The 283,001-nt window shown below is 45.2% G+C and overlaps 2 protein-coding genes across 13 annotated transcripts; one reads left to right on the top strand and one right to left on the bottom strand.

The window, feature by feature from the left end:
* The first annotated feature begins 117,670 nt into the window (after positions 1-117,670).
* On the top strand, positions 117,671-174,396 carry EZH2 (enhancer of zeste 2 polycomb repressive complex 2 subunit). 8 transcript variants are annotated; one of them, XM_042248977.2, is made up of 20 exons: positions 117,671-117,797; positions 140,780-140,903; positions 141,463-141,564; positions 153,511-153,627; positions 157,028-157,148; positions 157,917-158,057; positions 159,019-159,121; positions 159,635-159,798; positions 164,522-164,613; positions 165,991-166,231; positions 166,890-167,059; positions 167,591-167,685; positions 168,354-168,394; positions 168,684-168,809; positions 169,502-169,680; positions 171,153-171,248; positions 171,814-171,895; positions 172,942-173,022; positions 173,139-173,223; positions 174,072-174,396. In XM_042248977.2, exons 2-20 carry the CDS (start codon positions 140,787-140,789, stop codon positions 174,130-174,132), a joined length of 2,214 nt encoding a protein of 737 aa, XP_042104911.1. In that variant the 5' UTR covers positions 117,671-117,797; positions 140,780-140,786; the 3' UTR covers positions 174,133-174,396. The 8 variants fall into 8 exon arrangements, with proteins under 8 accessions (XP_042104911.1, XP_042104910.1, XP_027824712.1 ...); XM_042248976.2 differs by having other exon boundaries at positions 159,635-159,813; XM_027968911.3 differs by having other exon boundaries at positions 141,463-141,591.
* Positions 174,397-179,637: 5,241 nt separating this feature from the next.
* CUL1 (cullin 1) lies at positions 179,638-269,312 on the bottom strand. Of its 5 annotated transcripts, none has more exons than XM_060415186.1 (22): positions 269,167-269,312; positions 234,008-234,309; positions 212,993-213,167; positions 211,126-211,293; positions 207,976-208,026; positions 207,673-207,763; positions 206,781-206,944; positions 203,246-203,408; positions 202,243-202,373; positions 193,304-193,411; positions 192,326-192,432; positions 191,058-191,106; positions 190,568-190,699; positions 189,045-189,162; positions 187,653-187,729; positions 187,083-187,214; positions 185,348-185,440; positions 182,065-182,112; positions 181,903-181,985; positions 181,282-181,387; positions 180,662-180,775; positions 179,638-180,137 (listed from the first exon to the last, which is right to left on the bottom strand). In XM_060415186.1, exons 2-22 carry the CDS (start codon positions 234,145-234,147, stop codon positions 180,057-180,059), a joined length of 2,331 nt encoding a protein of 776 aa, XP_060271169.1. In that variant the 5' UTR covers positions 234,148-234,309; positions 269,167-269,312; the 3' UTR covers positions 179,638-180,056. The 5 variants fall into 5 exon arrangements, with proteins under 5 accessions (XP_060271169.1, XP_042104908.1, XP_042104907.1 ...); XM_042248974.2 differs by lacking the exon at positions 269,167-269,312 and adding an exon at positions 268,830-268,910; XM_042248973.2 differs by lacking the exon at positions 269,167-269,312 and adding an exon at positions 268,604-268,879.
* Between the last annotated feature and the right edge of the window lie 13,689 nt (positions 269,313-283,001).

Below are 283,001 nucleotides of genomic sequence, written 5' to 3'. Positions count from 1 at the left end.
TCTTGGCTTGTCCCCTGCACGGATCCTCGGGGCTCCACAATGACACATGCTCCTGGTGCTGAGCCTTGTGATCACAGTTGCATTTTGTGACAACACATAAGCCCTTGGCTCCTTCCCCAGGCCACAAGCAAGTACTGGTGCCTTCCCTCTCTTCCATCTCCACCCGCTTCACAGATGCGGGCCAGGAAGGGCTCCAGGAGCCCGAGGACAAGCCTGACCCCTGACCCATCTCCGTGCACTTCAGCGGCAATGTCACAGGTGTATTTACCCTATCTTTTCAAGATCCCATCAGCTAGAGCAAAGGTATGAAACCTGAGAAGGTGCGTTGCTGTGCTTTCTTGCTTCCTGTTAGGATGAATCAGAGATGTTGAAAGGACATTCTCTGGTGTCTTTCCCAAGGCAAAGCATCTGTCCTACTGTGTGTCTGTCCGGTTACCCATGTGGCATGTGGCCAGCTGCACAAAGCGCAGGATTCGGGGAAGCTGAAGTGAGATCCAGGAGACTCCCAGGACCAAGTGCAGACCAGAATCCCATTTGAATGAACCGGTGGAGAACCTCAGATCCTTGGGTCCACAGGCCTGAGGGTCAGGCAGAAAGGGGCCTGCTGCCCTCCCCTCATCCAACATGGTCCCCCCTCAGCTGCTGCCTCTCCTTGCTCTTCACTAGGCTCAGCCCCACCAGACAGAAAGAGCACAGTTCTCTAATTCATGGTGTTCCCACCTTAGATTACAGAGATATTGGGGCAGAGAGAGGAGGACAAAGGACCACTTGTTGGTAAAGACTGACTGGGGGCCTTTTAGCAAGAGAAGGAGCTCTTGTCTATTCTTTCTGGCTTTTCTCGTATAAAGAAGTGTGAGCTTAGCTCAGGCTGGATTGAAAACTGATGCCTTTGGAGACTTAAAAGGCTTTCAAGTTCAGAGGTTGAAAACTCCAGCATTTGGAGAACCTCAGGCTGGAGGTGGGTGTGTGATAGGGAGTGGTGGTGTCAGGGCACACTTGCGATTCTGCGTCCCACCTGCAGGGGGCACTTGCTGCCCGTAGGACTCAGGTCCGACTGTTGCTATTCTGATTTTTCCAGAGAAGTCCGACCTTGTAATGTGAAATCCCCTAAATTTTTAAAAAATGTATTAGTTGGTATTGAGAGATAGGCGATTAACAATGTTGTGATAGTCTCAGGTGAACAGTGAAGGGACTCAGCCGTACAGATCCATGTATCCCTTCCCCCCAAACCCCCCTCCCATCCAGGCTGCCACATGCCGTTGAGCAGAGCTCCGTGGGCTATACAGTAGATCCTTGGTTATCCATTTTAAATACAGCAGTGTGTACATCCCAGACTCCCTAACTATCCCTTCTCAAAGTCTATGAGTCTGTTTCTGTTTTGTCAGTAAGTTCATTTGTATCATTTCTTTTTAGAGTCCATATATAAGGGAAAATACCCTAATTTTTAAGTGTTGGATCTAATTCACATTATTGTATCAATGCTGTGTACAGGCCAAAAAAAAAAAGGCATCTGAGAGCTGGGTTTGGTTAGAAACTGGCCCTGAGTTTGGGGCTTCCCTGGTGACTCAGATGGTAAAGAATCTGCCTGCAATGAAGGAAAGCAGCGTTTGATTCCCTGAGTTGGGAGCAGGGAATGGCAACCCACTCCAGCATTCTTGCCTGGAGAATCCCATGAACAGAGGAGCCTGGTGGGCCACAGACCATGGGGTCTCAAAGAACTGGACACAACTGAGCAACCAACACTTTCTTTTTTCCTGATTGTTTTATAATCACAAGAAGGAAACTAGCACCGAGGATGCCCTGAGTGTAACGAAAGCTTAAAAATGGAGTTCTTTTAGGAAAGCTGAAGAGGTGAGTCTGGTGCTGGAATCTGGGCTGAGTTCTCAGGGTTGCTCAGGTGGATTGCTGGGGGCACAGCATGGTCTGTGCTTTGGCCGCATTTGAACATGAGAATGGCCACGTGGCCGGGCAGAAGCACTGCCTTTCACGGGTCACTTCAATAGGTGCTGGGAGCAGCTGGCTGTGCTTGTCAGAGTCCTTCCTGTTATTTCTCTGATGGCCCCACCCTGGGAGCACACCCCTTTGCCTTTTGGTCACCCCGAGGCTAACTGGGGTCAGGGAAAGTCCCTGGGGGTGGGACTAGCTGGAGGCAACCCCCCACCCCCATCAACTTCTGCTGCTCCTGCCAGAGCCTTAGCACTGCTAACTTTTGCCTTTTTAGGAAACTGAGGCCCAGAGATGAGGCGGGCCTGGCCCAGGGCACTTCCAACTGTTCAGACCTGCGAGGAGTTCAGACCTCCCATCCGTGGTTCTGTTTCAAAGCCTTGGGCTGTCACTGCAGGATTATCACAGGTGAAGACAGGCTGCTGCGACCAGCCCAGGTTCCTGGTGCTTTGACCTCGGGGCTGCCAGGCCCCACCCCTCGTGTCCAGGCTCCGCCCCCCTCATGCCCCGCTCTCCCCAACTGAAGAGTCTGATCAGACTGAAAGGTCTCTGTCTCCCTCTCATCCCTTCCCTTCTGGTTCCCCCTCTTCCGAGTCTGGAGACCAAGGGCATGGAGAAGGAGCTGTTGCTCTCAAAAAGGGGCTTTGACAATCCTGCTCCTCCCATAGGCGGTCAGAGAAAGGTGGGCCTGACTCTTCAGAAGGGCTTTGAGGAAACTCTCCTGAGGGAGGCACGATGGCAGAGGCAGGGCCAGGCTGGAAGGAGGGTAGTGTCCTCCCAAGACCTCTCCAGGGCCCGCTGTTCATCCAGGCTGGCACCCGTGGCCCTTCCCTCTGGCCCAAGGAGGTCCGTTTATAAGAAGGATGTGGGGACCGGGCCCTCCCTGGAGAAAGGATGAAATCTGGGAGGGAGAGAACACCAAGCAGCTGAGGTCATGAAAAGCCCAGACCGCGTCCACCCAAAGTCCAGAGATGCCTAAGGAGGGCTACTTGGGGTCTTCATCCTCCTGGGTAAGTGTGGAAGTGCTGCCTGGGGTGAAGTGGGGGTGCAGGACCTCAGGGACCCCCAGGGAGTCACCTGGAGTCACTGCAGCTTCCTATCCCCACACCCACCGGTGTCACCGAGTTGGCACAGGACTGTGGGGAAAGGCAGGCCTTTCGTGTTTTGAGAGATTATGCGAAAGCAGCCGGTAGTCAAGTTACAGATGTGAGAGTTGGACCATAAAGAAGGCTGAGCGCCGAAGAATTGATTCTAATTGTGGTGCTGGAGAAGACTCTCGAGAGTCCCTCGGACAGAAAGGAGATCAAACCAGGCAATCCTAAAGGGAATCAGTCTTGAATGTTCACTGGAAGGACTGATGCTGAAGTTGAAGCTGCAATAATTTGGCCACCTGATGTGAAGAGCTGACTCATTGGAAAAGACCCTGATGCTGGGAAAGATTGAAGGCAGGAGAAGAAGGGGATAACAGAGGATGAGATGACTGGATGGCATCACCGACTCAATGGACACGAGTTTGAGCAAGCTCTGGGGGATGGGGAAGGACAGGGAAGCCTTGCGTGCTGCAGTCCATGGGGTCCCAAAGAGTCAGACACGACTGAGTGAACAAGTCAAGTCACAGACACAGATTCTTGGGGAAGAAGCCCTCTGGTTGGGACCCAGGGCTCCAGATGCCCAAGCCTGGGATTTACATGCACCTGATGGTGACTGCAGCCATGAAATTAAAAGACACTTACTCCTTGGAAGGAAAGTTATGACCAACCTAGACAGCATATTGAAAAGCAGAGACATTTCTTTGCCGACTAAGGTCCATCTAGTCAAGGCTATGGTTTTTCTAGTGGTCATGTATGGATGTGAGAGTTGGACTGTGAAGAAGGCTGAGCACCAAAGAATTGATGCTTTTGAACTGTGGTGTTGGAGAAGACTTGAGAGTCCCTTGGACTGCAAGGAGATCCAACCAGTCCATTCTGAAGGAGATCAGCCCTGGGATTTCTTTGGAGGGAATGATGCTGAAGCTGAAATTCCAGTACTTTGGCCGCCTCATGGGAAGAGTTGACTCATTGGAAAAGACTCTGATGCTGGGAGGGATTGGGGGCAGGAGGAGAAGGGGACGACAGAAGATGAGATGGCTGGATGGCATCACCGACTTGATGGACATGAGTCTGAGTGAACTCCGGGAGTTGGTGATGGACAGGGAGGCCTGGTGTGCTGCGATTCATGGGGTCACAAAGAGGCAGATATGACTGAACTGAAGGAACTGAGAGCTGTGATCTCGGGGGCAGGGGTGAAAGGGAGGGGGCTGAGCAGGGAGCACCTAAGTGGGTCTGTCTTTACTCCTGGGACTACTCCAGCTCTGCAACCATCTGGACAGAAAAAGCATCCAAGTGGGTACCAGTGTTATGGATCGAATGTTTGTGTCCCCCCCTCCCAGCCCGCAACATCCGTAGGTTAGAACCCTGTCCCCCGGTGTGGCGGCATTTGGGGGTGAGGCCTTCGGGGGTCATTAGGTTTAGGTGTGTTTCTGAGGGTGGGGCCTCCATGGTGGTATTAATGTCCTCATAAGAGAAAGACAAACAGCGCCTCCTCTCTCTCCACGGGCACTTCAACAAGGAAAGGCCACGTAAGGACATAATGAGAAGTTGGCTGTCTACAAGCCTGGAAGGGAGTCCTCACCAAGATCCAAATCAGCTGGGACTTGGACCTCCAGCCCAATTTGTTGTTTCATTATAGCTCCCAAGTCAACTATGACAACTGGTATTATTGGTCTGACCACGCAGAATCCACTCAGTGGTCCACTCAGACCCAGGGCTCGCATCTGCTGGTTGCCAAGCTCAGACCCGCTCCCACGCACCCTGCACCCTGCGTACAAGATCTTAGCTCCCTAACCAGGGATCAAACCTGAGTCCCCTGCAGTGCAAGTGTGGAGTCTTAAACACTGGACCAGCAGTTAAGGAACGGCATTTCTTAATCATTCTTAACCATGAACAGGAACGTTTCTATTCCACTTTAAAAATATTGTTGGCTTTATTTTCAAAATTCAAAGGCACAAGGGGCTACAGAAGGCAGACGTTTGATTTTCAGCCAATTCCCCAGGTGGGTATCAGTGAGTTATAAGAAAAAGTCATGACTTCTCTCCGCCCAAGTCTTTGGTATTCATACAGTTTTACGTGTCATTTCCCCAGGTTTTGATTGTTTGTTCTGGTTCCCTGTCAGTTTCCCTGTGACCCAGGGCTGGAACACGTGAGGAGCTAAGGATGCTCAGACAGGAGGGTGGATGGTGTGCGCCCCCTCCCCACCTCGAATTCTGAGACCCATTGAGGGTGGCCGCCTGACCTCAGTGCCTAAGGGGCCTTGCTCACCCACCTGCTTGGCCCCAGGCTGCCTAAATATGGGGCTTTGAAAAAATAGGAACCTGGGGAAGTATGTGGTGGTAATCATGGGCTCCTGACTCTTGGACCTTGGGGACAAATAATCTTGCTGGCCGTTGGGCCCCATCTTGGAAACTCGTGGGGAGGAGACGTGGCCACAGGGGACCTTTCCCAGATAGATTCAGAATGAAGGGAAGGAGGGAAGGTTGAGAGAATTCCCCTGGCCTGGGAGAGCACAGAGATGGAAACAGGGAAAATCCTGCCCTCATGCAGCACTTTGGGGCCATTTGGAGAGGAATCTTTAATAACATCAGGGCGATCTCTCTTTGCCATAAGTTCACAGATTAGAACTTCAAGGCAGACATAGTCAAAAGGTTTTCAATGAAGTACTTTCACTGTCTGCTTAAGATAACATTCAAAATAACCCTGTGTCCCTCACGTAGACCAGCCCCAGCCGGTGGGTCCTCCTTGGTCCAGCCCACGGACATGGCCTCCTGGGGAAAGGACTACAGGCTGCACTGCGCCCATCTCGGGGGCGGACAACCTGGGGGGCTGACCAGGCCCACAGATCCAGGCGTCCAGGGAGCACAGGCCTTGGCAGACAGCCCCCTCCGCCTTCTGCAGGGCTGTCCGCCAGGGCAGCCCGAGCCCCAGGGGGAGGGTTCTGAGCCAGCAGGGCCAGGGAAGCCCGGCTCACCTTGACCCTTGGCTGACGGGAAGAAGGGAGGACATCGGGAACTGAGCTGTCCCTGGAATCAGGTACTCCCCCCCAAAAAAACCTGTCTGCCACCACTGAGCTTACTAACAGGGCAAACCCCGGAACCACTTCCAGCCCATTTTTCTCGGCCATAAAACCAGCAAAAATATTATCAATCCTACTCCATTCTCAGGATTGTCACGAGGACCAAATCTAATGGAATACTTAGTTGAAAGCATGTTTGCAAAGACAAGAAAGTGTGAGGAAGTGTAAGCTACCACCTCGGTCACTTCCCCCTGGGTATTCCAGTTTGCCAGTGTCTTTTAAAAAACTGAGCCCTGGGATTAAGAGATACAAATGATTAGCTACAAGGATATATCGTACAGTAGAGTATAGCCTTTAAAAATTCTGCATCACTATACTGTACACCTGTAACATAATAACCTATAAGATAATATCATATATAGTATTGCATAATATAACCTGTAATATAATTTGTACATCAAATATACTTCAGTTTGAAAATAAAAATTGAATTAAAAAAAAAAGAGCTCTGGGCTCATCCTGAGCAGAGCATACTTCCTGGGGACAGCCTCTGTGTAACTCCACTTGGTCTTGCATTTTTGTGAGATTCTCTTATCTGGCACCTGCTCAGATTTCCTTTCCTTTATAACTGAAAAGAGAAATTTAATTTGTGTCTGTTATCTTGTTAGTTTGTATCTCTTAGTTTCTCATTAGATTGTATCTGTTCACCCAGGGGAAATATTTCTGAACATTGAGACCTAACATTCTTACCAAACCTTTTTATGTGCAAAAGTAAACTCTCTCCAAGGCTTCTGGCTCAATCCTCCACACCTCCTACAAGCTAGATATTCTGATTAAGCCCATTTTAAAGGTGGAGAGGCTGAGACACAAGCAAGGTAAGCAACTTGTCCAAAGAAATGGAGCCAGTAGGTGATGAAAACTAGGACTCAAGCCCAGATAATGTGAAATAAGTCCCTGGTGTTAATCTCTCCTGCCTTCCTGATTCTCACAGCATCTTACCTACTGTGTCCTCAATAAATCTGAACGAGGTATCTCATTCACATGAATGATAAAAACCGGTTAGACAAGGTCCGGCCAAGGGACAGCCCCTTGGCGCATCACTAGTGACTTTCCCCCACCCCCAGGATGGCCTCAGTCCCCATCAGCAGCCTCTGAGTCTGGCTGTTGAATGGACTTCCAGCCCACAAAAAAGCAGAAGAGATGGGAACAATTCAGTCAAATCAAGCAGTGCCTTTATAAACAAAAAGAAATTCAGTTATTTTGACGCTTGACTTTTTTTTTTTTTTAACTACTTTCAAATTGGCTCCCAATTATTTAGGAGGTCCTAAATAATCCATTCCGGAGTTTTGCCCCAGACCAATATCAATTTAGAGATTGTGATTTATGAAAGTCTTACTCTTCTTTTTCCCATCTTGAAAATTGGGACATTTGCCTGAATCTGGTTTTCTGGGATCGTCCATTCTCCTTAATCTCATTCACTCCCTCACTCACCACATTTATTGAGCACTTGCCATACACCAGGCAACAAGGGGAGTCAGGGAGGCAGCCAGCAATTCTGATCTCACAAGGGGGTAAGGGGTGTGTTTGGTCTGGGTCTGGAGATTTGAACTCCCAAAGGGGCAGCTGCTTGCCCTCCGGCTCCTGTCTTCCTCCTCCTGCCCCGGAATATTCCTGACCTTGCTGTCCCAGACGCATTTCTGCAGTCTTTGTGCTATTCTTTGCATTGGGGTGAACTTTCAGGTCCTTCTGAGTTTTGCCTCTCTGAGGCTTTTACAGAAATCTGTCCCTCTTGCCTTCACTTCGTCATCTTCACTTCTGACCTTTGGCTTCTGTCTTTTGACCTTTTCAAATTCTGAAATCCTCAGAAGCACCCAATATGTTTGGGTGTTTCAGACGCTTGTCTTCCCGTCCCTGCGGTGGTCTCTGGTTTGTTTGTTTGTTTAATCACTTGGGATTTAAGGAGGAGGAGCAGATCTTGAGTCATCCGGAGACACCTCTGCCCTTCTGGAGGGAGCCGACTCCAAGATGCGAGAGCGCTACTTCCAGGGTGTGGGGGCTCCGCCTGGATTTACAGACGTGGGGAGGCACAAGACTTTATCTGCTCCAGCTCACAGCTTTCTGCAGACCTCGCTGAGCCGTCTCTAGGGTCACGTGCGGTAAACAGACAAAGAAGGTCAGCGCTGATTGGACAGCTGAGCCTCCCCCCCGACCAACGGGACTGAGACACGCCCTAGTGACGAGATGCTAATTTTGCATGTCTCTTTCCCAGGATGCTCAGCAGTGCTTCTGATTCTTGTCTTTAAACACATTTCTGTTATTTCTGGATAAATAGGCGCTCGCAGGTGGGGGTGTGTGTGTTAAGGGATGCATATTATTCATATTGCAAGTGTTTTACTTTATGGATACCAATTGGAATGTCACTGTAAGGTAAAAATGAATGAACATTTGAGCTTTAAGTACTTCAGGCGGCAGCAGTGTACATCGGCTGGTCCGAAGGTAGTGAGTTATCTCAATTGATTGTTCACAGTCAGTTACAGATCGAACTCCTCGTTCTACTCTTCCCCCCTTCTCACTACTGCACTTGACTAGTCTTTTGCAGACCTGCCGCCCTTTCTAGTTATTAAATACATTGTTCTTGTCTTGATTTTAATTTAAAAAATTTGGAAGTCAACACAGTCTTATCATTGAGACAAGAACTGGTAATGCAATTTTCAAAAAAATAGTTCTTTCCCTTCAGAAGCCAACAATGAATTTGAGGAAAGCCATCACAGAAGCTCCCCCACCCCTCAGGGAAGCTCCCCTACCCCCACTCAAATAGATTTGGGAAAGATAGTATATATTCTAAGAGGTCAAGGAAAGAAAATCGGACAATGGGTGAGGGTGAATGAGGATTTTATTTTTCCCACTTTTTCATGGTGTGGGTTTTTTAATTTAATTTCTGCATTCTTTAAATCACTTGCCAAAAAAGGGGGAAAGTCTTTAAAGATATGCAAGGATTTTAAAATACTTTGAATATCAATAGGATGAATGATTAATATTTGATAATACAATACTTAATTGACAAAATTAGGAGACATTTCAAAGTTGACAATCCTGTTAAGTTTTGAAGATAGAGATGTGAACATTCTCAGAAAGAAAGCGTTTTGGAGAAAGAAAACCCAAGTCCAAGAGTCTGGAAATAGAGAAGAAAGTGAAAGAAGGGCAGAGTGCATTGCAGGACTCCCGGGTGGGACCTTGGAGCCACTTTCTCATCCTGGTCTGTCCTAACTTGCTTGCATAACCTTAAGAAAATCATTAAGCAGCCTCTTCCATCTGACGTGGGATGGTGGGGGGGGGGGGTGGCGTGCAAAACAGTATCTTCCTATCTCTTAGCTAGATGGAAATGTAAATTCCTAACAGCATCAGAAGTGAGACATAGTACTGTGTAGCTGTCACAAATGGGTATATAATAAAGGAAACTGTTTGGTTTGTCCTTACAAGTGCAAGCAATCCAGGGTACCTTGAGGATTTCCTCGGTGCTTCCACAAATACCATCTTGTTTAGTTGACCCGGCAGAGAGGTAAGGCAGTGTTAGGAGTACCACCCTCAGGAAGCCTGTGGGTGTTCTAGGTCTTGTGCCCTTTCTTGTGCACCTGACTGCTTCCTTGAAAGGGACATATACTTAGGAATGAACCATCTCAATTACAGTGAACCTAGGCAGCATGTTAAAAAGCAGAGACATCACTTTGCCTCCAAAGGTCCATATAGTCAAAGCAATGTTTTTTCCAGTAGTCATGTACCGTCATGAGAGTTGGACTATAAAGAAAGCTGAGCGCCAAAGCACTGATGCTTTTCAACTACGGTGTTGGAGAAGACTCTTGAAAGTCCCTTGGACTGCAACATCCGACCAGTCCATCCTAAAGGAGATCAGTCCTGAATATTCATTGGACGGACTGATGCTGAAGCTGAAACTCCAATACTTCGGTCACCTGATGCAAAGAACTGACTTATTAGCAAAGACCTGCAACAGAGGATGCTGAAAAGGAAGGTCCTCTGGTCTCCGGATTGTTCACTGAGAAAAAGGTTTGGGTGTCCCAGGCGTGAAGGAGGAGGACAGGTTTATCCTATTGGCTTAAACCTAGGGTCCATTAAGTTTTGCTTTTCCAGCTAAAGGTAAAGGTTTGAGTATGGGGCTGGGGAGCAAAATGAAAAACCCCCCACAACCCTTCTCTTCTCAAATACAAGCTTCTGCAAATTAAGAATATTTTGGCTTCAACCGTGGTGTCTGCAATGATAGCAGGATTGGGGATACATTTTTACCAAGACTTGTAATCTGAGATTCAAACTTGAGAGGTAGCTTGTATGTACCTGGCAACCCTGACTTCCTCACACAAGTCTTACAAAAGAACTAACGTCAAACCCTTTTCTTTCTGGACTTATTACATGACTGTAGGCTGGCCTCATTGTTTAGTTGGCCATTCACTACTGGTTTGAAGTTCTTATCACCTGGTTAGGAATCTTCAGGAGAAGAAGGGGACGACAGAGGATGAGATGGTTGGATGGCATCACCGACTCAGTGGACATGAGTTTGAGCAAGCTCCGGGAGTTGGTGAAGAAGGGAAGCCTCTTGTGCTGCAGGCTCCTGAAGGCTGTACCTGCTGCGGTCCACTGGTCATCCTGGCAGGCAGTCATGCCTGTGCATTTTCCTGTGTTTAAAAAAAGTCAGGCAGGAGTTGGTACTTGGCTGTCCTGTGGGGGGGGGGGGGGGGGCGGGTAGGGCGGGGAGAAAAAAAGACAACAAAGAAAAATATTTTTTAAACACGAATTTCCCTTTTCCCACATGCAGTAAAAGGCTAGTCAAGTGAAGCAGTGGGAGTGGATAAGGAACAAAGAAATCTGTAACTGGCTGTGATCAATTAATTGTAAACACCACTGCACTCGGACCAACCGAAAAACTCGTGCACACAGCTACTTATATAAGCCTCCAGCGCTCCATCCCCTCTAGAGTTACGGTGATTATCTACAGAGGGAGAGGTCGCTTTTGACACCGTGTAACGTCTGCCTCGTTCAACGACCCTGACTTTTAGAAAAGAAAACCATTAAGCAGATGAACTTTGTCAAGAAAAGAGCCTTTTCCTTTTCGGTGGAATTGCAGGAGCTGCGGGCGGCCCTGCTAGAGCATTGTGGGGGATCTGCATGCAAAATGAGGCGCGGGCCCGGGGCTCCCGGAGTCCCCGAAGGTGGGTCCCGGAGGGTCTGTGAAGCGTGCGGAGCTCCCGGGATTTGTCTGAAGTCTCCGAGGGCCGCGGCGTGTGCGTGGGGGCGGCCGCGCGCCGGCGGGTTCGGCTTCCCGGGGCCCCAGGCCCCGCATGTCGGGCTGGGACGCGGGGAGCTCGCCCGGGTCGCGCGGGGGCGTCACCGTCCGGAACCCGGCGTCCTGGGACGCGGAGCCCAGCCGCCCGGGGCGCCCGAGCGCCTGCAGGTGGCGGGGAGCTCCTCGCCGTCTCCGCGGCCGCCCCCTCCTGTCCTCCGCGAGCGCTTGTGGTTTTAGGAGAACCCGGGACTGTCAGCTCTCTTGGAGGGAGATCCCCGCCCCCTTGTTTACGCAGAAAGGGAAACAGTGAGTTTGGTCCCTAAAGGCTAAAACTAAAAATCTATATGATTCAGTTCAGTTCAGTCGCTCAGTCGTATCAGACTCTTTGCGACCCCATGGACTGCAGCACGCTAGGCTTCCCTGTCCATCACCAACTCCCGGAGTTTACCCAAACTCATGTCCATTGAGTCAGTGATGCCATCCAACCATCTCATCCTCTGTCGTCCCCTTCTCCTCCTGCCCTCAATCTTTCCCAGCATCAGGGTCTTTTCAAGTGAGTCAGTTCTTCGTGTCAGATGGCCAAAGTATTGGAGCTTCAGCTTCAACATCAGTCTTTCCAATGAACACCCAGGACTGATTTCCTTTAGGATGGACTGGTTGGATCTCCTTGCAGCCCCAGGGACTCTCAAGAGTCTTCTCCAATACCACAGTTCAAAAGCATCCGCTCAGCTTTCTTTACAGTCCAACTCTCACAGCCATACATGACTACTGGAAAAACCATAGCCTTGACTAGACGGACCTTTGTTGGCAAAGTAATGTATGATTAATCTGTATGATTAGCAGTGAGGTTTTAAAAAATGACGCCTGGAAGAAATGAGGCGGGTGGTAACTGGAGCTGAGAAGTCGCCTGGCTTTTCTCCGGCAGAGGGGGTCCCGGGGTCGCAGAGCTCCAGCCCCGCAGCAAGGCCATTTCCCCGTGGCTTTGCGTAGCCCGGGGTCCCCACGGCCAGAAGCGAACAGTGAGAGCTGGGCACCAAGTGCGGCTTTGGGACAGGTCGCTTTCAGGTTCTGTGGGGAGGACTGCAAGGAGATCACACCAGCCCATCCTAAAGGAAGTCAACCCTGGATATTCATTGGAAGGACTGATGCGGAAAGACCCTGATGCTGGGAAAGACTGAAGGCAGGAGGAGAAGGGGACAACAGAGGATGAGGAGGTTGGATGGCATCACTGACTCAATGGACATGAGTTTGAGGAAACTCTGGGAGATAGTAAAGGACAGGGAAGTCTGGTGTGCCACAGTCCTTGGCGTCACAAAGAGTCGGACACGACTGAGCAACTGAACAACAACAAATTCACACTTTATCACTCAAAGTCCATAGTTTGTATTAGGGTGTCATGTATTTTATGAGTTGGGGTAAATGTTTAATGATATGTATCAATCATTATAATATCATCCAGAGTAGTTTCACTGCCCTAAAAATCCTCTCTGCTCCAGTATTCATCCCTCTCTCCCACCTAATTCCTGGCAACCAGTGATCCTTTTGCTGTCTCCATCATTTTGCCTCTCTAGAATGATATATAGTTGGAATTACCCAGCATATAGCCTTTCGCATTGGCTTTTTCCACCTAGTAATATGCCTTTAAATTTCTTCCATGGCTTTTAATGGCTTGATAGCTCATTTCTTTTTGTTGTTGTTGTTCAGTTGCTCAGTCGTGTCTGACTCTTTGCGACCCCATGGACTGCAGCACGCCAGACTTGCCTGTCCATCACCAACTCCTGCAGTTTGCTCAGACTCAAGTCCATTGAGTCGGTGATGCCATCCGACCATCTCATCCTCTGTCATCCCCTTCTCCTCTTGCCTTCAATCTTCCCCAGCATCAGGGTCTTTCCCAGTGGACTGGCTCTTCTTTTAGTGCTAATATATCATTGTTTGAATATGCCACAGCTTATTTATCCCATTTATCTATAGAAGAACATTTCCCAAGTTTTGGCCGTTGTGGATAAAGCTGCTATAAACATCTGTATGCACGTTTCAGTGCGCACATGTTTTCGGCTCTTTTGGGTAAATACCAAGGAACGTGATGTTGGATCATATAGTTAGAGTATGTTTGTTTTTGTAAGAAGTTGCCAAACACTTCCAAAGTTGATGTACCATTTTGCCTTCCCACCAGCAGTAAAGGAGAATTCCCGTTGCTCACGACCTTACCAACATTTGATGTTGTCAGTGTTTTAGCTTTGGACCAGTCTCTGAGGAGTGCATTAGTGTTTAATTGTTTAATGTGAATTCTTTAATGATGTATGATGTTGAATATCTTTTCATATGCTTATTTGCCATGTGGATATCTCCTTTGGTGAGGTATATATTCAAGTCTTTTGCCCACTTAAAAATGGAATTTTTTTCATTCTTATTGTTGAACTTTAAGAGTTCTTTGTAAACTCTGAATAGCAGTCCTTTGTCAGAAAAATGTCTTTTGCAAAGGATTTTCATAAATGCTTTTTCTACATTTATTGATATGATCATGTGACTTTTCTTCTTTAGCTCAAGGTGATGTTATTTGATTTTCAAATGTTGAACCATCATCACATACCTAGAATAAATCCCATTTGGTCATGGTGTATACATTGTTGGATTCAATTTGCTGGTATTTTGTTGAGGAATCTTGTATCTGTGTTCATAAGAGACGCTGGTTTGTAGTTTTCTTGTGATGTCTTTTTCTGGTCTTGGTATTAGGGCAATGCTAGTCTCCTCCACGTCTATTTTGGAAGAGATTATAGAGAATTGTTATAGTTTTTTTTTTTTAAATGTTTAGTAGAGCTCACCAGTGAACCCATTTCTGCCTGGTGCTTTCTGTTTTGAAAGGTTTCTAATTACTGATTCAATTTCTTTAAAAAGATATAGGCTTAATCAGATTGTCTACTTCTTGTATAAGTTTTGGCAGATTGTGTCTTTCAAGGAATTGGTCCATTTCATCTAGGTTATCAGATTGTAGACATAGAGTTGTTTACAATATTACTTCTAAACTATTTATTAATTTGGCCACACAGGCTGTTTATTGTGGCATGCCCCAACTAGGGGGTCAAACCTAGGCCTCCTACGTTGGGAGAGTCTTAACCACTGGACTACCAGGAAAGTCCTTACGATATTCCTTTTAATGTCCATGGGCTCTGTAGTGATGTCCTTTGTTTCATTTTGATAAAGTAATTTGTGTATTCTCTCTTTTCCCCCCCTTAATCAGCCTGGCTAAGGCTTATTGATCTATTGATGTCAAAGGACCAGCTTTTGGTTTGGTTGATATTCTCTATTCCTTTCCTATTTTCAGTTTCAGTGATTTCTGCTTTAGTATGTATTCTTTCTTTTCTTTTGCTTACTTTGGATTTGATTTACTGTCCTTTTTTTTCAGTTTCCTAAACTGGATGTTTAGTTGATTGATTTTAGGTCTTTCTTCTTTTCTAATATATGCATTCAATGCTATAAATTTCCCTCTAATCACTGCTTCTCTGCATATCATCTTTTTAAGTTTTCTTTTTTTTTTTGGCTTTACCACATTGCATGTGGGATCTTAGTTCCCTGACCAGGTGTGTTGCAGAAAGCTTTCACTTTCATCTCAGGTTCAAAGGATTTATTAACAAAATAAGCCATTTGTTATATACAAATAAATAATACCAATATTTATTAGATAATTATTTAGCTTACTTTCAATATACTAACATTAAAAGAATAAAGAAGTAGAAACAGCAGAGGATACATAACCAACCTGGAGTCTGACCAACATGCAGGCTTAAGTAGCCCTGGGAAGTCCTCTGTCACAGCACATCTGGAGTCCCAGATGGGAAAAAGTGCCAGGTAGCAAGTCTGCTCTGTGAGTGAGGCTTCAAAAGTTGTAGTTCGGGCTTCCTGCTTATAATCCCAGGGTGCAAACTGATATTGTCACCAGTCTGAGCAAATTGCAACTCTGGTTTCACGTTAATGCTGTTTGTTGTGTCTTGTAAAACGTGGAATGTTGTTAAGCCTGGGGCATTAAAAGATGCTTGTTCCTTGAGAGAAAAGCTATGACAAACCTAGACAGCATATTAAAAAGCAGAGACATTACTTTGCCGACAAAGGTCTGGATAGTCAAAACTATAGTTTTTCTAGTAGTCATGTAGAGATGCGAGATTTGGATCAAAAACAAGGCTGAGCGCTGCCAAAGAATTGATGCTTTTGAACTGTGGTGCTTGAGAGTCCCTTGGATAGAAAGGAAATCAAACCAGTCAATCCTAAAGGAAATCAGTTCTGAATATTCATTGGAAGGACTGATGCTGAAGCTGAAGCTCCAATACTTTGGCCACCTGATGAGAAGAGCCAACTTATTGGGAAAGACCCTGATGCTGGGAAAGAATGAAGGCAGGAGGAGAAGGGGGAGACAGAGGATGAAATGGTTGGATGGCATCACCAACTCAATGGACATGAGTTTGAGCAGACTCTGGGAGCTGGTGATGGACAGGGAAGCCTGGTGTATTGCAGTTCATGGGGTCTCAGAGTCAGACATGACTGAGCGACTGAACAAACAAAATGGTTGGCCAGACCCCCTCCAGGGTCTCAAGAATCTCAAGATTTCTCCTCCATCTTACCTAAGGTGCTGCAAGGCTTGCATTCGCAGCAGGCAGTCACTCCCAGTCAGGGCAGTGTCCAGGCAGGTTAGAAGCAAGGTCAGAGGCCTGCTCTGCTTTGGCTTTGCAGCCTAAATAAGACTATCTGTTTAATTTCCCTAATGCCAGGGATTGAACCTGTGTCCCCTGCACTGGAAGCACCAAATCCCTAACGCTGGAACACTACGGAAGTCCCAGCATCTCACATATTTTAATATTGTATTTTCATTTAGTTCAAATATTTAAATTTTCTCTTGAGATTTCTTCCTTGACCCATGCTTTATTTATAAGTGTGCTGTTTAATCTCTAAGTAATCTGGGATTTCCCAGCCATCATTCTGTTACTGATTCCTAGCTTAATTCTGTTGTGGTCTGAGAGCGGCCCTTCTATGATTTCTATTCTTTGAAATTCAGTAAGTTGTACTTTATAACCCAGGATGTGGCCAGTCTTGGTGACTGTCTCCTGTGAGCTTGCGAAGAATGTTAATTCGCCCTCTGAATGAAGTAGCCAGTGGATGTCAGTCAGTGATTTATTTGTAATAAAGTGAGTCCTGGGGAATCAGGAGAATTTGGTCTGACAGATGCTTGGGCTGAGTCCACATGTATTGGTTGACTGTATGCCTGAGAGTTCTCCAAATTAACTCCCATGTAGCACATAATATGTGTTAAAGAAAACATTTAAAATGTGCTAATTCCAGGGACTTTCCTGGTGGCGCAGGGGTAGAGAATCTGCCTGCCAATGAAGAAGACATGGGTTCCATCCCTGGTCCGGGAAGATTTCACATGCTGCGGAGTAACTAAGCCCGTTCACAACTGTTGAGCCTGTGCTCCGGAGCCCAGGAACCACAGCTGCTGAGCCCGCAGGTACTGAAGCCCTCCTGCCTAGAGCCTGTGCCCCACAACAGGAACGGCCACCCCGGTGAGAAGGCTGCGAACTGCAACCGGAGAGTCATCCCTGCTCGCAGCGGCGAGAGAAAAGCCTGGGCCAGCAATCGAGACCCATCACAGCCAAAACAAAGAAATACAAATAATATTTTTAAAAGTGCTGTTTCCACACCTGTAGGTTATCTTGTTAAATTCAAGAGTAACTGCCAGCAGTGTTTTAGAACTTGAGTCAACAGCAGATTTCGGGAGAGAAGCATTTTGTGGCTGGCATTGTTTAAAATTGCCAGTGCATTGTGCTGAGAAGAAGCAGGCCACCTTCTAGTTGGTTCTCTGATTGTTTTAGGTCCCCTCAGAGAGCGCCCTGAAGCCCGAGCCACCACCCCAGCACATTGCCCTGCTGGTGCTTCTCTCCTGGGAGTCCCAGGTCCTGGGTAGAGTTGTTTCTTGGGTCTTTTTCAGTCTGGCTGTTGGGTCTGAGTGATTCTGCTCACAGCCACCTGGTCCCTGACGAGGTGATGAAGCCCCTTCCTTCCTCCAGTGTCTGCTCCTGGGGCCCTTTATCTGGTTTCCTACCTGCTGTCCAATCCAAGCATTTCCCTAAAAACTGCAAAGTCGTGCATTTCTCTACTTCTCAGGTTGATCAACTATTTTAAATCATGTCTTCCTGATTCTTCTTAGCCACACCCCTTTTCTTACTGGCTTTTTCAGCCTTCTCACCGCTTTTGCATAAATCAGACAGGGTGAGGTTAAAGGTCTTCCTAAAATTCCTTAGAACAAGGGCAAGGGCAGCAGTCGGTGGACTAGGGGGAGATGGGATGACCGCTTGAGCTCTAGCGCCATCTGTTGGAAGTAAAGTAAAAAGCTTTGGCTCTCAGGTGGAAAGTCTGCATAGGAGTCAGTTCAGCCAAGACAAGCTCTGGGCCCGCCTTGGTTGTGCCAACACCTGCCTCTCAGAAACTCTGGGAGAATCATAGGAGACGGGCCCAGACCCCTGGAAGCTTCAGATGGAGAGTGGAAGACAGCTCCATGTGCACGGTGCCCACAGTGTCAGGGTGAGGACATAGTGTCAGGGTAAGGTCAGGAGAGGTGCACAGAGGCAGGGAAATGCTTATCGCGGCATTTCTGAAGACATTGCTCATGCTCAATTGTGTCTGACTCTTTTTGACCCTTTGGACTGTACCCGCCAGGCTCCTCTGTCCATGGGATTTTCCAGGCAAGAATACTATCTTCCCCACCCAGGAATCGAACTTGGCAAAGTGGATTCTTTACCCGCCATGCTACCTGAGAAACCCTATAATATGTTCTACTTACTTAAATATATAAATATATTTATGAATATATTGTACGTAATATATAATAATTAGAATCAAATATATTCTAGTAAGAAGCAAGATGTAATTACTTTAATCATACACATAAGCCCACCTTAGTGCCTCAAGGAGAGAATGATCATTTATTTCAAGGGTGCATTGTACATATTCCTGTCCAATAGGAGGAAATCAGTAATTACAGCGTGAAACTCATCTTTCTATGAGTTCATTTTAAAAATTCAAATATCGTAATTACAACATTGCCCAGGGATCCAATTTAAGCTTAATGATACTTGCTAGCAGGCTCTGATGTTTTAGCCAAGGTGATAATTATGCGATAGACGATTGATGTGGTGATTAGCTGCTGCACGTGTCACAGCTGATGGCACTAAAGCAACCAAACAAACCCTCCGCAGCAACTCACAGCCTCATCACCCGGGTCACAGAAACTTGCCGCGATCTTGCCTCCTGAGGGTATTTCTTCAAAGGGCAGTGTAGACCGACTGCAAGACGCAATAGCGAGCTGTGCCCAGGAAGGGAGAAACTGTACTGAGGCGGTGTCTGCCGCGGCGAACGGAGGGGGAGTGTGTTTCGTGGGGATGCTGTGTGTGTGCACACGTGGGTTGTCACCAAGGGAAGTCAGCCGCCAGAGGGATACAGGGATTAAAATGTAAACGGCATTTTAAAAAAGAGTCGGACACGATTGAGCGACTGAACTGAACTGAACTGAGGGTACCAAGGGGGAAAGGAGTAGATGGGATGAACTGAGAGATTGGGATTGACGCATACACGCTCCTGATATGCCACGCCGTGTGCACACACTCAGTCGTGTCGACTCTTTGGGACCCCATGAACTGTAGCCCGCCAGGCTCCTCTGTCCATGGGATTCTCCAGGCAAGAATACTGGAGTGGGTTGCCACTTCCTCCTCCAGGGGATCTTCCCGACCCTGGGATCGAACCTGCGTCTCTTGCATCTTCTGCGTTGGCAGGCGGATTCTTTACCACTGGGAGCCCATACACGATTGATACTATGCAGGAAACAGATGACTAATGAGAACCTATTGTGCAGCACAGGGAACTCTACTCAATGCTCTGTGGTGACCTAAATGGGAAGGAAATCCAAAAAAAGAGAAGATCTGTATGTATATGAATTGCTGATTCACTTTCCTGTACAGTAGAAATGAATACACCATGGTAAAGCAACTATAAACTCCAACGAAACAATTAAAAAAAGAAAAAACCCCACAAAGACATGCCCACTCGACATTCCATCAAAGGGAACAGTGTATGCATGCTCCGTCATTTCTGACTCTTTGCAACCCCATGGACTGTAGCCCACCATGCTCCTGTGTTCATGGGATTTTCCAGGCAAGAAGACTGGAGTGGGTAGCTATTTCTTCCTCCAGGGGATCTTCCTGACCCAGGCATTGAACCTCTGTCTCCTGCATTGGCAGGCGGATTCTTTACCAGTAAGCCACCTGGTAGAGAGTATGGAAAGAGAAAAAGGAAAGAGAAACTCAGCAAGGCCAAGCTCCACCAAATGTTCAAGTTTGAATCAACAGTAAGAAGTCACAGTGACGGTAAGCGACCATGATACAGGATGATGCCAGCACATCACTTCTGGGGTCTTTCCCACAAAACTCGTACCGCTGATCTAATCATGAGAAAAACATCCGAGAAACCCCAGTGAAGGGATGTTCTGCAGGATATTTACTCAGCAATCCTCAGATCTGTAGAGGTCACCCAAAACAGGGACACTCTGAGAAACTGTTAGAACTAAGGGGAGCCTCAGGGGACATGATGACTACCCGCAATGGGGCGTCCTGGAGGGGGCTCGGGGCTAGAAAAATGATGTTAGGGGAAAACTGAATAACGCAGGAGCTCTGCTGTCGTTCGGTCGCTAAGTCATGTCTGACTCTTTGCGGCCCCACGGACTGCAACACGCCGGGCTTCCCTGTTCCCCACCAGCTCCTGGAGCCTGCTCAAACTCATGTCCATTGAATCAGTGATGCCAGCCAACCATCTCATCCTCTGTCGTCCCCTCTGCTCCTACCCTCATTCTTTTCCAGTATCAGGATCTTCTCCAGTGAATCGGCTCTTGGCATCAGATAGCCAAAGTACTGGAGCTTCAGCTTCAGGATCCGTTTTTCCAGCAAATATTCAAGGTTGATTTCCTTTAGGAATGACTGGTTTGATCTCCTTGCTGTTCAAGGGACTCTCAAGAGTCTTCTCCAACACCACAATTTGAAAGCATCAGTTCTCTACCACTCAGCCTTCTTTATGGTCCAATTCTCACATCCACACATGACTACTGGAAAAACCATCCTATGGACCTTTGTCGGCAAAGTGATGTCTCTGCTTTTTCGTAGGCTGTCTAGGTTTGTTATAGTTTTCCTTCCAAGGAGCAAGTGTCATTTAATTTCATGGCTGCAGTCACTGTCCACAGTGATTTTCGAGCCCAAGAAAAATCTCTCACTGCTTCCAGTTTTTCCCCTTCTACTTGTCATGAAGTGATGGGACCAGATGGCATGACCTTAGTTTTTTGAATGTTGAGTTTCAGGCCAGATTTTTCACTCTCCTCTTTCACCCTCATCAAGAGGCTCTTTAGTTCCTCTTCACTTTCTGCCTTTAGAGTGCTATCACCTGCATATCTAATACTGTTGATATTTCTCTCAGCAATCTTGATCCCAGTTTGTGATTCATCCAGCCTAGCATTTCACATGATGTACTCTGGATATAAGCTAAATAAACAGGATGACAATATATAGCCTTGTCGTCCTCCTTTCCCAATTTTGAACCAGTCAGTTGTTCTATGTCTGGTTCTAGCTGTTGTTTCTTGACCCACATACAAGTTTCTCAGGAGACAGATAAGGTGGTCTGGTATTCCCATCTCTTTAAGAATAGTTCACAGTTTGTTGTGATCCACACAGTCAAAGGCTTTAACATAGTCAATGAAGTGGATTGACAGTATAGAGCTTCTCCATCTTTGGCTGCAAAGAACATAATCAGTTTGACTTTGTTATTGACCACCTGGCAATGTCCATGTGTAGAGTTGTCTCATGAGTTGTCAGAAAAGAGTGTTTGCTATGACTAGTACTTTCTCTTGGCAAGACGCTGTTAGCCTTTGCCCTGCTTCATACTGTACTCCAAGGCCAAATTTGCCTGTTACTCCAGGTATCACTTGACTTCCTACTTTTGCATTGTGATTCCCTATGATGAAAAGGACATCTTCTTTGGTGTTAGTTCTAGAAGGTCTTGTAAGTCTTCATAGAACTAGTCAGCTTCAGCTTCTTTGGTATTACTGGTTGGGGGATAGACTTGTATTACTGTGATGTTGAATGGTTTGCCTTGGAAGTGAATTGAGGTCATTCTGTCATTTTTGAGATTGCACCCAAGTACTGCATTTTGGACTCTTTTGTTGACTATGAGGGCTGCACCACTTCTTCTAAGGGATTCTTGCCCACAGTAATAGACGTAATGGTCATCTGAATGAAATTCACCCATTCCCATCCATTTTAGTTCACCGATTCCTAAAATGTTGATGTTCACTCTTGCTGTCTCCTGTTTGGCCACTTCCAGTTTACCTTGATTCATGGACCTAACATTCCAGGTTCCTGTGCAATATTGCTCTTTACAGCATCAGACCTTACTTTCGCCACCAGACACATCCACAACTGGGCGTTGTTTCCACTTTGGCCAAGCTGCTTCATTCTTTTTGGAGCTATTAGTGATTGCCCTCCACTCTTCCCCAGTAACATACTGAACAACTTTTGACCCCAGGGGCTCATCTTCAGCGTCATACCTTTTTGCCGTTTCATACTGTTCATGGGGTTCTTGCAGTAAGACTATTGGAGTAGGTTGCCATTTCCTCCTCCGGTGGACCACGTTTGGTCAGAACTCTCCACTATGACCCGTCCATCTTGGTTGTCCCTGCAGGGCATGACTCATAGCTTTATTGAGTTATGCAAGCCCCTTTGCCAGGACAAACATGTGATCCTTGAAGGGGTAGGAACTTTAGCCAGTAAGAATGTAGGAGCTTTAGTTAACAAGAACGTGTCAATATTGGTTCACTAATTGTGACACGTATAGCCTACCTATGTCATACGTTAATAATAGGGGCCCTGGGTGTGGGGTTTATGGAAATTCTCTGTATGGTCTTCACAATAGTCTGTAAGTCCCAAACTATTCTATAAAGTTTGTCTTGGTATTAATATTTTTTTAAAAAAAACAGGCCCACTCAAGGTTAACCACTGTTTAGCTGCTGCTGCTAAGTCACTTCAGTCGAGTCCGACTCTGTGCGACCCCATAGACGGCAGCCCACCAGGCTCCCCTGTCCCTGGGATTCTCCAGGCAAGAACACTGGAGTGGGTTGCCATTTCCTTCTCCAATGCATGAAAGTGAAAAGTGAAAGTGAAGTCGCTTAGTCGTGTCCGATTCTTAGCTACTTTGGTGTAAGACGATTTGTGAGTGGATATCACAGAAGTCATCCTCTTGCAGTTAAGAAACCAAGGCAGGGGACATATGTACACCTATGGCTGATTCATATTGATGTTTGGCAGAAACCAACAAAATTCTGTAAAGCAATTATCCTTCAATTAAAAAAATTAATTTCAAATAAAAAAAGAGAAAGAAACCAAAGCACTTTGAGTAAGAGATTCACTGAGTTTCAACCAGAGCCAAGACTATAAAGCTCACTGTCTGCAGGGTTCTGGCCATGAAGCTGGTTTTTTCTAAAAGCCAGCTGTTTGCCTTGCTGGGCACATTGACATTAATTTTCTGTCTCTCAATTGTACTCTTGAGTTATGAATGTCAGTGGTACCTGGGGGTAACAGTGAGGTGTCTTCTAAACTCTTGGAAGGAGGGGAAAAATAATTCCCCTGTTAGAAATCAACCTATCAATGAGCATAAACTAAGGAACTATTTTGTAACATTGCTGTATTTAAAATGGATACCCACCAAGGACCTACTGTATAGCACAGGGAACTTTGCTCAATGTTATATAGCTGCCTGGGTGGGTGGGGAGTTTGAGGGAGAATGGATACATGTATATGTATGTCTGAGTCGCTTTGCTATTCACCGGAAACTATCACAACATTGTTAATTGGCTATACTCCAATATAAAATTTTTTTAAAGGAACTTTCTTAAGTTGTAGTTTAGTCGTTCAGTCACGTCCTACTCTTTATAACCCCATAGACTGTAGCCCACCAAGCTCCTCTGTCCATGGGATTCTCCAGGCAAGAATACCGGAGTGGGTTGCCATTTCCTTCTCCAGGGGGATCTTCTTGACCCAGGGATTGAACCAGAGTCTCCTGCACTGGCAGGCGGATTCTTTACCACTGAGCCACAGGGAAGCCCAACTGTCTTGTAATACGATGGAAAAATTTGAGTGTCAGCTTGGGGCAGCAGAACCGGGCTGTGGTTACAACTAGCTGAGTGGAATCTTGTGCGTCTATCTTCTTTCTTGTTTGGGGAAAGACTGATTGTATTGGAGCCAAACGGTGCCCCGCCCACCCGCCCCTAGAGTGAACACCGCATGTCCAAGAGTTGGCCAGCAGAGGGCGCCCGGCCACCAGACCTCCCTAAATTCAGCAACTTCCCCTTGCTTTGCCCCTGGTTCCCCTTTATGGGTTGAAAGATGTCTCCCAAATCATGTTGAAGTCCTAAGCCCGGCATCTGTGACTGTGACCTGATTTGCGAATAGGATCATTGCAAATGCAATTAGTCAAGTTAAGATGAGGTCCTACAGGAGTCGGGTTGGCCCTTAATCCCATATGACTGATGTCTTGATAAGAAGGGGGACAATGCCGTGAGAACACCAGACTCACATGGGGCAGCCACCATGTGTCACCACGCGGTGAGAGGCGGAGACAGGGGAGGCGCAGCTGCAGGCAGAGAAGCCAAGGTCAGCCGAGCAACCAGCACCTGAAGCCGGGCAGCAGCGAGCACGCACCCTCCTCTCGGGCGTCAATGGGAACCTGGCCCTGCTGACCTCTTCCAGAAGTCCGGCCTCCAGAGCTTTGAGGTGGTCACTTTCTGTTGTTTTAGCTGCCCCCTGCCCCATGTGGCTCTTTGCTGGCAGCCCTGGGAGACCGGTGGACTCAGCACTCAGCCTATCCTTTCTTTGTTGCTGTGATACTTGCTGGCATTCTGGTCCAAGCGATGGATGGAGTTCCCGCAGTTGATGGAATTCTGCACCTACGAGCATGGCTTTCTCCAGGCCCCCGTCCTCTGTCCGGGGTTGCTACTTCCTCGTCTTGATAAATCCAGCGGCCGTCTCAATTCTCACCCTCCTTAACCCAGCCCCACCGTGGTGGCACCTTTAGCTGGGACTCCTTCCTCGTCCTGTCTAACTCTGGGCCGGGCCGTGTTTCCTTCTCCATCACACTGGCGGCTTCAGCCCTACCCACCTATGAGATCTGGTGTTCCCACAGGGACATCTCACTCTAACCTCAACCTTTCCGGTTCCAATCTCGTCACCCTGACCATCTCCAGAACTGTCTCCCTCATCCAAGTTCCCTGTTTTCAGCCAAGGAATGACGCTTTCTATCTGCCCCTGGCCTGAGCCTTGAGCGTCTGTGTCCCCCAACACCCTGTCAATCCCTAGCAGCGTCTGAATTGTTCTTCAAAAGGCGTGCCCTTTATTCCTCATTGCTGATCTTGTTCAGTGATTCTCTCATTAAGCTACGGCAGCAGATCCTTTCTGATCCCTGTGACTTGTTCATTCATCTCCTACCCTCACCCGGAGTCTGTCCTGCCCCTCTCCTGCCTTTTCAATATCTTCTATTAAAGTGAAGTAAAATTGGTTTCCCATGTTGTGTTAATTTTTGCAGCTGTCCATATATACACATTTTTTAAAAAAAATATTCTCTTCCATTTTGGTATAGCATTGGAATCTGTATTCATTATCCTGTGAATATGGAATTCTGCACGTACGAGCTTGGCTTTCTCCAAATTCCTGACCTCTGTCCAGGGTCACTACTTCCTCGTCTTGATAAATCCAGCGGCGTCTCAATTCTCCCTGTCCTTAACCCAACCCAACCGCGGTGGCACCTTTAGCTGGGACTCCCTCCTCGTCCAGCCTGACTCTGGATGGCTATCCAGATTCTGGATGAGGGAGACAGCTCTGGAGATGGTCAGGATGATGAGATTGGACTGGAAAGCTTGAGGTTAGAGTGAGTTGTTCATGTGGGAAAACCAGATCTCATAGATGGGCAGGGCTGAAGCCAACAGTGTGAAGAGATTTGTCCAGGGAGAGACAGATTTAAATACCCAATATCCAATATTCACAGGATATAGAATATAGTGTCTCATTCTATACCATAGGATCTTATTATTTATCCATTTTCTATATAATGGTGCACACCTGCTAACCCCAACCTCCCGCTCCATCATTTCTCCAGCCCCCTCCCTCCTGGCAACCATAAGTCTGTTTTCTATGCCCGTGAGTCGGTTTCTCTTTTGCAGATAGGTTTATTTGTGTCATATTTTAGATTCCACATGCAAGCGACGTCACACGGTATTTGTGGTTCTCTTTCTGACTTACTGCACTTAGGATGATAATCTCCGGTTGCATCTATGTCACTGCAGATGGCATCATTTCGTTCTTTTTTACGGCTGAGTAATATTCCACTGTGTACATGCACGGCATCTTCCTTCATTCATCTGTTGAGGGACGTTTAGTTTGTTCCCATGACTTGGCTATTGTGAATGGTGCTGCTGGGAGCGCAGGGGTGCATGTGGCTTTTTAAATTAGAGTTTCATCTGAATATATGCCCAGGAGTGAGATTGCTGGACCATGCAGGAATATTATTTTTAGTTTTCTGGGGAACCTCCGTACTGGTTTTCATCATGGCTATAGCAACCTGTCTTCCTACTGACAGTGTAGGAAGGGTTCCTTTGCTCCACATCCTCTCTTTTGCTTCCTGTTCTAATCTCATTCCTTCAACACCATTTTTACCTCAGAAATTAACAGTGCTCCGCAAATGCTGTAATTTATGCTCTTCTGCCAGATTTTAAGGTTCTCCAGAATCTGGACCCATTCTACTTTTCACATATTTATAATGGATTTTTAAAAATGTTTATTTATTTGGTTTTGCTGGATCTTAATTGCGGTAGGTGTGATCTCCAACCTTCACTACGGCGTGTAGGATCTTTAGTCGCAGCATGCAAACTCTTAATAGTGGCACATGGGACCTGGTTCCCTGACCCAGGATCCAACCTAGGCCCCTTGCATTGGGAGTGTGGAGTCTCAACCACTGGACCACCAGGGAAATCCCTATAATGGGTTTTTAAATGCACAATTTTTAATGATACTACCGAAAATAAACCCAGACAGCCCACTCTCACTGATCAGCTTTGGCGAACACTTGGGAGCCAACCCATAATTTTCACAACCGTAAGGGAGGAAAAGAGTCAACATTTACCCTGCTTTTATGCAACACACTGCACCTCAGAGTAATCTCCTAGTTGCTGAACCAAAGTTCCTCTTTGTAGAGACATGCCAACTCACAGATGAGAAAGGAAGGTAGAATTAAAACCTCACCGTTGTGCGACCCCTGATGAATTAATGGATTTGGGCAACAATTATCAACAACTGTTGATACTGACATCATGTGCTTCTTTAGAGACGGTTACAATACCTGCCCCCCAATCCGACTTGAATCTGCTCAAGACTCCAGATCTCATTTTCCACGTACAGCAGACACACAACAAAGGAACATTGTAAACCACACCCCAGGGAAGCAACCTGGGAAGGTCAGCCTGGGCAAACTCTGCAGTCAAATGACCCAGTTTCCTCAACAAGTAAAACTGCATAAGACGGAGAAAGAGGAGACGCCTACAGATTAAAACAGAATTAAGAGACAGAAGGTAGATTAGTGGTTGCTGGGTGGGAGGGAAAAAGGGGAGTGTTTGCTGATGGATGTGGGTGAAGAAAATGTTCTGGTGTTTGATAGTGGTGATGGTTGCATAACTTTGTGACTATATGAAAATGAATTCAATTGGATGCTTTAGGAAGTTGAATCTTACTTTTTTTTTTTTTAACGGAGAATTAAGAGACATGCTAACCGATTACGGTGTATGGATCTTCAGTTCAGTTCAGTTCAGTTCATTTCAGTCGCTCAGTCGTGTCCGACTCTTGGCGACCCCGTGAATTGCAGCACGCCAGGCCTCCCTGTCCATCACCAACTCTCGGAGTTCACTCACACTCACGTCCATCAAGTCAGTGATACCATCCAGCCATCTCATCCTCTGTCGTCCCCTTCTCCTCCTGCCCCCAATCCCTCCCAGCATCAGAGTCTTTTCCAATGAGTCAACTCTGCGCATGAGGTGGCCAAAGTACTCTTGGATCCAAATTCAAAATACATGCTGGACAAAAATTATGAGATGGCCAGGGAAATACCAAGGCTGTGTGTATTGGGTGACATTAAGGAACTGTTGTTAACTTTTTGTTTCTTTTATTCGCTAAGGTGTGTGCGATTCTTTTGCAATCCCATGGACTGTAGCCTGCCACAGGCTTCTCTGTCCGTGGGATTCTCCAGGCAAGAATACTGGAGTGGGTTGTCATCTCCTTCTCCAGGGGAAGTTCCCGAACCAGGGATTGAATCCACCCAGGCAGATTCCTTACCACGGAGCAACCAGTGAAGCCCATGTTAAATAGGTAGGGCATAGTATTGTGGTCATGTTTTTCAAGAGAGTGATCTTCCCTTGTAAATTTATGTTGAAATATTTGCAGTTGAAGAAAATATGATGTCTGGGATTTGCTTCAGGATAATCTGAGGAGGGAGTGGATGAGACAGGACTGGGTAAACTCCTGGGATGGACAAATGGATGAAACGGGGCTGCTCTGCTGTGGGGCGCAGCTAGGGGCTGGTAGCTGCTACCCAACATCCATCAGATGTTCTTCAGGCTTCTGTCTCAGGATCTTTTTGCAAGGCACAGTGGTGACCGCGATGGGCCTGCTCCCAGCTCCTGGGGAGGTGCCCTCTGTCCCCTGCAGCCGGGGACTGCTAAGAATTGACATGTAGGCTGCGATGCTCAGAATCCCCGCAGACTTCTTTCTGAAGCATCACTCACCTGCGGCGAGGAGATACTGCCATGATGTCGTGGGCTACTCCAGAGGAACCCAGCCTTCCGGAGCCACCTCTGTCTCTTCCCTGTGCAACCTCTGTTGTTAGCTCCTTGGTGCATCGGGGAGCAAACAATTGCATCCTGTAGAAGCTCAGAAGGAAAGGGAAACACACTGCTTCTGAGAGAAGGCCCATGAGCGCTTCACTGAGAAGTGTCCTGCAGAACTTCCATGCAGCAGGAGAGCTGAAAACTAAAGCACACACATACTTTCTGAGTGGCTTTTATCCTGGAGATAAAGGGCAGCGAGGACTGTGGGTGAAAACGAGAGCACGGATGCAGGGCTTTTGAGTGAACGCTTGTGGGGACAAGTGCAGCTCACGGAACGATCAGGGGCCCCCGACTGAGGCTCCGGGCTGATAGGAAGCAGTGTCGAGGCCTGCCCCCACTTCCAGAAGGTGGGAGGAACTGGCGAAGGTGCTTCTGTGGGCTGCTGATGAGAGAGTGGGGTCAGAGGAGGGCTTTGTGCGCACACATCTGGTCTTAGGAGCCAGTGTCTTCTTCGGCAGCATCAGTTTCTAGCAATTTCCCTTCTGTCCTTTCCTCGCTGGCACCCCCCTCCCCCCGCCCCGGAATCCCATTATTCACCAACGCCTGCTCCAGCTCCCAGAGGGGCCCTAAGCCTCCTTCACCCACCCATGAGGGAAAGACTGACTTCGAGACCGAGGCTGGAAAATTTTGTGTACTACCCTCAGTAATTTTAAATCAATGTTAATCACTTTGTTGTTCATTCACTCCCCAAACACTTGCTATGGATCTGTGACGTGGGGGTTGGTTGGGTGCTGGGACTGCACGGATGAAACAACTTGGGAAACACTCCCTGTCTAGCTGGGGAGCCAGAAATGGGGTTGGAGAAGGAGAATATGAGGCAATAGGCAGCTGGATGAGGATAGCGCGGGGGATTCTGCCCAGAGGGGAAGGTAGGGTGATTTTTGCCACAGGCAGTGGTTGGGGGGTTCAGAGATGGGGCAGGGGAGTCAGAGAGGTGGGCCCTAGAAGGATCTCCAAGGGATCAATTTCCATCCTGTCCCTGGAGAGCCAGACATTTGATACTCAGATCAACACACTTATTAGTCCTCAGCGGACCCTGGAGAGAGGAAGCAGCTCGGGGGCCATTATCACACTCCACCGCAGGTCCCTGAGGTGTGCACACTGCTCTTGCTGTGCTGTTCTTGGGAACTCTCATCCTATACACGTGCACACACACACACACATGCGCACACACATGTGCACGCACACACACCCATACACACTCAGGAGCAGAGGCCATGATCCAGGCAACTAAGAAAACACTATTCAGATACAAGAGGTAAAGGACTTGGGGATCGATGGGAATGCTGCCTCAATAATCCAAATATTTGCTTTAATTCTTTGTTTCCTGTCACTTTGTCCTTCAGTTGAGATCATGTTGGGTTTGGACCAGGTCATCTAAAGGGTTGTTTCTGGAGACTCAAGCTGTTTCTATTCCAGACACTCAACCACCAACCATTGCCCTTCCCTCCACTGTGGAAAAAAGAAAAAGATGTATGTACTATTCCCTCCATTATCAGGAGTTTTGGGAAGTAATAATTTCCCTGTTATTTTCTTTGCTTTGCTCCAATGGCCAACCTCATTCTTTAGAAAGGAAAGATTATGCTGGTTTTATTATTTTTAAAAATGTTCATCACTACTTTGAACTAAAGCTGATGTAATAGAGGGCTTCCTTGGCTCTAGGGCTAAGAATCGCCTGCAATGTAGGAGATAAAGGTTTGATCCCTAGGTCAGGAAGATCCCCTGGAGGAGGGGATTCTATTCTCCATAGAATCCCATGGACAGAGGAGCCTGGCAGGCTACAGTCCATGGGGTCTCAAAGAGTTGGACACAACTTATTGACTAAACAGTAATAACCACAAAATATAATAGAACAGGGTTAAGGAAAGACTTGTGGATTTCTCATTTTGCCCTTCACCTTATCTCTCATCCCTAAACCCTAGTTAGAGATGCTTACAGAGATAGATCATTGACATGAGTTTGCAGCTCAAAAACAGTTAACCATGACGGCAAGGAGAACCTTGAAGCAGATGATCAGGCCAGACTGTACTGGGTCCCTCGAAAACTGCTCCTCCCTTCTGAGCAAAAAAAGAGCCCTGGACACACTGCCAGGAAGGTTTAACTCTTGGCAGTAACGCTGTACTGATACCATCTCCAATGGCTACTATGTGAGAGGTGTGCCCCAATCCCTAAAGCTGTAGGAAATTGCTATTCAGCCTAAGTACAAATGAAAGGATCATACCTGCAAAAGAGCATTTCTGGTTTAAAAAAAAAATTATACACTTGTTATGAAACTTAGAAAAAGAATGGTATTGTTCCTAGTTGTTATAAGTGCACTTATTTAAGGATGTTTTTCCTCCAAAGGGAATATTTTACAAACTTTTTTTTTTTTTAGTTGGATACAAACTCAAATAGTAAAAAGCCAGTCAAATTTAGCAGTGGGGGGTTGTATACCAACTTTAGTGACACTAACGTTAATAAGTTCTGGTAACCCACTACCATCGGACCAGCCAAGGGAACCACTTTCACTTTCATTATATAAATCCCTTAAGTAGCTACTCCAAATAACTTAGGTTGAGTTGTTTTCATAATTTTCAAAGAGTTCTATCGTTATGTGAGCTATACAGCAGAGTGTTACAAAAAAAAACACATCGCCTTATTATTTTCCTGGATTTTAAACGCTTAACACGAACTGATATTCAAAATGAATTACGTTGCATGATGGGAAATAGAAAGACAAATGACCAGATGGAAGCTTCTTGTCCTTCACGAATATTTTATGACGTCCAGGGATCACAGGAAAAAAATTAATGAACATATTGATGCCAAAGGTTTAGCAAAAAAAGAAAAAAAATTAATGCCAACGAAATGAGCTTTGACTTTTTTTTTTTTTAAGCTCGTCTTTCTGTCTGCAATCTGCAAAACGCCTTCCGAACTCAGGCAGCAGCAGATGGCAGTAATACACAGAAAATTCACTTTCCATCCACCTTCTGTGTTGAGTCTGGACTAGAGAACTTCTCAGGCAAGAATACATCGTGCTCTCACACTAGTTACAATCTAGATTTTTCTTCTTTTCTTGATAATACCTGATAGTTATAATAAGTCGAATAATTATGTCAAGTGTACTGTGGTCATACTATATGGTCATATCCTTTACCTTTAAGGAAGACTGCTGCTGTGATGTGGAAGTTGCCATGAAATGGTGGAAATAGTCTTTTGCCAATGATTTAATCATTGGGATCAAACCCCACTCAATAATTGGATATAAGCACCCTCCCTAAAATCCAGGTAAGAAATTCCACATTCACCAGAAGGAAAGAAATGAAAAGGGCTCAAGAATGATCACCAAGTCTTAGTTCTTATCTTTGCCTGTCAACTCTTAATTTTCTGACTTTAAATTGTCCGTACTTTAAAATAGTACACGTTAACATGAACTGAAGGTTTCTAGGATGGAGGGAAATATGTGTTCAAGATTATGATTAATGTGAGTGCTGAGAAAGGCCCACTTTGTAAGCATCACACTTGCTGACTGAGCAGTAATGAGCTACCCTGAGCTTAGCCAGTAACAGAAGATTTTTGTTTTTAGAAATCGGAGTAAGAATTACGATAGTTCCTGGGGACCAGGGGCTGAGAGAAGTGAAGGGCTGGGCCTTCTGGAGATGAAGCAGAGCTTCTGTCTTTTCATTTCGTGCTGAAGTGTAGTCAGTTCACAGCGCTGCGGCAGTTCCAGGCGAACAGCAAAGGGGCTCAACCGCGCGCACGCACATATCCATTCTCGCGGGAGCTCCCCTGCCACCCAGGCTGGCGCAGAACGTGGAGCGGAGCTCCCCGCGCTATGCAGTGGGTCGCTGCTGGTCATCTGTTTTAGATAGAGCAGTGTGTGCGTGACCTTCCCAGAGTCTCTCACTACCTCTCCCCCCTCGGCAAGCATACCTTCATTTTCTGAGTCTGTGAGTCCCTTTCTGTTTTGTAACTAAGTTAATTTGTATCACTTCTCTTAGATTCCACGTGTACAGGATGTCTTAAGGATACCGCTCCTTCTCTGTCTGGCTTCACTCGGTATGACGCTCTCTAGGCCCACCCACGTTGCTACAAGTGGCGTTCTTTCGTCCTCTTTAGCGGTTGAGTTACTCTCCATACGCACCACATCTCTGTTCAGTCCTCTGTAGATGCGCGTTTAGGCTGTTTCCAAGTCTTGGCTATTGTAAATAGGGCTGCAATGAGCACTGGGGTGCGTGTATCCTTTCAGGTCATGGTTTCAACCAGGTATACGCCCAGGAGTGGGATTGCGGAGTCACATGGTAGCTCTGATTTAGATTTTTAAGGAACCTCCACAGTGGCTGTGCCAATCTACATTTCCACCAACAGTGTTGGAGGGTTTCCATCTCTCCACACCCTCTCCAGCATTTCTTGTTTGTGGATTTTTTTGATGATGACTATTCTGACCATCTACCCTCATCCTTATCATCTCTCAGGCAGTAATTAGGGACCACTTGCCAAAGTAGGCTGGCTGGGGTTTCCCAGAAGGCTGGCCAGTCCAAGATTACTTCCATCTCTCCCACATTTGAAAGCTTCTCCAGTTCATGTGGGTGGAAGGCCTTTCTGGTCTCAGCCCTCTCTTAGCAAAATGTAAGCATTCAACTCCGGTTTAACAGGCCAGCCTGAATGCATGCATTTGTCTGAATTCCTTCTCTAATCCAACTAAAACCAGAGTGAACTGATGAAAAAAGGGGTGAAGAGATTAAAAAAGAAGAGAAGAGAGAGGAGGTGCACTTCTCTCCTTCCTCTTGCCTGGAATGGGGATTGGTGCCTGGAGTGGGAAAAAAAATCCTGAAACCTTGAGTACAGACACCCTCCCTTAGGATGGCATGAGATGAAGAGAAAGGGTCTTGCGGTATTGATGACCTGGTGGGGGCATTGCTCCAGCCCTGGACACTGGCTAGCTCCACACTTCTTGTCATCTGAGGACAGTTATTCTGCACTGAGTTAAAACCACTGCGATCTGGCTTTCCCGTTACGTGCAGCTCAGTGTATTCCTAACTGGAGAAAGATGGTGCCTGAGGCATGGGGCACATATCACTAGACCATGATAAGGTGTGAATTGTAGGTAAGACTGTACACGGACTTAAATAACACTAACCCTCTAATCGGGCTTCCAGGTGGCACTACTGGTAAAGAATCCACCTGCCAACACAGGAGATGCAGAGATGAGGGTTTGATCCCTGGATCGGGAAGATCCCCTGGAAAAGGAAATGGCAACCCACTTCAGTATTCTTGCCTGGAAGATCCCACGGACAGAAGAGTCTGGCGGGCTACAGTTTATGGGGTTGCAAAGAGTCAGACATGACTGAGCACACGTAGGCACCTATAATGCGAATGTTATTTCTTTCCAACTTTCCTTCAGTCTTTCTGATTACATCAAGGAGGAAAAATCTTAATGTGATATGTCACTAACCCCTCCCATTTGCTCAGCTTCTTTTTTAAGCGAAGGGGAAGTACCTCTTGCTGTAATAGTATCTCATTAGAATTTTAACAACATTACTTTGTTTCCAAAATATTCCTATTTATGGTTCCTTTCATTTATGGTAATTGATATTGATTTTTCTAATTTCACTGGAGATATAAAGTTTTCTTAAAGAATATATTTTTGGTACTTCCTTGGTGGACCGGTGGCTAAGACTCCACCCTCCCAAAGCGGGGAGCCTGGGTTTGATTCCTGGTCAGGGAACTGTATTCCACATGTTGAAATTAAGAGTCCCTATCCCTCAGTGAAGAGTTTGCATGCTTCAGCTAGGAGTTCACATGCCACAGCTGAAAAATTCCCCGCATGCTACAGCTAAAAGATATGCATGCTGCGACAAAGACTGACGATCCCACGTGCTGCCACTAAGACCCACAGCCAAATAGATAAACACCTTTTTTTAAAAAGAAAGAAATACTTTTGAAAAATTACTTGTAAATAAAAGGGGAAAGCTACTAATATATGCAATAATATGAATGAATCTCAAAAACAATAATGAATAGAAGAATCCAGACAGCAGTGTACAAAAAGCAGGATTTCACTTATATGGAATTCTAGAAAAGAGAAAGCTAGTCTACGATACTAGAAGCAGACTTGCCGCTGCCTACGATGGAGGCTGAGGACGGGGGACTGTGCGAAGGGCCACGGAGGAACTTTATGCTGTGATGAGACCATTCTCCATCTTGGTTGTGACTTCACGTGTGTATCAGTTCAGTTCAGTTCAGTTGCTCAGTCATGTCTGACTCTTTGCGACCCCATGGACTGCGGCACACCAGGCTTCCCTGTCCATCACCAACTCCCAGAGCTTGCTCAAACTCATGTCCATTGAGTCAGTGATGCCATCCAACCATCTCATCCTCTGTCGTCCCCTTCTCCTCCTGCCTTCAATCTTTCCCGGCATCAGGGTCTTTTCCAATGAGTCGGCTCTTCTCATCAGGTGGCCTAAGTATTGGAGCTTCAGCCTCAGCATCAGTCCTTCCAATGAATATTCAGGACTAATCTCCTTTAAGATGGACTGGTTGGATCTCCTTGCAGTCCAAGGGACTCTCAAGAGTTCTTCTCCAACACCACAGTTCAAAAGCATCAATTCTTCAGCGCTCAGCTTTCTTTATGGTCCAACTCTCACATCCATACATGACTGTTGGAAAAACCCTACCTGTGCTTTTCTTCAGAATATGGTGGAAATCATCCCATGACACCGTTTGATGAAGTTTAAATTCTCTAATTTCTCTGGGCCTGTCTTCCACAGGCTCGTCTGTGCAGGCTGTCTGCAGCCAGCCCCTAGAGCTGCTCGTAGCTCCAGGCTGTCCGCTCTCCCTTTCAGCCTGATTTATAATGACAGTCGGCAGCTGTCTAAGGCTGGAACGGGAAGGGGACTGTTATTTAAGGGGGAATCTTTCTGTGGCCAAAAGCAATTTTAGCCAGCTCTGTCTAAGCGGGTCTCTGATATGATTTCTCCTTTTAAAACTCTCTGTGTCAGGACAGAAACCAATGCCTCTTCTAAAACGCAGGAGAAGAACATGACTATGCAAACCACAGCAGCAACAAATGCTGCCTTTGGGCAAAGACCATGAAGGAATATGAAAAAAAAAGAGGCAATAATTATGCTACAGTGATAGAACACCAGGTAGGTCTCTTTCATTTAAAAATTTACTCTTGTGCAGCCTTTATAAAATTGTATGGAACTATAGTTGAGTTACACTGTTGTGTTAATTTCTGCTATACAGTGAAGTGTAGAATGTAAATATATTTACATTCTTTTTCATATTCTTTTCCATTATGGTTAATCACAGGTATTGATTATACTTTTGTGTGCTCTGCAGTAGGAACTTGTTGCTTATTTGTGAAGAGCTGACTCATTGAAAAAGACCCTGATGTTGAGAAAGATTGAGAGCAGGAGGAGAAGGGGACGACAGAGGTTGGGATGGTTGGATGGCATCACCAGCTCCATGGACATGAGTTTGAACAAGCTCCAGGAGTTGATGATGGACAGGGAGGCCTGGCGTGCTGCAGTCTGTGGGGTCACAAAGAGTCGGACATGACTGAGCGACTGAACTGAACTGAACTGAACAGTAGTCCCTTGTTGCTTATTGCATGAGGCCTTTTGAAGAGAATAAAAATGTCTTAGGACCAGGCTGTAGCGTGTGTGTGTGTGCTTAGTCAGTCACGTCTGACTCTTTGCAACCCCATGGACTATAGCCCACTAGGCTCCTCTGTCCATGAGATTTTCCAGGTGAGAATACTGGAGTGGGTAGCTATTTCCTCCTCCCAGGCATCTTCCCGACCCAGGGATCAAACCCACATCTCCTGTATTTCCCGTATTGCTGGCAGATTCTTCACCACTGACCCATTGTGGAAGCCCCAGATTGTGGTGACGTTGTGTAACTCCATAAATTTACTAAAAATTACTGAATTTTACGGCACACAGATTACGTCTCCATAAAGTTCTTTGTAAACTTCTTTAAAGTGCTCTTTTATGCTTTTAGCAATGGGTGCTCAAGTTGCTTCAGTCATGTCTGACTTTTTGCGACCCCATGGACTGTAGTCTGCCAAGATCCTCTGTCCATGGGATTTTCCAGGCAAGACTACTGGACTGGGTTGCCATTTCCTTCTCCAGGGGATCATCCCAACCCAGGGATCAAACCCACGATGTGGGGCCCTGAATGGGAAACCTTAAAGATGGGTTAGCATTGTGGTCGAAAACTAAGATGGCGCCTGGCGGAAGAGAGAGGGGCGTAGTCTATGTTAAAGTTTTTGATTGGTTCTCTTGATTTCCGTGCACATGGACAGCGCGTGATCACCATAGACTCCTGTTATAATGAAGGCACATGACGATTTGACCTTTAACGAGATTGGTACAACTATAGAAAGTCCCTCGCAAAACCCCCTTGCTTGCCTATATAAACCAAGAGTTTGTGACAATAAAGCGGAGCTGCTTAGACGGATCCCCTGTCGTCACTGGTTATGTCTCCCTCACCGAGGGGCTGGGTTGGTGGACAGCTGGCTCACGTCTCCTCGGGACCCGTGGGCTTTGCTGAGGGAAGTTCCACTGCCTCTCTCTTTCTGCGGAGCGCCCCCGCACCGCTCTCCTCTGGCTCCTGCATAACAGGCAGAATCTTTACCGCTGAGCCTCCTGAGCAGCTTAGCAATGGGTAAGCAATTAGAAGATTTTACAAACCTGTAATATGATTCTGCTGCTTTGCTGTTTTAGTCATTGTACAAGCATTTATTGAGGCCCTGCCAGGTACTTGGTGTTATGCGCTTGGAAGATGCCGAGGTGATGAAGAAAGCCTGGTCATCTAAGAGTTAAACTGAAGGCCTAATTCATGGGCTCTGTAGTCAGGGCTAGACTGGTTTAAATTTCATCACTTGAATCCTGTATTTTGGTGAATACTCTGTTAGCAGGAGAGGATGAACCCCGGTAGGAGGCCAGCCAGAGGGGTTCAGCACCACATTCCCAGCGGCTGAAGGAGACCCAAGCGGCATACATCTTGGGAACAGGGGCAGGCTCCTCTGAGGCCCTCAGAACATCAACTGAACCGGGGAAATGAGAAGGGTCACCTGGCGTTCCGTCACGAGTCCCCCAGGATGTGACGAAGCTACAGGTGAAGCCACAGAGGTAGCCGTTTTGCTCACTGGTTCTTTCATTTGGCGGCGTCCCGGGGCATGTGGAATCTTAGTTCCCTCACCAGGGATCAAACCTGTGCCCCCTGCATCGGGAGCCCAGAGTCTAAACCTCAGGACTGCCGGGCAGCCCCTGGCTTTGGTTTTAAATGAATTAATTAATTCTGGCTGCGCTGAGTCTTTATTGCTGTGCACGGGCTTTCTCTAGTTGTGGCAAGATGGGGGCAATTCTCTAGTGGTGTGCATGGGCTTCTCATTATCGTGGCTTCCCTTGTAGCGGAGCACCGGCTCCAGAGCCCTCTGGCTTCAGTAATTGTGGTGCACGGGCTTGGTTGCAGCATGTGGGATCATAGCTCCTGGACCAGGGATCAAAGCCATGTCCCCTGCATTGGGAAGTGGATTCTTACCCACCAGACCAAAGCCCCCAGGTTTTGTTTTTAACTGTACATCTTAAACCCTCTGGCCCTGACCTACCTCCCCTCTTTATTCCACACTCCACCATTTACTTGGTCTGCCTTCCACATCCTCGCCATGCAAACCACACCTCACATGCTTCCCTAAAAGTGTTTTTGAGGCTTCCTCTCTTTCAGCAAGACTGCCTCTCTTGTCTCTCCTTTCCCCTCAGTCATAAGGGCTCTGTTCTTCTCTGAATGCCAATATAATTTTATTCACATGCCCCTGTCACAGCACTTTTCAGTTTCTTGAGTGTGCCATGTTTATGGAGGTGTGTTATTATAGGTCCCCTGTGATGTCCAGCCCCCACGACACACACCAGTGTGTCATCCCCAAATGCTCTCCTGCAGATGCCTCTTTGGGGTTGGCAGAGGCTTAGCGACCATAGGGACTTGTCTCTTTCAAGCTATTCTTTTGAAACAGTAGTTCTTAAAATCTCCCAAAAATCATTACACTCTTTGGGACTCTGATGAAAGTTATGCATCTGTGTCCACAAAGTTGCACACGTTGGCATGTGTCCAAACATTCTGTGTACAGTGTCAGAGTGTTATGAGTCTCCAAGGCCAATCAAGAGGTTAAGAAAATCTGATCTAAACCTTAGGAATACTAACAGCTAACTGCAAAACTATGACACATTTGTCTACTTCCTCCAGCCTTATCTCCACTCTCTTCTGAACCTCCTTATCCACCCAGAGCTGCCTTTGGAAGCAGTGCCCAAAACTAACCCTTCCTCCCAGTCATAAAAACCCTATTCCCCCAGAACACACCCAACAACAGGAAATGTACGAAATATGTTTTTATGCATGTATTTGAGAGATGGAAAATTGTGCAGATTAAAAATAGAGAGTTATTAAGACTGGATAGTACAAAAGAAAACTCTCCCATGTAAGGTTCAGTGGGAGAGCAATCATACTGTGCTCACACCTAAGGGAGAATTATATGGGAATAAGCAAAACTCCTTAAAAATCAAAACTGTGACATATTGGGACGTGTCTGTTTTTCTTTCACTGTATTATAGTGCTGTTGATGTAAAAATAAGGAATCGCGTTCCTTTCTTGCAGCCAGCTCAGCCGGTTAGAATAAGAGACTGACTGTCAGGTAAAGACACCGTATGATGTCACATGTGTGGAATCTACAAACTAGTGAATGAAACAAAAAAGAAGCAGATTCACAGATACAGAGCGCCAGCTAGGGGTTACTGAGGGGAGAGGGGAAGGAAGGAGGGACAAAGAGGGGTAGGGGATTGAAAATGGGTCGTTAGGTGATTATATGAAGTCGTGTGTGTGTGAAACTTTTGAAAATTATAAAACACAGGATTTAAAGAATCTTTCATTCAATTTAAAAAAAAAGAAAAACTGAGTAAACAATTAAAAAAAGAAAAACGGAGTAAACAAAGTTCCGCATGGTGTAAATACCATCATATAAACCCCTAGGTCTGATCCAAATGGGATCCCCAACCCGAAATGACCCTGGAAAGGGACTTAGCTAAGCCACCAGCGCATCCTGGCCTTCTGCGAAGAGGCTGAATGCTTCTTAACATTTCTTTCCAAGTTGAAAAAGCTAAAGATCACATGGAAATATTTTCCCAGCGTTTCTTTCAAGACTCTTGGGGAGACGTGGTTTTTGAAGAAGGTGCTGGTTACTACTCGCAGGCAAGGATGATGTAGGATGAAGGCTGGGGCGGGGGGCAGGGGGCATCAGCTGGGGTGTGGCGGAACCCCCAGAAGCCCACCTGTGGCTGCAGTGGGCTGTGCCACTCCAGGGAAGGCCACGTGGGATGGGTCAGAATCGGCCTCCTCGGGAAGGTCATGGGTCCCAGCATCGAGAAGCTTCCCCTCCAGCAGGCCCCATCTGGACCTCGGGGTTGGCGGGGAGGCGGCCTGGGGCCGGCGGGGGGTGCGGAGCCGCGGGTAGTTGGGAATGACTGGTTCTGGAGCTGGGGCCTCAGTGTCTTGTCCCGGAGTGGGTCCATCTGGAGTCAGGTGAGACAGCTGGGCCGCCGCAGACCCAGACAGGAGCTCTTTGTCTGTTTCTGGTTTGGCAGGTGGACCCCGGCTGGAACTTTTTTCCGTTTCAAAAAAAAAAAAAAAAATTTCTCCGCTGTGCTAGTTTCTTTCTTTCTGCCCAAACCTGTGTCCTGGGACACACCTCTCCCCTGGAAAGTTGCTGCTTTCAGGCAGCCGCGGTCAGGCTTCTGGATGTGGCCTTGTCCCCACCCTACCTTCCTGACCTGGCAAGCATCCTCTCTTGGGTCTCGCCTGCCTTCTCTGTGCAATGGGATGGAAGTGCCTCCCGGCCTGAAGGTTGGACGGGGAAGCCAGGGGGTACTCGCCGGACCATCAGTCCATCCTTATCTTTGTCCTCAAGTGAAAGTCACTCAGTCGTGTCTGACTGTTTGCGACCCCATGGACTATACAGTCCATGGAATTCTCCAGGCCAAAAAACTGGACTGGGTAGCCTTTCCCTTCTCCAGAGATCTTCCCAACCGAGAGATCGAACCCAGATCTTTCACATGGTAGGCGGATTCTTTACCAGCTGAGCCACAAACCCAGCTGGAAAATGGCCTTTCTCAAAGGCTGTGAGCCCTGTATTATTAAGGGTCACTGCTGAAAGTTTTACTGCCTTTGGCTGCGGGGTGGCATTTATGTGGACACTGCATTCCAAGGATTCTCCCTGACTACAGCCCTCTGGTCCAGAGTCAGGTGGGCTGGGTGGGGGTGTGCCTTTGCTCACCCAGGGCACTCACCAGGCAGAGGACTGGGTGGTGAGACCAGGTGATGAGGTTGCTCACAGCCCCAGAGCTGGGCAGAGGAAAGAGTTGGTGGATGAAAGACCAAGACTGGCCAGGTGTGGAGGATCGTACTTGAGAATAAACCCGGGGAAAACCAGGAGCAAGGGGCCAGGATCTGGTAGAGGTAGAAGGCTGGCCCCACCTGGTGCCCCAGCTCTCATTAGATACAAGTTCCTTATCTGTCCCTGTGCTGTGCTCAGTCGCTGAGTCGTGTCAGGCTCTTTGTGACACCATGGTGCCTGCCAGGCTCCTCTGTCTGTGGGATTTTTCCAGCAAGAATACTAGAGTGGGTTGTGTGCACCCTTTTCCAGGGGATGTTCCTGACCCAGGGATAGAAGCCGGCTCTCCTGCATCTCCTGCACTGTGAAAAGTGAAACTGAAAGTTGCTCAGTCCTGTCCGACTCTCTTCAACCTCATGGACTATATAATCCATGGAATTCTCCAGGCCAGAGTACTGGAGTGGGTAGCCTTTCCCTTCTCCAGGGGATCTTCCCAACCTAGGGATCCAACCCAGGTATCCCGCATTGCAGGCAGATTTTTTACTGGCTGAGCCACAAGGGAAGCCCAAGAATACTGGAGTGCTTAGCCTATCCTTTCTCCAGCGATCTTCCCGACCCAGGGAGCAAACTGGGCCACTGTACTGTTGGCTGATTCTTTATGGCTGAGCCACCAGGAAGCCCCATGTCCCTAGAGCCATCAAAACAAGTCAGATAATATGATTTAAAGCATTTGATTTACACCCAAACAATGCTCATCTCTGCAATATAGAAAAATATCCTGTGAAATAAAGAGCAGGTAGTCATAAATTATCATTGTAGTAGTTAAATAGCATTGATTCAGCTCTTGCTGTTTGGGACTGTGCTCAATGCAGTCATTTACCCTCTAGTCAGTCTATGAAGTAGTACTATTATTATAACCTTCTGAAAATATTTTAAAACATTGAAGTGTAATTGACACATAGCATTGTATTATTTTTAAATGTACAACATATGATTCAGTGTTTGTATATATTGCCAAATGATCACCACTCTTAAGTGCAGTTAACATCTTCCAACAGTTACACATTTTTTTTCTCATGAAAACTTTTAGAATTTACTCTTAGCAACTTTCAAATATATGATACAGTATTAACTATAGTCACCATGCTATTACATCCTCATTACTAATTTATAACTGAAAGTTTGTACTTCTTGACCCCCATTTTGCCCACCCTCCAACCTCACCCACCATAACTGTTTATCTGCTCTCTGAATTTGAGTTCTGTATTTTTTTTTTCTCCTTAGATTCCATATATATGTGGGATCGTATGATATTTGTCTTTCTCTGTCTGACTTATTTCACTTAGCACAGTGCCCTCAAGATCCATCTATGGGGTCACAAATGGCAAGATTTCATTCTTTTTTATAGCTGAATAATATTTTCTCTACCCATTCACCTATTGAGTTGTTTCTATGTTTTGGCTATTATAAATACCACTGCAGTGAACATGGGGATGAAGGTCATCTTTTTAAATTCGTTTTTCATTTTCTTCGGGTAAATACCTAGAGTGGGATTTCTGGGTCATGTGGTAGCTCTAGTGTTTAATTTTCTGAAGAATCTCCAGACTGTTTTCCACATGAATGCACCAGTTTGCATTCCCACCAACAGTGCACAAGGGTTCCCTTTTCCCTACATCCGTCCCACCACTTGTTATTCTTATCATTTTGGTAGTGGACATCCTAACGGGTGTGAGGTGATCTCTCTCTGTGGTTTTGATGTACGTTTTCCTGATGGTTACTGATGCTGAGCACCTTTTCTTGTGCCTGTTGGCCATCTGTGTATCTTCTTTGGAAAAAATGTCTATTCAGGTCCTCTGCTCCATTTTCAGTTGGATTGTTTGTATTTTTGCTACTGAGTTGTGTGAGTTCTTTATATAGTTTGGATATTAATCACTTATCATATGTATGATTTCGGATATTCTTTCTCTCTTGGTAGGTTACCTTTTGATTTTGCTGATGGTTTCCTTTGTTGTGGAGAAGATTTTTTTTCCCCTTTAATTTGATGTAGACCCCCTTATTTATTTTGGCTTTTATTGCCTTTGCTTTTGGTGTCAGTTCCAGAAAAATCATCACCAAGTTTGATTTTGAAGTACTTATCGCTGGCATATTTTAAAAGATATATTTATTTATTTACGGCTGCGATGGGTCTTCGTAGCTGCGCGGGCTTTCTCTAGTTGCGGAGAACAGGTGCTGCTCTCTGGTTGGGATGCACAGACTTCTCGCTGTGGTGGTTTCTCTTGTTGGGAAGCGCAGCCTCTGGGGCTCAGTAGCTGCCGCACGTGGACTCAGTGTTAACAGTTGCGGCTCTGGGACTCTAAAGCGTAGACGCAGTAGTTGTGGTGCGCTGGCTTAGTTGCTCTGCAGCACAGGGGATCCTCCAGAATCAGGGATCGAACCCGTGCCTCCCGTATTGGCAGGCGGATTCTTTACCACTGAGCCACCGGGGAAGCCCTGCCTGTGCTTCCTTTATCTTTTGGCTGCCCTGGGTCTTCATTGCTCTGCACCAGTTTTCTCTAGATGCAGCAAGTGGGAGCTACTCTCCAGCTGTGGGGCCAGGCTTCTCTTGTTGCAGAGCACGGGCTCCAGAGCTCGAGCTCAGTGGTTGTGGCACACAGGCTTAGTTCCCCTGTGGCATGTGGAATCTCCCCGGATCAGGGATCAAACCTGTGTCCCTTCCATTGGCAGGCAGATTCTTAACCACTGGACCACCAGGGAAGTCCAGCTGCCTGTGTTTTATTATACTCATTTTAATAAAGAGAAAATTGAGCCTCACGATACTAACTTGTGCATGATCATGCTCCTGTTAAGTGGCAGAAAAGGAATGTGATGAGCTGTGTCTCAGGCTACAGTGACAAACTGCCAGAGACTGGATGACTTAGACCACATTTATTTCCCGCAGTTCTGGAGGCTGAAAGTCCATGATTTAATTCCTGGCTGGCAGATGTCTGTCTTCCCAGCGTCCTCAGGTGGTGGGGTGAGTGGTCAATGCTCGTGTGTTAGAGGGCACTAATCCCATTCATGAGGGCTCCACCCTCATGACCTAACCATGTTCCAAAGCTACTGCCTCCAAATACCATCATATTCAGGATCGGGGACACAATGTATAGATTTGGAGGGCAGTACGGACACGACTGAGCGACTGAACTGAACTGAGCTGAACTGATGACTCTTTGTGACCCCATGGACTGTAGCCTACCAGACTCCTCTGTCCATAGGATTTTCCAGGCAAGAATACTAGAGTAGATTGCCATTTCCTTCTCCAGGGGATCTTCCCGACCCAAAGATTGAACCCGGGTCTCCCACATTGTGGGCAGATGCTTTACCGTCTGAGCCAAGAGGGAAGCCCCACATAAATATTCAGTCCATGTCAAAGTGGCGGCAGCCTTTGGTTTTAACTTATCAACCATCCCTAGCTCTCAGAACTTTTCTTTGTATGTGACATTTAGACCAAGACATCAGCAGTTAAGTCACTGGAACACGACAGGATCTATGCTGCAGAATGTGGTTTTCATTTAGTCGAAAATATCCATCGAGTACAGACTGAGCGACTGAACCGACTGACTGACAGACACACGCAAGCAGGGAGATTCGGGCATGTGACCTCACCCCTGCTGGGTCCTCCTGCTAATTACCTCCCAGAGGAGCAAATTTCCAGGAATGACAAGTTATTTCAAGGAAAGCAACACTAAAGTGGGAATTACTGCCAGATGGCCCAGCTATCTGTTCTGAGTACTGAAGTGACTGTGTGTGGTCTCACAGAGATGGCTGTCCCCTGCTGGAGGGGGTCCCCCCTGACCCCTGCAGCTCCCTCCTGCCAACCCGCTAGCCTTGAGCATATCCTGCCGAGTCTGACACCAGCACAGGATGGTGGCATGAACTTCTCATCAGCAATTGTCACCCCAAAGTTGCCTATGTTCTTTCTTTGGAAATACATTTTCGCCATTAACATTCTTTACTAAATGTATGACTACAACTTTATGTGTTTTTTTCTTTAGTCATTTGCACAGACTGAATAACCTACTTGCAAACTGGATTGTGCTTGTACTTTTGTTTATTTACTATCTTTGTTTCTGGCTGTGCTGGGTCTTCACTGCTCCCTTCCAGTCGCAGGCTTTCTTCTAGTTGCGGTGAGGGGGGGGCTACTCTCTGTTTGCAGTTGGGGGGCTTCTCATTGCGGTGGCTTCTCTTGTTGTGGAGCACAGGCTCTAGGGCTCTTGGGCGTCAGTATTTGCAGCCCTCAGGCTCTGTAGTTGTCGCTCCTAGGCTCTAGGACACAAGCTCAGTAGTTGTGGTTCATGGGCTTAGTTGCACTGTGTCATGAGGAATCTTCCTGGAACAGGGATTGAACCCATGTCTCTTGCATCTGCAGGCATTCTTTACCACCAAGCCACCAGGGGAGCCCCTATAATTTTCTTTAAAATGCAATAAAACCTCTTTATTCAAGCCATACATTGTCTCACTCTTTCCTTGGACATTCCTCAGGCTGGATGTATATTTCTGCATATCCAGCCTCATTTGGGACAGGGGCATTGGACTTGGCTTCAGAAAACCAGAGTGGAGTTTTGGTTGGGTCACTTAGCAGCTGTGCATCTCTGGGTGAGCCGCCTGGCCCCTCCAGGCTCACGCTCCTTGCTTGTAAACTGTGTTCTGGGAACCTTACGTTGTGCTTTGGTATTACTTTCTGCAGGTGAATCACATACATTATTTACTTGGCTACGTGAGGACAGAGGTTGTTTCTCTTGTGTATTCCTTGCCAAAGCATTTGCTAATGGTAGGGCCCAGTAAATACTTGTTGCTAATCTCCTTATTAAAGTGATGGTGTTTATGCTTTCATAGAAAGGATGGAAAAAGAGGAGAACTCAAGGGTGACCTCATATATTCACAGAATCCTTTTTAATTTGGTTTCTTAGAGATTAAAAAATGTGCACTCGAATCAAAGAAAGTCCTTGAGCGCAGTTAGATAGTTGGATGGCATCATTGACTCAATGGATGTGAGTCTGAGCAAACTCCAGGAGATAGTGAAGGACAGGGGAGCCTGGTGTGCTGCAGTCCATGGGGTTGCAAAGAGTTGGACACAACTGAGAGATTGAATAACAACAGCAACAGAATAATACACTAAGACAAACAAATCAAGTAACCATTTGTAAATGGTGGTTTCCAGTAATGAGTAGTCTGGAAACTCATTAGAGTGGTCAGATTCACTTCCTGCTGAGGTTCGCTGACGGTCCTAGCAGTTTGGAATCTTTACAAGGCTGACTGAAGCATCTCCTGGTGCTTGCTTAACTTTGGAAGCCAACTTGGATCCTGTCTGTAGTTAATAACATGGTTCCTTGTAAATGGAAACTATTCATTAAAAAAAATAATTATTAAGTATTAAAAAAAATAAGCAATTTGTTTTTGTACCAGGCATTGTGAGGCTGATGGAACTAATGCAACTGCATAACCACCTCTGTGCTTCGTCGTGTCTGACTCTTTGCGATCCGTGGACTACAGCCCACCAGGCTCCTCTCTCCACGGGACTTCTCAGGCAAGAATACTGGAGTGTATTGCCATTTCCTCCTCCAGGGGATCTTGTCGACCCAGGGATCAAACCCGCATCTCCTGTCTCACCTCCATTGGCAGGCAGATTCTTTGCCACTGAGCCATCAGGGAAGCCCCATAACCACCACCAAAGGGGTTCTACTTTACCTGGGAACAAATTTACACATTATTATAAGATACAAAGGATCTGTTGAGAGGTGACACAAATGTATCAACAAGGATCTTTGGTTTGGAGGAAGGAGGTGCAGACTGAAGGGAGACATGGGTCCTAGGAAACCAAACCAGAAAGGACGCTTCCCTTGGTTACACTCAGAGGAGATACACTCTGCTTGCACACCCTCACAGACCAAAAAGAAAGTAAAAAGGGAGGTTGGTCAGTAAAGGAACCCTCTCCAAAGTCAGTCAGCTGTTGTCAAGACTCAGACATGATGGCTGCCACAAAGCCCTCTTCTCAGAAGCCACACTCCAGATCCAGCTTGAGCTTGGTCAGCGTTTCGGTCAGACATACCACACCCAAAAAATGCGTGGAAAGTTCTACTCAAAGTCTGATAGATTACTGATGTAAAAAATAATCAGGTTTTACATAAAGACCAAAATCCTTTGAACTTACACCTTCCTAAATTTGACCAAAGACAGATGCTCTGGCCTCTTTTTCCTTCCCTTACAGGAAGGAGAATGGTACTTTGGACATTTTCTAAGCCCATCAAATTAGAGGATTATCTGAGTAGAGATGAAATGTTGTTACAATGAACGAGAAACTGACTCTGCTGTGTTACTGTGTTGATCCTGTTATGGTATGAGATCTAAGTAGAAAAGAAAGTGAATTAACGGAAGCAAGACAGCAAAGACTTGGACCAGACTGCTCAGATGAGACGCCTGCCCTGTGTACCTTCGGCAAGTCCACTCTGCCTCAGTTTCCTCTCTGCAAAACAGGTAATACTGCAAAGAGTGATTAAAAAAAATTACTTGGCTGTGCTGAGTCTTAGTTGTGGTGATGCAGGATCTTCAATCTTCATTACGGCACGTAGGATCTAATTCCCTGACCAGGGATTGAACCCAGACTCCCAGCATTGAGAGTACAGAGTCACAGCCACTGGACCAGTGGGAAGTCCTAAAGATTTTTTTTTTAATGTGGACCATTTTTAAAGCCTTTATTGAATTTGTTACAATATTGCTTCTGTTTTTTGGCCCCAAAGCAGGTGGGATCTTGGCTCCTCCACCAGGGATCGAACTTGGACCCCCTACATTGGGGGAAGTCAACCACTGGACCTCCAGGGAAGTCTCCAGAATAGTTACTGGTAGGATGTGGCGTATGTTTGTTAGACACGAAGTAAGGAAACGCAGCACAGCTCATTCATTGAGTAATCTGTGCATTAAATACCCGAAGTAAGTACTAATGACCTTCAAATAATCACCTTGGAAGAATTATTCCAACGATGGAGCCATTGTTTAAAATGTATCTGAAACCAAGCGAAACTGTCCATAGAAACCACAGCATCTTCATTTTCAGTGTTCCTTGGGGCAGTGACTCTTTTTCTCTTTGGAAGGCAGATTTGCTTTTGAAAACAGCCCCACGTCTGTCAGAGTCAAGGATGGTGAATGTGATGAGAACAAGCTGGGACGGATTACGGATGATTTTGGCAAAAACAAGGTGTAATTATAGGAACGCCGTCCATCTTCTTGTGTGGCTCACACTTGGACCCTGAAGGCGACTTGCAAAACACAAGGCTTCCAAGGATGCTTAAGCAGAGGAGGCGCTTTTAGTGAAGGACATGTATTAGCTATCTACAGCTGTCTAACAGACTTACCCCAGACAGCGATTTAAGACAGCTAACATTTGTTTTCTCACAACATCCGTGGGGCAGAAATCTGGGCACAGCTGGCTGGCGCTCAGGCCGAGGGGCTCTCCCCAGCTGCACGGAAGGTGTTGGCCCAGGCAGTGGTCCTCGCGAGGCTCCCCTGGGGAGACTTCCTTGCTTGCAGGCCCTCTGCCTGGCTGTTGTCTCACTCAGATGGCTGCAGGCTGGAGTGGTTGTTGGCTGCAAACACCCTTCCTTGCCTCTGCATTGGCCGACTCTGTGTGGGGCAGCTGGCTTCCCCCAAAGCAATGAGGGGGAAAGGGGCAGGGCAGAGAGAGAATCCTGGCAGAATCCAGTCATTTTTCAAACTCATATTGGAGGTGATACCCTATTACTTTTGCCTTGTTCTTTTCCTTAGAAATGAGTCACTAAGGTCAGGTCTCCTGAACTCCTAGAGAGGTAGATACGCAGCAATGACTACTCGGAGGGGAGATGATTGCATAAATCAAATCCCTCAAGTGAAGCGACAGGGTTGAAAGATAACATGCATTTCAGTAAGACCTCTCTCTTTCTCCCCTTCTCCCCCTCCCTTCCCCTTCCCTCCCTTCCTGTCTCCCTCCCTCTCTTTTTATGTATATATAATCTCCAAATGTTTCTTTAAATTTCATTGTTTTGTAGGGATGTTACCTTTCCCCCCCTGTGATATAGATATTTTTGTGGAAAAAAATTATCTAACACTAAGAACATCATTTTAATAATTGTCATCTTCGGCCTGGGTTATAGGTTGAAATTGCATCAGCAAATTCTAGTCCATTTCCCTTGGAATGGACCTCACCTCGCTAGATATTTTAGTCATCTGAAATAGACATGGAAATGCCTATCATGATAGAAACACTGAACAAGATTCTAGTGCTCTAATATTTCTAGACTACCGGTTGGCTAGAATTTGGGGACTTTGTATCTTTATGCTTTTAAATTCAGAAGTTAGTATTAAGTTCAACAAGGCTGGCTGATGCAAAGCATCCATTTTAAACAAGCTACCACCAGCCTGAGAGTGTGAGCTGTGGGTTTTCTCTAGCTGAGAACCATCCTTACCAACAGATGATGCCCTTGTCATTTATCAAGATTCAGTCAACATAGAACCTGCTTCCCTGGTGGGTCAGGTGGTAAAGAATCTGCCTGCAATGCAGGAGACCTGGGTTCGATCTCTGGTTTGGGAAGATGCCCTGGAGAAGGGAACAGCTACCCCCTCAAGTATTCTTGCCTGGAGAATCCCATGGACAGAGGAGCCTGGGCTCCCGGGCTACAGTTCATGGGGTCGCAAAGTCAGACATGACTAAGTGACTAACACTACTACTATTCTCCCTGATTTTTTTTTTTTTCAAATTTTTTCCCCAAACAAAGTTACCGTAGAGGATGCATATATCTCAACAAAGCAGTCAAGTTTCTTTGCTAATAAGGAAAGCCAGTGTGTTGGAACTTGTTGATTGCATTTGACTGTAAACTCTAACCAATCATAGCAATTGAACCAAAGAGAAGAAGCTATGGCTGACAACTGGCAGACAGAAAGGATCCATGAGGAGTCAGGAAGTCTTGCCAGATTTAGAAACCTCCTTTCCCACGTGGTTTTAAATTGGGTCTCCATCTGGGTCTGTGAACGTATGTGCTTTATGTTTGTTGTGAAATAATCCAAAGTTCATTTTCTACTCATTCACTGCTGCTGCTGCTGCTGCTGCAGACACTTATAAATGTACTGAATTTTTGGCAACCATTGTTTGCATACATTTTTTCGTTCTGAAAGTTTCTTTAAATGCCCTCACCTGAAATCCTACTCCCTAGAGTTAGGTAGGGCTTCACAGGTGGCTCAGTGGTAATGAATCCGCCTACCAATGCAGGAGACTCGGGTGGGATCCTTGGGTCGGGAAGATCCCCTAGAGGAGGAAATGGCAACCCCACACCAGTATTCTTGCCTGGAGAATCCCATGGGCAGAGGAGCCTGGCGGGCTACAGTCCATGGGGCTGTCATGACTGAGCATGCACGCAAAAACAGTTATGTAATCACTGTTAATAATGTGGTATGTCTCTTCCAGGTTTTTTCTATCCACCTACAGACACGTGTATATTTATATATACATACGGACATATGAGATCATGCCAGTGTAGCTTTGAAAGGAAGCTTCTTTAATTGGCTTTCCCCTCCTTTTTCCTGATTTAAAATAAGAAATGCATTGCTGTTTAACCATGAATTAAAAGTTTTCAATGTAAGATTTCTAAAAATGGATAAACTCTCTGATAAGTTTAAAGCGACTTAAAACAGAGTTGCTTTCATTGCATTTAGCTTTCTCCCCTAGGGACTTTGAAAGTAAATCTATAAGCGCTGCAGTAAAGTTAACCTTACCGAGAAAAAAAAAAAATGTAACCAAGCAGGCTCTTTTATTTTCTTCATTTTCTTTTCTTATGGTTCATTGCAGGATACTGAATATAGTTCTCTGCGCTATATAGTAGGACCTTGTTTACCCAGTCTATATATAACAGCTTGCATCTGCTAATCCCAAACTCCAAACGCCTCCCTTCCCACCCCATTACCCTTGGCGATCACAAGTCTGTTTTCTATGTCTGTGAGTCTTGGGCAGGCCAGCCTATTTTTTAGATAATAAACTAAAAATTTCTTAAAATTTCCATTTTAGTTAATCTGTGTAAACTGCCAATTACTGCTTCTTGATGAAGGCAAAACACAGTCAGTCAAACATGGTTGTGGGGTTGTGGGGGAGACAAATATGATAACCCACAGCTTTCGGACCAACTGTGGGCATGGATAGGTTTCTGAGTATTTATAGTTCCTTTCCAGACACTTTTTTAAGTAAGGAGACTTTTCATGGCCCATGTCGCAACCATGAGAAATAAGATGTGAACAACTTCTCCACTAAATATGATGTGGAAAAACAAAAATCCCTCTTTCTAAAAGAAGTATTTGTAAGGATTATGTTAACCACTAACCTCTTTTGCATTTCATTTTTTAACGAAAGCATTGTGGGTAGGGCCTGGCTAAATATGAAAGTAAGCCGGGCAGGCGGGTGGCTGCCGGCCACGTGAGCTGCGGGAGTGAGGGTTCGCCCGGGTGCGGACAGCCCACCTGGCCGGGAGCCCAGGCCCCGCCCCAGCGGGTGGGGCCGCGCGGAAAATGACAAGGAAACCAAGTCACGCGCTTGCCTGGGGCTCCCGGCGCGCGGCCCAGCGGCGGCGCCGTCACTGTCGTGTCAGTGTCAGGAGCACGTGGCCGGTCCGGACCGTGCGCTCTAACCCGGCGCGCGGAGGCCGGGCGGCGAGCTGGGGGCGCCGGCCTGCGGGTCCCTCTCGCCGGCACTGGCAGGTACCCCTTTCGTCTCATCGTTAGAAGCCCCTACTCCCAGAAATGCCTATGTCTACGCTCAGGTCTCTACTGGTTAGGGATTAAGAGTGAGTCAGCAGGAGTCAAACAGGTGGTTCCAGCAAGATTTCCTCTTTCCCTCCGGTAAAGTTGCCATCCAGGAAACCCCGTGTGTGCTACAAACCTTATTCTGGGAGTTCTTCAGTGGTTTACATCAACCCATAAATTACTCAACTTTTCTCAGCCTACCACAGGAGCTGGGGTATTTATTTCCAAAAACCGATTGGGAAAATGCAAACCATTGGTGACCTTTCCAAGCTTTAAATATTTATAATGAAAGTCTAAGGACAAACTTGAGAGATTACCCACCCCTGAGTATTTTGCACGTAAAAAAATTGCCAACAAAAACATGAAGTTATTTTCCTTAAGGAAAAGGGTTTCAGCTGAGGAAGTGGGGCTGAACCTCGGTTTTATGTGTCAGGTATGAGTTATACCCAGAAACTAAAATATGAGCTAGATTTAAGAAATAAACCCTTTGGAATTTTGGCATCATCTGAATAATTTCTAAGGATAGTTTTGCTTTTTTTGGTTGTTGTCTGTTTAAAAAACAAACTCCTTTTGGGGAAACTTTAATAGATTTCCTTCACTTGCTCAAAATAAAGCTCTTATTCAACGTATTTTCTCGGGTTTTCCAAGTAACTTACTGTTCTTTATTCCCGTAAGGACAAAACCAGGAAACTGTTCAGAAAAAGGCCCAAGCTGACTTTCTAATTGACTATTATGATTAGTGAGAAAAGTGTGGGAAATTGGGAATATTGGGGCTGGGTTGAGAATTTTAGGAAAAAATGGAGAAAACACCAAATTTAAGATATTTTTTAAGTCTTAGAGAAAATGATGGTATAAGAAAGTTAGAGGTTCCCTCAGTCTAAGCTAGCTGACTCATGGTTTTTAACAATATGTATAATCTAGGAGAGTCTAATAGATTAAGAAAGATATTAGGAATGTTGTCAAATGCTCTGTTACAGACATGGATAACTGCTCTACTGACATCCTTATCATCTGGGGATTTTTGCCTTTTGACTAAGGTGGGAATTTACATGATAATAATCATTTTAGTTTCTATTATAATCTTTAGTTTTCTGTATATTATCTCATTTATATTATAGTATTGACGTCTTAAGTAACTGGTTGCACATGTCAGCTTTCCCCCCTCTTTGTTACACTTATCAGACTCGAAGGGAATCAAGATATGCTATTTTGGTATAAAATTATTTTGAGCTGAGGACTGTTGAGAGTCAACAGATGAAGAAAGAAGCTGTTTTGGAGTTTCCCTTTTCTGACCCAAAGCGCCAACTTTGGGGAAATAAGCCTGCCTCAAATTTCCTCTTTGGGGCAGAGCTACTCATCAGTGTCCTGACTAGGGGAGTTTTATGGCCCTGAAGCAGGCATATAGGCTTCTCATACCCACAGAGACAAGCATCATCACAAACTTTTATCTCCTGTTTGTTCTCCTGAAAATCCATTGGCCTTCCCTAAAGAAACCCTTCTGTTCTTCCTATACTGGCCTTCTCTTTGCTCTATTGAGTTAGGTGTATAAACTCCAAATTCTAACTACTTTGGGTTATATTCCTCATTGATTGCTCCTGCAGGTATGAGTCCTGCACGCATAAGGATACTCCCTTTTTCCCCCTTGTTATCCTGTCTTTTGTTGGACTTAATTCACAGGCCCCCAGAAACTGAACATGGGAAGGTAGAGAAAAAGTTTTTCCCTCCCCTACTGACCTAAAGGAAATACCGTGAAATATCAGGACAAATATTGATCAAAGCGGTTAGTGGGGTGTGTGGGGGAGAGGAGTATAGCTTAGATCTTTATAGAAATGTTCTTAAGCCTAGATCTGTAGAATCCGACTTAAGTCAGCTCTTTTTAATATTTTATTGAGATTTATCTCCCTGGCAAGCACTGTGCTAAGAGCTTTAACTAGCATGATCTCATTTCACCCTCAAAACAACTCCATCAGGTAGTTAAATCAGTTCAGCTCAGTTCAGTCGCTCAGTCATGTCTGACTCTTTGTGACCCCATGGACTGCAGCTCACCAGGCCTCCCTGTCCATCACCAACTCCCGGAGCTTACTCAAACTCATGTCCATTGAGTCTGTGATGTCATCCAACCATCTCATCCTCTGTTGTCCCCTTCTCCTCCCACCTTCAACTTTTCCCAGCATCAGGGTCTTTTCCAATGAGTCAGTTCTGTGCATCAGGTGGCCAAAGTATTGAAGTTTGAGCTTCAGTTAAATCAGAGAAAGTAAATAACTCCTGCAGTACCAAATGCTTTAGATGGTACCTAGTGCTACTCCTTACCCCATGCGGCTTTCTTTTCCCTAGAAGATATTAGTGCAGGGGTCAGAGGCATGTAACCTAATGCCTGGCACTTATCATGTGGACTCAAAAGTTCACTTTAATTTGTTAATGACGATTGAGTTTGATTTTGCAGAGCTTAAATTTTGATAACTGACCAACATTACATCTGTGCCCTTTTTTCCTTTCTTATGATCCAAAGCATTTATAGTTTCCTGGACTTATGCTAATGACACACTTTTCTTTTTAAATTACTTAGGGGGCTACAGCCAGTTATGTTTACACATAGAGAAAGAAGTCCTGCCTGAATTGGCCAGGAGGCCCACACCCACGTTAATTTTCAGTTGTCACATCTTTTCCTATGTGATTTCTTCCATTGCTTTTAAGCTTAAAGTCCTTCCTGTTGATAATTCGTAACTATTCACCTATGTTTTCTTCTAGGTTTTGTTCTTATTTTTCATTTAATTATTTAATCAATTTTATTTCAATGTGAGTAATGAGAAACCAGCTTCTCATCTTCCTAGCTTGGCTCTTTCCTCTTATCTTAATTAAGATTTCTAATTTCTACGGTATTTCTGGGCTTTAAAACCCCTGCAGGTAGTGTTAAAAATAGCTACATTTTACTGTGCTGTAGGCTATTTTCTGAGAATACACTGCACTCTTTTAAGAGATAACATGCTAAATGAGTTGGGGACTCTGTTTCCTTTGGGCCACAGAATCTTCTGTAAAATGAGAGACTTGGGCTGGATCCACTTTTCTTCCGAGGACCACACGCCTGGTGGGCTGAACGAGAAAGAAATTCTGCGGGCAATTTTGGGAATTTCTGTGTTACGTAAAGTGTAAAAAGCATTTCCTTTTCTTTATTTGAATGACAAATATTATTATTTATTCAGAAGCATTTATTGTGTGCCTCTAAGCAAAGCATCGCAAGAGAAAAGGCCCCCAAGCCCCCAGACACGGTCTCGGCAGTGGAGGTCATACTGTGCAGAAGCCAGACGTTGAGCAAACCCTGGTCAGGTCCAGGGAAGTTGTGACGGGGTGTCAGGAACCCACAGCAGGGGGAGCCCTTGGAGTGCTGCAAGCTGGAGGCTGGAGTGGGAACTGCCCAGGGTGGAAGCACGCGCTAAGTGAGAGGCACGCAACTGTTGGGAGTTCAGCCTGAAGCTGCATCGCTGGGGAGCTTCGAGGTCTTTGGGGGGATCTGGGACTTTATCCCTCGGGGACAGTGGGGGGGGGCGGGGAAAAAACTACTGGAGATTTTATTAGGAGTGTGATGTTTACATTTTGCAGAGATCCTTCTGCTGCTTTGGAGAGACTAGGTTGATGGAGGCAGAACTGTTAGGGGGGTCATAGTGTTTAGATCAGAGATGCTGGTGATGTTGGATAATAGAGAAAATGGGGCCAAAATGGATGGACTGGAGAGAAAAACTGGAGATGTGATTGCAAGAAGTCAGGGAAAGAGAGGAGTTGGAAGCGATGCCCCGGTTGCTGGCCTATGCCGTTGGGCGGATACTGGTGCTCATGCCTGGAATGTGGAGCCTGTGATGCTGACCTGGAGAATAGTCCCGAGGCATCGAGGCCAGTGAGCTCTGCTCTCCCTGAAGTGCCTCTTCCCTGAAATGCAGCAGCTGTCAAGTTCTTTTGCCCCGTAATCCATTTCTTCTTGGTGGAGCATCTCTGGGGGCCAGGGTTCCATGGAACACACCCTGATAAATGCTGGACTAGCCATGCTCAGAGGTCCCTTCCCCATCATGCTTATTATAACCCGAAAGTAAACTGCATTGCCTGATGTTTTAAATAAACTCTTAAATTCAAGTGTGATGAGGACGTAGAAGGCGCACAATGGATGCATTTGTGGATAATGAGCACACTCGCGTGACCACTGCCTAGAACAACACAGAACGCACCACTTAAGCCTCCTGTGTGGTCCGGTTTTTGAGTTTGTGAATCAAAAACAGACTGCAGGGGCGGGCTTTTGGTTGAACTGTCACTTCCCTTGGTCCTCTTGGATGGCTTCCTCCCCAGAAAGCAGGGTATTGAGGGGCCTAGACATTGGCTCACCTGTTGCTCTGCGCCCTGAGCACCACCGGTCAGGAACCCTGGCCTCTTTCCTTGGGAAGAGTATTAGTGACCAAGAAGTCACATCAAGGGCCTTCATCTGGAGTTGGCCGCACTTGCCCAGTAGCCTTCATGTGAAGATCTCAGGAAGAAAGGAAAGTTCTTATCCATTTGCCAAACAGCGTCCAGCAGCTCTTGATCCCCTAGGTTAACAGTGGTGCAGCTGAGGGATCACTAAATATTTATAGGGTAATGAGAACGTGAACTTCAAGCCCTGCTTCTTGCCCAAGGAACAGGCCATGGATGGCAGTGCCTGCAAGAAAGCAGTATTCGCTGGCATTTCAGCATCACACCATGAATGAGTGAGTGGATGAGTGAATGAGTGAGTGAATGAGAAATGGGTGAGTGAGAGAGTGAATGAGTGAATGAGTGAGTGAAATGAATGAATGAGAAATGGGTGAGTGAGAGAGTGAATGAGTGAGTGAATGAATGAATGAGAAATGGGTGAGTGAGAGAATGAATGAGTGAATGAGTGAGTGAATGAGAAAGTGACTGAAGGAGAAATGGGTGAGTGAGTGAATGAGTGAGTGAATTCATTTTCTGTGCTGAAACGCTTCTCCCTACCTCTTTCTGCAGCTGCTTTTCCTATCTGCGGGCCCTAATTTCAATGCTTCACCCTGGGAGAAACTATTCCCAAGCCCCAGATTAGATCAGGGCACCTCCTTACACACTCAGCCCCTTCTACCTCTTCCTAACACGTAGTACCACTGCTGTTGGCAACAGAGAGGCACCAGGCCTGCAAGGAGGCTAAATGAGGCAGCCTCAGAGGACGGCCACCAAAGTCTGACCGCCCGGGTTCAAGTCTCTGTGCATTTACTGCTTACGAGCTTTGCGACCTTGGGCAAATTACTTAACTTCTCTGTGCAGCGCTGGATGAGGATCAGCAGAGCACACACATCAGAGTCCCCTTGTGATGATTAGAGAGAGCATCCTGGAGAAGTGGTTAGTGCAGGAAGGCGCTCCAAAACACCCGTGATGAGTGAATGCAAATCTCTGCTGTTCTGACTGAGGGGTGGTGGAAGGTTCTATGGGTCTGTGTGTCCGAGGAGGGAGGCGCGAAAGTCAGCCGGCTGGAGGGGAGAGTGGTGGTAACAAGGATGAGTGAGCCTGGGTTTTTTTTATTTTTGGCCACACCATGCAGGAAGTGGGCTTCCCAGGTGGCACAGTGGCAAAGTATCTGCCTGCCAAGTCCAGGAGACACAGGAGACGAGGGTTGATCCCTGGATCGGGAAGAACCCCTGGAGAAGGAAATGGCAACCCACTCTGGTATTATTACCTGGAAAATTCCATGAACAGAGGAGCCTGGTGGGCTACAGTCCATGGGATCACAAAGAGTTGGACACAGCTGAGCATGCGCACACGTGCAGCAAGTGGAGCTTCCCCGAGCAGGGATCGAACAGTGCTTCCTGCAGTGGACGTGCAGAGTCTTAACCTGGGCCACCAGGGAAGTCTGAGACTGAGGTTTTAATAAACGTTTCCATCTAGGACACGGTCTGACTTGCTCTCACCCTATCTATACAAAATGTTTCTTAGCAGCTGCCCAAGTTAGAATGAAGCTGGCCTTGGTGATAAGAAGCCATTGTTTTAACATAAATGACAGATAAGTCTGTCTCTTCTTCCTGCTGGCTGCTATCATGGGAACTTCCGGGGGCGGGGAGGGGGGGTCAGCTCAGCTGCCTAGGTTTGGCTCCTGGCAGCTAACCAGCTAACTCTGGCTGATAACCTAGTGACCAAGAGAGGAAAGGGCGTGGCTGGCTTCAGAGTATTTACATGTGATCCCTACGAATGTGCACAGTCAGGGAAATAGTCACGGATCCTAGCGCTGGAAAGTTCTTCCCAGTCCCCTTTTGAAATTCAAATGTTTATGGCTTCATCTCGCTCACTGTGAAGATCTTTTTTCAGCTCAGGAAGGCATCCTGGAACAAATGCATTTGGTCATTTATTTTCTGGCCTCGTTTGGATGTGGCTTTTGGAGACAGTGGGGGGATCTGTCAGCTCTAGGATCTGTCAGTTTTCTAGATCACGTTCAGCCCTGTAATTCTGTGATCTAATAGAATTTATAACATTATGTATTCCAGTAGTGACTTGCAAAGATTGCTTTGAAGGGATTACAGATGGTTCTGTAAGTATATACTTTTAGAAGCACATAATGCAATTTGCTTCCTAGCCCAAAGCCCCAAAAATAATTAGGTAGGAGTTGAGACAAGTGTTAAAAGGCAGTTGTTTCTGGTGAATGCAAATGGTTTTTTAAAAAATCAATTTCATTTATCATCAGAGAAAGACTTGAATTTCAGAATTCTTCTGCTTTGCTGAATAGGAGAGCGCAATGACCACGCTAGCATTACAGAAGTAAGTGATGAGAAAAATCAGTGCAACATTCCAAGTGCAAATTAAGTATAACAGAGTGAGGAGAAGGAATTTCAGAATGTGAGAGTGAGTAACAGAATGGAGACTCAAGTGTCTGCCTTTGGGGACTCTCATAGTCTGATTTGCAACTTTAACATGTGTCTTCCATCTGACTGCCTCTGAAGCCCCTCGTGCCTTGAAATTTCCCTGGCCAATCTGGTTTCCTTTTGTGGGATGGGGGAGACTTTCTCACCGAAATGTGGGTCAGAGTTCAGGCTTGGTCTGCACAGAATGTGGTGGGGCTGATTCAGAGGGAAGAAACATCTGGACAAATCTGCCCTTATTATTATAAAATTTTATTGAAATAAAATTTCCAAATGGTTCGCTCTTGCCTACAGGAAAGCCCTGGAAGGGTGGAGGGAGTCTTCACTCAGTCATGTCCGACTCTTTGCGACCCCATGGACTGTCAGGCTCCTCCGTCATGGGATTCTCCAGGCAAGAATACTGGAGTGGGTTGCCATTTCCTTCTCCAATAAGAAGAAGAATATACCTTTAATGTAGAAAAATCAGGAAAAAACCCAAAAAGATATACAGAAGGAGATAAACATCACTTATAATCTCATCTTTCAGAGTCATTGTGATTGTTTTCCTCTTTTTGGGTTGGAGAGAAGTATTATCAAAGTGCTGTTTTTAGAAAAATTAACATGACAGGAAGTTTAGGATGTACGTGGGGGAGAACTGAAGCAAGGAGGCTATTTAGGAAGCCAGTTCATGGGTCACTGGGCAAAACGGTGGTGGCAGTGACCAGAGGAGAGAGTGGTGCTCAGCTGAGTCCGAGTCTTTGCAACCCCGTGGGCTGCAGCCCACCAGGCTCCTGTGTCCATGGGATTCTCCAGGCAAGAATGCTGGAGTGGGTTGCTATTTCCTACTCCAGGGCAAGTCACTCAGTCATGTCCAACTCTTTTCAACCCCATGGAGTCCATGGAATTCTCCAGGACAGAATACTGGAGTGGGTAGCCATTCCCTTCTCCAGGGGATCTTCCCAACCCAGCGATCGAACCCGTGTCTCCCGCATCGCAGGCAGATTCTTTACCAGCTGAGCCACCAGGGAAGCCCTTCGTACTCCGGGGGATCTTCCCAATCCAGGAATCAAACCTGCATCTCTTCTGTCTCCTCCACCGGCAGGCAGATTCTTTACCACTAGCGCCACCTCGGATTTGAGGCCACTGGAAGTGAGTGATCAGTGTGGGTGGGTGAATTTAAACGTGGGGAGTGAGACTTGAGAGGGAGGAGTTAAAGGTGGCCCGAAAAGTTCCACTGGATGCACATTACTCATTCTATTCATTCATGCACTGAGCAGAAATTTATCAAGTACCTCCATTAAATCTCATTCACTCAGCAGAAGTGTATCAAGTACTTAACAGTCTCATGGAACTTACAGTCTAGCAGTGCAGGGGACAGACGGAAAAGTAAAATAAGTGCCTGCAGGAGGTAGCATGTTAGGCGACAGTGGGTCTTACAAGGAAAAATGAAGCAACGGGCAGCCAGGGTGTGTGGCAGGTGCCGTTTTAAAAATGATTAATTAATTAATTAGACTGTGCCAGGTCTTAGTTGTGGCATGTGGGATCTAGTTCCCTGGCCAGGGATCGAACCTCGGGCCATACTGCATTGGGAATGTGAAGTCTCAATCACTGGACCACCAAGGAAGTCCCAGGCGCAGGGTTTTTTTTTTTTTTTTTTTTTTTTTAATAATATATTTAGGCTTCTTTGATGGCTCAGACAGTAGAGAATCTGCCTGCAATTCGGGAGACATGGGTTTGATCCCTGGGTTGGGAAGATCCCCTGGAGGAGGGAATGGCAACCCACTCCAGTATTTTTGCCTGGAGAATCTCATGGACAGAGGAGCCTGGTAGGCTACAGTCCATGGGGTAGCAAAGAGTCAACACAGCTGAGCGACTAAGCACAGCACATATTTTATTTAAAATATTTACTTATTGGCCGCACTGAGTCTTCACTGCTGTGTGCGGGCTTACTCTAATTGCAAGGAGCAGGGGCTACTCTCTAGTTGTGTCACGTGGCCTTCGTTGCTCTGAGGCATGTGGGATCTTTCCAGACCAGGGGTCAAACTGGTGTCCCCTGCATTGCAAGGCAGATTCTTAACCACTGGACCACCAGGGAAGCCCCCAGGTGCAGTGTTGAGTAGGACAGTTAGGGATGCTCTCATAGAGGCGGGGTTTTGAAATAAACATCTGAAGGGTGTGAGGAAATGAGCCATCTGGTTTCCTGGAGATGAAAGTGTGCCCTGCTAAAAGGAGGGAGTAGTAAGGAGAGGACCAGGAATGAAAGGAAGCCACCCGGGGTCTCCAGCAGAAGAACGACTTCTGACTGTGGCTCTTACGTTGGGAGTAGACTCAAGAAAGAGAAAGGGAAGAAGGCAGGACCAACCTAGACAGCATGTTGAAAAGCAGAGACATTACTTTGCCAACAAAGGTCCGTCTAGTCAAAGCTATGGTTTTTCCAGTAGTCATGTATGGATATGAAAGTTGGACTATAAATAAAGCTGAGCGCCAAAGAATTGATGCTTTTGAACTGTGGTGTTAGAGAAGACTCCTGAGAGTCCCTTGGACTGCAAGGGAGATCCAACCAGTCCATTCTGAAGGAGCTCAGTCCTGAATATTCATTGGAAGGACTGATGCTGACGCTGACACTCCAATACTTTGGCCACTTGGTTTAAAGAGCTGACTCATTGGAAAAGACCCTGATGCTGGGAAAGATTGAAGACGGGAGGAGAAGGGGTCAACAGGGGATGAGATGGTTGGATGGCATCATCGACTCGATGGACATGAGTTTAAGCAGACTCTGGGAGTTGGTGATGGACGAGGAGGCCTGGTGTGCTGCAATCCATGGGGTCGCAAAGAGTCGGACACAACTGAGCAACTGAACTGGAACTGGATGTGGTGTATTCGCTTGCTAGGACCGCTGGAATAAATGACCGCAGACGGGTGGCTTATGAGAACAGCAGTGTGCGCCCTGCAGCCCTAGAGGCCATAAAGCCCGACATCACGATGAGGGCGGGGTTGGTTCCTTCTGGGGGGTCTGAGTCCATTTCATGCCTCTCTACTGGCTTCTGGTGGACACCAACGATACTTGGCGATCCTTGGTCTTCAGTTGCCTCTCCAGTCTGTGGTTCCATCCTCACGTTGCCTCTCCTCCCTTGCAGGGATACTTGTCACTGGATTTAGGGCTCATCCCAGTCCAGGAAGGTCTCGTCTTGAGATTCTTAATCACATCGCTGAACACCCTTTTTTCAAATAAGTCACATTCATAGGTTCCAAATGGAGATGTCATTCTGGGTAACCCTTTGGCCCCTACAGAAGTTCAGGAGGAGGAGGGGGATTTTGGAGAAAGGTGATGTGTTGACAGCAATCATGACCTAGGAAGACTCAGGGATTCTCCCACAGTTCCACAGGCAAGTGCTGCCTGGTTCTCCCCCAAGTCTATAAGCATCTCCTTAGTATCCCTCGACAATGCTGTGCTGAAAACAGCTTGAGCAAAGAAAGCCAAATTCATGACCTTGAACCATAGTGCAACCACTCTGAAATCAAGTAGCCATTTTCTCAAGATGCCTTGGCTATAAGGTGCCTCCTCATTGCTCATCGTGTGATCTACCCTGATAAAGGTCTGATCCTGGAGGTCACCTTTGGGTCCCCCCACCTTTATTCTAATGAGTGAAGGAATGAGTAACCAATTTAAGTCTGAATCTGACTAGTGTTGAAATCCAGAAGAGATTCTAATAGCTCAAGTGGTTCTTACACTTTTTATTTTTTTTTTTATGTAGTCAAGCATGCCCTTGAGAATCTAGGAAAAAATTATGGGTCTCCCTCCCTGGGAAACGATCCTTTATTCTCATCATACACAGTTTCCAGGGATTCATGGAGGGAGAGTGGATCAGCCCTTGAGGAGGTGACCCAAGGAGCCCCTGATTTTTGGCCACAGATATGGCCATGTTTTTCTCATGAGAATTGGATGATACTTCAAAGCTTCAGCCTGGGAAACTGCCCAGCCTACTTGATTTCATATGACACAATCAGCCAGATTTGGGGCTGGAAGTGTTCAGAGCCCCAGTTTGCCAGAGAGCTTGGAGCAGGGAAGATGCTGAGCCCCAGGGTTTGATGAGCAGACAGCAGGTACCATGCTGGGGAGAGGCCAGGAGGTAAGGCTGCTGGTGGTGGGGAAGGAGAAGAAGGCTGAAGCCAACACACCTTCAGAAGGTGCACTGGTGAAGGGTTGTGTGCGGAGAGCAGAGGAAAGAAGATTTTAAAAGGATCCCGGGTTGCCAGCCTACAGAAAAGCAAGAAAGGCATGATAATCTCAAGTCAAGGAGGCTGTTTTGATGACAAGTCCAATTTGTGGCTTTTGGAGGGTCTGAGTCTGGTTCATGCCTCTACTCTACTCTTTCTGAAGGCTCTACTTCAGAAAGTCTGTGCTCTGTTTGGAAGCTGTCAACTCTCACCGCTGAACTCGTGGACAGGATAGCCGTGGTTGACACAAAGAACATTCACGAGTCCTTCGGGCTCTGCTGTTGTGGCAAATGTGGACTTGGATTGCTGTTGGCTTTAGAGGCACAGCTTACCTGTTTCTCCATGACATCCAGTGTCATTTGTCATGGGTCCTGTATTATATCACAGAATTGGGTAATGAAAGGGTCCTAAACTTAAAACTGCCTTTAAATGGCGGTTACACATCGTTGTTTTTTTTTTTAATTATTATTATACTGGCATCAGTGGGTCTTTGTTGTTTGTACGGACCTTTCTCCAGTTGCGGTAAACTGGGGCTGCTCTTCACTGCGGAGCTCAGGCTTCTCATCGCCGCGCCTTCTCTTGTTGCTGAGCCCAGGCTCCAGGACACGCGGCTTCAGTCGCTGCAGCACGCGGGCCCAGTAGTTGCCGCCCCCGGGCTCTAGAGTGCAGGCTCAGTAGCTGTGGTGCATGAGTTAAGTTCCTCTGTGGCATGTGGGATCTTCCTGGGCCAGGCCTTGAACCCATGTGCCTTGCATTGGCAGGCGGATGCTTATCCACTGCACCACCAGGGAAGCCCTATACATAGTTTCTATTGAACCCCCAACTTCCTAAAAGTGCAAACTTCATAGAGCATGATGTGACGATCTTGTGAAAAATGTCAGATTGTCTATATAGGACGCGGGTCATGGTCCCTCTGAGACTCCAGGTGGAATCCGTCCTTGTCTCTTCCAGCTTCTGGTGGTGGCTGGCCAGCCCAGCGTTCCTTGGACACATCACCCCAATTTCTCCCTCCTCCAGTCTCCGCCTTCATCGCACATGGCCTCCCTGTGTGTCTGTCTCCACGCTACCTTCTTCCCTCTTGTAAGGATGCCAGCCTGTTGGGTGAAAGCCCTACCCTCCTGCAGTATGACCTCTTCTTAACAAATTACATCTGCAAAGACTGTGTTTCCAGAGAAGGTCACATTCTTCTGGAAGCGTTGGGAATAGGGCTTCAGAATGTCTTTTGCGGGGGACACGATCCAGCTCCACAACAACATGTCAGAGCTGGAACCGAACTTCCCATCGTGTCTTCCCACCAAACCGAACTTCTAATGATTCATTTCCTGTCCCTCCTCCCTTTCAAAAGCATCCTACGTGGACCTGGGTCAGGGAAGTACAGGGTACACCGGGAGAGTCCTGGAGGAGGGTCTGGTGCCCACGACGGACACCCCAAGGAATGTGCCAGGGGGTGACCCCCCGACAAGAAATTGTAGCACCAACCCGCTGTTGCTGTTGTTTAGTCACTAAGTCATGTCCAACTTGATGTGACCCCATGAACATAGCCCACCAGGTTCCTCTATCCATGGTATTTCCCAGACAAGGATACTAGAGTGGGAGCCATTTCCTTCTCCAGGGGATCTTCCTGACCCAGGGATCAAACCTGCAGGTCCTGTGTCTCCTGCATTGGCAGGCGGGTTCTTTACCACTGAGCCACCCAGGAAGCCCATAGCACCAACCCAGTGGCAACTGTTAAAGCACTTTAGACTCTTCATCCATGAATCCTGCCAGCCCACAAAGTTGTAGTAACTGTGGCTGATGTCTTTTGAAATTCTGTAGGCTTGAAACTTCCTGAGTGACTGTGAAAGAGCGTGTGTGTGAGAGAGTGTGTTTTGTGTATATGTGTATATGTGTTTGTGTCTGCTGAGTGGATGTATGAGGTCAAGGTTTAGATGTGATGATGTCAGTTGACTGTCATAGGATTTCACTTAGATGTCTCTTCTGAAGGGAAACCTTGGCAACTAAAGCCTATAAATATAGATATTATAGCAAATTAGATGGCTGTGGTTCAAGTGAATTTCTTCTTTTAGTGAATAGAGGAAGTCAGGCTTCCCACCCCCATGGCCCCCTCCCCTGGCATACCCACTGGACATAGACATTTGGCTATAACATTTGAGTCAGAAAGAAAAACAGAGAAAGCTCAAGAAATGCCAGGCTCCCACAGCCATCTGGAGCTAAAAGAGAGGAAAGACTTCTTAAATAGAGGAGAGGGAGAGATGGGAGAGATGGGAGAGAGAAAGATACAGAGAAAGACAGAATCAGAAAGCAAATAGGCCAGTGTCCCCAGAGCCTGGGATCGAAGGCAGAGTTTGGGTGGATTAAAGGCTGTCTTTTAAATAAAGGTCTGGGAAAAGAGTAGATTTAGCATAAAGGCTATTAGGGGAAAAAAGTTCAGAACTAGCAGAAAAGGTTCAGTTGTATGTTTTAGAGTTAACATTAATTTCAAAATTTGTCTCAATGGCGTGTCATCTTAAACTCAGCGCTTCGGGTTGTTTTAAATGTATCTGTATAGATAGAGATGTTCTTTCAGCCATGGTGGTAACAGCAACAGTGAAATTTCCGGGTGGCGTCTCCAATGGGAGCAGCAGTGGTGTTCTTGGCTCAGGTTCCCAGATTAATAAGGAGAAAGATGTGTTTTTAGAAGTTAGAGCACTTGGGGGCTTCCCTGGTGATCCGGCGGTTAAGAATTCGTCATGCAATGCAGGGGACACTGGTTCAACCCCTCACCTGGGAAGATCGCAGGTATTGCAGGGCAACCAAGTCCGTGTGCTGCGACTGCTGAGCCTGCATGCTAGAGGCTGGGAGCCACAGCTGGAGAAACCCATGCACGCCACCAAAGACCCAGCACTGCCAAGAGGAAATAACTATTAAGAAGAAATCAGATATTAGATGTTGCTGCCTAATTGGCAGTCCACTTACCTCTTTACCTAGGAAGTTGGTGAGACGAAGGTAAATTCTAGAAGTGGAATCACAGCAAAATATATAACAGTTGTTACAGAGCAACATCTGATTGGTATAGAGGTTTGAAGGTGAGATAGAGCTTCACTAAACCCTAAGACTCCAGGCACTACACTGCATTTAGCAGGACTAGGATGTGAAGCACCCAATTGCGATCAGGGTTTCTGCATAAATTTATTAGTAGATATATTTCCTTTTTGCAGTTGGCATTTCTGGTTGTGTCGGCATTTTCTGAGTCCGATCTAGTGAGTAAGACTTTTATGGACAAAGGAGAATTTAAAAAGTATAGCCAATCTTATTAATATGTTAATTCAGCAGCAGAAATGCATGAGAACTTACTACATGCTGTGTAGGAGTCATGTACAGACGTGCATTCTATTGTACATGATTTTTAGATGCTTGCTTTTTAAATGATAATTTTCTCACATTCAAATACCGTGCTTTTTTGTTGTGCTTTGTTTTACAGAAAGCCTATCTGATTTTATTGTGGAAAACTTCATTTAGGAGAGATTTTCACTTTAAAGAAACTAAAAAAAAAATTTCTCCCCTGTGTTGAATGAGAGACCTCTACACTGAGAAGGGGATATTAATATGTACCTAAACAACAAAAATGCTTGTTTGGAAGCAAAGAATTTTGCTTGTTATCTGGTACGTGAACTTAAATCACCAAATGATAGAATGTTTTAAAGTAGATTCTTTCTTAAAGAGAGAAATCATCTCCTAAGAAAATCTCTGCCAGGGAAGACACTGTTTTAACCATCTTTGTATCACCGACCTGCCCAGCTTAGAGCTTAGAATATAAAACATGCTCAAAACATATTTTTTGTGTGGGAATGTTTGATCTTGGTACCCAGACCTGCATGTGCCATTTCTTTACCTACGATGGTCAACAGTGGCTTTGTTCAAATGACATTTTCCCTGCTCTCGGTGGTAATTAATGCTCAGTTCTGACTGCACTGTTTGGATGAAGAAATCTGAACAATAGCTAGACAAGACAAAGCCTGTTAAATCTGAGGCAGGTTTCTCCGTCTACTAATGCGGTTTAGAATTATACATCAGGAGCATTGTATACCAGAAGAGTATTGATTGCATTTCAGATAATGCAATTTACAGTTAATATGATGGTTAGGCTGGTCCAGGGAAATATTTGTTTTGTTCAATAATGTTAGACAGAAAACATACATTTTAATAAATACTGCATGAGAACAATCCTTTAGGGTGAACTTCAAGGAAATAAACACTGCCACATGGCTACACATCAGTGGATTTTCACATTTCTGAAATCTGGAGAGATTTATTCTCAGTAATTCTTTGCTTTACAAATAGATTCTTTTGATTTGTTCTTATTTTAATATCAGAAACCATTGACTGGCATTTTGTATGTCACCTTTATTATCTAAGGATGATAGTTACAGGACAGAATATGCGTTATAATCCTATTTGTGTGTGTATATATGTATATGTGTGTGTTTGCATATGTGTTTATGATTGTATACATATACACGCTGTATGTATACACATGTATATATGCATGTTTATATATGTATATATGATCACCTTTGTGTGTTGCGTGTACACACATGTATGTATAGTGTGTTTATATGTGTATATATGATTACACATGTATATAAGTTGTGGGTATATATGCACATGTATATATGTAGATATGATTATATATGTATATATGTTACGTGTATATACACGTATATGTATGTACTGTGTTTATATATGTGTATATTACATACGTATATAAGTTGTATGTATACACACATGTATATATTGTTTATATATGTAAATATGGTTACATGTATGTATATATGTTGTGTGTATATATACACATGCATATATACTGTATGTATATGATTGCATATGTATATATGTTATGTATATATACACGTGTATCTATATATACTGTGTTTATATATGTATATATGATTACATATGTATATGTGTTGTGTATAAGTACACTATACACACACAGAATTCTGGAAGACTAAATGTCTAAATTCACAGTGGCTTTGGTGAAGATCAGGGCAGAGCGAGAGTACTACATATTTTTACATTTAGAGTTACATGTTCCTGTACTATTTGAATTTTTATAAGAAACAATACTGCTTTTGTCATCAGGAAAAGATGTATTAACATACAGAGCTGAAGTTGATGACATCGACAATAAAAAACAGTACTGCAGCGAGCTTGAAAGGAATCTGATTGTAGCGTGATCTATCAACCCGTCTCCTGCCTGCGCGCACGGGGGACGCTTGCCGCAGCCCCGCCTGAAATGGCAAAAGATCCACCAGGAAAGCAAGCCCATCGTCGAAGGGAGAGGAAGAAGGTGTATCATGCCTAAGAACGTGTGTCTGTCTGCAGGGGGAGGGGTGTACATGACACGAAGCTGGTGACCCTAAGGGGGGCTGGTGTCACTGGGGGGCATTTTCTCAATTTTATACCATGTCGCTTTGCCACATGGTAAAAAAAAATATATTTTTAATGTTAAAAGGCTCTACTCAGGTTCACAGGTGACAACTGCTGACCAAGACAGACCAGGAATCTGGTGAGACACAGGCCGTCTCCTCCCTGTGGCCTCTCCTGCCCAGGCACCTCCTGTGTTCTCCCTAGTGGGGCTCCTAGAATAGACCATCGGTGGTGAAAACCTAGTTCTCTTTTGCTCTTTATTTCCCTAGTGCCTTGCAGACAGAGGCTTTAATAAGACCAATGAAAATGAATTACTGCAAAGATGAAATTTAAAAAGCCACCAAGACTTTCAAAATTCAGGGTCCAATATTTTTATTAGATCGAACAGACATAAAGTTCCTGTGTCAAATTGCTTTTAAGCAGTGGTTCTCAACTTGGGGGACGTGGGGAGGGGGCTCTGTGATTTTTGCCCCCAGGGGACCTTTGGCAATGTCTGGAGACACTGAGAATTGAGTGATTCAACCAGTCAATGCTAAAGGAAATCAACCTGAATATTCATTGGAAGGACTGATGCTGAAGCTGAAACTCCGATACTTTGGCCACCTGATGCGAAGAACTGACTCATTTGAAAAGACCCTGATGCTGGGAAAGGTTGAAGGCAGGAGGAGAAGGGGATGACAGAGGATGAGACAGTTGGATGGCATCACTGACTCGATGGACATGAGTTTGAGCAAGCTCTGGGAGTTGGTGATGGACAGGGAAGCCTGGCACGCTGCAGTCCATGGGGTTGCGAAGAGTTGGACACGACTGAGCAAACAGCTCACTGGTCAGATTGGTAACATTCTTGGACCCCTGTCCACAGACTTGCCACTGAGAAGACTGCCCTTAATGTCCTCACTTTGAATTCTAGCCCAGGAAGGTGGCTGACAAACCGCAGTCGGAATCCTCTAATCCTTAACATTTGGGAGGCTTTTGCATGAAGAATACACTAGAACAAGGACAGGAAAGCGGAGCTTAGTGATGTAATCAAATGAAACAGGAGCTAACGACTCTCTGCAGATGGTGAGAGTGAGGCTTGAAGCCCAACTCTGCCGCATCCAAGCCTTGTGAGCCTGGGAAAGCTGGTTAATAGCCCTGGCCACAGTTTACCTATCTGTGCAATGGGAAGACTGCTGTCTTTGTAGGGCTACTGTGCAGGTTAAGTGTAAGTTAGTGTCTAACCCACAGCAGCACCCACCCCTGGATTAATTCTCTCTTGGAACCCCTCTGTCAAAGGACTGTGCACCTGGTCCCCAGAATCCAGTGCACGACTGGTGCTTGTCAGTCTCCTGATTTCCACGGAGGGGCTTGAGGTGAGACTGCCCCCATCTTCTCCTCCTTCGAGAAAAGTGGGGCCCGGCAGGAACTTTCTGAGGCCAGATCTGTGAATGAGTGAAGAGCAGGGCCTAACTCTTCTGAGGAAGCGGAATGAGATGACATTCATCTCATTCCCTGTGAAGTGGAAGGGCTACAAGTGGGAGGATCCTCTCGCTGGTCCCGCCAGTATTGATCAGCCCATCGTAGCTGCTCTTCACAGAGAAGAGTGGGAAAGGGAACCAGAGGGGAGGGAAAAAAAGAAGTCCCACAAAACTGGCCACCTGCGAGCAAGCCATGGACTTGGTGAGACCCAAAACTGTCTTGGACTGCCAGGAGATCCAACCAGTCCGTTCTAAAGGAAATCAACCCTGAGTATTCACTGGAAGAACTGATGCTGAAGCTGAAGCTCCAAGACTTTGGCCACCTGATGCCAAGAGCCAACTCATTAGAAAAGACCCTGGTGCTGGGGAAGATTAAAGGCAGGAGGGAGGAGGGGACGACAGAGGCTGAGATGGTTGAATGGCATCCCTGACTCAATGGACATGAGTTTGAGCAAGCTCTGGGAGTTGGTGAAGGACACGGAAGCCTGGTGTGCTGCAGTCCATGGGGTCACAAACAGCCGGACATGACTGAGGGACTGAACAACAACAAGAGCTGTTTGAAGGGCAGAACCAGCTTCCTATCTGTTCACTGGAAAAAACGGTCAGGGAGAAAGACATTTTATGAAGCTTCTCACCGTGCTCGTGAGGCGCTGCCGTGCAGCCAACTCGGGCACTGGAAGGAACTCTTGGGAGGGAACTCACCCAACAGATTCCAGCTCCACCTTAAAAAAACAGCCCTCCAGCTGGCGCCTGTCCTCCTGTCTGTCTGCACTTGAGTGTCAGGGCCTCGCATCTGGCCCTGGCCTTGCTGACCCGGTTCCAGGGAACCAGAACCTCTCACCTGTTCCTGTTCTAGGAAAAAGGAGGGGGGTGCAGGTTGGCTGTGGGCTCAATGCTGAAACACTCTCCTGGCTGATCTCCAGGAATTACCGCTCATAGAGGAGGAGAGGGAAATGGTGGGGGTGGAGGTGGGGGTGATGGGGGCACCCCCCACAAGTTGGGGCATGCGGGCCCTTGTCAGTTACACCTGAGGTCTGCCCGTGTGGAGGCCCTGCCAGGTCTTTGCCTCCAAAACCCTCTTGAGACTACTTCCCTGTCTTTCATAATTGCTGTGAGTGAGTCATGCTCTGGGTTTCGCTCAAGCAGTTATGACAGAGGGCCTGGCAGACGCCGCTCTCAGGGTGTGTTCTGAGTAAGCAGCAGGTGCTTTAGAAAGACAGCTGCACTGGAGGCTGTGGATCGGGCTGTGATGGGTCTCCAGCACCTCTGTGAACAGTCCACAGCCTAGACGTTCCCACGCTGAAGTCAGCGATGGCTGGGGGAAGTGATGAATGAGTAACAAGTTTGTTAATTACCTGGAGCTGCCCTGGAGGGAAAATCCATTCTGTTCCAAAGCTGCATCATTTCAGCTGCCTCTTCGTGCATGCATCACCCACAGCATCTTTTTTGTAAAAATATCATTTTATTTATTTTTATTTTTGGCTGTGCCGGGTCTTTGTTGCTGCGAGGGCTACGCTCAAGCTGCAGCACTCGGGCTGCTCGTTGCCGTGACTTGCCTTGTTGCAGAGTGCAGGTTCTAGGGTCAGGGGCTTCAGTAGCTGCGGCACGTGGGCCCAGTAGTTGCGGCTTAGCTGCCTGTGGCATGTGGGATCCTCCTGGACCAGGGATTGAACCCGTGTCCCCTGCATTGCAAGGCAGGATTCCTAACCACTGGACCACCAGGGAAGCCCGCTCCCAGCATCTTTGCTGCCCTTGGTAGAGGGGCTGGAGAAAGATGGTTTGTTGATCACCTTCTGTTCCCTGAGTACTGGGTACTGGCTCTGGGTACACAGAGATTTCAGACCTAATTTCTCTCGCATAGACACTCACAGCCTAGACAAAGATGTCAGCTATAAACTAGTAATGACCACACAGGGGTCAAGTGCTATAAAAGCACATTTCCCAAAGATTTGGGAAGAGGGAGAAGCCAATGAGTGCCTGGGAACGAAGCAGTGGTCCTCTCAGCCTCCCACCGTTGGAACCTGACAATGGTTGACATCGCGCCCTGATCATGTAGCAGATACCTTCTCATTTTATGTCTTTTTAGAAATCTTTTTGGCCACGTGATATGGCATGCAGGATTTTAGTTCGGCTGAGCGCCGAAGAATTGATGCTTTTGAACTGTGGTGTTGGAGAAGACTCTTGGGAGTCCCTTGGACTGCAAGGAGATCGAACCAGTCCATTCTGAAGGAGATCAGCCCTGGGATTTCTTTGGAGGCAGTGATGCTAAAGCTGAAACTCAGTACTTTGGCCACCTCATGCGAAGAGTTGACTCATTGGGAAAGACTCTGATGCTGGGAGGGATTGGGGGCAGGAGGAGAAGGGGACGACAGAGGATGAGATGGCTGGATGGCATCACTGACTCGATGGATGTGAATCTGAGTGAACTCCGGGAGATGGTGATGAACAGGGAGGCCTGGCGTGCTGCGATTCATTGGGTCGCAAAGAGTCGGACACGACTGAGCGACTGAACTGAACTGAACTGAACCAGGGTTCGAATCCCAGCCCCTGCAGTGGAAGCTTGGAGTCTTAACCACTGTATCACCAGGGATGTCCCCATTTTATGACTTTGTCACTTTAATTCATATTCTCGGGTTTCGCTACCATGGCAGAACATGCTGTCTTAAACTGTATGTTAACCTTACTTATCCATGTCTTCTGTCATGATGTATTATAAAAATATCTTTTTACCCATCACATGCTTTGTGTCTCTATCTGACTATATGATATGCTTTCCTTTCCAAAAGCAAATCATCATGTAAATGTTTCCACAGATCATTAAGCCTGCAAACTCTGGTACCAGGCATAATTGGAAGATGAATCCACAAATAGTGCCAGCATCTATCTGTACAACACTTGAGATTTCTTCCTATTTTCAAAGAAAATGATATGAGTATACTCAATATATAAATGGGTATATGATAAATGTGTACTTGAGTATATCATATAAATAATATATGATATACTGACCTTCTTTCACACATTAGTCTCCTATTATTTTTTTCTGTTAAATCAGGCAATGAGTGCACTTTCCAAGACTGAACTCTTTGCAAATGAGCCCCATGACTCAGCTTTGCCATGAGGAGGTACTCTGGGGCTTTTAAAGGTATGGAGACAGTCTTAAGATCAGTAAAAACAGGATTGTCGAAAGTCATGCCAATTGAGAGTACAAAAAAACGGTTTGGCTTTTGATGGTTTGATGAAACTTTCTCTTCACTGGCTTCATAATTCATAAGCATCAAAGTCAAGGAAACTGTGGTGACATAATTTTACAGTCACAATTTCTGAGTCTCAGAAATGCATGCAACCGAATTGAATGTAGTATTTTTTTTTTAATTTAAAACGAGTAAAATATAGATTCATGGTTTTATAATCAGTTTAATGACTGGAAAGAGCCTTTGAGAAAATCTGTTCCCAGCTCATCACTTTGCAGATGAATGCTGATGACTGGCCTGTTAATGGCCTGCAGGTCCTTAACCTCCCAGAGTTCAGCTTTCTGGTCTGTGAAAGGAGAGGCTGGGCTGTATGAACTCTTGATCCCCACCTACCACCACCATTTTTCAGGCTTCTAATAAGTGGTTGTTGAATGAATGAAACTAACCCCCACCCCGAGAGACTGCTTGATTGGCTTGGGATCACACAGTTACTCAGGGAGGGACCCATGTCTTCTGACTCTTGGCCATCGCTCTGTATAGAATAGGCTTAGAATAAAGACCTTGAATTTTGTAAAAGTCCTTGGAGATCAGTGAAGAAAACATCCGAAGAAAACATCCTTCACAAAGCTGCCATTATCTGCAGATTCACCATTTTCCTTGTAGGCTAGCTTCCCTTAGACATCCAGCTCACATGCCTGGTGCACCAGGAGTGTCAACCATTCTGTTATCAACCTTTCTGTTATTGCATCACAAACTTCTTCAAAAGGAAGAGGCTTGCAACATCTACCTTCACCTCTTGTGATGGGTTGAATTGTATCCTCTGAAAAGACATATTGCAGTCCTAATCCTTGGGGCCTGGGAATGGGACCTTATTTGAAAATAGGATCTTGGCAGATGTCACCAAGTTAAGATGAGTTTGTCAGGGCCCAAATCTAGTATCACTGGTGCCCTCATAAGAATGCAGAAATCTGGGGACTTCCCTGGCAGTCCAGGGGTTGACTTTACCTTCCAACGCAGGGGACATGAGTTCCATCCTTAGTGGGGGAACTAAGATCTCACATGCCCCAAGGCCAAAAAAACCCAAAACCTAAAACAGAAGCAATATCGTAGCAAACTCAATAAAGACTTCAGAAGTGGTCCACATTGAGAGTGCCCTGGTGGTCCAGCAGCTAAGACGCCACGCTTGAGGGCCCAGGTTTGATCCCTGGTTAGGGAACTGGATCCCGCATGTCGCAGTTGAGAGTTCACATGCCATAACACAAGTGCCGCTACCAAGACCTGGTATGGCCAAAAAAATAGATAAACATTTTTTTTAAAAAAAGAGGTAAATCTGGATACAAGACACTCGGAGGGAAGAAGGCCTCAGGAAGATGGAGGCAGACCTTGATGGGATGGTTCCATAAGCCGAGGAGCACCTGCGGGGAGAGAGAGAAGAAGCTGGGAGAGACAGGGAAGGATCCTCCCCTAGAGGTTTCAGAGGGAGCGGGACCCTGCTGAGGGCTTCCCAGCTGGTGCTAGTGGTAAAGAATCCACCTGCCAGTGCTGGAGAGGCAGGTTCGATCCCTGGGTCAGGAAGATTCCCTAGAGAAGGAAATGGCAACCCGCTCCAGGATTCTTACCTGGAGAATCCCATGGCCAGAGGAGCCTGGCTGGCTGCGGTGGTTGGGGTCGCCCAGAGTCAAATACGACTGAGCCTGCACATATATCATCCTGCTGACACGTTGATTTCAGACACGCAGCCGCCAGAACAGAGAGATAATGAATTTCTGTTATTTTCAGCCCCACAGCTCACGGCCCTGTCTGTGGAAGGCAGCCTGGGGAAGTGAACAGGTCTTTTGCGTTTCTGTGGGTTAGTGGGGCCCAGCTGGGTCCTCCTTGCTCGGGGTCTCTCTGCAGCGGCTGGGACTGGAGTCACGTGAAGGCTCTACCGGGCGGGCTGTCCAAGATGGCGCACTCAAATGGCTGTGCTCGGTGCTCTTTGTCTGGGGGCCTCAGCTGGCCTTGTGGACTGGAGCACCCACATGGGACACAGTTTTCTCTCAGCATGGCAGCGTCTCAAGAACGACCGTTCCAAAGCGACAGTGAGGCCGTGGCCGGAAATCGGCGCAACAACTCTTCCGCTGTGATCTGTTCCTAATACCCTTCAGGGAGATGTAACCCACTTTGAAGTTGACCTTAGTGATGAGGGACAGTTCCTGGAGATGTTCTGAGCCATTGCCTCCCACTGGTAATGTGGATTAACAAGGTGAAGTTGTAGAAAATATTCTTCACCATAGCCAGCGCTGCCTGGGACCCAGAAGGCCTAATGAAGCCCCCAGGGGTTTCTGCATCACAAGGAGAGTGTCTTCAATCCAGTTTTCCCCCAGAAACTTTCTCACCCCTGGGTCACAGAGGAGGAGGCTAGACGAGACATCTCTCTCCTTGCTTTTGAATCATTTATAGCAACGGTTAGAGCGGTGTTCAGCCATTCCCAGCAGATAAGGCAAGCTTCATTCTCTCCTTCAGGGAGAATTCTCACAGTTCTTTATTCAGAGTGCTTTTGGTATCTCCTGGGGAGCGGTCCACATTGTGTTGGCTGCTGAGACAAAGAAATAAAGAGGAATCTTAGAAGAAAGAAAAAAAATTGCAGTCTAGGGTGATGGAGCCAAGAAGACTCTGGTCCTTCCTCTTCCTGTTTCCTTTCCAGGCTGCAGAAGGGGCCAGCATGCTATGTCGTGGTGCCACTCTGGCTGTGTCTGTCCCCAGACACTCTTTCCTTCCCATGGACTGGCTGGGCCGAGGGACCCCGCCCCGCTCCCCGCAGGCTGCAGTGCTGGGGCAGCGTGTTCTAGCTCTCTTGGTCCATTTCCTCAGACAGGGTAGGGAAGCTGTCTGTGACCTGAGAGGCTGCAGGTGGGGTGAGGCCTGGAAGAAACCCCTGTGGGAGGCAGGTTCCTGCTGTCCATTTGTGGGAGGAGACCAGGAAGAGCGTGCAGAGGGGCTGGAAGAAAGAGCAGTGCCCTGTGTCTGTATAGAGTGGCTTTGGGGTTTTCACAGAAGAGGTTGTTCTCTGACGGGGCAGCCGGTAGCTTTTACATGGCTTGTGGTGGAGCTCCTTGCAGAGCCTGTGGTGGCGTCAGTTCAGTCGCTCAGTTGTGTCCGACTCTCTGCAATCCCATGGACTACAGCACACCAGGCCTCCCTGTCCATCACCAACTCCCGGAGTTTACCCATACTCATGTCCCTTGAGTCGGTGATGCCATCCAACCATCTCATTCTCTGTCGTCCCTTCTCCTGCCTTCAGTCTTTCCCAGCATCAGGGTCTTTTCAAATGAGTCAGCTCTTCGCATGAGGTGGCCAAAGTACTGGAGTTTCAGCTTCAGCATCAGTCCTTCCAATGAACACCCAGGGCTGATCTCGTTTAGGATGGGCTGGTTGGATCTCCTTGCAGTCCAAGGGACTCTCAAGAGTCTTCTCCAACACCACAGTTCAAAAACATCAATTCTTCGGTGCTCAGCTTTCCTTATAGTTCAACTCTCACATCCATACATGACCACTGGGAAAACCATAGTCTTGACTAGACAGACCTTTGTTGGTGAAGTAATGTCCCTGCTTTGGGACCTCCAAAGGGATGAGAGACTAGGGGAGAGACTCAAGGACCCTCATCCTTTTTTTTTTTTTTTTAGATAGATTTTATTTTTTAGAGCCGTTTCAGATTCACAGCGAAATTGAGAGGAAGGGACCAAGAGTCCCCACGTACCTCCCAACCTGACACACACATGGCCTACCGCCTTATCACATCCCCCAGCAGACACATTATAAACGCCCAAGCTCCACAGTCCCCCTGAGGGCTCGCTCTTGGTGGAGTGCCTTCTCTGGGCTCGGACTAGCATATAATGACATGCATCCCAGTGTCATAATATCACCCAGAGTAGTTGCACTGCCCTCTGCATCCTCTGAGCTCTGTCTGTGCCTGCCTCTCTTCCTGCCCAGACCCCAGGCAGCCACCGATCCTTTTACTATCTCCGTTGTTTTGCCTTTTCTCTGACCCCTTTCTAACCACAGCTGATGTGGTTTACATATTGGGCTTTTGTTTGAGATTTCCTTTGAAGATGAAGTCATGCATCTTAAGAAGCAACGAAAAAGGTTTTAAGTTAACAGGCAGCACGTTGACCTCATCACTAGTAAGCTGTGTGACCCTGAGCAAATCACTTCACCTCTCTGAAGCGTGATGTCTCATTCATGTGATGGAGCCAATGAGGGCTGCCTCATACAAATACGGTACACACAGCACCTGCACACAGTAGGGCCTCAACCAGGGTGAACTGCTTGCTTCTGCACCTCCTGCTCACTTCCCACTTTCAATCCTTAAGGGCTAAGTGTTTTGTCTCTAGTTGTACAGTCGCTAAGTTGTGTCTGTCTGTGACTCCATGGACTGCAGCACGCCAGGCTCCCCTGTCCTTCACTGTCTCCTGGGGTTGGCTCCAGTTCATGTCCATTGAGTCAGTGATGCTGTCTAACCATCTGTCTTCTGTCATCCCCTTCTCCTCCTGTCTTCAATCTTTCCAGGCATCAGGATCTTTTCCAGTGAGTCAGTTCTTCGCATCAGGTGGCCAAAGTATTGGAGCATCAGCTTCAGTCCTTCCAATGAATATTCAGGACAGATTTCCTTTAGGATTGACTGGTTTGATCTCCTTGCTATCCAAAGGACTCTCAAGAGTCTTCTCCAGCATCACAGTTTGAAAGCATCACTTCTTCAGTGCTCAGCTTCTTTATGGCCCAACTCTCAAGAATCCGCCTGCAACGCAGGAGACTGGGTTTGATCCCTGGGTTGGGAAGATCCCCTGAAGAAAGGAAAGGCTACCCACTAGGAACGGCCTGGAGAAATCCATGGACTGTATAGTCCATGGGGTCACAAAGAGTCAGACACGACTGAGCAGCTTTCACTTCACTCACACCCATATATGACTACTGGAAAAACCATAGCTTTGACAATACGAACCCTTTGTCAGCAAAGTGATGTCTCTGCTTTAAAAAGTTAAAACACACTAAGTTTGTCATAGCTTTTTTTCTAAGGAGCAAGCATCTTTATTTCATGGCTGCAGTCACTGTCCACGGTGATTTTGGAGCCCAAGAAAATAAAATCTGTCAGTCTCCATGTTTTCCCTGTTTATTTGCTTTAGAGCTGATGGATTTCTCTCTTTTCTCATCCCTATTCTAACTTTTCTCTAGCCTAGGCTTGAGCTGATTCAGTGTGTCTGAAAGCGGTGATTAGGCCACACGCCTGTGTCAAATGCTTGCCTTTAATGCAGTGAAACATGGAACCACCCCTTGGTAATGTGGTGGTGAGCGCAGGAGGAAGCGGGTAGGTCCTGTGTACTGTTTCCTAGTTCACTTCTCCAGGGTCCTTAACCCTCAACCCCTTTTTGCACACTAGTCACTCAGTCGTGTCTGACTCTTTGTGACCCCCTGGACTATAGCCTTCCACGCTCCTCTGTCCATGGAATTCTCCAGGCAAGAATACTGGAGTGGGTTGCCATTCCCTTTTCCAGGGGATCTTCCTGACCCAGGGATCAGACTCGGGTCTCCTGCATGGCAGGTGATTCTTTACCATCTGAACCACCAGGGAAGCCCCAACCACTACTGCCCAACAAACCACCAGGGGACCTGATGGTCCCTGAGTCTGAGGAGCCATCCTGGGGCTGGCAGACTATCCATGCAGGGCCCCACTTCCAAGCTCTTTCACGCCAAGCTGTCTGTTGCTGGCACTAACCTTACGTGACACAGTGGTAGAGAAACTGCCACATCCACAGAAATATAACAGGCTTCGGGCTTCACAGGGAAGCTTTCTGGACTGTATTTCCTTAATATTTATCTCTGGGCATCTTCTGATGAAGACCCTCTAAATGTGAGGCACTCAGCCCCTTACCTGGACTACTACTCACTCTCCCAGGGAGGTCTCAGCCTCCCAGATGAGCAGAACTTAGTGAGTGATTAGAAGCTGGGGACAAAAGAACGTTTCTTGGAAGAGGAATCCCAAGTCTCAGAATTGGTCACAATATCACCAAGCAGAGTGAGAACACAGGAAAACAGTCAGTTAAGATTTTGGTGTTGGCTACCTCTGTTTTTGGCACTTGTGAGACCCATGGGTGTGAATGTCAGACCAGCAGCTGGACATGGATGTTGGACATGGACACCCTATCCAGTAAATCCTGGACTGGAGGGCTGTTTTGACTCATTTCCAGCTGATTTTTTCATCTGCCTCTCATGGGGCATCTCTTTTTTCTCATGTTTGATTTCTTGGGTGGGGGTCATTCACCATCACTCACGTCCCATTTACAAGGCACTTCTTGTATGACTTGGCACCTAGTGTGATACGTTACTCTGGAAATGACAAATATTTGCCTCTGGACTATTAGCTTATCACTGGGCTGAACTGATTAGCTACGAGTGTTTTGAGACTGTGTATGAATGTGTATTAGAAATATTATAAAAGACTTACTTTATATACAAGTGGTAAGATCATAGACGCTTCAGAGAAGAAAGTTTGCGCTGATATAATCCAATGCCCACAAAATACTAAATAGGTCAACGTGCAGTAATTGAGCACCTTTTATGTGTATGTTTACTGAGAGAAAGAATGCTGTAAGATGTTAACATTTAGGGAACATCGGTGAAGGAGATTGGGAATTCTTTGTCCTGTTTTTCTGTTTTGTTTCCTTTATTTATGTTTGGCTGTGCTGGGTCTTCGTCGCTGCCTACAAGGGTTTCTCTAGTTGTGGTGTGTGGCTTCTCATTGTGGTGGCTTCTCTTGTTGTGGGTCACGGGCTGTAGGGCACATGTGGGCTCAGTTGTTGAGGTGCACGGGCTTAGTTGCTCCTCGGCATGTGGAATCTTCTCGAAGCAGGGTCTGAACCCGTGTCCTCTGCGTTGGCAGGCAGATTCTTTACCCCTGGACTACCAGGGAAGTCATACACTGTTTTGTCAACATTTTTTTCTGTCTAAAATTTTTTCAAAGTTAAGACGTTAACCCCAAAAGTTTTAATACATGCTATATAACACTTTAACAGCTGAGAAAGGGCGGTGGTGGTTGTGGTGATGGTGGTGGTGTGTTGGAGGTGGGTAGGAAGCAATAAAAACTCAACAGTGCTACCAAGAAATTGGGAAGTCATGCAACCGAATTCCATATAATTGCCTCAACTTCTCGAATGTTTTGCAAAACAATCTTTTTGCTTTTTCTAGATGCAAAAAGACAGAATTGCCTAGATCATAACAGAAAATGAAAAGATTCTCTGCTTGGCGTTTTAGTGATTGTGAGAATGAATAAATCGCAGCACAGAAGGAATTAATTTCATGAACGTAGATGTAAAATCAAAGTGAATAAGACAGTAATCCCTCATGCCATCTGTATGTGTTCCGATGGCTCTTATCAAATGTTCTTGGAATACAGGACATGATATTATTAAGATACCTGGTTGGGGAGAGCAGTAAGACAGATAGAGGAAAGATACTATCGGTCATGTGCTTGCCTTGCTTGGAGAAACCTGATGAAGACAGTCCCAGATATCAACTCTGGGGTGTGGACTGTGGGCCCAGGAACCTGACCCCAAGAGCCCCTCACGGATATGAGCCCCTGGATTGAGACAGAGACGTGGCCGGAGCATATGGTCCTGATTTGTATCAGAGAACAGAGGCTTAGGGATGATCCCCTGCCTCAAGGGAAATAGAGAACACCCTTAATTAGTTAAGGACTTATTAAAGTCTAGCGAGATCTGCTTTAGGGGACTGGCCTCACTGGGGAGACAGTCAGGGGAGGCCACTTATTCAACAAGCATTAAATAAAGGTTTCCTATAAATGAGCTTCCCGGGTGGCTCAGGCGGTAAAGAATCTGCCTGCAATGTAGGAAACCTGGGTTCGATCTATGGGTCAGGAAGATTCCCTGGGGAAGGAAATGGCACGCTACACCGGTATTCTTGCCTGGGAAATCCCATGGACGGAGGAGCCTGGTGGGCAACAGTCCTTGGGGTCGCAAAGAGTCGGACATGACTGAGCGACTGACACTTACTAACTTGTAGACGAGGCACAAGGCAAAGCAGTAGAAAGACGCAGAGTCAGGTAAACAGGATCTATATCATCGGGTGACTTCCGGGCTGAAGACAGTTGACCAGGGAATTCCCAGAGAACTGTTTCCATGTCTTTAAGAGGGACAACCTCCCTTCCTCATATAGGAAACATGAAGACTAAATGAATTGATATACAAAATGCTTGTCAGGTACCAGGCACTTAATTGTTGCTGGTTATCCTCTCCTCTGATGCAAGAGCCCAGGTGGTCTGGGTGGCTCTGAATCGTGCCACTCTGCCCCGTCACCAGGACAGTTCCATGGACCCAAATCTAGACCTGCTGCTGTCTGACTTACCGCAGACATCCTGTGAACCTCCGACCTTGCCCTGACACCCCACCCCCATACCGAGACTGCTCACGACAGGGCACACATTTGATTAGGAAAGCCACCTAGTTTTAAAATGTGACTCTGGGCTGCAACCGCAACTTCAATTTGTAGATTTCACCATGTCTGTGCCGTCAAGCAGTGTTCAGGTTTATTAACTTTATATGCATTGGAGTCTTTGAAATTGTTAGTTCATATGTATGGAAATAAATTTTCATGAAATGAACTACAAGCTCTGTTATATGAGACGTCTTTAATAACTAGAGTAAAATAGATTTTCAATGACATACTGGAATGACAGGTTTCTGCTATAAGTTTGTGTTTACAAAGGGGGAAGGAGAAAATATAGATAAAAAAAAGAAAAGGAAATAGATGTCAAGTCTCTGTACTTGGGGCTACATTCTGGGAGATATTTCATGCCTGGTTTCCTTGAATCCCAGCCTTTTCCCCACCCTTAGGAAGCCCTGTAAAGGTTGGGGTTATTTATCTCAACTCGAGGGCAACTTGGGGCAGTCGGGGTGGAGCTGGAAGGAAATGATAAAGAGGCTGAAGGAAGGTTGAATTGCAGGCAGCCTTCACGGAGCATCTGCTTCAGATCAGGGGTCTCAGCCACGGAGAAAATAGGATCTTGTGGCCACTGGGCTGAAATTGGAGCCCACACCCCGCTCCATGGGACTGAGGCTGTGGGGACTGATCCATGGACCAGTGGGAAGAACTGATGATCCCCTAAGATCATGTCGACAGCTGTCTGCTGGAAAATAAGACAGCTCAGAGCGCTCTTTCCTTCTTTGAGTTAATTCCTCCATCTGCCCTGGGCCACGACTCTACAAGAGATATTTCATAACCGCTTACAGAATGATTCAGGTCTCCACAAAATCAAAACTAGTGCAGAGCACAGAATCCCACAGAGACCAAGAGGAGCTGTGGAGAATGTCTGCTAAGTTAGAGAGGAAATGTGCTAAGTTGAACCAGGAGCTTAGTGTGTTTTTTTTTTTTTTTTTAAGAAAAAGTGTAAAGTTGCACATGATACCACTTTATTGCACTGACAAAGAAGGAAATAAAATGGAAGAGCCTATTCTTCCACGTGGAGAAATCAGAAGAAAGAAAAAAATATTTACCTTTCCTCTACACTTTTCTGTTAGAAAAGTCTCTTTAGGTACCCTTTTCTCTGGCTACGCATGCCTAAGAATTTTTTTTTTTAATTGCAGTATAGTTGATTTACAATGTTGTATTAGTTTTAGGTGTATGGAGTGCCTAAGAATTCTGAATCACCATTCTGTTATGATCAGATATTGGTCTCAGACTGGTACCAGCTATGACTACAAAGTAAGGATACTGATTCCACAAGCCATGCAGGGAAATCACTGTGCTTATTTTATAGCCAAAGCAGATACAGGCAATACGCGCATATATCAAACCATCATGTTGTATAAAACCAATGCAATGTTATGTGTCAATTACATCTCATTTCAAAAAGCTGATTCAGTTTCCTGTGTTTCTAAAGTATCAGATATGCTGTAGGGCATCATTAGTGACCTTTCATTTTTTTCAAAATCTTTAAAAAAAAATTATTATTGAAGTATAGTTGATTTACAATCTTGTGTTAGTTTCAGGTGTACAACAAAGTGATTCAGTTACATATATATTCTTTTTCAGATTAGTTTCCATTATAAGTTATTATAAGATATTGAGTATATAGTTCCCTGTGCTATACAGTAGGACCTTGGTGTTTAATCTATTTTTTAAATTTATAATGTTTTTATTGGGCTTTTTTTTTTTAATTACAAAAGTATTTCTTCCTTTCTTTTTTTTTTTTTTTTGTACCTGACCCTGAGCATTGCAATCAGAGTGATCGCTGGTTTTCACTTGTTGGAACATGGAGGCAGGACTCCTCCATGCCCCTCCTCCATGACCCAAATGGGATTATCAGCAGACTGTCTCTGATTATAGGTTCTCAGCAGCAGGAACCAGCACTATGCAGTTCCCTGTGTATAATATTTTGCACTGAGATGCTTGATAATGATCGTGCTTTGAAGTATGAACTCAGTTTTTAAAGTATGAGCTCAGTTTTTAAAGTTTGGTCTTTTTATTTTCAATACAACGGGCCATGAAAAGAGTAAAAATTTAATTTTTCTTCTTATTTATTTATCTTTATTTTATTTTTTGGCTGGGGTGTGTTTTCGTTGCTTCGTGCAGGCTTTTCTCTAGTTGCAGCGAGTGGGGGCCACTCTTCATCGTGGTGCTCGGGCTTCTCATTGCAGTGGCTGCTCTTGTGTGGGACACAGGCTTCAGTAGTTACGGTGCATGGGCCTAGCTGCTCTGTGGCATGTGGAATTTCCTGGACCAGGGATCGAACCGGTGTCCCCTGCATTCCAAGGTGGACTCTTAAGCACTGGACCCCCAGGGAAGCCCTTGTTAGGGCATTTTAGACGTTGTCAGGTTTCCTCCGTCGCAGGCTTACTACAGACAGAGGAGGAACTGCTGTGTTCAGAATCGACAGCCGTTCCCCTTGCAGCGCTACATACTGGAGACGGCAGAGTGGAAGCCAGGAGCAGTGTGACGAAAGGCCGAGTTGCCTGTGGGTTGGTTTCTTAGCTGAGCCACCCATGGTAGGCCTCAGGGGCTCTGGACATGCCCTGAAATACCCTATTTGAGATTTCAGATTCTGAGAGCAGGGAGTAGTCAGTCTGTTGCTCACTCAGTGGCTCAGAAGAGTTCAGGCTGCCCTGCCAAAAAAAGGAAAGGTGAAACCACATTTCCATGCCTTCTGCTCTCCTGCTTCCATCAGGTCAAGGAGACAGGGATGTAAGGACAGGAGGACCATGTGCAGATGCTATCTGTTCCTGCTTCCTTCTGCCAGCAGAGCCCTGACTCTGCTCAGGGTGACAGTGGGCCCAGCATGAGAGGGTGACTCATGACACTGAACACCAATCAGGACAGTCCCATCCTCTTGCCTTAGACTCAACTGCCCAGCCTCCCTTAGAGAGGGTGTCGTTAGCAGGTGTTCCATTTCTTGATGGTGAGCAGAATCAACAACCATTCTGAAGAGTTGTGTGTTGTTTTTTTTTTTTTGGACTGTGCCTTGCAACTTGTGGGATCTTAGTTCCCCAACCAGGGCTGGAACCCTTGGCAGTGAGAGCATGGAGTCCTAACCACTGGATTGCCAGGGAACTTCCAGTTCTTGCTTTCTTTATTGGAGAAGGAAACGGCAACCCACTCCAGTGTTCTTGCGTGGAGAACCCCAGGGACGGGGTAGCCTGGTGGGCTGCCGTCTATGGGGTCGCACAGAGTCGGACACGACCGAAGTGACTTAGCAGCAGCAGCAGCTTTCTCTATACATGAGAAAGTAGTGACTGATGCACCTCCCTCCCCTGGCTTTTTGCCTTGACCTTGCATGTGATAGTTGGGATTGCTGCAGCCATCTTGGAACCTTGAGGTGACATGCATGGGGATAATAGGCCAATATGCAAAATGGAAACACAGAAAGAGTCTGCGCCTCTGATGTCTAACGACATTGGCAAGCTGGCAGGCCAATCCTGATATGGACCATGTTTGAGTTTCTTGTTAAGTAAACATAAACCATGGGGATGGTCTTGATCCCTGTCTCCTGTACAATGTCACGAACCTCATTCCATAGTTCATCAGACACTCTATCTATCAGATCTAGACCCTTAAATCTATTTCTCACTTCCACTGTATAATCATAAGGGATTTGATTTAGGTCATACCTGAATGGTACTACTTTCTTCAATTTAAGTCTGAATTTGGCAATAAGGAGTTCATGATCTGAGCCACAGTCAGCTCCCGGTCTTGTTCTTGTTGACTGTATAGAGCTTCTCCATCTTTGGCTGCAAAGAATATAATCAATCTGATTTCAGTGTTGACCATCTGGTGATGTCCATGTGTAGAGTTTTCTCTTGTGTTGTTGGAAGAAGGTGTTTGCTATGACCAGTGCATTTTCTTGGCAAAACTTGATTAGTCTTTGCCCTGCTTCATTCCGCATTCCAAGGCCAAATTTGCCTGTTACTCCAGGTGTTTCTTGACTTCCTACTTTTGCATTCCAGTCCTCTATAATGAAAAGGACATCTTTTGGGGGTGTTAGTTCTAAAAGATCTTGTAGGTCTTCATAAAACCGTTCAACTTCAGTTTCTTCAGTGTTACTGGTTGGGGCATAGACTTGGATAACTGTGATATTGAATGGTTTGCCTTGGAGACGAATAGAGATCATTCTGTTGTTTTCGAGACTGCATCCAAGTACTGCATTTTGGACTCTTTTGTTGACCATGATGGCTACTCCATTTCTTCTGAGGGATTCCTGCCCGCAGTAGTAGATGTAATGGTCATCTGAGTTAAATTCACCCATTCCAGTCCATTTTAGTTTGCTGATTCCTAGAATGTCGACGTTCACCCTTGCTATCTCTTGTTTGACCACTTCCAATTTGCCTTGATTCATGGGCCTGACATTCCAGGTTCCTATGCAGTATTGCTCTTTACAGCATTGGATCTTGCTTCTATCACCAGTCACATCCACAGCTGGGTATTGTTTTTGCTTTGGCTCCATCCCTTCATTCTTTCTGGAGTTATTTCTCCACTGATCTCCAGTAGCATATTAGGCACCTAATGTCGTGGGGAGTTCCTCTTTTGGTATCCTATCATTTTGCCTTTTCCTGCTGTTCATGGGGTTCTCAAGGCAAGAATACTGAAGTGGTTTGCCATTCCCTTCTCCAGTGGACCACATTCTGTCAGGCCTCTCCACCATGACATTGTACAGGAGACAGGGATCAAGACCATCCCCATGGAAAAGAAATGCAAAAAAGCAAAATGGCTGTCTGGGGAGGCCTTACAAATAGCTGTGAAAAGAAGAGAGGCGAAAAGCAAAGGAGAAAAGGAAAGATATAAGCATCTGAACGCAGAGTTCCAAAGAATAGCAAGAAGAGATAAGAAAGCCTTCTTCAGCAATCAATGCAAAGAAATCGAGGAAAACAACAGAATGGGAAAGACTAGAGATCTCTTCAAGAAAATTAGAGATACCAAGGGAACATTTCATGCAAAGATGGGCTCGATAAAGGACAGAAATGGTATGGACCTAACAGAAGCAGAAGATATTAAGAAGAGGTGGCAAGAATACATGGAAGAACTGTACAAAAAAGATCTTCACGACCCAGATAATCATGATGATGTGATCACTCATCTAGAGCCAGACATCCTGGAATGTGAAGTCAAGTGGGCCTTAGAAAGCATCGCTACGAACAAAGCTAGTGGATGTGATGGAATTCCAGTAGAGCTATTTCAAATCCTGAAAGATGATGCTGTGAAAGTGCTGCACTCAATATGCCAGCAAGTTTGGAAAACTCAGCAGTGGCCACAGGACTGGAAAAGGTCAGTTTTCATTCCAATTCCAAAGAAAGACAATGCCAAAGAATGCTCAAACTACCGCACAATTGCACGCATCTCACATGCTAGTAAAGTAATGCTCAAAATTCTCCAAGCCAGACTTCAGCAATACGTGAACCGTGAACTCCCTGATGTTCAAGCTGGTTTTAGAAAAGGCAGAGGAACCAGAGATCAAATTGCCAACATCCACTGGATCATGGAAAAGCAAGAGAGTTCCAGAAAAACATCTATTTCTGCTCTCTTGACTACGCCAAAGCCTTTGACTGTCTGGATCACAAGAAACTGTGGAAAATTCTGAAAGAGATGGGAATACCAGACCACCTAACCTGCCTCTTGAGAAATCTGTATGCAGGCCAGGAAGCAACAGTTAGAACTGGGCATGGAACAACAGACTGGTTCCAAATAGGAAAAGGAGTATGTCAAGGCTGTATATTGTCACCCTGCTTATTTAACTTCTATGCAGAGTACATCATGAGAAACGCTGGGCTGGAAGAAACACAAGCTGGAATCAAGATTGCAGGGAGAAATATCAATAACCTCAGATATGCAGATGACACCACCCTTATGGCAGAAAGTGAAGAGGAGCTAAAAAGCCTCTTGATGAAAGTGAAAGAGGAGAGTGAAAAAGTTGGCTTAACGCTCAACATTCAGAAAATGAAGATCATGGCATCCGGTCCCATCACTTCATGGGAAATAGATGGGGAAGCAGTAGAAACAGTGTCAGACTTTATTTTTTGGGGCTCCAAAATCACTGCAGATGGTGACTGCAGCCATGAAATTAAAAGACGCTTACTCCTTGGAAGAAAAGTTATGAGCAACCTAGATAGTATATTCAAAAGCAGAGACATTACTTTGCCGACGACGGTCTGTCTAGTCAAGGCCATGGTTTTTCCTGTGGTCATGTATGGATGTGAGAGTTGGACTGTGAAGAAGGCTGAGCGCCGAAGAATTGATGCTTTTGAACCGTGGTGTTGGAGAAGACTCTTGAGGGTCCCTTGACTGCAAGGAGATCCAACCAGTCCATTCTGAAGGAGATCAGTCCTGGGTGTTCTTTGGAAGGAATGATGCTAAAGCTGAAACTCCAGTACTCTGGCCACCTCATGCGAAGAGTTGACTCATTGGAAAAGACTCTGATGCTGGGAGGGATTGGGGGCAGGAGGAGAAGGGGACGACAGAGGATGAGATGGCTGGATGGCATTGTGGACTTGATGGACGTGAGTCTGAGTGAACTCCGGGAGATGGTGATGGACAGGGAGGCCTGGCATGCTGCGATTCATGGGGTCGCAAAGAGCTGGACATGACTGAGCGACTGAACTGAACTGAACATAAACCTTTTAAGGGCTTCCCACGTAGCTCAGTCGGTAAAGCATCTGCCTGTAATGCAGGAGGCCTCGGTTCAATTTCTGGGTCTGGAAGATCCCCTGGAGAAGGGAATGGCAACCCACTCCAGTATTCTTGCCTGGAGAATCTCATGGACAGAGAAGACTGGAAGTCTACAGTTCATGGGACTGCAAGAGTAGGACACAACTTAGCGCTATCTTTCTTTTCTTTCTAAACTTTCTAATGGATTAAGCTATAGTTAGTGGAGGATTTCTGCCATCTTAGTGTATACAGTGAATAATCTTTTCAGCTTAAAATGAAATTAATTGATACTGTTTGTTCAAAATTAAACTGCTTATAGCTAGATGATACTTTCATTGGATGACAATAACCCTATTACTATACTAACCTTCTAAATATGCAGGCAGGAAACATATGGAAAAATCAGGAGTGAAAAAAGAGATCCTCTGAACTTGAGCAGTATTCTTCCTTAAATAAAGAATAGTGGGTTTTACCTTATTTTTGGTAAGTAATACCATAATCAATGAACAGAAATCATTATGTAGGCAAAGAGAGTACATTTCTGCTTCCAAAGTGGGAATTAATTTTTTTTAATTTTCACTTCTTGATTTTTGGCTGTGCTGGGTCTTTGCTGCTGTGCGCAGTCTTCTCTCTGGTTATGCTGGCCGGCTACTCTTTATTGCGGTGTGCAGGCTTCTCATTGCGGAGCGCAGGCTCTATGTGTGCAGGCTCAGTAGCTGGGGCGCCCGGGCTCAGCTCCCCCGTGGCACGTGGGATCTTCCCCAGTCAGGGATTGAACCAGTCTCCCCTGCATTGGGAGGTGGATTCTTAACCACTGGACCACCAGGGAAGTCTCAGGAATTAACCTGAAGTATCCAGGCTTTTTTTATTCTAGACATTTCTGTATCAGTAAATATTTGTGCTATTTCATCATTTAGCTCACATACTAATATAAAAGACAAATCTACTATTAAGGTTTGCATTTTTGTTCTATTTATTTATTTTTACACTCCATTAAAGCCATTTCAACATATAAAAGTCTCTTAGGAAATTTGAGGAAGGAAAAAGCCACTGAATTTAGTTAGCACATTCTTCTCCAGGGAAGTTAGTCACATGTATTAATATTTCTATGCTGTTTATATGAACTTATATGTTACTTCATATATATCTCTCTATATACACACACACATATATATACGTACATATACACATATATATGAGTGTTGGGGGGAATGTTTTTAAAGAGCTTTATTGGTCGTTCACCAAAGGTGGAGGCTTGGAAGTTTATCAGTTAGCTTTAGCTGTGTAACAAACCCCTCCAAGAGTCAATGGCTTAAACAGCAATGGTGTTGTCACCTAGGTGTCTGGTCAGTTGGAGTAGCCTACAGTTGACTGCGTCTTTCTTCAAGCAGAAGGTCGGAGGCAGGGCTGCTTCACATTTCTTGGACCAGCAGGCTGGCTGGGACATGTTTTTCTTGTGGTGATGACAAAAGCGTGAGAAGCAAGAGGGCCAGCCCAGATGTGTATCTCAAGTCTTTGCTTGTATCACATCCATTAACATGCCATTACGGCTTCCCTGGAGGCTCAGAGGGTAAAGCGTCTGCCTCCAATGCGGGGGAGCTGGGTTCGATCCCTGGGTCGGGAAGATCCCCTGGAGAAGGAAATGGCAACCCACTCCAGTATTCTTGCCTGGAGAATCCCATGGACTGAGGAGCCTGGTGGGCTGCAGTCCACGGGGTCACAAAGAGGCGGACACGACTGAGTGACTTTACTTACTTACTTAACATGCCATTGGCCGAAGTGAGTCAGAGGGCCAAGCCCAGTATCCATGGGGTGGGAGATGGGCGTCACTATCAGCTGGGAGGGGACACTGCAAAGTCACATCTGAGGTCGCAGGAAGGGGGTGGGGAAGAATCGAAAACAATGACGGGAAGAGAGTCGGTAATAAAGGACCCGCTTCTGACACTGTCCTGACAGTTCCAGGAACCCCACAGAACTAAGAATTAAAGGAAGACTCAGGAAACAGAGATGTGTGGTAGGCCTACAGTGAAATTCCTCACACTGAGCATGTTTACATTATTCTTAGAAAGATGACCTCACAATGCTTTTTAAAAGATCATCATCCCTTTCTACTCTATCTATGTGAGAAGGTGGATGTTGACTGAATTTATTGTGGTAAACATTTCTCGGTACATGTAAATTATACCATCATGCAGCATGCTACTAAGCTAGTCACTTCAGTCGTGTCCGACTCTGTGGAACCCCATAGATGGCAGCCCACCAGACTCCTCCGTCCCTGGGATTCTCCAGGCAAGAACACTGGAGTGGGTTGCCATTTCCTTCTCCAGTGCATGTAAGTGAAAAGTGAAAGTGAAGTCGCTCGGTCATGCCCGACTCCTAGCGACACCATGGACTGCAGCCCACCAGGCTCCTCCGTCCATGGGACTCTCCAGGCAAGAGCACTGGAGTGGGGTGCCATCGCCTTCTCCGTCATGCAGTCTACCTTAAACCTAATAAAGTGACGTGGGCTTCCCTGTGGTGCTAGTGGTAAAGAACCCACCAGTCAGTGCAGGAGATGTAAGAGACGTGGGTTAGATCCCTGGGTCGGGAAGATCCCCGAGAGGAGGGCATGGCAACCCACTCCTAGTCTTGCCTGGAGAATCATGGACAGAGGAGCCTGGTGGGCTACAGTCCATGGGGTCATAAAAGTCAGATGTGACAAGTCACTTAGCAGGTACCCATATAGTGAAGTGAAGTGAAGTGAAGTGAAAGTCACTCAGTCGTGTCCAGCTCTTTGGGACCCCATGGACTATGCAGTACATGGAATTCTCCAGGTCAGAATACTGGAGTGGGTAGCCTTTCCCTTCTCCAGGGGATCTTCCCAACCCAGGGCTTGAACCCAGGTCTCCCACATTATGGGCAGATTCTTTACCAGCTGAGCCACAGGGGAAGCCCACGCCATATAGTCTCTGCAGAAAAGATGGAGAAGCTCTATACAGTCAACAAAAACAAGACCAGGAGCTGACTGTGGCTCAGATCATGAACTCCTTATTACCAAATTCAGACTCAAATTGAAGAAAGTAGGGAAAACCGCTACACCATTCAGGTATGACCTCAATCAAATCCCTTATGATTATACAGTGGAAGTGAGAAATAGATTTAAGGGCCTAGATCTGATAGAGTGCCTGATGAACTATGGAATGAGGTTTGTGACATTGTACAGGAGACAGGGATCAAGACCATCCCCATGGAAAAGAAATGCAAAAAAGCAAAATGGCTGTCTGGGGAGGCCTTACAAATAGCTGTGAAAAGAAGAGAGGTGAAAAGCAAAGGAGAAAAGGAAAGATATAAGCATCTGAATACAGAGTTCCAGAGAATAGCAAGAAGAGATAAGAAAGCCTTCTTCAGCGATCAATGCAAAGAAATCGAGGAAAACAACAGAATGGGAAAGACTAGAGATCTCTTCAAGAAAATTAGAGATACCAAGCGAACATTTCATGCAAAGATGGGCTCGATAAAGGACAGAAATGGTATGGACCTAACAGAAGCAGAAGATATTAAGAAGAGATGGCAAGAATACACAGAAGAACTGTACAAAAGGATCTTCACGACCCGGATAACCACGATGGTGTGATCACTCATCTAGAGCCAGACATCTTGGAATGTGAAGTCAAGTAGGCCTTAGAAAGCATCACTACGAACAAAGCTAGTGGATGTGATGGAATTCCAGTAGAGCTATTTCAAATCCTGAAAGATGATGCTGTGAAAGTGCTGCACTCAATATGCCAGCAAATTTAGAAAACTCAGCAGTGGCCACAGGACTGGAAAAGGTCAGTTTTCATTCCAATTCCAAAGAAAGACAATGCCAAAGAATGCTCAAACTACCGCACAATTGCACGCATCTCACATGCTACTAAAGTAATGCTCAAAATTCTCCAAGCCAGGCTTCAGCAATATGTGAACCGTGAACTCCCTGATGTTCAAGCTGGTTTTAGAAAAGGCAGAGGAACCAGAGATCAAATTGCCAACATCCGCTGGATCATGGAAAAAGCAAGAGAGTTCCAGAAAAACATCTATTTCTGCTTTCCTGACTATGCCAAAGCCTTTGACTGTGTGGATCACAAGAAACTGTGGAAAATTCTGAAAGAGATGGGAATACCAGACCACCTAACCTGCCTCTTGAGAAATCTGTATGCAGGCCAGGAAGCAACAGTTAGAACTGGACATGGAACAACAGACTGGTTCCAAATAGGAAAAGGAGTATGTCGAGGCTGTATATTGTCACCCTGCTTATTTAACTTCTATGCAGAGTACATCATGAGAAATGCTGGACTGGAAGAAACACAAGCTGGAATCAAGATTGCAGGGAGAAATATCAATAACCTCAGATATGCAGATGACACCACCCTTATGGCAGAAAGTGAAGAGGAACTAAAAGCCTCTTGATGAAAGTGAAAGAGGAGAGTGAAAAAGTTGGCTTGACGCTTACTCCTTGTAAGGAAAGTTATGACCAACCTAGATAGTATATTCAAAAGCAGAGACATTACTTTGCCGACTAAGGTCCGTCTAGTCAAGGCTATGGTTTTTCCAGTAGTCATGTATGAATGTGAGAGTTGGACTGTGAAGAAGGCTGAGCACCAAAGAAATGATGCTTTTGAACTGTGGTGTTGGAGAAGACGCTTGAGAGTCCCTTGGACTGCAAGGAGATCCAACCAGTCCATTCTGAAGGAGATCAGCCCTGGGATTTCTTTGGAAGGAATGATGCTAAAGCTGAAACTCCAGTACTTTGGCCACCTCATGGGAAGAGTTGACTCATTGGAAAAGACTCTGATGCTGGGAGGGATTGGGGGCAGGAGGAGAAGGGGATGACAGAGGATGAGATGGCTGGATGGCATCACGGACTCGATGGACATGAGTCTGAATGAACTCTGGGAGTTGGTGATGGACAGGGAGGCCTGGCATGCTGCGATTCATGGGGTCGCAAAGAGTCGGACACAACTGAGTGACGTGACTGAACTGAACTGAAAAATAAGAAAAAAAAATCACCATCCATCATTATCATATTCATTCACCTTTGTAGAGCTAACCCAGTATTTCTGTGGAATATAGATAAGTTATTTATCTGTCTTTTAAAATAGTTATTTATTTATTAGACTGCCCTGGGTCTTAGATGCGGCATGTAGGAGCTAGTTCCCTGACTAGGGATTGAACCCAGGCCTCTGCATTGTGAACACAGTGTCTTAGCCTCTGTACCCTCAGGGAAGTCTCTTCTTTCGTCTTTTAAATTGAAGAATAGTTGATTCACAAAGTTGTGTTAATTTCTGCTATAGTGATTGTTATACACATATACATTGTTTGTTATCCTCTTTTTCATTGTGGTTTACCACAGGATATCGAGGATAGTCCCCTTCCCGGTGCCGTACAGGACCTTCTTGTTTGTCTGTCTTTTGTATAATAGTTTGCTTCCGCTAATCCCAGACCCCCCCATCCCTCCCTCCTCAAACCCTCCTCCTCTTCGGCAGCCACAGTCTGTTCTCCATGTCTCTGAGTCTGTTTAGTAGGTAAGCTCATTTGTGCCATGGTTTAGAGCCTACATATAACTGATATCACATGGTGTTAATCTTCCTCTTTCTGATGGACTTCACTTTGTGTAATCTCTAGGTCCATCCCTGTGGCTGCGAATGGCTTTATTTCATTCTTTTTAGAGTTGAGTTTTATTCCATTGTATGTATGGGCCACATCTTTATCCATTCATCTGTTGATAGACATTTAGATAGTTTCCAGGTCTTGCCTACTGTGAACAGTGCTGCTATGAACACAGGGTGCATGTATCTTTTTTTTAATCTTAGTTTTGTCTGGATGCATGCCCAGGAGTGGGATTGCTAGATTATTGACGACTCTGGTTATTTGAGGACCCTCCATACCCTTTTCCATAGTGGCTGCACCAACTTGCATTCCCACCAACAGTGCAAGAGTGCTCCCTTTTCTCCATACCCTCTCCTGTATTTGTTATTTGTGGCCATTTTTTTTCGGCCATGCCACAAGGCCTGTGGGATCTTAGTTCCCTGACCAGGGATTGAACCCTGGGCCTTGGTAGTGAAAGCACTGTATCCTAACTACTTGACCCAGAGGGAATTCCCATTTGTGGATTTTTTTAATGATGGCTATTCTGACCAGTGTGAGGTGGTACCTCATTTTAGTTTTGATTTGCCTTTCTCTAATATTAGTGACATTGAGCATGTTTTCATGTGCCTGTTGGCCATCTGTATGTCTTCTTTGGAGAAATGCCTATTTAGGTCTTGTGCCGATTTTTTGATTGGGTTTTTTGTTTTTTGGTTGTTGAGTTGTAGGAACTGTTTGTATATTTTGGAGATTAAGTCCTTCTTGGTCACATCAACTGCAAATACTTTCTCCCAGTCCATAGGCTTTCTTTTCATTTTATTTATATTTTCCTTTGCCGTACAAAAGCTTGTAAGTTTGATTAGGTCCCATTTGTTTATTTTTGCTTTCATTTCTATTGTCTTGGGAGACTGACCTAAGAAAACATTGGTTCAGTTTATGTCAGAGAATGTTTTGCCTATGATCATTCTAGGAGTTCTATGGTTTCATGATGTATATTTTTAAGTCTTTAAGACACTTGAGTTTATTTTTGTGTATCGTGTGAAGAGGTGTGTCTTGGGAGACTGACCTAAGAAAACATTGGTTCAGTTTATGTCAGAGAATGTTTTGCCTATGATCATTTCTAGGAGTTTTATGGTTTCATGATGTATAGTTTGGAGTCTTTAAGACACTTGAGTTTATTTTTGTGTATCGTGTGATGTGTTCTAACTTCATTAATTTGTATGCAGCTGTCTAGCTTTCCCAGTACCACTTGCTGAAGAGACTTTTTCTATTGTGTATTTTTGTCTCCTTTGTCAAAGATAAATTGACCCAGTTTTATTCCTGGGCTCTCTATTCTCTTCCATTGACCCATGTGTCTGGTTTTGGGCCAATATCACACTGTTCTGATTACTGTAGCTTTGTAGCATTGTCTGAAGTCTGGGAGGGTTATACCTCCTGCTTTGTTCTTTTTCCTCAGGATCGCTTTGGCAATTCTGGGTCCAATTTTAGGATAATTTTTTCTAGTTTTATGAAAAATGTCATGGATAATTTGATACAAACTGAGTTAAATCTACAGACTGTTTTGGATAGTATGACCATTCTAATAATACTTCCTCCAATCAAAGATCATGGGTTACCTTTCCATTTCTTTCAGTCATTAAAGGTAATTTATTTCATCATTGTCGCTTACTGTCTCCACATGCTGGAATTGTACAGAGATTGTATTTATGAGATCCATGATGTGTAGTGGCCAGTGTTTATAACAATAACTTAAATAGTAGCCATGTTCCTCACATGCATTCTTTCATGTGTATCTTCACTGTAAACCTGTGAAGTAGGAACTGTTCATCATGCCTGTCTCACAGATGAGGAAGCTGAGTCCTGGGTTAAGCAACCTACTGAAAAAAAAAATGAAAGTGTTAGTCCTTCAGTCATGTCTGACTCTTTGCAACCCCATGGACTGTAGCCCACTAGGCTCCTCTGTTCATGGAGTTCTTCAGGCAAGAATACTGGAGTGAGTAGCCATTCTCTGCTCCAGGGGATCTTCCCAACCCAGAGATCAAACCCAGGTCTCCTGAATTGTAGGCAGATTCTTTACTGTCTGAGCCATCAGGGAAGCCCCTGACCTGCGGAAGGTCACAGCTAACACAGCCAGAAATCAAACCTAGTTAGTCTCACTTAAGACTTGCCTGCTTAACAGGACACAGGCTGCTCCTTGTCCCCATCAGGGAAGACACTGCTGAGCTGGTGCTGTCAGAGTCCAGTTCAGCACGCGAAACCACTGCACCCAAACCACCACCATGAAATATACATGCTGTAGAATAAAACAAATGAGGTGTCTCTACCACGTTTTCATGTGTCGTAATTCAGAAAATATCTTACCTAGATTGCTTTTGAGTGCAGCGTCCTGACGATTTGGGTTGACTGTTAGCAGAAGAATGCGTATTACAGAACAGACGTGAATTTCTGATCACTCTTAGCTCCATCATTGACCAGAGCACCGAGTTGTCTGGCATCATCGGCTTCTCACACCAGTGTGGTCTGGGCCAGTGATGCCCCCAGTGGACTAGCCGCTCAAAGCCTTGCTCCCTGTGACCTGCTGCCCCTGCCCGGCAGGTGCCAGACTGTGCCCCTCACTTACCTGTGGACAGCTGCCTGTAGGTGGCTCTTTGTGTTCCCGATGTCACCTGTAGTCTTTCTTTTCCTTTCCTTGATTCTTGGCGTTCTGCCTTGTTTTCGGAAATCTGGTGTTAATTCAGCACATGGAACAACAGTGGAGGACCCTCCCCAGAATTCAGGTCCATGGGGAGCTTCCTTCTGTGTCTGAATTTAACTCTGCTGCATTCAATCTCGTTCTTTGCTCATCTATCTGAACAAAATGAATCTGAGCTTTTAAGTGCTTTCAGCACTCATTTGCGTGTCATTTTAAGTTCTACAAATTAATTCCTTTTAAAAGGGTATTCTTAAGAAAAATATTTTGGTATGAGCAGGAGTAAAGTAAAGCACGCTCCTTCAGCCCAGGAGTGTTTTCATGTGACTCACAAGCCAATGGTCACTCCTTTAACCAGCATTTATTTTTGCTTCTTTAATAAGAGTGGCATAATCTTGGGGATGCTTTGGAGATGGGGAATCGAAAGGAGAGGGTGAGGTTAGCAGGGTGAGGGTCAAATGATTTTATAACCAAGATGGCGCAAGTCCTGCCCATTCAGCCTGGACCCTTGACCAACAGCCTGTGTCGCCATTTTGGTGTCACCTTGAGACCAGGTGTGCGCCACACCAGTTCACACCAGCAGAGGCACTCAGTCCCATCACCCCAGCTCTGGACCCAAACTTCTGGGAGGCGCTTTTGTAAACAGAATCTGCCGTCCAAGGAAAAGATCTGTCACCATTTAGGAAATTCCGTTTCTGAAGGCAGTTTCCAAAGAGATTTTGAGCAGTGACTGGTTAAGTTATTCCTTCTTCAAGGGTACTGCTGGTTGAGAACACAGAAATTCTGGCATGTTTATTCCAAGACAAGTATTGTTATTTTGTCATACTTCCTGGTGACTGATATACTTAATGGAGGCTTCCAAGAAGTGACTGTCATGTTGATGAAATATCAAGTCAGATGACAGATGCCTGGCTTATTTGGGGAACCTTAGTCTGGAGAGAAGGGGAGGTATTGTTAGATTAGGAAAGGAGGTATACCACAATCACATTATAAAGGAGAAACAGTTGAATCTGGACAGAGAAGCCGACCAGCTCCGTGACGCTAAGGGCACAGCCCATGCTGTTGGCTTTCCATGTGTCAGCTGCAAGCTGACGGAGTCTGGAGGAAGAGAGACACAAACCCAGAGCAGAAGTGGGAAGAGCTCCTCTGTAACTCACTGCTTCTCTGACTCTCCATGCCTGCAATGTTCCTGTCATTGTGGATTTGCAAACTAGGCTCTGAAAACAGAGCCTAGTAAAGAAGACACTGGAAACCTGGGGTTGACTCCAGAGTTTGTGAACATAATACAGATTTTCCCCAAGGAGACCGTACCTTTTTGTAGAAATTTATTTCAATTTTAACATAAAACGGAAATGTAAAACTGCTCTTTGTTCTAAAATGCTCACTACTAAGGGACACATTAAATAATTATAGCATCTCTATGACACAGAACATGAAGCAGGCATTAAAAACCTGCTTTTCAGCAAAGCAATACTGTAACATTGCTTCATACAAACATACACGGAAACGTCAAACCAACGTGGAAATGACAAAGGCCAAATTGAAATTGAGGTGTTACTTCTGGAGAGAGAATAGGGAAAATGGGGTTCAGGACCTGCAGATGGAGTTTGTTTATTTTTAGAAAACATTTTTATTTTTTTTGGCCAGGCTGTGGGCAGCATGTGGGATCTTAGTTCCCGGACCAAGGGTCTAACCCATGCCCCCTGCCCTGGAAGTGCAGAGTCTTAACCACTGGACTGCCAGGGGAGTTCCTGAATGGAGTTAATAATCTGTAGCCAGACATCCTGGAATGTGGAGTCAAGTGGGTCTTAGAAAGCATCACTATGAACAAAGCTAGTGGAGGTGATGGAATTCCAGTTGAGCTGTTTCAAATCCTGAAAGATGATGCTGTGAAAGTGCTGCACTCAACATGCCAGCAAATTTGGAAAACTCAGCAGTGGCCACAGGACTGGAAAAGGTCAGTTTTCATTCCAATTCCAAAGAAAGGCAATGCCAGAGTATGCTCAAACTACCGCACAATTGCATGCATCTCACATGCTAGTAAAGTAATGCTCAAAATTCTCCAAGCCAGACTTCAGCAATACATGAACCGTGAACTCCCTGATGTTCAAGCTGGTTTTAGAAAAGGCAGAGGAACCAGAGATCAAATTGCCAACATCCGCTGGATCATGGAAAAGCAAGAGAGTTCCAGAAAAACACCTATTTCTGCTTTCTTGACTATGCCAAAGCCTTTGACTGTGTGGATCACAAGAAACTGAGGAAAATTCTGAAAGAGATGGGAATACCAGACCACCTAACCTGCCTCTTGAGAAACCTATATGCAGGTCAGGAAGCAACAGTTAGAACAGGACGTGGAACAACAGACTGGTTCCAAATAGGAAAAGGAGTGTGTCAAGGCTGTCTATTGTCACCCTGCTTATTTAACTTCTGTGCAGAGTACATCATGAGAAATGCTGGACTGGAAGAAACACAAGCTGGAATCAAGACTGCTGGGAGAAATATCAATAACCTCAGACATGCAGATGATACCACCCTTATGGTAGAAAGTGAAGAGGAGCTAAAAAGCCTCTTGATGAAAGTGAAAGAGGAGAGTGAAAAAGTTGGCTTAAAGCTCAACATTCAGAAAACGAAGATCATGGCATCTGGTCCCATCACTTCATGGGAAATAGATGGGGAAACAGTAGAAGCAGTGTCAGACTTTATTTTTTGGGGCTCCAAAATCACTGCAGATGGTGACTGCAGCCATGAAATTAAAAGATGGTTACTCCTTGGAAGAAAAGTTATGAGCAACCTAGATAGCATATTCAAAAGCAGAGACATTACTTTGCCGACTAAGGTCCGTCGAGTCAAGGCTATAGTTTTCCTGTGGTCATGTATGGATGTGAGAGTTGGACTGTGAAGAAGGCTGAGCACCGAAGAATTGATGCTTTTTAACTGTGGTGTTGGAGAAGACTTTTGAGAGTCCCTTGGACTGCAAGGAGATCCAACCAGTCCATTCTGAAGGAGATCAACCCTGGGATTTCTTTGGAAGGAAAGATGCTAAAGCTGAAACTCCAGTACTTTGGCCACCTCATGCAAAGAGTTGACTCACTGGAAAAGACTCTGATGCTGGGAGGGATTGGGAGCAGGAAGAGAAGGGGACGACCGAGGATGAGATGGCTGGATGGCATCACGGACTCGATGGGCGTGAGTCTGAGTGAACTCCGCGAGATGGTGATGGACAGGGAGGCCTGGCGTGCTGTGATTCATGGGGTCGCAAAGAGTCGGACACGACTGAGCGACTGAACTGAACTGAATATTTATTTCTGAAGCTGGTGAGTGGATGGGTCCATGGAGTTTCACTGTGTGAGTTTGCATGCTTTTTGTATGCTTAATTATTTCATAATTAAAAATAATTTTTAGATTCTAATCATATGACATGGCATGATAAAACATTAAATGAAGAAATGAGAAAATGGAAATCAATAGGATATAAAATATATACACAGTATGATCTCAATTTTGTTTTAAAGTAATAGCTATATAGATATAGATACATATATATGTGTATCTGTATATACATATGCACATGTATATGAATAAAGAGACTATCTCTGGTGATACCTCTCTTCTTGAGTATATATTTTTTATATCTGAACATTTATAATAATATCTTTTAGAATCTCAGAAGAGCTATTTTTAAATACTACGGTATCTAATCAAGAAGTGCATTGTACAGTTTTGCTTTGTAAAATTACAGAATAGGGGCTTCCCTGGTGGTCCAGTGGCTAAGACTCCACACTCCCAATGCAGGGGGCCCGGGTTTGATCCCTAGTTTGAGAACTAGATCCCACATGGTGCAACTGAAGATCCTGCATGCTGCAACTAAGACCTAGTGCAGCCAAAAAAAAAACCCCAAAATTACAGAATACACGAATGCAGCCTTATTGTAAAGAGTCAGCTGAGGGTGGCGTGCCCTCCCCAGCAGCACCCTTCTTTGTATATATTCACACATGTGTGCATCTCATATTTTCATAAGTGTGATCATACTATACCTACTGCTTTATGATTAACCTTTTTCATTTCGTACTGCATCTTGGGAGACTTTTTTTGGATCTTTATAGGATTCATTTAGGCAAGTCACTAAACACAAACATTAAGAACAACAGACAGCGGGGCTGTCAATGTGTATGATCCTATGACCATTTTCTTAATTGTTTTGGGTTTATTTTTTGTAGGCGTTTTCCTTGTTTTCCGCCGAGAGGAGTTCCTTTAGCATTTGTTGTAAAGCTGGTTTGGTGGCACTGAATTCTTTTAACTTTTGCTTGTCTGTGAAGCTTTTGATTTCTCCATCAAATTTGAAGGAGACTCTTGCTGGGTGGAGTATTCTTGGTTGTAGGTTCTTCCCTTTCATCACTTTAAATATACTGCGCCATTCCCTTCTGGCTTGTAGAGTTTCTGTTGAGAAATCAGCTGATAGCCTTATGGGGGTTCTCTTGTATGTTTTTTGTTTTTCCCTTGTTGCTTTTAATATTTTGTCTTTGTCTTTCATTTTTGTCAGTTGGATTACTCTGTATCCCAGGGTATTCTTCTTGGGTTTGTTCTGCTTGGGACTCTCTGTGCTTCTTGGACTTGGTTGACTATTCCCTTTCTCGTGTTAGGGAAGTTTTCAGTTATTATCTCTTTAAGTATTTTCTTGGGCTTTCTCTCTCTCGTCTCTTTCTGGGACCCCTATAATGAGAATGTTGGTGTGTTTAATGTTGTCCCAGAGGTCTCTTAGGCTGTCTTCATTTTTTTCATTCTTTGATGGTGGTGAAGAATCCACCATGTAATGCAAAGGACACAGGTTTGATCCCTGGGCCAGAAAGATCCCACTTGCTGGGGAGCAACTAAGTCCGTGTGCCACAACTAGTGAGTCCTTGCTGTAGAGCCCACAAGGCACAACTCTGCTGGAGCCTGTGCGCCTAGAGACTGCTCCACAGGAAGAGAGGCCACTGCAGTGAGAGGGCCACACACCATGATGAGGAGTAGCCACTGCTCTCCATTAGAGAAAGCCCACGTGCAGCAACAGACCCACCACAGCCAAAAAATAAATAAGCAGATCTCAAAAAAAGCCCCAGACAACAACAATAACAAATGCTGGAGAGAAGGATAATCTGATTTCCAGGGTTGCCTCTTTTTTTATTGTTTTTTTATTTTTATCTTCATAGGATCTGGGAGACTTTTAAATATCAGGATATGGGTTTTACTCATATTTCTACTTCAAAAAACTTAAAAATAAATTTAATTCTATTCATTTAATGTTATTCATCTTAGTAGCTACATATTATTTATAGTATATGAAAATAAATACATATTTATAGTATACCTCTATCATAATTCATTTAACTAAATCACTTATGATGGATATTAAGCCATCCCCTAAATTTTTCTATTATAAACAATGTTTCAGTGATGATCCTTATCTTTAGGTGCGCAAACATGGATTTTTGTAAGAAAGATCCCTAGAAACAGGTCTTTAGGTCAGAGAGTACGCATGTATTTAATGACAAATACTACCACACTGCCTTACTGAAAGATTTTGTCACTTAGTACTCCCGACACATATGAGTCCTGTTTCCTCAGATCTTTGTATTTCACTAACATCATGTCTTGAAAACACAAGTTTATATCAAGAACATTTCACAGATTTCTTGAATGAGCATGTATACCTTTTAAGAGAAAAAATATTTTAAAATGAAATAGAAATGTTGCTTTTCAAGACTGAGAGCAAATGCAGCAGAATGGTAAAAGTGGTTCTTTCTGGAAGACAGGCTGTGGGCAATTTTCATTTCTTTTGGATCTGCAAAAAAGGCAGTAATTTAAAAGCAACAATGCTAACATTCAAACAGAAATGTTATTGAAAATAATAGTGAGCAAGAGAGAGGTAGATGTCATTAAGTCCCTGTCCACTTAGCCATTGGATAGAATAGAATTGGTTTGTTTATACTAACAAATGATGCTAGTTTTGGTATTCAGTATACAAAAACAGTTATCTGGAACAGACATTAGAGTGGATTCTTGAAAATGCTATTAAAAACACATGTAATCATTATGCTCTGAGAGTAGAAATGACAATACCTTAGAAAAAACTCACCATTTTCTGCTAGTTGCTGTTGTTCAGTCGCTAAGTCATGTCCGACTCTTTGTGACCCCATGAACGGCAGCACACCAGGCTTCCCTGTCCTTTTGCTATCTCCCAGAATTTGCTTGAACTCATGTCCATTAAGTTGATGACATCATCCAACCATCTCATCCTCTGTTGCTGCCTTCTCCTCCTGCCCTCAGTCAGTCCCAGCATCAGGGTCTTTTCCAGTGAACCAGCTCTTTGCATCAGGTGCCAAAGTATTTTCTGCTAGAACCCAGCCTAATTTAAAAGGACATTGGCTTGTAAAACAATATGATATGAAAAACAATAAAATTATGGGTATAATGAATGTCTTTACTGAGAAGTTTCTGCCAGTGTACACTGACTGTTACACATTATTTTCTTTTATAAGATAAAAAGCTATTAAGCAATTGGTCATTCTCTTAAGGTTATCCTAGAATAGTATTTGTGTGAAAGTGTTCAAAAAGTAAATTATGAGGTCAATTTTTAGTACAGTATTCCAAGTTCAGTGAAACTTTCTGCAAAAACTTCACAGGTGGTGTGAGTGTGACAACACTGCAGAATGAACCCACTCTGTCAGGATTTATTGCCCTTAGTTTAAAATGGTTGAGTTTTGAAACATATGGTTCCCAGCTGAAGCTTTATCTCTGCTACTCTTTTTCTTCCCAGAAGATTATACACCAGTTTGATAAATTTCATCAGTGGGAAAATATTTTCTCCTCAAGTTAGGGATGAATTTCTGCAGTTGGAAACATTTCTTATATTAAAGATACTGATTTGGAACATACTCTTCTTTGAATGGTAGGAGTAAGTCTTCAGTCAAAAGCCATTAGAACACGGAGAATTGCAAAGCAACATGTCAGAAGGTTGCGATAATCTTATAGAAAACCAGAACTTCAAAACAATAGAGGCATTGCCTTCCCTGGGATGTATGTTAGCACATATGTTTACGACAGCACTGCCCAGCTGTCTGCAGGGGCTGGAGGGGACAAGGGGTGTGGGGGACCTTACAGCTCCAACCTACTAAGAAGGTACAAGAGGTTGAGGAGGGCACCACCGCAGACTTGGGACAGTGGAAGAAATCAGGTGTAGGATCTTGTTATTGGGAAGACTGACTAGCCAAAGGTTTGGCGCTCATCCACCCCCGACTCAGGTAATCACCAAGCCTGGTCCTGACAGCAGGGTCCTGGTCACACACAGTGCCTCTGAGATCCTAGATAATGATGCATTTAGAGGCTGCTGAAAGGACCCAGGTCACTATGCTCTTGGGAGCAGGAGGTCTGGGTTGCCTCATTGCCAACCTGATCTTCTCTTGGCATTGCTGACTCTGCTCCTCATCCCTTTATACTTTTATCCTGCCTTCTCTCCGTCCCTTGCTTTCCTCTTGTTTGCTTGCTTCTTCGTTTTTTTTTTTTAATGATCATTTTGCTTTCTTGAGGAATCCTGTGTATCCCTCCCCTCCCTCCACTGGCTATATTCCTGCAGGGCGTGGACGAAAGCAAACATTAAGTAAATGTATTTTGAATGAATAAATAAATGGTCATGTGTGACTCAGACTTTTAAACATTTATGCAAACATTTTAAACTCTTTTATGTTTGTCTAATTATGCTGTATTTTTACATAATGAGTTCTTTAGCTTGTTACTTACCAAATGAAGTCATTCTTAATTGTTTTCATTATATGTTATAGAGAATGCAGGGAGTACTTTTTAATTGAAACATCTTGGGATTCAGTGAAAAAACCTGGATTCACTCTATCCAGATTGTATACGTTTTCAGAGAATCTGAACGCTTGATTCACTTCTCAATGTTTGAGCTTTTAGCCTAAACTGTTCTGATGCTGTCTTTAAATTTTTTTATTATGTATTTATTTGACTGCCCTGAGTCTTAGTTGTAGCATGTGGGATCTGACCAGGAATTGAACCTGGTTCCTTGCATTGGGAGTGCAGAGTCTTTGCCCCTGGACTGCCAGAGAGGTCTCTGATGCTGTCCTTTATTCAGCAGAACTTCTTTTCCCTTTCCAACCCCCATCTCCCTCTCAATCCTTTTAGGTACAGTGATTGAAAATGCTTCTAGTATTTTCTTTTGTGGAACCTCAAAGTATTTAAGTCTGATGTAATGTTTTACTGCCTTTCAGGACTTAAAGCCCTTATTTTCAAGCAACTGATTCCTTGGGAGAACTTTCCACAGGTCTTTGACCAATGGCTCAGAGGTCTTCTTTATTAATGCATAGAGGATTTATTTTATCCCTAAATAAGTCATCTGGAACTTCCCACCTGAGCAAATACCCTTTTTCTAGAAGTAGAATCTGTTGGTGGGAGGGGTGCCTAAGCAAGTTCTCCTGAGTAATCACCACTTCCTTCTTTAAAATAAAAAAAAGCAAACTTTGAGAAGTGATTTACATACTATAAAGCTCACCCTTTGAAACCGTACAATTCAGTGGTTTTTAGTATATTTACAGTATTCTGTTTATACCACCACCGTAATCTGATTTTAGGACATTTCCATTGTCCCTCAGAAAACCTTGTATAATTTAGCAGTCACTCCTCCTTCCCCCCATCCCCTCCTCCCCCTCCAGCCCCAGGCAATAACTACTCTACCCTCTGTGTCTATATTTGCACATTCTAGACATTTTATATAAATGGTCCCATACAATCGTGGCCTTTTGTGTCTAGTTCCTTCCCCTTATCATAATGCTTTTGAGGTTCACCCATGTTGTAGCATGTATTAGTATTTCATTCCCTGTTACTGCTGAATAATATTCCACTATATGGGTATACCACGTTTGCTTTATCCTTTCACCAGTTGATGGACATTTGGGTTGTTTCTACTTTGGGGCTATTATGAACAATGTTGCTATGAATGTTCATATACAAAGTTTTGTGTGGCTATATGTTTTCATTCCTCTTGGCTGAAATGAAAATTATGCTTCTAGGACTGTAATTGCTGGCTCATAGGGTAACACTTCCTGATTTACATTTTGCAGAGCTGACAGACTGTTTTCCAAATGGCTGCACCATTTTACACTGCACCAGCAACGTCTGAGGGTTCCGATTTCTCGACCTCCTTACTAACACTTGTTATTGTCTTCTTTTTTTTTAATCGTTGTCATACTAGTGGGTGAGAAGTGGTGTCTCATTGTGGTTTTGATTTGCATTTCCTTAATGATTGATGATATTAACCATCTTTTCATGTGCTTGTTAGCCACTCACACGTCTTCTTTGAAGAAATGGCTATTCAAATCCTCTATTTGTCGGACTTCCCTTGTGGCTCAGTCGGTAAAGAATCTGCCTGCAGTGCAAGAGACCTGGGTTTGATCCCTGGGTCAGGAATGAGCCCCTAGAGAAGGAAATGGCAACCTACTCCAGTATCCTTGCCTGGAAAATCCCATAGGAGGAGAAAATCCCATAGACAGAGGAGCCTGGTGGGCTGATGTCCACGGGGTCCCCAAGATTTGGGCATGCCTGAGCGACTAACACTTCATTTGTCTTTCTGTTGTTTATACCATTTGGGATTTTGTTGTTGTTGTTGTTGAGTTGTTGCAGTTCTTCATATATTATGGGTACACCTCTTTCTTCTCCATCAGCTGTTTTCACCTGGCTTTTGGGACATGACACTCTGATTTTCCTCCATTGTTGCTGATGCTCTTCAGTCTTCTTTGCTGGCTCTTTCTCTTCTCCTTGACCTTAAGGCAAGCTTATTATTGAAATATAACATATAAATAGAAATGGCTTAAATAATTTTCACCAAGGGAACGCACTTGTTTACCCAGTACCCAAATCCAGGAGGAGAACATCCTGAGCACCTAGAAATGACCCTCCCATTCTCCCCAGTCACTAGCTCACCAGGGATGACCAGCTGTCCCGACTTCTAACATCATGGGTAAGTTTTACTCGTTAAGGAATTTCAAATAAACAAAATCATATGGTACAAATTCTTTTTTAATGGCTTATTCACTTGCGTGTAGTTGGAGATTGTTTGTTTGCATTGTTGTAGGGTAGTCCATTCTGTAAACTGACCACAATTTATTCATTCCACTGTTCATGGATATTTAGGTGTTTCCGATTTGTGCCTATTAGTCATAACACTTTTTTTAACATTCGTTTTTATATAATTTTATTTACGGATTTATTTTTGGTTGTGCTCGCTCCTCATTGCTGCGTGCAGGCTTCCTCTAGTTGCGGCAAGCAGGGGCCACTCTGATTACGACGCGCAGACTTCTGCTTGTGGTGGCCTCTCTTGCTGAGGAGCATGGACTCTAGGGTGCTCGGGCTTCAGTAGTCCTGGCCTGTGGGCTCAGTAATCACGGCTCCCTGGCTCTAGAGCACAGGTTCAATAGCTGTGGCACACAGGCTTAGTTGTTCTGCAGCATGTGGGATCTTCTCGGATCAGGGTTGAACCCGTGTCTCCTACAAGGGCAGGCGGATTCTTTACCACTGAGCTACCAGGGAAGCCCTTAAATACTCTTGTGCACGTGTTTTGGTTAATATACATACACACGTACATAGCTGCTAGATGTAGACCTTGGAGTAGAATGCTATTTATTGAGTGTTCAAGGTTTGTTCAAACTTTGCAGCTGCTAACCCCTAATTTTCCAAAGTGGTTGTACCAATGTATAGTCCTACAGTCCTGATTCAGTGTATAAGGATTTTGGCGGTTTCACATCCTTGCTAATACTTGGTATCTTCTGTATTTCTTTTTGTTTGAGCTATTCTGGTATGTCTGTAGTGGTATTACATTATGGTTTTATTTCCATTTCTCTGGTAAGTAGTGAAATTGAGTACATTTTTATACTTATTAGACATTTGTACATTTGTTCTTTCAGAGTGCCAGTGTAAGGTGGGTTGTATTTGATCACATTCTAATATTTTGCCTTCTTTTTCAAACTGTCTTGTAGGAGTTCTTTATATAATCTATTGACAAGGCTTTCATCAGATACAAGTATAGTGGATCTATTATTTGCCCTGCCTTTTGAATATCTTAATGTTGTCTTTTGAAGAACAGAAGTTCTTAATTATAATATAGTTAACTTTATCATTTTTTTCATTATGATGAGTACTTTCTGCATCTTGTTTAAGCACTTTATGCTTACTTCAAGATCATAACAATGTTTCTCTGAGTTTTCTTCCACATTTAAATCAGTAACCCATCTGGTAAGAGGTAGAGGCCAAGATTTCTCCCCCTGAGGATATCCATGACCAATTGTTGAAAAGACTTGCCCTTCTTCACTGCGGTGCCTGGTCACCTCTATTATAAATCAGGTAACCTTAGGTATGGGTCTATTTCTGAACTGTCTGTGTTATTCCTCACAGGTCCATTCGTCCATCTTTGTGTTAATGTCACTGGCTTAATTACCATAGCTTTGAAAAGCTAGGTTTCGATATCTGGCAGTGAAGTCTCCAGGCTTCATTCTCCTTCAAGACGGTCTTGGCTCTTCTCAGCCTTTTGCATTTCACATATATTTTAGAATCAGCTTGGCAAGTTACACACAGAGACACAAACACACTCACACCCCCATAAACCTTCCTGGGATTCTGATTGGCATTGTGTTGAATCTAGGCAGTTTCTAAGTCACAAAAATGACATTCTATTTACTTAGGTCTTTTAAAAGTTCTCCTCAATATCGCTTTGTAATATTCAGTATATACGTTTGGTGCATTTTCATCGTATTTACTATTAGGTATTTGTTTTTCAAAAGGTAAATGGTTTTACTTTAAGGGTTTAATTTCCTGTTTCTTTATTGTTGGTATATAGAAATTGATTTTTGTAAACTAACCTTGTATCCAGTGACCTTGCTAACTTCACTCATTAATCCTAATATCTGAAGATTATTTTGGAGTATCTATGTATACAATCATGTGATCGGTTTTGTTTTTTCCTTTTTAACTCTTATCCCTTGCTAAAATCATGTTCTCTTTCATATAATATATTTTAGTCTTTATTGATCATTTCTCTTGTTATAGTCCAAAGTCAATGGTAAGAGTTATCAGTTCTCAACTTCCCCAAATCCTCAGTCCTCCTTTGTAGGACAAATTTCACATTTGTAAAATGATATTTTGCCCAGGGGTCATTTGTAATCATATTTTGGCCAAGTGTTCCTCAGCTTCATATTTGGATTCCTTTAAAACTCCCAGATAATTTCTCAGTTCAGTTTAGTTGCTTAAAGTTGTGTCTGACTTTGCGATCCCATGGATTACAGCACTCCAGGCTTCCCTGTCCATCACCAACTCCCAGAGCTTGCTCAAACTTGTGTCCATTGAGTCAGTGATGCCATTCAACCATTTCATCCCCTGTTGTGCCCTTCTTTTCCTGTCTTGAACCTTTCCCAGCATCAGGGTGTTTTCCAGTGAGTCAGTTCCTCGCATCAGGTGGCCAAAGTATTGGAACTTCAGCTTCAGCAACAGTCCTTCCAATGAATATTCAGGACTGATTTCCTTTAAGGTTGACCGGTTTGATCTCCTTGCTGTCCAAGGGACTCTCAAGAGTCTTCTCCAACACCACAGTTCAAAACCATCGATTCTTGAGTGCTCAGTTTTCTTTATGGTCCAACTAACACATCCATACATGACTACTGGAAAAACCATAGCTTTGACTAGACAGACCTTTGTTGGCAAAGTAATGTCTCTCCTTTTTAATATGCTGTCTAGGTTGGTCATAGTTTTTCTTCCAAGGAGCAAGTGTCTTTTAATTTCATGGCTGCAGTCACTATCTGCAGTGATTTTGGAGCCCCCCAAAATAAAGTCTGTCACTGTTTCCATTGTTTCCCCATCTATTTGCCATGAAGTGATGGGACCAGATGCCATGATCTTAGTGTTTTGAATGTTGAGTTTTAAGCCAGCTTTTTCATTCTCCTCTTTCACTTTCATCAAGAGGCTCTTTAGTTCCTCTTTGCTTTCTGCTATAAGGGTGGTATCATCTGCATATCTGAGGTTATTGATATTTCTCTCAGAAATCTTGATTCCAGTTTTCGCTTCCTCCAGCCTGGCATTTCACATGTTGTACTCTGCATATAAGTTAAATAAGCAGAGTGACAATATGCAGCCTTGACGTACTCCTTTCCCACTTTGGAACCAGTCCATTGTTCCATATCTGGTTCTAACTGTTGCTTCTTGACTTGCATACAGATTTCTCAGGAGACAGGTCAGGTGGTATGGTATTCCCATGACTTTTAGAATTTTCCACAGCTTGTTGTGATCCACACAGTCAAAGTCTTTGGCATAGTCAACAAAGCAGAAGTAGACATTTTTCTGGAATTCTCTTGCTTTTTCTATGATCCAAAGATGTTAGCAAATTGGTTTTTGTTCCTCTGCCTTTTCTAAATCCAGCTTGTACATCTGGAAGTTCTTGGTTCATGTACTGTTGAAGCCTTGCTTGGAGAATTTTGAGCATTACTTTGCTAGTGTGTGAGCTAAGTGCAATTGTGCGGTAGTTTGACCATTCTTTGGCATTGCCTTTCTTTGGGATTGGAATGAAAACTGACCTTTTCCAGTCCTGCAGCCACTGCTGAGTTTTCCAAATTTGCTGGCATATTGAGTGTAGCACTTTAACAGCATCATCTTTTAGGATTTGAAATAATTTCTAGATAATTTCTAGATGGCCTAAATGTTTAAATATATTTTAATCTATCCGTTTGACTTGATCAAATTTCTCTTATAAATGTCAATGTAAAATGGTAACAGCCTGATCAATTTAGCTGAATTTGTGTTTGAGATAGTAAGGAGTATCAATAAATATGGCTGAAATTTAGGGTCGTAGAGGTATGAGAGACAACTGATGCGACAGCTTGTTTCAGGCAGAGCAAGAGATGAGAGAGAGAGAGAAAGAGGTGGGGGTGGTCCTAATTACAGAATTGACATCCCATTACTCATGTGGCCATATTCTATTAATTAGAAGTGAATCAGCCAGTGGGTCCAGCCACACTCAAGGGGAGATTACACAAGGGTGTGAACACCAAGAGGGGTAATGACTGGGAGCATTTGAGAGGCTGCCTGCCACTTCCCCCTCTGGGTTTCTAGAGGTGACTGTTTCAACCTTGTCTGCAAAGTTCAGCCTAATTTAAATCATGGCCAAATTATGCTGTAATTTTTAATTAAGCTTGCCCTCCGTGCCACACTTTCCCCAGCCTCAGGCCCGGGTGTCTTCCAGCCTGCAGTACAAGGCCACTCTTGTTCTTTATTAAAGGTCATCTTTCTGAGGCCTCCAGTTGCTGCCCCTCTGCTGACAAGCTTAAATCTCTCACCCAGATTTTATATCCTGTGGCTCTTCATTTGTCCTCCAAAAACTTTTAGTTTTTTCATTTTTGCTCTGTATTCTGTATGTCTAAAACCAAAATAATCAGTTTTTTACTTCTGTTAGGGCTGAGACATTAAGACCAAGAAGAGAGAGTTGATAAAAATGTGATGCTGGAATCCAATGGCCTAAATGTTGTTTTTTCCACCCTAACAAACTGCATACTCATATACATACTGCCTCTTCTCAGTCAGGTCATTACCAACCGGTGTCTGTTGCAATCATATGGAAACACTCACCAGATTCACTGAAGCCACCCCCATACCTGCATTGGCCAGCATGTAGTTTGTCCTGGTCGTGACCCAGCAGAGGCCAAGTCCTCCTCGCAGGCTCCAGGACTCATCTCCTGTCTCCTGGTCTGGACTCCATCTCTTTTAACACCCCAGGATGTTGCTCCAGCAATATGCTTTCTTTCCTGAATCATCAGTTTTCTCATCTTCACTAGATCTTTCTTCAGAATACCAATGTAGTATTTCTCTTAAAGATCTGAAAATCTTTCAATCCCACTTACTGTTCTAGCTCTAATTTCTCTCCTTTTTTTAGTAAAGTCTTTGAGAGAGTTGGCTACAATTGCTATCTCCAATTTTCATTTGCTACTAAATCCACTCCAACAAGTCTACTGAAAGTGTGCTCTCAGCGTCACCAATGACCTCCATGTTGTTAAATCTGGGGGTTAAGCCTCGGACATCTTACTTATCATGCAACCATTACTCTCCTCTCTTAGACACCTAGGCGTCCAGACTGCCACACTTTCCCACTTAGCTGCTTGTTCCCTTTGTCTTCATTGGTTTCTCTTCACCACAAACGTCACAAGAGAAGATGATGTTCAACTTTTCTGTCTGCCCTTATTCCCTTGGTTTTAAACACCTTTTTTTTTCCGCTGATAATTCCGGAACTTACATTCCTAGGCACAGCCTCGCCCCTAACTCCAGACTCATGTAATGAAATAAAATTTTTTTTAATAACAGAAATGGTATAGGGACTTCCCTGGTTGTTCAGTGGTTAAGAATATGCTTTCCAATGCAAGGGACACAGGGCTGATTGATGATCAGGGAACTAAGATTCCCATGTGCCATGGGGCAACTAAGCCTGGGAGCCACAGCTAGAAAGTCCGTGTGCAGCAGGACAGACCTGGTGCAGCAACCTGCCCCCGCCCCGCCCCCTGCCAAATGCTAGAAAGATGACTCCGGAGCGAGACCATCTCACAGGTGCTGAAAGAACGTATCGGGCTCCCCTCATCTGACTAAAGCAAGGGCTTCATGCGAGTCAGCTACCTGCCCCCCAACCCCCGCCGCCCCACCCTTTCCCCAGCAAGTCTCCCATCAGGGAGGTGACTTACCTCAGGCACTGGGACATTCCAAAAGAAAAAAAGACCATTTAAACAAGCCTCATCAAAACCTCCATCCCTGAAAGACTTAACCCTCCCCTGTGCCCCTGCCCTTTGTTAAGCTGGTATATAAACCTTTACCTTGTGCTGTTTGGGGAACTGTTCTCTCTGTATAAGTCCTCCTGCAGGCGTAGTGAAAATTTATCCTGTTAATCTGCTGTCAATTAATTTGCTGGGACTGGTAACCTGGTCCTAATTTGGTAGAGGACAAGCGTTTCCTTCCATCCATAACTTACCACCTATTCGATATCTCAATTTGATTGAAAACAGGCATCTCAGACTCACTCTGTCCCAAACTCAACTCTGATCTTCAAACCTCTACTTGCTCTTACTGGGTGTTCTTTCCAGACATACCTGGGATCTGCCACTTCTTACCAGCTCCCCGTCACCACTTTCTTCCCCAGTCACAGTCTTTACTTGCCTGGGTTATTACAACAGACCCCTGACTATTCTCTCTGATCTGGCCCTGCTCCACTTTGGGCTACTTTCAGCACAGCAGACAGAAGGATCTTGTTTGAATGATCAGATCATGTTTCTGCTCCACATCTTCTCACTGAAGTAAAGTCCTCACAGTAGTCCACAGGCCTGAGAAGAGCTGCCTGTGTTCCCTCGCCTCCTACTTGTCTCCCCCCACCCCCTCCAGAACACTGGGCAGGCGCCCACCTCAGGCGTACCTGCCATGCCCTCTCTTCGAACATCTTTATCAGGAAGTGCTGCTTCACCTCCAAGTTTTCCTTTTTCCAGTCTTCTTCTTTTATAAACGTTGATTCTGACCACTTTAATTATTTATTTACTTATGTACTTTGGCCATGCCATGAGATACTCGGGATCTCAGTTCCTTGACCAGGGATTGAACCCGCGTCCCCTGCAGTGGAACTGCACAGTCCTAAGCACTGAACCAGGGAAGTCCCAAAGTTTTTCTTCAGATGTCATCTTCTCAGTGAGACTTTCCCTGACTAAGCGGTTTTAAAATGGGAGCATTTACACTCACTCCTGGGAAAGATTGAGGGCAGGAGGAGAAGGGGACGACAGAGGATGAGATGGTTGGATGGCATCACCGACTCAATCGACATGGGTTTGGGTGAACTCTGGGAGTTGGTGATGGACAGGGAGGCCTGGCGTGCTGCGGTTCATGAGATCGCAAAGAATCGGACACGACTGAGCGACTGAACTGAAGTGAACATCCACTCCTTCTCTCCTTTCAGGCTGTTTTTCTCTGTTGTACTTGCTGCCACCTCATATCCTGTATAATTTATGGTTTGTTTCTTTCCACCTCGGTAGCTCAGAGGTTACAGCGTCTCCCCACAATGTGGGAGACCTGGATTCGATCCCTGGGTTGGGAAGATCCCGTGGAGAAGGAAATGGCAACCCACTCCAGTATTCTTGCCTGGAGAATCCCATGGATGGAGAAGCCTGGTGGGCTACAGTCCACGGGGTCACAAAGAGTCTGAGCGACTTAACTTTCACTAACTTTCTTTCCACCAAGGCAGGGACTTTTGTTTTGCTCACTTTGTATTTCTAGACCCCAGAACAGTGCTTTCACTAGTAGTTCAGTTCAGTTCAGTCGCTCAGTCGTGTCCAACTCTTTGCGACCCCATGAATCGCAGCACGCCAGGCCTCCCTGTCCATCACCAACTCCCAGAGTTCACTCAGACTCATGTCCATCGAGTCGGTGATGTCATCCAGCTATCTCATCCTCTGCCGTCCCCTTTTCCTCCTGCCCCCAATCCCTCCCAGCATCGGAGTCTTTTCCAATGAGTCAACTCTTCGCATGAGGTGGCCAGAGTACTGGAGTTTCAGCTTTAGCATCATTCCTTCCAAAGAAATCCCAGGGTTGATCTCCTTCAGAATGGATAGGTTGGATCTCCTTGCAGTCCAAGGGACTCTCAAGAGTCTTCTCCAACACCACAGTTCAAAACCATCAATTCATTGGCGCTCAGCTTTCTTCACAGTCCAACTCTCACATCCATACATGACCACTGGAAAACCATAGCCTTGACTAGATGGACCTTTGTTGGCAAAGTAATGTCTCTGCTTTTGAATATGCTATCTAGGTTGGTCATAACTTTCCTTCCAAGGAGTAAGCATCTTTTAATTTCATGCCTGCAATCACCATCTGCAGTGATTTTGGAGCCCCCCAAAATAAAGTCTGACACTGTTTCCACTGTTTCCCATCTATTTCCCATGAAGTGATGGGACCAGATGATCTTCGTTTTCTGAATGTTGAGCTTTAAGCCAACTTTTTCACTCTCCTCTTTCACTTTCATCAAGAGGCTTTTAGTTCCTCTTCACTTTCTGCCATAAGGGTGGTGTCATCTGCATATCTGAGGTTATTGATATTTCTCCCGGCAGTCTTGATTCCAGCTTGTGTTTCTTCCAGCCCAGCGTTTCTCATGATGTACTCTGCATATAAGTTAAATAAGCGGGGTGACAATATACAGCTTTGACGCACTCCTTTTCCTATTTGGAACCAGTCTGTTGTTCCATGTCCAGTTCTAACTGTTGCTTCCTGACCTGCATATAGGCAGCTCAAGAGGCAGGTCAGGTGGTCTGGTATTCCCATCTCTTTCAGAAATTTTCACGTTGTAAGCCCTCCATAATACTTGTTGGATGCAAGGTGAACAAATGAATGTGTGAGAAGTAGATCCCATTCGTAGGCTTGAAAGGGAAGTTCTGTGATGCCAATAAACCTTAATTTTGCACTTGACCTTTTCCTGTCCTCCTCTGGAAAACCCTGATGATATACTGTGTGCAGTGGTGGACTTTGGGAGAACAGCAGTGAATGAAGTTGAGCTCTGTCCTGAATTCAGAGTTTAATTCTCCACTTTTTGGTTTTACCCTGTAATAGTGAATCTCTCTTTAACAGAGGACATAATGACCTGTGATTAGGAGCATGCCTGTCATCTGAGCATCTTCACAGAGGTAAAAACGCTTGGTGACTCTCACTGTTCACATCTACCTTTGTGTTCAGCCTGGCTTTCTGCTTCACCTAGGTCCCTTTAGTAATTTGGGATTCATACTCAATAATTGGGGGTTCATACATGCTTTCTTCTTTCCCAGCTTGAAAATCTTTAGGTAATTTTTCTTAGTATCTAAAATGAAATACTTCTTCCTCCCAACTTTCCTGTATTTGTGAATATACAAAGTTGAGTTGCACAATAACATATGTCCTCCATATATTATTAAATCTTTTGGCAATGTTTTCAATATATCCTCTTTTTTTGCCACACTGTGACCTAAAACATCTTACTTCACTGGATAATGTTGTCCCTGAATTAAGACTATTGTAATTCACTGGCACCCCCAGTTCCTGCTCCAGGTCAGCCTTCGTATTATATTTAACATAAATATGTATGGTAAATATAAATTCTACAATATTCGTTCTCTTAATTTGCTCTCTCACTCTTTGCCAACTGGAGTTCTCAGCTCTACTTATACTCCACCTAATCCTGAGGAGCACATGTTCATTCTCAAGTGCCCTCACTCCCATAAATCTAAATCTTACACTTGCTTTATTGTCTGGCTAAAATATCCTTTCCTGAGGTATTTTTTTGGGGGGAACATCTTGATCCAATGTCATTTCTTGATTCTAAATGCCTTAGCAACTCACATGACAGTTCATGCTATGCTGTGTGTTTGTATATTGCTTGGATTTGCTTACAATCTCTAAAAGAATTTCCTTTATCTTTCTTTAAAAAATGCCCACATTTTAATATGAGGTAAAATCAATAATTTGATTAGTGATTTAGGGATGAAGTTAACTTTTGAGATTTAAATGCTTAAGCAATTGTAAATTAGTGGTCTAGATGGAAGTGGTCTAGATGGAGGCCTTGTACCATGGACTATGAATGTCTGTCCAGTAGAAGACAGATGGAATTGTTACATTAGCTTATAGTTACCTCTCAGATGCATAGGGCTTTCAAGGTGGCTCATTGGTTAAGAATTCACCTGCCAACGGAGGAGAGGCAGGAGACTCAGGTTCAATCCCTGGGTCGGGAAGATGCACTGCAGAAAGAAATGGCAACCCACTCTAGCATTCTTGCGGGGGAAATCCCATGGACAGCCTGGCTGGCTATAGTCCATAGGGTGGGCAGAATCCGATAGACTGAGGAACTAAGCACACACGCACTCAGATGCATAACTTGCTTTTGCCCTATTATCATTTATTCATGCTTTTATTTGGGCACAGGATTGTTTTCTATCTTTTGCTTTCGTCACTCCAGTATTCTTGCCTGGAGAATTCCATGGACAGAGGGCGGCAAGGTATAGCCCGTGGGATCGCAGAGTCGGACACTACTGTGTGACTTTCACTTTCACACTTTAATATGTGAGGAACGGAACCGTGATTTAGGAAAGGCAGTAGATCAGTGGGTTAAATGACTGTTCCAGTCTCTGGGAACACAAAGAGAGCAACTAGTTATTAAAAATCTTAGTCATTTAAAAATTAAATAAAATACTAAAAGCATGATTCCGTTAAAGCATGATTCCGTTAGGCTTTTAGCTCGAGCTCATAGGTGACCGTCTTCCCTGCCCCGCACGTGAGCTCTCAATTTGGAATCTCAGTTTATGTGGGTGAGGGGGTTACTTTGCCCTATAGTTACACCCTACTAAAAAAAAAAATCGGAATAACCTTAACTTCACTGCCAGATAAATCAAAAAGGGCGACTGTATCCTAAGTGGAATAGCACTAACTCCTCTGGGTGGAGACAGGCTCACCCCATGATCTTTTTTTTTTTTTTTAATACTTGAAAAATGCTGGCATCTTAATACTTTGTAGAGAAGTTAGCACGAGGGACATGAACAATCATCCTTGATAAATGATTTTTAACGCTGACACGTGCTTGGCACTGCAACACTGGAAAGGGTTTGAACAAGGCGCTCTGAATGAGGAATCTGAAATAATCGTGACTTCTCTCTTTCCCAGGGTTTCTAAGGCGATGGGCACTGTGGGATCGACTAGCCAAAGTCCAGTGGGACCCGAGTCGGGCCAAGCGGCCGAGGGGCGGCAGCAGACAAAAGTAGCCGGCAGGGCGCTCCGCTCGGCTCGGGGGACGGCGCATCGGCCACGCCGGAGGGCGGGAGGCTCGCAGCTCCTCGCCCGAGACCAGCCGGGCTGGAGCTGGGGCCGTAGAGGGCGTCTGGCCGGCAGACCGGGCGCCGCGAGCCCTCGTGTCCGGCTCTTCCCGCCCGCCGGCCGGCCGGCCAGGGCCTCCGCTGCGCGCGCGGGGAAAAAGAGCGCGGCAGTTGAAACCGTTACCACCCCGAGTTTTGAACTGGTTCAAACTTGGCTTTCGGCCCCGCCCCGCCCCTCCGGCCCGGGAACACCGAAGCGGCGGTTCCCGCCAAGCGCCGCGAGCGCGCCGTCCCGCCCTCCGGCCGGTTCCCGCCACCCCGCCCAGCCCGCCTTCCCGCCCGCGGTTTGGGGATTCGGGCTCCGGAGGCCCTTCTTCCCCGAACGCCGGCCCCACCGCCTTCCTGAGAGGCGCCGGGCGTTCGGAGAAAAGAACAAAGAGCCGGCGCGGCGCTTCCACTCAGGCGGCAGCGTCCCTCAGCGCCTGCCCGCCCGCGCGCACGCGCCGCCGGCCCGGCCCGGCAGAGTCCCGCGGGCGCCTCTGCGTGGGGCTGGCTCGGCGCCTCAGAGGCCGGCGGGCCCTGTGATTGGACGGGAGCCCGCCTCGCGTCCCGCCAATCGGGGCGGCGCTTGGTTGGACAGGGGGGGCCAAATAAAAGCGATGGCGATTGGGCTGCCTGGTTTGGCGCTCGGTCCGGGAGCGTCCGACACCCACTGGGACGCAGAAGGCGGTGGAGCCCCGGCGGCGGCGGCAGCGGTGGCGCGCGGGAGCGGCGCGCGGGAGCGGCGCGGGCTGGGGCGCGGGGCGCAGGTAACGCGCCGCTGTCGGGCCGGCAGGCCGGCCGGCCGGCGGGGCTCCGGAGCTCGGCGTGGGGCGGCGGCGGCGGGACATCTCCGCTGCCGCTCAGCCGGTCCGGGTAATCCTCCCCCCACCCCCACAAGCGGGCTTTCCCGGGGAGCCTCTGGGGCTCGTGGGGGTGAGAAGAGACCTCCCCTCACCCCCCTCGGAAAGGGCTGTGGGCCCGGGCCGATCCGCGCGACCCCCGCGGGCGGGCTGTGTGGGAGCCAGAGAAACCCGAGGCGGGAGCCCGGGCGGGCGCCGAGCGGAGGGTTTGCGGGGGGGGGGGGGTCCCCTCGCGCGCCCGTTCCTCCCGAGGCGCCGGGGCCGGGCTGGGGGCGCTCGGGTGCCCGGGGCGGGCCGGCCGCCCGAGCCCCCGGTCTCCTTTGTGTGGAGCGGCACGGCGGCGGGAGCGCCCGGGTGGGACGGGACCCACACAAGTTGATGGGACCTCAGCGCCGAGTGCGCACTCAGAGACAAAGGACGGACTGTGTCTCGGGGGAGCTCGGCGCGAGTCAGGGGCAGTGACACCGGGGCCTGACAGCGGGCGGAGAGGGGGCGTGGGGAGCGGGCGGGCGGGCTCGGCCCCACGCCCCCTCCCCGCGAGCGCGCAGGCTCGGCCCGGGGCCGCGGGGGCCGGGACGGCGCGCGGAGACCGGACTCGGGCGTCCGCGCTTGCTGACATTTCCGCCGAAAGCTGCCCCGGAGCCCTGAGGCCCCGAGCCCCGCTCGGACCAGGCGGTCCCCGGCCGCCTCTGTCGTCTCGGCGGGGCTCTCCGTTAAGTTTGAGGGGCGGGTCGCGCTGTTCTACCCCCCACCCCCGCCCCCATCTCCGCGGTTTTGTTCGTTACGGAGGGCTTTCCGTCGAGTTCACGCGTCCTTGTGGGCCCCCCACCCCCATCTCCGCCTCCCCAAAAGTCGGTGCCTCAGGGTCACTTTGTGAAGAACGGGAGGGATCGAGAAGCGTGGTATTTTGGAAAACTTAGTGAACTCAACGCCTGGTGAATCCCCAGTTTCTGAAGAATCATCATCTTCCAAAAAAAAAAAAAAAAAAAGAAACCTGTCCAGGCTGTTTTGGCCAACTCGTGTGAGACTGGCGACAGGTGCTAACGAAATCAGCTGTCATTTAGTGAGGAGAGATTGTTCCCCGAATCCCTAGGGGATGAACGGGGAAGAGATGGTACAAAGAGTTGGTCCAAAGAAAACGCTTATGCTAAATGTGTGTTTGGATGGTATGGTTAGCAATTTCTCATTAATTGGACTTGTTTTCCGTGAACAATAGCTTTGTTGAGTCAGAAAAGACTGGCTGCAGAAATGTTCGTTGCCTAAGAAATCGAACGTGTGCTGTCCGCAGTTAAGCTACTTTGTCGCACGGGATCTGTAAAATTTTAATTCATTTGGAAATAAAGATGTCTTTGGTATTTAAAAATGCTTTAAATGCTGCACGGTTTGCTAGCTGGGTTTGAAAGGTCGTTATCAGCTTAGTTTTGTGGCGTTTCAATGTCACATAAAACAACATTTAAAACAACAGTTTAAAAAAGCTTTTAAAAAACACTAATGCTAACACAGGTGAATGTAGTCTGTACTTCTAGGGGGGTTTGAGATCGAGCGGGTGGGATCCTAACCCTTAGATCACTAGGGAGCTAGGGGGGTTGGTTGTGGAGTTTATTTTCTATTACTCCTTATGACCATTAGCAAATATTTTATGTTTGGAGATAAAATGTAGAGCAAGTGTGTAATCCTAACTATTGATCATTTTATTTGCAAGAAAACGAAAGTATTCAAGATACATTTTAATTTCCTTTTCCTATTCCCTAAAGTTAGGAATAGATGGGGTTCTAGTCTTAGATATAGAGAATCCTATTCTCTTTTTGGAGGTGTGTGAGAGAATGTAATGTTTAAAGTCTTGGAAACACTTAGGAAAATGGCATCTTAAATATTAATTTTTGTGGAAAGTGAACGTATTCAAAGGAACGAAATTTAGAAACACTTAGACACTCTTCTTATTTGCATTGTTTTATCTGTTGATCTAATGTGCAGCCTTCTATTTTACGGTTTCAAAAAAGTGGAGACAAAGAAATGTAGTGTAAAAGTCTTACACATTTTGCAGTGTTCAACATCACTGAACTGACATTCCAGGTGCTGTTCCTAAGTATTGTCTACATTTATATTAGTTGTTGGTAATTATAAAAAGTCCTACTGATAATCTTGCCCATTGTTAGGAGGTGAGCTAGTTATGCAGATTTTGGCAGAAATTTGAATCTTTTAGAATACAAAATTCAGTTTTCCCCATCTTGTGTACATTATATTTGATAATTACTATCTTTGTACTTGCCACAAGATTTTGTTTGAAAAGGTTTTTGGGGGAATTGGTTTTAAATTTTTTGTGTTTGAATTGAGAGTGTATTTAGTTTAAGTAGCAGTGATAAAAAACTATGCTTGTTGATTTAGTATAGTTAGGCAAAGAAAAAGAGCACAAATTCGTTTATACCAGCTTTGCCTTGCATGCATACGTAAAAGTGATTATCTTTGTGTTGACCACTAGAAATGTGTAGGTAGATTTCCCCAGGTCGCATGGAGATTTTCCAGGATATCCCCCATCCTTTGAGCTGGCATGCTCCAGGAGTCTGAGTTAGTTTCTGACTTGGCCTAAAGAAGTGATTAAGAAAGTTGATCTGCTTTTTAAAAACTAACAGCAAGGAAAAATCCTATGATGAGCTAATGAATTCTGGAGTCAGTTGGAAATGATTTATGGATCTGCCTTGCAGTCTTTATGTCCATACAAATGAAGAAAACATTTTCTGTGAATGATGACTTCTACGTGGGCAGGTGAAGTGTGCAGTTTGGGGAGAGCAGAAGAGGAACAGCTTATTAAGTTCAGAGAAAGCTTCACCTGCTGGAGGCCTTCCATGTCTCTTCAAGGGCTTCGTTGGTATTCTTTACTATAGCCTGTATCCAATTGAAATCACTTGCTGGTGCCATCCCTCCCTTCCCTCTGAAGTGCCTTGAGGCAGAGGCTCTGTCTTAGTTTTCTTTGTGCACCTGAGTTGCTAGAGAGCAGGGATTAATAGTTGAATGAATAAAGGAAATCCTGAAAATATAGGGAAATATTTTGACAAAGCAACTTGGAAAGCAAACAGGATATATTCATGTTGTGAAGAGCTTTGGAAGGTATTTTTCTCCCTGAGTGGCAGTGGTTACAAAGAAAAATAATTATCAAGGTGTACAAGTTCCATGGTTTCTCCTAATTATTAATACCCTAAGATACTGAAAATCGGATACACTTTAGATGTAACTGTTGGTTTTCGTATTTGGTATTTCAGGCAGCCAGAGAGAAGCTTGATGGGTCGTCTGGATATACCTGGCATATAGTATCTGCTTAAATTGTGTTGAAATTGACCGAAATTTAGGGGACGAATACGTCTTTTAATCAAAAGGGGTTTAGTTACCATTAATGAGTTCTTGATTGGAATAACTTGAGCTAGGTTTTGAAGCTAAAACTGAAGAAAGTAGTATTAGTGTAGTTACTGATTGTTTATTGGGATGCTCCTCATCATTCTTTTAAGATGGTAAATGTAGTTGTGAATCCAATAATATCTCAAAAGGCGCAGCTGATAAATTTGTAAGGTGGTTGCACTGTTTTTGTCTTGCCGTTGCACTGCTATGTGGTGCAAAAATATGACAAAGTGGAAAAAAAGACATTAATATTAAAGAGCCTACTGTTTGCCAGATGCTTCATTCGTTTGCTTGGTTTGTTTTTTATTGTGGTAATATTCACATCAGGTGCTTTGTTTTTAATTCTTGCGAGAACCACCTTGGGCTCATCAGCAGAGGTTTGGATAAATGAAACATGTTGTGTACATACAATGGAATGTTCAGCGATTGAAGGAATGACATATTGAGACATACAATAACGTAGGTGAAACTTGCAAATGGTATGCTAAGGAGAATAAGCCAGACACACAAGGAAACAGTTTATGATTCCATTTATAGGAGGTAGCTAGAACAGGCAAATTTACAGAGACAGAAGGTAGAACGAGGGGTTACCAGAAGCAGAGGGGAGATGGGAATGGGAAGTTAGTGTTTAATTGGGACAGAGCTGCTATTTGGAAGGTGAAAAAAACTTTGGACATGGAAGGTCAATGTTTTGAATGTGTTTAATGCCTCTGAATGGTGTGCTTAAAAATGGTTGAAATGGTAAATTTTATGTGTATTTTACTGTTAAAAGAACTTTAACAACAGCACACTCTGCAAACATTTACAGATAAGTAAGCTTTGGTGTAGAGGGTTAAGAATTTGCCCAGGATTATCAGCTAGGAATTTGCAGGCAGGATCCAAACTTAGATTCTGTTTGGCTCCTATTATCAGCTTCACGTTATCTACTTGTCTTCTGGATGATTGAAGGCAATCATGGGTTCCAAGAAGAATGAGTTTATTTGAATCAATCAGAAAATTATATTTAAAAGTAGATAAATTGTAGTTCAGACTGAACTGAACTGAATTGTAGTTTTATGGGATCTGATGCCCCAGACTAAGTAAAAGATGTCTTTGTGGATTTTTTTTCAGCCAGAATTCTAATAGAGTGCACTCTGGGGGGAAGATAGGAAAGCTTTGAGTGTGGTCTTTGGAGTCATATAACTTGGGTACCCTGTCACATTGTCCTTGAAGTCTAAGTTCCTTGTGTGTAAATTGGTGTCTTAATGATAAGCATTCATTCCATAAGGTTATGGAGAGGATTAAATAAATGAATACACGTGAAGCTCTTAGTGAGTCTTTAATAAGTGAGTCTTAGTAACTGTGCCAGTATTATTTTTTAAAGACTAGATGTACTTTCTCATTCATGGAACTAAACACTTCCCAAACTTAAATATCTGTATATAAAGAAAATAGTGCCACATAGGATTTATATGTTTACTTCTAATTGTCTATTGTTTAAAAAAACAGACACTATGTATTCAATTTAAAATACTGACATAATTTAGATGTTTATCAAGTGAACATTTCTTGATCCCTGTAACCCCATTCCGTGTCCATTAACAGTTTGCTGTGTATTCGTCCCAAACTTTCCAGTGTATTCGCGCGAATATATTGGTTTGGCCAAAAAGTTCCTTCAGTTTTAAAAGTGAAAATAAAGACACATTTTTCCATTTTCATCAAGGACTTTTTTGAACAATGTATTCACCATTTTGTTCTACTGCCTTTTGCTATTTTCCAGGCAGCTTCATAGTTCTGTTTCCCCAAATCTTTTTATCTTTTTGAATAAAGAACTGTCTAGGTGCCTTTTATTGTGTTCCAGGGAATTGAATTTTTTCCTTTAAGATAATTTTGTGAAGACTGAAATAAATGGGAATCCAAAGGTGCAATGTCTGACGAATATGGTGGATGAATCAGAACTTCCCACCCAAGCTGTAACAGTTTTTGCCTGGTCATCAAAGAAACATGTGGTCTTGGGTTATCCTGACGGAAGATTATGGTTTGCTGTTGACTAATTCCAGACGCTTTTTGTGGAATGCTGCTTTTAGTAGTTGGTCTGATTAGGAGCAGTGGGTGCGTGCATGCTTAGTCGTTAAGTGGTGTCAGACTCTTTCCAACCCTGTGGACTGTAGCCCATGAGGCTCCGCTGTCCATGGAATTTTTCAGGCAGGAATACTGGAGTAGGCGGCCATTTCCTCCTCCAAGGGATCTTCCCGACCCAGGGACCGAAGTTGATTCTCCTGCACCTCCTGCGTTGGCAAGTGATTACCACTGAGCCACCTGGAAAGCCAGCTGGAAGCAGTACTTGTTGGAATTAATCAGTTGCTTTTCTGAAAGAAGCTCATGATAGAGGACTCCTTCCAATCCCTCCATATACACAACTTCACCCTTTTTGGATGAAGGTTGGCCTTTGGTGTGGTTGGTGGTGGTTCATTTTGCTTGCCCCACGATCTCTTCTGTTCCACATTATTGTACAGTACCCACTTTTCATCCCCCGTCACAATCTGTTTTAAAAATGGAATGTTTTCATTATGTTTCAGTAGAGAATTGCATATGGAAATACAGTAAAGAAGGGCCCCCCTCCCCCTTAAGTGGAACCCAAACATCAAAGCGATTAACATAACCAAGCTGGTGCAGATGATTTTCAGGTATTGATTTGGGTATTTTGAGAATATTGACTCTCTCTTGAGTGGTATAACATTGATCCTTCTCAGTTAACATCTCGATTTGATCACTGTCAACTTCATCTGGTCTACCAGACGGTAGAGCATTGTCCAGCGAGAAATCTCTAGTATGAAACTTCGAAAATTCCTTTTGATACTTTCAGTCACAGCACCATCTCCATACACTGCACAAATCTGTTTTTGTGTTTCAGTTGTGTTTTTGCTTTTCTTGAAGTAATAAAGCATAGTTTGCTGAAAATATTCCTTTTTTTCTTCCATCTTCAGTATTAAAATGGCTACATAAAAATTCACCAATTTTGGGACTTCCCTGGCTCTTTTTCCTTCCAGTGCAGAGGATGCAGGTTCAACCCCTGGTCTGGGAGCTAAGGGGTCCTACATGCCTCCAGGCCAAAAAAACCAAATCATAAAACAGAAACAGTATTGTAACAAATTCAATAAAGACTTTAACAAATGGTCCACACAAAAACATCTTTTATTAAAAACTTGACCAGTTTTGGTAAGTTTTTTTAAATGCACACTGATACGAGAGCTGTCGCAGTACACTAACAAAATTGTTTCGAATGAAGTTTAGAACAACTAAGCACACTGCTAGAGCCAGAATGGACTTTTTGGTCAACCCGATATATTTATACGTGTATGTATGTATTTTACACAAGCAGGGTTAAGTTATTTTGATATAAAACAATTATTTTAAGTCAGTACAGAGATCTGTTTCATTTTAAAAAGCTGGTATTTCTTTAACGCTTGCTGTGTAGTTGACACGGTTTTAAGTGCTTTCATTTATTTTACAGGGACACTGTAATAACAAGAGATGGAGGGATTAAGTTACTAGTAAGTGGTAGGTTACCGATTTGAATTTAGGCATTTGGGCTTCAAAGCCCTGATTTCTCAGCCTGGGGGTGTATGTTCGCGCACTTGTTTTTTGTTTTTGTAAGGCCCTGTGAGCTACCAATGATTTTAGCATTTCTTAAAAGAGTTGTAAAACAACAACAAAACCCCCCGAAGAATATGCAAGGCTACTGGCTGTGGCCTGCAAGCCTCAAGTGCTTAACCACGTGGCTCCTTGCCGAAGTGTACTGCCCTTTGCTCCCGGCTCTCAGGCTGTTGTTGGGTGGAATACTCCTTGCACCCGCTTCTGTGTCGTCAGGCGGTGAACCAGCTGTTTCTGTGGGTGCTGTGCTCACCCTCTGAGGGGGGAATATCCTTACGGAGCTTTGAACTTCTGCATGAAAGCTTTCTAGAGGGAGAGCCGATGGTTCAAGATTATGCATGTTTCAGGTTTTAATAGCTGTTGCCCCGTTGTTTTCTAGAGAGGTGTCCGTTTTTGGGGGGTACAGAATCAGCTTTACTGAAGTGTAGTTTATATACATTAGGATCCACCATGTGAAGGGTATAGTTGGAAGAGTTTTGCCAGCTGTAAGCATCCGTGTGACCGTCAGCTCAGTCACGATGTAACCTTGCTGCTATTGCAGAGCTCTTCATGCTCCTTTCCCATCATTCTCTCAGCTCCTGTTCCGGAATTTCATGTGAATAGAATTATGCAGGATATACTCTTCTGTGACTGGCTTCTTTGATCCAGCATGTTCTCGAGGTTTATCTGTGGTGTTGCTTGTTTCAGGAGTCACTATTTCTCAGTAGCAGTCCCTGTGTGAACATCCTGTGCTTTTTTTCACTTCACTACTCGCTGATCGGGCTGGTCCTTTTGGCTCTTGTTATAGTAAATCCTCTGTGACCATTTGGGCAATCTTTTTGCAGATGGATCTTTTCCTTTCTCCTGGGTAGACTTGTAGTTGGACTGTGGGGTCACTTGGTAAATACTGATTTAACTTCATGAGAAACTGCCAGGTCATCTCCACAAGTGATTGTGCCATCCTGCGTGGAGTCAGGGTGGTGTCTGTCTGGGACCTGTGGTTCCGCTCCGTCTTCACCAGTGTCCCATGTTGCTGTTGCTTAAGTCACTGGCATCTAATGAGTGCTGAGTGTTCTTTTGTGGTTTTGATGTATATTTCCCAAGTGTTCATGGTGCTGGATATCTTTTCACATGCTTATCGGCCATTTGTGTGTACTTTTCTGTCAAACCTTTTGCCCATTTTAAAAATTGGTGTTTCTGTATTCTGGGTACACTGTCTCTGTCAGATGTATGTATTGGAAACGTTTTCTCCTTAATGTTTTCCAATTTTGTTCTCCAAATTTTCCTCTTTGATTTTGTGTATTTTTGACAGTATATAGATCAAGTTAAGTAATAGCACTAGACGCATAATTGTTTAAATTCAGTAAAATTGTGTGAAAACAAATTTGTTCTTAATTCACAAGTCATTTAGTTCTTGGTATAACACAGTGTCATGTTTGTAGAAACATGAACATGAAAAGAATATTATTTATCTTGATGGTGTTAGGTATGTGAGTTATGTGGCATGAAGAATTTTAAAATTTGAAAGTGATAATATTTAATAATTCTTTAAATTTTCATTTGGAGTAGTTCGAACCTTTTCATTTTTTAGTGAATTAACAATTAGCTTTCATTTTTTCCTTCAGAGGATAAATGGGGAAATTAAAAGTGACTTTGATCTTAGAATCTGGTTATGTAGAAGTGATAATAAAATTGTCAAGCTTGGTCTACCTGTTTTGATAGTGAAGTAGTTTTTTGTTGTTGTTATATGATCAAATGTTTTTTCAGATTATATATACTTGATTTGTTCGCTGCTTTATTTCTGCAAAGTATCAGTTCTTTTGCTCAACACCTGATTTACTCCCACAGTAATTTTTAGTTTTTCTTCACTGTACAAAATAATGTCTTTTTGACACTTTTTTAAAGCTTACTAGAAACATTTTGAAGTGCTATGTATGAATTTAGTGTGCATAAATGCAACAGAGGAATAAAGACCATCCTGAGATGGTCTCCTCTTTAATAAAGAAAAAAAAGTGCCAGGGCTCCTGCTGGGTGTGGTCCACCTCTGCATGTGGGTTGTCTTCCATGGCCGTTGATTGCATGAGAAACTCCCGAAGCTGGTGTTCACGCTATCTCGGAAACAGCCTAACCTTTCTCGACTAGTCACACAGTGAACTAGCTGTTTTCTCAGGAGTTTTCTTGTACTTCTCCCCGGTTGAGCTCAGCTGGTCTTCTTCCTTGTCTCCAGAAGCCTCACGTGGAGTTTGTGGTCTGTCCTCTTTCTGGAATCCCTTCTGTATTCTTGTAGCGTCTCAAGCTGCTGTTCAGCCTTTCTCTCTCTCCCCTTCACTCAAAGCTCTGGTCTACTCATCTGCATGGTAGAGGTTAGAAAAAAGTCTTGTACATCATAGCAGATAGAAATAACATTTTGTGAAATTGGTTTAGGACCAATAAAATCGAAAACTTGGGCCTCTCTTCTCTAGCAGCAACTCAGTAAATAATCATTTAAATAGCACCCTAGCCTTTAAAGCAGAGCCTTCAGAAGTCTGCTCAAAAGTGAGTTTTATTCGTCTTTACTGTGTGTATCACCCAGTGAACTTTGCTACCTGCTGTCAGGTACTATTATGCATCTTTATGTATCTAATATACTCTTGATTAAAGTTAGCTTGAGAAGCCTGGAAATAAGTGAGGAATATAAAATAATGATTCTGCAAATTTATCTCAGGTTGGTCTTTATCTCTGTGTTGCATTTATGCACACTAAATTCATACATAGCATGTCAAGATGTTTCTAGTAAGCTTCTAAAAAGTGTCAAAAAGACAGAACATCATGACTGTTTTATCCATTTTAGTGTCTTGGCTTTTGATACTAAAGACCAAGTGCTTTGTAAGCAAAACACAAAAAATGACAAAAGCCTGGTTGATTTCTTTAAGCATTGAAAGCATCTTGATCATCGTCAAAGCAGCTCTTGTATGTTTTTGATGCTGGCGCCTGAAGTGAAGTTTCACAGGTGCGTGAGTAGCTATCGTGTGTTTCCAAGTCATGGAACTAGCTATTGTTTACTTCGAGCCTGCTCTGTGCCTGATATACATGCAGCTGTAAACCAACCATTTTACTTTTGAAATTTGTTGAAAGTCATACGTTATAATTATTCTAAAAAGATATAGCATTTGCTGAATGAGAAGATAGTTCGGTTCTTTGAATATTCTAAAAGGCTCTATTAGGATGAACTTAACCATCGGTTAACAGAATGATGATCATCTGAAAGTAGTTGTGTTTCCTTGGCAAGTAGCTTCGTGGATCTCCACTGCAAGTGACTGAGATGAGCAAACAGCCTGAGCAGCTTGTGATCACTGGGGATCTACCATGTACCTTTTTCATAGATAAAGAAATAGGAACTTGGTGGAGGTAAGTAACTTGCCTGAATTCATACAACCAGGAGGACAGAGGTCCCTTCGAGGATAGGGTTTTGCTACTTCTAGGCTTCTTAGCTCAAATACTGAGATGCTAGGTGGTTCACTTCTGTAGGCACTTATGTCTGTTTCTCTGGAGACTGAGAAATACTGGGCTTGAGTTTATATTACCTTCACAGGTGATTGTGATGCTTCCTAGCTGGCATTTGAGTTCTGTGCACTTCTCCCATTCCTAAAACATCTAATGCTAATTATAAGCTGGTTCCCTGGTAGCTCGGAAGGTAAAGAACCTGCCTACAGTGCAAGAGACCTAGGTTCTATTCCTGGATCAGGAAGATCCCCTGGAGGAGGGCATGGCAACTCACTCCAGTATTCTTGCCTGAAGAATCCCCATGGACAGAGGAACCTGGTGGGTTACAGTTCATGGGGTCGTAAAGAGTTGGATCCAACTGAGTGACTAAGCACAGCACATGATGTTATAGTAATAAAATAATTAAATAGACAATATAGTTTGGTAACACATACTGGAAATATCAGTGGTTATAAATAATACTTGAAGGGTTAGGCATTTTCTGGTACTTCAGCAGTATATTTATATTTATCATAAACCTTCAGTATAGGAAGGTCGTGAAAAGACTTAGAGCTCATCATGACCCCTATCTCCTTTACTTCCATGTTGGCCCGAAACTACTACTTTTTTAAGCAAGAGAATGAATTTCAGGGTGGAGATGAGCCCCAGGAGTTTCTGAAGGGTCTCTGAGGAGTCTTGTCCATGAGCTAAAGAAATGGCACTGACGGACATGTTTATCCCCTTGTGGTGGACACGAACCCCAGTGCTGAAATCTCCAGGTAAGGGTTACTTGATTGTAGAACGCCTGGAAATTCTGAGAGAGTCTGTAAATACTTGGGCATTAGTAGTTTGAACTGCCAAGTCCATTTTATGATACTGTCTTCGAATATAGAGGAAACTGGGGGACTTCCCTGGCGGTCCAGTGGTTAACGCTCTGTACTGCCATTGCAGGGGACGCAGGTTCGATCCCTGGTCGGGAAACTAAGACCCTGCTTGCTCTGTGGTGCAGCCAAAAAGAAAAAAGAATATAGAGGGAATTTTGTTTGGGGATTAAGACACAGAGTCAGTGTGTCAGGTGACAGTCGTATGTTGGCAGAATTGCCCGTGGAGAGTTTTTAGAAAGATATCGCAGAAACCTTCTCTTCAGGCCCCAGAGCAGCCAGTTTTCCTCCAGTGTCCTCCAGCGTGTGCACAGGTCACCGTCTTTCTGTTGAGCACACTTGCTGGTTTGCACGGGGGCTCATGCTGTGTGGAAAGCACTGGCAGCCCGCGCGGCTGACTGGTGTCAAGGCCTTGCAGGGCCGGCTGGGGTGGCAGCGTCCTGTCACCCGCCTGATGCTCACCAGGGTAACTTACCTAACCTGGGCTTCTCTGAAAACTTTCCCCAACGTGTGTTGGTAAACGGGTACTGGATGTTGGCTTATTTGAGATATGATTTAGAATAGACTTCCTCTAAGGAAGTATCAGAAGGAGTTTTGAAGAAACGCGTGTCCCGCGCCCCGTCCTTGGGTTACAGTGAGTTGTGGGTCCGTTTCTGGTGCATCAGTTTTTGTTCTGTTTCCTCTCCAACAGTGTCTTGGTAAACTGAGTCGTACCTAACAGAATGAAAGGTTTAGCTCATAAAAACAGGTTTTGTACAGTTTTCAAAGAAAACTTCACCCTCTAGATGTCAGTTTAGCTAATCAATCTGTTTTGTCTGTTGTCCCAGCAAACTGTTTAAGACCTTTATGATAGTTCAGTTTTCCACCTGGTGTAAATTTATATGCCATTTCTTTTCTAAGACATGTCTATCGAATAACACAGGAATGCTGGTCTGTAGACTCCGGGGTTTAGTTTACTCTTCTGCTGAAAGGAAGATGATCTGACTTTTATAGAAAATACACTACTGCAGAGTCTACTCACTTTTGCTAAAACAATCCAGTTGATGTTTTCTATCATTCACCTAAGACTGCTACATTACTGTAGTTTTCCTGTGCCTTTTTAGCTGGGCTCAAACCAGGGCTACAGATGTGATCTGAATTTCTAGTTTCTCTTATCAGTAGTCAGGGCACATTTGTTTCCTAAAAACTTATTGATACAAATGCCATTCACAGTACTTTTTCACCTGTAGTTGTATGTACTAGTGATCGTGTGTGCTGTGATCTGCTGAAGTTCAGGCACTAATGAGCCAGTTGTTTCTTGTGAACTTGTGTCACTTACCGTGTTAGGTACTTTGAGAATGTTTTATAAATTGATTTTAACTGGTGGATAGTACCTCTATTCCTGGCTTTCCCAAGTCCTTCAAATGAAGTTTCAGAAATTTCTTTTTTGTAAATTTTCACAAGTCTTTTGGGAGGACTGTTTGGATGCAGCAGTAGTGAGTTGTGTATTTTTGTTACTTGTTTCTCCCTTTTAAATAAAAACAGGCATGCTAGAAAGTGAAAAGGGACAAGATATTTTATCTTTCTCTTACTTGGGTAGGGCAAAGTGTGAGTGAGTATGTGGGGAGTTGGTCAGAAGGGTAGGTTTGTTTGGGGGAAGCAAAGCGGGGGGTTAGAAGAGACGGTGACGAGGGATGATACCTTCCTGTGAGGGTGAAGGGTAGGACAGATGGATGAAAGCAAGCAATTTGTTTAAGACAAATTTTGTTAACGTTAATCCCCTAATTTGGCACAGATGTACGGCAGCCTTTCTTTTGAATCCTGTAGTTGACAGTTACAATGAAGTATCCCTCATTAAATATTTTTAACATAGATTTAAAATGTTTTTATTTATTTATTTTTGGCAGTGCTGGGTCTTTGTTAGTTGTGGCGAGCAGGGGCTATGCTTGCTGTGGTGCGGAGGCTTCTCTCATTTTGGAGCATGGGCTCCAGGGCGTGTGGGCTCAGTAGTTGTGGCACGTGGACTTAGTTGCCCCATGCCTGACATGTGCGATCTTCCTGGACTAGGGATCAAACCTGTGTCCCCTGTAATGACAGGCAGATTCTTGACCACTGAGTCACCAGGGCAGCTCTCACAGAGATTTTTGTTTATCTGTTTTTTAAATTGCAAAAATGGTGATTCCTAGACTTTCATTCTTACAAACTTGTCTTTTAGGAAATATAATTTGAATATATGCCAGCTCCAGGCTCTCTGCTAGGCAGACGAAAAGCTGGGGTACTGTTGTGATTTCTGATTCATATGGTGTCTTGGATATACTTGTTCTCCAAGTGTGCTCTTTGGGCCGCAGGGAGTGGGACTTCCCTGGTGGTCCGGGGGCTGAGACTGCCCTCCCAGTGTGTGGGGTCAGAGAACCAGGACCCACATGCAGCAACTAAGACCTTGATCCAGCCAAACAGATATTTTAAAAAACAATTTTGGTAATAATTGAAGATGTTACGAGTTGCCATCTGTTCCAGTGGCGGAAAAGCAGTGGTAGACAAGGACTGTTGGCACTGTAGCACCTGGAGTTGAAAAAAAATGTTTTTTTGAGAATGTCCTCGATGAAGTGAAAACAGTTACTAACTTTATATACTCTTGATCCTGAGTGCACACATCTTAATATTCAGTGCCGCAGGATAGGAATATGCATACAGGGCTTTGACGCTGCCAGTCCAGCGGTCTCTGGGAGCCGCACTTACGTGAAGTTCTAGGCTGCACCAGCTGCTTTTTTCATGCAGAGCCATTTTCACTTGAAAGAGGGGTTGACAGACAGTGATTATTCCAGCTTGGGTATGGGGCAGACGTTTTTCAACAAAGTGAGCCTGTCACTTGACAGAGAACAACTGACCGTTATTTGTTGCCAGTGGCAATGTTTGAGTTTTCGAGCAAAAATTAGAATTTTTAGAGAACTTGGTATCTGTCATAGTGAGGTTGACAGCTTTTCCAGTAAATACTTAAAGACTTTTCTGATGACGTCAGTGGATTTAACAAATAATGATTTTTTGAAATAGTGAACTTATGGAAAATCTGCATAACTCAGTGGACCAGTGTTTTCCAAATTGAGGAAATGATATTATAAAGTCACCCATGGGTTAAAGATGGAGCCAAAGGAGACCAATGAAATGTTAATATAGCAGGGTGGGAACGTTTATTGATACAATCTCAGATTCCTCATTGTAACTGATCTTTTAGGCAATAGCCCCTGCTTACTGAAGGATAGAGGTTGTCTTGAGGAAAAGCAGCTATGAGGTTGAATCACAAGCTGCTCTAGTCACTTTTCTCTTAAAACAGTTTCGGAGTAATGTCCGAGCATGAGATTGCCCATGAGCTCAGAAGCCATGCAGACGCCCTTCCCTGCTGTAGCTCAGATATTTGTTTGGGAAGGGATTTTCTTCAACCAAAACAGCATGTTGGAGCAGATTGAATGCAGAAGCAGATATGGGAATCCAGCTGTCTTCTATTAAGACAGATATTTAAAGAATTGGCAAAAATGTAAAACAGTACCCCTCATTAATTTTTTTAAAAAGGAAAATAGTTTTTTAAAAATAAAATGTGTTATATTAACATTTTATAATAACATTACATGTTATTAACATGTGACAGACTTGCTGTTGTTGTTTTTTAAATAAATGTTTTAAAACTTTCTCAGTTTTAAATTTCTAATATGAAGAATATTAGTAGCTACACCCTATATAAACTCAAGGGGCCCTAAGACCCTTTCAGCTTATGAGTGGTGTCGTGTTTTCTGTGAACATTCTGCCCGCTCTTTGTGCTGGTTGACTGCTATGTGAGTAATTAATGTCTAAGTCTGGACCTACATTCAGATTCTTAGTGGTTGCAGTGGCTAACTTAGGGCTTCTTAATCTCTTTTGCTCCATTTTTTCTCCGCGTGAGTGCATCAGGCTTTTAAATGTGAGAATGTCTCTTGCTGTCTTTTTTCTCCATTCACACTACCAACCCAGGCAGAAGTCCTTGTCACTTTATTCCTAAATTATTTCAGTAACCCAGTTTCTAATATATTTTTCAAGTTGAATGCAACTGTTGGGTTGAGTTTAGTTTTATTTATATGCTCCCTAAAAATGTACAGATATAAACATCTTATGGTATAACCAAAGCAAATTGACAGATTAAATACAGACAGTCCAATCAGCAACACATATTTAATGATGGCTGTTTTGTTAACATGAATGAATAGCCAATCTATTTCTTTAATTTGGCTTAATACTAACAAAGAGAGCATGTATATGTTATAAAATGCTGTTGACTTTTAGTCTTTGTTTGTTGAGGATAACTGACCTAGTGGTTAACCTGAGCTGTGACAACTAGCAATCCTTGAATGCCAGCTTTAATGACAGTTGGAAATTCTGTAAAGCTGTGTTGATCACTGGAGCATTGTGGAGTTACTGAAACCTGCTTTGCACAGATACTGAATAAGTTATTTTTGGAGTCTTTACTAGAAAATATTACTGCATATTTTACGAGTGGGTTGGTGGGAACAGAATACAAGTTGGTGAGCTCTCTGTGTCCTGCGGGCTTGCACCCTGCACAGGGTGCTGAGAGCCTTAGCAGGGTTCCTTTGTTTGCTCGCCCTAGCAGACCTGGCTCACCTTACTTTCTTGTTTGGTTGTTGTTTTTATCCACAGCCCTCAACACCATCCATCTTACATACTAAACATTTTTCGTTGTTTTTGGTTTGTTTCCATCCCAATAGACTAAGTTCTGTAAGGTCATAGATTTTTGTCTGTTATTTATTTCTGAGCCTTCCGTTCCTACAAGGGTACCTAGAATGTGCTAGATATTCAGTAAATATTGAATGACTGGGTGAATGTGTATTAGCACTTCTCTATTAAAACCCCAAACTCAGATGCTCTTTTCTGTGATGGGTGTTTACTGCTGTCTCCCAGCTGGGTCAGACATGCTTCTCTGTTCATCCTGAACACAACTTGTTGTACACAGCACCTGAATTGTATAGAACTGTTTGATTTCTTTGATCAGTATGTGCATAATCGGTAGAACAATTACTTTCCTTGGTTCAGAGTCTGTATTTTTATTAATATAGCCTATAGCCTGGATTATCTTTTTAAGTAGACACCATAAGTTCATATGGAGATTCCCCCCCTCTTAAATTACTCAAGTGATGTCTGAGTTTTTAAATAATAGAATTAGATGTGAGAATTTCCCCCTCAAATTCCATCTTTGTGAATTTTTTGTTTTTTTCCAATTTAACATTTTACATAGCATTTTAATTTCTAATATATTTCTGTTCTGTTTATCATCTAAAAAAGTAGGTGCCTACTTTTAAAATGAAAGCTTTTAGGTTGTTGTATAACTTAATTTTCTTCTTTAAAAAAGAAACTTTATTTTGAAATAATTTTAGATTTCTGTAATCATGGTATATTTGTCAGAAATGAGGAAACCGTTATTACATTACTGTTAATGAACCTGGAGACTCTGTCTGGATATCCCCGGGTTTCCTGCTTAGTTCTTACTCTGCTGCAGGACACCAGGTTGTATTCGGCTGTCTCCTTAATCTCTTGCGATCAGTGCCAGTTTCTCAGTCTTTCCGTTATCATAACCTTGTTTATTGGCCCCGTGTTTGGTGGAAATATCCTTCAGTTTGGGTTGATCCATTTTTTTAAGTAGCAACTGAAGTGACAGGTTGTGAGGTTTAGGGGAAGATACGAGTTGTATGTGGCAGGTGTCATGGGGTGCGAGCAGAGCGTGAGCTAATAACCCTGACGGGGGTATTGCTGGTCTGCACTGGGACCCCGCCCACCCCGATTTTGGAATTCTGCGTAAGGAGAACTTGCCCGCCACCCCCGTTTACTTATTTATACTCTCACTTTCCTCTCTCAGACTCGTGGGTACTTGTTAGTTTGGTTGTAATGCTGTTGTGATTTTGTTTGCTTCTAAAACCCCTGCAGCTCTGGCCCTTGGCAGCCCTTCAGTCTGATTCCTGCCTTTCCTCCTCAGAGCATTCCCTTCCTTTCTGCTGGAGGCTTTCCTCCTGGTTTCCTGGTCCCAGCCCTCGAACAGCCCTCTCCTCAGAGCCCGGCTTCCTTGTGCCGGCAATGGGATTCAGGGGAAGAAGACGTGGGGTCCTGCTGCTGGGCTCTGCGGCCTGGGGAAGGCCCCACCCGCCAGCTCACCCGGGGATGCTCTGCGTCTCTCCGAGTTCCCGCTGCTGTCCCTGCTTCTGGTCCGTCTCCGCGTCTTCCTTGTTTGGCCCTGGCTCCCCAGGAGAAAACTGAGCTACAGGACAGTGCTTCTGCCCAATTCTTTTCGTCCTCAGCCGCCTTCTGTCCAGTCGAAACACAGATTTCCACGGTTTCCTAGCTGGGCTCCTTTAGCCCACCTCTTTCCGTGGGCTTATCTCCTGAGGTTTCAATTCTCTTGGATTCGCTGTGTGGTCTGCATTCCTTCCTGAGATCCGTGGAGTCCTGTTCTGTTCTTATTTACTTGCCTACAGCCTCCCATGTGAGAAAGTGACTTTTCACATCCGTCTGTCACCTTGACTTTCTCTCTGGGTGTCATATCCTCCTCTCCCTCACCTGCGGGTGATGGTGACAGGACCTCCCTCGTGCTGCGCCTGCTCTGACGGGCACTGGGTGGTGCCTGACCTGAGTGGGCTTCTCAGGACAGCTCTGTGACCTGGACGCTCCTCAGGGGGTGAGGACAGGGAGGCACCAAGAGATGTGGGAACCTGGCCAAGTTCTCATACAGCTGGTTCTGGGAGGACTGGGTCCAGCCCAGGGAGACTGGCTTTGCAGGCCGGGTGCGCGCCTCTGTTTAAGTTGTGGGTGGGATGTGGAGAGTGTGCTGCCCACGTCGGTGCCCCGCGCCCATAACCAGTGCTGTTACTCACCAGGGCACCCTTCTGCACAACTGGGGCCGGGGGTGACATGTAGTGGTATCTGTTCGTTTTCATGAACCCACCAAATTGGGGCGCAGGCAGCAGCCCCACGCGCCTGCCTCCCTGGACGCCTTGCTCCCAGTCTCCTCCTTGTGGGATTTTCTGTGAAGCTCCTCAGGCGTAAGACTTACTTCCCTTGGTAAATTTTTATGTCTTACCAAAAGTTAACATCTATAAGTCTAAATTCTCCTAATCCTAACCTACAAAATCTTATTTACCATTAATTTACTTCTGAGTTTATTGAAACAGTGGTTTTTAACTTAAAAAGATAAATAAAATTGGTAAGTGAGACTTCGAGTTGCCCTCAAAAGTATTTTAAATATAAAAGCACTATTGAAGATTGGTGATTTTTCAAATTTGGCAGTTTTCTTTAGGGAAGGACACTGAGAGTGTCACAGTAGTAGTACTTAAATGTTGTTGAGTTTGGATTTCACCTTCCTCAGTCGGGTCTTCAGTTAAGAGTCAACGTTAAGGCAATTAGTTGAGAAGGATAAGTAGTGCACGTAATTTATAATTTTCTTTAGACAAGTGGAAGCACAACTCCGGTGAGTGGATGGCAAATGACTTGATGCGGCAGATCCTTGGGAATGAAGAGCCTTTTAAAAAGGGCGTCAGGGCACTGAAAATGCCTAGGGAGCCTTTTTTCTTTCTTTTTTTTTTTAAGTCCTCAGTCATCCTCAGCTGAGTAAGGAGGGGCAGGAATGTTACCTTAGGTAATAAAGGCCCCTCACAAGTGGCCGAGGGCTGGACCTGATAAACAGGAATGAGATTCCTGGGCTGTGTGGCCCAGTCACTGCAGGTGAGGTGCGTCTTGGTGTCTACACTGGAGGGCAAGGGCGGAGTAGGTCTACTCTTGGGGCTGCTGCTTATGGACCCTGAGGACGTGGGGCTGGAACCTGTCTTCTGTTCATTCATTGCAGTCCTATGAATATACCTCAGATCCCTTCTGTGTCTCATGTGGCAGAAAGCCTAATCCAAAACAATTGAGGTTTGGTTGATTCATAAAATACACTCTGAACTATGTATAACCTTACTTTATTTAATCTATGTATTTGTAGTCCTGACAGGCTGTACGACATTGTATTAAGGTGTGGATAGACCCCTGCCATACCCTGGTTTGTCTCTTGAATTAAAGCGTATAACTGTTGTTTTGGTGTCATTGTATACAGGTGGACTTGAGCTCTATCTGCTTTGAATAAAAGAAGCTATTTTATTTTCTGGGATAAAAATCATATTTCGTGTCATTTCATCTGTGGGACTAAACAGGTCTTTTGAGTGAGACATTTAAAAACTGGATTTCTCACACATCCCCATCCATTTAGTAGCAAGTCATTTTAATGAAAGTTCCTTTCTGCCTATCCACAAGTACTCCGAGTGCTATCTTAGTTCTCACTGGGCTGAGATGTGGTGGGAAGGAGTCAGAAGGACTCATTTGTCTGCTTTCAGGGCGGGAAGGGGCTGGGGGAGCTCGAATTTGAAGGCTTCTGCCTGCCGGGCCGTAGAGGTGGGTGGGCCTGCAGGGCTGGGTGTCTGCAGCCAGCTAGCTGTGAGGGGTGCTGGTACCCAGTTTGTTTGGATGAGGTCTCAGGCAAGAGCAGCTTCCTAAGGGAATCTGGAGGCTCCGGGTTTCCGCTCAGGGCCTCTTGATTTGTTGCTGGGCAGGTGGACCACAGGGCCCTGGCTGCCCCTGAGACTAGGCTCCTCCCAGGTTTCTCAGGATGGGGTGTCTCCCCTCCCTTCCTGTGCTCAGCACGGCAGCCCCCCTTCCTTTCATACCTAGTGGCACAGCGGCTCGTGATCAGCACATGATAGTAGACCTGCGTTTTGGTTTTATTGTTTGTTTGTTTTAAAATCTGTTTGTCAGGCACCCAGCCAGGCCCTGGGGTTTTACAAAGGAGAAAAACTGCTCTTGAGATTGAGGAACCTCCAATGGGGATGAAGTGGGGTGAAGAACATGAAAATGTGATTTTAATGTGTTGTCAATGCTGAGGGAGGGAGCTTGTTTTATGTAAAAAACATCCTTCTAATGGTACCTTAAGTTTTGTTAATTTTTTCATGGTTCTGCCTGTTTATCCCTATACTTTTGAGGAACAGTCTGTATACTTTTGTGATCCTAATTCAGAGGTCATGAACCTTATATTTGGATAATTTCCCCTAAGTGAATCATGGTTTTCTTTTCCTGTCTATTGTGCATATTTACCAGATCATTCTATGGCTCAAAAACCTTCATTTTCATTATTTGGGAGAGCTTTGTGAAATTTATAAACGAGGAAACGTATCTACACATGCCCTCTTACGAGAGGTTGGTTCCAGACTAGCTTTGAAGTGTCCTGTTGTTGATTGTGAGACTTGGTAATTTAGTTACAGCTTTGGTTCTGTCCTAACAGACTTTTCTAGAGGTGTTCTTACTAATGATAGAAACATCTGGAAGATATCCCAGGGTTGAAAACATGAAGTGCTAATGATACCTTTTCACCACGACAGAAAAAATGCACCTTTAGAACCGTAGTGATAGCCGTGTTGGACATCAGAGAGGACAAGAGCCGTGCTCCTGGAGCAGGTTCATCGGACTCGGCACCACCACCACCTCTGGGGAGGAAGAATTTGTGGAGGCGGCAGTGGTGATGAGCTTATGAGCTAATGAAGCAGTGATAATCCCTTTTTACCTGATGTTTCCCCCTTTTGGGTAGTCCTCTGAAGTGCTAAATATCTTAAAATAATTTGCATAGAATCACCTGAGCCCATCCGTTACCTAACCACAGATATGAAAGCAAAAAACTGCCCCAGAGTCACCTTTTAAATACAGCTCTAGCTTCTCCCAGTCTCGGGCGCCCTCTGCCCCGGCCTCACCTTCTTCCTAACTTCTGGGGTTCTTCATTTCTGCCAAGGTGGGGTTGGCTGTGGCGATTAGTCTCCTCAGCTCCCAGGAGTGTTCCACGCAGCACCCCAGGCAAGGGCGCACTTTGAACCTCATTCAGCTGTCTATTTGCAGTCCTGCAGGCCCTTCATTCTTCTCATTCCCTCGGTTCCTGTAGTCGGGCTCTTCGCCTGTGTGGGGCGTGCTTTGTCTGCGGCGTCTGCTGGTGCCCCTACCGCCCCTGGGCTCCTGCTCTTAGCGCCTGCTCTCTGTGCCTCTTGAAATAGCCTCAGCTATTAAGGTTGAGCTGTCACTGTTCTGCCCCTCCTTACTTGACTCCCCCACCCTCAACCCCAGTACTTTTGCGTGTTTATCTCGTAGTGTAAAGTCTGTTCTTTCAGGCCTTCTTAGGTAGGTTATAAGCTCCACATGGCAGGTTCTGTGGTCCATTCATCTTGGTATGTTCATCGCCCAATTCTTACTAGTTGTTTATCCCTTGCTCTCTTTTGCTCTTCTTTCAGCTTGAATCATACACCACTGGCTTTGTCTGTCGTGGCTTGGTGGTGGACTATTCCTACAGAAAGTTCCCCTGACCTCTGGGCTCCTTTCTTTCTGTGATTCCTCTCCTTAGGCATTTTCTCTGTGCCTGAGGGCTGTATGTAAACGGGTAGCTGAAACCCTGCTCGGTTACTCAGGCCAGAAAGCCATCTTCTGCAGATGGAAATCCTTTCCTTGCTCTCCTCCCCGGTGTGCTTGTACAGGCTGCGTCTCCCACCTGGCCACACTTCCACTGTCCAGTCTCACCTGGCCTCACCTTTGCCTTTTGCTCTCCTGCAGCCCCTTCTGTCACTGCTGCCACCAGCTGGCCCCTCCAGAGTGGACATCTTCCCTCCCCTTGACTGAAAACCCTCCATGATTTTCCACTGTGCTTAGAAAAAGTAGAGCCCAGATCCCCAGCGCAGCCCCTTTGCGCCATCCGACAGACGGCTATCCTTCTAATCTTTAGAAGATACAAGTACAAACTTAGCACTTGAGAATGTATTCTAGAAGAGAACACTTGTTAGATTCTGTAGTGTGAATTGGACACCTGGTGGACCGCGGGCTGAGCCCATGTTTCACATAACTGGCTTCCAGGGCCTCTGGGTCCCTGCCTTCTCTGGGAGGCCCCATGGGAGGAAAGTCTGGTAAAAACACAGACTTGCATCACCGTGTTGAAGGCGAGAAGCGTGGTTGAAAGGGCACGTAGAGGGAATACTTTAATTTGTACCTGTCTCGTATATTGTTCTCTCTATTTTGTGCCTTTAGTGCTGTGTGTAGATTTTACTTCTGTTTTGGATTTCTCTTTTCCAGTCATTTATTTGTGCCTACATCAGCTAATTCAATGATAAAAAACTTAGAACATGTGTCTACATTTTTGTTTCACTCCACAAGTGTGAATCTCATAGCTCCTTACTGTATATAATTAACTCCTGTAATGGGTCATGTTTTGGTAGAATGACGGCAGTTTAGGAGTGGAATATCTTTGTAAGTAAAAATGTCTTTGAAAAGTTATGCTAAATAAAAATTTATACCTGGAATGAAATGTTTTTAAGGACTTCACAGCACAGAACAAGTGAGTACCCTCCTTGCAAATACTGAGAGCGTAATTATGTGTCATTTCTTTGGTTGGTGGTTAGTTTGCTGGGGGTTAAAACACAAGTGATCATATTCAGGCTGGTCAGATCAGCGATTTTAATATGAAACCATTGCTTTTAGAATAATCATGGGCCAGACTGGGAAGAAGTCTGAGAAGGGACCAGTGTGTTGGCGGAAGCGCGTAAAGTCAGAGTACATGCGCCTGCGGCAGCTCAAGAGGTTCAGGCGCGCTGACGAAGTCAAGGTACCCTCTGCCTCCTGGGAGCACTCGGTGTACAGCCCCTCAAGATAAGTTTTAGTTTGAAGGGAAAATGGCCTTCTTTACTATAAGAGAAATGGAAACTTGAAAGTTGAGGTCCTTGGTCTGTCTTAACTAAAACATAAAAATTGTATCATGCACATAGTGAAATGATAAGTTTTTAGTCTAATTTTGCCTACTTGGCAACCACCATCTTTTCAGTATAGCTTTGTGTACTGCATGAGAAGACCCAGGATCCAAGCATAAAGGGGTGTTTCATGGTACTGTGTTCCTGAAGTCTTTGTAGTTAAAGAAGATATGTACACAGTTAACAAAGGACAAAAATGATTTCTTATTCCCTTTCCACTCTCAGTAAAATAATAGATGTTGTGTTTTTGTATTATTTGAATGTGGGAAGCCACCTTTTAGTGTAAAATCATATGCTTTTGAAGGGATGTCCCTGGTACTCTTTAGGAATCATGCAATTTTAACCTTCATTAGAGATGTTACAAATTGTCTAACAATGAACAATTTCTTTTCTCCTCTCCTTCATTTTTTTTTAAAGAGTATGTTTAGTTCCAATCGTCAGAAAATTTTGGAAAGAACAGAAATCTTAAACCAAGAGTGGAAACAGCGAAGAATCCAGCCTGTGCATATCCTGACTTCTGTGAGCTCATTGCGCGGGACCAGGGAGGTTGGTGAACTCGCGCGCTGTTCAAATTACCAGTGCATTTTGGTTTTTGCTGTTGCAGTGTTGGTTGGTTATTGAGCGAGAACCACTGACCTCGGATGTCCCTTGTTTTATTGGTGTTTCTCTTTAATGTGCAACTGCTAATGGCTTCTAGCTATTCCTGCAACAGCTCTGGTGTTTAGAATTCTACTTTCACTGTTGTTAGGTAGATTCCTAGACTTTTATAAGACTATTCGTTAAAAAAGAACTTAAAAATACTCTTAAATGTCCTCATCAGATCAAAAGTTAGAGCACGGCTTTCTGACACATACTTTTTTTTCTCCCCCTTCATATGAATTAGCCATGCTGGAAGAAATGTTTCTTTTTCATGCATACTCATGGAGTTAACAAGCATTTTATTACATATTTTGTTTTAAATTCTAGGGCTCACTGGGAGTTTTAAAACTTGAGGTCGAGAGGTCAGAATTTCCTTTGTTAATAGCATTTTTTTTGATGAAGAAGTAGATCTTAAATCCCTCCAAAAAAATTACTGTTTTCCAAGGAAGGCAGTAAATCTATGGTAGTTTTATAATGAAGTAACACATTAAAAAGTAGTAGTAGCAAGATGAAGAGAAAGTGGCAGAGACTTACACAGTGTGAACCAGTCAATGGGGTTTTGGTTAAGGTGTTTCAGCTTAAGGACCAGTTTTATACAGGAAGACATGACATCATACGAAATGCTACATGAACAGGCGTGGAAGCAGAAAGAGGAAAGAGAGTGAGTTGACATTTAAATTACACCACGGAGTAGATGATTGTTGACCTGCGTGTCTAAACAGGGGATGCATCTAAACAATGGAATGAATTTGTTCTAAAGTGACGTTTTCAACGAGTAGACATTTTTTATAGGGTATTATAATAATTGAGCACTAATTTGCTGTCGTATGAGGCCTGTTGAGGTCGTGTGACGGGCTGGCTTCAAGGACTGGTCAGTGCTACAGATACGGTCCTAGAAGTGGTTTCAGTGATGATGTTCATGGTCTTGATGGTAAAAAAGGCTTGGGATGATTCTTAGTTATTTATACGTTTTTGTCAGGTGACAACTCTTTAAGCTCTAATTCGCAGTTGTGTAAAATATATTATATGAAAAAAAGTATTAACACCTGCCAGTCACATGGAACAGATCAGGACCTACACATTGAAGTAAATGGCTTATTAATATGTACTTATTAATGTACATATGTGAATAAAATGTACTAATTAATATTTCATTACTAAAGGTGAAAGGGGTCCCTTTCTGTGCTGGTTAGAACATTCTCAAAAGGGACCAGGATGCAGCCTCTCACTGGTTCTTTTGCAAGTTTTGTCTGGTGATTTTCTGGAAGTTTTGAAGTGAAGGAAAAAGAAACCTGGGTTTTTTTCTCCCCAGAGAGAAAAATCTTAGAAATTTGGAGAAATAAAGTAGGAAACACATGGAACACTTGTTTTTGCCACCCATTACAAATCTCAAAATGCTGCCGAAAGCCCAGCCTGCCTTTATAATAAAAGTCGCAGCGGTGGTGATTTCTGGCAGGGCGCTAGGTCTGTTGTGATTTGATCATTGTGATGGCTGTGTTACCCCCTTTTCCATTCCTGAGTGAGGAAACGTAGCTTCACTTCAGTTCAGTCGTGTCCGACTCTTTGCAACCCCATGAATCACAGCGTACCAGGCCCCCCTGTCTATCACCAACTCCTGGAGTTCACTCAGACTCACGTCCATCAAGTTGGTGGTGCCATCCAGCCATCTCATCCTCTGTCATCCCCTTCTCCTCCTGCCCCCAATCCCTCCCAGCATCAGAGTCTTTTCCATTGAGTCAACTCTTCGCATGAGGTGGCCAAAGTACTGGAGTTTCAGCTTCAGCATCATTCCTTCCAAAGAAATCCCAGGGCTGATCTCCTTCAGAATGGACTGGTTGGATCTCCTTCCAGTCCAAGGGACTCTCAAGAGTCTTCTCCAACACCACAGTTCAAAAGCATCAATTCTTCGGTGCTCAGCCTTCTTCACAGTCCAACTCTCACATCCATACATGACTACTGGAAAACCATAGCCTTGACTAGATGGACCTTTGTTGGCAAAGTAATGTTTCTGGATGTTCAAGCTGGTTTTAGAAAAGGCAGAGGAACCAGAGATCAAATTGCCAACATCTGCTGGATCATTGAAAACGTAGCTTAGAGAGATTAAAGTCAGTTTCCTTGCTCTAATGATCTGATGTGGGCCTGAAAGAGTACACTTTGCTCAGACACATTAAGAAATTATTGAAGTTTGTTATTTATGTACAATTGGAATTGCTCATGATACAATTTTTAGTATTAAGAGTACAGTTTATTCAAATGAATATTTGCTAATTGAATTTTGCTTTTAATTTTGTCAGTAGAGATAAAAGTCATTGATTGTAAAGATGCCTAACTTTTTATTGAGCTTATGGGACAAATGATAAGAAGAAATTAGTATTTTGATAAAAACAAGTGGTTTTTAAACTTAGTACTCCGTGCAGGTTGAGAAGAAGCATTTTCACAAAATGGAAGGAAAAGGAGGAAAGAAACCCCTAGCCTCAGGGTTCAGGGTTTGTTGCCTGGAGCTCTGACTGGTCAAGCTCCTTATTTTTGAGCCTCTCTTGACAGCTGATTCTGATTCAAATGATTCCTCTTTTATTCCTCCTAGCCTCCCACCCCCTTTAAAACCATCATCACTGACTTTTGGAAGCTGAAGATTTATATAGTTTGTGATGAGCTTTTTGGTGTTATCATAGTAAATGATAGAATTTTAGGGCTAGAAAGGGCTTTAGTGATCTGTCTGGTCTCCTTACTTTTCAGATAAGACTATATCTCTGTTTAGTTTTTCTTCAGTTTGAGCATTTCCAAAATAGATCAGTTTATTTTTTACGCTTTGAAAGTTGGAGTCAACTAGGTTAGAAGCAGGGAAAATAGATAAGTTAGCCTATTTTGCAAAGAGTTTCTTTGCAGTAGGCTTGTAGGCTTGACAGAATTTGGGATTGCACCGTTGACCCAGACACCTGAAAAGTCTGTTTCTTTGAACATTTAAGTGCTGTTGTGACACAGCTTTAATTAAGTCCTTATCTTTATAAACTCATCCTTTATAAAAGGGCTGTCTTCAGTTTAAATCCTTGGAGCATGATATGATTCACTGACAGTTTTCAGTCATTCACTCAAATACTTTATTCCCTTCTGTACTTGTAGAAGATAGGTGATAACGCTCAGTTTTTAAACGACCAATTTTATCTAGGTTATTTTAGTAAAGAAAATCTGACAAGTTTACTTTCTGATCTGATGAAATGACTTGGGTTCGAGGAGTCCTGCAGTTGACCTGCAGCCACATCTTTGGTCTGCTGTTTTCCTTCACGCGTGCTTTTAGGAGACTTGCGGGACTTAGTTTTTGTTGTTGAAGTTACAAAACCTAAACTGTTGCCCATAGGATTTTAGTACAGAGTATGTCTGTTTTTTCTTTTAGAAAATACTTCTGACTTCTTGAAGATAGTGACTATAATATATATATTTTACATTTATTTCCTTTGCTCTTCAGTTTATCTTTTTTTAAGGAGCGCTCAGCTTTAAAGTGTTATTAAATGATACTTAGAGGCCAAGGGATATACACCATATTGCCGTAACATGTGGCTGTTTATCAAAAACTTGTTTCTTGGTGACATCATTACTTTGTCTTATCAGTAAGTAAAGAACTTTATCTCGGTGAGCCTGTACGCCAGTGACCATGCTCTGAGAGTGTCTGTTTTTCCAGTTGTAGTGAAGAAGCTGGTTCAGTTACGCTCGTAGTTCTTACTAATGCGTTTCTTTTTGTACATTTTCCGTTTCTTGCTAAAAACCACAAGGTTCTTTTCCTCTTCATTGATTCTTCATAACAAGACTTTCTTTTTACTTGTTCATATTGTGAATGAAAGGGAGGCTTTCTCAAATGATGTCTGTCTTCTGGGCAACTGGTGTGATTGGTGTAGTGTAAAAATATCCTGCCAATATGCATTTTTAGGTTTCCAGGAGAATGTAGTGTTCTTGTGAGATTTCTGTGTCTTGTTTACTAATGAAAGGAGTGAGAAATGTGGGGCTTCTTCAGAATGTTTAGCACACAAGCAGCATCAGAAGGCCCCCGGGTTCTCACATTCGTGGAACTGAAAGTCTTCTGGACTTTTCAGTACATACAGGTTTGCTCTTCCTAGTGATAGCTTAGAATTTTAAGTTTATCACCGATCATTTGATATTCATAAATAAATTTTTTTTGTAGGGGGAGGCTTCTGTTGTAATGCAGGACATGTGAGTTCTTTCATGAGTTTGCAATTTGGGCTTATTTTTTATTGAAGGGGAAGAAAAAACTTGTTTACCTGTAAACACCTGACTGCATCATTTGTTGACATGGTCGTGTACTTTTGTCACTGAATTGTAAATAGAAATTACTATACACAAAGAAAAATAACATGCTGGTGTACCCAATATGTACTGGCATCCTCTTTACTCCTTACTCCAACACAGTAATGTGCTTTCTTTCCTTTGCAAATTTCAGGATTAGAGGGCCAGTGTGTCCTGCTCAGCATTTGAGCAAGTGTGGCAAGGAGCTGGGCCCTTTTTCTCAGGTCTTAAAGAGGTGAGGTGTGCTCCCAAGTGAGTGTCTTAACTCTCAGCTTGAGTATACCCATCCTTTCTTGGTTTCTCAAGGAACTGGTTTCTCAGTTGCTTTCTGCTGCTCTCTGTCTCTTTTAACCCTTTGTTGGTTGAATCTTGTATTAACTCTGCCAGTCCTTCCTGCCCGTGTAACTTTTTCAAATCATGGCAGCCTTGCCTTTTTTCTGGCTTTCTTTGAGTGGAAATAGATGGAACGTTACTTCAGTAACCATAAGGAGTTTTTGGCTTTCTTTAAGTGGAAATAGATGGAACGTTACTTCAGTAATCATAAGGAGGTGTTACTTTTCTTTTGAAAGGAAGCCAATGTAAGCATTTTATGCTTTTCCAAGAAGACCATTTAAAAAGAAGAAAGATCACTTAGGTTGATTGAGTTTCTATTTTATTATTGTATATTAAAGATATATCATACACTTATGTTTGAGTTCATATTTTAAACTTAAGATGATATATCTTAACTTTAAAAAGTGAACTTTTCAAAAATATCAAATGTTTATTTTGTAATCGTAAACTAGCAGAAGTTGTGTTTAATGTGCTGTTTTTCTCTGAGAACACTGTGTATACAGTTTGTGTTTTAAAAATTGTTAAATTGACTATTACAAAGGTCAAAGTCTCTTCTCAAAATGCAAAACCAAATTTTGACAGCTATCTTAAAAACAAACAATGAACCAGAGTCCAAAGAAATGCTTGTCTAGTGAGTCTACATTGCTGACAATTGTTTATTGCTCTGAAGAAGTAACACTTTTTAGGCCTGGAACTTCTGTCACAGTTTAGCTTGATATTATGGATTGACTTAAATCCACTGCTTAGGATTCTGTTTTATTTTCTTTTAGTAGATTTCGTAAAAGTATATAATTTGAGTACCTTTTTGGGAGGGATGAGTAGATTTCATGAGCTAACTTGGCAACTAATGAGGTACTTTCATAGCAGCTAATGTGAATATCTGTGTGTTGTGTTAGTTGCTCAGTTGTGTCCAACTCTTTGTGACCCCATGGACTGTAGCCTACCAGATTTCTGTCCATGGAATTCTCCAGGCAAGAATACCAGAATGGGTTGTCCTTCCTTTCTCCAGGGTATCTTGCTGACCCAGGGATCGAACCTGGGTCTCTTGCATTGCAAGCAGATTCTCTACCATCTGAGCCACAGGGAAGCCCCATGTGAATATCTGTAGGTTAATAAAATTTTGTAAAAATCTTTTTCTTAATTAGAAGGTCATTATAAAATATTAACTGTAAAAATTCAAGTAACACAGAAATATATGAAACAGGATACAAAGAAAGGACCCTGTAATTCAACCCTTGTGATTTTGATTCTTTCAGATTTCTTTTTCTGTAACATGTTAGTAATAATGATGATGTATTTTATTTAAAAAACAATTATTCCCAGATAAAACATGTCTGCCACTTGGGGCCATCACTTTACAGTTCTTCACCAGTGCAAGTGCTTGGTCCTGTGGCTTTGCCACAATTGATTGCCCTGTTCATAACTGATGAACACTTAGGTTTTTATTTTTTCCTTTTGCAGTTAGCATTTCTGTGAGTATTCTTCATACACATCTTTTGAGTAAGTTTGTAGGAAAAGTTTCTAGAAACAGTATTACTAGGTCAAGAGGATATGTGTCTATAACATTTTAATAGATGTTAACAAATTGACCCCCCCAATGTTTTTTGTTTACACTCTTTACCAACTGATAATAGTAGTGTCTATTTCTCTGTTCTCCCAACATAAAATGTTAATTTTTGTCCGTGTGATAGGTAAAACACTATTGCAATTTGCTTGCCTTCCTTTTTTCAGCAAAACCAAGTATCTGTTGTTTGTTTGTATTTCTTTTATGAGTTGGCTGCTATGGGCTTGGATCTTTTAAAATTGGGTTGAACTTTTTCTTATGATTTTTAAGGACTTTTTATATATTATAAATACTAGATTTTAATTATCTGTTCTGCAGATTTTTTTCTCCCCATTTTGATGTTATTTCTGATACATTTTGGTTGTACAGGAGTTTTGAGTATATATGTAGTTAAGAGTTTCTTCCTTTGATTTTTGTGTTTCTTTAAGGCTGACAAAGCCTTTCTCCACTTCAAGATTATAAATTACCCATCTTTCCTTCTAGTTCTGTTTTCATTTTTATGTTTTAACATCATTTACCCTATTAGGAATTTCCTGTCCTATAAAGAGTGAGTGGGGAGATTTTGTTTTTGATTTTTTTCTGTTGTTTTAGCATCATTCACTAAATGATGAATCTGTGAGCAACTTGGGAGTGGCATGCCTCTGTTTTGCAAAGATGAGCAGAATTGGCTTGTCTGGTGGTCATGGAGCAGGCTCAGCACCTGCGCACAGAGCTTGTGCTTCTCTTGAGACCGAGGTCCCGGGACTGTCCTGTCTCCACTTCAGCCCCTGCTGCCCTGTGGCCTTCAGCCCCACGTCCACTCATGGGAGCCAGGCTTCACAGCAGCTGTGCTGCCCCAGCTTATGGAAACCACGGCTTTATTCTTTGTTCTGCTTCTTAGTTTTTCTTTTCTTTCTCTTTTCCAATGAAAGAAGTGATCTTACTCACCTCTCATGGGACCCTTACTGAACTAGGTACTTGAGTTTGCCTCTCACGGACAAGCAGGACTCTGGTTACCTGCCTTACCCGCTGTTGGATGTTTTTGTGGTCCTACCAACTTTTGTCCTGTGACTATATTAATTCTGCTTCTGATCTGTAGGATTTTAGTGGAACTGCAGATTAAGAGGGGACGATATACTCTTACAGCACCCTTCAGATTCAGACCAGAGTTGGGTTCTTAAGTTACTATACTAACTAGATTTATAGATCTGTGATCTCCTCACTCAGGAGCTTAGATGCAGGGAGGAGCTTTAAGGTCCCAATATCCTGACATTGCCCTTCACATGTTACCTGTTTTCTGTGAAATGCTATATATGCCCCCATGTCCCGCCCAGAGGGTGCTTGCAGGATGATGACATCTTTCTGTTCTCAAGTAAGCTCAGAGCAGGAGCCTTGGCGGAGCTTCTCCTCTAGTCCCGGCGGCTCTGCAGCACACATACTCAGCACTAGAACAGGAAATACCTGCAGTCTGAACCACTCTCGTACTCCTTAGCTCCCAAGGCCTTGATTAGCTGCTTTTATTAACTGTAAAAGTCTTTGGTTCAAGACCTCATCAGGATGTTTGATTTCTGACCACCCTTCCCTCCTCTAGCCACCCTTCTCCTAATCCTTCTAACTCCTGTTAGGAGCTCACTTCTACTGTGAGCTTTTCTTGACCTAAACTTGATACTTAACCTCATTCCAGTTTTCTCTTCAGTATTTCCTTCACATGAAAGCAGTCTGAAATTAAGTTATGTACACTATCATTTTCACCAGAGGGCTAGCTAATTTAAAACTTGGTGTATCATCTTGTCTCTGCTGAAATCGTGAGGAATATGAGTACTTTCAGAAATCACCCTCAGCTTCTCCCTGAAGTTGGGTGGCAGCCGATACTTTCTTTCCTACACTTTAGATGTGAGACAGTCCTTATTGTTTTTACTCGGAAAAGCTAAAGGATATTAGACAATATCAACAGTTCATTGTGTCTCTGGCTTGAATTGAGTGGACCAACCAGGATCCAAGAATATTTTTAACTTGGCTAACTGGGTGTATTTTTTTCCCCTTACTATACGGAAGCTGGACTTAACCCTCCTAATGTAAAGACTGTTGAGAGTCCGGATGGCTGTGGCCATGCCCTTCGGGATGTCCCACTGTAAGAGGGGGAGTCATACCTGTCTCCTAGGGTAGTGGTGAATTTTAAAGAAGTTAACTTTGGTAAAGTCTCTAGCACAGTGCTCGGCACGTAGTAGGGTGTGTTAATTTCTTTCCCTTCCCTGCAGGCCACTCACCTGCTCTTCCCTCTACGATTTTCCATAACACAGTTTTTACTTGGAACCAGCCTTCTGCCAAGAGTCTCAGTTTGGTTGTGTACTCCTACAACTACTATTTTTGGCTTGACTTCCCTCTCCAGCTCCCAGTGGTCCAGCCACACAGTCGCCTATTGTACCAGCTGGTTGATGTAAGTCTATCCATCCTCAGAGGAACCTAGTCACTTACCAGTAAGCTGTGTTTCTCTGAAAATGTAGCATCCTTGATAACTCATGTAGTCGTTTTCTTTCTTTCTTTACCATCATTGATGGATTACCTGCAACAGCTTCCTTGTGTGATCCTCAAGTTGGACCTAGAATTAGAGAATTTCATTGGTTGATGTATAGGTCTCCTAGTGAGATCCTGAGCTTTGATCAGGTAAAAGGCTGTGGAGACCCAGGAGGTCAAAGTCCTATTCAGTCTTCTGAGTGACATGAGACTTGGTAACGTAAACTGTCAAGGATGATACATTTTCAAAGAAAAAAAGTTACTGGTAAGTAACTGGAATTTTTCAGTAATTTTCCTGTAAGTCAATGAATAAGAATTCCCAAACTTGTTTTACCAGCAAATGCTTTTGCATTTGAATATTATTTCATAAACGAAAGGGATATGGTTTTTAGTTAATAGTTAAAGAATGGGATAGAGTTTCTAGAGATAATGCTTAGATAACGAGGTGGGTATAGACCTTCAATTTGTTACTTAGGTTTTCTTGTAGCTTTAAAAGAAATGGAAGTCGAAGTCTACATTGGGGAAAAGTCAGCAAATGCAGTCGGTTCATTCCGGGAACATTTTTTGAGTGCCTACTCTTTTTTGAGACACTGTGCTGAGTATTGTTGGGAGACAGATGTAGCACCACGCTCTGCCCTCAGAGCTAATTTCCAGCCCCTTGGTAACACTTAGGACTGAGAATTGAGGTCTGGGTGAGGGGTGTGGCAGGTGTGGGGTGGGTGCCCAGTGCTGCAGCCTTTGCCATCTTATTTTCTGTGCTTCTCTAAGTTCTTTCTGTTCACGGAGACGTGCCCTCGTTCAGTGGACTCAGCATCTTCAGGACACGAGCAGACCGGCGGGGCGGAGCTCCCCCCCCACCCCGTCTGGTGGTTGAGTAGGACACGCAGCTCTCTCTCCTCCTCTGAGTGTGACCTTGGGTTTGTCAGAGTTGGAGAGGCAGCCGCTCCCCCTTGTCCCCCAGGCTTTAAAGGGGACCAGTCTTCAGAATTAAAGTCACTGAATTAATTTGCCTCCACCATGTGTAAAACAAAACTCAAAAACTCCCAATTTGTTTTGCAAGGAATGAAATTGTTTTGAACTTAAAACCTCTGGACAGTGTATATCACTTTATTCTGTAGTTACAGCCACTCCTTGCCCCACTGTTAGCTGGTTAAGTAACTTAAGAAGAAGGAATGAAGACGTGGTAGGAAGAGGGGAAGAGGAAGATGTGGGGGAGAAGATGCTCGCCATATAGCACCTCGTGCACGAGCATCCGGGAAGGGCTGGAGCGCACGGATGAGGCTCCTGGGTGTAGCAGCCAGACTGAGGCTTCCATCCTGGCTTGGCAGTTGACTGTCTTGCTGACCAGGCAAGTTATTTAACTTCTTTGAACCTCAGTCTCCTCCTCATCGTGCAATAGCGATGCTAAAGGCTAAGATGAGGAGTGGTTACGATAATGCATATGAAGCACTTAGCACAGTGCCTGCAACATAGTACGTGCTCAATAAATGTTAACTGCTCTTATTATTGGATGGATGCATGAGGAATTGCTTCAGAGGCCAAGGGAGGAACTGGGGAAAGATTGCGGGTTCTGGAGCTTAGTCAACTGTTCACACTGTCTTACTTACTCGAGCCATGAGCTCTCTAGTGTTACCTTTGATCTTTGCCCTTTTGGAAAGCAAATTAATGGGTTAACCACTGTCACAGTTTTTCCTAACTGCTCTATCTTTAAACCTTCCCTTCCACTGAGGAAGGAACTGTTTTTGTGCCGGGTGACTGTGACTATCGGAAGATTGTTCCCCTGGCCCAAGGACATGCTGAGGGCCAGGTGGGCCTGGAGGCCAAAGACTTCCACTCTGATTTCACCAAATCTAGCCCTGCTATTTTAAAATCTTCTTAGATGAAAATGAATCATATAATAATCATGTGTGTTGTATAGATATGACTTTTTTGGTTTCATTTTACTACTTCAATTCTACTTCTTTTTGCTCTGTTTTCATGGATTATTTGTCAAGGGCATTTTTGAGATGGCTCCGGAGACCTGACCATTGGGTATCGGAGCTCCTTAAGAGAAGCTGGATTCCTAGACAGGGTGAAGTGCTGTGGTCTTTGGACACAGATCTCTACCGTATTTCATCAAGTCAAAGATGCAAACTTTTAAACATTTTAACATCTGAAACTGGCATGCATCTTAGAGTCACTATGATAAAATATTGTGTTATAGTTTAATTGGCAACATTATTTTCTTAACGATGCAGAAGGTAATGGTGTGCTTTAAAATTCATGTCATCATAAATTGGATGAAATACGGTATAATATTTCAGGGGAATATATGTACTTAACTGGTATTAGAGATGTGGTATCCTGACAGTGTGTGTATTGGGTAAGAAGAGGGGCTCCAGAGTCAGACTTGCTGGGCTTAAATTCTAGCCCTGACTCATGTATGACTTCGGGCCAGTTATGTATCCTTTCTCTCAGTTTTCTCCCCTGTAAAATGGGCACTAAGGATAGTCCCCATCTTACAGCGCTGTGATGAGGACTGAATATGAGACATGTAAGTGTTTAAAATAGTGCCTAGCACATAGAAAGTGCTTAATGACATTAGCTATTATTATTAATAATTTAGGGATTACACTTCTGCAGAATTGATTTGAATCCATTTTGTTGTGATTGAAACTCACATCTGCTACCTTCAATATTTGTGTATCATCTGATAATATCAGCAGACAGTTGGCTTTTTAAAAAGGGAAGGTAAAGATAAAGGTGAATCCAAGAAGTTTCCAAATTCTTATTTAGTAAGACTATGTTATTGTTGCACGTAGTTGAGATGTAAACAAAATTAAGCAGTGAGGTAGGAAATTTATGGTGAAAGCAAAGAGCAGTTAATCTGAGGCCAACACAAATATAATATTTGATTCTTAGTGGTACTGGTAAATATGGGAGGTGTTGGAAGGTTTTGAAAATTTTCAAAATCTGAAGCTCTTTTGGTCACTAAGTAAAAGAGGAGAGAATGCTTTTTGGTTTTTACCAACTTACTGTCTCAGGTAAAGAAATTTACTTTTCAAAATGATGTAAGTAGGCAGCATCTCTTTATAATATGATGATTGAGGCTCAGGTTGTCCTTTTATTCTTATGAGTCAGTTTTATTTTTTCTGTTCTAGTGTTCGGTGACCAGTGACTTGGATTTCCCAACACAAGTCATCCCATTAAAGACTCTGAATGCGGTTGCTTCAGTACCCATAATGTATTCTTGGTCTCCTCTGCAGCAGAATTTCATGGTATGTAAATAATGTGTCTTCTTATTTTGTAATTACTTCTTTTAACCAAAGCATAATTTTCATGTCAAGGTAAGTCAAGATTTTGTTGTTGTTCAGTCTCTAAATTGTGTCTGACTCTTTGCAGCCCCATGCACTGCAGCACGCCAGGCTTCCCTGTCCATCACCAACTTCCGGAGCTTGCTCAAGCTCATGTCCTTCGAGGTGGTGATGCCATCCAACCATCTCATCCTCTGTCGTCCCCTTCTCTTCCTGCCTTCAATCTTGCCCAGCATTAGGGTCTTTTCCAGTGAGTCAGTTCTTTGCATCAGGTGACCAAAGTATTGGAGTTTCAGCTTCAGTCAATGAATATTAGGACTGATTTCCTTCAGGATTGACCAATTTGATCTCCTTGCATTCCAAGGGACTCTAAAGAGTCTTCTCCAACACCATAGTTCAAAAGCATCAATTCTTTTCAGTGCTCAGCTTTCTTTATAGTCCAGCTCTCACATCCATTCATGACTACTGGAAAAACCATAGCTTTGATTAGACGGCAGAGATTGTCTTTGTTGGCAGAGTAATGTCTCTGCTTTTTAATATGCTGTCTAGGTTTGAAGCCTAGCTTGAAGGATTCTGAGCATGTTTTTGCTAGCATATGAAATGAGTGCAATTGTACAGCCGTGTGAACATTCTTTGGCATTACCTTTCTTTGGGATTGGAATGAAAACCAACCTTTTCCAGTCCTGTGGCCACTGCTGAGTTTTCCAAATTTGCTGGCATTTTGAGTATAGCACTTTAACAGCATCATCTTTTAGGATTTCAAATAGCTCCGGTAGAATTCTATCACATCCACTAGTTTTGTTCGTAGAAATCTTTCAAGATAGTATAAGTAAAAATAACTATCGAAATGGGAACACGGGGTAATTTTTAAAACCAATTACTATATATATTTTTAAGCCTTTTCAGTGTTGATGTTGCTTTTAGTCCTTTTTAATTTTTTTTTTTTTTTTTTTGCTTTTATTTACTCCTTTTAAATTCAAATATTCTCCAAAGGTAAAGTACTAAGAAAAAACCATACCTGGGATTTAAAATATATTTAAAAGATGAAGCTTCTAATTCTTGCTCTTAAAGATGTTAGTGTCCTGCAATCTCAGTCTGACTTTGAGATTTTGTTAAGTGAGAGCTTACTATTTAAAACAGTTTTAGGCAGCATGTTATTAAATGATAATGTATGCTATGAAATAGTCTCAGTATAAGGTTAGTTATTTTTCCACAATAGCTTTTGTTATGAAATGCTAGTATTTAATTCTTTATGGAAGTAGGATGAAGGAGAGGAGGGAATAAAAGAGAAGTTAAAGTGTGCATTCTTGTGTTGTTAAATTAAAAATACATAGTTTTATTACTTAATATATAAAATAATAGGGCTATTGAAATGTTGATGGAAGTCCTTGGTGAGCCTACTTTAGAGAACTGCCTGCTAGATTTTTCAATAAATAGGTGTTTCTAACATCCTCAGTAACTTTTCTCAGTGGAGGCTTAAAGGTAAACTTGAGATTCTCGTTTGCCATTGCGTAGATTTGTGTATTTAAGGCTTTATTCAAAAACATTTGGTTTGAGAATCATATTTCAAGAACTTCTGAGAGGGCTCATATTTTCATAGACTGAAATTCTGAAAGAATATAGTGTTTTAAACTTGGCAGTAAATTTTTTAACCATTTGAAAACACTGAGGTATGGTCAGTTTATACGGTTATGTTAGTTTCAGGTGTACAGCAAAGCGATGCCTTTGAGGATTCTTTTCCCTTATAGATTATTACAAGATATTGCGTATAGGTCCCTGTTGTTTTATGGATAATCATGTGTATCTGTCAGCCCTCCCATCGTAATTCATCTCCTCCTCCAAAGTTGTCAGTGTTATTTATGAATCAGCCTTGGCTTTTGCTAGTGATGAAAGCCAGATTAGGCAGACTCTTCTCTTTTATGGCTAGGGTATGTCCTGCAGTGCAAAGGTTATATGGATATAATTGGGAAGACAAAAAATAGCCAACTGTCATTTACTTTTGGCTTGTGTCCAAAATAATGAACTTTCCCAGTTTTAAATGGGGTTTAGTGCAGGTGAGGTGTGCTGGCAGCAAGGCTCGAGTTGTATATGATGTTGGCTCTGAATAGAACAGTACATCAACACCTACATTTTCATTTTACATGCCATGTGCACTTTTCCTCCCAGTTTGCCTTTTCTTTGTTTGTCTAAGGTACTGTGATCTTTGTGAATTCTGCACCTGTCCTGAATTTGTTATGTAGGAATTATTTGAAAAACTCCCTGTGTTTTCCTGTTTCCTGTCTGCTCCTACCTGACAGCTCCTGTGTGTCCTGGCCTTTTCCCAGCCTTTTCCTCTGTGTCAGTCATGGGCCAGCCTGAGGCACCTCACACTTAAATTGTTGCCATTTCCTCTCTTCAATCTTCACCAGTCTGTTCTGTTATCACAATTTCTTTCTAAAATTCTGTTTTTAATCAATACCTTGTTCAAAGGCCTCTTCATACTGAGACCTATCCTTTTTTTAAATAAGTCTCCGTATTTAGATATGGACTTCAGAAACGTTGTGTCTTTATCTATAATTACTCTTCAACATTTTTTATTGAAAGTTCTCTTCCCCCAAGAACATCAGCTTCCTGTCCCTTGTTTTCTTGAAGTCCTGTGTCCTCTCTGAACTTTCTTTGACTGGCTCTTTCCTGCTCAGCCAGCACCCCCTTTCTTTCCTGGCATCTTCCAAACTGTGATATAAACTCATCTGCCATCTTTATTAGCACTGTCAGGTTTGATAAGTCTTGTTCATAGTATTGAAACATTTTGTTATTGTAGAATGTTCCTATTTTATGAATGAGAGTAAATCCTTTGGCATAACCTGTAATGAACCATCCATATTTTACATGCCTAGAATTTATTACGTTGACTATGATAAATTGATCAAGTGAAGTTTGGAAGTCCTCACTTAGTTTTTTTCCTTTTGAGGCATTGTTATTTATGGTTGGCTTTGCTAAGCTGTATTTTGTCGACCTGAGATGCTTTTAAACGCCTGAAGCAGGAACATGTCTTCAAATGGTTGATGGGCCACACCATAACTTGTGGCGTGTTCCTGTTTTAGAGGGACATGAAGTGATGATAAATTGTAGTGATTGATTCTGTAATAGAGTATTTTTTCTTAAGTTTTTTCCCTATAAACAGTTTTCTCAGATATTGATGAGAAGCATCATTTATTTCTTTGTAGCTTTTAGAGTTTGCTCCCATTTTAGATCTGGAGAACTGGGTATGGACATCTGCTTAGGAAAAAATACTGTATTTCAGTTATATTACATTTCCTTTTTAAAAAATGTTGGTACTTAGGATGTGTCTATTTTTAAATGTATTTATTTATTTCACTTTTAGGTGGAAGATGAAACTGTTTTACATAACATTCCGTACATGGGGGATGAAGTTTTAGACCAGGATGGGACTTTCATTGAAGAACTAATAAAAAATTATGATGGAAAAGTACACGGGGATAGAGGTGAGCCATGTGTTTATTCTCTTGGAAAAAGGGCCAGAGAATTGATATTTTGATTTGTTTTTTCAAATGTCAGTATGAAAAAGATTTTTTAAAAACTATAACTGCTGGATTGGCCTGGGCTAAAATTTTAAGTGTTTTCCCTATCTATTTTTAAATAGAAGGATTGTATATGCCGCTTGGAAATTATTCATAGTTGGTTATCAAAAAACTGTGTCAATCACATGCAAATTTAATAGAATTCTTTGAATGTATATAGATTTTAAGGTTCTTTAGCAATGAAATGGGTTAGAATTAGGGCCCTGCTTATGTAACATGGGCTCCAAAAGGCCTTGTGATCAAAATGACGTTCTCTGCTAGGCCACCACAGGACCTGAAGTCCTGACATTAGAACCACAGCTTCGTGCATTATCAGGAGACCTGTTAAAGGGCCTGGCAGGAGGGTGGCATGTAATAGCCTCTCATCCCCTCACGAGTGGACAGCGCAGTCTGGTGGATATGATGTTCAGAGAGAGGCGAAGGCCGTGTTTAGTTTCTGGAGAATTAGGCCGTGGTCGCTGGCACTGGAAACTTGTGAAAATGACAGGTGTTGAGGGTAAATTCTACTTCCAGCTTTGCCTGAGGCCAGTCCTGGAAATGACCTTTCTCCCCAATTTTATAATAATTATGGTGTTGTAGTGCCGATTGATAGGCTCCAGTTGTTTCTTACAAATTAGAAAAAAGCATGATATACTTCTGTGTATTTCTGATATTTGATTTGATGAATTTCAGAATGTGGGTTTATAAATGATGAAATTTTTGTGGAGCTGGTGAATGCTCTTGGTCAGTACAATGATGATGATGACGATGATGACGGAGATGATCCTGATGAAAGAGAAGAAAAACAGAAAGATCTAGAGGAGAGTCGAGAAGGTACATCTGTCTTGTTAGGTTTGTGTGTAGCCATATCAGCGTTTTTTCAAAAAATAAGAATACAGGTAAACTTTTCTTCTTTTTTCTTCTGTTAAATATCACATCAGGGGTAGTATAATCAAAATTAGAATACTGTTTGTAACATTTCATCCTGCACTTGTGAGTCTTTTATTTCCCTTGACTAGCAAAAGAATGTACAGTTTTTAGGTTTCCCTGGAGAATTATCTTAATTATTGTAATATGTAACATCAGTCTTTGACTATGTGCAGGTTATGTGCTTGTTAATTTATATCACTTTATATGTGTATAGACATTTAATCCTCCTAATATTGCATGTGGATTAAGGTGGATTTTATCCTCAGATCCACTTCATAGTTGACATGGATTCAGTGAGGTGAAGTAACTTAAGATCACAGCATTGGGAAGAAAGAGAACCCAGAAAATTCTGTGTTGGAAACCAGCTCTGATTGACCCCAGGGCACATGCTCTAACTTGTATACTAATTACGGATTACCAGAGAAATTAGAGGGTCCCAACTTAGAGCCGGGGTTGGAAGAGACTTGACATGAAGTCAGCATAGAAGGATTTTGGGAAAAATTGTAGTTTCAAAGAAGCGTACCATTCTCATAATCAGTGCCTTAGCGATCATGTGGGCCCTCGTTTACAGATGACACATGCAGGTGGGTCGGTGACGGGATAAGGTCACAGTACCAGTCAGTGGCTGAGCTGGGATCAGAGCCTGGGTTTTTCTGCCTCCCGGTGCACTTGAAACTTTGCATATTTGATTTTGAGTTTTGTCTGACCCACCAGCATTCCAGATACTTGTAAAATAGGTTAGAAGTGAGAGAGACACAGAGTTGATAATTTCTTGAGAAATCAGCATTGTTAAGTGTAGACAAAATGAAACATTGGTGAGCTCGTTCACTTTCATTCTTTTTTCCTTTCGCATTTCCCTGTTTAGATAAAGAAAGCCGTCCACCTCGGAAATTTCCTTCTGATAAAATTTTTGAAGCTATTTCCTCAATGTTTCCAGATAAGGGCACAGCAGAAGAGCTAAAGGAAAAGTAAGATTTGATCTTTTGAGATGGTCTTGCTGTGTGTGGTATGTCACTCACCATTCTGGTTTATTAGAAACGGAGCTAATATAGCTGATGAACCTGCTGCTTTGTGTCTGCAGGATACTTGAACTAATACATGCGTGTATCTGTGGTACCCTGGGCTGCATTTATCATAGATGGAAGAAGTGTGCGCACACACACAATCTATAGGAGTGTGCGCAAGAGGAAATTTCTCTGGACATCCATTGAAATGTTACTGTCATGGCTGTTTCGTTCTAGTGAATATAATCACATTATTCATGACAAATAAATGATATCTGTGAATGTTTCTTGATATACCATGTGTAATGTTTAATTGGCTCTTCATCTAAATAAAGATTGCTATAGGCTAGACCCTTTTCTGTGTTTTAGCCGAGATAAAATATCAAAAATAATACATAGAAAGCTTGTAGAAACTTTTATGTTCAAGAATGTGGTTCTGGTTTCACCCTCACATGACTTTCTTTCGGTTGATGTCAGGTACAAAGAACTCACAGAGCAGCAGCTCCCGGGTGCGCTTCCTCCTGAGTGTACCCCCAACATAGACGGACCAAACGCCAAGTCTGTCCAGAGGGAGCAGAGCTTGCATTCGTTTCATACGCTTTTCTGTAGGCGATGTTTTAAATATGACTGCTTCCTACATCGTAAGTGCAGTTATTGTACGTTTTCATTTTCTATCTTCGTTGTGGAATTATGTGTTGTCAACTTGGAAAGTGTTGTCATTTATTACCGCTAGGATCTGTCATTTAATCTTACAGTTATGACTGAAAAATATGTTTGAATCAAAGTATTGGTATTTTTTAATTTGTTGCTTGAGGTTGCTCTGAAGTCTTTTTGCACATGTTAAGTTGGGACTACTGTCTCCCCTCACTCAGAATACAGGCCAGTAATTTTTCCATAAATGTTTACCTCATGGTGGTTTTTTGATAAAACTCACTGTGCACCAGCTGATAGCCCGGAGCAGCATTCTCCACGCTGATGAACAGGTTTTGTCAAATAAGAAATTGGCTAAAGGGAATTCCCTTTTGGCTCAGTAGTTGGACTCTGCGCTTTCACTGCCAAGGGTACTAAGATCCCACAGGCTGCTAAAAAGGTGTTTATGTATCTATTCTTGTCTGTTGAGTGTTAAGTCTGATGTTTGGAGTTGGGGAGAGGGTCCTCTAAGTTGATTTTAAAAACACCTGCATTTGAATACAGGTAAAGCATATAATGTTCTTAATGAAATTTGTATATATGATACTACTATATTTTTTCTGATTCTGCTGGAGAATGAGATTTCTTAGTAAATTTTCCAGGTTTAAGTACAATTTAAAGAGTACTAACGACTTTGGAGGCATGCGTTGTGAAAATACATTTCATACCTCCTGGTTCTGAATAAGAAGGGTTTGCTTAATACAGGTTAGCTTTTTCTGTATTAGACTTTTGTGCAGCTGGCTATCTGTGGCGTAACACCTTTGTCCATGTGCCAGGTAGGCTCATGTTGCTTTGTCCTTTTAGAGTTCCTGGGTCCGCCTTTTGTAGCTTCTTCCCTCTGTCCAGTGGTACCTCTTGTGTTAATTAGCCTGCCCAAGCAACTGGATCTTGCCTTGTTTTGAATTTTTGCTCTATCTGCTTATGTTTTCTATAGCACATAATTTGTTATGTGGTGTGTATCTCGGTCTGGAAATAGTCATGTGTGTGAACTATGAGTGGTTTAGTTAACCTTAAGTTAGAAAGCCTTGAAGTAGACTTTCAGAGTTATTGTATCTTCCATGTCCTTGCTGCTGTTATCCACACTCCCAGTGTAGTTTACATGGATGATTTGACAGTTTTAATAGTTGCAGAAGCCAGCTATTTGTTACCCTGGCCATTGTAGAGTTATGAGATACCTTTTTTTGGGCTTGGCAGCCTTGTTTTCAGAACACAACCCATGAAGTAATTGAAATGAAGTGAAGTGAAAGTCGCTCAGTCGTGTCCAACTCTTTGCGACCCCATGGACTATACAGTCCATGGAATTCTCCAGGCCAGAATACTAGAGTGGATAGCCTTTCCCTTCTCCAGGGGATCTTCTCAACCCAGGGATCGAACCTGTCTCCTGCATTGTAGGCAGATTCTTTACCAGCTGAGCCACAAGGGAAGTTGTCTTGAATTGCATTTAATTCCCCTTTACTTATATATGATCATTTTATAAAATATTGTCCAGTTCTTGCTTAAGAATACCATAAATTGCATTCAGATATCACTATAGCAAGAAAATTGGTAGGAGCCCTTCTTGGAATCAGTGGAACGTTCCCTCCAACTTATTGACAGCTATAGCCTTTGATAACCCTTTTTGTTGTACAAATGAGCCAAGGTAGGAGGATACTCCTTTTAAACATTATCATGGGAGTTATTTTCTTGTGCTCTTCCAGTTTTGAGTGATTTGGATGAACCTTGAGCCTGCTCATCATGCCGTCCTTCAGGCTGGGGAGAGGACGAGACGGGGGCTGTGCTTGCTGGGCCGGCCTCCCTGGCCTGGCGGCTGTGCTGCGGGCCGCTGTGCCTCCTGCTCGCCCTCGCTCTTCCCAGTGCAGCCCTAACAGTTCTGCAGGCGTTCGCCGCTCTACACTGACTCTGACAAAAAATCACGCTATATGTTTTTCTTGGGGAAAAAAAGTCATTAAATAAATGACTAAACATACCTGTTAAATATAGCATTTTGTGCTTTTTGTTCTTTGTATGATGGAAATAACAGTCTTGAGGATTAAATTTATTACTTACTATGTGCAAAAATACTTCAAATAACAGCACCTGGCTTGTGTTTTTAGCTATTTTTTTTTTTAAGTCATCCTTCACACACGTGCATTTCAGAATAGCATTCAAAGCTGTCCAGGAAAGTCTCCCCAGCTCCTGCCCCCGCCCTCACTCTCTTGTAAGGGAACTCCTTCCACTTCCAGTTCTTCTGTGTCTTTCTGTAGTTTCTTCCGGCAAATATTGTACACACACATTCTTTTTCCAGCAACCCTGTTCACATGGTGCCGTCGTGCTCAGGCTTTCCCCCTCTGGACTCAGGTTTGCAGATTTATTCCTGTCTGGACAGCTGCACCGTCCTCTCCTGTGTCAGACCCTGTCCCCGAAGGTCAGCACTATGGGAATGGCGCACGGTGAATTGCCCTGCGTGGTGGGCCCGTGCGTTCTCCCCCACGAGCGCGGGTTAACCTGGGCCACTGTGCGCAGGCACTGCCCCACAGCCTGCCGTATGGGGGGCATCTGCCAGGTTAAAGCTCCATCAGCCGAGAGGCACTGCCGGTTTCCCCAGAGCCCAGCCACTAGAGTGTGTTAGACAACACTTTGATCTTATTGACTGAATCAGTAAAATGGTTTCTAGCACAATGTAATTTGCATTTCTCTTCATGATTAAGAGATTTGTGTTTTATTTTCTCTGAGCTATTTTTATCCTTTTGGCTTTGGTGGTCTTTTTGATATCCTGAAGCTCTTCATATAGTCAGGGAATTAGTTTTTTTGTGATGAGTTGCAGTGTTTTTTTTTTCCCATTTGTTTGGTAAAAATCCTGTAGCAAAGTTAAAAAACAAAACATTTAGAAATAGTTAAATGTATCATTTGGCTCTCCCTACTCCAAGATTTTAAAGGGTGTCTCACCTTTTTCCTTAGTACGTTTTAAACATTTTTTTTTAAACATTTCTCCCTTTGATCCATTTGGCGTTTGCTCTGTCAGGACTTTAGCTCCAGCTCACCCTCGCATCTCCAGGGCTGCTGTTTCCCCACCATTGTCCGCAGGCCCCTCTGGGGCTGCCCGGAGCTGCACTTGGTCCTGGTCAGCACAGAGGCTGGGCTCTGCTTCTGATCCCAGGGTCCTGTTCCTTGAGGCTGTCTGTCTGGGGGCTCCTGGCCATCTCAAGGTCTCCTGGCCATTTTCGTTTTTCTATGTAAATTTTAGAATCAGTTTGTCTAAATTAAAAAGAGTCTAGGTATGTTTATTGGAATCGCATTAAATTTATATTACCTAAGGTAAAACTCACATTTTAAAGAAAGGGTTCTATCTAACTGTCCGATAACTCTCCTTTTGTTCTTTAATTTCCTTTCAGATTCTCTTCCCGTAGCTCAAGTAAAATGACTGTTGCTGTAACTTTTTGTTGTCTAGTTGCCAAGTCGTGTCCAGCTCTTTTGCAACTCCATCTACTGTCACTTAGTCCTGACTTAGTGACACCTTCTCTCTCGAGACCAGAGTGTGTGTACATGAGGGTGTACAGACCCACATATGTCTTCTTCCATGAACTGCGGCAAAATATCAGTCTCTAAACCTACCATGTACTGGAGGAGGCATCCAGGCTCAAAGCCCGCATGTGCCTTTGGCTCATGATGACCTTGTGTCTGGCCTGAAGTAACTCCTTCCCCTTATGTGGCCTCTACCTTCCATGTGCTCAGCCTTTATGTTGACATTTTAGGGGCCCTCACCCGCGCCAGTCCAGGGTGAAATCAGTCATATGGTGTCAGTCTTGTTCTGGGACCTGGGACCGGAGCCTTGAATTTCCAGTTTAAAAGCATAACTTTGTTCGTCCTTTCTCTTCTCTCCTCATCAGCCTGTCATTTCCCGTTTAAGTTCTATGGCTAGAAGGATGGCTTTTTACATATATGTTTTGGAGTGATTTATTTCATGAATCCGTCGCTTGTTTTCATCCATATAACTTCTCATCGTGTGTGATTCTGGGTGGGGCGTTTCTGGTGTTTGCCTGTGTGCTCTGGAAGCCAGCACCCCAGGCTGTCCCGCCCAGCTGCTGTGCTTCCATCCTTGGTTAGGGCACCAGTGTGCTGGAGTGTGAGTCTCTCTGGTACGTTATTTGGGCGTCTTAAGTTTCAAACACTATATCTTGCCAAAGCCGTTTTATCTGACTACTATTTTTCCCTGCAGAAGTGCTGACTGCAGGCTCCCCCTGGGTTCTTGAATTGTGTGTGATTCGTAGAAACTGACTTGTAGAATTCCGAGGCTGTCCTCACTGTCTTTGAACCCAGGTTTTTAACAAGCGGTGTCCCAGTCTGTTCCCCCATTTGACAAGCTAGGGGCTGACTTCTTTAGAAATCAATAAGTTGTAGATGTCAGGATTCTTCTGGTGAAAAGAGGAAACTGATTTCTGTGTAGAGGATACATCAGTTGTTTCTATGGAGACATTAAAGACTCAAGTAAATGTTTATGATCAGAGCTCAGGTGTTCTGGGGGAGAGCTGAGGGGATACATGGTGAGTGTGCAGTGAGCCTGAAGGAAGCTCCAGAAGGTGAGCCACATGTTAGCAGGAGTGTGATGATGGGTCCTTGACTTTTTCCTTTGGAACAGGAGGAATGAGAAAGTAACTAGTTTACTTTATGTTTGGATGTTTTCTGTTTATTTTGCAGCTTTTCATGCAACACCCAACACTTACAAGCGGAAGAACACAGAGACGGCCCTCGACAATAAGCCTTGTGGCCCCCACTGTTACCAGCACTTGGTAAGCACATGCGGGGGGTTCTGGAGGGAGTGGAGAAGTCTGAATTTTGAATTTTCGTGAGATCTGTGAAGTCAGCGGTAAGCTGCTGTTCCCGTACTGTTACTGGCCACACGATAGGCAGAGGTTTTTCTCAGCCACGTTTCTTGGGAGCTCGTACCTGCTGCACACCCTAGTCCTTTGTTACCTTGCGCTATTCTCTACCAGCGTTAGTCTCTTCAGCAGTGGATGCAGGTCTTTAGGATCCGAGACTCTCGTGCCTTCCGCCAACCTTAGAGCTTGGGAAGCACAGAGAGCCCGCCCAAACCCCAGCAGCACAGAAGTGTCCGAGCCTTGCTCAGAGCCATCGCCCTTCTGTGCAGACCTGCTGTAGTTTAGCGCATTATATGTAGCTCCCAGAGATGAGGGGTGTGTGTGGTGTGTTTTTTTTTTTTTTTTTTTTTGTAATGATGGAGAGAAGGTAAGGGTGTAGGAAAATATGAGGTAGAAAAGTTGCTTTTTATGGGTACTATCTTATTTTTACCATTTCCCCTCTTTGAACCAAGCCACTCCTACCTAGGAACTAAGTGGGTATATATTGCCTGTTGGATTTTGGACAGAAGATTCATTGAATGGCACCTACAGAAGGTATCCTATTTTTAAGCAATTTGGTTTTTGTAGAATGAAGTATAAAACTGTTGGCTGCTCTCAAACTTCTCCCTTCTATTGCCACTAAAAATGGAATTCTTGAGCACTGTTGTATAATATTCTTTACAAGGCAGCATTTTATTTGGCTCACCTAAAGTGTGTCTGTGGTCTCTATAATCCGTGCTCTTACCGTTGTTGTATACTTTCCGAGATGGGGTTATTGCGCCTGGCAGCGCAGACTGTGACCCTCACTGCCTGTCCCTCAAGGGCCTTTCATGTCTTCCTGGGGCTGTGCATCCCTCACAGGGGAAAGGGGGCAGAAAAGGGACGGATGGAGCACGTGTATGTCTTGTATTCTTCTTGTATACTTCCAATGCTACCATAGATGAACGAGTGTTAGCTTACGAAGTCCCGAGACAGGAAAGGCTGACTTTAGATGCACACTGGGTGTATGGCTCCTCTTAAAGTTCACTTTTAAATAGACTGTGTTTCCTAAAATATATTCTGTATTTTAACTCCTAATCTCAGTTAATACAGAACTGTCTTGCCTGAGTTTGTAGAAGCCATATTTATCTTTCTCAAATCTTCAAACCATGGAAAGCAGATAGGAAGATGATTGTCTTTAGATGTGACTGCCTGTGAAAAGCAGATACTGATAAGTCTGACTAACATGCTTACCCAATCCTTTCCTTCCTCCTCTGCCAGAATGAGCTGTAGAACTTGACTTTGATGTCTCCGCTCTTGCTGTTGTAGGAGGGAGCGAAGGAGTTCGCTGCGGCCCTCACCGCCGAGCGGATCAAGACCCCCCCGAAGCGCCCCGGGGGCCGCCGGAGAGGCCGGCTTCCCAACAACAGCAGCAGGCCCAGCACCCCCACCATCAATGTGCTGGAGTCGAAGGACACGGACAGTGACCGGGAGGCGGGGGCTGAGACTGGCGGGGAGAGCAACGACAAGGATGAGGAGGAGAAGAAGGACGAGACCTCGAGCTCCTCGGGTGAGGCTGCGGCCAGGCCCCTGCTGCTTGTGGGGCTCTGGGCTGCTCTGGTCCGCGCTGTGCCAGGGGCTGGGTGCTCTGCTGAGCCGTTAGTTTCCAGCGTGGTGAGACCCCCAGGAGCAGGGCTGGGGGCTCCCTGCTGCTGTCTTTGCCCTGCACCCAGCGCTCACCTGTGGTGGTGTCCGTGCGGGTTATTTGAAGGTTGAGGATCCAGTGTATTCTCACACTCTGGGTGGTTTTCCTTTTGCCAGTTTTCTCAGGCAGCGCATAAAGAAATCTGATCATTCAGATGACCGTTCTTGATGGTCTGCGGGTGGGTGGCGTTGGTTAAGAGAAGGCAGCCCAACTCCTGACGAGTACGTTCCCGGTTGTCCTTTCAGCCCTTTGCATCCTACCATGAACAGCAGCCGCGGAACCCCATTTGCTCTCATTTTAGAAGACTGTGTTCAGGGGAGCCTGCTGTCGTGTCTCCATGGGAAGAGCTTCCTGATAGTTTCTAGCCTTAGTGCATTCGCACACATCACTCACTGCCTGTTTTCTGAAGCACACCCGAGCTCTGCATCCTAATGCTCTTCTCTAACTGCCATTCCATGCCTCCCTCCCTCCCTTCCTCCACTTGCCACTTCTTGAGCAATGCCTATTAACTTTGGTTTTGTAGAAGCGAATTCTCGGTGTCAAACGCCAATAAAGATGAAGCCCAACACGGAGCCCCCCGAGAATGTGGAGTGGAGCGGCGCCGAGGCCTCCATGTTCAGGGTCCTCATCGGCACCTACTACGACAACTTCTGTGCCATCGCCAGGCTCATCGGGACCAAAACATGTCGACAGGTGAGCGTGGCCGAGAAAGCCACCAGCAGAGACCTTCAAGCGGACAAGCATGTGGGCACTGTCCAGACCTAGGAACATTCCTGGCTATCAAGTTCCTGTTCATCTGAAAAGAATTTTTTTTTTTTTTTTCTGCTGAGAGGGAACTGAAAGATGCTGCAGGCAGGTGGCAGTGGGTTTCAAAAACCAGAATTTAGATGTAGCTTTATGACTCTTGGGGCTTCCCTTTTAGCTCAGATGGTAAAGAATCCGCCTGCAATGCGGGAGACCTGGGTTCCATCCCTGGGTCGGGAAGATCCCCTGGAGAAGGGAAGGGCTACCCACTCCAGTATTCTGGCCTGGAGAATCCCATGGGCTGTATAGATCATGGGGTCGCAAACAGTTGGACACGACTGAGCGACTTTGACTCGTGATTTGAACAGAGAGTAACCGCAGCAGCGCCACGGGACAGAGTGGAGTGTGTGTGGGAACGAGCGGGAGACCGGTTGCTCACACAGACGGTCCTCATGGCATGTGGCTGTGCTTCCCCGCCAGGTGTACGAGTTTCGAGTCAAAGAATCCAGTGTCATCGCGCCGGCCCCCGCTGAGGACGTGGACACTCCTCCCCGGAAGAAGAAGAGGAAACACCGGTGAGCGCCCCGGGGGGAGGCCGGGGTGGCCTGGCTGGCTTCCTCAGGCCGTCGCTGCCGTTTGCCTGAGACCCAGCGGCTGGTCTGTAGGTTTGGTGTGTTGAGTCATAGTCAAGGTTACATTTTCATTTTGGAGAACTATTTAGTAGCCTCTGCAGTAAAGGCACGAGCATTTGTGGTGTGTCTTGGGAGCCTGTGAGCGCCAGAGCCCGGGTTTGCTGGGTGTGTGGCGTTGACTCCGATACTCTTCACGGCCACCCCGCCATCACCCTGGCGGAGCGGGTGGCGGGGCGGTGAGGGTGGCAGGCCACTGCCTGCGCAGACATGGAAAGTGCCCGGACGCACTGTTGTAACCTCCAGGGTTTTTAGAGAGAAGCATAGCTGGGTGTTGGGTAAGGGAACACTTAGATTCTACCTCAGAAGTGGTCTGCATGTTCATATTACATTTCTTTGATAAGTAATTTAATAACTTAGCTTTAGTAGATACTTCTGCATTTTCTGTTTGGATTATTTATTTCTTCCCAGATAGCTCAATTGAAATGATTAAAGATGCCAGAAAGTAGTGTGCTGTGTCAGTGCCCTCCACAGAGAATGTGCCGCGGCCCGTGGCAGGCTGGCTGCTCCACGTGCGCCCAGGTCACGAGGGCGGTGTCGTTTGTGTTTTGCAGGTTGTGGGCCGCACACTGCAGAAAGATCCAGCTGAAGAAGGGTTAGCATCTTTCCACTCAGCCTCCTTACTAACTCGCTGCCTCCTCCTCACGTGTCTTAGAATACTAACTGGATTAGAGTTTGGGATGTTCAGATAGACCTGACTTTGTGCATTAAGCCAGTTTAGACGGAGGCCACCTGTTGGCTAGAGGAGAACTCTGGGAGCCGGACTGAGGTGTGACAGTGCCCGGGGCTCCCTGGCTCTTGGTGGGTGGGGGCGGGGTGCGTGTGCCTACCGGGCGTGTGGCCGCCTCCGGCTCCGGGACTGACGCGTGCTCTTGTCTGTGCAGACGGCTCCTCCAACCACGTTTACAACTATCAACCCTGTGACCACCCGCGGCAGCCTTGCGACAGCTCGTGCCCCTGTGTGATAGCACAAAATTTTTGTGAAAAGTTTTGTCAGTGTAGTTCAGAGTGTAAGTACTTGTTGTCTTGATGTCATTGCGTGAGAAGTAAATTGACTGTTGGTCAGGAATTTTAAACTAACTTCAGTCAACACGAGGGCATCATGGCAACCCCTGTGGTGTTTCCTTTGGGAAACTCACTCGCGCCACAAGCCTGTGTGGAGCCCAGCCAGTCTGCCTGGCTGAGGCACATAGGCGGGCAGGTGAGGCCAGCATGGATTAAAGGAACTTTGTATTGTCTTTGATCATTTAACTTTTGAATCATAGTAAAGTTGGCACAGAATGGAAGGCAAATCTAGAAATGGCTCCCCAGTACTTCCCGGACACTAGAGATTCTCATGAGTTAGTGGGTCTGCTCTTGAGAGAGAAGGCCTGTAATGGCATCTGGGTGAGGTCGGCAGTTGTGCACTGAAGCCTGGACGGCAGGGAGCCCCCTAGAGCCCTGACTGAGAGCCCTGGGTGCCCCGCGGTCCAGAGCCCGCCTCCCTGCGCGTGCGATCGCTGCACTGTAAGTACGCAGACCGCCTCTCGCTCCAGTGGCGAAGCAGGAAGGCGGCGGTCGGGGTCCGTGTGGACGGCCCTGACGTTGCTCTCTTCCCTCGCCTGTGTGGCGACGGTGGGCGAGCACAGGGGCCGCGAGGCTCGGGGCGGTCGTTGGGCTCGGCGCCGGGCCGCGCTCGCCTGACAGGGGCGTCTCTCTGAAGGCCAGAACCGCTTTCCCGGCTGCCGCTGCAAAGCCCAGTGCAACACCAAGCAGTGCCCGTGCTACCTGGCCGTCCGCGAGTGCGACCCCGACCTCTGCCTCACCTGCGGCGCGGCCGACCACTGGGACAGCAAGAACGTGTCCTGCAAGAACTGCAGCATCCAGCGGGGCTCCAAGAAGGTAGGAGCGGGTGCTGCAGGGAGGGACTAACTGTCCCAACCAGGGGGTTTGTTGCTGAGCGTACGAGACTCCCAGCACGTTCTAGGTTAGCTAGCTTAGTTTTTTAGGGGAGGCGATGACAGTAAAAAAGACCTGTCATTGGAAATGACCCTGATGGTGGGAAAGGTTAAGGGCAGGAGAAGGGGACGACAGAGGAGGAGATGGTTGGTTGGCATCCCCGACTCGATGGATAGGAGTTTGCTGGTGATGGCCTGGCGTGCTGCAGTCCGTGGTGTTGCAAAAACATGACCGAGGGACCGAACTGACCTGAGCACTTTTGTGTGTTAACTCCTTAGTTGTCCTGACTCCGTGAATTAGGAATAATCATTAAGCCCAGAGTTCTGAGACTCAGAAGGAAAGGAGCCGGGCTCCGAGCAGGCATTTTAGCCCCGGTCCCCAGCTGCGTGCGGCGTAGTCAGCTCCTAGCGCCCTGACTGAGCGTGCAGTGTAGCTGAGATGGCACTGTTGTCAGAAATTCTGGCACCTCTGCCAGAAATCATGTATGGCACTGGCTTTACTTTTTTTGTCTGTGATGTTAGCAGGCATTCAGACGGCTTTACTCCAGGTCCTCACGTCACAATGAGGACAGCATTGCCCATGGACCCCCATTCAGCCCTGAAAACATTTCTCCACCAGTCCTAAACCTCCTCTCTTGTACAACAAAACCCTCCTTTGTCATCTTTCTGGACATCTTTTACCTCCTCAAACAGAAAACTCTGTAGATATTTCTTTTACCAATTAGGTTTCATTTGCTTAACAGTATTTTGCTGGTCAAGGAGGCACTTGGTTAATTGCCCTGACGGGAGCGTAGGCCAGGTCAAAGCACAGCTCAGGAACCTGGGGATCAGGGAGTCTCCGTTAAAGACATAAGCAATGTGGAATGAAAGCATGATAGTCAGCCTGGTGAAAAGGCAGGGCTTCGGGCGTAGTTCCCAAACACGGTCTATCTGTAAAATTGACAGCGGTGATCACCTTGCTGAGCACAGGAGTGCTGGCCCCTGGGGTTCTGTGCAGTCGTGAGGAAGGGCTGTGGAATAGTGCCCTGGAAGGAGGGACAGCGCTTTGAGGGGAAAAAGGGCTGGTGACCCACCAGGCGGGGCGGCGACTGGCCCAGGGGACGTGGAGGGGGGGCAGACGGCCTGTGAAGCTGCCGGTGGAGTCGGGGATTCAGTGCTGAAGGGCAGCTGGGGATGCACATGCGGACCAGATCAGGGCCACCAGCTCAGGCGACACCGTTTTCCTGTGAGGCAGACACTTAGGCTCTGTACTGGGTTTACAAAAAAACAAAACGTGGCTTCTGCAGCTTGTCGGCCCCTCTGGTCACACGGGGGATGCTGACCCCCACACCCCTCTGTGGCTGAGTCACCCCGGTTCATCCTGTGGTCTAATCTGTGCAGCCGTGTTCTTCTTTGACGATTGTGTTTATTCTCTAGCATTTACTGTTGGCACCGTCTGATGTCGCAGGCTGGGGGATCTTCATCAAAGACCCTGTACAGAAAAATGAATTCATCTCGGAATACTGTGGAGAGGTAAGGCCGGGCCCCCCAGTCAGTCGCAGACAGTGGGATGGCCACTGCTCACGTGGTGTCACCTGTAATGTGGTTTGGACTGACTTTCATTGGGCAGGTGTACTGGGTTTGATTAGAGATGAATATAAATACCTTTTCAGCTGAGACTCGTGGGTTTGGTTTGCGTGGAAGCTACACCACTTCAGTCCTTGTCACATTCAGCTTTTTATCACCTGGGAACGAGGGGGACAACAAGAACTTTATAACGACGAGTCTCTATTTAATCCGTAGCCTAACTGATAAACTAAAGCATCGTTTCTAGGTTAAGTTAGGGCAAACCCTGGGGCTGGCTGCATTTTGTACCAAGTAAAAAAGACTAAGGTTACTCACGTTCTTCAGGCGGTTACTTTAAAGCTGTGGAAGTATTTTTAAGTCAGAGTCCTTAAAACACCACTGTTCTCTGACAAAGAAATTGGCCAGTGACCCTCTGCTGAGTGTCATCAAGGTCCCAAACGTTGCAGACGAGCTGGGTGTCTGCCAGGCTCACCTGATGGTGAATCCCCTCACCCCGTGTCTGTCTTTTCAGATTATTTCTCAAGATGAAGCAGACAGAAGAGGGAAAGTGTACGACAAGTACATGTGCAGCTTTCTGTTCAACTTGAACAACGGTACGCTGCGGGCCCAGGGCCCCTCTGGGTCCCAGGTTGCGCCTCAGGTCCCTCCAGGGGCGGAAGCAGCAGAGATGACACGAGGGGTCCCCGGTGTCAGCTGTTTGAAGGGGGCTGGGCTTAGGAACAGGCTGTTTGCTGGAGGGCGTCCCTGGTGGCTCAGATGGTAAATAATCCACCTGGAGTGCGGGAGACCTGGGTTGGGAAGATCCCTGGGAGAAGGGAAAGGCTACCCACTCCAGTATTCTTGAGCTTCGCTGGTGGCTCAGATGGTAAAGAATCCACCTGCAATGCGGGAGACCTGGGTTCGATCCCTGGGTTGGGAAGATCCCCTGATGAAGGAAATGGTACCCATTCCAGTGCTCTTGTCTGGAAAATTCCCTGGACAGAGGGGCCTTGGGGGTGCCTACATTCCATGGGGTCGCAGAGTCGGACATGACTGAGAGACTTTCCCCTAGGTTGGAGGAGTGTAATGCGTGGCGTGGGGGGTCCTGTGGTGTGCAGGGAGGGGCCGCGGTGGCCCCGGGCTCTGAGCCGTCCTTGGCTCTCCTCCTGCGTCCCTCCTGCCACGGCTACCAGTCGCCGCCTCTCTCCTGGGAGGGCCTGGAGCCCCGCCCTGTGAAGCACCTCCTCAGCTTCCCTGGGGGTCCCGAGGACTGACAGGGACATGCGCGTGCAGACCCTGATCCTGGGGGAAGGGGTCGGGTCAGTCAGGTCCCCACTCCACACCCGTGCTACTCCGGGGGTCTCGCCACTGAAACCAGTGGGAACAAGTGGTCTGCGTGTTCCATAACCAGTAACATGAAAAAAAACTAATTTGAAGACACTTATTATGATGTTGGGAAGAATTTTATTTTAACCTAGGGGCAGCATTTTCTTCCAGAGGTCATTTCTTAGCAGTGAACCAGGTTGAATGATTTACTTGCTTTTGAAGGCAAACTCTAAAGAACAGAAACCACTTATATTTTTACAGAATTACAATAACCTTGTGTTTATTGATTTAAAACTAATTGTTTGCTGGGTTATGCTTATTTTTTTCTCTTTAGATTTTGTGGTGGATGCAACCCGCAAGGGTAACAAGATTCGTTTTGCAAATCACTCAGTAAATCCCAACTGCTATGCAAAAGGTAAGTGCTCCGAGGCGGAGTCCCCGCAGGGCGTTGTGAGTGGTTCTGGGCTCCTTACCAGACTCCCATCCCAGGTCGTCCTCACCGATGCCTTGACCCCACGCCTCTCTTTGCAGTGATGATGGTCAACGGCGATCACAGGATAGGGATTTTTGCTAAGCGAGCCATCCAGACTGGTGAAGAGCTGTTTTTCGATTACAGGTTGGTTTCTAGTCTGAGGGCTTTTCTGCCTGGACGCTGAGCTCTGGCCAGAGGCTGGCTTCGGGCTCTGGGCTGGGCTTCCATCCGGGGCTGGTGATTTACTGTGGGCGGTGCTGGGAGCTAGGGTGTACTGCTGGGGTAATGGCATTTCCAGTATAAAGTCATGCTTTTTAGAAGTTGAAAAAACGCAGAAAGCTCCATTTTTACCGTCAGGGTCAGTGCCTGCCCTCAGGGTGCTGAGCACAGGCTCCCAGGGGGTGGTTATGCCGCTGGGCATCCGGCTGGCAGTTTATACTGTCAAGTTCTGGGGAAAATTGACAAGTTATAGAATATTTAAATATAGTCAGAGGAATGTTTAGTTGAACAAATCCTGTGGCTGACTATACATTCCCATCGAGAAGCTTGGTATTCTGTGTAGGATTGTCTTAAACTGGGGCCTGTGTGGAGCTGTTTCCAACCCAGATCTTCCCAGGAGGAGCAGCTGGGTGGAGCACCTTTCTTTGGGGGACCCGTAGGGCTCACCAGGTGGGAAGAATCGCAGGCATCTATCTCTTCTTGCCTCTGTGCTATCCTGGCTTCAGGGGGCCCGTGGCCGGCTCTGGCCCGCTCACTAAGGTTCTCTGCACTCCCTGTGTCTGGCCTCAACACCGGTGCCCTCTGCGGGCCTGCCTTCCTGGGTAGTTGGTTTCAGGGGCAGGGGGCTGGCTGGGGAAGGGGCATTATTGCCAGTTCTGTCCAGCTTGGCTCCTTTGTGCAGGCAGCAGTAACGGGCTCGCGTGTGCCTTGCCGAGCGGGCTGGGTCTCACCCCGCACTGCAGGGCGCTCACCTGTTCCTCCCGCTGTTTCAGATACAGCCAGGCCGACGCCCTGAAGTATGTGGGCATCGAAAGAGAAATGGAGATCCCTTGACACGTGCTACCTCCTCCCCCCTCCTCTTGGAACAGCGGCCTTAGCTTCAGGAACCTCGAGTACTGTGGGCGATTTAGAAAAGGAAAATGCAGTTTGAAATTCTGAATCTGCAAAGTACTGTAAGAATAATTTATAGTAATGAGTTTAAAAAAATCAACTTTTTATTGCCTTCTCACCAGCTGCAAAGTGTTTTGTACCAGTGAATTTTTGCAATAATGCAGTGTGGTACATTTTTCAACTTTGAATAAAGAATACTTGAACTTCTCCTCGTCTTTGTCATGTGTTACACCGCCTCCCCAGCTGGTTTTAGAAAAGGACTGAGGGATGGGCACCCCTTTGCTTTGTCAGAAGCCATCCTGGGAATCTGGGTGTAACACATATAGCCTGTATTAGGCAAATTAACTACTATTGCAAACATTATCATATACCACACGTACTGGCTAAGGAGACGAGGACCCAGTAAGTGTTCACTGCTTGCATCCGAGACCAGGGTGCAAGCGGTGAGTCCCGGTGCCGAGGCCTGCAGGTGCCCGCCCTCTGAACCTCATTCTCCAAAACGACAGGCAATTCCTGCAACCTAGCTCTAAATACCACTAGATACAGCCCTTCAGAAATGTGACGGGGACAACCAGACTACTTCTAAATCTCAAAGGAGTAAGAAACACTGTTACCGTCCCGGGAAACGGAGCTGCTCCTCAAGCTGGGCAGTGGCAGGAGTGCCCAGGGTGGCAGCGATCAGTAAGTTTCCACTGATTTGTAGCATGAATGGGAAGCTCAGATAAAACACCTTCCTTTCCAGTTACGCAAACATGGACGAGGCTGGTTTCTGCTGTCTCGATGCACAAGCCCTGTGACCTGAGTCCTGGGATACAGTTTAGTCACCCTTGGCTTTGGCAGTGGAAAACTGCACGTGTGTGTCTCCTGTGTCCCCTCATCTTCCCTGCCACCTGCTGAGACCCCTGGTCTCTGTGCTATACCCAGGAGGTGTCACTGACCAGTTACGCCCCCAAGCTTGCCCGATCGCCGCGTGCCACCCTTGGCACGTGGCGCCCGTGAAGCCCATTTGTTCCCTGTCATGTGACCAGAGGCAGCAGAAGACAGCAGGTGCCCTGATGGAGGGCGGGGCTTGGGAGCACCGCCCGGTGTGTGCGCTTCGCACAGCGGGCTTTCATTCCTCGACAGGCAGCGTACCTCCAGGAACCAGTCCACTGACCTCACGGATGCGGAGATCCTGACCAGAAATCCTGGCCTGCAGCCACAGCCACACCTCACGTGATCGAGAGCATCCTTAGCTCGTCAGCTGGACTTGTTCCTTTACCTGGAGTGGGGGGGAGAAAGAGCTTGACACAAGGTACTCAGTTCACACAGAACACCAAGTTTAACTATGTGCTTTTTTCTCTTCCCCTCGCTCTCCCACCGAGGTAGTAATTGACATTGTTTGAGCCTGGTGGGTTTAGTTCCCCAACGGGGGGAACCAAGGAGAGCTATGCGGAATGAGTGTCCACATCAGCGGATGCATAAGCATCAGGATACGGGTGCAGTCACGGTTGCCATGGTTTAGGGAGCTCACACCTCGTCCACTGAGGAGAAAGAGCCCAACAGGCTGTACAGCTGGTCAGTGTCTGTGGTCCCTAAGCTTTTCCCCAGTGGTTACGAAGACCCACACGTCTGACCACAGTCCTGACGTCCAAGTACAGGCAGCAGCCTGGACTCCGACTAACTGCCACAGGCTAATTTGAAGGCGCCATCACATCATTCTGCACGACAAAATTATCAACATTTTGAAGTTTATTTTTAAAAAAATGTAATCCTCTACCTAGAAACTGCCTGTCTGGATCAGTCAACCTCCAGACTTCAGTGTGCCCAGTCAATGACTCCAACTCTGGATTCCCACCTCTGCCCAAGGCGTTCAACTGCCCACCACTGCTGCCAAAAATCAATTCACAGATGGTGTCACTTAGATTTGTAGGTTGCAGGTAGGATCTTCCGGACCCAGGGATTGAAACCAGGTCTCCTGCACTGCAGGCAGATTCTTAACTTTCTGAACCACCAGGGAAGCCCACTTTAGATTTGTAGGTAGGTCATCAAGAAAGGTTTCAAACGACATTTTGAAAGAACCTAAGTATTCCGTTGGAGGGCTTCTCTGGTGGCTCAGCTGGTAAAGAATCCGCCTTCAATGCAGGAGACCCTCGTTTGATTCCTGGGTTCGAAATGTTCCCCCGGGGGCGGGCATGGCAACCCACTCCAGTATTCTTGCCTGGAGAATCTGCATGAACAGAGGAGCCTGGTGGATTACAGTCCATGGGATTGCAGAGTCAGACACGACTAAGTGTGCACGCGCGCACACACACACACACACACACACACACACACACACACACACACACTCACACTCTGTTGGAAGTTGCATAGGCTTTGGGCTCTTATCAGAATAAGCTCAAATCAACACTTGCTTATTCCTCTGGCCTCTGTTACAAATGATCCAGGGAGGGGTGTGTGTAGTACCTGGGATGAGAAGTGGTCCAACACATCCACACCACACAGCTTTTTGTATGTGAACCAAAGCTCCACAAAGAAGTTTTAGAAAACTGTCCTCACCTATTTTGACCAAGTCATTGTTCTGCCTCTAGAGAGATGAGATTCATGTGTATAGAATCAAACCACCCAGACAAGTTGTTGCCCTTCCTAAAAAAAAAATTTTAAAAAGGATTTAGTTAAGAGGGATTTACTTCAAATGAGTCAAATGATTTTTTAGCTGGGTGTGGCAAAATCTTTTTTTCCAAAGGAAAATTAAGATACCTCAATGAATAGGTAGGCCATCTTAAAATACTCAGTGAGTAAATATATTTTAAATTTGGGTGCCTCTCAGCCCTGTGTCTCCTGTTGTGGTGTCCCGGGATGCCTCCTACAAAGGCGCTGACCTGTGAGGGCTGGCAGTTTGCCTCTAGGCAGGCGTGAGGTTTGAGAACCCAGCCCAGGAGAGGGGCTCCTGGCCCTGGGCTCTGCCTTGCTGCCCCCCTCCTAGGAGAGAGGAGATGGTTCCGTCAGGGGCAGCACTTAAGCAACTGCCCGGAACACAGCTTTCCTTCAGTGAACCAATCCCTGTGGGTTATGCCAAGGCTGCCATACACCACCCCTCTCCCAGGGCGTGAACTTCCCAGAGGGCCTGGATACTAGGCAGCCTTCAGAGGTGGGTGATGGCAGATTCAGAAGGTTACTATTGAGGTTCTGAAAAATGCAGCTCAGTGCAGGAGACCCTGGTTTGATTCCTGGATGCCGGGGAACTCAACCCTCGTGGCTTGTATTTGGAGGCCCGGCCATTCTTGTTAGGCTAGGAAGTGGTTCGTGGAATGAAGGCATCAAGTCTGGAACTACCTTTTATTCCACATCCATTAAACAGGACTTTCACCTAGTGTGAGGGTCAGGGTGGGGGGTATGCACAGGGAACCTCCCATCACCCACCTCCAGTCTGCCTTTGCTCACGGATGTCCTCGGTCTGACCAAAGACACTCTTCACCCTGGAGGAACTCGAGAGACGTCAGTAAAGTCTCATGAAGAGGTCCCTTCCCTGTCTTGAAGGGGAGGGTGGGACGAATTGAGAGGAGCATCAGCACAGATACACTGCTGTGTGAGACAGCTAGCTGGCGGGAAGCCGCTGTGTCCTCTGCGATGACCCCGAGGTCACCCCTCAAGGGGTGGGACAGGGGGAGGGTTTGGGGGAGAGCTCAAGAGGGAGGGGGTATATATCTGATTCACTCTGTTGTGCAGCAGAAACAAACACAACACTAAAGCAACTGTACTTCAGTTAAAAAAACCCACCACCACGAAGCTCTATTATGTGACCTGGCAACCCCACTCCTGGGCATGTATCTGCGGAGGCCGTTGTCTGAACAGGTACCTGGACTCCAACGCTCACCGAGGCGCTACTTACAGTAGCTGGACGTGAAGGCAACCTAAATGTCCATCAGTAAACAAACAGATGAAGAAGCTGTGGTACCCAGACACAATGGAATATTATCCAGCCACATAACAAAGAATGCAACGCCATCTGCAGCAACACGGACGGACTTAAAGACTGTCACACTAAGTGGAGCCAGAAAAAGACACACCATATAGTATCACTCGTATGTGGAATCTTAAAAAAAAGGAACATATGAATGTATCTACAAAACAGAAGTAAGAACTACAGATGTAGAAAACAAGCTTGTGTTGAAGATGGGGTAAGGCAGGGGAGGGATAAACTGGGAGACTGGGGCATATGCACACTGCCACACACAGGACAGATAACAAGGACCTCCTGTATAGCACAGGGGACTCTACTCAATACGCTGTAATGACCTGTATGGAGAAGAATCTAGAAGAGTGGAAACAGGTGTAACTGAATCATCTTGCTGTATACCAGAAGCTAACACGTAAATCAACTGCACTCCAATAAAAATTAAAAAAAAAAAAAAAAGCAATTTACTTTCCTACTCTTGCGGGGAGTCAGACAGCAAGTGTGGCAAGCGGCTGTGGCGGTTTACAGCGCGTCTGTCCCTGGGCAGGCGGACTGTTGCCAGGAAAAGCAGAGCTGTGGTCTCAACTCCCAGCCGGGGACTCGCAGGGCAGTCTCTAGGTGGTCCTTGGAGCCCCAGGGCACTACAGCTCTGGGGGGTGGGAGTTCTCTGGGGGAGGGGGGGGCATTGCTTTTTACCTGGTTCATACACTGGGGCTCTTATTAAGACTGTTAGAAAAAAGAAGATACACTAAGACAAACATGGAAACCGTTAAGCCAAGTGCTTAAGTCTATTACTCTTCCTTTTAGTAACCCATTTAACCATTAAATTTTAAAACACTAACCTGTTAGGTGCCAGATTGGTCCAAAAAACTGGAAGGACATAGTAGCTTGGGTGTCTTCCTCTGGCCCTGACTTCAGAAGCAGGCCTCAGGGCAGGTGGAGATGGCACAGGTGTTGACAAGCACGTCCGAGTCTCCAGTCAGGAGAGCCACGTGTCCTTTTTATGGACCTCGAAGCCCAAAAGACGAAACCAGCCCGGGGCTTCTGCTCTCGCCTCCCGTTCCTTCTGGATTCAGGCTGGGAAGTGACCGCACAGGGGCTGCAAGCCAACCACCCGAGACCACAGGCGAGGAGTCACAATGGGCCAGAGGCGAAAGGGAGGCGCTGGCGGTGGACGTGGCCCCTGAGCCCGACTCGGGACGAACGCGGTGACCAGCGGCCACCCTTCCAGGAAGGCAGCCGGCTGACCCTGGCCAGCACCACGGGGGAGAGAAGCCATGGGGAGGCTCCAGGGCGTTGGTCACTGCAGCCAGTCAGGGGGATGAAGGCAAACGCTTCAGGAGGAGAAGGCGAACAGGGCTTGGACATTCAAAGCTTAAACATGTTTCCTCTTAGCAGGGCGGCCCTCGGGGCCTCAGGAAGACACCAGGGAAGGCCCGTTTGCACAATCATTATATCTTTTATTTACAGATAGAAATTAGTAAAACTTAAAACAAAAACCCAATGCGACTTGTACAGAAATCCTTTAATTTTCTTTATTTTCACACATTAAAAAATGAAACACACTATACAAATGGTTTTCTCATAGCAGATTACACGTGGGTCCCTTCAGACCCGCTCTCCAGGACTGCCGGCCTCCGAGGGGCCCCGGCCGGCAGCTGGGGCTCGCGTGGCCAATGGTTGATCCGGATGCAGGCGCATGCAGCCCTCGGCGCGGGAGGTGCCCCCCTCCGGTCTTAAATTAGGTTAAATGGCGTCGGTGTCCGTATGTACAGACGTGAAGTGTGGCGGTCCTGAGCAGCTCCGGGGCCCGCGCCCGCGCCAGGGGCCGGGCCTGGGGCCGGGCGGGCGTCCGGGGGCGCGGCCGCCGCGCTCGGGGCTGCCGTCCCCGCGGCCGAGGGGCTGCGCCCGCGCTCAGACCCCCGGGTTAGGCCAGGTAGCTGTAGGTGTCCTTCTCCCCGTCCACTCGCTCCAGATACTCCTTCTCGATAAGAATGTCAATGCATTTCTGCGCGTGGTGTTCCGAGGAGGGAGCGGCCGTGAAGAGAAAGAAAAACACATTTACCGACCGGAGAGAGAGGGATTCTCCCACCCTTCCCAGGGCGGCGCCGTCTCACTTCCCGCAGAGCCCCCTCGCCCCCTCGCCCCCTCGCCCCCTCGCCCCCCGGGGTTTCCCACCGCCCCCCTCGGGTCTCAGAAGGGGAAGGAGCCGCCCGGTTTCTGCGTGAAAAGACCCCGGGGGTCCGTGTCCCGGGGCTGCAGGCCCCCCGGGGGCCCAGAAGGAGCCATGCCTGCGGGACGAGCCTCCCACCGGGCTCCGCACATGCAGGAGGCTCCCGGGCCGGCGCTGTTCGCTCTGAGCAGCTCAGCAAGTGGAATGCTGAGGATTTTGCACGTCTCAGAATTCGGCCTGTTTTCTTTTGTGGACACCTATTTTACGTGACTAAGCCCAGCTCCTCTGTGACAGTCATCGCCTCTTTTGTTTTTTGAGATAATAATCATCTGAATCCTGGTGCTGGGGGATTCCTATACCTTAATTACTGGGACCCGGGGCTTGAATCTCGAGGACAGCTGAGTCAGGACTTCTCCAAGTAACTGCTGGTGTTTTAGGACCTTCCTCATTTTCATAATTCTCACAATAGCCGCCTATGTGACCAAGGAAAGAAAAACAGACCTTGTTTTCCCCAGAGTTAACCAGAACTTGTCTGTAATGAGGAGAAGTAGCAATAAGGCTGCGGGGTGCGCTCTGTGCGCAAGACTGGGATCCCAACGGGAACGAACACACTGCAGGTCCAAGGACACAGGGGGCTGATTCTTTCTGCTTGTTTCGGCGCCAACACAACAAACGTTAGAGTGTTTTGGTTTTGTGAGCAGCAATTTTAGTAATTTAACCCAACTAGAACACACATTTAAAATGAGGAAAAATTCAGTCCTCAAAGCCACAGATGGCACTTGAGAGCTCCACCAGACAAGCCTTGCTCCCGCCCGTTTTACGGACTCTCTCATCTGTTTCTTCGGTATTTCATCTACTACACCCAGAACCATCTATCATCCAGGCCGCCTCTCCCAAGTCCCAGGCGACACACAGCCCGAAGGAAGCGCCCCCAGCTACGGGCGGCCCGCCTGCCACGTGAGGGGCCGGCCCCGGTCACCTGGATCAGTAGTTTGCGATCTTCCTCGATGTTTTTGTGTGTGGTTTCCTGTTCCTGCTTCTGTTCCGTTTTCATGGGCACATTGATGTTAACCCTTAATTTTTTACTGTCAAGAAAGTTGAGGAGACCAGTCACTATTGCTTTCAAAGACATACAGTAAAGCTGCTTTCTGTTTTCGGTCTTAAAGAGTGGCTCTGCCCCCAGACAGAGGGTGGAGAGCGTGACCAATGACCTCCCGCCTCCCCAGGCCGTTGCCATGTCATCTCTGTGAAAGGCCCCCTAGTTCCCTATGGGGCGGGGTCCTACCCTGCCAGCAACGGGACGGCTGTGTCCCAGGAAATTCAGCTCCTTAACCTGTTCTCCCCAAACTATCAAGTGAAATAACATCAAGACACGGGGGCTCAGAGGGCCAGGCTTTCTAGGAGAGCCATTTACCAGATGAAAACCCCGAAAACTGAGAGTCAACTGGAGAAACACCTGGGATGGCCAAAGGATGTCAAAGGCCTCGGCAGAGGCCAGCACTGGGCTCACAGCCCCGTGTGCGATGACACCCGTGTGCGCGCTTGGGGTCAGGGGGTGAGTCTGCGGCCTAGGACCATCTCCTTAGCAGATTTTCCTTACTTTTTATAACCAAGATATAATTTTATTAAGGTATCTGGCTTCAATTCCACCTCATCAACATTTGCGTTTTCATCTTCCAAGACCTGTAAGAAAACAACTGTTAGTACATCATCTCAGGAAACGGCTTTCTTCTAGTTTAACATTCAAAGAACACAGACGTACCAATAACTTGGACTTCAATAAAATCTGTAGGACTTGTGCCAAAATGTCCTGCAATTAAAGAGAAAAATACATTTTTTTTCTTTGCAGTAACAACCACAGCCAATCCCACAGAGTCCATTTTTGGGGAAAAATTAGTGACCCAAGTAGAAGATTATGTCCAGAGGGAAAAGAGGGCTGTGCCCCTCAGCGGCTCCCCAAACCTACTCCGAAAAGTGGCAGCAACCCCGTTCTGCTCTTGATCACCCAGTATTAAAACTCACAACTCTACTAATAAAGACCAGAACGTGTAAGATCGACTTCCTTGACTGCATCTTGGACACAGCACTGAAAGGAATGGGCAGGAGCTTCAGCAGCCTTGCACGCACCTTCTGCTCATGAACACGCCAGGGGTGGCGCCCGAGACTTGCCTTTGGTGAACCCACGCCCCTGGGCCGCCTCTGTGCGCAGAGAGCAGGCCGTCCGTCCTGTCTCAGCTCTCCTCTAGCGCCCCAGCTTGGGGACCCCACACAGCGGGACAGCCGCCGGGATGCTCACATGCCCCCCTGCCCTTAAAGGCAGGCCCAGGCGAGGCCCAGCTGGAGAGGCCTCCGGTGTGCTGACCGCCTGGAGCCTGGTGAGGACGAGGTGGCCACGCCCCAGAGGCCGTCTTCACAAGCCAGAGTGACTGAGCCGCCAACAGCCCTCACGCAGGAGAGGAGAGGGAAGTGGGGGACAGCTGGTTGAGGGGCTAGCGTGGAGGCTGAACAGGGGAGCGAGGGCCACCCAGCCCCGAAAAGGGAGTTCCCGAGAGCAGAGCCCTCCCTGCGGTCTGGTGACAACCTGAGCCTCTCCTCCTCCTGGTGAGGAATGAGGAAGGAAAAAAAGAGACTCTTATGTGCACAGAAGCAAATTCTTGTGTTATTAGAACTTGAAAATGTATTCTGGGCTAACTTGAAGCATGATGCAAAAATAAATGACTTTCCTAATTCACGTTCCATGAGGCCAACATTACCCTGACACCGAAACCAGATAAAGCTATCACAGGAAAATGGCAGACCAAGTTCCCTATGAATAAAGCAGCAAAAATCCTCGAGAATATTCCAGCGAACCAAACCCAGCAGCATATAAACAGTGTCATATACCATGACCAAGTGGTATTTATCCCAAGAATGCAAGGGTGGTTCACCATTTAAAAAACAGTCAACATAACACACATCAGTAGACAAAAGCACACAGTCATCACAATAGAGTAGCAAGAACATTTCGACAAAATCCAACACTCTTTCATGATGAAAACACTAAAAAAACAAAACACTATAAAAATAGAAGGGAATGTCTGCAGTCTAGTAAACAGCATCTAAGAAAAACTCACAGTGACAAACTGCAAGCTTTCCCCTCAAGGTCAGGAACAAGACAAGGATGCCTGTGCTCACCACTTCTACTCAGCACTGTACTGGAAGTTCTATCCACAGCAATCGAGCAACAAAAATAGAGACACCCAAGGAGTAAAAGTAACAAAACTATTTGCACTTATAGATGACATGACTGCATATTTAAAAAGTCCTAAAGAATCCACACAAAAAGTACCAGAATAAATGCATTCTGCAAGACTGCAGCGTACAAGATCCAACAGGTATTTCTGTACACCAGCAATGAATTTACAATTTCATCAACAATAGCGTCAAACTTAATAGAATACTTACAGGAGTAAATTTCACCAAAGTATCAAACTTAATACTTGGGAGTAAATTTCACCAAATAAGTGTAAAAAGGCTTGCATGATAAAAACTGTGAAACACAGTTAAAAGAAATTAGAGACAATCTGAATAACAGAGAAAGACATCCATGTTCACAGATTAGAAGACTTGATCTTGTTAGGATGGCAATTCTCCCAAAGCAACCTACAGACTTAATACAATCGCCATCACAATTCCAACTGCCTATTTTGCAGAAACAGACAAGCTAATCCTGAAATTTATATGGAAATACAAGGGACCCAGAACAGCTAACACAAGTTTGATAAAGAACAAAGTCGGACGTCTCAATTCCAAAACTTATTACACAAAGACGATGTGGTACTGGCATAAGGCAAGACGTTTAGATCAGTGGAGAAGAACTGAGAATCTAGAAAGACATCTAGAACCAACTGACTTTCGACAAGGTTGCCAGTACCAACCAAGAGGGGAAACACATGTATAAAAATATCCAGCCACTATGATGCACACCTGAAACTAATGTGTTAATTCATACTTCAATTATACTTTAATAATAAGTCAGCTGCACTTCAAGAAAAAACAGGGCAAGAACAATCTTTGACCTTGGATTAGGCAATGATTCCTCAGATGTCTGACACCAAAACATAAGCAACAGAGGAAAAATAGAGTGGGCTTCATCAGAATTAAAACCACGTGCGTGATAGAGAAAATGAAAACCCACAGAGGGAATATCTGTAAATCACTTATCCGAAAAGGGTCTACTACACAGAATATGTGAAGACTTCTTACAACTCAACAAAACGACAAATAACCCAATTAAAAGTGGGCATAAACATACAATGAGGCACTACTTCACATCCACTACAATGGGTGAGCGCCGTGCTGGCAAGGATGCAGAGAGGGTGGAGCTCTCACACCGCTGCTGGAACACGAGCGGGGGTAGCCACCGTGGGGCCGCCTGGCAGTCCCTCCAGAAGGAAAACGTGAGCTGTCACGGCCGTGATTCCACAGCTAGGTCTACACCCGGGAGAACTGAAAGGCCTGCACACACGTGTTCCCAGGAGCGTCACTCAGAACAGTCGAAAAGCAGGAGCGACTCGCACGCCCATCAGCTGATAAACGGATAGACACGGTGTGGCCCGTCTGTATGCCTGAACGGATTTTTCCCGTCACAAAAAGATGAAGGTGAAGAGTAGTTGCTGCTAACGGTTACTGGTTTCTTCTTCCGCTGATGGAACTGTTTGGATTTGTATGACGACGGTGGTCGTACAGCCCTGTGGAAGCCACTGAGTAGTATAAAATGGTGGATTCAGTGTTATGTGAAATGTAGCTCAATAAAAAACGATTAGCAGGAAGGATAACATTTGGTGAAAATTTAAGTTTAGTAAGGGAAAGCTTAGCTGGAAAGAGGGCTGAGAACAAGCTAAATGAATGAGAAAAGCGAGCCATGTGGGCATGTGCGTGGGTAGGTATATGTTACACTGAGTTTAAAAATTAAGCTTTGAACACATCATGTGTTGAGCCCTGGAAGAAAAGCCTATTCAGGGTCATGGATCCTTCCCCTCCCCAGGACACCAAGGCTGGAGTACCATTTTGATCTGGGTGCTGTCCGTCAGCTGCTGCACGGCATAGGCATCCTCCGTGTTGTACTGGAGCAGGATGGCCATCTGGAATGTGGATGCCTTCGGGGCCCCATGCAAAGGAAAGAGAGGAAAGAGCTAAATGCTGGGCAACTCCCAAAAGAACTTACTTAGGAAAGCAGTGCTCTGAATAGACGCAAAAAACAAAGCCAATCCATTAAGTGGGAGTAACGCACGTCTCACAATTCCACCATGATCCGCTTCTTCCTGAAAGACGCCGCTCCCTACCTTTACAGACACTTGAGGATTCTGCATTTTCTTCCACACGTTTTGTCCATGTAGATACAGTGGACCTTTGAATGACGCAAACTGAATACTTAAGATGGGGTGTCTTTTTATGTAAATGGTCTCGATAAAGTTTACGTGTCTACTGATCCAAAGCGGGGCGGGGGGGCACTGAAATTTTAGGTAATGAAGTCTGAACTCAGAGATTCTTCTATGTATACTTGGGAAGAAAGAAAACAATTTCAATTGCATAGGGGACCCTTGACATGGCTTTGAACTGTGTGAGTCCATTTATCTGTGGATTCCCCACCCTCAACGGTAAATAGGACAGTGCTACAGATCTGAGGTTTGTTGAATCTGAAGATGTAAGGAAACCATTGGATGCAAACTGCTGACTCTACTTTTTGTGCCGATTTTCAACTGCCCAGGGGGTCGGTGCCCCAAACTCCCACGCTGCTCAAGGGTTAGCTGTATAGAAATCCACATTCAAGCTGATAAAGACCTCTGGACCTGGTGTGACGGAGTATCAGACACTTCAGTTTATCAGAGTAGAATTGCTGAAAGTTTAATGAGCGGGTTGAGTCTGCAAAATGCAGTCAGAAGTTTCTTAACACTTACAGATTTACAATTGCTTTTATAAGCTTATAAGCACACAAGCGAACCCTCTTCAAGACGGAATCTTTAAGGGACAAGATCTGAACGGAAACTGTGGCTCCTATCAGCCAGGAGCCAGAGGAGGTCCCTTCGCCAGGCCGATGCTTGGCTGCTCAGCGACAAACCAGAAAGCAAGCGACAGTTACCGTCAGGTGGTGCGCAGCGCCGCAGGGAGCGAGCGCCGAGGCTGCTGCTGGCAGGAAACTGCCCCGCAAAGAAGAGAGCTGGTATCACAATCACAGACAGAAAACTCCAGCTTTTAAAGCTGGCATCTGAACACTAGTGTATGTCAAGCGGAAGCTGTGTCAAGGACACTCTGCGACCCCAAGGACTGCAGCCCCTCGGCTCCTCTGTCCATGGGATTTCCCAGGCAAGAACGGGAAGCTGGAGTGGGCTGCCATTTCCTCCTCCAACCTATCTCCCTGACTCAGGTCCTGAACCTGCGTCTCTTACACTGGCAGGCAGACTCTTTGCCACGGAGCCACCAGGGAAGCCCTCAAATGCTTATTAAAATACATTCAACTTCACTTCGTCTTCACACCGCACACAGAGTCCAAGCTCTAACACCGCCTCCACACTTTTGTGGAGGAGAAAGTGAGGCTCAGCATTAGTGAGTAGCTTCTCCCTTAGCCAGAGAGAACTCACCTCTCCGACTCATAAACTCCAAGCTGTTTAACCTCGGTATTATTTCGCAGAAGCTTAACTCTAGATTCTGTCGCGTGTCACCACTGGATTTCTATACTTCATCTCATCTCCATTTATATGAAACAAACAAACCAACCTCCAAAATAAAAAGTGATCTTACCTGCAAAGTGTATCTGTTTTTGAAGCAGTTTGTTACTAATTCTCCTTTTGACAGTTGATATAACCACGTCAATTTTCTGCCGCTGTGACGGCTGGCATAAAAGGCTGTGAATCGCTGGTAACTCCGCTCCAGCTGCGTACAAGGTGGGGAGCGCCTGTGAAACACGTGCCTCAACACATCCTACAGTCATCTCTAAACACACACTGGGCCTAGTTCACAGGACAACATGCTGACATGAAAGTGAACTGCAAGTATCAAGTGTTCATTATCTTGCAGAAGCCCGTTAATTTACACATTTGAAAGTACAATTAAAAAAAGTCTCTAGTTCAAGACAAGTAGGGATCACCATGACGTTCATCACCGAACTACGAGGTCCTACTTTCTGAGAGTAAACCACCACTGCTGAGTGGGACCGGAGGTGCCACCTCCTGACCCCACGCCGGCCAGTGCTCAGGGCTCCCTGGGCACGGCTCGGCCAGCAGGAAGGCCTTTTGCAGGCATGCCGGCATGAAGGGGCTCCTCCTCATCCCTGCCCAGCACCAGTGGAACAGAAGAGGAACCCATCCTTACCTCCGACGGCAAGGCAAACGTGCAAGACTGCTGAAAGGGCCACGATCCAGAACTCAGCACTTGAATACTGAAATCCACTGGGGGAGGGGAAAGTTCAGGAATACATTAGCCTTATAAACTGGAAAATGCCAACAGAGCAGGTAAACTTAAATTGCTTTTTATTAAAAGAAAAACACACTAAATGAAAAATCCTGCTTTAATATAAAACTAAGGACGAAATACACTAAATTTCAATTAAATTTAGTAAAGGGAAAGTGTTAGTCACTCAGTTGTGTCTGATTTTGCAGCCCCATGGACTGTAGCCCACCACGCTCCTCTGTCCAAAGGGATTCTCCAGACAAGAACACTGGAGTGGGCTGCCATTCCCTTCCCCAGGGCATCTTTCCCACCCAAGGATCTCCCGCATTGCAGGCAGATTCTTTACTGTCTGAGCCACCTGGGAAGTAAAGGGAAAAAGTGCCACAAATTCTCTCCCTGCAGAGTGCGTCTTTCATTCCCCGTCTAACTCGGAATTGTAACACCATGTGCCTGTTTGGCTTCATCTGCTCTGGTTTTCAGCCACCAATAAGCTCAGTCCACTCAGGGTGCACCTGAGTTCCTCAGGCTGGATGGCCTGAGAGCCTCAAACTCAAGACAATGAGAAACGCAAGTCAACCGACTTCATTATGCTTTGTGTGGCGCTGAAGACTCTGTGTACAGCACAAAGACTGTATGTATCTACCACACACGATCTATAAATTATACCATAACGTCATCACTGCAGACAGCTGACAAGTCTGCTGGCACCACGGTCAAGTTTTACAATGGAATGGTGCTTTTGATTTGGGGCAAGTACAGCCTCATTTTCATTTAAAAACAAGAGAATCCCCATGTCAGCGAAACCTGCCACCCCCTGCCGCAGTCAGACCTCGAAGGAGCCCAGAGGACCTCTGTGTCCTGACACCGGCCTGTCCTGACCCCCAGTGCAATCAAGGAGCCAGGTTCTGACTGGTCATCTGTATGGCCACGGCAGTTTCTTATAACAGAAGAAACTGCTAGAATGGAATCAAACTAAAGTGAAAAAACGTTAGCTGGAACTTAAACTGTAACTGGCACCCGAGCTGGCGACCGGCCAGAGTGAGGCGGCTATGCCAGCCAGTGGAAGAGGTCAGGGCTCAGGACCTGAACACAAGACCCCCACCGGCTCGGCCCCTCGGGGGGAACGCCAACCCCCTTCCCCGGCTTCACCTCCTGTCATCACCCAGGAGGCAGGAGGCATGGGGTGTGGACTTCCTGCGTGCCTGGCCCTGAATTTCTGGTAAAGCTGCCATCTCTCGCACTCACTACAAAGAGCGCCGCCTCCTCCAAGAGCCCTGCCTGGTCAAGGAAGCTCGGGAACCAGGGGATACTCACAATCCAGTGGCTCGGAGTTCGTCAGGTGCTTTTTGAACTGCTCGTTCAAATCTTTGCTTACACCAATGTCTTGAAACATCCGCTGAAGTTTAGAGGTATACTCAAAACCACAAGCTTGCTGAAACGAACCCAGACAACTGCCTTATTAACTTCTCCAGAGACAGAGAGGTATACAGGGGAGTCTGACGGGGAGCATACACACAGGAGACACTGCACAGCAGTACTGAAGCTGTAGCAGGTACAGGAGCTCACGGTATGAACATGCACTGATTAACGTCCATATGCTATCAAAGCCCACACAGCTGTAAACAGAACCGTCAGCAACTGGCGTGGAACACAGTGACTGCCACTCGAGCAGGAAGAGCGAGGATTCCTGACAGCACGAGCACACCGAGACGACTTGGCTTGTCTGTGCCTCACCCGTGGCCGCGGACTGGCCTGCCCATCCCCCACACCCCGTCCCATGCTGAAGTCCTAGGCTGCTGGCACTTGGAAGTGGGGCCACGGTGAGATAAGGAGGTTTAGGAAAGGTCCCGAGAGTGGACCTCTATGCGGGGAAGAGTTGGCTGGGTGGGGACGTGGCTGGGCATCCTCAGGGAAGGGGGAGGGGAGGGGCGGGGAGCCTGCACTGGACACTGAGCTGCCTGGACCTTGATCTGGGCATCCTGGCAGCCCCTGGAGCTCTGCGAACACTTCTCTCCTGTTTGAGCCACTGAGTTACGGTACTCCATCACAGCAGCCCGCACGGAGTAGCACTCACATTAACTAATTTCCGGCCACAGTGAAATACGCCGTAAAACATGGAATAGCCCTGAGAGGCCAGGTGCAGTGGGAGCCAAATTAAGAAATAAATGCTCAATAGCCAGCTAACACTGGTGTTTCCTGTCCTGCAGACGTGGGGTTACTAACAGTCAACCAAGCCCAGAGAAATACAAAAAGCCCCACTTGCTCAAGGCCAACAAAACATATGAGTGGAGGCCACGCCACGTGGAGCGATTCCTGGTGGTGGGGGGAGTGGGCGGGTGGGGGTTGGGGGCGTGCAGAGCTGGGGCTGTGCACGGGAGCTGGGAGAGGATGCGCTGGGTGGGCTCAGCTGCAGCAGAAGGGCGTGTGTGCGTGCGTGCACACGTGTCTGTGTCTGGGAACCTGTGTGTGTGTGCACACGGGCACACGCATGAGTGTCGGGGAGAGCACAGGCAGCCCTATGACGGGGGCCTGGACGCGTCTCAGCGACTGTGGGGGGGCCTGGACGCGTCTCAGCGACTGTGGGGGGGCCTGGACGCGTCTCAACGACTGTGGGGGGGCCTGGACGCGTCTCAACGACTTTGGTGGGGGGCCTGGACGCGTCTCAGCAACTTTGGTGGGGGGGCCTGGACGCGTCTCGACAATGGTGGTGGGCTCTCGGTGTGCAGCGGCAGCGCTCACACTGCCATCACAGCTGACGGCTCGGCACAGCCGACAGCCTGGAGGGACCGGGAGCCTCGGCGCCCGAGGCTGCACTCTCTGGGAGAAGCCAGCCTTACCTTCAGCTTGGAGATCATGCTCGCCTCGGCGTCATCGCTCGCACTGTTCTGGTGCACAAGCCTCTTGGCCAGCATCTTCGCGTAGAACTTCTGAAACACGTCCTTGTCCTCGATGTACTTGAAGACCACCATCTGGAAAGCCGCCAGAGAGCACACACCTTACGACCGGTCCCAGCCACAGGCCGGGAAGCAACACGTGGGTCTTGTTCTGTCCCACCCCGTATGCTGACATTCAGAGTGACAGAAAATACTGCCCCCGTCATCTTTTAACACTGCCATCCACTCCTTAAATCACACTAAGTTGGTCTAGACTTATTACTAATGAGAAAGGCACAAATGCTAACATTACTGACTCAGTACAGGAAGTAAAATCAGATTTAGAATAAAATAAGTGTTTCTACTACTGTTCAGATGCCTCATAAACATAACCTCTAAGCCATCTGTCAGAGAAAAAGCTCCTGAAAACCGACGTAACTAGCCAGCACCTTACCACTTGGTTGAGCGTGTCTTCGAGTTCTGCTTCTTCTGGGTTCTTGGAACTGAAAATTTTTAAAAGGCACGGTGTTTTATTACTAAAACAAACCAGCAAATGTTTACTAAATAAGCACCTCTTTGCCAAACTACCATATCAGATGCGGTTCAAACGGTGAGTTCTTTTTCAGATCAGCACGTGGATGAGGGAAGGTTAGCTTTTTTAACCTGTGGCCCTTTGGCAATTTTATATTCTATTTCATAAACTATCCTTCCAAATAATCATTTAGAATATCCACAACAAAAATTAAAAGTTTCCGAAAACATTCTGAATCGTTTTCCTTTAAGATAAGCCATTTAAATTTAAGTAAATTAGCTTCACTTTTCTAATTGCTTTCCTCAATATGCTTGAACTTAACTTTGAAAAAATAAAAGGCCGTTCAATGGCCTAATAGTTAAAGGTAGTGGGAGAGCATTTTAAACTCCCTCCCCAGTGCCGCCTCCCGCTTGTCGTTATGTCTACAAAACAGATGGCTGTCCTTTAGCAACTGACTTGTTCACTCTGGTCTATGAGCAAATATTAATTGAAAAGTGACTTTAGGACAAACAAAAATTTAAAGGTTTTGCTCTAAGAGTCCTCTCTAAAAGAGATCCCTATAAATTCATCTAAAATGACCCAACCACCAAACAGGCTCTGAAGAGGTGCTCCTGCTTCAGAACGGTTGGCCGGAAGCTCCGAGCTTCTCCCTGAGAGGCCGGGGCCGTGTCCCTCTCCTCAAAGGTTCCCCTGGCGCCCACTTGCCTCTAGTCACTAACGCATGTTCATTAGACCCGCACTGCGGAGCTCTCCGCCACTCTGTCTGCGTCAGCTGCCTTAACGAAAGAATAGCCTATCAACAGACTCGATGAGACAGTTTCTGAAAAGACAATGGCTAAAAAAGCAGCTGTGTGTCCTGCCAAACAAACTCAAGCTCTGCCAGAGTGCCTGCGTATTTAAAATACGAAAGTTTTTCATTTGACAGCGCTCCAAATTTTAGCCTTTTAGCTAGGAGGGTCACGCTCCCACCGTCTACAATTACAGACGCAAGAAACAGGTGAACTGGGCCACGTTAACATGTGACATGAAATGACTTTCAGGAAGACAAGAAGCTGTTCTGGGTTTACAGCATTTTTCTCAAGAGGTACAAAAGAATTACAACGTAACACACATAACAGAACTTTTAACTCCTCACTAGAGGCCGAGGTTTTAAGCAGGTTTACTAAGAAAACGCACAAACGCACTAGTACCTCTTCTTCAGCAGGGAGTCACAGTATCGAGCCAGCAACTCGGGCGATTTGCTAGATGACTGAGCCATCTTGGTGACTGCGTTGTTGTTTATGAAGCGACCGCAAGCCTGCAGACCACAGACACACAGTCAGAGGCCCGCGGGCCTGCAGACCACAGACACACAGTCAGAGGCCCGCGGCCTGCAGACCACAGACGCACAGTCAGAGGCCCGCGGGCCTGCAGGCCACAGACACACAGTCAGAGGCAGTCAGAGGCCTGCGGGCCTGCAGGCTACAGACACACAGTCAGAGGCCCGCAAGCCTGCAGGCCACAGATGCACAGTCAGAGGCCCGCGGGCCTGCAGGCCACAGACACACAGTCAGAGGCCCGCGGGCCTGCAGGCCACAGACACACAGTCAGAGGCAGTCAGAGGCCTGCGGGCCTGCAGGCTACAGACACACAGTCAGAGGCCCGCAAGCCTGCAGGCCACAGATGCACAGTCAGAGGCCCGCGGGCCTGCAGGCCACAGACACACAGTCAGAGGCCCGCAAGCCTGCAGGCCACAGACACACAGTCAGAGGCCCGCAAGCCTGCAGGCCACAGACACACAGTCAGAGGCCCGCGGGCCTGCAGGCCACAGACACACAGTCAGAGGCCCGCGGCCTGCAGGCCACAGACACACAGTCAGAGGCCCGCGGGCCTGCAGGCCACAGACGCACAGTCAGAGGCCCGCAAGCCTGCAGGCCACAGACACACAGTCAGAGGCCTGCGGGCCTGCAGGCCATAGACACACAGTCAGAGGTCCGCAAGCCTGCAGGCCACAGACACAGTCAGAGGCCCGCGGGCCTGCAGGCCACAGACACACAGTCAGAGGCCCGCGGCCTGCAGGCCACAGACACACAGTCAGAGGCCCGCGGCCTGCAGGCCACAGACACACAGTTAGAGGCCCGCGGGCCGTCCGCTCGGTCCCGCACGGAGCCACAGGTCAGCATACCCACCTTGTCCAGCGCGGCCACGAAGCCAGCATCATTGTTGAATGCCGACATCACCAGGGCGTTGTATTTTTTATGAACATCCAACACTGTCTGTACATACATTTTGGGATCCTTGGGGAGAGGGAAAAACAGACACGAGTTGTTTCCTGGGGACTAGACTGTATACTCACATGCTACTGGAAAATATTCCAAAAGATCTGCTTCCTTCTTCAAAGATGCTAACAAATAAGATCAAGAAATAGTTCACATCCCATCATCAAAACACATAGGATATTCTGCTTATAGATATAATAAAAGAAAATATATTCTCTGTACTCAAAATGAAATACTAATTCCGAGCTACACAAAAAAGTGATTTTTCAAATTATCTGAAAACTCAAAGGAACCACACAAAACAAACTTTCAAAGTGACAGCTTTGCTTTGTCTACTTTTGCCGTTGAAGATTTCATATTCTGGACTTTGTCTTGGCTGGGGAGACCCGTCAATAAGTTACTTAGAACTTAGCTGAGCAGGCAATGCAAAAATAATGTAGGTTTGAGATCTCAGGACATGTGGGCAACGGCAGGGGTGGGTCACACGTGGCACTGAGGGTCTGACTAGTACACCCGGGAAATCTGAAGATGGACGAGGACAAGTAGAGAGCTAGGGTGGGAAAGGCCAGGCCTGGAGACCGTCAGAGCACCAGGCGATCGGCGAGGTGGCCACTGGGACTCTTTGGACAGAAAAATAGAAAGGAGATATGAGAACCAGCCTCAGGAGAGGTTTCGGGAGTGCTGCAGAAGGCAGGCAGGAAAGATGGGCCGGAGGGGACAGTCTGGGGTCATACGAAGACCAGAGTGGCCAACCCGAGGGCTGGCTGCGTGTCAGAGGGCAGATTGAGCTCACAGGCCTGACCCGTCACGCTGTGGGGTCAGGGCTGTTGGCCTCCCCCTTAGAGACGAAGAAACAAAGTCAAGGGCGGGCACCTGGCCAGCCTGATGTGGGCAGCCTGCTCCTGAGAGTCTCAGAGAGGAAAAGGCCCAGGGAGAGGTCGGGCAGACAGGCGGAGCCCAGGCGGTGCTGCTGGACGCGGGGCTCAGCACGAGCGCAGGGCTCCCTGGCCAGCACGTCACTGACGGGAGGTGTCAACGGTCTGCCAGCATGCCCCAATTCCTGACGAGTATTTCTCCTCCGGTTCAGGAAGGAGAAACCACAAATCCCCCAATTCCAATCACTCTGCGTTTCTGTGACACCTGACTTGATCTTGGGTCACCATTAAATCATTCTTCAGTGATAGGGTTATACCAGGAGGTTCAGAGGCTTTCTGTTATTACAGATATAATAAACATGCCAGGCCTGTTATTATTATGAATAAAAGCACTGTGACAAGATTTTCATTTCAGTGACATGTAAAGTGGTCTCTACTGGGCAGACATTTGATAAAATGTTAAAAGGGAACTTAACACAAAAAACTGCCAAATAAAAATCACTTAAAATATTGAAAGCGGATGCCACATATATTTAACGTTTAAAAATTTTTCTATCTTAAAACTTAGAACACACACACACAGCACTGACTGTCCCATTGTACAATCCCGCTCTTAGTTTCCGGAGAACGATTCCAGGTGTAGAAGTTCTTGCATTCTCTATTAATAATCTGATTCCTAAGTCTGCATCCAAAAATACCTGTCCCTCAGCACACGTCTTACTTCATATAAACTCATTTCTTTTCTTTTTTTCTTAACAATGAAAATACTGTCCGCTTGACTTAATTTTGGTTTTGCCATTGAAATTGATACTGCTTTTGCCAATTCAGATTTTAGATTGTTTTCTGATTTCATGTCAAATTATTTCTCATCATTCATACTGTTTTCCTCTTGGCATTGGTTCTTTTAAAGTATTTACAAAGAGCTTTCACCTCCAACAAGTACCCAAACACTGGAAAATGCCAACACTATCACACAGTAAGGTTATTAGCAGCATTAAAAAGAATCACATATCAAAACTGCCAATTTAAGGACTTAATTTGCTTCCAAACCTTGCTGTTTCTTGCAACATCACTCACAGGATTGATATAAAGTGTATTATGAATATAAACAGATTAATATTTGCTTCGTTTGCAAGAAGGACTGCCTCTTAGGAGCAGAGGACGACATACACACATTTATAACTGGGCACTGCCCAGGAGGAAGGCTGACCCACTGGACTGCCCCTCTGTCTCAGCCTGGTTCCCAGAGACGGCCTGAAGCTCGGAGTTCCCACCTCGATGGAGTCCTCTGAACCAGCAGCGCCTCTATGTTGACCATTATGTTTGCGAGAGAACTACACGCTCTCCCCTGTCTTCACTTCTTGACCGATTTTTCTCAGATCCAGGATTTGGAAAAAACATAAAAGTCCCAAGAAATGCCAGGTATGAATTCCCCATGGAAAGACAGACCTTCTCTAAGGGAACAGAAACCTTCAGACTCCAATTCCAGATCCTTTCGGCTAACAGGAGAAGACCCAGCCGGGAGTCTGGCTGGTGAGAAGCGAGGGTGTGGATGGAACCTCCTGAGGGAAGACTGTGCTTAGGCGCTGAGCCCTGGAGACCTGAATTAGCTTCTGAAATCCTGAGAGAAGCCACCTCGGAGCTGCCAAGAGCAGACGGAGACAGGGACACACAGGAGTAGCACAGAGGAGGGAGTTTGAAGAAGGAGCCATCGGCAATGTCAAATGGAGGAGAAAACGTTCAAAAGATGGGTGATTTAGCAACTGGGAGGTAAATGGTGATGTGCAGGAGCTGTTTCCGAGGGCCCCAGATGGCAGAGTCACAAAAGCAAGAGAGGTGAGGGCAGAGGAAAAAATGCATGCTTTTTTTTCGGGCCAGCTGGATAAAATGCATGCTTTTTTAAGAACATGAAGAAGCGAATTTTGGATGTTAAAAAAAAAAACACGAATGGAGTACTTAGCAATCTGCGTGATTACTCTTACTATGCAAGAGGTCTCTGCATATAAGAAACACGACACTGCTCAGGCTGGTCCCAGGGGGTGGGGGGTGGGGTGGGGGGACCTCATCCAACTCCTACGTGATGGGCATCTTCTGCCCGAGGCTGGCACATTCCTCTCCAGACCAGATGTCCCCACTCGGCTCACACAACCTGTCTTGGACACGGGGATTCCTGAACTCCGCGTCAGAGTTGGCCTGACCGCCCCATGGTTCTGCCGCCCTCTGCACTGCTATTTACATTTCTTTTCTGTCAACGTTTTATTGTAGAAAAGATTCAGATATATTCAAAATCACAAAGGGCCGTAAAACTCGCCCCCTGTATTCACTGTCCAGCTTCAACAATCATCCGACATGAACCCTGCCTGTTACAGAGTCTAACTGCCTCGTTCCTTCTCTGCGTCCCCATCACCAGCCGCGTCGTTTCTATCTGAACCACTCTTAACACACCTAACTGGTATGCTAACAGTTATTCTTCCTTTTAATCCATTTTTCACATGGTCGCAATTTCATTTTTTTAAAAAAAAGGAGAAAAGAAAGAAAATCATATCGTCAGTTTCAGGCTTCTTATACAGCCTAACCTGGTTTCTTCTTGTCCTTGGAATTAAGGCATTCACTGACCTAGCCTTCGGGGTCTCCCTGGTCTGGCCAGCCCAGGCCGTCCTCTCAGGTTTACCTGCCTCCCCTGCCCCGTCCCCGCTTCCTGTCCCAGCAGACCTCTTGGGGGCTCCGTGTAGGATCCCAGCTGCCAATCTTGGACTCGTCACCAGTATTTTCTGAGAACCTCCCTGAACCCTGGACAGCAGGGCCTCCCCCATCACACGATGGTCAGCATCCTCGTGGGGTGCTGCTCAGGCTGCCCCCCCTTGCCGGGTATGAGCTCAAACACCGAGAGAAGTTCACGGTTTCCTCTGACTGGGCCGGGAACCAGGCGCGGCCTCTTCAGGGTGGGCGGGCGCACAGCAAGGCTAAGCCAGAATTGAGATTGGTGTGGGGGATTTGGGTAAGAGGAGGCTCCTCGATGGGTATGCCTGTGGAAGAAAGGACTGAGGTTTCCCCCTACAGGTGGAGGAGAGAAGGGAGCTTCCTGGTTACATGAAGGACACAGTGAATCTCCTCAGAGCCTGGTGATCACAGACTAAAAATGGACATTTATTTGTGTTTTTTTTCCAGAGAAAAAGGTTGTTCTCTTCATCTCATGGCAAGACAGAGTGGACAATTTACCTGCATGTTTTCTGGACCAATCTGCATTGCCACCATGTTATCAGTTCTCTGTAATTAAAAGGATCAGGTGGACCTACTGTATAAAACTGTTTCCTTTTATTCTAAAACAGCTCCTCAGTCCCCTCTCTTTTCCCACATCAACTGCATCAAAACTAGTGCATTTCTTTTTTTCTTTCTGTTTAAGTTTTATTACGGAAAATGTTCAACATATTCAAATTGAGAAATAGTAAAATCTGACACCATGATCCATCACCCAGCGTTCAGCAGTGCTGGTTGAGGACCTTCTCCCACCCACTCTGTACTCTGGGAAGACCTGGCTGAGGCTGAGTGCTCCATCCCCTGGACCAGACGGAGCTACACCACACTCCCCATGCAAGGCTCCCGAGCAGGTGTGGCTCTGAGTGGATCATTCTCTTCTCTCACCATCCATAGGAAGACTGAGTCAGAACTAAGTTCTTATATTTGGGATTTTACTCCAGAGAGAAAGGGAATCTTGGATATATCACTTAACCCTCCATCTGCCAGAAGCACCCAGCACCATGTTACTCTGTTTATTCCGGGGTAAGTTCGTACACAATTTGGTTCTTATAATTACATCTAAGCCAACTTCTCAACCCAAACCATAGAACTTTTTTTACAAGTCTGATATACGGCCTCAGGCTCACTCCTTAGTCTTATGCTGAAAACATGCTTGTCAGAGTGCCCTGATTTTCTGTCTGTCTCTAAAATTCTCCATTTTAAGTGCTCCTCTTACAAGCACTGTCACTCCCGATCCTGGAGCCAGCAGCCCCGCGCTACTCCTGAAAATGCCTTTTCATCTCAGGAGAACACTTCCCCCCCACCCGCCAAACCTGCAAATAAATGTTGACAACTTTGTGCCCCAGTCCAGGTCGCAGCCCAGCCTCCCACTGTTAGACCAACAGTCCTGCTGGACATCAAAGTATCTACAAGCCCACTCTTGCTGGGTTACATTTCAGGTCCAGTTAGACTGAAGTCACTCAGTCAAGATACAGTTTCAAAGAGGACTTTGTGCTTATCTGTTGCCATTTCTGCCCTGAAGACAGTAAGGAAACATTCTCTATACCTGATTTATGAGGCCTTCTTTGTAGAGAACAATAGCGCCCAGATTGCTGCAGAACGGAGTGCTAATTAAAAATTCAGCATGAAACCAACTGTATCATCAAGTGCTCACTAGCAAGTGCTCACTAGTCTGCCCTGACTCCTTCCCTGAACCCCATTCTGCTGTGAAACCTCGGTGTCAGGGGAAATTTTAGCCATCCAATGACCTGATATAGTTTTCCTTTGTATTTACGTTGTATTTGGATGACTTTCCACATGGCTGGTGTTCACTTTAGATGGGCCATTAGGAAAGGTATTATCAGTTTTGAATGCCGATAAGAGTCATTCCTCAGAGCTGAGGGCTTGTTCCTTATGATCGGTGTGAATCAAGGAGCTGACTGTACATCACAGTACCGCCAACTGTCTTTTCCAGCAGGCTTTCTGTACTGATGGAAAACACTGGAGGCAGATTTGTGACCCACCTCTGTCAGGAGACCAGACTTCACCACCTCACTGCATGCATTCTGAGTGCCACTCACTATTCTGCACTCAGCTTTGCTTGTGTCTGCAGCCCTTACTTTGCTGCTGTCTCATTTGTCTTACCGCCTGTTTCGCACTTTGTAAGCCCCCTGAATCCTGCGGGAGACAGAGAGGAGCATCACAAAGACCCAAGTGCACCGAGACCCTGTTCTGTGTGAGGCATGGAGCTGGGCTGAGGGCACGACGGTGGATAAAGCCAGCTCCGCAGGAGACATTTACACAGACAAGCAAAATGTAAGGAGTGTGAATGCCGTGTAAACAGTCCAACACGATGCTGGTTCCAAGGAGTGGTCGAGAAAGGCTTTGGGGAAAGAATGGCATTTGAGGGTATTGGAAGATGAAGGTGTGTAATATACAGGGGAAAAAGAAGGCATACATCTAGGAAGAGAGAAGAACCAGGCAGGTCCAGCACGGCACGTGTATGGTGGTGTGAAGACCCACGGCTGGTCCAGACTCAGTAGGAAATGACTCCATCTCAGGGGACGAATGCTGCTGGGGGCGAAGGGGGGGGCAGGGGCACCGAGCCCACAGCTGCCCCGCTGAGCTAAGGACGGAGGAGGGAAGACGTGAGGTTTCAAAACAGACCCGCCATCCAGTCAGCGGAGCAGGAGGAGAAGGGCACGGAGGTCTGAGAAGGAAAGCTGAGACCCGAGGGCAGCACAGAGGTGTGGCACTTCACATGGGAACCCAGGCTCAGAGCCAGGCCACAGATCCTTGCGGAATCAATGAAAACAACTTCAATTTTCTCTGCAGCATACATGGGGCCTTTGAGTTATAGCACCAGCCACCATCACGTATCTGGTTGCTGTGGTAGATAAAACTAAGAACGCAGCCGGCCATGCCATGGGCTTCGGTCTTTGTAAACGAACCTGAAGGCGCGGGCTCTGCTTCCAGGCTGCTCCCCTCAAGTCTCCTCCTGTATCTGACAATTCTCCTACAAACCGTCACCACACGGCCAGCGGCTGAGCACACACGTTGGGCTCTAGCCTGTCTCCCTAAGAGCAGCATGGAATGTGCTGGCTGACCCAGCCGCCCACTCTCTCCCTTCTGTCCAGAGGCCAGACATGGGGTGACTCGCCGGTGAAAAAAACTTGCCTATTAAAACAATTATCTGTTCAGCTCTAAAGCAGTTTAAACCCATCACTGAAGAGTCCTTGGTGCACAAGGTTTTGAAGTCCTCCGGGAGCCTCCGTGAGGCATGCCGATGGCGCGGGCGGCGTGGCTGGGCACGCCTGTCCTCAGTCACCAGCCTCTGAAGGCCGACAGCTCTCATCCTCCGCTGGAATCTCCCGTGATGGCGGGTGGGCCTGAAGCCCTCGTCCCCCGAGAGGAGCCCTGATCCCCAGCCTTGTTCTCTAGTGTTCCCTGGCCTGGGGGCGTGGCAGTTACAAGACACAGCTCGTCTAAAAGCAGCACGTATGTTCAGGCTTTCAGCCACACTTCACAGGGAGAGGACTGCCAGTTCCCATTTGGGTGAAGCGAGGGGGACCCCACGAGGGGAATTCCCTGGGCACCAGTTACCCAGGAACACATGTGATTCTCAAATCCATTTAACTATGAAAAATATGCCTTCAGAAAATTCTTAAGCCCATTCTGATGTTTGTAACACATAAATATTATTCGAATCACATTACAAACTTAAAACCTGTAAAAATTTCAGCCTACATCAGATTTATTAGCAGTAAAACATGTTTTCCAGCCAAATGGATGGCTACCCCTGCCTTTCTGGCCAAATGGGCTTTGAATTAACAATTGGGAAAACCTTACGTTATTGAAAAGATATCTTCATCAAGGTGGCCCCTTTCGAGTCTCACGTACGTCCACACGTGCATATGTGTGTACCTGTGTCTGTGCGTCAGACTTTTCAACAAAGAATATTCAGAGTTTGGACATAAGAAAAATCATATAATTTTTACATAATTTAAAAAAATTAAACAGGACTGGATACCTGAGAAAAACTGCAATCCTCACTGCTGAGCACTGCGTACTTTCATGTAAGAAGCCCTTTACAAGCATTAAGTATTCTTTATTCACAAAACCTCTAGAAGGTGGTCACCATCATTAGTCTTTCTTCCTAACTGCCACAGACAGGACAAGCGAGTGAGCAATGCGGTCAGTGGTTAGTGAACAACAGAGCTGGATCTGAGCCCGGATGGACCATCCCCGGGGGCTGTGGGCAGGGGCCCCATGGCACTGCTGGGACCTCACCCTGAAACCTGGAGACTTTCCACAGCACCTACCACCAAGCCTGAACTCTGCCGTCTGCTAAGTATAAAGTGTATTATTTTATAAAACTCTAAGGTGTGTTTACATTCTTCCCTCTGATAATCCACAGATGTCACAACAAGTGATGCAGTGAGCCCCATAATGAAAAGTGGAAAAGGGAGCCCCCAAAGATAACAGGAAAACAGACTCGAAATACTTTACACCAAACACAGTAAAATCAGGGACAAAAAGTTTCTGGATTCAGGCAGAAGAACCAGCTGTGTTCTAGAAGCTTTTCTTCTCCGTTAGCTGTCCCGAACACGACTGAAATTTAAGCGCACAACAGGGACAAACCTGAAGACAACTTACCTGTCTCTCAGAAACACGCGATACTTCCTATGTAAAATCAGCAACTGAATCATAGAAAACGCAGCAGAAATATTCTGGTACCTCCTGGAGGGGGGGGCGGCAGTGGGGATGGGGGCTGTAGGAGAAATGCCATACAACTAAGGGCCTTTCCAGGGCAAACAGCCCTGCGGTCTCCAACTGGAGGGCGGTACTCAGACCAAAGTTCCTGCATGGGGCAGCCTGTGGCCCACGGTGCCGGAGCCAGGTCTCCAGGAGGCTTCAGCCTGTTCTTTCTATGGAATCATCATCTTCTCTCTTCTAGTGCAAGGAATGTTAATTTTGACAAACAATGAAAGGAAAAAAAAAAATATCAAGAAATAACATTCTTAATGCCTAAGAAGTGCCAGAGGCAAATTAATGGAGCTATTTACTAAACAAAGATGCTTGTGAAACTCCTACTCTAAAGAGCCAATAGCCAATCCTCTATACGAGTCCAGTGAAAGTCTTACCCCCTAGACCTGTGGGTGCAGACAGGACACCCGTCTGCAGTCCTCGCGCAGGAATGGTTAAGGCCCGACCCGTGTTCAGCTGAACAGTACTTACATTTAATGCAGCTTCTCCACACTTTTCAATTGCTGCAAGACCCTGATTATGAATGTGTGTCTCCAGGAGTTTTTTCAATTCTCCCAGGCCATCTTGGATTCTAGATACAAGATTATACATGCGACCCAAATCTGAAAGAAGAAGGTGCCACCTTTATGCATCAAAACAAACTTTGCAAATCCATCCCACTAAATACGTATTTATAGAGATGGAAGGTGCAGTGAAATAAAACCACAGGGTTTTTAGACCTAATAATCAATTGCACTTAATTGTACGCAAATATTTTATATTTAGCCAAAAGTAACAATGAAATCAGGTGATTATGAAAGCGTATTTCCCCCTTGCCAGGAGAAACCACTGATATAACAGAAAAAAGATGAACAGGAACTACAGGTGATGCTTCAAGATTGAGAAACTGATTATACCTAATACATAATAGGCACTCAAATATTATTTACAAGAATGAATAAATTTAAGGAGTATTTATGAACATCCATCTCAACTATACAAACAATTCAGCCACAAAAGGGCCCCCACATTCTTCTCTTAATACATGCATGGCACATGGCTGATTTATGAGCACCAAAGAAGAAAAGTCCTGTGTCTAAACACCAGTCTTCTACTGAGCTCCTCACATGTCCCAGGAAAACAAGGAAGGGGTAAGGGAAATACTTTCGCAAAACAGCAGCCTTCTCATCTCTAAGAATTTTCAGCATAAAAGTCACACACTCACATGCACAAAACAGTGGTAGCATCAGTGGATGCGAAAGTGTATGGAAGAAGTCAAGACTCCACATCAAACTGAAAAGATGTTCTTCCTAAAAAGTCATACCCAAAACACGCTACAGAGATCTGAGATCAACACACCGCAAGGTACACACACACACAGCCCTCTTAAAGAATGGCTGGTGTGGTAGCGCTAACTCTGAGTCTAGACCTTCACACAACTTCATGATCACAGATCGTAATCAACATCCACGCGCTCCGAATCTCCGCGGCTCACCCTCGTTTTTGTCGGCGTCCAGCAGGTTCTGGAACTCTGTGTGGAAGATCTCCAGGTGCTTCTCGATGAGCACCTGCTCGCACTTCCTGGCGAGCTCGTCCTGCGTGCTCTCGTGAAGGTACACCTGGACCCTGCGCTGCTCCTCCAGCAGACGAGCCTCCGCCTGCGGGAGTGAGCTCAGGTCAACAGTTTGGACTTGTGTCTTTTTAAAACAAAACCAATGACAAATTCAACTCGCAATCCTGCCCTACCTAGTATGAGGAAGAAAACAAGAGGAGGGAAGGGGTCCTTTGACTCAGGCTGGGGTGGGGAGGGAATGCTAACCACAATAACCAGTCCCCGGTGCGCACCACTTCCTCTGTAACCTGTATCTTTGTTTCCAAGTCCTCTTCAAATGACTTCAACGAGGTTATCATGATTAACCATCCGAATGTCTTTATATCAATCTCCTTCCTACAGATACGTGCTGTTTCACACTTTCGAGGGTAATACCCTTATCGATACTCTGCAATTTAAGACTTACAGACTGTTTATTTCTGGAACTTCTCATTCCATATTGTCAGAGAGAGGCTGACTGTGGGTGACTGAAACCGTGAACAAGGGAGGACTACCGACCACAGGCCAGCCTCCTTTCACTGTGCTCTGGCACTGGTTTTTGCTTTGAAATAGGAACTAAAGGTCTGTGGTGACCCTAGTTGTGCAAGGCTGTCAGCACCATTCTTCCAAGAACAGGTGCTCACTCTGTGTGTCTGTGCTGCATTTCCGTTATTCTCAAAATATTTAAACTTTTCATTATTATTATTTGTTAAGCTGACCCTTGGTCAGTGATCTTTGATGTTGCTATTATAATTGTTTTGGCATAATTTAGCAATAAAGCATTTTCAAATTAAGGTATGTACATTGTTTTTTTTCAGACATAATGCCATTCTCCACATTTCACAGACTTCATGACCAGGGAAACCAACAAACCCAAACTCCTGGGTATGAAGTCATTAGGTTTTAGGAGGGACAGTGATCTACATTCTCTGTTGATTTGACGGTAAATAAGCTCGTGATCACCACTGTCCTTGGCAGACAATTATATCAGAGTACAAATTCAAAAGGACTAAATAAAATTAAGCAAAGACTGTCTCTATTAATTCTATTAGGATCAGTATACAGGAAAAACAAAATGAAAAAATGGATCAAAAAGCAGTCAGCAAATTCATAACATATATTTTGTTTTTAAAACTTAAAAAAATGATATTAGAAACCTAGAAAGGTCAAGTATTCTTTGAAGGCTCACCACAGACTCAATCACAAGAGACAGAGAGTAAGATACACTGAAACTAACGTGGCTGAGGCTTGTTCCCCCGACACCATCAGTAGCAGGGAAGCACAGACTCTCAACTGTTTCCTCTGAAGGACAATGCAAGAAAAAGGAACACAGACCCCAGAGAATCTGTACATCTAGCCTAAACGAGCTGCTAAAAGGAGAGTAGTTCTTGAAAGTTGATGTTTTATCTCAAAACTGTTCATGAGTTTTGTATTTTACTTCCTAATAGTGTTCGAATATAAACATATTTTCTCAAGTTATAGAATAAAATGTTCCATATTTTATCCTGTGTACTATCAGGCATACACTGGAGGTTTTGATGCATACTCATGGCCAAACATCAAATAATACATAATAATGATGATGATGACGATGGTAAAATATCCCCATTTTACAGATGAGGAAACTGAGGAACAGACTTTAACCACCATTTACTAGGGGGTTAAAGTCACCCTTAGTAAATGGTGGAGTGGGGATTTTCAATTAGACACATAGCCCAGTTTGAGATGCAAGTCTACAGCTAGTAGTAACAGTAGCATTGTTCAGACAGTTAAATTCCAATTTTAAGCCCACAGAATCTCTACATGGTGGATTTTTCAAATGGAATGGCTGTCATGTTTGCTAAGACCCAACCAGATTTGGGCCAAACCATTAACCCAAGAAACCCCATTTAAGATGGCCAGGATGCAGGTAGCACATTCTCCCTTGAAGGCAGGGCTCAGACTGGGTTGAAACCATACGTCTATAAAGCGGATTTCCATGCACCAAAGCACTACCACCTTCCTCGGTGTGGACAGCAGGTAACTGCAATTCACGAAGAAGTCCATGAAATGAAAAGGCCTGAACCACACGTGTGGATCTGTATCCTGATAAAAGGCTACACTTTTAAAAAACATATACAGTTTTAAAAGACTTACCATATATTGTACAGTTCAATAAAAGATATGTTTATGAAAACTACACTGTAAAAATCAGTGCTTAGATTTAAAACTGATTGGTCAAGCAGCTGTTTCAACTCTCAATAAGCTGGTTAGCTTCCAGACTGGCACATGAAAGCTAACTTAACTCGTAAATACACAAAGAACTATCACTTTCCCAAGTGTAATAGTTCTGTGGGGTTCCACTTCTGTTAGGTTTTGAAGGACTCATCTGTCAAGGACTTTTAACTTCAGACTTGTAAGGCCCACTTACAATTACTATCTCTTATGGGAAAATGTTCTAGGAACGTCATGGACAAACTGAGGAGGACTTTATGTGGTTAGACAGGGGAGCTGTTGCTCTCCTTGACTTCTGGTCTCAGCACATGGAGAAAGTGACTCTGCAGTGACTCTGCCCTCCAAGTGAACAGAGACTAAAGGGAGAAGCGGGTGTCCGACACACAGCCCCGGACCCCCTGGAAGTCTCCTTGCCCGTTGAGGTCAGGGGTTGGCAAACTATTGCCTGGGGGCAAAGTTCTGCTGGAAGGAAACTTGCACTGGAGCACAGTTTCGATGTTGCCACGGCTGCTTTTGTGCCATAATGCAGAGCTGAACGGTTGCAGACGAGACCACGTGTGCACGAGGTCTAAAGTATTTACCATCTGGCCCTTCAAGGAAAGTCTGCTGACCCCTGACTGAGGTCACTCCTCTGAGCTTAAGTCTGGGACACCGGTATTTCCGAGAAGGGAAGCTAGAATACCTCCCGCAGAACTGTACTGTGACATCACTTGATGTAGAAGATTCATGATGCAGAGACCAATCCCCAGTCTTCTCATCTAAAATTTCAATCCTGTTCTTTCAGAAGGACTTCTCTAATACACACTGGAAGGTTGTGTTAAATAGATTTTTAGGAGAGATCTCAGAAGCAAAAAAGTAAAAAGCTTAAAGTTTGCAGATAAAAATTTGTTTCTTCAAATACTATTTTTTCACTGATGTAAGACGGTGGCTGCCATTAGATACACCTGTACATTCTAGGAGAGAGTGTTCAAACACGTATGTCATTCAGCTGTAACAGTTACATCCTCCACACAGTAGGAGAACATGAGCCACGATTATTAAGTTAATTTATACAAGCTCCTTAGTGAGTGGGGAGAAACCATTTGCACCTGCTACAAACACTACCGGTTAACAGTGCCCAAGACATGACTTTGAAGGAAGCTGCATATATAAGCATAAAAAGAGTAATTTACTTGAGCAGCAGGAACTTTTAACTTAACCCTACTCTAAGTATGTTTAAGCTTACCTTTTTCATATATTCAGTAACCGGGTTCTGCTGCAAGAATTCGGTGCTCTCTCTGGTATAAAATCTTTCTGTGTCTGCCAGAAACTGACACTCAAAGGACTCTTTGTACACTGTTAGCGTGGGGCCCTTTGCAAAGGCGTCATCTTCATTCAGTCCCAGCTCCACTGGAAGTAAACAGAACTATGTTTCAACTGCTTCATATTTGGTTATATTTTAAGGAATATATATTTTACTTTAGGTGTAGCTTTCAGTTTAAGTTATGTTGAAAAGGTAAGAATAAAATAGCAGGGCAAAAGGCAAACTTATTTTCTGGTAAATACATTTTGCATTAAAAAAAAAAAAATCCAAGACACACAAAGGCAAGTGATTCTGACCAACAGCCAGGCATGCTTCAAAGTTCTCATCAAGTTCATTAAGAGAACATCTTAATATTTCTAAAGCTTAAAAATAATAATGCTTAATTTTAAACTTTCAAAGAAACAGAACATTACTTAAGTTTTAAACCACTGTGTTGCTTTATTGGCTTCTCAATGGCAGTTGTTCAAGATGATACAGATTTCTGGTTATCATTCAGCTCCATTAATGACACTCTAAGCATATATAAGTGCTTAGTTTTCAGTCTATACAGGTATATAGATCCAGTAATTCAGTGTGAAACCAGAAAAGAAAATAATTCAAATGTCAAATGTCTAGTCCATCAAAATCTCCTTAAGGCAAGAGGATAAACAATCTTTATAATGGGTAAAATCAAACACAGTGAAGAGAACTGTGAGTGCGTTGGTAAGTGCTCACAACGGTCTTCATGACACTATTTGAAAACAGATCTGTTGCATCTCTGTTCTCACTGCCACTGATATCAAAGCTTTCACCGAATTAAAGGGAAACTGCTTACCGTAAGACTGTACAACTCCACTTATCAGTCTTGTATTGATAGTTTCACCATTTCTTTCTTTTTCAATAAGTTTTAAAACAGCATTTGTTACCTTTAGAACAGATATAGGAAAGAGACATGCAGATTATAGACTATGGTATGCACCAATATTATGTTACTACATAGCTCTTACACATTCAAATCTATCAGAGGCAAGATGAGAGGTACTCTGAGGATATTATAAAGGACTGAGAAAGACAAAGGCTAAGGTATGACACCTGGAAGGGGTTTTAAAAGGAAAACACAACACGCACAAGTAGGTACCTGTTTATTCAATGGCCTGAAAAGACAGTCTCTCCAAGTCACCAATGCAAGCTGGATGAAAAGAAAAAGCAACAGTATTAAATGGCTATACTTTTACTATGTTTTTTCAAAGCTGTAGGAGACAGCCTTAATCCCAGATTATAAGTATCAATATTTTTAATTATAAACTTGGTTAAAAAGTCATGATGAAATCAGAGAGCCATTCTCTTGAGTTAAAAACTTCTCTTTTTTCTTGCGTGCTCAACTGTGTCTGACTCTTTGCGACCCCATGGACTGTAGCCTGCCAGGCTCCTCTGTCTAACAATCTTCCAGGCAAGAATACTGAAATGGGTTGCCACTTCCTACTCCAGAGGATCTTTCCGACCCAGGGGTCAAACCTGAGTCTCCTGTGTCTCCTGCATTGGCAGGCGGATTCTTTACCACTGCACCACCTAAGAAACCTTTATTATACATAAAGTATTCAAATTTCCCATTTTACTTATGTGTGTGCAAATGATGCATTTTTTAAAAAAGCTTTTGAAACTTCTCATAAAGGGTACGTCAGACGATTACTATAAAATGCTCACCCCCTCCAAAAGGGAAATATTAATTCATATATGGCTTTTAAACTGTTGAGAGAGGTATTATTCAGCTAAATTCAAACTTAAGAGAATTTAATACTCAAAAACTGCTGAGAAACTTATATAAATGCTATCAGTCTTATTTTTCCCCAAATTTAACCACAGATAAAACTAGGTTTATACATACAGTTCTGAAAAAATTCTATGTAAATTTCATTTACAAAATGAAAAACTTCTACCAAAAAAAGGGCAGCATGAAAGCAGTATTTAAGAGAAAATATCTTTAATAAGATATGAACAATGTATACCCAAGTCTTCTACTAGAATAAAAAGGTGATTTCAGAACTAGGAACTAGTCTGTCAAAGAAGATGTTGGGAAGGGAAGAGTCTTAGCTTTTCAGGAGAAATGCCCCCTGGGGGGCAAGGTTTGGGAAGTCACTCTCCAGGTGCACACCCTCTGTTCCAACTCCCCAGGCTTCCTCAGTGCAGGAGGGAGGCTAGTGAAGACACTACACCTTCAAAAGTAACTTTTTCCCAATATTTTTGTAACTTGAGACAGCGTAAGACAGATGTGATTTAACTCTGGACAACTGGTCGCTTTGAAGGAAGAAAGGCAAGATTGAGAGAGCAGCACCAAAGGTAAGCCAGAGGAAGTTCAGAGGGACAGAATCAGGGGGAAAGTCTTGCTGCATCACTTCAATATGTGGATAATGAAATTAATTTATGTCCTCTGGTTGACTTGAAAGGAAACCGACAACCTTCTGTAACTGAAAAGAAAAAATTATTAGGAAAAAAGGAAAACTTTGTAATTCATGACAAAGCATCCCCATCTCCTGGAGATTCTGGAAAATGCAACGAGAGACCACTGTGTGAGAACCGTTGCTTTGTCAATTGGTATTTGCACTGTGAGTTCAACAGCCTCATGGAAAAGCACGCAGAAGAAAGACTGGTTCCAGACAGGGGCGTCCCCTGGCCTCTGCTAAGAGCTGTGGCTGCAGAGTGCACTTCCAAACTGACTGCAGCATTTGAGGGTGGGGAAGCTATGAATTTTGAAAGTTAAAAGAAAAAAAAAAGCAGTCAAATTTTGAGAACAGTATACATAAAGTTTAAAGACCGTAATGATTTGTAGGAGCCTGTGACATTACTACAGGGCACATGTATGGCACTTTCAGTCAGGGGGAAATCAAAATCATGCTGATTCCCACAGACGATTTTCAGTCTCAAGAAGTTATTTTTAACGGAAAAGGTAAACTACATGAGGCTCAAATCAACACTAAACATAGAAAGCTTTGTTAAAGCTATGTAACATAACATTATTAAGAAGCAGGTAACAGTTCGGTATAGAAACTGAGCTATACAAATGGTAAATCTGTTATGCATCTATGGCACATTATGTTTTCCTTTTAAGTAAACTTGTAAAGCTACAAAGCACTGCTATTACAGCAGCATTCGTGGGTATGGAGATAATCTCATGCAACAGAACTGACATTTTAACACCATTCAGAAAAGGTACTGTCTGTGTATCCGAGCCCATTATGAACAGAGAGGCTGTTCTAGGGGTCTACTGCTGTTGCTGCTGCTGCTAAGTCCCTTCAGTCGTGTCCGACTCTGTGCGACCCCATAGACGGCAGCCCACCAGGCTCCCCCGTCTCTGGGATTCTCCAGGAAAGAACACTGGAGTGGCTGCCATTTCCTTCTCCAGTGCATGAAAGTGAAAAGTGAAAGTGAAGTCGCTCAGTCGTGTCCGACTCTCCGCGACCCCATGGACTGCAGCCTACCAGGTTCCTCCGTCCATGGGATCTTCCAGGCAAGAGTACTGGAGTGGGGTGCCACTGCCTTCTCCATCTGGGGGTCTAAGTCCTGCCTTAATTGGTTCTCAGACTAGAACGAGGGTCAGAACCATCTGGAGAGCCTGCTAACAACACGCTGGCCAGTCCCACGTCCAGAGCGTCCAGTTAAGCAAGTCTTGCTTGAGGCCCAAATATTTGCCTTTCTAACAAGTTCCCAGGTCACAATGATGCTGAAGGTTTGGGGACTACATTTTGAAAACCAATGGGCCTTGGAAAAAGCTTCCTTGACTGAAGAAACATACTAATGAAGGTGTTTTAACATTTCAGACTTTGCCTCTTCAGAATTCATTTTCCTGCAGTCCTTTAAAAACCCATCCATTTTGAACTCTGTGACATTACTTCCTAAAGTGAGTGGGCAGGATGGAAGTTCACATCACAGTCTGCTCCTGGAAGCAGTTTCCCTGACCCCTAAAGGCTACAAGGGCTGACTATGGAGGCCCGAGTCCTGGGGATGGGACCCGCTTTGCCTGCAGGCCTTGCTGTGCTAAGACAGCGACAGCTCTAGGCTCAGCCCCACGGTCGGCTTTTTAAATCAGTAACTGCAGAAGCATGCAGGCTGTATTTTGGAACTTCCAATTACTCATACTTCTCCTGTCTTGCCACAAATCATCCAAGGGCCATTTTTTGAAAATTAGCTTGCTTGTCTGAAAGCTGCTCACTATCCGCTATTATGTCCCTTGCTGGAAAGGAAACATCTCCAAGAAAAACGCGCATCTGAAAGGTGTGTGGTCAAATCTTACAGAATAGATTTCATAGATTCCCTTCCGTCCTTCGTCACATTCGCGGCGAACCCAATGTCTGTTGAGGTAGGCACAGATCCCGTTCAGCACTTTGCTTGAAAACCGGTAGTCTTCCCATTGCTGAGTGTAGAACTTCAGTACACTCTCATCCATCAGATCTTCTCCGTCCTAGAAACAAGGCAACTAAAGCTTTAAGATGACTAATTTGTCACGTGATGAATTAAAGATAAGAGTTCACTGAAACAAATCTATTGCGTTAACATACATTGATGCTCGGGGTTTTAGACAGACGGGTTCTTTAAATTATTCTATACACAAAACATACTCATTTACTACAAATTCTCACAAGAATGTAGCTCATGAGGGTTAGACTACAGAGAATTTTAACAAAAATTCTTTCATCCCAAACTGGAACTTTTTCCACAGTATTAAATATGCATATACATTTGTAAAAGACTGAACTTGCAGAATATCAGGGTAATTCCTTTATATTCATAAATAGGGACAGGTTAAGGAGATCCCTTATTTTTTGGTAATTTCTCTGTTAAAAAAGATATCCGATTAACAATTTAGGTCATGGGGCCAGTACTATTCCATTTTTAAATGTATCTTCTTTCTTCATTAAATTTACTTAAAAGTTATAAAAATTAACTTTTACTGAAAATTTTACAACTTAAACCGCAAATCTTTATTCAAAGGAAACTAACTTGAAAATTTTTCTTAGGTATTAATAACATCTACAAATGACATCTTACCCTTTAAAAATGGGGCATTAAATTGCAATATCATTAAAATGTGCTGCAGGAGAAGAGAAATCCGGGAGCTTGGCAGGGGGTGCTGGTGGTGGTCAGCCCCTTCATGAACTCGGGGCCTGGGGCTACCCCTAAACTTGTCAGCCTCAGGCCCTCCAACCGGCAGAATAAAAAGCTACTGAGCAAAGCTCCAGAAACACACGGGTGCACAAGTGACCCAACAAGCCACGTGGAAACCTGACCATATCTTGACACAACCAAATTTGTGTTCATTTAGATTTAAATAACAAGGGATGAACCCAAACATGTAAAGCTAGGCTCTTCTGGATGATATCAGATGACCTTTTTAAAAAATTTAAAAAAAAAAAAAAAAATCGCTGACGGCAGGCCTATCAACACCTTTCCGCACACAACACACTGTTCATCATTTCGATACTAAAGAACAATGAATCCCAGTGTTCACTTTACAAAGTGTTGCGAATCAGAGCCAGGAGGACACAGTGGCTTCATCAAGACTGCTTGGGAACGTGAAAAAGATACTGTCTTGGTCACGACTGTGCTCACTCAACTCTGCTCTGTTAAATGATGTTAAAGTTTCCAGTTACCTTGCAAAATATATTAAGAAAAACAAATTGGGAGCATGCTGGAATTTTTTGGACATTATTTGTGTAAATCAAAAATCTCTATACACACGTGTGCACAACATGTTGGAAAAATGTGATTACCAGAGGCTGGATAACCTTAGTCACTCATACACCTAATACAGAATATTACAGTGGGTTCAAAATACACATAGATAACTTGAATTCATAATTATATGCTTTAAATTAATAGGTTCATTGCTCTTTAACCACCAAACACCAAATAGTTAGTAATTTAAGGAAAGTACTACTATAGGGAAAGGCATCAGAAACTTCTAATCTAAGAAGTTAACAGAATGTGGCTTAGAAGGGTTCATCTTCATAACGGGCAAACGGCCTGAGAGCAGCACCTCTTCAGGCACAGACACGTCAGTGCCAAGAGCAATGGAAAACTCACTCACAATCGTTATTTCACGACTTTTCATTTTTGTGCATTCTATTATAAATGTTCAGTATAAATGTAAAACATCTTACCTTAAGAAGATTTGTCAAGTAATTCTTCAGAAATTCTTTAAGCCGTTTGTACAATTCCAGGCCCACAAACTGAGCTCCCCCCGGCGTCTGCCCCTTTTTCGATTTAGAAGGAGGGACACCAGCCCCTCGAGCTTGGTTTGACTGGTGAACACTCGTGCAGTAGTTATAAACGTGACTTGGAGAAAAGTCAAGGAAATCAACGTGCATCATCAATGTCAACAGTCATTGTTACGAACATAGTGTCTTACAAGATACTGCAGTGTCAGTGTTTCCAAATAGCAACAGAAACCTGTTAAAACCAGAGTAAAGATCCCATTTACACACCAATCAAGCGAACAGCCAGCCAGCTCCGAGGATGGAAGTTTCTGGAGGAAGTCATCAAGAGAATTCTGGACCTTCCAGATCATCTAATGCCATTACCTGGTGGGAAACTGTCCCCCGAGTGGATCAGAAGGTAAGAAAAGTGGCAAATGGTACAGTGAGAAAGTGGAAAGTGAAAAAAAAGCAATTATCTACTTCCGGAAAACAAAAAGCTATGACCATAGTCTATTATGATGCTTAAGCTATGACTATTTCCAGAAGTGTATGTTACAAATATAAAAATACCCAAAACATTTAAAATGATTTGTAAGTGGATTTAACCAAACTACATGGCAAATAGATCGGGAAACAATGGAAACAGTGACAGACTTTATTTTTGGGGGCTCCAAAATCACTGCAGATGGTGATTGCAGCCATGAAATTTAAAAGACGCTTGCTCCTTGGAAGAAAAGCTACGACCAACCTAGACAACATATTAAAAAACAGAGACATTACTTTGCCAACAAAGGTCTATCTAGTCAAAGCTATGGTGTTTCCAGTAGTCATGTATGGATGTGAGAGTTGTGGACTCTGAAGAAAGCTGAGCACCAAAGAATTGATGCTTTTGACCTGTGGTGTTGGAGAAGACTCTTGAGAGTCCCTTGGACTGCAAGATCAAACCACACGATCCTAAAGGAAATCAACCCTGAATATTCACTGGAGGAACTAATGCTAAAGCTGAAACTCCAATAGTTTGGCCACTGATGTGAAGAACTGACTCTCTGGAAAAGACCCTGATGCTGGGAAAGATTGAAGGCGGGAGGAGAAGGGGACGACAGAGGATGAGATGGTTGGATGGCATCACCGACTCGGATATAAGTTTGAGCAAGCTCCGGCAGTTGGTGATGGACAGGGAAGCCCGGCATGCTGCAGTCCATGGGGTCGCAAAGAGTCATATACGACTGAGTGACTGAAATGAAATGAATGACATTCTGAAAATGAAAAATATTTAATAAAAAGCAGAAAACAGTAGCTCAAGAGATGGAGTCCTCTATCGCAGCTGAAAGTCAGGGATGCCTAAGGCTGACCAATTCCAGAGGAGCAACAGCGCGCACTGTGGACACAGGTAGAGACGAGCCGTTTTGTCACGACCTTCACTCCTGTTTTGGTTCATCTGCAAGAGCTTTGTGTGTGTTAGTTGCTAAGTCGTGTCTGACTCTTTGTGACCCCAGGCACTGCAGCCTACCAGGCTTCTCTGTGCATGGGACTACCTTGGATAAAATTAAGATACCGATACTTATTCAGACAGAAAAAACATGAAACCAAATATTCTGGTGTGTTTAAGAACTTACTATATAAAGATTATTTCAAGTCAGTGGATAAAGATTATTGAATAAATGGCATTATAGCAAGGGGTGGTTCAAAAATTTCATATTCCAAAATATATTACCAGATTAAGAATTAAAATATACAAAGAGAAGCCATAAAACAAATACAAATATTTTCTTGATGGAGAAGGCCTTTTTAAGCAAAGTCCTATAAAGACTTTATCTGAAATTCTGAAACTATTTTAGTAATAACTATTTTAAACTTACTATTTTTAATAAATTGAGGTAAATTAAAACAGGGTGAAAAAAATTCATCTCTAAAGAAACATAAGGATTCCAACTGAAAATCCAAAGGCTAGAAAGAAACATGTGTTAGTAGTTTAGGGGCCAAAAACCTAAGAAACGCCTCAATCTCAGTGGTAATCAAAGAAAGTGAAGTGAAAGTGTTAGTCACTAAGCCGTGTCCAACTCTCTGCAACCCCATGGACCAAAACCTGCCAGGCTCCTCTGTCCGTGGGATACCCCAGGCAAGAGTACTGGCGTGGGCTGCATGCCCTCCTCCAGGGGAACTAAGTCATAAAACACTAAGTCACTTGAATAAATACTTCAAATAGAGAATCACAGGTTATAACATACAACCCACTGTCTCAAACTCATGACCCAGTGTGCACAAACCTTACAGTGCGCCCAAGAATCCCCACCGACTTTCTGGTTGACTGGAACAGGGTGTAACTGACATGCGCTCCTCCCCAATCCCACGCCTCCTCCCCCTCCCTAAAGGGCAAATGTCTACCAATGTTTAGCATTGCTATGAACGGTTCACACGTCACCGTGTAACAACAGGGCTTCCCTGGTGGCTCAGATGGTATAGAAACCACCTGCAATGCAGGAGACCTGGGTTCCATCCCTGGGTCGGGAAGATCCCCTGGAGATGGGAATGGCAATCCACTCCAGTATTCTTGCCTGGGGAATCCCACGGACAGAGGAGCCTGGCAGGTACAGTCCAGGGGTTGCAAAGAGCTAGACAGGACTGAGCGAGTTTCATTTAACTAAACATGTAACGATACATGCAATTATTTTACATGTTTTCAAATTTTATATTACAAAAAAATTATAACAAATTGTACATCTGCTTCTGCCATTTCTTTCTAACAACATAGTTTCAGCTAGCAGTGCAGTGGTAAAGAATCCACCCGCCAATGCAGGAGATGCAAGAGAGGCAGGTTTGCTGCCTGGGTCGGGAAGACGCCCTGGAGGAAGAACGGCAGCCCACTCCAGTGCTCTTGCCTGGAGAATCCCACGGACAGAGGAGCCTGCAGGGCTACAGTCCATGGGGCTGCAAAGAGTGGGACACGCCTGAGCACACACATGACCAGCACACGTGTAATATACTGTATAGCAGTATAGATTTGAAGTGACTTAATCCCTTCTGCTGTTGCTAGACTCCTGATGACCTTTTGGCAGGTTCCAATTTTTGCCATGATTTTTACTGTATTTTCTTTTAAATCTGATTTTCACACTGGTTCCTAATCCACCTTGAGTAAAACTGTATACAACATGAGGAAGAAAAGTGAGTATACATTTCCCTGCATAGATAACCGACAATTCAGAAATGGTCTTTCTCAATGGTCATTCATTTAGAATGATGTCAATGGACATTATAAATGGTCTTTCATTTCTCAACCATACGTATTGCTATTTCTAGAAAACTGTCCATTTCAAAAGAGGTTAAGTAGACTGCCCAGTTCAGTCTTCTTTTTTAAAAAATGCCTACTTAATGGTCCCCCTTTTAAAATAGTCTTAACTCTGCCAGAGGCTTGTCCACTCTTTAAGGAACCAGTTTAAAATGCATTAATTTTCATCACTGTATTTATATTTCTAGTCCTTTAAACTTACTCCTTCCTTTACATTTGCTTTCTATAAATCCTTGTTTGGCTGAGTAGCTCTGTCATGTTTCCTCTTCATTCTTTTTAATATAAGCCGTAAGTAGACTTCCTGCTCTTCACCCCTCTGGGTGTATCACTTAAGTCTGGTATGTTCTTTTATCAGTTATTATTTATTTTTTCCCATTACTACTTAACTTGACAGAGTTTAGAATTTAGACTTCAACAGTATTTTTTTTAACCTTAAAAAAAAAACTTAATTTCATGCTAAAATTAATCAGAGAATGTTACCTTTTGGGTGGTTTCTTTAAAATTTGATGAGACTTATAGGTGAATACGTGATGATTTGCTTTACACATGCTTGAGAAAATGTTCACTCTCTAACTTGGACACAACAGCTTGTTACAGCAAGCTGGTCAGTTTTGTTTTTCCAATCATCTATATTGTCAATGACTTGTCTGTTTATTAATTACTGAGAAAATTTTACTGAAATCCCTCTCTCTATTCAGTTATGGGCTTGCCAATCAAGTCTCATAATTCTCTAAAATATTTGTCATATATTTTGAGGTCCTGTTAATTAGCATACAAAATTGGAATTATATTACTAGTGACTTGTTCTTTTTATCATTAGGAAGTAACCACATTTATTCTTAACAACGGGGTCTTAAGAATCTATCATATCTGATGTTAACATGGGTTTTCCTATTCTTTGCTTAGCATTTCTCTCAAGTACCTGTATTCCACCTCTATTTTCAACTTTTATGTATCTATGTTTTGGCTTATCTACTGCAAATCACCACAGTAAAATTTACCTTTAAAAAAGAAACTGTTTCTTCAGTCACTCAGCTCAGTCGTGTCTGACTCTCTGCGACCCCGTGAACCACAGCACGCCAGGCCTCCCTGTCCCTCACCAAGTCCTGGAGTCCACCCAAACCCATGTCCATTGAGTCAGTGATGCCATCCAACCATCTCATCCTCCGTTGTCCCCTTCTCCTCCTGCCCCCAATCCTTCCCAGCATCAGGGTCTTTTCAAATGAGTCAGCTGTTTCAGCTTCAACATCAGTCCCTCCAATGAACACCCAGGACTTGGTTTTAAACGTATACTGTTTTTATACTGATCTCTACCATCTTGTCTTGCATTTCCTGTTTTCATCATTGTTCTCTAAGCTTCTCCTTTCCTCCACTTTCCCCTGTACTGGATCACTAGCTTCTTTATTCTGCGGTGGCTCTTCTCTTATGCTAGAGTTGCACATCGTATCCATACGCTTGTGACAGGACCTTAAAATCTGACATGCACAGTATTTAGCTTTCACCAATTCTGGTAAATTCTTGGGTTATTTCCTCTTCAAACATTTCTGAGCTACGTTCAATTTTTTCCTGGAAGGTTTCACAACCACATGTATGTTGACCATTTTTATTTCAGCTCCATATCTCAATTTATGTCCGTTACATCCATCACTTTATCTTTGTTCAAACTTTTATAATTTTTCTTGATCTACCTATTACATTGGGTTAGGTGATTTTCTTTCAACAATGAAAAATCTATCTTTAATAACTTTATTTTACATTTGCAGAAGTTCCCCACTTCTTTAAAATGATGTCTTATTTCCATAGTGTTTTGTCCCTTTATACTCTGGACTCTTTTATCACTAATTGTTTTCAATACACTTGGAAGTGCTCTCTAAAGGCCCTTCTGTTGGTAGTTCCTGAGGCTCCAGTTCTGCTGTTTGGTCTATATGCTGACTTGCTCATGTGGACCAAGACTCTCACTTAAACTTTTTTTTAACTCCCTTTCACATTTCAAACACCAGTTCTAGGTGTTTGGTTCCAGGGAACTTTTTAGGTTACCTAGTTCAGACTGATCTCTATTTCTTGGCAATATATCAATCTCTAGCTATTAGATTAACAAAGGTCTTAAAAACAGTCAAACAAGTGCAGGAACAGGGAGCATCTATTCACTGGGGTCAGAGCTCAAACTGCCACATATTTTTCTGGACTAAAATGTGCAAATATTCAAAAACCTTCACGTGCATTCTTTTTGATACAGTCATTATCCTCACAAGCATTTACTGTACAGAAATTATCATGGAAGTATACAATTACTTTAGTTAGCAAACTATGACAGTAATGCTGAAGATGGTAAAAAAAAAAAATCTGTAACATCCTATTTGTCAAACACAAAGACTTAGTTACATATATTGTTGGATCCTGAGGATATAATATGCAGCTGTTTTTAACACTGTCACAGGATACAGAATGGTTATAAAAACAGTAATATATGTACCAAATTCACATATCTGGAGTCAAATCCAAGACTCCACTCAGGATATGCATCATATTAAGTAACACTAGGAAAATACTGCCAATTATAATCTAACACAATGCATTCTTAGGTGGAATTTTTATATTCACCTCCTGAAAGATCAGTGGTTTAGACGTGAAACGATGTATCACAACATTCTTATAAGCAAATAAAGAAAAGTTAAATAAACTGGTTGACTCATTCTTAAAGGCCTTACACAGCCTCACTTCTCTGGACCTGTGCGCCCTGAAGGTGGTGCGTGTCTCCCACACAAGGTCCCCCTCTGGACACGGAGAGTGACAGCCCCAGGAGAGACGTCCACAGCCCCGCACCGGCTTTTCCTAATCTGCTCTCATCGTTTTGTAAGTTTTGAACCTGAGCTTGCTTGATATTAAAAGGGTTTCTTCTTTGGGGGCAGATTCTTCCCATGGTCCTTAATGGTTTGCAGACTAAGAACAAGGCGGGGCTGGGGGTTCGGGGCGGGGGTGAAGCCTGCAGAGTATGCAGAGTATCCAGAGTATGCCCGGCTCTGGAAGCAATAGGCATGGCACATCCAGATATCAAGACGGAGAGATGCTAACAAGACAATAAGTGGAAAGAGCTTAACTTAGAAATAACGAGCATTTCAGTATATGGTTCCTTTGGACATATAAAGTTTACGTATCTCTTCAGGTAGGGACTTCCCTGTGACTCAGATGGTAAAGTGTCTGCCTACAGTGCAGGAGGCCTGGGTTCAATCCCTGGGTCAGGAAGATCCCCTAGAGAAGGAAATGGCACCCCACTCCAGTACTCTTGCCTGGAAAATCCCATGGACAGAGAAGTGCAGTAGGCTACAGTCCATGGGGTCGCAAAGAGTCGGACACGACTGAGTGACTTCATTTCTTCAGGTATCAAAGAGCCATTCTTTGGGGAAAGCAGGGCTAGGGTATTTAACAACTTCTAACCACAAAATTCTTTCTTCTTCACAAAGTATTCTCTGTGCACAGAACATGCTCTCACCCCACCGTTATTTCCTTTTAGCCTCACCTCCTCAGAGGACCTTGAAACAAGGCAAGGAGCCCTGGGCCTCACAGAACAGACTGAAAGGAAAATTTTAATTGGGGGTGGGGTGGGGGGAGGTGCTCTTAAACGCTCTTTTAAAATTTCTACCCAGAGTTCAACTCCACTTTCATTCCCAAATTAACATCACCCTCATCATTAACCAACCAGGCATGGAAAACATGAGGCAGTGCTAACTAGTATTCTTCAAAAAGGAAGGCAAAATAGGGTAATTTCAGATAAAATAAAATCAGGAGCGTTCATGTAGTACAAACTTAAATTCTAGGTACAGAGGAATTCATACCAGGTTAAATCCTGGATCTTTAGAAAAGAATGAAGAGCATCAGAAATAATAAATAGCTGTGCAAATATAAAAGACTATTTTCCTTAATTCTTTAAAAAACGAAGAATGATTTAAAACTAACATTTATAATACTGTCTTGAGGGTCTTTAAGACTTAAGGACACCAATCCTATAGATCAGGGCCCTACCTTATGACCTCATTTAATCTTAAGTATTTCCCTAAAGATCCCATCTAAACACTGCAAAACTGGGGTCGGGGCTTCAACATGTGAATTTTCGGACATAAGCTTCAGTCCACGTATCAAGCATGATTACATTACATGAAATGTTCAGAACTGACAAATCTACAGACAGAAAGGAGATCAGCAGGGAGGCAGGGGACTAAGGAAGGAACAGCTCAAGGGTACAGGGTTTCTTTCTGAGATGAGAATGCTCTAAAATGTGATGATTGAATATACCTGTGAATATACTGAAAATGATTGAAACGAACATTTTAAATGGATGAATTGTATGGCATGTGAATTATATCTCAAAAAGACTGCTTTTAAAAAATTCAACACAATACCAATTGTAATCCAGTGATTTTTAGGGCAGAAATTGACAAACTGAAAATAAAACTTATTATAGAGAAATGCAAAGGAATTAGAATAGTCAAAAAATCCTGAGGTAGGAGAACAAAGTTGGAAGACTTATACTATCTGACTTCAAGAATTTTCATAATGCTACAGTAAGAAATTATAAAAAATGAAAACAGCAACCAATAATCCCACATGAATATAGATGCAACCATACTTTGCAAAATATAAACAAATCAAAGTAGTAATACATTCTCCCTTTACACTGGTCACATTTCAATGAAACAATTTTAGTAATAAAACCACATTTACACTGGCAGTTTTAACAAAGGTACCAAACTGCCCCTGGGGGGGAAACAAATGATGCTGGAATAACTGCAGAGCCACCTGGTGGAAAGAGCAACCTCCAGCCCCACCTCACACCACACACAAAGACCTAAATGGAAAAGCCCAACCACAAAGCTTCCAGAGGAAAACACAGTATCTTTGTGATCCAGACAAAGGTTTCTCATAGGTCACAGAAGATAACTCTAAAGGAAAATAAACAAATTAGGTTTCCTCAAAATAAACTACCTGCTCACTCAAAAACACCATTAAGAAAAGGAATAGCAAGCCTGAGACTGGGAGGAAATATCAGCAAGACATGTCTGAGAAAACGCTGGCCTCCTAAACAGAGAACTCCTACAACTCAAAAATAAAAAGCATATTAATCCCCCCAAAAAGCCCCCAAGACTCAAATACTTTACAAAAGACAACATACAAATGGTACACTAGCATATGAAAATGACTCAACTTCATTAATCACTGGGGAAATGCAAATAAAAACCATGAAGTACCATGACACACACTTCCAGAACGGCTGAAATGAGAGAGAATGACGTTCCGAGCAGGCGTCGGCAATATTGTGGGGCAACTAGAATTCACAAACATTGCTCGCGTGAATTCAAAATGATACAGCCACTTTGGAAAAACAGTTGGTCAGTTTCTTACACAGTCAAACATACCATTAATACACAATGCAGCAATTCCACTGCTCTGTTGGCCCAAGAGATATAAAAGCATCTCCCCAAAAGATCTCCACTTAGATATAGTTTTTCCCCCTGCTATAGCAAAAAAAAGGGAAACAGCCCAGGTATCTATCATTAGAAGAATGAATCAAGAAGCTGTGGTATTCAAACAATGGAATATGACTCAGCAAAAGGGAAAGAAAACTACTGCCACTTAGATAACACGGATAAATCTCAAAAACGCCCTGAATGAAAGCAGCCTTACATGAAGGGGAACATACTCTCTATTGCCCTTTGGATGAACTCCTGGGAACTGCCAAACTAATCTATGGTAGCTGCTGTAGGGGAGGCCAGGATGCCCTGGGAAGCATTAAGGAACCTTCCACAGGGATGAAGACACCCTCTATCTGGGTAGGCTTTTGGGTTCCTTCGGCAAATGTGCTAGACAACGCTTCTCGACTGGAAACTATAAACAAATTTCAAATACTAATGATGTACATGCTCAAGCATTTAGTGAGAAGTGTATTGTTGTCTATAGCTTACTCTGAAACACACAAAATAAAATGGATGGATGGATATACGGATTCAGGGTAGACAGATACGTGATTGAGCAAGTCCAGTAAAATGGGTCTTCACTGTAAAATTCTTTTGACTTCTTTGTCTGTCTGAAATTTTTTTATGATAAAAGGTTGAAAACTCCAAGACAGAAAATAACATGTAAAAACCTTCAAAGCAAAACATAAAAAACCTAAACTTCTGATGTCTGCTGTTGTTGCTGAGTTGCTAAGTTGTACCCAACTCTTTTGTGACCCTAAGGACGGTAGCCCACCAGGCTCCTCTGTCCATGGGATTTCTCAGGTAAGAATACTGGAATGGGTTGTCATTTCTTCCTCCAAGGCATCTTCCCGACACAGGGATCAAACCCACGTCTCCTGCGTTGGCAGGCGGATTCTTTACCACAGAGCAGCCAGGGAAGCCCAATTAGCTAAAGACAATTAGAAATGCTTTACTACCTAAAACCAGAAGCAAAGCTACAGAGCCAGTCATGTATCTACTACTGAGCAAATGCCTACGTACCACTTTGGTCCTCTTATTATTTTTATTTATTAAGACTTACTCTAACGGTGCTCTTAACTGTGTTGTGATAAACTGATGGCCTAAGACAGGCTGCTAGGCTCCAACTACCTCAGTACTCGAGCTGCTAAACTATGCTCACTTCCCCTGACTGTGCCTCTTCCATGTGTGTGCGCTCAGTCGTGCCCAGCTCTTTGCAACCCCATGGACTGCAGCCCGCCAGGCTCCTCTGTCCACAGAATTTTCCAGGTAAGATTACTGGAGTGGGTTGCCATGTCCTCCTCCAGGGGATCTTCCCTATCCAGGGATCAAACTTGAGTCTCCTGAGTCTCCTATATTGGCAGGCAGATGCTTTACCATTGAGCCACCAGGGAAGCCCTCTTCATAAGGACGAGCTACTCTTGGGAACTGACTGCTCTCTGCACCTTCCCAGCAGTGCTAATCCAGGAACTCTGTCCTGCTCTCACATTCAACCCACAGGCTGCTGGCTCTCTCTTAATTCTATGTGCATAGAAACTTCATGGTTTTGTCTGCAGGATCCATCTTTTCTTCCTGATTATCTTCAGCACTAGTGATTTAACATCTTCACTTCTGGGAAGTTATTTTATACTCTCTAAGAACACTATTATAAATTCAAAAACTCTTCTCTCCATGTTTTTCTTTAGAATTTCTAACAGTCAGATAGTGGGCCTCCTGGCTTGCTTCTGTTCGCAAAGCTACTTGCCCTCGTATCTTTCCTTTTTAATGTCCTTCAGGGTCTTCTATTACTATTCTTTTTAAAACCTGAGTTGCCACTGCAAATGTGAGTTCTCTTCTCACAGTGTCCTGTTCCTAACTTACTGCCATGAGGAGATTCTCATCTCAGACTTTGTGACTAACATTCAAAAATGTTACTTCTAAACACATTTTCTTCTTTTCCCTGTATTGTCAGTTTCTTCCTGTTCTCTTTCATTCTATGCCTATTCTGTTCTTTCATACAACTATTAATCCTTAGTACTCATAATGATAAGGCACTAAAAAACCAACTGAGAACACCACTGGCCTGAGGGAGGCTGGTGGGCCATAGTTCTGCACGGCTCACCTTTTGTGTCGACAAATGCATTATTTTTCAGGCTGTTCAGTTTTCCCAGAGAACTGTTCTGTCCCTAGCATCACCAGCAGTGTTCTGGTACAGCATGATGGACCAGTCACTCTAAATGCTAACTTCTTATCACAGCCACGGTTGTTAGTTCCTATTTATCCCAACTTCTGCTAGGCCTCCCGTTTGCAAATTAATGCAATTAATGCCCACTCAATGTGTCCTAAACAGAAGCAGCGAGTCTTCTGCCTGGGATACAGGCTCTCAGCTGTCGGGAGTTCCACACTCGAGGAGAGGGACGTGACAGGCTCTAGGTCTGCAGACTCGGGGGCTATCGCTCACCTCCCAGCACCACCTCTCACCCCTCCACCTTCTGCCAGGCCGGAGCCTTCAGGCTCTGAGCTTCTCCGGCCTACAGGGCCGGCGGGGCTGTGGCTGGCACCTTCCTCGGGGACATTCCCTCTAAGGCGAGGCTTCCTACACCCCAGGGACCAGTGCGGCGACTCAGTCTGCTTTGCATTAAATAAAAAGAACAAACAAACAAATGGTTAAATTTCTCATCTAAGCTCTCTTCCATTCTTTGTCTTCACTGATTTAAAATGATTTTATTATGATCATTTTAGTGATGCCACCAATGGGAAAGTCAAAACAAATTTCACCTTCAGCCAGAAGCCCAGAAATCTGCTCCTTTTGTTTCCTGTTTCCATCACCACTACCCTAGTTCAGAACTTGCACAACATCGCGCTTGGATTGCCAAGACCAAGCTGGTCTTCCTGTGCCTTTGATCTCTTTCCGGTTTTAACTCCATTTGGCTTCCAGATTCATCCTCCTCAAGTCACGGATTCTTAAGTCATATGTCCATCCCTGTGGACCTACACTGCTTTCAAAAAATAACAGTAACAAACACATTACCTGGTCTGCAAGGTTCACCACAATCTGGAGTCGTTCTGTGTCAAAGCCAGTGAAACTAAGTCCTGTGGCCAGCCTGACAGCATCTACTCCTGGCCAGCCTCGTGTCCTCTCGTGGTGCCACTTCCCACTTTCACATCCATCTTTCCCCCTCAAGCAAAACTCTGCAAGGCTTTCTCCCTTTTCTCATTTTTTCCTCCTTATTTATATTCCTCTTTTGAGGTTCACTTAGCTTTCACTAGTTCTTGAAGCCTTCCAACTTCAATAGTGTCAGCGTCTTTCTCCCTTCTCTGAGCATCTCCTCTGCAATAATAGCTTTCTGTATTGCCCATCATCAAAGACTTTCCAATTAATGAAATGAGACTATTAAATATTGCATCACATACACATACACACCCTTCCACTGCTTTAAAGCATTTGAGATAGCTTATAATAGCTGAAAGAAAGTGAAAGTCGTGCAGTTGAATTCTCCAGGCCAGAATACTGGAGTGGGTAGCCTTTTCCTTCTCCAAGGGATCTTCCCAAGCCAGGGATAGAACCCAGGTCTCCTGCATTGCAGGCAGATTCCCATCTGAGCCAACTGGGAAGCCCTATAATACTTGAAACACCACAGAAAAAGGAAAAATACAAGCCAGAATATTATCTATAGAACATAAAAATAAAACAGAACACAAAATTAACAATAACTAAGTCAGAACCCTAAAATTAAACAGATGACCTAACTATGAACAATCCGAAATAAACATATTTTGCATCCAGGCTGCTACGTGCCAAAATTAATTTTGGTTTCAGAGTATTTATCTTCAGCATGTCTAATAGCATTTATGTAACAGAACCAATGGTTAAGGCAACCCCACAGCTAACTAACGTGCAAATGCTATCAAAGGAATCAAGGAGAATGCGTTTCTCTATGGTCTTCAACAAAGACGTTTGTTTCTAGAGCAGACAGGAACAATTCCGGGTGGTGAGACAGCCGCAGAAAACAATATTGCGTCAAGACTGGCCCTCACACTCAGGGGAGGATTCAGAGCAAGTTCCCTGCAGGACCGATGACCAGGAGACCATCCCAGGCACATGGTTGCTAAAACCTGGGAAAGGGTGTTAAAGTATATTTCTAAGCTGCACACAAACTCTCTTTTTCTGTATATGTGTGTGCAGGTAACACGCAGACAGACAGACATGACCGAGACAGCACTGGAGAGACTCGATGGGGGGGAAGGGGTGAGGGTGGTGTGTGGCTGAGAAGATGTGTGCTTTCCACTGTGCGCCTTGTTAGTCTAGGTTTACAACAGGATTATGTATCTAAAATCAAAAATTACATAGCAGAAAGCCCCCACGGCGATCTACTCTCAAGCCCATGCAGTTTTTCCTATAAGCAAGATTTGGGCCATAAAATGGGCAGTTGTGCCTGACTGTGCAAAGCTTCAGCCCAAAGCCTAGCTGCTCCTCATCTGAGAAGCTGGCCTGGGGACCCTGAGGAGGAAACGGGGGCAAGCAAACAGAAGCCTCCTTCGGGAGTCAGTGGGCTGGCTGCTTTACACTAGGGCAGTGAAGCCTGACAAGGCCACGCTGCTGACCTTTAAAACGCTGACCTTGTTTTCAAAAGGTTCCCTGAAGGGTTCCTTTGGCACCGCAGCCAGACTGGGACAGTGAGTGGGGCCCGAGGCAGACACCTGGGGTCTCTGCCCACACTCAGCCATTAAGGGCAGAGCCTGGGCCTGCCTCTGAAACAGGCACATGACTCTTCTGCATCCCACAACTACTCCATCGTTCACCAAAACACACTCTTTGCGTGACTGGTAGGGACAAGTCACCGTGAAAGGGGTCAAGTGACAGGCAAAGCTCCAGGCAGACATTGCCTGGGTGCCCGCCCCGCCTCGGGCATCCAGGCACTCTGTGTGACCACACGCCGTCCCTGGCTGTGATGCCCAGGGCGCCTGTGAACACTTTATGACTGGGCACTGGCCGCCACTGTCTGTTACCAGAGAGCACCAGCCTGACAACATAAAGTCGACACATCTGGGGAATCAATCTGTGACTTTCAGTTCCTACCAAACTCAAGCCATTTTCCCTCTGAACAGAACCAGTTTCTGCGACCCCTTCTCATCCAGGTGAACTTACAGCGGAAATCTGAGCAGCTGCCTGTGTCAACATCATTTGCAAGGGCTCTGCACTACAAGCTGTGTCCAAACGTCCCAGCTGCAGCCACCGGCAGGCCCGCCACCCGCCACCCACCCTACACTGTCGTCTGCAAAGCTACTAAAGAGTCAGGTTCTCTCTGGGCTGTGGCAGGTACGGCTCTGAAAAGGAATATCCCAAGTGAAGCAAATAAATCCACATTTATTTCAAAGGCAAAAACTGCACGCAACAGCTTGTGATTAACCACAAAATTTGTTTTAACAAAGCTCAAAGTGCTCTGAGTATACACACCATGAATCAAATTTAGAAGAAGAAAGCTCAACATACCATGTTTACACTAATAAAACCCCCAAAATTGCCTCCAGAGACAACTACGCGATATGATTACTGAGTTGGCCAAAAGGTTCACTCGGGTTTTTCTGTAACATCTTTATGGCCAACCCAATATAATTTCTATGGGTTTCCTCTGGAAGATAGATTTGGTTTCTCAATCCCCAAAACTATTTTAACAGTACCGTGTCAGTAACGAAAGACAGAAGGAATTTTGCAAGCCAGTGAAATAACTAGGACTTCTAGCTGCACAAGGGAAATAAGCAAAAACGAATCAACTGTATTTTAAAAAGTATGCTCTATACTGACAGGCTAGAAAGCACAGGTGAGGTTTTAAAGCACCATCCACGAGCCCAATACCTACGGACAGACACTTCCCACGCTGCGCAAAGCTTTCCGAAAGTACAGATGGTGTCCTGGGGCTTCACGTCACACAAACCATTTCATACCCTGCATTCCCCATTATTAGGAACAGTGTTACATGTCAATGAATAGTATTCGTCAGTGAATTTTTAATGGCTGTTTATGGCCATTTATATCAAATCCCACTCCAGTACTCTTGCCTGGAAAATCCCGTGGACGGAGGAGCCTGGTAGGCTGTAGTCCGTGGGGTCGCTAAGAGTCGGGCATGACTGAGCGACTTCGCTTTCATTTTTCACTTTCATGCATTGGAGAAGGAAATGGCAACCCACTCCAGTATTCTTGCCTGGAGAACCCCAGGGACGGCGGAGCCTGGTGGGCTGCCATCTATGGGGTCCCACAGAGTCGTACGCAACTGAAGCGACTTAGAAGCAGCAGCAGTGTTGAAGAATGAGGTTGTTTCCCGTTGTTTCCAATTATAAAATATTCTGAACCCCTGGCACATACAATTTGAACATAACTGGAGCAGGAAATGGTAACCCACTCCACTATTCTTGCCTGGGAAATGCCATGGACAAAGGAGCCTGGTGCGCTCCAGTCCGTGGGGTCTCTAAGAGCTGGAAAGGACTTTAATGACTCAGCACATTTCCTTAGGACAGTTAAAAGTTATAAAACAAAAATCAGTGGGCCAAAGTACTTTTTTATGTCTTTATATTTCTAAACTTCCCCAGAAAGATCATAGCAGATTGATACCACCTAACTGTGGCAACACCAGCTTCTTCCACATGGGCCAGCACTGGCTACAATCACTTCTCTAAAACGGCTGTCAACCCGATAGGTTTAAAATGTCTTAAATTCTTCATTTCTTTAACAAATAAGAGGTTAAAAATTTTCCTACAGGCTTACTGACCTTTTGCATTTCTTCACTCTGTGAACCAGTTATATCCTTCAGAGTCTTATTCTAAAAATATGGATAAATGTGTGTGTGTATATATATATATGTGTGTGCGTGTGTGTATATGTGTGTGTATATATGTATGCGTATATATATGTGTGTGTGTGTGTGTGTATATATATATATATATATGAAGAGCTGCGTACGTTTGGAAGAAAATACTTCTATACATTTAGGTTTATTTGATGAAAGCCATGCTTGTTAGGTGAGCAAAACCGGATTAATGTTACGCCTCCTGAATAAAAAGTACAAGATGAGAGATGTCCAAATACCTTCACTGGCTGCACGGTCACCTCAAGGTGGACTGGGACCATCCCAAGGCACTGTGAAAACAATCTGACATTCTTTCTGTCTGATCTGCTTTTCGAAGAGCCCGAGTTTCTATACAGGACAGAGAATCCTGGGCAGGTGGGCAGGGAGGGCGGCTGCCGCAGGGAACACCAGCCCCACGGCCACAGCTGCCACGGAGGAGCAGGCGGGGTTGGGGGGAGCCGGCGACCGAGAAGGCAGCGGTGACGCCACGCGCGGCTGGCGGGCACTGAGCAGCGGCGCGACTGCATGGCCTGGGGGCTCTCAGCCCTGCCAGGGGCCCAGGAGCCTCTCTCGGGGGGAGAGCACCCCCACCCCAGTGATGCGAACTGAGTCACAGACTGTGACAGCTGCTGCTGCTGTTGCTATTAAGTCGCTTCAGTCGGGCCCAACTCTGTCCGACCCCATAGACGGCAGCCCACCAGGCTCCTCTGTCCATGGGATTCTCCAAGCAAGAATACTGGAGTGGGTTGCCATTTCCTTCTCCACGCAGACTGTGGGGACAGAGCTTAACTGCGAATTCTGAATATGCTTGTATTCCAACTTGTGGACAGGTAAGCAGCCCAGGCTAGGAAATAGGAACATACATTGTCCTTAATGCAACTGCCAGGGAAAAAAGGAACTTTGAAATCAGAATAAACTAACTCAGCTCACAGCACCACAGGGAGGAAAACAGACCCTGTCAAGTGTCTGAGAACTTCTGCAGGCAGAGAGGAAAAAGAAAAAGAGAAAGACATCAACATAGAAGTTTAAACTGACTCCAAGGGAGGCTAAAATTATGATTCTAGGTGAATAACAACTTCAGAAAAAAAAAAAAAGAATGACTTGGAAGTGAGAAGCAGGAAGACTGGGGGCTAAGCAAAACCAACAAACTTAACCAGATGGCCTGCCAGCTAGGCCAGCCATGACCAGCCGCTGTCAGGTATGCCACGGGGGGCCCCTCATCACGCCGCACCCCCTGCCCAAAGTCAGGACCCGCGCCTGCTCTCTGAGCTGGGCGTGGAAACACAGTGGTGTCAAGAAGCTCAAATAGGAGACTTCCCTGGTGGCTTAGTGGTAAGAATCCACCTGCCAATGCAGGGGACATGAGTTCGATCCCTGGTCCAGGAAGATTCCGCAAGCTTCAGAGCACCTACTTCTGAAGCCCGAGCTCCCCAACACCACCACAGCTAGAGAGCAGCCTGTGCTCAGCACAACCAGAGAAGAGGGCTGTGGAGCAATGAAGACCCAGCACCGCCATAAATTAATGAATTATTTTAAAAAGAAGAAAGAAAGAAACCAAATAGGAAACGTCACTACCCATTTCAAGTTCAAAAGAAAAAGAAAGAGACTCTACTATTATTTACCCACCAGCATAGAATGTACTCCTATATTTTACTCCAAAAAGAAAAAACAAAAGAAAGTTGCTGCACTGCACTGTACACACCTGAGACAGAAAAGCAGACCTGCTAACAGGCATCCAGTGGGCAGCCAGGGCCACAGGCTGAACTTTCAGGAGAAAAGGGAAGCCTTTGTGAACGGCTGGGAACAAAGTGATTAATAACTGAACTAGATCATTCTGACTCAGGTGCTCTGGAACCTTTTTTTTCCCCCATTTCCTCAAGTTGCCTTCTCTTTCTTCTGCTACTCTGAGTTGAGAAATCAAGAACATTTATGCTGTATAATAACCCACCTTCTTGTTATAGCACCGGGGGTGCCAGTGGTTGCTAATCGCTCTAGGAACACTAGTTCCACTTCCAGAAGTTGGTTACTTTTCTCTGGAAAACGTGTCACATGTTTCTCGAAGATAAACAGAGGGTAAAGATCTCGCTGTGAGCTGCTGTCGACACTGACGACAGGCAAAGGACCCCTCCTCCTTCTCCCGGCCAGCCCTCCTCCACCAGGCCCCGGTCTGACAGCAGAAGGGAGACGCAGTCTGCTCCTCCTCCCCAGGATCCAAAGTACCTCCCAGCCTGAAACACAACCTCACAAGCCAGGGCTAGAACATCCGTCACTGGAAACCAGCCTGGGAGATTATTTTAAAGGGCGATGCAGCTGAGCGGTTACATGGAGACTGAATGTACACCCAAAAGAGATAGCTTTTACAAACACTGTTATGTAAACTGAGGCTGAGATAGAACCCTGGTATGGCGACACACAGTTTCCAAAAGCTGTGTGTAAATGACTGAAATGGAAGTGAAGATGCATTCTAGAAAAATGTGCCAGATGACTTGAGCTCCTCTATACTGGAAAATAACACTGATGTTAAAAAATGCAGGTGAAGGAGGGAGCAGAAGTTTATGATTTTCAGAAATTCAATTAATAAACACAAGTAGACATTCTGTCTCATCTGCATCCTAAAAGTTAATCTTTAAGGGTTGATCAGACTCTTTTGGAACTTCCTAAGGAAATACAGAAAATATTTTGAGAACTATGGCTCATTCACATTCAGAATCTGAAGGCCACAGAATGGATAAAGGCAGTTTCTAGAGTCAGGCTACTAAGAGTTTCAGATGAGCATCATCACTGCCCTGGTTGCTATAGCAACTAGGCAAGTTACCCAAGCTCTGGGAGACTGGGTTTCTGACAGCACTGCAGGAGGGTTACTACCACCAGCCCTTGTGGGTGACTGATGAAAGCCTCCAAGCAGATGTAGATGGTTCTCAGCACAGCATCTGATACCCAGGACTCAAATGGCAGCTCTGATTTCACAAATAATACCTAAGGAATTAATGTCAAGTTCAGAACCTCCAATCTCTTTTTTGCGGGGGAGGGGAGAAGTAGAAAAGAAGAGTTTAATTGCTCTGCCAGCAAAGGGGGGCATAGTGGGCTCACGCCCTGAAAAACTGTGTGTCCCAACCCAGGAGGGTTTGGTGAGGAGTTTTACAGCAACAGCTCAAGGGTGGCAGATTCTCCACTCTTAATAAATGTACTAAATAAATGAAACTATTATCTTCTCAGACAAAACTAGAAGAATCTTACTCAAGAGTTATTTCTGAAAAAAAAAAAAAATTTTTTTTTTAATGGGAAGTATCAAAATGACAAACTACATTTATAGAATAAAAGAATTTAGTAATTGCAGCAAGCAGAGAAAGAGTTCTAAGACCAAAACATTATACTGAACAAGGAACAATCTGGGCTGGTCAAAAATGAAAACTAATAAGCTCCCTGGAGACCAACCAGCAGCTAAATTTCCATCATTCTATTCTAGCGCTCCCCTATTGTTAGCATGCAGAAATCCAACCAAGGGCCTTGTTTCATCACTGGAATCACCATCTTTAGCTCTAGGAGTTATAAGAATTAAACAAAATAACCAACTGAAAAAAAAAAAAAACACACACACACACACCTCAAAAACCTCCAACCACAAAACCTGTCACACCTAGCAAGCCACAACCTTCTTGAGGGGATCAATATCCTCTTCATTTGTAAAGATTACGGCCTCCTTAAAAGTATTCGACACGTCACAAGACCCAGTGATTCCACTCTTACATATACACATGCTTTTTAACACATGCCTACACAAAACACAAAAACACACAATATTTATAACAATATGGTTTATAATAGCCAGATATCCATCACTGACGGATGAATAAGCAAAATACGGAATATGCATCAAATTCAGCTGTAAAAAGGAATGATGTGCTGACACGCGCTGCAACAAGAATGAGGCCTGGGAACATTATGCTAAGTCAAAGAAGCCAGCCACAGAAGGCCACACACTGCGTGATTCCATTTATGTGAAATGTCCAGAATAGGCAAATTCATAGAAACAGAAAGTAGGTTAGCAGTTGCCAGAACTGGGGGGAGGACAGATGGGAAGTGACTAGCAAGGGTGCAGAGTTAGTTGCTCTGGGGGGTGATGAAAAGCCTCTAAATTTAGACAGTGGTTACGGTTGCACAACGTGTGAGTACGCCGAAAACTTCTGCCCTGCGCACGTAACAAGGGTGCATTTTATGGTATGTGCATTATAGCTCAACAACGAGGCTATTTTTTGAAGTAGTCCACAGCCTAAGTATACGTGTATTTATGAATACTGGTCTATATCCACAATAAGTTTTCATTTTAGAGATAGACAAATAGTTTCATACCTATTCAAATTAATGTTAAACTTTTTTAAGGCCGTAAAATATTAGCATAGTCGAGGGCCTCCTGGACTATCACATAAGCAAGTTTGACAATCACTGATACACATTAAAGCTTTAAACGTAAATCTGCTCCAAACTAACAACTTTAAACTCCTAAAATTAGCAAATCAGTAGCAATCCGCCCTTTGGTGAGTTAGCTTCAACTGCAATTTCTGATATTTGAATGGACTCAAGAAATTCTACAAGTTAAGTAGTAAGCCTTGGTGCACACACACTCAGCCATCTCTTGGTACCTGTGGCGGTCAGGTTCCAGGACCACTCCACCTTCCCACGCCAGAAGCTGTGGGCGCTCAAGTCCCTCATATAAAACGGCCAGTCCAGCTGGAGTTCCGCATCCGAGGATCAGGAGGGCCGACTGCATACAGCAGACAACACAACCTCCCAAGTACATGGCAGTCCCTTGCACCTACCAGGGACCATATAGAGTGAAATACCTGAACACCGTAGTTGTAAAACAAGGCCACAACAATTTAACTTTTGCTCCACATGGTGACCCTTTACGTGGGAGTCACAAGCCTGTCCCATGACGGACCAGACGGTAAATATTTCCTGCTTTGTGGACCAGACCACTTCTGATGCAAGCTCTTCCACCCTGCCCCACCGCATGAGGGCAGCCCCAGACAATACAGAAACCAAAGCCCCCAGCGGTAAGCAGCACCCTGCCATAGAACTTCCTGCCCTGGCTGAAGTGATTACCTACAGTGCGCTTACAACACGGGTACCATGACTAATGATTCCAAACGAAAACAGCCACAAGCGGCTCCTGGGCTGAGCAGCACTGCTTTAGACCACCACGTAGCCACTTTCACCTCTGTTCGTACACGCAGAAAGAGTACATGAGTTAACTTTGAAGGCTAAAAACAAACCTTACTGATTCTATCATGGGATGAACTGCAGAGAGAACACGTGATGTAAAATTTCTAACGAGTCACGGGCCGGACCAGTAAAGGATCAAAATCCTAAGCAAACGACCTCGGCTGACACAGGAGGATACGTGTAGAGTTCCATGTATCTGGACTTGGCCATGCTCTGTCTGGTGTACACTTGCTGGATGCCAGCTCTGAGGTCGTCCCAGATCTGGTCGAGGCCAATCTGCTTCAGTCCGTGGGGGTTCTGACTCCGGTTGGATGACATGGTGAGTAATATTCTGAAGTCGTCCAGTGCAGCAATCCTTAGTCAAGGTTCAGCTAATTCTCCATCAGATGAAAATATACAGTTATCATTCCAAATGTATTCACAGCGGCTCAGAAAGGATGTCCTTTGAATGGAGACAGTGAAATCTCATCGCAGGCAAACCTGAAGAAGAAATACAGGTTACTGATTAGTCCTCTCTCAACAAACAGCCTGCCTCACGGGACAGGGGCAGTGTGAGAGGACGCTGCCCACACACTGATGGCAACACAGGGTCTGCAGGCCCCGGCAGACGCCTCTGCACGCTGATGCAGAGATTATCTCGCTTTCTATGTGACAACACACTCTGTGTAATATGCGTACGTAGATGCTTAGTTCAAAATCATTATGCTTATTAGAGTGTGTGGAGAAGAGCTGGGAAAACTTATATTCAAGCACAACTAACATGCTGTTTTGCTGGTCTTCAAAAGGTCTACATTACTTGACCTAACGTAACAGACAAACTCAAAGGAAAAAAGGCAAAGGAAATGTCCAGAAAGAGCAACACAAATGGCTAACAGAAGAAGCCAAACGTTCAAACTCACTAGTTACCTGTGAATTAAAAAAAAAGAAATTCACTTAGCATCTGGCAAAATACAAATGGTGGTGAGGCTCAAAGTGAGGGGGAATGGTCACTCCTTTTCGGGGGAGAGGAGGAGCAGTTGGCAGCTTGCGAGATCTTACTTCTTGCGCCAGGGCTTGACTCTGGACCCCGACAGCGAGAGCACCGAGCCCCACTGGACCGCCAGTGAATCCCCGGTCACTCCTTTTGCAAAAGGGAATTGGGCAGGAATTATCAACATTTAAAATGTACCCTGAACTTAGGGAGACCTGGGTTTGAAGCTTAGCTCCACAGCTACAGATATATGGTCATGGGCAAGTTACTTCTCACTGCTCTAAGCCTCAGTTTCCTAGCCTGCAAAATAGGGGCAGGTCTATTTAACACACAGTAAATAGTTGACAAGGCCTGAAGTGAAGTGAAGTCGCTCAGGCGTGTCTGACTCTTTGCAACCCCATGGACTATACAGTCCATGGAATTCCCCAGGCCAGAATAGCCAGGAGTGAGTAGCCTATCCTTTCTCCAGCGGGTCTTCCCAACCCAGGAATTGAACCAGCGTCTCCTGCATTGCAGGTGGATTCTTTACCAACTGAGCTACCAGGGTTGACAAGTGGTAATGGCTATTATCTCTAAGTGTATGAAGCGACTGCAAAATACAATTTATAATGCCTCAGGATTATGAATCCACAGATAAAGAACATCAGCTATCCAATACTGTGTTAAGTCAGCACTTGCCAATATAAAACATTACAGACACACGCTGAGGACTGTCTATGTACATCACATCAAAATGTGGTGGTTTTTAAACAAGTATTTCTGGTGCAAAACTAGGAAACACCAAATTACTTCAATGGCTCCAAAAAATAAATGCTGGGAGGCACATGGTACCTGGAACACTAAGAATGGGTGTCACAGCCTGCAAGGGCTCCAGTGCGCCCTGCGCCTCAGTGGCCACGTGGGGCTCTCTGTGGGCTGAGGCACATCGAGGACAGCGGGAGCCACACGAGTGGGCAGTGCCCGAACTTCTGAAGCCTGATCGACTCTGACACGTAGAACCTAAGCTATGGGGCTTCATATTTTATGAAACCACAACACCATTCCTAACCTTAAAAACACTTTATGTCATACCTTCAAATAGGTACGTCCAAAAGTGAAACATAAAAATGTCTAACACAAGGATGAATCCTCTTAGTTTTAAGAAACTTAACATCTCAGCCACCACTTTGCAAATGTTTTCTGACTTCAATCTGCCTTTTCGCGACCTTGCATGGCACATTCCATCACCCCACTTGAGAGGAACTGGCGTGTCCTGGATTGGTAGCGAGACTGAAGGGGGCATGGCACACACCCTTTAAAAGAATGACACAGCCCAAGGACACGACACAAACTGGTTAGAAGCAAGTAGGCCCAAGATGGCGGGTGGCTGACTTCCCCTAGACCTTGGGTCTCGGGGCACACTCACTGCCACACCTCAGTATGCTACGCAACAAATCAACGGGCACCAGAACGGCTCCAAGGATGGCCATAAAAGGTCAAAAAGTGGGCGGTGGCCCAGTTTCTGGAAATCCTCATCCTTTCCCCAAAACAGCTGAATTTCTCCTCCCACTGGGTTTTGGTGTGCACAAGATGTCACATGCTAGCAAGGTAAGTTTTGCCAAGAGAACACACTGGTCATATCAAACACTCTCTTCCAAAAACACAAAAGACGACTCTACACATGGACAGCGCTAGATGGTCAACACCGAAATCAGACTGGTTCTATACTTTGCAGCTGAAGATGGAGAAGCTCTATACAGTCAGCAAAAATAAGACCAGGAGCTGACTGTGGCTCAGATAGTGAACTCCTTATTGCAAAATTCAGACTTAGATTGAAGAAAGTAGGGAAAAACACTAGACCATTCAGGTATGACCTAAATCAAATCCCTTACGATTATACAGTGGAAATTACAAAGAAATTCAAGGGATTAGATCTGACAGAGTGCCTGAAGAACTATGGGTGGAGGTTTGTGACATTGTACAGGAAGCAGTGATCAAGAGCATCCCCAAGAAAAAGAAATGCAAAAATGCAAAATGGTTGTCTGAGGAGGCCTTACAAACAGCTGAGAAAAGAAGAGAAAGGCAAATGACAAAAGGAAAGATCTATCCACCTGAACGCCGAGTTCCAAAGAATAGCAAGGAGAGGTAAGAAAGCCTTAAGTAAACAATGCAAAGAAATAGTGGAAACAATAGAATGGGGAAGACTAGAGATCTCGTCAAGAAAATCAGAGCCACCAAGGGAACATTTCATACAAAGACGGGCACAATGCAGGATAGAAACGGCATGGACCTGAGAGAAGCAGATGATATCAGGAAGAGGTGGCAAGAGTACACAGAGGAGCAGGCTCCTCTGGTGACCCAGCAGCTAAGACTCTGGGCTCTCAACGCAGGTGGCCTAGGTTCAATCCCTGGCCAGGGAACTAGATCCCACATGCTGCAACTAGAACCCAGAGCAGCCAAATAAAAACAAAAGAATACACACAAGAACTGCACAAAAATGGTCTTAGTGACCCAGATAACCACGGTGGTATGATCACTCACCTAGAGCCAGACATCCTGGAGTGTGAAGTCAAGTGGCCCTTAGGAAGTATTACTACAAATAAAGCTAGCGGAGTTAATGGAATTTCAGCTGAGCTATTTCAAATCCTAAAAGATGATGCTGTTAAAAGTGCTGCACTCAATATGCCAGTAAATTTGGAAAACTCAGCAGCAGCCACAGGACTGGAAAAGGTCAGTTTTCATTTCAATTCCAAAGAAGGGCAGTGCCAAAGAATGTTCAAACTACCACACAATTGCACTCATTTCACATGCTAGCAAGGTAATACTCAAAATCCTTCAAAGTAGGCTTCAACAGTATGTGAACCAAGAACTTCCAGATGTACAAGCTGGATTTCGAAAAGGCAGAGGAATCAGAGATCAAATTGCCAACATTCACTGGACCATAGAAAAAGCAAGTGAATTCCAGAAAAACATCTACTTCTACTTCACTGACTACCCTAAAGCCTTTGACTGTGTGAATCACAACAAACTGTGGAAAATTCTTCAAGAGATGGGGATACCAGACCACCTGACCTACCTCCTGAGAAACCAGTATGCAAGTCAAGGAGCAACAGTTAGAACCGGACATGGAATAACGAACTGGTTCAAAATTGGGAAGGAAAGGAGTACATCAAGGCTGTCTACTGCCACCCTGCTTATTTAACTTATAAGCAGAGTACATCATGTGAAATGCCGGGCTAGATGAAGCTCAAGCTGGAATCAAGATTGCTGGGAGAAATATCAATAACTTCAGATATGCAGATGACACCACCCTAATGGCAGAAAGTGAAGAGGAACTAAAAAAGCCTCTTGATGAAAGTGAAAGAGGAGAATGAAAAAGCTGGCTTAAAACTCAACTTTCAGAAAACTAAGATCATGGCATCTGGTCCCAGCACTTCATGGCAAATAGATGGGGAAACGATGGAAACAGTGACAGACTTTATTTTCTTGGGCTCCAAAATCACTGTGGACAGTGACTGTAGCCGTTTAGTTAAAAGACGCTTCTTGGAAGGAAAGCTATGACCAACCTATGACAGCATATGAAAGAGCAGAGACATTACTTTGCCAACAAAAGTCCCTGTAGTCAAAGCTATGGTTTTTCCAGTAGTCATGTATGGATGTGACAGCTGAACCATAAAGAAAGCTGAGCGCCAAAGAATTGATGCTTTTGAACTGTGGTGTTAGAGAAGACTCTTGACAGTCCCCTGGACTGCAAGGAGATCAAACCAGTCAATCCCAAAGGAAATCAACCCTGAATGTTCATTGGAAGGACCGATGCTAAAGCTCCAATACTTTGGCTACCTGGTATGAAGAGCTGACTTGCTGGAAAAGACCCGGATACCGGGAAAGATTGAGGGTAGAGGAGAAAGGGGTGACAGAGCGTGAGATGGTTGCATGGCATCACCGGCTTAACGGACCTGAGTCTGAGCAAGCTTTTGAAGGGAGTGAAGGACAGGGAAGCCTGGTGCGCTGCAGTCCATGGGGTTGCAAAGAGTTGGACATGATTGCGAGACTCAACAAAAATAACAAGGCACTTATCATCCCACCTCACTTCCACCCCAGGGGCAAGGTTAATAAGGTACACCGAATAAAATGGTCAGTGATTTAATTTTTCCCCACACGACCTCACTGTCCCCATTCAACATCAGCACCCAAATGTGCTCCTTCTTTCTCCTATTGTACATCTGATCCGAGTTATGAGTCTTACTATATCAGAGTCACCGGTATTCCAAGGTCAAACACAATCTCTCATGTTAAAATAACAAGTCTACTCTACCACACACATTTTCTGTCTAGCTCTACGAGTGGGAATCTGGTGCCACAGCCAAATCTCGGCTCGTGCGGTGAAAAGTCAGCAAACTACCTTACTTCTGCTTTTAGGCGCTTTATTGTTTTCCCTTTCAAATGAGTCATTCCCATTTTCTAGTTGTCCTCACTGAGTATCCAAAATTTACACAGTTCACAAAAATTCACATGCCATTACCGACTTAACTGATAAGCTGAAAGAGGCTAACCTCATCTTTTATTTTTAATAACCCGAGTCTCCCATTTATAATATTTAACATCTATCACTTATCCTACAATAGAGAAAGCTAAAACTACATCTAAAAGGAAACATTAAAAGTAAGAACATCAGAGAAACGTCTTAAAAATCAGGCCATGTGCTAACAGCAGCTGACCTGCTGGTCTCAGGCTGGGCTCTGTGGAGCAAATGCCTGGACAGAGTTTGGGTGGTAAATGCTTCTTCGGGATGACATCTATGAGGGGCAGGGGAGGATGCAGGCCTGGGCAGAGAGGGGCCGAACCGTGAGGTGGCCCCTACCTGGGAGGTGTCCAGCGCGGCCTGGACTGGCACACAGGGCAGCAGTCTGTGCTTCTGCTCCTGGGGGCTCAGTCCCCGCAAGTGCGCCAGGCGGGGAGGTCAGGGAGGACTTTACAGCTGGAGGACCTCTGGGAGTCCAGCTCCTCCTGGAAGGGGCACGTGGTGGGGCCCAAATGGATAGGGGGTGCTCTGGTGATGGAGGTCCCACCTTGGGGTGGGGGGCTGTGTTTGGATTTCATCTGCTTATGTATCCCTCCTGAATATTCATTGGAAGGACTGATGCTGAAGCTGAAACTCCAATACTTTGGCCACCTGATTCGAAGAACTGGCTCACTGGAAAAGACCCTGATGCTGGGAAAGATTGAAGCTAGGAGGAGAAGGGGACGACAGAGGATGAGATGGTTGGATGGCATCACCGACTCTATGGACATGAGTTTGAACAAGCTCCAGGAGCTGGTGATGGACAGGGAAGCCTGGCGTGCTGCAGTCCATGGGGTCACAGAGTTGGACACGACTGAGCGAAGGAACTGAACTGACTGGATGCATCCCTCAATGTTTGATAGTGAACTGTTTGGAATAATAAATACAATAACATAGGTGCCCATAAAATACTGGCTTATCTGTCAGTGTGGAATTTTCAGGAATAAAACCACTTTACAAACCACCTGCCCTCCATCCCATAACCAGGCCATCAAGAACTACCCATAACCTCAGGTGGACCTCATGAAAAGTCAGAGGCTGAAATGGCTTTGGGGTAAGGGATAAAAATACTTTCCTAATAATTCACATCCCACAGCCATAAAACTTAGGGATGTCCAAAAACCCAGGAGATACTAAAAACAAAAAAACTAAACTAAACCAAACATATACTTAGAAAGCCGAGCAAAAGCACTCTCTTACAGTGACTCCTCGGCATCACAGGGTTTCGGTCGTGGTCACGACTATCCAGGAGGAACACTCAAGTTTTCAGAGAAACTGCAGACTGGCTGCTTTCAGTGGATGCGCAGAAACCAAGGCACAAAACGCAACCAACCCAGGGCGGGAACCTGCGGGCAGAGCCTGCGGCCCTGTCCCGCCCCAGCCCCGGCTCAGAAGCCTGCACCAGTCACAGCACTGCTCACTTCACCCTCCCCTCCCCCAACCAAGTAAGATAAGGGAGTGGAACCCCGGAGTCAAAACAAAGCTGTCTAAGAGGAGCAGGGAGGTTGGATGTTCAAGGACCTGGCTCATGAAAGAGACTTGTTCCAAAGGGATACGAAAGCCATCGGAATCAGTATTAAAACAAGTGTTCTAACACTTCAAACTGTGAACTAATCAAAGTCTATTTCTCAAGATTAATGGTGCGTAAGATTCTTTGGTTGAGTACAAGCATAAACTAACCAAACGACCTCCAAGAATCCTAAAAACTATATTCTCTTTGATATTAGTAACTCAGAGCTTCATTAGTAAGGAAAGGGCTTTCTTAACAGAGCACGTGTGACAGATGTCTGCAGACGCTAACTGGAACATCAACTGAACAGATCATCCAGCCGATCTGGGGAAACGCCACCTTTACTGCAGCTAAACATTTCGCTTGCTACAAGAGTTCAGAGGCCTTAATAAGTGAGTGTGTCTTATGAATTCCTGTCAGAAAAACAGCATAAAATATCTCCCACTCAAACTGACTAGGCTAGAGCATATTTTTCCCTGAATACATCTCAGGGTTGGATTTTCAAGAAAACACTAATGTTTCAAGAAACAACAGAACATTTTTTTAAAAAAGGAAAGGTAAGTCTGTGCTGATCCCTACTGAGACCTAACTTTCTTGGGATCAACCACACATCCTTTTACGACTTTTTTCACTTAATGAGAGAAACCTCACTCACTCAACGAAATACGCCTCACTGGTTTGGAAACGAAAAACTGTCCACTGTTCATCACACTAGCGTCGAACTCCAGAGCTTCCAGGTGCTGACTTTTCAACAGCTGTACTGCTGTAACAGGCAGTAGAGATCCTACGGATTCCTCTCTGGCGATGGGAGTGCGTATGATAAACACTCACGTGTCCCTACATGATAAAGGGACCCTGGAACCGTCTGTGAGCACAGACCACAACAGACTGGAAAGACTGGCTTTTGGACCTGGGGAGGCTGAGGTGCTTGTGACCTGTCCTTGGAGGCTGGACTGTGGAGGCTCATCTCTGACTGGCACTAGAGAGTGGGAACCACCATCAATCACAGACAGGCCCAACCTGAAGCCTGAGGAACATTTAGAGACAGAGTAGATGGTGGGGAAGCCACAGAGTTTGTACCCGCCAAGCTACAGCCAAAAAACAAGACCTATGCTGGAGGCCAGAGAAGGGCACGGTTGTCTGGGCCTCACGTAGTCGCTGCCATTTACTTCTTGTATGATCTTGGGTAAATCACTTAACATCTATGAGGGTCCTGGTTGAAAATGGCAACACAGTTTGTGACAAACGTGAGCTATTATTTTCATCATAATGACAGTATCTGAAACGTAGCTTCTGACCTGAGTTCTATGTAAGACACTGGGGACCTGAGGAAGGCAGGTGTTGCCGTGGTTTTAACAGGAGGAATCAAACTGGAATGGGTAAAGAAGGACAGCGACAGACGTGAGATTAATCTCCAAAATACACAAACAGCTCATGCAGCTCAATATGAAAGAAATAAACCATCCAACGAAAGGAAAAAACGAGTAGAAGACCTAAACAGACACTAGACTTTTCTCAAGGATACACACAGATGCTCAACAAACGCATGAAAAGATGCTCAATACGTCGCTAATTACTAGAGAAACGCAAAGCCAAACTACACCCCTGACACCAGGCAGAATGGCCGTCATCAAAAAATCTACAAGCTAGTAAGTGCTGAAGCGACTGCGGAAAAGGGGACGCTGCTGCACTGCTGGCGGGAATGTAAACTGGCACAGCGAGCATGGAAAACAGCACCGGCGGCGCCTTCAAAAGCCAAAGCCAGAACCACCACATGACCCAGCAATCCCACTGCTGGGGGCATACCTGGAGACAACCGACATTCAAAAACACACGTGAACCGCAACGTCCACTGCAGGACTATTTACAATCCCCAGGAGACGGAGGCAGCCTAGATGTCCGTCAACAGAGGAACGGCTAAAGATGTGGTACCGGTTCACAATGGAATATTACTCAGCCATAAAAAGGAGTGAAACAGCGCCATTTGCAGAGACTGCCATACACAGTGAAGTTAGAAAAACTGATATTATGTAATATTGCTTATATGTGGAATACAGAGAAAAAAATTGTGCAGATGAACTTATTTGCAAAGCAGAGAGAGACACAGATCTAGAGAATACTTAAGAGTGACTGAGATGGGAAGGCAGGAGCGGGATGGGCTGGGGGATGGGGACTGACAGACAGACAGAAAAGAGACAGCTAAAGAGAGCCTGCTGAAAGGCACAGGGGGCTCTCCTCCACGCCCTGTGGTGGCCTGGGTGGTAAGGAAACCCCAGGGGAGGGGGTGTGTGTGTAGACCTATAACTGCGGGCGCTGTGCCACACAGCAGACACACAACGCTGCAGAGCAACTACACGCAGGAAACGCAGACTCTCTCTAGGATTCTGGCCCTGAAGGCGTGAAGAGGCTGCCCGGGGACGCAGGGCAGGGGAAGCCCGCGTCCTCGCTGGGGGGGGCGGGGGTCCGGGGCTGCCACAGGGCGGCGGCGGGTGCTCAGGCCCGGGAAGGGCTGGACGACAGGCGGCGGCACCAGCGGCCCGGCCTCGCAGATGCTGCATCACCGGCAAGGGCGCTGGGCGCGGAGAGGGAGGCGCCGCCGCTCGGCACCCAGGCGGGCAGCACCGGGGGAGCCCGGAGCCCGTACCGGGGCGGAAGGCACCCAGAGCCGGCGCGCCTTCCCGGGAGCCCGGGGAGGGACGTAGGGGTCCCGCAACGGCCACAGCGCGGCTTTCGGAGCCGCAGCCTCTGAGGAGCAGCGAGGGGGCCCAAGACTGGAGAGGCGTCCAAGGAGTTTCCAGAAGCAGGATTCCAGGTTCCACTAAGAACTGAGGTGGGGAGAGGAGGGCGGGCGGGGGCTGGGAGCCGGGTGCCTGGGGACGGGCGGCGCGGGCGTCAGCGATGGAGGGCCCGGGGTTCGGCTCTGCTTTCAGGGGTGTTTGCACTTGACCCGGCCCGCCGCGGCCCCTGACCTGGAGAGGGCCACGCGTTCCTCACCACGTCTCACCAGCGGGGCTGCCTGAATTCTCCGAACGCCTTACTCCCCTGCCCGACCAACCCTAAGTACAAAACAGACAGGAACATAAATTCAGACCTTAATGAACCTACATTTCTACTCTAGGGGAGGAGCCCACAGATTTTAAAGTAATAAAAGAATTGTGGCCCCTGCTCAGTTTCACCGCAAATATTTAAAAAAAAAAAACAAAACAAAAAAAACCAGATACCACTTTTGTCCATTAAGGTGGTCCTAGTAGCTGCCTCTATTCCTGTAAATTAAGACCAAACACATTTAGCAGATGCTTTTGCACAAGCCAATGTAGAACAGTGTTCAATAAACAAAGCAAAAATAATTCAGATCAGAGTTGTAACAGGAATACACGACACAGGGTTTTTCAGAATGACCACAACTGTGTCGACGGTTAGGTGACTGCTTTTGAAAAATGTAAAAAAAAAAAAAAAAAAAAAAAATCAAAACAAAAGCATGGATTTAAGCTGTTACAGTATCTTTTAAAAATAGTCATTATTAGAGTTAATGAAAATATAGTTAAAATTCACTGTTAAAGAAAAAACAAGGCTAAATTTGGCTTTTCTAGTTTAAGAACATTTTAAATTTGATTAAAATTTGAAATGATCCTGAGTATTACTCAGTAATTACTTATTTTCTCACAATTGGTTAAAAGTATGCAGAGTCCCTGGCTTCGTACCTGCAGTATGGCACAGAAGAAATGAAACATGGTAAAACAGTGCTTTACACTGAGAAGAATGTTTGCCTGTGCACACCAGGAAATACATGAAAGGTGACCAAAAAGAGAAGTCACATATAAGCTGTCAGAAAGCCACAGGGCACACCACACACAACCTTGTCAATTAGAGTCCAGGGGGGGAAGTGATAGGGGAATACACACTAAATGATACCATTTTATATTTGAGAGTAAAAACACACGGAACACAGGAGAGAAGGTCGGGCTTCCCTGATAGCCTGAAACATTGGCTCAGAGCTGTGTAAGGCACCAGCCTCAGGGTTTATGGGCTCCTGTTTAAAAACAAGCAAAACCCCCAAGCCTCACCAGATTAATACTCTTGTGGGTGAAATGATAGGATGGTTGGGATTTACCTAAAAAATATTGCAAGGAAAAAAAAAAAAAAAAAAACCAAGAACTAAGTTCTTTGCATCAGGTGGCCAAAGTATGGGAGACTTTATCATTAGTCCTTCCAATGAATATTCTGGACTCATTTCCTTTAGGATTGACTGGTTGGATCTCCTTGCAGTCCAGGGGACTCTCAAGAGTCTTCTCCAACACCACAGTTCAAAAGCATCAATTCTTTGGTGCTCAGCTTTCTTTATGGTCCAACTCTTACATCCATACATGACTACTAGAAAAACCATATCTTTAACTATATAGACCTTTGTTCGCAAAGTAATGTCTCTGCTTTTTAACATGCTGTCTAGGTCAGTCATAGCTTTTCTTCCAAGCAGCAAGTGTCCCTTTAATTCCATGGCTGCAGTCACTGTCCGCAGTGACTTTGGAGCCCAAGAAAATGAAGCCTGTCACTGTGTCCATTTTTTCCCCATCAAACTTCCATGAATGGAAGGGACCAGATGCCATGATCTCAGTTTTTTAAATGTTGACTTTTAAGCTAGATTTTTCACTCTCCTCTTTCACCTCCATCAAGAGGCTCTTTAGTTCCTCTTCGCTTTCTGCCATAAGGGTGGGGTCATCTGCATATGTGAGGTTATTGATACTTCTTTCAGCAATCCTGATTCCAGCTTTCTACACAACATATGTGGTAGAAAAAGGAAGAGAAGCAAAAAGATGGAGCCTGGCAGGGAGGTGGTCAAGTTCAGGACACGATGTGGCAGGGGATGGGACCAAAACACACTTACACTTCTCACTTACACCCCTGGAAACTGTGCCATTTGATCATGATCTGGTTGGTGCATACCAAGCAATCTCAATGCCACTTAGAACTGAGACTGGTAAACTCACCACCTGAGAAACTCTTAAATTCCATTAATGATTTAAATGAATGCAACATCTGAACTGTGGTGTTGAGAAGACTCTTGAGAGTCCCTTGGACTGCAAGGAGATCCAACCAAGTCAATCCTAAAGGAAATCAGTCCTTGAACGTTCATTGGAAGGACTGATGCTGAAGCTGAAACTTCAATACTTTGGCCACCTGATGCAAAGAACTGACTCACTGGAAAAGACCCTGATGCTGGGAAAGACTGAAGCTAGGAGGAGAAGGGGACGACAGAGGATGAGACGGCTGGATGGCATCACCGACGTGATGGCCATGAGTGTGAGTGCACGCCAGGAGTTGGTGATGGACAGGGAGGCCTGGCGTGCTGCAGTCCTTGGGGTCGCAAAGAGTCGGACATGACTGAGCAACTAAACTGAACTGACCATCTGAAACCTGGGCTTGATGTGCATATCTGGGATAAGGTAAGGCGGAGCCTTCAGGCTGTAAACTTTGTACAGCTCTGGACAGGATTTTACTAGACTTCTACACTCTCACTCTGATAATTCAGAAGTCAGACGAGCTATCAGCAGCACGTGGGGTGGCGCTCCCCTCCCCTCCTGGTCCATTGGCTGTGGACCCTCTGTGTACCGGCCACGCCAATCTGCTCCTGACCCAACTCTCCTTCCTCCTCTCCTTTCCTGAACCTTCCAGAAGCCACAAGCTCATGTGAATTAAACAAAACACCTCCCTCTCCACCTTTCTTTACCTTGGTGAGCAGAAGGCTTGGTCTGATTCAAAACCCTGGAGGTGATGAAAGCACCCCCTCCTAGCTGCACACCCATCTCCATTCACATATACCACCCCTCCCTCCCCAGTCCCTCCACCCTCACCTTAAATTAAGGGCCACTGCTTAGCCTCTTGACTGGCCCACATTCCAACTAAGCCTTCCTCTGTATCCTCCATCTTGGTAAAAGGTCAGCTCTGGTTTCTCCTGTTCTCACCCCTGATGTAAAGTCAGTTCCATCAACTCCCTCCTCGTCTCTTGAATCACCCACCTCTCATGATATGCCCACCAACTCATCAAGAGTCTGGTGGTCACTCTCACCTCTCACCAGGGTCACTAATGGCAGTCTCTCCCCTGGTCTCGCCGTGTAAAGAAGGACCCAGTATTCTCTGTGGGCCTCACTGCTAGACCCTGGGCCACTAGGAGTTGTAATCCTTTCCCCTCACCGAATCCTTACAGTAACCGCATTCTCTGCATAGTACTGTTTCCTGCAAACGAGGACACTCAGGCTCGTGTGTGTGTACAGTTAGTCGTAGCTGACTCTTTGCAACCCCATGGACTGTAGCCCACCAGGCTCCTCTGTCCATGAGATTTTCCAGGCAAGAGCACTGGAAAAGGTTGCCATTCCCCCCCCAAGGGATCTTCCTGACTCAGGGATCAAACCTGTGTCTCCTGCATCACAGGTGGATTCTCTTACCGATGAGCCACCAGGGAAGCCCCACTCAGGCTTGGAAATGTTCAATACTTTTCCCAAAACCACTCTGGTGACAAGTGACAAGGATTCATACCCAAATGTTTGGATTCCAAAGCCGTGTTCTTTCCATCACTCACCATTCCATGCTGTTTTCTTAGGAAGGCGGAGATTTCCTATCCCACTTCCTTAAGAAGTGTGCTGCTAGGATGTACTCTCTAATTTGAGATTACAACATGGCTTCACAGGAACCATGCAAAAACGCAAGTGAAAGCTTCAAGATGTCAGAGTGTGATGTCGGGCTCAAAGGACTGCAAACCAATAGGTCAAGGAAGATCTGGCCAAATCATGAACTGGACACTTAGTCATACTTACATCCCTATTTATTTGTATATGCATTTATTAGTATTTGAATATGAATTATTTAAATGTTTCACTTTTTAAATCAAAGTATTCTTAAAGATACTAGAACAAGGGTTAGTATCTTGTAAATGTAGATCAACAATTTATTCGTTCAATACTTAGGGTTCTGTCTGTACCTCACCAAGAAAGGCATTTACTACCTGACCTCCATTATTGAAATCTGTATACTTATAAAATGTAAATGTGTATATTCCATTTCTATATAGAACTAAGGGCTTAATTACAATTAAGTTCAAACAATTACAGTTGACAAAAGCATAAAAAATTCCAATTAATATTCTAATAGATGTCTTTCTAGGAACATTAGCTGAGTTTTGTCTCCACTTAGTCATTCAAAGCCATTAAATCTATGGCTAGAAAGAGAATCTAAATACACACACAGATGGGAAATGGGTTCTGCTTTTTCTCAATCACTTCAGAGTCAAGTTCCCAAGGCCTGAATCATAAGTGCTCAAACTGTCTTGTTTATGTCTTTACTCAAAGCTAGTAATTAAACATTTGGGCCATTTAAAGACTACGTTCAGTTAACATAAATTTACCCCTGTGCTAAGTCACTATAGTCGTGTCTGATTCTTTGTGACCCTATGGACTGTGGCCCACCAGGTTCCTCTGTCCATGGGATTCTCCAAGCAAGAATACTGTAGTTCGTTGTTATGCCCTCCCCTCCAGGGGATCTTCCCGACCCAGGGAGTGAACCCCCATCTCCTGTGACTCCTGCATTGCAGGCGGATTCTTCACCTACCACATGACCCATCAATTCCACTATTAGGGATCTAACCCCTGCTAAAAAAAAGATGTATGTCCATCCAAAGACCTGTACACGAATGTTCACAGCATACATTACATATAAAAGCCAAAAAGTAGAACAACCCAAATGCCCACCAGCAGGTGAACGGATAAGCAAGATATCCTTAGTCATACAAAAGAAAACACTTCGGCAATAAAAAATGAAGTACTGATACACGCCACAGCATGGATGAACCTCAAACACATGAGCCTAAGTGAAAACCAGGAGAAAAAGACCACATGTTACATGAGCCCATTTATCATGAGATGTACAGAATGGGTGAACTAGAGAGGCAGGAAGTGGGCTCCTGCGAGATCGGGGAGCCGGCGGGGGGGGGGGGGGGGGGGGGAAGCGGGGAGTGACAGGGGGCAGGCCTCACCCCAAAGGGATCCTCTGGGGTAAAGGAAATGTTCTAAAACTGGATTGTGGTGATGGCTGCACAACTCTAATTTTACTAAAAATTACTGAATTATACATTTAAAACAAGTGAATGATATGGTATGTGAATTATACCTCAATAAAACTGTTAAGGAAAAAAAGACAGCTTTAAAGCATGCTAGCTACAAATCGTTCTGGATCAAATTCAGGTCAGTCACAGCAAGGAATGGATCTTTACAAAATGACCAGGTTCTGGATATGCGGGAGCCTTAGCATGAAAAGCAGTGTTACTGGGTGTCCCACTGGAGAGCAAGCTTTAAGAACTGCCATCTAGTATGTTACCAACAGAGGGGCTCAAGTTCTCCCGCAACATAAAATATTTAAAAGACAGCCGAAGTACCAGAAGAGTTGTCACTGGGCAGAGACGTTTTACTGCCCCCGTGAAGATACAGGTAAAACTGCAATAGCAGTCTGGAGGGTCTGGAAGAAGTCACTCCAGACTACAATGCCCAAGAAGGCTCTACAAAGTCTGCACTTTGAATGCTTCTCAGGTGGTATCTGAGGGGTTTTGCCCTGGAAGAGGGGGAGGCAGAAAAGCAAAGGGCAGGAGGCTGAGTTTCGGGGGGCTCGGGCTAGAGCTTCGAAGAGAGGAGGGGGTGTCTATAGTAAGAGGATGCGAGGCCTTTATTCTGAGTGGGCAACAGAGTCCCACAAGGTTCCGGAGCAGGGATGTGATGTCAGAAACATTCGGCCGATAGCCCCGTGGACCTGGGATGAAAGGAGACCTCAGCGCGGTGAAATTAACTTAAAGACACACGGAGCACGTGGAGCGGAAGGGGCGGCGCCAGCGAGGAACACCGAGGGTAAGAGTCTCTCAGACTTGGGCTTTCAGATCTCCAAAAACGCACCTCTGGATTCCAGAATCCACAGACACTACATGACAAAAGTCAAAACGACTGAACTGTTGCTGGTGGAGGTGTTCACTCTGCAGGCAGTAATCGGCTATACCCGAAAACACCGCCGGTGCATTGACCAGTCCACCCAGCCATCTCACTTCTAGTAACCTATCCCCCAAGATAAAGTGGCCCCAAATGACAAGAAGTTGTAAACTCAAGCTCAGTCACCACAGAAGACTGGAAATCAACCTGAAGCCTGCCCAGAGAGGCTGGGAGCACTGAATGATGGCTGGTCCACACACAGAGCATCCTTGTTACCTCAGACTGAGCCTATCTCACTCCCCCAGTTACGAGCCTAGGCAGTGGACCACAGGGGTTCTGGGACCACCTCTGACTTTGCCATCAGGAAATCACAAATATTCTCCTTACTCCAGGGCAGTTATTGCCAGTATCATTTCTGCTCATCAATCAATTGGTGATGCCATCCAACCATCTCATCCTCTGTCATCCCCTTCTCCTCCTGCCTTCAATCTTTCTCAGCATCAGGGTCTTTTCCAGTGAGTCAGTTCTTCCCATCAGGTGGCCAAAGTATTGGAGTTTCAGCTTCAGCATCAGTCCTTCCAATGAATATTCAGGACTGATTTCCTTTAGGACTGACTGGGTGGATCTCCAAGCAGTCCAAGGAACTCTCAAGAGTCTTCTCCAACACTGCAGTTCAAAAGCATCAATTCTTTGTTGCTCAGCTTTCTTTACAAGGAGACAAATCCTTCCCAAGACTCCAAAACCAAGGAGCACGACTAGTCAGACTCACTTAGAAGGGGAACACTTGGTTCCTTCAACGCCAGTGCTAATTCAATTCTCAATTGAAGTTAAAGATCCGAATGCCAACTTCTCAGAGTTGCTCAATAAGACATCATAAGTAAACAGGCCTGCTACTATGGCCAGTATTTAGTAGGAACTCCCCAATTGATGGTGATCTTCCTTCCTTCTTAAAAAATAACCATAGTAGGAGGTGATCATTAAAAACCCATCTAACTCATCTGATCTTAGTCAGAAAAATAATTAAAACCAATGAAACGCAAGGACACTTTTGGTATGTTGAAAATTTTTCATGTAATATTTGCAAAGCCTTCCTTAAAAATAAAAGCAGAGCAAAACTATAAAGTTCCTAGAAGATCACATGGGAGAAACCCTAGATGAGCGTGGGTAAAGGTGTGGCCTTTTAGACACAACATCAAAGGCTAGGTCCACGAAAGAAATCACTGACCAGCTGCACTTCACTGAAATGAAAAACGCCTGCTCTGAGAAAGACAGTCAAGAGAATGAGAAGACAAGCCATAGGCTGGGAGAGAACACTGGCAACAGACACATCTGATAAACAACTGTTAACCAAGATATACAGAAAGTGCTTAGGATTCAGTAAGAAAACCATCTGATTAAAAAATGGGCCAAAGGCTTCAACAGAGGAGAAACACAGATGGTAAATAAGCATATGAGAAGCTGCTCTACATAATACCATCATCAGGAAAACGCAAATTAATGAGACACCTCTATACACCTACTGCATGCTCAGCCTCCTCAGTCGTGTCTGACTCTGTGACCCCACGGACTGCAGCCCGCCAGGGTCCTCTGCCCATGGGATTCTCTAGGCAAGAATGCTGGAGTGGGTGCCAGTCCCCTCTCCAGGGGGTCTTCCCGACCCAGGGATCCAACCCGAGTCCCTTATGTCTCCTGCCTTGCAGGCGTGTTCCTTTTCACTAGTGCCACATGGGATGCCCACACACCTATGAGAATGGCCGAAATTCAGAACAAGGACAAAAACCAAATGCTGGTGAGAGAGAAGAGCAACAGGAGCTCTCCGAGAGAAGAGCAACAGGAGCTCTCCTTCATTGCTGGTGGGAAAGCAATATGGTGTGGACACTTTAGAAGGCACCGTGGGCTTCTGACAAAACGAAACACGCTCTGACCGTACATTTCAACAATTAACTGTGCTGCTTTCTATTTACCTAAAGGAGTTGAAAACTAATGTCCACATGAAAACCCTCAAACAGATGTTTATAGTGCCTTTTTTCATAGCTGTCAAAACCTGGAAGCAAGCAAGATATCCCTCAGGGGGTCAGTGGATAAATAAACTGTGGTCCTTCCAGACCATGGAATATTATTTAGCACTAAAAAGAAATGAGCCATCAAGCCACGAGAAGACATGGAGGACTCTTAAAGGCACATGACTAAGTGAAAGAAGCCCTTCTGAGAAGGCTACATAGACTATACGTATTGTGTGACTCCAACTGTATGACGTTCTGGAAAAGGCAAAACTAAGGAGATGGTAAGAAGTTGCCCAGGTGGCTCAGTGGTAAAGAATCTGCCCAAACGCAGACGAGGTGGGTTCGATCCCTGGGTTGGGAAGATCCCCTGGAAAAGGAAATGGTAACACAGTATTTATGCCTGGGAAATCCCATGGAAAGAGGAGCCTGGTGGGCTGTGGTCCATGGGTTGGCAAAAATCAGACATGACTGAAGGACTAAAGCACACATCACAAGAAGTTGTCAGAAGTTGCCAGGAACTTAGTGGAGGGGCAGGGAGATAGACAGGCAAAGCACAGAGCATTTTTAGGGCAATGTAACTATTCTGTATGCTACTACAATGATGAATACATGTTATTATACACTTGTCCAAACTCATAAAACACACACTACCAAGAGTGAATCCTAATGTAAACTATGGACTTTGGGTGACTGTGTGTTAATGTCGATTTGCTTGTAACAAATATACCACTCTGGTGGGGGGTGCTGAAAATGGGGGAGTCTGTGTATGCGGGGGCAGGAGGGATACAGGAAATCTCTACACCTTCCTCTTAGTTTTGCTGGGAACCTACAACTGCTTAAAAAAAAAAAAAAAAGTTAAAAAAAATTTTTTTTAAATGAAAGTAGAGGCTCACTTTTGATCTTTAGGTTTTGCTCATAGAATGACTCGCATTTTATAACCTAGAAAACCTGAGTAAACAAAAAGCTAATGCTGAATATTAAATATTACATTTGCTCATTTTTCTTAATTAAAAATCAGTCTATTTTGCTAATTATTGCTATTTGAATAATGGATACGTTAATCAGTAGATTTTACATTTATACCTGTTACTGTAAAAATGGAAAATATATCAATAACTGAAGTTCTTTTTTGTAAACAAAATATCTCACCCAGAATCTTCAGATTTAATAAAAGTAATACGGATCCATGGGCTCTGCTCTAGCAGGGGTCTAATTCACAGCTGAATCCTCAGCACCAAACACAGTGCCCTGGCAGGGTGGAGGTGCTCCAGAAATACTGGGTGAATGGCGACTCCAGATATTTGTGGGACTCATCTAAATCGCTGATGATGCTTTAAAAAGCCTCCAAACCCACCCAGCCCTTCAGCATACAGAACTACAGAGAGGCACGCTGGAGCATGTTAATTACATGTCATTTCATTTTTCTACCAGCACAGTAACAGTACTGAGAAAAATGGGGTGAGGAGAGACACACCATTTACATTATGTATAAAATTTAAGAGAAATTACTCAAATAGGCAATTAAAACTATAAAACTGATGGGATGGGAAGTGAAGAACCGAGCTCAGGACCCACCATTCTGGGGTAGGATGTGAGCAAATGTATTTAAAGCTTCATGGGTTTGTTCTATGAGATCTCCTACTTTCTAAAAACTAGCAGAAGCTTTGAAGTTACTAGGCCCTGAAACTTACACTAAATAAGGGAATACAGCTACCGTGTCCTTGAGATCACTGCCCTTTTAATTCTACAAATAAAGAAATATGCTAATTCAACTCAGTCCCCAGAATACACACACATATTTTATAACTATGAGGAATTCTGGATGTCATTAAGTATGGAATTTTGTCCTATGAACATCATAGGAATTAAGATACAATTTTTACTTTTGGTACTTGAATAATTAATAGGTCTTTTTAAATTCAAAAAATCCACACAAAAGCACTCAAAGCCTTAGGTACTGTTAAAGTTAAAGCTAATTCTTAATCCGGGCAGCGTGTACACTCTTCCTACTCCAATGACTGTGTGACTTCCAGTGGACTGACACAAGCATGGCTGCTTTAGGAAACTCGAAGATGGCCATAACCACCTGTGATTCAACAGGCACCGCGCAGACTGCAGCCGGCGTGCTGCACTGTCACGGGGTCACAGAGAGGGACACGACTGAGCGACTGGACTGAACTGACGATACAGACTGCCTTGTTTGTCCACGTAAACTAGTTTTAACTGTTAAGGACCAAGTTTCAGCTCTCCGTTTCACAGGCATATTAATTCAGGGATCTAGCTTGCTGCTTGCATGTATTTCATTTTCAAGCATTTTCATTCACTTTAAAACAAGGGGAAAAATTATTACATTTGATTATGATTATCTATACCATGCATGTTTTTCATGCCCATTAATGTGTAGGCCATGAAACCAGCTTAGTCAATGGTAACTGGAACTTTTCAAAAAAGTGAAAAGAAAAGAGCTCATAGAACATAGCAAGTATTACTCAGAGCATCTTTAATTCAGTTATGTCTGTGTATGTATAGAGTTAACCTACGAAATGTATTTCTTACTAAACAAACAATTCAAAAGGCACACGGTGGCAAGACTCTCTGAGAGAGTCAGCACGAAAGTGCACGTGGGCGTCTGACGGGACGTTTCTGGCTCTGTAACCTACACTCTGTATGAGCTTGGGCAGACTCCTTAACTTATAATGCCCATAATGACCTGCAGTGATTACACTACCTATCTCACAAGGCTGTTGTGAGGCACAGATGAGTTATGCAAAGAAACTGTTAAGGGTACTAGACACAGCAAGCACTTGCTACTTTCACGTTAACACTTCAGCTTCAACACTGGAAAAGACCCTGATGCTGGGAAAGATTGAGGGCAGGAGAAGGGGGTGACAGATGATGAGATGGTCAGATGGCATCGACTCAATGGACTTGAGTCCCACAAACTCTGGGAGATAGTGAAGGACAGGGAAGCCTGGCGTGCTGCAGTCTGTAGGATCACAAAGAGCTGGACATGACTTAGTGACTGAACAACAAAGGTTATCAGATGTCTTTGAAACCCCTAACACAGTATTTAAATAAAACAACAAAAAACTCAGGGGGAAATATCAAACTTAGAGTGCTTTTTTTTTAAGTCAAAATGAAGTGATGTTGCCGGCAAATTGCACAATACTCTCAGACAACAAAACACCAGGGGTACCTCCCCAAATTCCCACCAAAGCGGACCCATTGTCAGAAGACAGGGAGCCTCGTGTTCTGACGGACCCGGGGATCCAACCACAGGCAGCTGCTCAAAGTTCAGCTTTTCTTTGAAATCTCATTCATTCTTAAAATTCAGCTGGTTCTTTGATTCCACCACCAAATGCACTTAAAAAAACAAAAAGCTTTAAAAATACCAGCTGGCAAAGTGTTTCTGACCCAAGCTGGTGAGTGAGCTGCTGCTGGGAGGGATCCACTGAGTCTGCACCCTGGCCACTCCCTGCCATCCTGCTGCCACCGAATCGTCGGGACCCGGGCCAACACAGGCAGAAACACACAGCAGGTCGCCTTCACTGCTGAGACGACCAGGATGCTGGCAGCACGGAGGACAGCTGCAGCCACCGAGGGTGAAGTCCAGATGCCCTCGGCTGGGGAGGCAGCGCAGGACGTCACGACCAGACAACACAGGTCTCTCCTCCTTGGTAAAGGATGCTACCACGCAGATGGTCACTTTCGTCTCCATGGAATGTTTCAACGCTCAGGTCTCACAATCCTGTTCCACTAACGGCCACATTTCCCCACGTGGCGCACGGTTTGCCCTGTACTTGGCCAGTGCCAGGCCCTGAAATACCATCTGCTGAGTCAGCAGATTTTGAAAGCTACCACGTCACTAAGTGAAGGAGATCATTCAGCTAATCTGGGTGTTTCAAACCTGTTCATTCCTTTTCTTTCCCCTACTCCAAACACATTAACCTTAAGTTCAAAACTCATGACCAGCAGCTCCCTCTAGCTAAGTGAATTTTCAAGACATTCCCCACTTCATTACAAATTGGTTCAAAAAGAATACACAGTCCCGACTCTACACGCGATCTGATTTGGAGCTTTCACATTTGATTTGTTCTGAATACAGCTCACGCATTCCTTCACCTTCCTGAGGTCCGAGAGATCCGCTGGCGCCGTCTTTCAGGTGCCTGGACAGCGCTCTGGCCACACAGGGTGGTAAAGAGCCTGAGGCACCCACTGCTCCGAGGGGTCTGCACCCCACCCCACTCCGTGCACATGTGCAATCAATCAAAGCCGCCAGTCCTGTTCAACTCTATGTGACCCCATGGAGTGTAGCCCACCAGGCTCCTCTGTCCATGGGATTCTGTGGGCAAGAATACTGGAGTGGGTTGCCATGCCCTCTTCCAGGGGATCTTCCCAACCTAGGGATCCAACATGGGTCTCCGGCACTGCAGAAAGATTCTTTACTGTCTGAGCCTGACTTGATGATAATGTGTCCTGTTGAAAATGTCCTTTCCAGCTATGACAACATCAAGTAGCCAGAGATTTATAAATACCCGGCAAAGGATAAGAAGAGATACATAACCCACTAAAGTGCTGTGTTTAAACCTGGGCTTTGCACCTATCAAGGACAAACAGATTAAATTCAGTCTCTCAATTATCTGAGTAAGTCTTCTGGTTTCCTGAACACATGCCATTTGATAACCTTCAATAAAGGCTTTTTCCTTTTTTTGGTGGCAGGAGGGGATTTTAAAAAACTCCTGCTCCCCAATCCAACTGAAAGCAATCCAGCCATGCCTATAACAAAGGTAAAACCTGTAACAGCTTCACCTAGGAAAACGATCCTGAAACTGACTGAAGCTTCTGCCATGTCTCACTTGTGTTTGTTTTCAGATGAACTGATGCTAGTCATATGTTTAAGTTGCGAAAACTTGTAGTGAATTTCCTTCATAATCTACACTAACTTGTTTTTATGGTCACTGTAGAAGTACTGGCTTTTTTGGGGGTTACTGTTTCAGGGACAGAAGAGACAAAAGCAGCTCCTTTCACTTCTACAGTAAAGAATATCCTACATATTGAGATCAGTATTGATCTCTACTACCTGTGATGGGGGCGGTACTATTCTCTCTACAGTCAAGCTCAAGTTTAACAGGGGAAACCTCAGAGAAATGTCTGTCAAAATTTATGATTTCACATAATTTACTGCGGTGTTGGAGAAGACTCTGAGAGTCTCCTAGACTGCACGGAGATCCAACCAGTCAATCCTAAAGGAAATCAGTCCTGAATATTCATTGGAAGGACTGATGTTGAAGCTGAAGCTCCAATACTTTGGCCACCTAATGCGAAGAACTGACCCACTGGAAAAGACCCTGATGCTGGGAAAGTTTGAAGGCGGGGGAGAAGGGGACGACAGAGGATGAGATGGTTGGATGAGCTCACCAACGTAATAACATGAGTCTGAGTGAACTCTGGGAGTTGGTGATGGACAGGGAGGCCTGGCGTGCTGCAGTTCAAGAGGTCACAAAGAGTCTGAAACGACTGAGCCATGGTGTATTTTCTCAAGCAAAGTTTTCAAGCCTGTGCTTCAAATAGCTTATTTTTAACACCATCAAATCATGTTCCTAGTTGAAAATAAAGTATCTTTTTAAAAGAACATCAAAATCACAAAGTACAGGTTTCCTCCAGTTTACCAAGTACTCACACATATAAGAAAGGGAACTTTAGAAGACATGAGCCTCACAAAATGATACAAAAACTTTGCAAACATATCAACTTACTGCAAAGTACAAATGCAAAGACCTATGAAGTAAGAAGCACATTTTAGGACTGCTTTTTTCAGATCACACACCCTTAGTCTCTACCAGACTGTTACTAGTTAGATTCACTGCTCCCAAGGAGTCATCTGAATGTGCTTTAAACTATTTTAACCTATGAAGGGAATCCACTGTCCTAGTTAGACACACACTCACTCACCTATAAATCTACCATAAAAAGCAACATGGATGTTTCACCTTACACCACATCCATACTTTCAGTTTGTTGATTATAACCTGTGAATTCTTTAATCACAGACATTTCCCACAAGTCACCCTATCAAAAGGACATTTCTCATTTGTAATTTATTATAGATTAAATCTCAAAATTAACGGAACTTCCCCAAATTGGTTTGCCCTACTGAAATCGCATTGTTTCACGGGTAGCAGGTGTGAAGAACCAGGACAAGACGAAGAGCCAGCCCCCACATCAGCCACTGCAGACCAGCACCGGGCACACGCCTGACTTTGGGAATTTTCTGAGCTTCAGGGCGTGAGACGGACTAGTGGAGAAGGGCTGGCGAGGATGCAGTGCAGAGCCTACTCCAACCGGTCACGGTGTCGCCAACCTCTGCTGGGGACAGACCCTGTAGTCGGGGAGTCAAGACAAATCCTGAACACGGGGCAAGGGGAGCTGGGGACAGACCCAAACAAGGCAGAGCTGAGGACAGAGTATGTCGAAGGAAGAACTAATAAGACTCGGCAATCACTTCATGTAGAACATTCTCAGAGACAACACTGTATACTGAGAAGCTGAATGTGGCCTGGGGAGGCTGTGAGGGTGGGGAGGGCCACAGGGAGACCCTGCAGGCTGGGCTCAGCCAGGAGGCAACCAGCTACCCTCGAGAAAGGTCAGAACTGCTCCAGCCAGAACATACCTGAAAAACCCCACAGCAAAGCGAACCAGACCAGAGAAGCCAGCCAAAGAGCCATCTCCTCAAAGACAATCTAACGAGCGAAGACCAAGACGCTTCAAGAAAAAAACGATGTGATCCTGGTCCAGAAGCTTGGAGAACACTGAATGTTACAGCCCTTCCGAAAGGGGCCCAAAGCGCTCGGAAAAACACACCTGGCTCAGCTTCCCACTCTCACCCTGGAAACCACCGAGCGAGAAACTCAAAGGAACCCGTTTAAATATCAGGGGAGCTGACCCAGGAGAAGTCAAGTCTGTGTTTCAATGGACTGGCGTGCTTTGAAAACTCCAGCAGTTTATAAACTTTAAAAAGTTCTGAAACATCTTTGTAGTTAATGTTACAAAGCAGCATTTTCCAGGTTTAAAAAGGACTTTCAACGTATGTCACCTCCAAGAAAATGTGAACAACACGAGCTGAGATTCTGCTGTTGTTCCTCAGTGGTGAGGACAGATTAATGCTGGTACATGTGCTTAAAAAAATTTTTTTAGACACTTCCTATAATAGCACTTTGGGTTTATATTTAGACAAGGAATAAAGTGAGGCAGAAACCATTTCTAGACAAGTACACATCTAACTCTGGACTTGGGAGGATCCTGCTCTCCACGTTCCCCACCCTGCTCCCGAGAACTTATAGTGTTTTAAGATGCTCAACGCTCTGCCTGAGAGCAAAGAGGCAAACACAGCGTTTACTCCACACCTGGCCTCCCCTCCATGGCAATGAATGTCATTTCTCATGTTTGATTCTAAAATCGGTATGTCTCTACAAAGCAAAACGTATTCTGTGCCATGGTAGTAGGGTTTTCTTCCCTCAGATGCTATTATTAAATCAAGGATACAAAGGTCCGTACAGTCAAGGCTATGGTCTTCCCAGTGGTATTGTGAGAGCTGGACCGTGAAGATGGCAGAACGCCATAAGAATTGAGCCTCTGAACTGTGGTGCTGCAGAAGACTCCTGAAAGTCCCCTGGACAGCAAGGAGATGAAACCAGGCAATCTTAAGGGAGATGAACCCTGAATATTCACTGGAAGGGCTGATGCTGAAGCTGAAGCGCCAGTACTTTGGTCATCTGATGCAAACAGCTGACTCATTGGAAAAGTCCCTGATGCTGGGAAAGATTGAGGGCAGAAGGAGAAGAGGGCGTCAGAGGATGAGATGGCTGGACAACATCATCGATGCAATGAACATGAACTTTGGCAAACTCTGGGAGATGGTGAGGGACAGGGAGGCCTGGCATGCTGCAATCCGTGGGGTCACAAAGAGTTGGACTCAACTGGGCTACTGAATACCACCACCACCACCACCACCTTATATATGTACACAGACCCTGTAAGATATATATTTCCTATAAAACAGATGTCTCTCTATAAGGCCAGCGATGTTTATTAGCATATTAAAAGCCCCTCAGTATCCAACCTAGCATTTCCTAAATGCATTTACTCACAGATCTTCTCTTCTCTAGGCTTTCCAGGGGGCACTAGCGGTAAAGAACCTGCCTGCCAATGTAGGAGACTCAGGTTCGATCCCTGGGTCGGGAAGACCCCCTGGAGGAGGGCATGGCAACCCACTCCAGTATTCTTGCCTGGAGAATCCCATGGACAGAGGAGCCTGATGGGCTACCATCCATGGGGTTGCAAAAGAGTTGGACACGACTGAAGTGCACAGACACCTCACTTCCATTCCAATATCTTACATGTCACAGAACATAGATGGGCAAACACTGCTCTAAAATAAACGGCAGAAAATGCAGGGAGTGGTAAAGCTGACTTGCTTTATTATAAAAACAGGGACTGAACAATGCTTCAGAGTATCAAGCATGACAGGCTTCACCATAAATGTCCGGTTAAATTGCAGACGTTCACGAACACAACACAGGCGCCTGCCCGGGACAGAGGCACCGACACACAGGACACTTGCCAAGGGACCACACTGAGGAGTGACTCCTGCGAAACTGCGCCCCAGGCCACGCCATCTCCAGCATTCTGGGTCCCCTGTGGGGAGGCAGTCCTCACCCTCTGGTTTCGGGGGCCTCTATCTGATATAAGTAAAGTGAGTTGCTCAGTCGTGTCTGACTCTTTGCGACCGGGACTGTAGCCCGCCAGGCTCCTCTGCCCATGGGATTCTCCAGGCAAGAATACTGGAGTGGGTACCTGTTCCTTTACCCCGAGGATCTTCCCGACCCAGGGATCAAACCTGGGTCTCCTGCATTGCAGACAAGATTCTTTACCCTCTGAACCATGACCGACTAGCAAAACCATTCCTGCACTGAGTGGCCAAGGCTACCTTTACCTTGGGAAGAAAGACTTATGTCCATAATGAGGTGTCTACCAGCAAGAAGCAGAAAGCTGGGTCGGGGGGGCAGGGGTAGGGAGCGGTGAGCAGTTTCAAAGCTGCTAGAGGGGTTCAGCCCCAGTCTCTGGCACATTCTACGTGTGGGGAATGGTGGTTATTATCGTACCACAAGATGATCCGCTAAGACCGGAGTGGAGCACTCAGAAGAAACCAATCTCTGGCTTTTCCTTCCCCACCCTCCCCCAAACCGAAGCCTGCCAGTTCCCAAAGTGTGGGAGAGCGCCCCCAGCCCTTACGTCTGGGAGGCCACTTGGGGCTGAACTGTGTGCGTTCCCCAGTTTCTCAGCCTCATCCCCACTTCAAACCTTTCCCTCCAGTCCGTCTAGAGCAGGCCTCCCTGCCTCCTGCAGGAGGGCCTCCAGGCTCTCTGGCCTCTCCCCCATGTCCCGACTTTCTGATGCTTCCTCGGCACGCTTAACTATGTTAGCTACTCAGGGACTCGTTTCTGTGCACCTGTTCTCTCAGATGGCCAACAGCATTCCTAGTTGTGTCATTCAGAATACATTTCTTAATCGCTAATAACGTTTTAATATTCCAAGCCATGGCATGAAGTGTGTCAAGAGAATTTGTGTTTTCTAATCTGTAGCAAATGCACCTTCTTAGGCATGATGACAGTGGCTTTCAACACCCATCTACTACGGCTAGGAGGTGTGAAGTCCACAAAAAAAAGGATAGGAAGGTCACAGCATTGCTAAGAAAAGGAAACTTCCACACTGAAGACAATTCGTTAGTACATAATCCAGTTACAACTCAACAAAATTCCAAAACATAAATGGATTTCACGGATTAAAACAGTTTCACAGAGGGCATGGAGTATGAGGGGATCCAGAGAAGCTGAAGGATGAAGATGGGAGGATGGGAAGATGAGCCCTGCAGGGAGAACCAACAGTCAGATATCGCACCCTTAACCCTTCACGTCAACACACCTGCAAAGGGACCTGCCGCAAGTAAAGCAGAAACCCAGGTGATCCAGCACTGAGCTGAGGGAGCAGAAACATCTTGCTCAAAGCAGGCACAATGCTTCTACTGTCTTTTGTCTTCATAAACTAATCCACTGCATTATAAATACATGTGCACTGTAGAAAACTGGAGGAAAAAAACACAAGCCAAAAGAATAAACTAAAAATAACCCATAATTCCACTACTCAGAGATAATCACTATAAACATTTTGGCTTATTAAAAAAAGTACATACACACTAAAAAAAGAAAATTTTAGACATTACATATATTGTTCTATAGCATGTTTTGGTCTCACTGAAGACAGAATTACAGAAATGCAAAGATTTATCTACAAATGCTGAGATCATAACCCTTAACAGCAAAACGTGAAAACAAACGTTCAATAGGAAGGCATTAAATAGTGTACCCCTGGCAGAATATTAACCCATCATTTTTTATTTTCTTAGACTGAATCCCTAAAAGTAGATTAGCTATTTATATTTCAAAGTGCATACATATCCACACAGACACACATATTTACATGGTTCTTGCAGAAAAATTATTCTTTTTCAGTCGACGACTGGATGGACTCATTTCTTCATATCCTCACCAGAAGTGGCTTATTTTTCAATCTATTCCAAAATTTAAAACAAACAGTATCTCACTGATTTGCTTTCCCATGAGTACTACTAGTAAAGCTGAATTTTTATTTCTTAACCCTTCTTTAAAAAAATTACCAGTTTGCTCATTTCCCCCCATAGTGGCAAAGGAGGTGGAAGGGGTATCTTTATCTTAGTTCTATAAGTCCTCCTTTTTCAGTAAAGAAAGCAAATTTACCATCATTTGCTTTTTAATTTTGTTTGTGGCATTTTTACATACAGAAGTTTAATTATTCTCAAGTACTCAATGGAGACTTTTCCTTCACAGTTCCTGCTTTTGGGGTTATATGCTGAGAGGACTGCTCCATCCTGAGATCAACTGCATTATTTTTTGGTCCTTAAAAATCTGGGTTGGGGGGGACACTAAAAGCACACAAGTTCTCTATCCTAAAATCACAATCATTTTATTACTTTAAATATTTTCACCAGTACACATACACTCTCTAAGCACACATTTCATACAATCTGTTTTTCAAAGTATTTTCTGCCATAGGCCTTTTTAAAAAAAATCATAGCTTACTAGATTTGAACAGTCTTAAATGGTCTTATAAGGCCAGTGAGTTACATCTCACCCCACTTCACAACAGTCCCAAAGTCCAAAGCTGTTCACCTTGTCCCGCAAGTGTCCAATCACTCTCCTTTAACGTCCCCCAGTTACTAAAAGACTAAGAATACGCTCATTCTTGGCAGGCAACCCAGTTCTGCATAATGAATTCTGTCCTAATTATCAATGGGAAGATACCAATCTTGAGAGCACGTCTACCTTGCTTCCTTCTTCTCTTCCACCTTCATATAAATCAGAGCACCTGGGTAAAAGCTGGAGCCCTGGAGTCACCGTCTCATTTTAACTCAGGCCTGGCCACCCAAGAATTGATGCTTTTGAACTGTGGTGTTGGAGAAGACTCTTGAGAGTCCCTTGGAATGCAAGGAGATCCAACCAGTCCATCCTAAAGGAGATCAGTCCTGAATACTCATTGGAAGGACTGATGATGAAATTGAAACTCCAGTACTTTGGCCACCTGACGCGAAGAACTGACTCATTTGAAGAGACCCCAATGCTGGGAAAGATTAGAAGGCAGGAGGAGAAGGGGATGACAGAGGATGAGATGGCTGGATGGCATCACCGACTCAACGGACATGAGTATGAGTAAACTCCGGGAGTTGGTGATGGACAGGGAGGCCAGGTGTGCTGCAGTCCATAGGGCTGCAAAGAGTCGGACATAACTGAGCAACTGAACTGAACTGAACTGGCCACCGAGTAGGCCTGACCTTAACCACCCAAAGCCTCATCTTCTTCCCCAAGAGACTATCAGGGGATTAAACAACAGCAGCTCTAACCCAAGGGGCTTGGTCTAGATGTGAAAGTGTTAGTCGTTCAGTCATTTCCATCTCTGCAACCCCGTGGACTGTAGCCCATGGCTCCTCGGTCCATGGGATTCTCCAGGCAAGAAGACTGGAGTGGGCTGCCGTTTCCTTCTCCAGGGGATCTTCCCGACCCAGGGATGGAAGCCGGGTCTCCTGCATGGCAGGCGGATTCTTTACTGCCTGAGCCACCAGGGAAGCCCCTAGATGTGAAGCAGGGAGGAAGTTCAGAAACAAAGTGCGAGTTTCTGGAGCTAACTCATGCACCTGCACACAGGGCCACGTGCCTGTCACAAGGTCCCATGCCTACAAGAGGTCTGTCCAGTGGGAGAAAGAAACCACAAGTCTAGGCCAAGGTCAAATACTCCGACAGTGATCCGGCGGGGCCTCAGGGACCCCAGGAAAGGCTCCCCTCTAGATTGTGCATCAGGATCTGAGTGGAGCCTTTCCAGAGCAGGAGCTTGCTGGGGGACGGGAAGGGGACGCTGTACTGGAGGCCGAAAGAGAGCCAGAGGGCAGCAGGGCCACTTCTGGGAAGGGGGCTGCCACGAAGCGGGAGAAAGCAAAGATTCCACTCACGTGACCCAAGGGTCCCAGAAGGGGGCTGCCACGACGCGGGAGAAAGCAAAGATTCCACTCACGTGATCCAAGGGTCCCGGAAGAGGGCTGCCACGACGCGGGAGAAAGCAAAGATTCCGTTCACGTGATCCAAGGGTCCCGGAAGGGGGCCGCCACGACGCGGGAGAAAGCAAAGATTCCGCTCACGTGATCCAAGGGTCCCGGAAGGGGGCCGCCACGACGCGGGAGAAAGCAAAGATTCCGCTCACGTGATCCAAGGGTCCCAAGGACCAAGCCTGGGGGTCACAACTCTGCTTTCAAACACGAAGAAAGGTACGCTTCATGGGGCGGTCCAAATGTTGTGAACATTAAAAGCTATGGCATTCCCATGGAATCCACACACTTTGAACGCCTGAAGAAAACTGAAGTCAACTGAAAACCATCTCACTTTATAAACACAGAAGAGGTTTTCCACCTCTAGATCCAACGACATCCTACATCTCAAGCAACACGTTATATACTCAAGCGGAAAGAAATAAAGCAGACGTCTTTTCTAGAAGCTATATTCTTGTGCATAAAAAATTTTAAAGCCATCAAACATCACAAAAATCCTGTTTATAGTGTGCATTATTACATGGACAGATTACAAAGCTTAAAATCCTTAGTAATAAACTTAAGGTTTTATTTAAGTTTATTCCTCATTTCACATTCGTGTCTCAATTTGGGAGGCAAATGAAAGAAAACAGTTTGTTGAGAAAACTACCCAATAGCACCCCACCAAAACAAACACACACACACACATAAAAACAAGATAAACTTCAAATGGGTCCTTAAAAACATTACATTCTTTCCTCCAGGTATAACTAAAAGCTCAAAATTCATTCTGAGTCTGGACAGTTTATTCCAGACTCAACTGCTGAGGCCCATGGCCTTGGAACCTATGGAGGGCTGAAAAAGCAAAAAATAAAACACAAACACACTCCTTTAATTTTTGGCACCCTGATTTTCAACTTGAAGGAGAGCAGGTAACCACTCTTCAATCTAAAGCCCGTTCGTTTGCATTTTCCTTGCAGAAAGAAAGGCATTCTATGCTTGCTGGGCAAACGGAGTGAACTTCTGATCAAAAGGCACTCAGGGACCCAAGAAAGGTCTCTCTTGTGAGAAAGGTCACTGGGCCTCCTGGACCCAGAGTCATAGCTCTCTTAACAGGAAGGAGTCTCAACCAGCCAAAGGATTTCACCTCAAAGCTAAGGTGGCAACATTCAACCTGAGGCAAAGACCTCAGTCTTGTTAAAACACACACACACATACAAATTTTAAACATCTGTACTTAAAACCAGTTTTGAGGAAAAAGAAGGAAATTAAAGTTTCACAAGTTGCTTTCTTGGCACCCTCCTGATCTTTCAGAGCTGAAGAAAGCCTGAGCATTTTTCCGTCCAGCTCCATGTTAGTTCCCAGGGATGCGGTAGGAACAATTTATTAAAAAAGCTTGCACTCTTAACCAATGTAAGTGAGGTGACTGCTTCTGTAGCCAAAATCTGAGGTGGTCAGACACTGGGTATAAATCAGAATTATTCCAGATTTCTTCATTCAAAAAGCAAATGAAGTACCCCTGACCAAGTTCTATGCTCCTCTGGGGATGCAAAAAATAAAGAATATGTCCTGCCTTCAAGGAATTCAGTCTGTAAAGTATGGGAAGTAAGGCTGCATTGACAACCCAGACTAAGCTAATTATCTCTAGAGGATAATAATCAGTAAGAGACAAAGGAGTCAACATATCCGTAATATATGTATATTAGAGCTATGAGTCGACAGAGCTGTAACATCTAAGCAAACTGCAGGATATTACCAGGTATCACCAGGCTATTAGTTACCCATGTGGTAGGTGCACTGTAGGAAAGGGGGGCCTGCCTCCAAGGACATGGATCAGTGGCCCTAAGAGATGCTGCTGTTGTCACTGAGTCGCGTCCAACTCTTTGCAACCCCATGGACTGCAGCATGCCAGGCTTCCCTGTCCTTCACTATCTCCCAGAGTTTGCTCAAATTCATGTCCACTGAATTGGTGATGAGAGGATAGTATGAACTGGTAAAAACCCCTAATACTACAGCTAAAGGTTTTTTCCCCTTTTGTTAAGTTTTTAAAAGATGATTCCAATGACAAAAAAAAAGTTGAATATTTTTAGAGTATTTCAGCCAACCCTCTAGAGCTTAAAGAGCACTCTCTCTACAAACCTCCAAAAATGGGCATAATAGAGTTAAAGCAAGCCAGTCTCCTGCATGCTGTATGCATGCCTCAGAATTTGAAATGCGTTGCAACTATTTCGACTTACCAGGGAAAGCAACAGACTTTTAAGTAAAAATTTTCTCAATACCCAAGGACCCTTTTAGATCAAGAGAACGTTAGGTCCAAATTTTTTAGATTAAAAAAAAAATTTTTTTTTTAAATTCTGCTTCTTAAACAATGCCCCCTATTTTTTCTACACAATCCATAAACGCTGCAGGATTTCAGAAAACCAGGTAAAACAGGGTGGCCACAAAATGAAGCGTTAAACTTACACCTGGCCATGCTTTTGCAGACTGCTAAAGCTATGCTGAGGTCTAGAAGCTGGGGGTTCAAGTAAAAGTGAATTTCAGTCCCTTCTGTCACTCCGATGAGTGCATTTCCAAAACTACGTGACCCCTGACTCCACTAACTTGGACTGTTTTAATGCCACTGCGCGAAGAGCAATTACACAGAGCAAATAAACACTTAACTGCAATTCCTCATTTGCACCCTCACCACTAACTCCAGCTGCGAACTGTGAGCAACGACAGTGATCCAATCCGAAAAGAGGATCCTATTTTTGGCAGAGAGCTCGCTAAAGGGAGAAAACCCTCAACTTTGGAGGATTAGGCTCAAGGAACGTTCACCATGCGTTTCTGCCCGGAACCACCAGCACTAGGCATACAGCACACGGGGGGCCAGAAGGGCGCGCGGGGCGACCCCTGCACGCGGCCGGCCGGCGCCCGGGTTACCTGCGGGGTCAGCGCGCGCTCCCGCCGGGTGCAGGGCCGGGGGCGCGCCGAGGCGGCGGCGCAGGCCCGGCCCGACTCGCGGGCGCTCGGCGGCCGCCGCGGAGGGGGGCGGGGGGGGCGCTCCGTCCGCTTCGGCCGCCGCACTCGCATCCCTGCGCGCCGCCCCGGGCCCGCTCCCCGAGGAGAACCGGGCAAAGGGGCGACTGTTACCCAATAATAGCGCCCTGCACAGTCGCAACAATGCGGGCGGGGAAACCCGGGAGCCGCGGGGCAGGGAACCGGAAAGCAGAGAGAGCCCGGCTCCGCGGCTCCTCCGGCGCGCAAGCCCAGTACTTTACTTGAGAGCACGAGTCGGGGGCAAGCGACGCTCGGGGGAGCGGTGGGTCCCCAGGGGGGCCGAGGGAAAGAGGGCGCGGGCTCGGGCACCCCTTGGTTGAGGTGGGGTGGTGGTCGCCGCCTGGAGAGAGGTGAGGCGCGCGCGCCCGACTGCCCCGGGGGCCGCTCGCCAGCCCGGCTCCGCGGCCCGAGGCGGGTCGCGCTGGGAAAGGGGCGGACGCCACCAGGCCGCCGCCTCGGGCGCGATGAATCGGGCCTTTTTTTTTTTTTTTCCCCAGTGCGTAGTCCGGGCCTGGGCCGCCCCGAGCCCGCGTCCGGGGCCGCGGCCCGCCAGGCCCGAGCCGGCCGGGGTGACTCAGGGCCGGACCCCGCGCGCGCGCGCGCGCGCTCCCCTCCCGCCCCCGGCGCCCTCTGCCCACGAGTGCCCCGGCCCCCGCCGCCATTCCGCCCGGTCGCGGCTCGGCGCCTCGGGCCTCTCGCCCGGCGCCTGAGCTCGGCCGCCGCGGCCCCAGTCACTGCGACACCGCGGCTCCGGGTCGGGCCTGCGCCGCCGCCGCCGCCTCCCCTCAGCCCCGGCGCCGCCGACAACTCACCCGCATTTCCCGGCTGCCTAAATGGCTCCGGCGACGTCTCCACCTGGTCGCTGGGCCCGGCCCCGGTTAAATCCCCGTCCCGCCAAGGTCTCGCCGCGTCCCTCAGCCGCCGGGGCTGCCCCGCCTGGAGCTGCGTGCGACACGGCTCCCGCCTCCTCCTCCTCCTCCTCCTCCCGGCCCGCCCGCCGGCCCTCCTCCCGCCGCCGCCGCCTGCACCACGCAACCTCCGCCCTCTCTCCTTCCCTTCGCCGCTCCCCGCCCTCCCGGCCTCACCGGCTCCGGCTCCCGCGGTGGAGAAGCTGGGGGGGGAGGGCCGGAACGCTCCGCCATCGGCGTCCGGGGCGGGGGAGCCGGGAAACCGTCGCCGCCATCTCCCCACCAGCCCCGCGGAGCGGGAGGGGCCCGAAAGCCCCCGCCCGCCGTGCCGCGGCCCCGAGTTCTCCCCACCCCGCCCGCCGCCCCGCGCCGCCGAGGCCCCGCTCGCGGGGCTGCTCTCTACCTGAAAGCCCCCGCGGGCCCCTGGCCATGGACGCCGCACCCTCCCCGGACGGGCGCACCGGATCCTCCTCCAGGTTTTACTGCCTCCCTGGCCTTGGGGGCCGCCTCTGAGGACCCGGCTTCCCGCCACTTTGGGCCGAACGAGGAGGGGGCGGGGGTGGTCACCTTCCTAGGTCGGGGCCCCAGCCTGAGGAGAAACCGGCCCGAAACACCCCGGAGCAGAGGGTCTTACACGCCGCCCTCCCCCGCTCCTGCGCGCACACACACTGAACCGACACGGATCACAACTACACCCGCTGGATCTACCTTCCCGGCGGGAGGATAACCAAAAGCCATACCCCGACCGGCTGATAAAAGTCAGAGATGGGCGAGTGGCCCTGAAAGGCAGGCGCAGCAGACTCCAGAGAAACGTGCCGTCCATTCTCTGAACCCCAGGACACCTGCGGCCTCGTGGATCGGCACCTCAAAGTCCCAGCTCCTCGGCGTCTCTCTGTCTCTCTCTCTCTCTAAAATTGGTTCGGAGATCAAACCAAATTAGCTTACCTCTTCAAACTCTCTAACCCACTCTTTTTTGAACAGAGGTCGACAAAGACACTTTACCATTAATCTCTGTAAAGATTAAGTGAAGAATGAAATTGAAGATCTTACATATATGGATGGGATGAGTGAGGTATGACTATTGAATAGGACTGTTTTCACCAGTGCTGCGGAGTCGTTCGTCTCATTCATCTGAAATTAACTCACAAGTGGTTACCTGAAATACAAATTTGGGCAGCGCAAATGGCCACCTGGCTTCCTGTGGGGACACAGGTGAGAAAGCTTGGACTTGAAGGGGCTTCTTCTCTAATCCCATGGTCCATGAACAGTTCAGCATGGAAAGATTTCAGGTTATCTGGGCCAAAGACTTGATGACTGTAACTTCCTGTTTTGCTCCAAAACTAAAACATTGAGTATCACCTTGGGGTGGAAATGCTAGGCCCAGAGCCTAGGGCTACTCCCACAGCCCTCACTGTTTCCTGAGGAATATGGATGTCTCTTAGAAGAAATATCTTAAGACATACTTGTATATGCGGTTCCTCCTATTGAAATGTGGCCTTCTGTCAACAACTCTTTATCTTTAAAAGTATGGCATTTGTCTGTACCTGTCACCAGAGTATGTGATCTCAGCCTATTTAAGGATTTTTAAATTCGTGCTTTATATCCTCAATGGACATGAGTTGGAGCAGACTCCGGGAGATGGTGAAGGACGGAGAAGCCTGGCGTGCTGCAGTCCATGCCGCTGCAAAGAGCTGGACAGGACTGAGCGGCAGAACAGCAACAAATATCCTATACTTCTAAATATTCAAAAGAAGCTTAGATGTATTTAACTTTCTCATGGGCACATGGGAGAATTGAAGGTAAAAATGGAAGGCTTGTACATATATATGTACACATATATGGGAGGCTGCACACATATGGTTTCTCTGAGACCCTCACTGCTGCGAGCTTTCCTCAGAGGACAGGTTAGCTCATCTCCCGTTTGTCTAACCTGTCCTCTGCCATTTCATCATCCAATATGGTCGTCCTGTCTGTGACTCCCCACAGCTAACACGTGAGCTGAGTGGGTCAACTTTCCCTTTGCTGTTTGTTTCTTCCAACGTCTGTTTTTCCCTAATGGGAGGATTTAGTTCATCTCTACCTTCCTCTCCACTTCTCATTGCCTCAGTTCCTAGTTCTTAATTTCTTCCAGCCTTTACTCTCCACTCATCTGCACTATTATTCTTAGCTCTAAGGCTACACCATTGACTTTTATGTCCACTTCATAACCAGGTTGCATCTGTACCACTTCTGCTCTGCACAGGTAACCTTGCCTCCTACCTTAACCATTCATTCTCTTTCCACTCCAAAACTTCTCCATCTTCTCCCCAATCTCAGCAAAACTGATGTTGTCCCCCTGTCAGATGACCCAGCATTTGGAGGGGTAATTTACTTACAGGTGTTAGAATCAAAATTGAAAATAGTCTTGACTAGAATATTAGGTCAAAACCTAGGATAAAATATAACTTTGCAAACCTAAAACAATATGATGAAGTTCAAAAAGCCCACGTTTTAAATTTAAGCAGACCTCTGTTTATATTCAAACTCAAACCACCATCTTTTGTCTTGGTTAAGCCAACTTATATGGGTATTAAAATACCTCATTAAGTTGTTGTGCAGAGTAATTCCTTCAAAATCACAGCATACTTCCTGAAACAGTGTTAGTCCCTAATTTTTTCATAATTCCAGCATACTTCCTGAAACACTGTTAGTCCCTTTTGTCTTCTGTACAGTTGAGATTTACTGACCGCCCTGTTTGGTTGTTGATAATGCTGACATTTTCTAAGTCATCAGTTCAGTTCAGTTGCTTAGTTGTGTACGACTCTGCAACCCCATGGTTTCAAAGTCATACAGGCCTGAAAATAGTATACTGACCTGTGAACCTTGCATCCCAGAGCTAGTCACCATCCTAAAGAAATCTTTTGTCTATTTTGGCTCAGTCTGGGGACATACATCATCATTATCACATTCACTTTCCAAAGAAAAACGTAAGACTCCAATAGCAGGCAGTTTGCCCCAAATCACAGCTTAATCGGTGGCATAACCTGACACAGTGACTCCCAAGCGCGAGTCGATCCATTCCTTTACTCCGATGTTTCCCCACACCTGTATCGTTCCTTTAACCTTTTGAATGGTTTTCCTGGTTCTCATCTCTGCTCTGTCCTTCCCGCCTGCACAGTAACTGAGCCCCACTGGTCGATTCCAAACTGATTGCTTCATCATTGACTCTTTATCCTTTCAAACTTTTCAGTGGCTCCCCACTGCTTATAGAGTTCAGTCCAAACTCTGACCTCATGCCTAAAGTTGACCATAATCTTGTCCTAACTTACTTTCCCAAATTTTTTCTAGCCATTCCCCAAAAGGAACTCTCAACTTCATCCCATCCTATTAAACCTACTGTTGGCCCACAAATACCTGCCTTGAATCACCATTTGTGAATGCTTCCTTCCCTTTGTTTCCTGAAACAAACAGAAATGGTCCCTCCTCCTTTCCTTCATCTGCAAATCACCCTCCCTTTTTCATGTCCAGCTCAAGTCCGATTCCGGAAGCCTATTTTGTGGAAGCCTACTTTGCACCTTCTGCACAGGGTTTTGTGATCTCTCCGATTGCCAACCCTCTTATGTGCACCGTTAAAGGAGATAGTCCTTGGTCAGGCATTATTTCCACCAGGCCCCTCAGTATTGTGCCTGAACAACAGGGGACAGTGGTCCAAAATAGCTGTTTACTAGTCAAATCAGAAAGGGTACCATGTCACCTGATGAGCCGTATGCACTATTGTTTCTAAGACGTGAGTAAGGAACTAGCCATCCAGAGCAAATTAAATTCATTTAACGAGAGAGTTCCCAAACCTGTCTTCGCCTCAGAATCACCTGGGGATTTGAACACTGATTCCAGGGCCCATTCCAGACCTACTGAGTCAAAACTGGGCAGGAAGAGGGAAGGGATGAAATCTGAAACTGTCAGAGTTTATTTATATCATGGCTTTACTACTTATTATCTGAGTAACTCCGAGCAAGTTGCTTAACCTCTCTGTGCCTTGCCCTATGAACTGGGGATGATAATACTATCTCATGTGAGGTTGCTATGAACATAACAACTTAAACATGAACTTTCCTGCTGGTGGCTCAGCGGTAAAGAATCCGCTTGTGATGCAGGAGATAAGGTTCGATCCCTGGGTTGGGAAGATCCCCTGGAGAAGGAAGTGGCAACCCACTCCAGTGTTCTTGCCTGGGAAATGCCATGGACAGAGGAGCCTGGTGGGTACAGTCCATGGGGTCGCAAGAGTCAGACACAATTTAGGACTAAAGCACCACCACCAGTGATGATGCTGCTGATCGAATTATCGAGGGCTAATCTGGTGACCTGAGTTTGGGAACCACTGATTTAATGGACTGCTCCTTCCTGTGTTAAAGTTTCAAATGTTATGATCTTAAAAGTTCTGGTGTTAGCATTGTTGACATATTACATAAGTCTTACTTGTTTTGAAATCGTGTACCTCAAGGAAGAGGAGCTAAGTAAGCAGATTTTTCAATTAAACTTGCTTATTTAATCCAAATCATGAAGTATACTTTATGCATGCTTAAAAAAAAAACAACAACTAGTTTCTCTTAGGAAAATAACCCATGTACTATAGCTAAATAGAGTAATCCAACCAGCTTAACATTCAAAGGAAGCAATCAGGAAAGATATGAAATAATACATGATTTCTTCTATTTTTTTCTTCTATTTAGGATAATGAGTTGTAAATTCTTTTTGAAGAAGTAGGTTTTTAATCTTCGCTTCAATTCATTAGAGAAAATTCATAGCTCATGTTAGTCCACCAAATTCCAAACAATATTTTAATGATATTAAATGTAACTAGCCATAAAAATAGGAAGCAAAAATTTACTTAACCAAAGTCACAAAGTAAATATGTCTAGGGAATACAGAATGGGTAGCCCCACCTTCTCAACTCTTGACTGATAAATGGCCTATACAAAAATACACAAAGGCCTTATTTTTATTGTCTGGAATTCCACCAAAGATTCCTAGTGTCCTCTCTTAAAGACTCACATAGCTCTGGGATGGTAGCAGGGCTTAAAAGTGATTCACACATCAACACTAACTAGTTCAATCAGATGGCCTTCTTTCTAACCTGCGTAGAGTAACAGCTAAAGAAAGGAAGGTTTGGGACATGTTAAGTTTGGGGGAAAGACGGTGCTTCAGGGCAGGCTGAAGGCCTTGGGGTCAGAGGTTCTGGTGAGAAGAGCCATAAGCAAAAAGAGGGACTGAGGAAAGGAGATGGAGAGACATAAGTCTAATCTGTTCAAGTCTAGATTTTGCACGTTGAGAAGACCTAAGCCTCTTGTTTTGAGGACCCATAAGGCAGAAAAAACTATTGTCAAGACAGTCATGAACCAAATCGGCTTTTGAGTTTGGGGAACCTGAACACCATGGTAACATTCGATCAGGTTGGGCCATACGGAATTGCAACTCATTTTCTAATGATTCAACCTTTTGTCTATGAGAAAATTATTGGGTTCCAGAAAATTGCCCTAAAATCTCTTCTTCCAGGAAACTTTGTCTGACCTTACACATGCCAACCGAGCCCCACACCCACATGGGGATCAGGTGCCTGCTTTTTGTGATTCTTTTATACCACGTATTAATACTTACTTACTGAAGAGTTTGTCTATATTTCATTATAATTTTCCTTTCTCTATTTCCCACTCTCATAGGTTATAAGCTTCTTGAATACAGAGAAGGTGTTTTTTATTACTATACATACACTATTTATCATAGTTCCTGGTGCATAGTCTATTGAAAAAAATACTTAGAACCCCACTCATGGATTAGTGGGGACTGTTTATACTATGAAACCCAGTGATGCCACTTTCCTGCTCAAAAGTCTTTAATAATTCCCCATATCCTACAAAAGGAATGACAAGCAAGTCATTCCTAGTATTAAAATACCCTCCACACTTCAGCTTCAGTGGACTTATTCATACTCATCTCTCAGGTTTCTTACACATACCAAGCCAGATCCAAACTGGACTCCTGAGCAGGCTCTGTGTTTCCTCTTCTAACCACACTTTCTGTATCAGTTATTCTTCCCCAGTTGCTGCTCACGTCAAGGGAGCACAGTGGTAAAGAATCTGCCTGCCAGGCAGAAGACACGAGAGACGCAGGTTTGATCCTTGGCTCAGGAAGATCCCCTGGAGAGGGTAATAAATGGTAACCCACTGCCGTATTCTTGCCTGAAAAATCCCATGGACAGAGGAGCCTGGCAGGCTACAGTCCATGGGGTCACAAAGAGTTAGACACGACTGAGCTCAGCACAGACAAGAGAATCACTGCTCACCCCAGTACAGTTCATTCTTCTGGGTCTACCTTAAATGGAATTTCCTCAGTGAAACCTTTCTTTTCCTCTGCCTAATATAAATTTCAACTCTATCACCCCTCCTCCCCAACCCCCCACCACCACCCCCACCCCTCACCCTGCACACATACTCACTGGGTGAACTTCTAGAAGACATTCTTACACGAGTTTGTGATACAGGACTGTATCCGTCAAGGTTCCCCAGAGAAACAGAAGCAATAGGAGATACGCCAAAGATACAGATCTATGGAAGTGGAACCAACAGGAGATACATATATATATGAAAGTGAAAGTGAAGTCGCTCAGTCATGTCTGACTCTGCGACCCCATGGACGGTAGCCCACCAGGCTCCTCCGTCATGGGATTCTCCAGGCAAGAATACTGGAGTGGGTTGCCATTTCCTTCTCCAGGGGATCTTCCCAACCCAGGGATCGAACCCAGGTCTCCCACATTGCAGGCAGACACTTTAACCTCTGAGCCACCAGGGAAGCCATATATATATATATATATATATAATTCGATGCCTCAAGTATATTTATTCTGCCCTCTTTTCACCTCCATGTCCACTAGTTCATTAAATCCTATCCACTTAAGACCTGTATTAGCTTCATTTGTGCTGCTGCAGTGGCCTGCTGGTCTTCCTACCTCCTGTCTCTCTTCTAATTCATCTTCCACGTAGCCATGGAGTGTGTTCCCCGCCACTACCCCAGAATACGATAGTGACTTCCTCAAGAAGCAGAAGATCATGGGCTCTGGAGTTAGATGATCTAAGTTGATCCCACCACTTAATGGCTGTTGGACCCTGCAAAAGTTATTTCACCGGTCTCTGCCTCAACTTCTTCACCTATAAAATGGAAACAGTACACACTGTATAGGATGGTTTTTAAAGGTGGGCTGTAGCATTTCATGGTGTTGGATGCCTGACACACAGAAAGCATTTGGCATATTATTGTCATTATTCAACAAAAAACTCTCAACGGTTTCACATCCCTTAGGAAGACACTCGATGATAACGTTCACAGCGTGACCTCTGCCTCCCTTCCCAGTATCTCTTCCAGCCACATCTCTTCCTGGACCTTAGGTTGCAGCCACAGTGACAACCAGGGGGGTCCCCACCAGGAAGTGTGGAGACTCCTGGTAGAGACCTCTGTTGAGAATGTCCTCCTTCCTTTTTCTTTTCCCTTGAGTCATTCTCTGGACCCCTAATCCCGCGTCATCTTTTCTACGAAGTTTCCTCCGCCTCTTCTTACTCTTACTGTATTCTGATATTTTTGCATAAATGCTGGCGAGAAGTTCTCTGAGAAATTCCCTTTCACCTTGAACTTTCTTTTTTGATTGCCAGAAATGGGGTCTCCAATGTAGAGCTACTATTCGTGTATGTCGCAAAGAGTCGGACACGACTGAGCGACTTCACTTCATTCTTGTATGTAATGTAATACATGTAAAGTATATCTTGGATTATTCCAAGTTTTTATTGGCATAAATTGGAGAGGACATTCTCATTGTGAATGATGAAGTGTGTTTTCCAGGTCATACCACATTTGTGCCAAGAAAAACTTTATAGCCCTTCAACACTATTTGTTTATGATACATTTTTAAAGATGAGCAATAGTTTTTTGAGAATGTGAACAGAGAATTGAAGAAATTCCAATGACCTTAGAGCTAGGTTTTCTTGGTCTGAAAGGTCATTTGCTTTATGATTCAACATTAACTTTGGGGATAAAAAAGAAATGAACATTAAAGGAGGCTGCAGGCTGGAGTTCTCAATGAACAGATAATCAAAAGAGATATTATACTATCATTTTGTGACAAATTATTTTACTTCCCGCTCCATTAATTTTTTTCCTGTGGAAGAGAAGTGAAGCAAGCTCTCTCAAATTTGCAGAATTTCTGTTTTAAAAAAAAATTAATTTTTTAATTTAACTTTCTTAAAAAATGTATGTAATTAAATAAAATGTATGTAATTAAATAAAAAAATTCAGACATGGAATCTGGACAAGGAGCTCCTGGCTAGCTTTGAGAGCAGAATAAATTCAGGAACCAAATGCTTTTTTGTACAATGAGAGTTACATTTTATTTTTGCTGATAATGTCCCAGAAACTGAAGTCAATGTCATCAGCCACTGTTCCACCCCAGCAGCAACAAGGCCTTTGGCAGGCGTTTGGCTTTTCCATCAACGCCATCCGCGTTCAAGTCTGCTGCTGTGAGCTTAAGCAGTTCAGCATACCTAGATGAGAAAAAGAGTTACAGCCCCTCCCGCCCTCCTGGCTGCCCCATAACCTGATAGGCGAGTAAGAGACAGAAGACAGATAGGAAACCAGCTACTAAATATCCCAAGGAAGCGTTCAGACTTTCCTCCTGCGTGGGAAGCTAGTCCCTCTTTCTCATTCTTTTGTCAATGATCTTTTCTTTCTCCCTTCCAGCCACCCTGACCTTTGACTTCAGGGTGGAACTAGGTAAATATCCAGCTATCCGGTTCCCTTATCGTTATTAAGGTTGCTGACTTACTCGCCTTTAAATTAGACCACGCTACCTGGACCATGCAAACATTTATATTCTGAACATGCCAGCAAGGCCACGTGGAAGAAATGGGCAGTGGAGTAAAATTTACTTTGAACCACAGACGCTTAAGTCTTCCTGATAGAATTAGGCGAGGAGACGTAAAGAGCAGGTATAAACACACTCTAATGGTCAAAAATATTGTGATTTTTGAAACCCTGGGGTATCGAGAGTTGGGGAAAATAAAGCATTGACTGTGATTGTGTTTCTGGAGTGAGCACTTTATAAACCATTTGCTAATTGACCTACTTTCCCCTCCTGCAGCTACAATGCCACAGCTTAGACATGGGCCACAGGGTGGCTCTTATCTTGCACTGAGTGGGGTCAACCCCACTAGCTGCTGCAAGGAGCCTCTCCAGCTCCATCCTTGGTCTGAGAACGATTATGGGAAGAAGCAAGGAAGAGACACCCGTGGGGAAAAGACAGGCTCAGGTACCCAGGCCTGGGCCTGACAGCAGACAGAAGACAGGGCGCGCACCAAAGTGGTCACATATAACTCCCTCTTGCTCCCCTGCAGCAGGAGCAGATGGGCGTCTTGCATGATGGCCCCTGGCCAAACAATCCCATCTTTCTGGACGTCCAGAGCTTACACCTGTGAGCATTCTCTGCACCGCTTCCCAGAACCAGCATTTTCTAGCTGTGAGCTATTTGGGAACAGCGCTCTGTCCCCACTACACTGGTTTCCATAATTTGTCCCCAATCCCCCTTTCCAGGCTCACTCCCCACTTCACTCCTTCCATACTCTGGAATTCTCACTGGGCCACTCACAGTGTCAACATTCTTTGCACTTTCCTTCCTTCTGGTAGTGGTGATGGTTTAGTTGCTAGGTCGTGTCCGACTCTTGCGACCCCATTGTAGCCCACCAGGCTTCTCTGTCCATGGAATTTCCTAGGCAAGAATACTAGACTGGATTGCCATTTCCTTCTCCAGCGGATCTTCCCAACCCAGGGATCAAGCCCAGGTCTCCTGCACTACAGACAGATTCTTTACCATCTGAGCCACCGGGGAAGCCCATCCTTTCCTTTACTACAATGTTTTCCCACACCTGTGTCCTTCCTTTCGCCTTCTCTGTCCATGGGGTTCTCCAGGCAAAAATATTGGAGTGGGTTTCCATTTCCTTTTCCAAGGGATCTTCCCGACCCAGGGATTGAACCCGGGTCTCCTGCATTGTAGGCACACTGTTTACTGACTGAACCACCAGGGAAGCCCTTCCTTCCTTCTAGCGTTTGCTGATTCTGTCTTAGATGCTCCTCTTACTCTTGGGTCCATCTCTTACAATCCTACTGACTTGTCTTTTGATTCCTAGCTTGGTTCTCACTTCATCACACTTTGCAGGTTTCCTTGGCTGAAATTACTCTCATTGTCCTTCGCATTCTCATAGTACATTGTTTGGACCTCTAAGGTAAGCACAGATTCTTATGGTTTGTATTACTGCTGCATTCAATTCTAGGCTTCTTGTCTTTTCATCCTCTTGCCTTTCACAAAGCAAATGGTTTTCATGTCGATGATATCCAGTTTATCAGATTTCCTCTTGAGCATGGTGCTTTTGATGTCGAGTCAAGGAACCCTTCAGTCCTAGATCCTGAAGATTTTCTCCTATGGTAAAATAAAGATTCTTGATTGTATTTTAGAGACAAGGAAAATGACATTAAATATAATGGAAACATTGTCGAAGAACAACAGTTATGTTCACGTTAATTAGGATTTCTTGCTGTTTAGAGAGAAGAATGGTTAAGGCGATATGCATGTGAAAAAACAGGGATAAAACTAAGTGCATTTTTTTTTAGCCAAAACATCTGAGTATGGAATAGTTACTGCAGGAAAAGCATGACATCAAATCAGAACTCAATGAATACTTTTTAGTAATAGAAACTGGGGACTGAAATAGATGTCAAAACAAATGCAAAAAAATTGTTCTAAAAAAGGATTTCTCAAGAATTTTTTAGTCTGGGTTTAAAGTTCTCAAAACTTTTACCTTATATATATATACACACTTAACACACAGGGAGTTCAATATGTTAATGAATAATGTTCAAATATTTCCAATTGCAGCTAAAATGGATAATCAGTATGTTAGGGTGCTGCTCATTACATAAAGTATATTAAGATTATTTTCAATAAGCTTATCTGAAAGTAGCACTTTGTTGAGAGATGAATTTTTTGGGTATATCAGTTTTTTATTCTGACTGATAATCTCAAAAAAAATGCAAAAAGATGCAAAAAGTTTTGCTTCTTTGTCTAATTTTAAAGTCAGCAATGATATGGGTTCTACCAAAATCAGCTGTCATTCTTTAAAACATGTTATTCACATAGGTAACACTGTACAATATTTTATGTGCTATATCTCACTTCTCTCCACCCGAAGAGATGGCAACCTCTGAACTGTAGTCATCTCTGAAGGTAATATTCCATGTGGTAGCTTTAATATATGTCCATAAAGGTTTTATGCTTGTCCCATTAAGTGAAACTGAAAGTCGTTCAATCATGTCCAACTCTTTGCAACCCCATGGACTATACAGTCCATGGAATTCTCTAGGCCAGAATACTGGAGTGGGTACCCTTTCCTTTCTCCAGGGAATCTTCCCAACCCAGGGACTGAACCCAGGTCTCCCGCATTGCAGGTAGATCTGTTACCAGCTGAGCCACAAGGGAAGCCCCCTCCCATTAAGAGGTGGGGTCAAATTCCTCTCCCCTGGAATGTGTGCTGAACTCAGTGACTCGCTTCTAATAAACAGATTAAATGGGAAGTGATGATATGAGACCTAGTTGTGAAAGATGCTGTGTTCTTCCTTGTTCCCTCCCGTGGACAGCTTACTCTGCAGAGAGGCAGCTGCCATGTTGCAAGGAAATCTCCTTGAGTAAGAAACTGAGGCCTTCTGCCAACAGCCATGTGAGTTCACCATCTCTGAGGGCATCCTCCAACCCCAATCAAGCCTTCAGTGCAGCCTCAGCTGACCTCCTGATTGGAACCACACAACAGACCCTGAACCACAGCCACTCAGCTAAGCCACTCTTAAATTCCTGCCCCGAAGAAAATCTGACGTATTTTTTTTTCATTTTGGTGTGAGATTAAGATCAAAGTTTCTTTTTATTCCACAAGTATATACAACTTTGTGAGCACCATTCACTGGACAATTATCCTATCTCCACTGAATTGCCTTGGGGCCTTTGTCAAAGATAAGTTTGTCAAAGATGAGTTGGTCAGTGGGATTTACCCCAGGAATGCCAGAGTAATCAGTGTAGTACACCACAGTGATAGAATGAAGGGGAAAAAAAAAACATGATCGTCTCCTGTACATCACACCATACACACAAGATGAGGAAAAGCATTTGACAAATTCCAATACCTTTTATGATTAAAAAAAAAACTCATAAACTAGAAATAAACAGGATAAAGGCCATATAATAAAAGCCCACAGCTAACATACCCAGTGGGGCTTCCCTGGTGGCTCAGTGGTAAAGAATCCGCCTGCTAATGCAGGAGCCGCAGGAGACTCAGTTTTGAGCCCTGGATTGGGAAGATCCCCTGAAGAAGGAAATGGCAACCCACTCTAGTATTCTTGCCTGGGAAATCCTAAGGACAGAGGAGCCTGGGGGGCTACAGTCCACGGGGTCGCAAAGAGTGGGACATGATTTAGCAACTAAACAACAACATAGTCAATGGAGAAAGACTGAAAGCTTTTCTCTCAAAATCAGGAACAAGACAAGGATGCCAACTCTCACCACTTCCATTCAACACAGTACTGGAAATTTTAGCCAAGAAAAGTCAGACAATAAGAGAAATAAAATACCCCCAAACTGGAAATAAAGAAGAAAAGCTATCTCTCTTCAAGGAAGGCATGATGTTATATGTAGAAACCCTAAGAAATCCACACAAAAAAAGCTTTAGAGCTAATAAATGAATTTGACAAATTTTAAGGGTATAAAATCAATGTGCAAACATCAGTTGTACTTCAACATACTAGCAGTGAACAATCCGGAAAAGGAAATTCAGAAAACATGTCAAGTCATAAATCCATGTTTATCCTTCGGCCAATATAACACTGAATTAATTAATTGATGCACCTTTACAGAAAGATTTGCGATCAGGTGGTATAAGTCCTTCAACTTCGTTCTTTCTGAAAATCATTCTGGTGATCTGAGACCTTTTGTGTTTCCCTATAGATTTTAGAATCAGTTTGTCAATTTCTATAAGAAAGCCTGTTGGGATTTTGACTGGGATATCTTCTCTATCTCTTGAACCTCTTTCTCTCCATCTCAACCCCAGTGACCACCCTAACACATGACAAGGTGAACAGGAGTCTGTTAACTGGTACGCATGCACGATCAGTCACTTCAGTTGTGTCTGACTCTTTGTGACCCCTCGGATTGTAGCCTTCCAGGCACCGCTGCCCAAGGGATTTCCCAGGCAAGAATACTGAAATGAACGCATGTATACCCGTGGTGGATTCATGTCAATGTATGGCAAAACCAATATAGTATTGTAAAGTAAAATAAAGTAAAAATAAAAATTAAAAAAAAAATAAAGAATGCTGGAATGGTTTGCCATTTCATCTTCCAGAGTGTCAACCCAACCCAGGGACCAGACCTGTGTCTCCTGCATTGGCGGGCAGATTCTTTACCACTGATTCACCTGAGAAGCCCTCTATTAACTGGGAGGAGGGATAAATTAGGGGGTTGGGATTAATATATACTAATTAATATACATTAATTAATATACTAATATATAAAATAGATAATAAGGACCTACTGTATAGCATAGGGAACTATTCTTAATATTTTGTAATAACCTATAAGGGAAAAGAATCTGAAAATATATAATATATATAGCTGAATCATTTTGCTGTATACCTGAAATTTACATAACATTGTAAATCAACTCTACTTCAGTTAAAAGAAAAAAAGACTGTACTAACTGGTCCCTCTGTTTTCACTTTGCCACTTCCTCAATCTGTCATTCACACTGCAACTGAACTGGTGTTTTCGAAACATGTATCTGATCATGCCACCATCTTCAAAGATATCCCATTATTCTCAGAATAAACACTAACCTCTTACATGGCCTATAAGCAGGGGTCGTATTCAGAATAGTCTAAATAGGGACTTCCCTGGCAGTCCAGTGGCTAAAACTCCGCACTCCCAACTCAGATGGCCTCGGTTTAATCCCTGGTCAGGGGCTGGATCCCACATGGCACAAAGAGTTCGCAAAGAGCAGTGGAAGGTTCTGCATGCTGCAATCGAAGGTCAAAGATCCTGCATGCTGCAACTAAAAGACGTGGCGCATCCAAAAAAAAAAAAATCTAAATATTTAGCAACCAACACTGTGCAGGTACTGACCATCAGAACAGATGCCAGCATCTTGGAGTGGTACTTTAAAAATCTGCCCTCCTGGCCCTCTTCTGCCAGATAGCACTGTCTTGGCTGCTAGCTCAAGGGGAAGCCCAGAAGAGGGACTGGGCAGCTGGACTGGGGATGAGAGGGTGAGGGGACGAGGGGAGTTTAGTGCAGGAGCTATTTACCATCCGCTCCAGAAGAGTGTTGGGCTTTTCTGGTGACTCAGACTGTAAAGAAATACAGGAGGAAATGTGTCTCCTGCACAAAATACAGGAGACCCAGGTTCGATCCCTGGGTCAGGAAGATCCTAGAGGAAGGAATGGCAACCCACTCCAGTATTCATGC

This window comes from Ovis aries, chromosome 4, assembly GCF_016772045.2.
Source record: "Ovis aries strain OAR_USU_Benz2616 breed Rambouillet chromosome 4, ARS-UI_Ramb_v3.0, whole genome shotgun sequence".
NCBI lineage: Eukaryota > Metazoa > Chordata > Mammalia > Artiodactyla > Bovidae > Ovis > Ovis aries.
The sequence above is the reverse complement of the archived record's forward strand: the minus strand, read 5'-3'. Positions and strand labels throughout refer to the sequence as shown.

Excerpts from the sequence above, each read along its gene's own strand:
- EZH2 (XM_027968909.2), top strand. The coding sequence starts at position 140,787 with ATGGGCCAGACTGGGAAGAAGTCTGAGAAGGGACCAGTGTGTTGGCGG. Across the intron at positions 140,904-141,462 it reads GGCGCGCTGACGAAGTCAAG|AGTATGTTTAGTTCCAATCG; the intron begins GTACCCTCTGCC and ends TTTTTTTTAAAG. Across the intron at positions 171,249-171,813 it reads TCTCGGAATACTGTGGAGAG|ATTATTTCTCAAGATGAAGC; the intron begins GTAAGGCCGGGC and ends CTGTCTTTTCAG.
- CUL1 (XM_060415186.1), bottom strand. The coding sequence starts at position 234,147 with ATGTCATCCAACCGGAGTCAGAACCCCCACGGACTGAAGCAGATTGGC. Across the intron at positions 192,433-193,303 it reads TCGTGGCCGCGCTGGACAAG|GCTTGCGGTCGCTTCATAAA; the intron begins GTGGGTATGCTG and ends TGTGGTCTGCAG. Across the intron at positions 181,388-181,902 it reads TTATATCTTGGTTATAAAAA|TAAAAAATTAAGGGTTAACA; the intron begins GTAAGGAAAATC and ends CTTTCTTGACAG.